The following is a 234,190-nucleotide window of genomic DNA, read 5'->3' as shown; positions in this document are numbered from 1 at the left end:
AAACCCAGAAAGAACTATTGGATATAAAAGTGATGTCAACTTACCATCATTATGACCAGGAATACGTCACAAACGGATCCTTTGTTCGGACCTCCACCCTGGACACGTGATCTTATCCTAGAGGCCGATCCAAAACAAAACGGATGCCGCAGGAAAGGCAGGCGGAGCGGCCTACTGGTCAGACTCAGAAGGGGAGCACACCATCCACCGCTTCCGAGCATGTTACTCACCAATGTCCAATCTCTAGATAACAAGGTGGACGAAATTAGGGCACGAGTTTCCTTCCAGAGAGACATCAGAGATTGTAACATTCTCTGTTTCACGGAAACATGGCTCACTTGGGATATGTTGTCAGAGTCAGTACAGCCATCCGGTTTCTTCACGCATCGCGCCAACAGAAACGAACATCTCTCTGGTAAGAAGAAGGGTATGGTGTAATCACAACAACATACAGGAACTCAAGTCCTTTTGTTCACCTGACCTAGAATTCCTTACAATCAAATGCCGACCATATTATCTTCCAAGAGAATTCTCTTTGATTATAGTCACAGCCGTGTATATCCCCCCCAAGCAGATCCCTCGTCAGCCCTGAAAGAACTTCGCTGGACTCTATGTAAACTGGAAATCATTCATCCTGAGGCTGCATTTATTGTAGCTGGGGATTTTAACAAAGCTAACCTAAGAACAATTCTTCCTAAATTCTATCAGCATATCGAATGCGCGACTCGAACTGGTAGTATTCTGGATCATTGCTACTCGAACTTCCGCGATGCATACAAAGACCTCCCCCGCCCTGTCTTCGGCAAGTCTGACCATGACTCCATTTTGTTGCTCCCAGCCTATAGACAGAAACTAAACAGGAAACGCCCATGCTCAGGTCAATACAACGCTGGTCTGACTAATCGGATTCCACGCTTCAAGATTGCGGGGACTGGGATATGTTCCGGATAGCCTCAGACAACAACATTGATGTATACGCTGACTCGGTGAGCGAGTTTATTAGCAAATGCATCGGAGATGTCATACCCTCTGTGACTATTAAAATAGTCCCTAACTACAAACAGTGGATTGATGGCAGCATTCGCACAAAACTGAAAGCGCGAACCACCGCTTTTAATCATGGCAAAGCGACCATAAAACATGATCGAATACAAACAGTATATCCCTCTGCAAGGCAATCAAACAATCGAAGCGTCAGTATAGAGACAAAGTAGAGTCGCAAATCAACGGCTCAAACACGAGACGTATGTGGCAGGGTCTACAGTCAATCACGGATTACAAAAAGAAAACCAGCCCCGTCGCGTACATCCACGTCTTGCTCCCAGACAAATTAAGCAACTTCTTTGCTCGCTTTGAGGACAATACAGTGCCACTGACACAGCCCGCTACCAAAACCTGTGGGCTCTCCTTCTCCGTGGCAAACGTGAGTAAAACATTTAAACGTGTTAATCCTCGTAAGGCTGCCGATCCAGACGGCATCCCTAGCCGTGTCCTCAGAGCATGCGCAGACCAGGTGACTGGTGTGTTTACGGACATATTCAACCAATCCCTATCCCAGTCTGTTGTACCCACATCCTTCAAGATGGCCACCATTGTTCCTGTTCCAAAGAAAGCTAAGGTAACTGAACAAAATGACTATCGCCCCATTGCACTCACTTCTGTCATCATTAAGTGCTTTGAGAGACTAGTCAAGGAAATAATTCACCATCCCCCTACCAGATATCCTAAACCCACTTCAATTTGCTTACCGCCCCAATAGGTCCACTGACGATGCAATCGCCATCACACTGCACACTGCACAATCCCATCTGGACAAGAGGAATACCTATGTAAGAATGTTGTTCATTGACTACAGCTCAGCATTTAACACCATAATACTCTCCAAACTCATCACTAAGCCCAAGACCATGGGTCTCGACCCCGCCCTGTGCAACTGGGTCCTGGACTTTCTGACGGGCCACTCCCAGGTGTTGAAGGTAGGAAACAACATCTCCACCCCGCTGATCCTCAACACTGGGTCCCCACAAGGGTGCGTTCTCAGCCCTCTCCTGTACTCCCTGTTCACCCATGACTGTGTGGCCATGCACGCTTCCAACTCAATCATCAAGTTTGCAGACGACACTACAGTTGTATGCCTGATTACCAACAATGACGAGACGGCCTACAGGGAGGAGGTGTGGTGTCAGGAAAAAACCTCTCACTCAATTTCAACAAAACAAATGAGATGATCGTGGACTTCAGGAAAAGCAGACGGAGCACCCCCCATCTACATCAACGGGACAGCAGTGGAGAAGGTGGAAAGTTTTAGGTTCCTCTCTGTACACATCACAGACAAACTGAAATGGTCCACCCACACAGACAACATGGTGAAGAAGGCACAACAGCACCTCTTCAACCTCAGGAGGCTGAAGAAATGTGGCTTGTCATCTAAAACGCTCACAAACTCTTACAGATGCACAATCGGGAGCATCCTGTCGGGCTGTATCACCGCCTGGTACGGCAATTGCACCGCCCTCAACCGAAGGCTCTCTAGAGGGTAGTGCGGTCTGCACAATGCATCACCGGGGGCAAGCTACCTGCCCTCCAGGACACCTACACCACCCGATGTCACAGGAAGGCCAAAAAGATCATCAAGGACAACAACCAACAGAGCCACTGCCTGTTCACCCCGCTATCATCCAGAAGGCGAGGTCAGTACAGGTGCATCAAAGCTGGGACCGAGAGACTGAAAAACAGCTTCTATCTCAAGGCCATTAGACTGCCACCCCTAACATAGAGAGGCTGCTGCCAACATACAGACTCAAATCTCTGGCCACTTAAAAACTTATTGTCAATAGGGGGGAGCTGTTTTCACTTTGGAAAAAATCGTGCCCAAATGAAACGGCCTCGTACTCTTTTCTAGATCATATAATATGCATATTATTATTACTATTGGATAGAAAACACTCAGAAGTTTCTAAAACTGTTTGAATTATGTCTGTGAGTAAAACAGAACTAATTTTGCAGCAAACTTCCATGCAGGAAGTGAAAAATCTGAAAACGAGGCTCTGTTTCAGGGCCTGCCTATTCAATTGCCTTATATTTATCGATATGCATGCACTTCATACGCCTTCCACTAGATGTCAACAGGCAGTGGAAGGTGGAATGGGGTGTCTAGCTTGATCTGAGGCCGAACAAGAGCTTTTGGAGTGGCAGGTCAGGAATTTTCTTTGTCTACCAAGGCGCACCGCGGAGCTCGACATTGGCTTCTGAAAAGCGTTACGTATACACGGCGAATATCTCCGGCTCTGATTTTATTTGATACATGTGATAATAACATCATAAAGTAGGTTTTTTCAACCGAGTTTTATCAGTTTATTCAACATTTATTGGGACTTTTGGAATTTTCCGTTCTTTGCGCCAAGAGTTGATGGGCATGTTCGCGCCACATGGCTAGCCAAGGTTGCTAATTCGACAGAAGAAATGGACATTCTAAAACCAAACAACGATTTATTCTGGACCAAGGACTCCTTGTACAACATTCTGATGGAAGCTCAACAAAAGTAAGAAAACATTTATGATGTTATTTTGTATTTCTGTGTAAAATGTTGAGTCCTATTCTCCGCCGTTTTGGTGAGCGCTGTCTCGCAATAACGCAAGCTGTATGTTATGGTAAAGTTATTTTTAAAAATCTAACACAGCGGTTGCATTAAGAACCAGTGTATCTTTCATTTGCCATACAACAAGTATTTGTATGTAAAGTTTATGATGAGTTCTTTGGTCAGATTAGGTGAGTGTCCAAAATATCTCTGGAGATTCTGGTGAATCGATGCTACGTATTCACAATGTATAATCAGGATTTGTAGCTCTAAATATGCACATTTTCGAACAAAACATAATTGTATTGTATAGCATGATGTTATAAGACTGTCATCTGATGAATTTGTTCAAGGTTAGTGATTAATTTTATATCTTTTGCTGGTTTTTGCGAAAGCTACCTTTTGCGGTGAATAAATGCGTTTGTGTGTTTGGCTATTGTGGTAAGCTAATATAATTCTATATTGTGTTTTCGCTGTAAAACACTTAAAAAATCGGAAATATTGGCTGGATTCACAAGATGTTTATCTTTCATTTGCTGTACACCATGTATTTTTCATAAATGTTTTATGATGAGTATTTAGGTATTTCACGTTGCTCTCTGTAATTATTCTGGCTGCTTTGGTGATATTTTTGATGGTAGCTGCAATGTAAAACTATGATTTATACCTCAAATATGCACATTTTCGAACAAAACATAAATGTATTGTATAACATGTTATAAGACTGTCATCTGATGAAGTTGTTTCTTGGTTAGTGACTAATTTTATCTCTATTTTGTTGGTTTTGATGAAAGCTTCCTATGCGGTAGAAACATGGTGAAAATATGCGGTTGTGTGTTTGGCTATTGTGGTTTGCTAATAGAAATACATATTGTGTTTTCGCTGTAAAACATTTTAAAAATCGTAAATGATGGCTGGATTCACAAGCTGTTTATCTTTCATTTGCTGTATTGGACTTGTGATTTCATGAAAATTATATTATATGATATCCCTGTCCCGTTAGGCTAGGCTATGCTAGTCAGCTTTTTTGATGAGGAGGATCCCGGATCTGGGAGAGAGAAGTGGTAGAGGTTAAATAAATTTACTTAATAAAGGTATCACTAGTCACTTTAAATAATGCCACTTTAATAATGTTTACATATAGGTATCACTAGTCACTTTAAATAACGACACTTTAATAATGTTTACATATCCTACATTACTCATCTCATATGTACATATTGTATTCTACACCATCTACTGCATCTTGCCTATGCTGCACGCCATCGCTCCATATCGAGTCATATATTTATATGTACATATTCTTATTCATCCTTTTACATTTGTGTGTATTTGTGTGTATAAGGTAGTTGTTGTGAATTTGTTAGATTGCTTGTTAGATATTACTGCAGAGTCGGAACTAGAAGTGCAAGCATTTCGCTACACTCGCATTAACATCTGCTAACCATGTGTATGTGACCAATAACATTTGATTTGATTTGATTTGGGCTTTGTAAGGGCTATTTGACCAAGAAGGAGAGTGATGAAGTGCTGCATCAGATGACCTGGCCTCCACAATCACCCGACCTCAACCCAATTGAGATGGTTTAGGATGAGTTGGACCGCAGAGTAAAGGAAAAGCACCCAACAAGTGCTGAGCATATGTGGGAACTCCTTCAAGACTGTTGGAAAAGCATTCCAGGTGAAGCTGGTTGAGAAAATGCCAAGAGTGTGCAAAGCTGTCATCAAGGCAAAGGATGGCTACTTTGAAGAATCTAAAATCTAAAATATATTTAGATTTGTTTAACACTTTTTTGGTTACTACATGATTCCCCTGTGTGTTATTTCGTAGTGTTGATGTCTTCACTATTCATTTACAATGTAGAACATAGTAAAAATAAAGAAAAACCCTTGAATGAGTAGGTGTGTACAAACTATTGACTAACCCATATTTAACCAGGTAAATTGACTGAGAAGACATTCTCATTTACAGCAACAACCTGGGGAATAGTTACAGGAGGGAGGAAGGATGAATGAGCCAATTGAAAGCTGGGGATGATTAGGTGGCCATGATGGTGTGAGGGACAGACTGAGAATTTAGCCGGGACACCAGGGTTAACACCCCTACTCTTACAATAAGTGTCATGGTATCGTTAGTGACCACAGAGTCAGGTCACCTGCATAATGTCCCATCCGAAAGACAGCACCCTGCACAGGGAAACATCCCCAATCACTGCCCTGGGGCATTGGGATATACTTTTTAAGACCAGAGGAAAGAGTGCCTCCTACTGGCCCTTTAACACCACTTCCAGCATCATCTGGTCTCCCATCCAGGAACTGACAATGACCAACCCAGCTTAGCTTCAGAGGCAAGCCAGCAATGGGATGCAGGGTGGTATGCTGCTTGCTAAACTAAGGGTCTAAGGAATGTGTTCTCTTTCTCAGCGGACTCAGTGGCATGGATAGAAGGCTCCTATGTAATACATCTCATGACTGCAACCCAACTCACATTTGTGGTAAACATAACAGAAGATTGTTGCTTTACAGGAGAAATTATGATAGACAATACACAAGAATCGCTAGAGGGACATATATCTGAATATCTTTACAGTTGACGGAGTGCATGAATCCTCTGTAGGCTCTTGAGGTCTATAGAGACTGACTGACATTTCAGTGGAAAGTTCAGTCCTTCTCAGCTCCTGATGACTCTAGACTGGTAATGAGGAAACATGTTGGGCCCAGGGTGGTTGGTCCTGGTGTGAGGGGAGGGGCTGTGGAGGGCTGGCCTTGTGGTTGAGGACCAGGCAGCACTAGTTGAGCCCAGATTCTCTGTTGTGCTGTCTCTCTTTCCTCTTTGAATTATTTTTCTCATTCACCTTCCATTTTCACAGCTAAGATTTCATTACAAACTAATCAAAATAGCTCTGCATTATTTTATCCTTTACCTATCCTCAGGTCAGAGCACATCTCACAGCTATCTTCTCACTATACTGTACACTGACAGGGTGAATTCAGTTGGAAGCTATGATCCCTTATTGATGTCACCTGTAAAATCCACTTCAATCAGTGTAGATGAAGGGGAAGAGACAGGTTTAATAAGGATTTTTAAGCTTTGCGACAATTGAGAATTGGATTGTGTATGTGTGCCATTCAGAGGGTGAATGGGCAAGACAAAAGATTTAGGTGCCTTGTACGGGGTATGGTAGTAGGTGCCAGGTGCACCAGTTTGAATGTGTCAAGAACTGCAACGCAGCTGGTGTTTTCACACTCAACAGTTTCCAATGTGTATCAGAAATGGTCCACCACCCAAAGGACATCCAGCCAACTTGACACAACTGTGGGAAGCATTGAAGTCAACATGAGCCAGCATCCCTGTGGAACGCTTTCGACACCTTGTAGAGTCCATGCTCTGATAAATTGAGGCTGTTCTGAGGGCAAAAGAGGGTGCATCTCAATGTTAGGAAGGTGTTATTAATGTTTTGTACACTCAGTGTACATCAAGTAGACAGAAACCAAACAAGTCATATTTCCCCACACATAAATATGCGAGTTTTAGCTCAGTCAGTCTCTTTCATAAAAAGACTAAGGCAGGGTGCCAGCCTGGTTTGTGGTGGTGGCAGGGTACGGACAGCATAGGCTTTATTTGCGATTACAATTCAATTAATTTTAATCTCTTAATATGGAAATGCATTCCGATGCCCACAAGCGATGCAAAGCCTCCACAAGTATTTATTGGAGCAAATTCAGTCTCACTAGTCAGTGTGTGGTTGGTTTCCCTGCTGTATAACAGGGTCTGAACCCAGATGACCTGCTCTTGGCAGCCCAGGGACTGCCAGCCAAACGATTAACATTGCACTTGTACCCCACAACGCGTCAGCAGAGAGTAACTCACCCTGCTGTCTGGACCCAGATCGAACACCAATGCCCCCAGGAGCCTCGACACACACACACACGCACACACACACGCACACACACACACACACACACACACACACACACACACACACACACACACACACACACACACACACACACACACACACACACACACACACACACACACACACACACACACACACACACACACACACACACACACACACACACACACACACACACACACACACACACACACACACACACACATCTGAGTGATGACGAGATCTCTCTGTTCTTGTTTTAAGTTTATGACTGCGTGTACACAGCAACATGGCAGGAGAGTAAAGAGCTCAACATTGGCTAATTTAGGCGGTCATTTAATTAGTTTGATTTAATTCGATTTCTTTCAATTGGCTGCTGCGGCCTTGGGCAGATAACTGCAGAAGTGAGAATTTGGAATGTCAGCCAGCCAGTTCAGTTTATTATTCCACATTACTGTGCTGCATGTCCTGCTGCCTTGGGCTGGCTGTTTGCTGGTGGACAGTGCACTGTGTTGTTGCTAGAGCAGGCCTGACAGGATGAGAGGGGTGACCACCAGGCAGACACCACTAGCAATGGCAATGCAAACAAACCTTGGTGCAAGGAAATATGGTAACAGGCTAAACACGGACTAAGAACAATTTTAGGTTGTAAGTAACTAAAGAAAGGAAGTCAGATGAAAGAAAAGAGGGCTATGGGAAAACAAGATAAGACACACCATATGTCATCGACGTCCTGTGGTTTGAAGTCTATTTCCCCCCTCTGTGTCTACAGATCAAAATGATATTAATGACCATGCATATGAATGCAAATGAATCCATGTCTGAAACATTATTTTTTACATATTTTACGCACTACTTACAAAGCCTCTAGGGCTATGATTTAACATTCAGTCTGTGCTTGGCTGAGTATCATCGAGTCCACATTTTCGTCAGTGCTGTTTAATCCATAGCTGATGTTTCTCTAATGTTCATGCTCAAACAGTGAAATAGAGGGTGTATAGAGTACGATTCATCATCAGCCACCAGGGACACTGAGACAACCATTTGGTAAAACTTTTGAGAAGATTTTTTAAGTATTGTTTTTGATTGAATATGTTTGATTTGAATACATAGTTGGACTTTTGTTGTTGTATTGTCATACCTACAGGACACTGAACCTGCACAATTATCTGAGTTATTACCTATTACTATTGGCTAAGCACCAACTAGGCATTTAATAGAAAGCTGATGTCTATACGAGATACAATATCTTTTATGAGACCACACTGTGTAATATCTCCAGAGTATTCTGACTATCCTCTAGAAAATACTAATAAAATAACATTTCCTTATGACGTGTGTACTCAGAATACCTCCCCATCCCTCAGTGGTATGGTTTGAGGAGCAACAGGAGCATCTACAGTTCAGCATCTTGATTGGTCACTCTGTAATTATTCTGAGAGGCTGCCTCAGTATCAAAAGTGTGATGGACTGCAACCCACTTTGGTGCAATCTCGGCTTGACATCAGAGGAGGCTGGTGAGGGGAGGACGGCTCATAATAATGGCCGGAATGGAGTGAATTGAATGGTATCAAACTCATGGAAAACCAGGTGTTTTCCGTTTCAGCCACTACCATGAGCCTGTCCTCCCCATTTAAAGTGCCACCAGCCACCACTGATTGACACACAAGGAACATCTAAAAAAAACATCTGAATAGAGAACACATCCCACCATCGGTCACAGCCAGGAAGAGTAGGTCTTCATGTTTTACTTAAGTGATAATGCCCGAGAAGCTTGTGTTTGAAGGATATTTTTGCACAGGTGTTGTTAGGCCCAAGACGAAGTCCAGGGCCTGCAAACCGTGCCAATATATCCCCCAAACACCAGCTTCGAGGGCGTTATCACTTTTATACAACGGGTTACCAACATATTCAAAAAATTATTGACATATTTTCATTTAAAACGTTGTTTTGATTAATTTATTCATACTATTTCATCCTTCCACAAGATATAGTCCTGACACGTTCAATCTTTTGTATCTATGGACGCGACCCAGTCGTTTGTTCTAAATGTTCCATTGCCATACTGGCTGGCAACACTCTGGTCCCTTGCTTACTAGCTAGCCAACTATGACTAACTTACAGTCACATCAAAAAATTCTGCCAGAATAACAGCAACATTTCTGCATTTTCATTTGTTTAAGCTGTTTTCTAAAGACATTTATTTGGATACATCCATAACAATGAGTTAATGGGGGCCTGCCGAGTGGCGCAGCGGTCACCACAGACTCAGGTTCGATTCCAGGCTGTGTTACAGCCGGCCGTGACCGGGAGACCCATTAGGCGGCGCACAATTGGCCCTGCGTTGTCCGTGATAGGGCAGGGTTTGGCCGGCCGGGATTTCCTTGTACCATCGGACTCTAGCGACTCCTTATGGTGGGTCGGGCGCCTGCAAGCTGACTTTGGTTGCCAGCTGGACGGTGTTTCCTCCGACACATTGGTGCAGCTGGCTTCCGGGTTAAGTGAGCAGTGTGTCAAGGAGCAGTGCGGCTTGGCAGGGTCGTGTTTCAGAGGACGCATGGCTCTCGACCTTTGCCTCTCCCAAGTCCGTAGGGGAGTTGCAGCGATGGGACGAATGAATCCAAGATGGCGTAGCAGTGAAGACGTGGTTTGTTGTCCTCTCGTTTACTTTTTGTATTTTTTGTATATATCCCAATATATCTCTTTTTCCATTTTTTTAATTAAATATACCTTCCGGTAACCCGCCTCACTCAATGTGACACGGATCCACTATTTTTTAAAACCCTATAGCTAAAACTTTCATCAGAAGGTAGCCAGCTAATTAGCTAAGTTACTAGCTATTTAGTCATTGTTAGCCACTGCTAGCAGCCTTTACCCTCTGCTCAGGCACCAGCCGTTTTTTTTGCCTGGATAATACCTGCCAGCCTCGGACTGTTTTTCTCCACTACAACGCCAGATTCCTGCCGTAAACCCTGGACCATTGATCATCCCAGCTAGCTAGCTGCCACTGAGTGACCCAGCCCCGAAGCTAGTCCTGAGCCAGGCGCATTTCCCGGCTAGCAAACGAAATTACCACAACTACAATACCTCTTTCGCCATCTGGCCCAGTCCCTTCGTCGACACGGAGCCCAGCCGTACCACCACAACTGGTCTGCAGACGTAATTCCATCAGCTGTGCCTTCAACCGGCCTTTGCCGTACGACGGAGCAGACGCTTCTACTTACCCCGGACTGCTAACTTTAAACGCCGTGTCTCCCGCGTGCTAGCATAGTAACGACTACCTAGCGGCTTCCCTGTTTCATCTATTGCTGTACACTGGACCCTATGATCACTTTGCTATATAGCTGATGCCTGCTGGACTGTTCATTTATCACGGTACTCCACTTTGTTTACCTTTGTTTATCTGTCGGCCCTAGTCCCGAACTCAGGCCCTGTGTGTAGTTAACCGATCCTCTCTGCCCATTCATCCCCATTTTACCTGTTGTTGTTGACTTAGCTGATTAGCTGTTGTGGTCTTACCCGTTGTTGACTTAGCTAGCTCTCCCAATCAACACCTGTGATTGCTTTATGTCTCGCTTTATGTCTCTCTCAAATGTCAATATGCCTTGTATACTGTTGTTTAGGATAATTATCATTGTTTTAGTTTACTGCGGAGACCCTAGTCCCACTGTACATGCCTTAGATACCTCCTTTGTCCCACCTCCCACACATGCGGTGAACTTACCCAGTATAATCAGCATGTACAGAGATGCAATCTCTCTTATCATCACTCAGTGCCTGGGCTTAACACCACTGTACCCGCACCCCACCATACCCCTGTCTGCACATCATGCCCTGAATTTATTCTACCATGCCCAGAAATCTGCTCCTTTTATTCTCTGTCCCCAACGCACTAGACGACAAGTTTTGCTAGCCTTTAGCCGTACCCTCATCCTACTCCTCCTTTGTTCCTCGGGTGATGTGGAGGCTAACCCAGGCCCTGCGTGTCCCCAGGCACTCTCATTTGTTGACTTCTGTAATCGAAAAAGCCTTGGTTTCATGCATGTTAACATCAGAAGCCTCCTCCCTAAGTTTGTTTTACTCACTGCTTTAGCACACTCCGCCAACCCTGATGTCCTTGCCGTGTCTGAATCCTGGCTTAGGAAGGCCACCAAAAATTCTGAGATTTCCATAACCAACTACAACATTTTCCGTCAAGATAGAACTGACAAAGGGGGAGGAGTTGCAATCTACTGCATAGATAGCTTGCAAAGTTCTGTCATACTTTCCAGGTCTATGCCCAAACAGTTTGAGCTTCTAATTTTAAAAATTAATCTCTCCAGAAATAAGTCTCTCAATGTTGCCGCCTGTTATAGACCCCCCTCAGCTCCCAGCTGTGCCCTGGACACCATATGTGAATTGATTGCCCCCCATCTATCTTCATAGTTCGTTCTGTTAGGTAAAAGTAATTTCCTCACCATCTTAAATAAGCATGCCCCTTTCAAAAAATGTAGAACTAAGAACAGATATAGCCCTTGGTTCACTCCAGACCTGACTTGACCAGCACAAAAACATCCTATGGCAGACTGCAATAGCATCGAATAGTCACCACGATATGCAACTTTTCAGGGAAGTCAGGAAACAATACACACAGTCAGTCAGGAAAGCAAAGGCTAGCTTTTTCAAACAGAAATTTGCATCCTGTAGCTCTAACTCCCCCAAAATTTGAGACACTGTAAAGTCCATGAAGAACAAGAGCACCTCCTCCCAGCTGCCCACTGCACTGAGGCTAGGCGACACAGTCACCACCGATAAATCCATGATAATCTAAAATTTCAATAAGCATTTCTCTATGGCTGGCCATGCTTTCCTCCTGGCTACCCCAACCCCGGCCAACTGCTCCGCACCCCTTGTAGCTACTTGCCCGAGCCTCCACAGCTTCTCCTTCACCCAAATCCAGATAGCAGATGTTCTGAAAGAGCTGCAAAACCTGGACCAATACAAATCAGCTGGGCTAGACAATCTGGACCCTCTCTTTCTAAAATTATCCGCCGCCATTGTTGCAACCCCTATTACCAGTCTGTTCAACCTCTCTTTCATTTCGTCCGAGATCCCTACAGATTGGAAAGCTGCCGCGGCCATCCCCCTCTTCAAAGGGGGTGACATTCTAGACCCAAATTGTTACAGACCTATATCCATCCTGCCCTGCCTTTCCAAAGTCTTTGAAAGCCAAGTTAATAAACAGATCACTGACCATTTCGAATCCCACCATACCTTCTCCGCTGTGCAATCCAGTTTCCGAGCTGGTCATGGGTGCACCTCAGCCACGCTCAAGGTACTAAACGATATCATAACCTCCATCGATAAAAGACAGTACTGTGCAGCCATCTTCATCGACCTGGCCAAGGCTTTCGACTCTGTCAATCACCGTATTCTTATCGGCAGACTCAATAGCCTTGGTTTCTCAAATGACTGCCTCGCCTAGTTCACCAACTACTTCGCAGACTCTCCTTACAGACTCTGTAAACTCTCCTTCCAGACTCTTATCAAACATCTCCAATCCAAAATCAAATCTAGAATCGGCTTTCTATTTCGCAACAAAGCCTCCTTCACTGACGCCGCCAAACTTACCCTAGTAAAACGGACTATTCTACCAATCCTCGACTTCGGCGATGTCATCTACAAAATAGCTTCCAATACTCTACTCAGCAAATTGGATGCAGTCTATCACAGTGCCATCCGTTTTGCTACCAAAGCACCTTATACCACCCACCACTGCGACCTGTATGCTCTAGTCGGCTGGCCCTCGCTACATATTCGTCAGCTCACTGGTCACGATAACAACACCCAACCGTAGCACGCGCTCCAGCAGGTACAGTATATCTCACTGGTCATCCCCAAAGCCAACACCTCCTTTGGCCGCATTTCCTTCTAGTTCTCTGCTGCCAGTGACTGGAAAGAATTGCAAAAATCGCTGAAGCTGGAGACTTACATTTCCCTCACTAACTTTAAACATCAGCTATCTGAGCAGCTAACCGATCGCTGCATGTATATAGTGATGTACATAGTCCATCTGCAAATAACCCACCCAATCTACCCACCTCATCCCCATATTGTTTTTATTTACTTTGCTGCTCTTTTGCACACCAGTATCACTACTTACACATCATCATCTGCTCATCAATCACTCCAGTGTTAATCTGCTAAATTGTAATTACTTTGCTACTATGGCCTATTTATTGCCATATCTCCTCATGCCATTTGCACACACTGTATATAAACGTTCTTTTTTTCCTATTGTGTAATTGACTGTACGCTTGTTTATTCCATGTGTAACTCTGTGTTGTTGTTTCTGTCGCACTGCTTTGCTTTATCTTGGCCAGGTCGCAGTTGTAAATGAGAACTTGTTCTCAACTAGCTTACCTGGTTAAATAAAGGTTAAATAAAAAAATAAAAAATAAAAAACAAGACTGTAACTACCAATTGGATATTGGCTGCTTTGAGGAGGGAGTGGAGACTGTGCCTTGTGCAGGCACAGATAATAGAACCCATGTTAGTTTGAAAATGCTCTACATGAGAGGCCATTTAGTTTGTGTATGTCATCATTGATTGCAGTCTGTTGTATTGACAGTGGAATATAACCGTTTATCAGTCGGTCCTGCATGTCCTAATACAGACTACCACTGAGACCACCACATTGTCTTTACAAATGCTCACCAGTAGATGGTTCTTGCCTATATGAACCTGACCTTAGCAATATGAGACCAACATTGCATCTGGGCTTGGCTTCAAATTGTCAGACCCGGCAAGTGTGGACTGCTTGGAGAGTCTGGGTTGCACAGTGCATCGGAAGGCATAGCTTTGGGAATGCATATAGGCTCCGGGGTTGTCTCCAAGTATAACATCTGACAGGGTAGAACTGCTTGGCTTAGTTTGATTTGTCACACAATTAACTATTGTTTAAAAGGAAGCACAGTCAGGTAAACTGAGTGCCTAAACTGTGGTGTGCTGTCACAGTCTCATGTTCAGTAGGCTATTATACTTCTGGTCAGCCTGTACGTGTGTGGAAATACCATTAGTAATTATTAAAAAACAAACGATCCCCTACCATTGTAAGTTACTGAAGTCATTAAAGCATGTTGGATGAATGATTAAATAATAAATAATGTAGGTAGTATAACAAAAATGTATTTGTAAGAATGACTTACTACAAAAATGAACCTATGGAAAATATTTTAACCCGTGGATAAAGGCCACTTAAACAGGCTGCTGAATCAACCAATCAGCAGTGCCTGTAATAGGAATCCCTCACATTCTGTACCTTACCAGAGTGGTTCCCAACTCCAGTCCTCATGTACCCCCAACAGCACACATTTTTGTTGTAGCCCTGGACAAAAAACACCTGATTCAACTCATTGGAGGGACTGGTGATTAGTTGACGAGTTGAATCAGGTGTGCTTGTCCGGGGCTAAAATAAAAATGTGAACTGTTGGGGGTACTCGAGGACTGGAGTTTGGAACCAATGCCTTACCAATGCAGAGAAGAGATTCAGGAATATTTAGAGGACAAATGGAATTAAATAAAAAAGTGTATTTATTGCAAAGAGTAGAACCACTGCCTTACCATGCCAAGCCTAACCCCCAGTAAAGCACAGTGCAGGGCTGGCTGGAGCACTTTCCCCGTGTAGGCAGGCAGCCGTGCAGGCAGGCTGTCAACAGGCAGCTGTCTCTGTCTCTTCACACTGGCCACAGGCAGAGGCGAGACTACTGGGATTAGATGCAGGTCGCCAGCCTGACACATAAAAACACACAGAGGCTCTTTCAGACCCCTTACCCTCACTGTTGTTTAAAGAATGCATTGCAGAGGGGAAGGGCGAGAGAGTAGATAGATATTATGAATCTGATATGTAGGGAATGAGACAGTGGGAGAGACAGGAGGGGTTTCTGTTATAGGTAGAGCAAGAGTGTGTTTGTGTGTGCATGAGTATCAGGGTGTTTGTATGAGTGAGATAGGAGACTCAGAGTGTGAGTAAGTGTGGAACGAGAGAGAGAGAGAGAGAGAGAGAGAGAGAGAGAGAGAGAGAGAGAGAGAGAGAGAGAGAGAGAGAGAGAGAGAGAGAGAGAGAGAGAGAGAGAGAGAGAGAGAGAGAGAGAGAGAGAGAGAGAGAGATTCAGATTCCCTGGAGCTGAATGGAAGGCCAAGTAAGCTGCGTGGGAGTAGGGGGTGTCACAGAGTGCTATTTAATTGCCCTCTCCAATTAAGACACCTCTATTAAAAGCAATAATGTGACCTGAAAAAGGAGAGCAGAGTGGTGACTCACAGCTGACTTTAGCTGTCTGTGCCAAGGCCAGAGCCAGCGTGACAGACAGACAGACAGGACGGTGAAACAGCCAATCAAGCTGAAATCCTCTCTGTGTTTACACAACCGTTTTTAGGTTTCATCAGAGTCTACTCAAATATTCCCCACATCAGAGGTTTATTCCACAGCCACCCTGACAGTATTTGTGCATTGTCTTTTGGTCAGCGAGTGAATGTGACTCAATGACAAGGCTACTCTAACCTCACACTAAGATATTCAGAGGTAATCGATTAGGGTGTTCAAGAGCGCAATGATGATATCTTGCTTGCATAAGTAGTTTTGCGTAGAGTACCCACTGGGCACAGACGTCAGCTCAAAGTTTAGTTTTGATTTACATTTGGTTGAGTTGTCAACTAAAGTGAATTCAACGTGAAATCAACAAAACGTATCACCATGTCATTGGATTTAGGTTAAAAGTTGGGTGAAAAAAGACAAAATTCCCTTATTTTGATTACTTTTTTCAAATCAGTTTTCCATGTAGATTTTTTGCAGAGTGGGTAGATGTTGTTCCTGAATGAACTCCAGTATGACCGCTAGAAAACTCAAGTGAATGATCTTGTTGCTTCATGTCATGATCTTTATTTCAAGCATCTGCCATATAGACCTCATAGAGATACATCCAAGCGACTGGAGTGAGCAGCTTGCCAATGATCTTGAATAATATTACAAACAGTTCAAAGTAAACTTCCTGTATGTTATGATATCAAATTGAGGTTAAATATCAATGCAAGCTGGTTATGAGGACTCGTGCATTGCTCATCTCAGAGCTGGTTCTGTGGAAATATAGTGCTGTATCTTGCTGTGGGAACTGGGTGTGTGCTTAGAATGCAGGCCTGGACCGCTTCTTCCCACCAAATACCACTGGAGCTACTTAATTACCAGGAACTCACACCATAAACTGTAACAATAATTCATCTCACATCGATTGCTCGTCATCTGGCTCTCCAAGTTTTAACTGCCAAATGAATTATTGGGAACTGTTTATGCAAATACAGCTAAATGTTCTCACAGAATACCAATTAGACCCATAACCATAGAATTGTATTTTAACATAACGAACATGAAAAATTGAAGAGACTCCATTTTTTGGCCCAGAGGGAGACAGGTGGGTCTGCTGGTTCGGATGCAGCTGGGTGCTCCAACTGGTTGTGATGTGGAACAATGGCTGATTGAGAGTTAGCTAGTCTTAACTTGATTAATTTATGGAACACATACCTAAACAAAAGTGAGGCGGCTTTGAATCAAAATAACTACTCAGGTGAATCGATATCGGACGAAGCTGCAAAGAAAAACATGAATCCCGGTAACAAGGATAAATTGTGGAGACCTGAAAAACACTTTCCCTATGCCATTTTACAGATAAGGACAACCAAAGGCAGCAAAATGGCTGCACTATGAAAGCTTTAGAATAAGGCTGTAACGTAACAAAATGTGGAAAAAGTGAAGGGGTCTGAATACTTTCCGAATGCACTGTATATATCGGTATTGGTCGATGTTGCAAAGAAAATATTAGATGTAGGTATTGGCCCATAATTTACACATCACGATTCCATAACTTGAAAGTGTAAAAACAGATACATATATTTTTTTAATGTGTAGAAATTATAATGGATGAGACTTTGATCAACCTTCATTCACCCACTCAAAAAAACAGCCAGAAGTTTTTTGAATACAGTACCAGTCAAAAGTTTGAACACATCTGCTCATTCAAGGGTTTTTCTTTATTTTTACTATTTTCTACATTGTAGAATAATATTGAAGACATCAAAACTATGAAATAACACCTATGGAATCATGTAGTAACCAAAAAAGTGTTAAATATATCAAAATATATTTTATATTTGAGATTCTTCAAATATCCACCCTTTGCCTTAACGACAGCTTTGCACAGTCTTGGCATTCTCTCAACCAGCTTCACCTGGAATGTTTTTCCAATAGTCTTGAAGGAGTTCCCATATATGTGGAGCACTTGTTGGCTGCTTTTCCTTCACTCTGCAGTCTGACTCATCCGAAACCATCTCAATTTGGTTGAGGTCGGGGGATTGTGGAGGCCAGGTCATCTGACGCAGCACTCCATCCCTCTCTTTCTTGGTCAAATAGCCCTTACACAGCCTGGAGGTGTGTTGGGTCATTGCCCTGTTAAAAAACAAATGATAGTCCCACTAAGCACAAACCTGATGGGATGGCTTATCTGCAGTATGCTGTGGTAGCCATGCTGGTTAAGTGTGCCTTGAAACGAAATAAATCACAGACAGTGTCACCAGCAAAGCACACTCACACCTCCTCCTCCATGCTTCATGGTGGGAACCACACATGCAGAGATAATCCGTTTACCTACCCGGCGTCTGTGGTGGCTTATTTCTGCTTTACCAAATGAGGAGAGTTACAAACTTCACACACCAGTCAGAGTTATACTTAAACTAAATTTTTAATAATAATAAGCTTTGCAACAGCATTCGACTTTCAATGATGCGCTATCTCTAATGAACCATTGAAAGTGACTACAGAAAAGTACAAAGATCTTTTATAGCCCCTCTCAACTTACATGACGAACCACAGATCTTAGGAACAGTTCACAAAGAAAGACTTTTACTTGAGAGAGAGGAGTATCCATAGCCAGATAGCATTCGCTATAAATTATCGTTCAATTTGGTCCCTAAAATGAGGTTCTAATCTCGTTCCTGGTACTTCATAGCACAGAACCATTACCTCATCCAATGGCATAACTCAATTGTCAACTCTAGATACTACCATCTCAGGTAAACCCCCTCTTGACCCCTCTCCTGGAAAAACTCACTGAGGGGAGTGACTTGCGCACAGACATTGTGGAGACAAGTAATTGGTTCCCCCTTAATCACGCCATCCCTTCACATGGTTTAACAGATACATTCACATATGAAGACAATGTTCCATCCTGTCCTCTTCCCTTTCTGATATTCTGCATAGCACCAGGGATATGTAAAAGACAAGCCTGACCTCTCCCCTCTCTGGGCACCAAGTGACTGAGCCCCAGCTGAGGGAAGAAATGCAACTGCCAGTTTAAACACACATTTTCTTCATGAGTAAAAGGCATATTCACAGTTAAAAGAGCAGTAGTTTCAATGTACAGGATACAGCACCCAACCTCACAGCCCAGGTTTTATGTCTCCAACTTTGGAACTGTATTCACACAACTGATTCAGTTTGAGTTTAAATACATTCTAATTAAAAGTATATCACATAAGAATATTATGCAGATATGACATCTTAATTACTTATGTTACCCAACTAATTATGATTCATCCACCACACATCTCACAAAGACACGCGGTTGGATCCAAAATATCTCAAATTTGAACTCATCAGACTAAACTGACAGATTTCCAACAGTCTAATGTCCATTGCTCGTGTTTCTTGGCACAAGCAAGTCTCTTCTTGTTATTGGTGTCCTTTAGTAGTGGTTTCTTTGCATAAATTCGACCATGAAGGCCTGATTCATACAGTCTCCTCTGAACAGTTGATGTTGAGATGTGTCTGTTACTTGAACTCTGTGAAGCATTTATTTGGGCTGCAATTTCTGAGGTTGGTAATTCTAATGAACTTATCCTCTGCAGCAGAGGTAACTCTGGGTCTTCCATTCCTGTGGCGGTCCTCATGGGAGCCAGTTTCATCATAGCGCTTGATGGTTTTTGCGACTGCACTTGAAGAAACTTTCAAAGTTCTTGACATTTTCCGTATTGACTGACCTTCATGTCTTAAAGTAATGATGGACTGTCGTTTCTCTTTGCTTATTTGAGCTTTTCTCAAATGCATTAAGAAGGAAAGAAATTCCACAAATTAACTTTTAAGAAGGCACATCTGTTAATTGAAATGCATTCCAGGTGACTACCTCATAAAGCTGGTTGAGAGAATGCCAAGAGTGTGTAAAGGTGTCATCGAAGCAAAGGGTGGCTATTTGAAGAATCTCAAATCAAAAATATATTTGAATTTAACACTTTTTTTCTAAATGATTCCATATGTGTTATTTCATAGTTTTGATGTCTTCACTATTATTCTACAATGTAGAAAATAGTAAACAAAAAAAGTCAAAAATAAAATTTGACCGGTAGTGTATATATATATATATTTGTATTAATACTTTTTTAATTGTGATTTTTCAGCTGAATTGCAGCACTCTTAGAACCCCTACTTCCTACAGCTATGTTGGTCAGAGCAAAGCTGTCTTCCCACATAATAAGGCTAAATGTGTTGCTATAACACATTTCCTATACAAGTTGCAGTCCCATTAACATTGGATGACATTAGCTGCTTTCATGAAAACACCTGGGTAGCTTTGATGTGTAGTCTACACTCTGCTGTGCCAACAGAAGTGGTATTGGTTTGTTTAATCTAACAATCAGCTGAGGTGACAATAACTTGATAATGCTGCCTATACGTGCGACTATAATGCATGTTTTAGCTCTGAGTGGTGATTTCAGATAGTGCCGACGGCATTCCTATTGGTTTAATGGAAACGTGATGACATATAAGATTTACTCACGTAGTATAAAACCTCCCCTCTATAACGGATCCAAGGCATCGTGGACAGGACTTCGTACCAGTGACAACTGTACATCAACTGTATATCAAATACTGGAATCATCCTAGCTGCCACACTACAACACTTAGGAATCATGAGTGAGGTAGGTGTACCTTCTTTATTTCAATTATCGCTATCATAATAGCGTAGGCTAATAAACGAATCTATGGATAGTCTGCTGCTGCTAATTTCAGTATTCAAACGGAGCGCAAACAAATCGTGTCAAAGTAGCCAATTAGGATACAGCGTGAAATAAAATAAATTGTTTGTAGTTTCTGCTATGGCAACGATAGTAAACGTTTCGTTAGAATATAAGCAAGTGTCAGTGAAGTCCAGCCGATCTAAAATGATTTATTATCCAACTCCCGGTAAACCAACCCAAAACGGTCCTCTCTGAACAACCACTGGTAATTTTTGTCCTTACGTGGAATTTTTTGTTTAGTTTATTTATACAATGATGCATGCTTTGGAAATATAGCTTTGGAAATGTAGCCTGCGTGCTTATCTTTGTAGGGTAGACACCTTAAAGTAAACACAATTCCAGACCTGGTCTCATAGACTAGACGTAACATAGGAAACGTAAATCCAGGATGCTCAAAATAGTATAATACAGTATATCACATTTGTTACGGTTACCTAAGACAGAAGGTTACTTTTACCTCTTAAGGAGCTGCCCCTTATAAAAAAAATGTTGCCTAAAATGACATACCCAAATCGAACTGCCTGTAGCTCATGACCTGAAGCAAGGATATCCATATTCTTGGTAACATTTGAAAGGAAAGACTTTGAAGTTTGTGGAAATGTGAAAGGAATGTAGGAGAATATAACACAATGAATCTGGTAAAAGATAATACAAAGAAAAAACCAACTGTTCTTTTGTATTTTTTTGTACCATCTTTGAAATGCAAGAGAAAGGCCATAATGTATTATTTTGAGACCAGGTGCAATTTACATTTTGGCCACTAGATGGCAGCAGTGTATGTGCAAAGTTTGACTGATCCAATGAACCATTGTATTTCTGTTCAAAATGTTGTATCAACTCCCCAAATGTGCCTAATTTGTTTTATTAATAACTTTTCATAAAAAAATTGTGTACTCTCCTGAAACAATAGCATGTTATTCTTTCACTGTAATAGCTACTGTAAATTGGACAGTGCAGTTAGATTAGCAAGAATTTAAGCTTTCTGCCAATATCAGATATGTTTATGTCCTGGGAAATGTTGTTGTTGCTTACAATCTCATGCTAATCGCATTAGCCTACATTAGCTCAATCGTCCTGTGGAAGGGACACCGATCCTGAATAATTTTTTAAGGCAAAAATGAAAGGAGTGTGGTTGGTCAAGGTGGACAGGTAGGCATATAACACAAACATTTTTTTATATCACGTTGAAATCACATTAGTTGACAACTCAACCAAATGTAAATCAAATTATACGTTGAACTGACGTCTGAGCCCAGTGGGATATCATACAAATTGTAATTCGCAACAAATAATACGAAATGGATGAAAGATATCCACAAATGAATACATACCATACAAAACCTAACATAGCATACTAAATGGAGGGAAACAGATTTACTTTTACTATGTTACGTCTACCCTCTAGTCCAGGTTGCAGCCCAGCAGCAGCAGCAGCTCCACATTTGTTTTCTGGTGCATTATGATTTTAATGTATTGTTAGAAGAGAAAACCATAAATCATCTGACTAACTCTATACTTAAAAGTGAGGACATACTAGGATTATAAACTGTGTCAATTAACCCAATGACAAGAGGAAACATGAATTTATGTGGTTACATAATAACTGAAGACTTTTGTTGAATGGATACAGTTTCATATGGCCTCTAATCTGGCAGAAATCACCTAAGAACAAACCAGCATTCCGCTCCAGGTGTTCCGCGCGCAAAATACAAATATTCCGGGAAATTGAAAGCGGGTTGTCTAATGGCCGCTGTTGCTGTAAGAGCCATACATAGTCAAAATGTTTTATGCAGTCTTTATTTAACGGTTGTTGTCATACTGTGAAGGCCTACTCAATCATGTAGTCTTCTCATTTACTATTTTGCATTTGAAGTAGGCAGAACTACTTAGAGAGAGAGCGGCCTACATAAGGGAATATTCTACCTGTGTGAGAATCCTTTGATAAACAAGATTGTTGAGCTATGACATGTAAATTAATGCTTAATCCAGCATGAATAGTATATGTGTTAGTTGAAGCGGGAGTGATATTGACCTAGACACAAAGTCTGCCAATCAACCGAATGCATCAGTCAGTTCAGTTAAGCCATAAAACCATGTCTATAACCATCATGTCTCAGCTGAAGGCAATTGATCTCTGTGCTTATTACACTGCTAGAGAAAAACAGAACAAGCCATCCCAGAATCCAGTATATGCAAACGCTGCACTGAGCGCTGGAAAAGAGCACATCCTACAGTCACTGAATAATTCAAGGCATACCGCTGACCCATTGCAATAACACATTCTGTTCTGTCACTGCATGCGCAGAGCAGGGGGAAATGGAAATAAGTGAGGCCCCCAATCTGGGACCTTATCACTGTCTTGTTCCCTCAGAACAATGGGCCAATCTTAGAAACAATTGAGCTGCATTTTTTGGGGTCGCTTGCCCGGTGTATAGGCTAGTACAGTTGTCCTCGCGCAACACAATTGCTTTCTGTCAATGGAATCCAGCAGCAGTTGGCCGAGAGAGACAGACAGAGAGAGAGAGACAGAGAGAGACAGACAGACAGATAGACAGACAGACTGGCTGGCCGCGGTAGTGGCAGATGAGGCTAGTCTTCTTAGCTCTACAGCAGCCCCCTCCCTCAACAGCTGCCCCCTCCTCTCTCTACAGCTGCCCCCTCTCTCTCCTGGTACACATTCTGCCTGGATAGGTGGTCCAATGGAGAGGCTCGGTCAGTGGCTGCCTCAGTGTGTGTGTGAGGGAAGCCTTCCCAGGCAACCCTACCCAGTGGGATCCCGAGTGGCGCAGCGGTCTAAGACACTGCATCTCAGTGCTCGAGGCATCACTACACTACCTTGGTTCCATCCCGGGCTGTATCACAACTAGCCTTGATTCGAGGTCCCATAGGACAGTGCACAATTGGCCCAGCGTCGTCCGGGTTAGGGGAGGGTTTGGCCGGGGTAGGCCATCATCGTAAAATAATAATTAGTTCTTAACTGACTTGCCTAGTTAAATAAAATAAAATACAAATAAAACACATTGAGTAGAAAACACATAACACACCTGGGTTTTGGATTGGCTTTCTAGTTGTGTTAGCTACCGGTCTTTAGTGCAACATTAAGTCGACATCAACCAAAATCTACTTGTGATGACAATTATGAAAGACATGAATTGTACTTTTGAATTCCGTAAAGTCAGTGTGGAAGAGGTGAAAAAAATTATTGTTGTCTATCAACAATGACAAGCCACTGGGGTCTGACAATCTGGATGGAAAATTACTGAGGATAATAGCAGACGATATTGCCACTCCTTTTTGCCTCATCTTAATTTTAAGCCTACTAGAGAGCGTGTGCTCTCAGGCCTGGATGGAAGCCAAAGTCATTCCGCTACCCAAGAATAGTAAAGCCCCCTTTACTGGCTCAGTAAATAACAGGCTGATAACAGGCTGACCGTCAGCCTGTTATCAGCCCTTAGTAAACTTCTGGAAAAAATGGTGTTTGACCAGATACAATGCTATTTCACAGTAAACTAATTGACAACAGAATTTCAGTGTGCTTATAGGGAAGGACACTCAACAAGCACAGCACTTACACAAATGACTGATGATTGGCTGAGAGAAATTGATGATAAAGTGATTGTGGGAACTGTCTTGTTAGACTTCAGTGCAACTTTTTGACATTATCGATCATAGTCTGCTGCTGGAAAAACTTATGTGTTATGGCTTTACACCCCCTGCTATAATGTGGATAAAGAGTTACTTGTCTAACAGAACACAGAGGGTGTTCTTTAATGGAAGCCTCTCAAATATAATCCAGTTAGAATCAGGAATTCCCCAGGGTAGCTGTTTAGGCCCCTTGCTTTTTTAAATTTTTACTAACGACATGTCACTGACTTTGAGTAAAGCCAGAGTGTCTTTGTATGTGGATGACTCAACACTATACACGTCAGCTACTACAGCGACTAAATTGACTGCAACACTCAACAAAGAGCTGCAGTTAGTTTCAGAGTGGGTAGCAAGGAATAAGTTAGCCCTAAATATTTCTAAAACTAAAAGCATTGTATTTGGAACAAAACACTCACTAAACTCTAAACCTCAACTAAATCTTGTAAAAAATAATGTGGAAATTGAGCAGGTTGAGATGACTAAACTGCTTGAGGTAACCCTAGATTGTAAACTGTCATGGTCAAAACATATTGATGCAGTAGTAGCTAAGATTGGGAGAAGTCTGTCTATAAGAAGGCAGAGCATCGCTTTATTAACAACACTATCAACAAGACAGGTCCTACATACAGGCCCTAGATTTGTAGCACCTTGACTACTGTTCAGTTGTGTAGTCAGGTGCCACAAAAAAGGACTTAGGAAAATTGCAGTTGGCTCAGAACAGGGCAGCACGGCTGGCCCTTGGATGTACACAGAGAACTAATATTAATAATATGCATGTCAATCTCTCCTGACTGAAAGTGGAGGATAAATTGACTTCATCATTACTTTTATTTATGAGATGTGTTGACATGTTGAATGCACCGAGCTGTCTGTCTAAACTACTGGCACACAGCTTGGACACCCATGCATACCCCACAAGACATGCCACTAGAGGTCTCTTCACAGTCCCCAAGTCCAGAACAGACTATGGGAGGCACACAGTACTACATAGAGCCACGACTACATGGAACTCTATTCCACACCAAGTAACTGACGCAAGAAGTAAAATTAGATTTGTAAAACAGATTTTAAAAATCGCTTTATGCAACAGTGAGGACTGTGAAGCAACACAAATATTGGCACAGATATATGCATACACACGCACGCATGCACGCACGCACGCACGCACGCACGCACACACACACACACACACACACACACACACACACACACACACACACACACACACACACACACACACACACACACACACACACACACACACACACACACACACACACACACACACACACACAAATCTGTGAATGTATTGTAATGTTTAAAAAAATGTATAAACTGCCTTAATTTTGTTGGAACCCAGGAAGAGTAGCTAATGGGGATCCATAATAAATACAAATACAAAATACACTGAGGTATGAGATCATACTGTACGTCGCAGAGCACCCATCTGACAATGATTCCCCCTGCTCATGGTTTATATAGGTTTCTATGGTACTGCATGAACACAGGATCTTATAAATAAGATCACTCTACCCCTACCTATATGTACATATCTACCTCAATTATCTTGTACCCCTGCACATTGACTCAGTACTGGTACGCCGTGTATATAGCCAAGTTATTGTTACTCATTGTGTATTTGTTCCGTGTGTTATTATTGAAAAAATATATCTTTACACTGTTGGGAAGGTCCCGTAAGCATTTCAATGTTTGTCTACACCTGTTGTTTACGAAGCAAGTGACAAATAAAATGTGATTTAATAAGACATTACAAAGTGGGATCTTGCAGCACACAAGACATTCACTAGCTTCCCATCTCCATGATGGATTTATATGCCCATAAAGAATCAAGGCCAAGGCTTTAGAGGGGGCTCTGTGAATACATAATTAAATGGAAATCAATGCCAATAGTCCCCACTAGCTCACCTCCCACCCCACCACCCATTTACTTTCACACAAAGTTTCTACCTATGGGGCTATAAATAGGCCTAAATATACTCACCAGTTTGTGCCCAGTATGAAGACACTGGTATGGAATGACGATGTGTTCCAAACAATATGCAGGTAACCAGTCAAGATGGGGCCCAGTATTGGGTTACTACTGGGTTATATAATCAGACTATGCATGTGTGGAGTAGAAAAGTGGTGGTGCGCACGGTGTATGTGGGAGGGTGGGAGATAATCAGAGAAAGAATCACATGCAATCATAAACCAGTCACACACCCTGCTCCCAGTCTCAGCCAGAGCCTGAAGAATTGCTTGGTCTCAGTGTCTTTTAAACACATCGCAACCGTCCACGCTGCAGCCTCCTGGCTGGGGGCTTTAGGAGCCATCTGTGATCTTGAAAAGCAGGTGGGTAATTTCTTAAGTATACGCCTGTGTATTATTTGTAACTGCATCTGTACATGCATTAAGGCCTTGTGTCAGGCCTCTGGCGATAGCATTAGAACCCGGGCCCTAAATCCACATTATCTCCACATTTAGAGACAAGCGACCGTCCTTCTGTCAACAGGCTAGATTGTAATGCTCTCCACAAATACTCAGATATTAAGCAGATTTGTTCAATATCTTTTTGTTGCATGCAGGATTATCTAAATCCGCTCGGATGGAGATTTGGTTCCGTCTGTGGTGCGGTGTATCTATCCCGTCCTGTCACATTCAGATTTAGACAGGTCAGGCTCATTCAACAGCCATGATATCTGTCGTGTTGATGAGACACTCACTTGTTTCATTTCACAGCCTCTTCGCAATGGCAACAAATCACAACACTGTTTGTTCTATTGCCTTAAAATTTATTTTGGGGTAAAAATAAGCATTTTAGTACGTTGAGCGTGATGTCATTATGAAATTATGAAACACGATGTGATAAAACGCTGCCTCCACAGTGAAGGTGCAGTGTGATTAAGAAGATGGGTAGATGATCCAGAATGTTCTATCCCTGTAGAGACTTGGGGGACCCAACCAACAGACGCTTAACGTGCTGTAAATAAACCTCACCAATGTCTCTGAGTTAGTCGTCGATTGTGATCGGGCAGGCAGATAGATAAAGTAGATGAAGAGAGATGGGAAGGGATGCAGATAGATTGGTAGATATATAGACAGAAAGAGCAGCACAGCCAGTGTCGCCTCCAGGCTTAAAAACAGGGTGCAGTCAGCCTTGTTTGATTAGCTTTGAGAGCATGGTCCAGTGGTTTGGTGTTTTCCATGTGAGTTGTCAGTGTAGGTTAAGATGACAAGTACTGAAGTATGCCATTCATATGGATGTGTGTACAGTAGATGCAGAATAATAAGGAAATGGTTCATTGATTCAAAAACCATCAATCATGCATGCTATGATCAACTAACAGTGGTATATAACTTGATTTTGACATATTTTATTACATTGCTATGATATAGAAACTTAAACAATTTCATAACATACTCTATTTGAAAATAGTATTATTTAAATCTTAACCTACTGATGCTCTGTCTAAGTAATGGCAATGCATCAGACAAAGAGTCCAATATGGAACTGCATCCAACAATTTAACATCATGGAACTGCATGGTGGCCTTGGTGCCTACTTAGCAAAGCCCTCTGTTTCATCATCAGAAGTGGACCACCAGGCCCTCTCTTCACTCTCGCAATTCTACATCAATGGAAAAGGAGAATGAGAGAAGGTTGCTACCAATTAGTGTAAAAGGGTCAGTGTAGCAGAGGCGAAGGAGGTAGGGATGAGTAGTGTCTCTTTGTGTCCTTTTTACCCTCGTTTCTACTGATGAAAGTCAGAAAGAGTGAATTAAATTCAGCTCAGAAGTGCCTGTTCGACAGATTTAGGCACCAATTCAGTCAATGGAAGTCTGAGGAAATTAGCCAAAGTAAATTTTTTGTTGTTTTTGACCTGAACAATATTTTTTTGTTAATCTGTTAGTGGAAATGTCATATTAATTGGTATAATCTCATCTGAATGACTAACTGGTATCTGACAGAGTGCATAGATATATATATTTTTTTAAATCATATGTTTCTCTCAAATTGAAATTGGTCACAGTCCTCAGATCAGTCCATTATGTTGTCCTTATGTAATACTTCACGGTGTACGAAACATGCAACATTACGCTGGTGATACATGGTCCTGGTTCAGAATTATTCAGTGCTCATTGTGAATCACGATGCCACACTCTGACCCTAATCGTCCCTCACAATGAGCAGAGATTATGCTAAAATGATCTGTAATCCAGCTAAATTGTCTGATGTAGGGTCTGATCCCTGTCTGCTGTGCACTCCCCATAACCTGGTCCACAACATAGGGCTAACATCAGAGGTGTGGGATGGGGACAGACACCAGGAGAAGGAGAGGAGGCACATTTAATTTCTAGCAATTATTAAAGGTTACTTCAAGTTTCACTTCGTTGATCTATGTGCATGCATGCAGGTGGGTGGAGTGGGATTTTTGGAGTAGAGGACACCTTTTGGTAACATTATATCGTCGCCGGTCCAACACCCATTGTCAAGGTGGCAATAGCACACAGCCATTCAATCTCCATCGACAAACATTGGCAGTAGAATGGCCTCACTGAAGAGTTCAGTGACTTTCAACATGGCACCGTCATAGGGTGCCACCTTTCCAACAAGTCAGTTCGTCAAATGTCTGCCCTGCTAGAGCTGCCCCAGTCAACTGTAAGTGCTGTTATTGTGAAGTGGAAACGTCTAGGAGCAACAACGGCTCAGCCGCGAAGTGGCTACCGAGTTCCAAATTGCCTCTGGAAGCAACGCCAGCATAAGAACTGTTCGTCGGGAGCTTCATGAAATGGGTTTCGATGGCCGAGCAGCTGCACACAAGCCTAAGATCACCATGCGAAATGCCTAGCATTGACTGGAGTTGTGTAAAGCTCGCCGCCATTGGACTCTGGAGCAGCGGAAACGACGGACGAAATTGGTTTGGCGGATGTCAGGAGAATGCTACCTGCCTGAATGCATAGTGCCAACTGTAAAGTTTGGTGGAGGAGGAATTATGGTCTGGGGCTGTTTTTCATGGTTCGGGCTAGGCCCCTTACTTCCAGTGAAGGGAAATCTTAAGGCTACAGCATACAATGACTTTCTAGACAATTCTGTGCTTCCAACTTCATGGCAACAGTTTGGGGAATGCCCTTTCCTGTTTCAGCGTGACAATTCCCCCGTGCATAAAGCGAGGTCCATACAGAAATGGTTTGTCGAGATCGGTGTGGAAGAATTTGACTGGCCTGCACAGAGCCCTGACCTCAACCCCATCGAACACCTTTGGGATGAATTGGAACACCGACTGCGAGCCAGGCCTAATCGCCCACCATCAGTGCCCGACCTCACTAATGCTCTTGTGGCTGAATGGAAGTAGCAATGTTCCAACATCTAGTGGAAAGCCTTCCCAGAAGAGTTGAGGCTTTTATAGCAGCAAAGGGGGGACCAACTCCATATTAATGCCTGTGATTTTGGATTGAGATGTTCGCTAAGCAGGTGTCCACATACTTTTAGTAATTTAGTGTATGCCCTGGTAAATATACTTATACTTGCTAGTGTAACCTAAAATATTATCCCAGTTTGATATGCTGCTTGTGTACAGTCGTGGCCAAAAGTTTTGAGAATGACACAAATATTAATTTTCACAAAGTTTGCTGCTTCAGTGTCTTTAGATAATTTTGTCAGATGTTACTATGGAATACTGAAGTATAACTACAAGCATTTCATAAGTGTCAAAGGCTTTTATTGACAATTACATGAAGTTGATGCAAAGAGTCAATATTTGCAATGTTGACCCTTCTTTTTCAAGACCTCTGCAATCCGCCCTGGCATGCTGTCAATTAACTTCTGGGCCACATCCTGACTGATGGCAGCCCATTCTTGCATAATCAATGCTTGGAGTTTTTCAGAATTTGTGGGTTTTTGTTTGTCCACCCGCCTCTTGAGGATTGACCACAAGTTCTCAATGGGATTAACTTCTTTGGGGGTAGGGGGCAGTATTTTCACGTCCGGATGAAATGCATGCCCAGAGTAAACGGCCTGCTACAAAGCCATAAAAGCTAGAATATGCATATTATTAGTAGATTTTGATAGAAAACACTCTGAAGTTTCTAAAACTGTTTGAATGACGTCTGTGAGTATAACAGAACTCATATGGCAGGCAAAAACCTGAGAAAAAATCCAACCAGGAAGTGGGAAATCTGAGGTTGGTCGATTTTCAACTCAGCTCCTATTGAAGATACAGTGGGATATTGGTAATGTTGCACTTCCTAAGGCTTCCACTAGATTTTTTCCATCAGAAAAGCAATAAAATGAATCGCTTACCTTTGATAATCTTCGGATGTTTGCACTCACGAGACTCCCAGTTACACAATAAATGTTATTTTTGTTCGATAAATATTACTTTTATAACAAAAAAACGCCATTTGGGTTGCGCGTTATGTTCAGAAAACTACAGCCTCGTTCCGGTCCTGAAAGCCAGAAGAAAGTTCCCAAACGTATCAGATTCCAAAATATTACTAAATATATTTATAATCATGCAATCACAAGTGAAATATATCAAAACACAGCTTAGCTTGTTGTTAATCCACCTATCGTGTCAGATTTTGAAAATATGCTTTGCAACGAAAGCAATCTAAACTTTTGTGAGTGTATCAATCAATGCTAGAACAGTTAGCCTAATATTAGCTTGGTTAGCTTGGTCACGAAAGTCAGAAAAGCAATAAAATTAATCGCTTACCTTTGATAACCTTCGGATGTTTGCACTCACGAGACTCCCAGTTACACAACAAATGTTATTTTTGTTCGATAAATATTACTTTTATAACAATAAAACGCCATTTGGTTTGCGCGTTATGTTCAGAAAACCAAAGCCTTGTTCCGTTCGAAAATTCCAAAAAGTATCCGTAATGGTCGTAGAAACATGTCAAATGTTTTTTATAATCAATCCTCAGGTTGTTTTTAACAAACATAATCGATAATATTTCAACCGGACCGTAACCTACTCAATAAGAGAGAAAAAGAAAATGGAGCGCTACCCTCTCGCGCGCAGGAACTAATCTGAGGACACCTGACTAGTTTAGAAAAATCTCGCTAATTTTTCAAAATAAAAGCCTGAAACTATGTCTAAAGCCTGGTCACAGCCTGAGGAAGCCATTGGAAAAGGAATCTGGTTGATACCCCTTTAAATGGAAAAAAGACGGGCCAAGAAACACAGATTAAAAAATATATATCACTTCCGGGTTAGATTTTCTCAGGTTTTCCGCCTGCAGAATCAGTTTTGTTATACTCACAGACAATATTTTGACAGTTTTGGAAACTTTGGAGTGTTTTCTATCCTAATCTGTCAATTATATGCATATTCTACGATCTGGACCTGAGAAATAGTCAGTTTACCGTGGGAACGTTATTTAAAAAATAAATAATAATCTGACCCCTAGCGTCAAGAGTTAAGGAGAAGTGCATCTAAAATTCCATGCATAACAGTTGTATCTTTTAGCAATGTTTATTATGAGTATTCCTGTAAATTGATGTGGCTCTTTGCAAAATCAAAGGATGTTTTGGAACTTCTGAATGTAAGGCGCCAATGTAAACTCAGATTTTTGGATATAAATATGAACCTTACAGAACAAAACATACATGTATTGTGTAACATGGAGTCCTATGAGTGTCAGCTGATGAAGATCATCAAAGGTTAGTGATTCATTTTATCTGTATTTCTGCTTTTTGTGAATCCTTTCTTTGGCTGGAAAAATGGCTGTGTTATTCTGTGAATAGGCACTCACCTAACATAATCATTTGGTTTGCTTTCGTCGTAAAGCCTTTTTGAAATCGGACACTGTGGCTGGATTTACAACAAGTGTATCTTTAAAATGGTGTAAAATACATGTATGTTTGAGGAATTTTAATTATGGGACTTCTGTTGTTTTGAATTTGGCGCCCTGCAGTTTCACTGGCTGTTGAAGAGGTGGGACGCTACCGTCTCACATACCCTAGAGAGGTTAAGGTCTGGGGAGTTTCCTGGCCATGGACCCAAAATATCGATATTTTGTTTCCCGAGCCACTTATTTATCACTTTTGCCTTATGGCAAGGTGCTCCATCATGCTGGAAAAGGCATTGTTCGTCACCAAACTGTTCCTGGATGGTTGGGAGAAGTTGCTCTCGGAGGATGTGTTGGTACCATTCTTTATTCATGGCTGTGTTCTTAGGCAAAATTGTGAGTGAGCCCACTCCCTTGGCTGAGAAGCAACCCCAAACATGAATGGTCTCAGGATGCTTTACTGTTGGCATGACACAGGACTGATGGTAGCGCTCACCTTGTCTTCTCCGGACAAGCTTTTTTCCGGATGCCCCAAACAATCGGAAAGGGGATTCATCAGAGAAAATGACTTTACCCCAGCACTCAGCAGTCCAATCCCTGTACCTTTTGCAGAATATCAGTCTGTCCCTGATGTTTTTCCTGGAGAGAAGTGGCTTCTTTGCTGCCCTTCTTGACACCAGGCCATCCTCCAAAAGTCTTCGCCGCACTGTGCGTGCAGATGCACTCACACCTGCCTGCTGCCATTCCTGAGCAAGCTCTGTACTGGTGGTGCCCCGATCCCGCAGCTGAATCAACTTCAGGAGACTTTCCTAGCGCTTGCTGGACTTTCTTGGGTGCCCTGAAGCCTTCTTCACAACAATTGAACCGCTCTCCTTGAAGTTCTTGATGATCCGACAAATGGTTGATTTAGGTGCAATCTTACTGGCAGCAGTATCCTTGCCTGTGAAGCCCTTTTTGTGCAAAGCAATGATGACGGCACGTGTCTCCTTGCAGGTAACAATGATGACAGAGGAAGAACAATGATTCCAAGCACCACTCTCCTTTTGAAGCTTCCAGTCTGTTATTCAAACTCAATCAGCATGACAGAGTGATCTCCAGCCTTGTCCTCGTCAACACTCACACCTGTGTTAACGAGAGAATCACTGACATGATGTTAGCTGGTCCTTTTGTGGCAGGGCTGAAATGCAGTGGAAATGTTTTTTGGGGATTCAGTTCATTTGAATGGCAAAGAGGGACTTTGTAATTGATTGCAATTCATCTGATAACTCTTCATAACATTCTGGAGTATATGCAAATTGCCGTCATACAAACTGAGGCAGCAGACTTTGTGAAAATTAATATTTGTGTCATTCTCAAATCTTTTGGCCACGACTGTATTTATTCCTATATCAGATAAAAATAGAACATCATCATGTTTTGATCCTGGAGAAAAAGCACATGGCTAACTAGCTGGCTACAGCAGGTTCTACCATTTCACAATAGCCTGTAATCACTATTTATTACCTCTAAACAAAATACCTTTTTGGGTGGATTCTTGATGTTTTGGTTTACAGTTTGAACAGTCGCTGAGATTATATTTGGTTATCAATGCAAAATACGCTACTTTGATGAATAGCCTATATAGCCTTTAGATCAGATAAATCAATCAAGCGACAACACTGCCCCCACAGCTGCGGAAGGAATGATACGGCATGTCTCAATTTTCAGGTTGTAAAAATGTGTTTTGAATGCTGGAGTATTTACAAGAAGATGCCCCTTTTGGTATTAAAAACAACATTGCAACACCCCGAATCTTGCATCTGCGTAGAGCTTGTAGTAAACTTTACACTGCAAACACATTTAAGCATTGTATTTAAGATCTTTCAAATACTTTGATTGTTAGACTTAGCCTGCCAGGTATGCCAGATGGGACTAAAGTATGCACTTTTGGAACTATTCCATTTGTTCCATTGCGCCAGACCCATATATTTGGCAAACTCAATCAAGCACAGCTAAAGTATTGAAAGAAAACCAGCTATTTGAACCCAGTTTTGCATGTCTCAGAGAGAATCATAAAGAGAGGTTAGCATCTGAGCTCCAGTTTCTCATAACAGTCAGTCTCAGGACATTTGTTTTAGTCTCATTCATCATTAATCTCAATAAAGTAACATAAATACGATGCATATATAACAACGCCTAAACATCTAATACCTCATTGTTTTTATGATGCTTTCGTAACACATTCCACGTGATGCCAAAGGATTACACTTACTGTATAATAACCAGCTACATATAGCCATGTCCTCGAGCTAGGACTGAGGGACAGGATGGACTGTATGGATCAACTTCTCATTATGATTACTCATCCTAATAGAAATACAGTGTAGACAACAGCCGTCATGTCTTCTGGGCCTGTATTCATTAAACATTTCAGAGTAGGAGTGCTGATCCAGGATCAGGTCCATTCATTAGAATCTAAAAGGCAAAACTGATACTACTGTAAATCAGCGCTCCTACTCTGAGACGCTTGTATATACAGATGTGCTGCTGAAAGATGTTGTGCACGTTGTTGGATGTGTGCTGAGAGAGAGAGCCCTGGAGTCTGTTTAATGCGTGTTAAGGTTTTATGAGGAAACCATGCTGTTGTATCATTAGTTTTGCTCCGGTTTTTCCAGCAGGGAGAAAACTGCTACTTCCTGTCTGTCTGATAATGAGTACTGTAGTTAGTACAACACATAGAGGTCAGTGAGGGAAGGAAGGTTCTGTTAACACATCATGGAGTGGGAGCTAGGGCAAATTGGATGTCAATGGAAGTACCTGACTTGGAATGAGTGGCCCACTAGAAGCACAGCACTCACATGTCACTAGGTCCCTCTTCTATAATTAGAGATTCATGTCTTGCTGGATTGTCTGTCTCTACAAGATTTTCCGTCCTGCAATGTTTACCATGGCAACGCATGGAATGATAATTACCTTTTATACAAAGACAGTAATACAGAATCTGAACTTTCCAGAAAGTATGGACGGAAAGACAAACATAAAGAACTTACATTATACTCAGACAGTATCTGGAATTATGATGTTCATACCTAAGTCTGAAGCCTTGTTATTGTCATTGCAAAATTCCACTCTCCTTTGTTATATCAGTCAGTGTGCAGACTGAATGAACAAAGGCAACATTCCCAGGTCTAAAGTGAAGTGAAGAGCGGAGGCAGAATCTACTCAATTGACTTCTATGCTGATATTAACAAACAGCTAAATGCAATGCCGGAGAGAATGAACTAAAGTTCAACAACTGTCACTTAACACTGTCACGAAGAGGAGGCCATCTCAAAATAGTCTCTCCCACGGTCACTCCTACCACCAAGGTCGTCCCCTAACTTTCCTTCTCTCAGGGGCACCGCTGACCTTGTCTGTATCTAATAATGACGATGTCAGCTTCAGATTCTGGATAGATGGATGAGTCAAGCCTGTGTGGCTCACTTGGTAGAGCATGGCACGTGCAGCGCCAGTTCGGTTCCCAAGGGTGACCAGTGTGAAAATGTATGCACTCCCTTCTGTAAGTTGTTCTAGATAAGAATGTGTGCTGAATGACTTAAATATAAAGTTGAATGCCTTAACTGTGCCCTCCAACACCAGAGCATTAACGCATGAGAGGAAGACCTTTACCATTATGCCATCCCATTCCAACATGGACATCCTCTATCCTCTAAACTTGGCTTCTGTGCGTCTGCTTAATGAGTAGGCATTCTAGCACTACCCTTCAAGGTAGATGGACACTTGACAGGATTCCAGCGATTATTTCAAATCCAATCAAATTTTATTTGTCACATACACATGGTTAGCAGATGTTAATGCGAGTGTAGCGAAATGCTTGTGCTTCTAGTTCCGACAATGCAGTAATAACCAACGAGTAATCTAACCTAACAATTCCACAACTACTACCTTATACACACAAGTGTAAAGGGATAAAGAATATGTACATAAAGATATATGAATGAGTGATGGTACAGAACGGCATAGGCAAGATGCAGTAGATGGTATTGAGTACAGTATATACATATGAGATGAGTAATGTAGGGTATGTAAACATAAAAGTGCATAGTTTAAAGTGGCTAGTGATACATGTATTACATAAAGATGGAAAGATGCAGTAGATGATATAGAGTACAGTATATACATATACATTATATTAAGTGGCATTGTTTAAAGTGGCTAGTGATACATTTTTGATCAATTTCCATCAATTTCCATTATTAAAGTGAGCTGGAGTTGAGTCAGTATGTTTGCAGCAGCCACTCGATGTTAGTGGTGGCTGTTAGTGGTGGCCTTGAGATTGAAGCTGTTTTTCAGTCTCTCGGTCCCTGCTTTGATGCACCTGTACTGACCTCGCCTTCTGGATGATAGCGGGGTGAACAGGCATTGGCTCGGGTGGTTGTTGTCCTTGATGATCTTTATGGCCTTCCTGTGACATCGGGTGGTGTAGGTGTCCTGGAGGGCAGGTAGTTTGCCCCCAGTGATGCGTTGTGCAGACCTCATTACCCTCTGGAGAGCCTTACGGTTGTGGGCGGAGCAGTTGCCGTACCAGGTGGTGATACAGCCCGACAGGATGCTCTCAATTGTGCATCTGTAGAAGTTTGTGAGTGCTTTTGGTGACAAGCCGAATTTCTTCAGCCTCCTGAGGTTGAAGAGGCGCTACTGCGCCTTCTTCACAACGCTGTCTGTGTGGGTGGACCAATTCAGTTTGTCCGTGATGTGTACGCCGAGGAACTTAAAACTTACTACCCTCTCCACTACTGTCCCATCGATGTGGATAGGGGGGTGCTCCCTCTGCTGTTTCCTGAAGTCCACAATCATCTCCTTTGTTTTGTTGACGTTGAGTGTGAGGTTATTTTCCTGACACCACACTCCGAGGGCCGTCACCTCCTCCCTGTAGGCCGTCTCGTCGTTGTTGGTAATCAAGCCTACCACTGTAGTGTCGTCCGCAAACTTGATGATTGAGTTGGAGGCGTGCATGACCACGCAGTCGTGGGTGAACAGGGAGTACAGTAGAGGGCTCAGAACGCACCCTTGTGGGGTCCCAGTGTTGAGGATCAGCGGGGTGGAGATGTTGTTCCCTACCCTCACCACCTGGGGGCGGCCCGTCAGGAAGTCCAGTACCCAGTTGCACAGGGCGGGGTCGAGACCCAGGGTCTCGAGCTTGATAATGAGTTTGGAGGGTACTATGGTGTTAAATGCTGAGCTGTAGTCGATGAACAGCATTCTCACATAGGTATTCCTCTTGTCCAGATGGGTTAGGGCAGTGTGCAGTGTGGTCGCGATTGCGTCGTCTGTGGACCTATTGGGGCGGTAAGCAAATTGGAGTGGGTCTAGGGTGTCAGGTAGGGTGGAGGTGATATGGTCCTTGACTAGTCTCTCAAAGCACTTCATGATGACGGAAGTGAGTGCTACGGGGCGGTAGTCGTTTAGCTCAGTTATCTTAGCTTTCTTGGGAACAGGAACAATGGTGGCCCTCTTGAAGCATGTGGGAATAGCAGACTGGGATAAGGATTGATTGAATATGTCCGTAAACACACCAGCCAGCTGGTCTGCGCATGCTCTGAGGACGCGGCTGGGGATGCCGTCTGGGCCTGCAGCCTTGCGAGGGTTAACACGTTTAAATGTTTTACTCACATCACAGTAGGGCCTGTACATAGATAAGCTTAGGAGAGCGCCCAATGCTTAGGTGGATACAATTTCAGCGTCCATGTATAGTACCAAATCACAATGGGTGCTTTGCAGCAGAAAATCCACTAAGCTTGAGTGCACATTTTTGGTAACAGTTCTGGTGGCTATGAACCATAGCTGTCATAGTCCAGTGTCTGAGTCTGAATCACCCTGTCTCAGTAGCCGGCTCCATCCTACCTGAATTCTGCTTCCCTTCAGCTCCCACCTCCCTCCTATCCCTCTGAGCCGTGGTAGCCAGTCTTCCACACTGTCACTCCGGCTCCCGAGTCCCATCCCCTGCACACCCCACAACGATAGGGCTGCTGAGGACTGTTGGTTGGGGCTGAGTCGTCAACATTGTCATCTGTGGCCTAGTTTGCCTAGCGTCTCATCTCCTCCTTGTTGAATAGTTAATAGACACTGACTGCAGTGTGGAGAACCTCTGGAGAGACCAAGCTGCCAGAAACACCCAAAATAGCCCAAGAAACGTCAGCGAGGAGACATTTATTTATTTTACTAATTCAACCCCCTAACTACCACACCACCCTTTAATCACATCATTGTGAGATGTGAGGGCGTGCTTTATTAAATAAATTATATCAATGGTTAAACATACATGTTTAACATCAAAGAGGAAGTGATGTTCCGATCTAGGTTTAAACTACAGCAGAAATTTGACTCTGTTTATTCATGAGAGTTGAGATGAATACATTAACTAACAGCAGGAAGGGAATGTCTCTATCTGCCTACTGATGATATTTCATTTCACAACAACACATCGTTGTTAAGGTTACGTACTAGCTATACCATAAAGGCAGCTCTATACCATATATCCAGACCATCAATGTGAGCTTGAGGCAATGCGGTTTGGCTCATATACAGTAACCCAGCTCCCATCTACCTCTAGTAAGGGGTTAAGGTGTACAGTGAGAGGAAGCATTTTGGCGTGACGTTGGGTGGCTTTGCCAGGTAGACAGATAGGTTGAAGAGTCAAGCTGAAGGGCTGTGGAGTGCTGAGTGCAGACCTCTGGGTGGCACCAGGTTTAACGCACTGCGCTGTGGTGCGTGCCAAGCTCTGCATGCGAGTATAGGACCAGGCTGGGCTGGGCATGCCCTGGGGATTCACCGATTCACCCATCAGCAATTTACCTCCTGTGGAAGGGACAGATGATGGCAGGGTCTTATGCTTGCTTACGTCTTTGGGGTGTGTGTGTGTGTGAGAGCGTAAGAAGGAATCACAGCTCTGTGTTATCTACCAACACCTCCCTAAGCTCAGAGCTGTGTGCTCACTATAACTTATGGCTCAACTATGTTAGGAAAAACCAGCCTTATGTGCTGGAAACATAATCATCATTATCACTATCATCACCATCATCACCCTCATCCCATTAGTTAAGCTTCCTCTCCGGCTTTGACATACAGGACTGGGAGCGTGACGTGACAAGCAGCTCCTCAGTGCCTCAGTCCAAGCTGTGCCCATGACGCCTGTCTCAACTGGGAACTGACTGAACTGAACTGAATGAACACCATAGACTCGTTATCTCTGCAGTTCCTGCAGTAACTGTGCCCACTCACAGTTTAACTGGCCGTATTACGGCCTGAGTCTCAGTGAAACACTATGTAATAGACTGAGTGGACCATGGCTGCTGTTGTTGTTCCTCTTTCTCCAATCTCCTACTCCTAATCAGTGGCATCTCTGGAAATGGTTGTGCTGTGCTGCTTGGTGGCCCAACATGAGAATCTGTTTTCGTTTTTGCTTGTGTTTATGTTTGTGTATTTTATGCCTTTGCCTGCGTGCAGTGTTTAATGATGAACGTCAAGTTGGCGTGTTCAGTGAGAGTCTGACATAATGTTGCGACAGATGTCTCAATGTATCACCATGATGCTCCTGAATGACTGTCAGCACGACATGGTCGGGGAGAGTGACCAGCAACCACAGGCGTTCACCACAGACAGACCCAGCCACTGAGGTCAGAGGCCAACGCAATCTCTTCATCTCTGATCCAGACCCAGATATACAGTGGGGAGAACAAGTATTTGATACACTGCCGATTTTGCAGGTTTTCCTACTTACAAAGCATGTAGAGGTCTGTAATTTTTATCATAGGTACACTTCAACTGTGAGAGACGGAATCTAAAACAAAAATCCAGAAAATCACATTGTATGATTTTTAAATAATTAATTTGCATTTTATTGCATGACATAAGTATTTGATCACCTACCAACCAGTAAGAATTCCGGCTCTCACAGACCTGTTAGTTTTTCTTTAAGAAGCCCTCCTGTTCTCCACTCATTACCTGTATTAACTGCACCTGTTTGAACTCGTTACCTGTATAAAAGACACCTGTCCACACACAATCAAACAGATTCCAACCTCTCCACAATGGCCAAGACCAGAGAGCTGTGTAAGGACATCAGGGATAAAATTGTAGACCTGCACAAGGCTGGGATGGGCTACAGGACAATAGGCAAGCAGCTTGGTGAGAAGGAAACAACTGTTGGCGCAATTATTAGAAAATGGAAGAAGTTCAAGATGACGGTCAATCACCCTCGGTCTGGGGCTCCATGCAAGATTTCACCTCGTGGGGCATCAATGATCATGAGGAAGGTGAGGGATCAGCCCAGAACTACACGGCAGGACCTGGTCAATGACCTGAAGAGAGCTGGGACCACAGTCTCAAAGAAAACCATTAGTAACACACTACGCCGTCATGGATTAAAATCCTGCAGCGCACGCAAGGTCCCCCTGCTTAAGCCAGTGCATGTCCAGGCCTGTCTGAAGTTTGCCAATGACCATCTGGATGATCCAGAGGAGGAATTGGAGAAGGTCATGTGGTCTGATGAGACAAAAATAGAGCTTTTTGGTCTAACTCCACTCGCCGTGTTTGGAGGAAGAAGAAGTATGAGTACAACCCCAAGAACACCATCCCAACCGTGAAGCATGGAGGTGGAAACATCATTCTTTGGGGATGCTTTTCTGCAAAGGGGACAGGACGACTGCACCGTATTGAGGGGAGGATGGATGGGGCCATGTATCGCGAGATCTTGGCCAACAACCTCCTTCCCTCAGTAAGAGCATTGAAGATGGGTCGTGGCTGGGTCTTCCAGCATGACAACGACACGAAGCACACAGCCATGGCAACTAAGGAGTGGCTCCGTAAGAAGCATCTCAAGGTCCTGGAGTGGCCTAGCCAGTCTCCAGACCTGAACCCAATAGAAAATCTTTGGAGGGAGCTGAAAGTCCGTATTGCCCAGCGACAGCCCCGAAACCTGAAGGATCTGGAGAAGATCTGTAGGGAGGAGTGGGCCAAAATCCCTGCTGCAGTGTGTGCAAACCTAGTCAAGAACTACAGGAAACGTATGATCTCTGTAATTGCAAACAAAGGTTTCTGTACCAAATATTAAGTTCTTCTTTTCTGATGTATCAAATACTTATGTCATGCAATAACATGCAAATTAATTACTTAAAAATCATACAATGTGATTTTCTGGATTTTTGTTTTAGATTCCGTCTCTCACAGTTGAAGTGTACCTATGATAAAAATTACAGACCTCTACATGCTTTGTAAGTAGGAAAACCTGCAAAATCGGCAGTGTATCAAATACTTGTTCTCCCCACTGTATGTGTGAAAAATTGGTAAAGATAGCGTTTTGGATATAAGCTCTAGAGTTTTACATGTTTTACTGTATCTACATGTAAAGTTTTTGTGAACTTTTAGCCTCTAAAAAGTGGTGCCTGTTGCATAAGCATGAGCTTGGTATATGTGGTTCTAAAAGTGTGTATATAAACTCAGCAAAAAAAGAAACGTCCTCTCACTGTCAACTGCGTTTATTTTCAGCAAACTTAACTGTGTAAATAGTTGTATGAACATAACAAGATTCAACAACTGAGACATAAACTGAACAAGTTCCACAGACATTTGACTAACAGAAATAGAATGAACAAAGGGGGGTCAAAATCAAAAGTAACAGTCAGTATCTGGTGTGGCCACCAGCTGCAGATTTGCCAGTTCTTTCTGTGAGATGTTACCCCACTCTTCCACCAAGGCACCTGCAAGTTCCCGGACATTTCTGGGGGGAATGGCCCTAGCCCTCACCCTCCGATCCAACAGGTCCCAAATGTGCTCAATGGGATTGAGATCCGGGCTCTTCGCTGGCCATGGCAGAACACTGACATTCCTGTCTTGCAGGAAATCACGCACACAACGAGCAGTATGGCTGGTGGCATTGTCATGCTGGAGGATCAAGTCAGGATGAGCCTGCAGGAAGGGTGCCACATGAGGGAGGAGGATGTCGTCCCTGTAACGCACAGCGTTGAGATTGCCTGCAATGACAACAAGCTCAGTCCGATGATGCTGTTACACACCGCCCCCAGACCATGACGAACCCTCAACCTCCAAATCGATCCCCCTCCAGAGGAGTACAGGCCTCGGTGTAATGCTCATTCCTTCGACGATAAATCAAATCCGACCATCACCCATATTGAGACAAAACCGCGACTCGTCAGAGAAGGGCACTTTTTGCCAGTCCTGTCTGGTCCAGCAGCGGTGGTTTTATGACCATAGGCGACGTTGTTGCCGGTGATGTCTGGTGAGGACCTGCCTTACAACATGCCTACAAGCCCTCAGTCCAACCTCTATCAGCCTATTGCAGACAGTCTGAGCAGTGATGGAGGGATTGTGCATTCCTGGTGTAACTTGTGCAGCTGTTGTCGCCATCCTGTACCTGTCCCTCAGGTGTGCTGTTCGGATGTACCGATCCTGTGCAGGTGTTGTTACCCGTGGTCTGCCACTGTGAGGACGATCAGCTGTCCGTCCTGTCTCCCTGTAGCGCTGTCTTAGGCGTCTCACAGTATGGACATTGAAATGTATTGCCCTGGCCACATCTCCAGTCCTCATGCCTCCTTGCAGCATGCCTAAGGCACATTCACACTGATGAGCAGGGACCCTGGGCATCTTTCTTTTGGTGTTTTTCAGAGTCAGTAGAAAGGCCTCTTTTGTGTCCGAAGTTTTCATAACTGTGACCTTAATTGCCTACCGTCTGTAAGCTGTTAGTGTCTTAATGACTGTTCCACGGGTGCATGTTCATTAATTGTTTATGGTTCATTGAACAAGCATGGGAAACAGTGTTTAAACCCTTTACAATGAAGATCTGTGAATTTATTTGGGTTATCTTTGAAAGACAGAGTCCTGAAAAAGGTGTTTGTGTGTGTGTGTGTGTGTGTGTGTGTGTGTGTGTGTGTGTGTGTGTGTGTGTGTGTGTGTGTGTGTGTGTGTGTGTGTGTGTGTGTGTGTGTGTGTGTGTGTGTGTTAAATATTACTGTTGTCATATTTTGAATTCGTAGCTTTTAGATGTGTATGAAAATGTTATTTTTTTTGCTAAGCGCTATAGCAGGGGGTGGCAGGTAGCCTAGCGGTTAGAGCGTTGGTCCAGTAACCGAAAGGTTGCTGGTTTGAATACCCAAGGTGGAAGAAAATCTGTTGATGTGCTTTTGAGCAAGGCACTTAACCCTAATTTCCTCCAGAGGTGCTGTACTACTATGGCTGACCCTGTAAAATAACACATTTCACTGCACCTATCCAGTGTGTGACAATAAAACATATTTTTTTCTGTGTGTGCAAAGAAAACATGATTAATTGTCTCTCTAAAATGAAACCAAGTTTTTAAATAAATACATGTCTGTCGTTGAACAACCCCAGGCCATGATTAGTGATTTCTGAAAAATTATATATAGCATTTTGGAATGAAATTTGAGTGTGCAAAAGTTAGATTGTGTAAAAGCTTTGTTAATCTGTCTCTCATTGCTGTGTTCCTATGTTTTTCACCACAGCACCATTCATTCATTACTCTGATGGAAGATCATCCGGTCATGACTCTTTGTGTGTCCTAGGCTATCTTGTGTCAGGAACATATCTATCAGTAAAGATGGAATGAGGTGGAGACAAGGTCATCCTTCATGATAGGTCTGTGGGTTAATGAAATTAAGCCCAGTAGAGGAGAGGAGGAGAGCGAAGGAGAGGAGAGCAGATAGGAGAGGGAGGGGAGGAAAGGAGTGGAGGAGAGGCTCAGATGTATTGGGACGAGGTGTGATGGAACCGAGGCATGCCAGCATGCAACAGACACACACTGGCGCACACACATACCCGCGCACACGTTCACACGCAACTAAATATAAAGATTTGTACATACCCTCACACATCTGAGTTTCAGGTTTTATTTAGGTCTGGCATGAGTTGGACTCACGAGCACACAAACTCACACACCCACACATGCGCACACACACACCCACTTTCTTGCTCACTTGCGGGCCGCACCAAACAAGTATTCCAACATTGGGAGCCATCTGTTTTGGCATCGCTCAATGGCCAACTGAATGTAGTGTTTTCCATGGCTGCTGTGTAAGCTGCGCTGTCCATGGGCCCAACCAGGCTGAACTATGCTGAGCTGAAGCAGGACACACTGTAGTGCAGACCTCCTGGACTGAAGCCTGCCAGGGGACAGTACACATTACCCCCATCTCTAGTTTGGGATATTAGTTACACAATCAGAAATTAAGTGGAGGGTACACTCATAAACACACTTAGCTCTAAATCTGTGGTTACAATCTACCTCTCATCTGCAGACTCTCTCCTATCAGTAACATACACTGCATTCTACACTGAGTATACCAAACATTAGGAACACCCCCCCTTTTTGCCCTCAGAACAGCCTCAATTCGTTGGGGCACGGACTCTATAGGTTGTCGAAAGCGTTCCACAGGGATGCTGGCCCATGTTGACTCCAATGCTTCCCACAGTTGTGTCAAGATGGCTGGATGTCCTTTGGGTGGTGGACCATTCTTGATACACACGGGAAACTGTTGAGCGTGAAAAACCCATTAGTGTTTGTAATGCCCGGGGTGTAGTGGAGGAAGAAGTCAGACGCAGGAGACAGAGAGTTCAGAGTAGCGCTACTTCTTTATTCACCACACAGGTGAAAATGACGCCACTCAAAACAAATGCCCCAAAACACAGGGGAACTAAACAGTCCCGAAAATAACTCACGTACACGAACAACCATGACTTACAGGCGTGTACACGAGTACACATAAAACAATCCCGCACACCCAGCAGGCGGGCCGGCTGGATAATAAAGCCCAACTAATTAACCTAACTAAAAACAGGTGTTTACTAATAAACAGACAAGGGGGGGAGGAAAAGATCAGTGGCAGATAGTAGGCCGGTGACGACGACCGCCGAGCGCCACCCGAACAGGAAGGGGAGCCACCTTCGGTAGGAGTCGTGACAGTGTTGCAGTTCTTTACACAAACCAGTGCACCTGGCACCTACTACCATAACCCATCCAAAGGCACTTAAAACCTTTGTCTTGCCAATTCACCCTCTGAATGGCACACATACACAATCCATTTCTCAATTGTATCAAGGCTTAAAAATCCTTCTTAAACCTGTCTCCTCACCTTTATCTACACTTTCGCGGTCAAAAGCAAGCCGGCATCTACCACTCAGATTTATTTTTAAACATGGCTTAAAATGTTTTAACCTAATTAAAACAGTTCTGTAGGAATGGGGTTTGTGCAGTATGCCTAATACATTATCACAGCATATGCCTGACCTGCCAATATTGTTCTTCTCAGACCATATTATATTTCAAAACTTGAGCTTTGATAACAAACTAGATCAGTTGGTGTAGCACTTGCGAGGCACGGCTGAGCATAAGTTGAAATACAACAGTTTTGAGCTGTGCTTACCCGGGGCAAACTACCTGCCCTCCAGGACACCTACACCACCCGATGTCACAGGAAGGCCATAAAGATCATCAAGGACAACAACCACCCAAGCCACTACCTGTTCACCCCGCTATCATCCAGAAGGCGAGGTCAGTACAGGTGCATCCAAGCAGGGACCGAGAGACTGAAAAACAGCTTCTATCTCAAGGCCATCAGACTGTTAAACAGCCACCACTAACATTTAGCGGCCGCTGCCAACAAACTGACTCAGCTCCAGCCACCTTAAAAATGGGAATTGATGGAAATTATGTAAAAATGTACCACCAGCCACTTTAAACAATGCCACCTAATATAATGTTTACATACCCTACATTACACATCTCTTATGTATATGTATATACTGTACTCTATATCATCTACTGCATCTTGCCATCTTATGTAATACATGGACCACTAGCCACTTTAAACTATGCCACTTTATGTTTACATACCCTACAGTACTCATCTCATAGGTATATACCGTACTCTATACCATCTACTGCACCTTGCCTATGCCGTCTGTACCATCAGTCATTCATATATCTTTATGTACATATTCTTTATCCCTTTACACTTGCGTGTATAAGGTAGTAGTTGCGGAATTGTTAGGTTAGATTACTTGTTGTTATTACTGCATTGTCGGAACTAGAAGCACAAGCATTTCGCTACACTCGCATTAACATCTGCTAACCATGTGTATGTGACTAATAAATTTGATTTGATTTGATTTGATTTGAACAGTTTTGAGCTGTGCTTACATAATTGCAAAAGGGTTTTCTAATGATCAATTAGCCTTTTAAATGAGGATCTTGGATTAGCTAACACAACGTGCCATTGGAACACAGGAGTGATGGTTGCTGATAATTGTCCTCTGTACGCCTATGTACTGTAGATATTCAATAAAAAATCTGACGTTTCCAGCTACAATAGTAATTTACAACATTAACAATGTATACACTATTTCTGATCAATTTGATGTTATTTTAATGGACAAAAAAATCGTTTTTCTTTCAAAAACATGGACATTTCTAAGTGACCTTAAACTTTTGAACGGTAGTGTATATAATCAGAAATAAAGCAGTCAGTTCTGAAGACAGTCCCTGCTCACACTCCACTGCAAAGATAGGAGATTTTCAGGAAGTGGAAGAGAGAGTTAGAGAGCATTTGTGTGAGTGTGTATGTGCGTGCGTGTGTAGATGCTGAGGTCTTCCAGAGACAGGTTTGCAGGTGCGTGACAAATCTGCTGGTCTCTCCTCAGTGCCAAATTGGCAGTGCACATTGTGTCCCTCATTCATTCATTCAGACATACATATTAATTCAAGCCTTCTTTCATGAGACAAAATGCTAATAACTCTGTTTGTGCAGTTTATGTCAATGTCTCCATGTATTGTGGTGGGACTCTTGCCAGTCACAAATTCTTTCGTGTGGGTTTTTTATCTTGGCTATAAAATGCAAAAACTGTTATTTTGCATTAGTTTCACCCAAAAAGACAAGTAAGGCAGTTCACATCTCCCCAAACCCTGAAGCATTGACATCATTCACCAAATATTCATGATCCACTGCTTTATCTCCTCTTGTATGGAAGATGCTTTCTGCTTACACGGCAAGTTCAGTCTGTATCCACATGCTACTCTATTGGTGGACTAATGATGCCAACCCACAGAGTTACAACAAAGAAACAACAGCAAAAGAGCCTAACGGACCACGTTGTCATGCTAATCAAGATCCTTTACCCTCAAATGTTGCTCCTCTGCATGCTTGAGAGAGAGAGATAGGCAGAGGGTGTGTGAGGATGTTATTGTTCTGCCCGCTCAATCCTCTAAAGTATTCTAGTAAAGTGGCTCAGATAGGGACTGTGCTCCATGTGTAACCCTATTAATTAACAGACTGATACAGCTTCATCACATCACACTCAGCACAGACAACGGCCCACACTTTGTTGCGCCTAATGAACTGTTCAGTGTGGAAAGCCGCCACACCACACTGAGCATGTGACCCATAATTATGTATAATATAGAATACATGATAATGTTTTGAATGGTTTGTTGATGATGTTGCTGGCAGGACTTTGGCAATAGCTGCTAAACTGGCATGAGCGAGCGCGGGAACGATAAGCATCAAGGAGCCAAGCAGAAGTGAGAGGGAACGTGAGAATCAGGCGGCCGTGACAAACGTCTCATTTGGAATTCACTCATGGTTTCTAAAGCCTCATGCAAATGTACAATTTTTTGGGGGCACATTTTATTAGGCGCTGTAAAACAAAGATAGAGCTGAAAGAGGGCGAGATAAAAGACTCATTGGAGAGAAAAAAAGAGCAAAGAGAGAGCAAAGATATGGAAAATGTGCCAGTTTGTTCAGAGTAATCTTCCTGAACGTTATGACCAGCCTGGTTATGTAAGCTCTAACCATATCCAGGCAGAGAGAAGGATCACAGAGAGAGGGAGAGGGAGGAGGAGGAAGAGAAGTGAGAGAGGGAGGAGTGTGTAGAGAGACTGCGGGTGCGTTCACAGAGCTGATGCGACCCTAAATCAGGGATTTTCCTCAAATTGATGAAGACTAGGAGAAACCATCCTTCATGTTGATGCTTTTCATCAGCTGTTCCCTTTCACATCTGTTGCCGTTGCTTGCGTGTCATTAAAGAGAAAACAACCATTAAACAATTACAGGGTCACCAATGACAACGATCAACAACACAAAGATTAGAGCAGATTAGATAGCGATGACTGTTTCTTCATTAACCTCTGTAACCACTCTATATGTGCTGAGCTTCTCTACTGTATCACAGCAGCACCAGTGGAAAAGCAATAAAGGTATCCTCTCCTTTCCAGTTGGGAAATACCAACTCATAATGTCAACTTTTGAGCTTGTCTGTGTGTGTGTGTTGTTGTTTCACTGTAGTTGCCTGTATTACAGTATCTTGCGTGGCAGTCTTTGGAGGTGTTGTCCTATAAATCAAATACATTTTTATAGGATCTCTTGTCCGTTGTGTTGTTTGTATACCTGTTCAGTCGATCCCTATGTTCCTACCTAGTGTTGCCTACGGTACTCCTTGACAGTGTTTCCCTACATAGAGGATAGACTGCAATGTGTAGTGTCTTATGTGTGGCACTGCACTGGAGTGCTGGTCTGGGCTGTAGAAGTTCATTTCATGGCTCTAATGTGGCCTGATATGGAGGAGTGTTATATTCCTTTGAACTTGGATTAGCTTCCCATCCCTCCTCTGCTTCTCTCTCTCTCTCTCGCTCTCGCTCTCGCTCTCTTTCTCTCTTTCTTTCTCTCTCTGGGTCCGGAGCCATGGCCCCTGTCTGCTCAGGCATTGTTTGTTGAGAGCTGCAGGGTGCAGGGAGAGAGGAAGAGAGAAGAAGAAGGTGTGGGAGAGGAAAATAAAGGTAGAGATGGAGTGAGGGGGAGAGAAAATGAGATGGAGAGAGTAAGGGAGGGTGTTAGTAACCTCTGGTGAACCCCAGTATCAACCTCACCCCATGTGACAGAGTATAACACAGACAGATGAGACCTAACAAGGAATGCCATCCCATCACCTCAGTGAATCCTTGGGATTTCTTCCACACTAACAGTGAGACAGATGGCAAAGCTTTGAAATTTGTTCCCCTTCCTTCCACTTCTATAGGAGAACTGAGGACACTGCCATTTTTTTGTTGTGATTTCCCTCCTCAGCCGCCTACCTGGCATCAAAGCTCATCTGCTGTGTTTAAATTCATTGAAAGCACTGTATTAATAACTCAGGTAGTGATGTGCAGGATGGGGAGTGTGGGCTTCCTCCACGGAGCAGAAGTCTCAGCAGAAGCTCACACATGTACGCATGTATGTACACAAACGGCCCGAGACCTTCTGGCTACTGGTCTACCTCTAAGTTTTGCCCCATATGTAAAGTATTGAATATTGGAATATTGATCCCTCTCTATCTCTTCCTTTGCAGAGACAAGGATCCGGAGCCATGAGTGGAAACAGCAAACCTGCTGGACAAGGTGTGTACAGGATTTATACAGGAAAAATATGACAAAATACACAACATACATCACGTAGGCCTGCTGTAACTAACTAATATCCTGCTTTTAAAAATCATCTTGGGAAATTCTGAAAACGCCATCCATGTTGGTTCATGTGACCACATTGCTCTACTCATGGAGAGCAGAATGTCCAAAAACAGCAAAAACAGAGAATCAGAGATTTCTCATAACTCAACAGATCTTTTGTCTTGACTAACTCTCTTTTGTGTTTTTTTTATGAAAGAAAATATGCCATTATAGAAATAAAGACAATCTACCTTGGGTACATTCGTGCCTGAAATTCACAGAAAGACCTACTTTCCAAGCTGGAGCATGGTATTGTTGTCATGATAATGACATTCAAATCCTCAGAGTTAGAGACGTCAAACTTAGGCTTGCAATACTTTGGAGGATCCTTTGATATCTATAAATGACATTACGTGTAGAATTCAGTCATTCAGGTAAAGTGAATGTGACTACAGGATAAATGTAATTTAAAGTCCTACTTCAAATAGATTCTGGATCAAATAATTGATGATTCCCCAAGATTTTTCCCTGACTTTGGAATTTGATAGTCATATTGTACACTAGAAGGTGAAACCTCCTACTTCCTGTAGTCTGTATGTATCGACAGAGCCAACAATTGATCCTATTAAGTTTTTAAACAATACACAATACAATCAATTGATGTAACATATACTATGTCCTTCCCCCCATCCCTGGAATCTCATCCTAAAACACAATGAAGCCGGCAGGTTAATGATAGCCAATCACTTTTAAAAGGGTTCATTTGGCCATTCTGCACATTAAATCGATCCTTCCTTCAGCATAACAGGGTGGTTGTGAGCCTCCTCTCCACACTTCTGGAGCCACTGATGACAGTATAAAGAGTGAGACCTGGTGTTCATATGGATTTTAGTCTCAACTGGTTGGACGATGAGTTGCATTGTCATTCAGTTTAATCCAAAGGTAAAAGCCACACAAATACCATACTCCTGTCAATTGAATTTGATTGAATGACGTTTATTTGACATTTGCCAATTTCCATTTGATTGTTTTCACCTTTTTACTTTTGTTAGTAAGCTAATCAACTTGTATTAGTCCAGTTTGGTCATATTTTATTGCCTAAGTTTAAGTTGATAGAATACATGTACCATAGGGACCTATAATAATGTAAAGACTGACAATGGCATCCCATGCCTGCTCTAGTAACATGAGTGAATGATCTATTACCACAATCGCACATTCAGTCCTATAGTTATTTTAAGGCTGACTATTTTCAGTATTATATTGACTATGTTTTATTCTAGACAAATTTGGTGAACTACAGTGGGGAGAACAAGTATTTGATACACTGCCGATTTTGCAGGTTTTCCTACTTACAAAGCATGTAGAGGTCTGTCATTTTTATCATAGGTACACTTCAACTGTGAGAGACGGAATCTAAAACAAAAATCCAGAAAATCACATTGTATGATTTTTAAGTAATTCATTTGCATTTTATTGCATGACATAAGTATTTGATCACCTACCAACCAGTAAGAATTCCGGCTCTCACAGACCTGTTAGTTTTTCTTTAAGAAGCCCTCCTGTTCTCCACTCATTACCTGTATTAACTGCACCTGTTTGAACTCGTTACCTGTATAAAAGACACCTGTCCACACACTCAATCAAACAGACTCCAACCTCTCCACAATGGCCAAGACCAGAGAGCTGTGTAAGGACATCAGGGATAAAATTGTAGACCTGCACAAGGCTGGGATGGGCTACAGGACAATAGGCAAGCAGCTTGGTGAGAAGGCAACAACTGTTGGCGCAATTATTAGAAAATAGAAGAAAATAGAAGAAGTTCAAGATGATGGTCAATCACCCTCGGTCTGGGGCTCCATGCAAGATCTCACCTCGTGGGGCATCAATGATCATGAGGAAGGTGAGGGATCAGCCCAGAACTACACGGCAGGACCTGGTCAATGACCTGAAGAGAGCTGGGACCACAGTCTCAAAGAAAACCATTAGTAACACACTACGCCGTCATGGATTAAAATCCTGCAGCGCACACAAGGTCCCCCTGCTCAAGCAGGCGCATGTCCAGGCCCGTCTGAAGTTTGCCAATGACCATCTGGATGATCCAGAGGAGGAATGGGAGAAGGTCATGTGGTCTGATGATTCAAAAATAGAGCTTTTTGGTCTAAACTCCACTCGCCGTGTTTGGAGGAAGAAGAAGGATGAGTACAACCCCAAGAACACCATCCCAACCGTGAAGCATGGAGGTGGAAACATCATTCTTTGGGGATGCTTTTCTGCAAAGGGGACAGGACGACTGCACCGTATTGAGGGGAGGATGGATGGGGCCATGTATTGCGAGATCTTAGCCAACAACCTCCTTCCCTCAGTAAGAGCATTGATGATGGGTCGTGGCTGGGTCTTCCAGCATGACAACGACCCGAAACACACAGTCAGGGCAACTAAGGAGTGGCTCCGTAAGAAGTATCTCAAGGTCCTGGAGTGGCCTAGCCAGTCTCCAGACCTGAACCCAATAGAAAATCTTTGGAGGGAGCTGAAAGTCCGTATTGCCCAGCGACAGCCCCGAAACCTGAAGGATCTGGAGAAGGTCTGTATGGAGGAGTGGGCCAAAATCCCTGCTGCAGTGTGTGCAAACCTTGTCAAGAACTACAGGAAACGTATGATCTCTGTAATTGCAAACAAAGGATTCTGTACCAAATATTAAGTTCTGCTTTTCTGATGTATCAAATACTTATGTCATGCAATAAAATGCTAATTAATTACTTAAAAATCATACAATGTGATTTTTGGGATTTTTGTTTTAGATTCCGTCTCTCACAGTTGAAGTGTACCTATGATAAAAATTACAGACCTCTACATGCTTTGTAAGTAGGAAAATCGGCAAAATCGGCAGTGTATCAAATACTTGTTCTCCCCACTGTATATACTTGGTAGTGGGGATTTCATGTAGTTTGGATTCCAGCTATTGTAATACCCCTCCATAGCCTACTGAGTGCTCTCACCAAGATGTTCTGAGACTATACCTTCATCAATCATTGTCCCAGTGTCCCTGAGCAGCATACATCAGACAGTCACCAGCTCCAACATGACCTTTTACCATCTCCCCCAGAAATGAAGACATCATCAATTTGGGAGAATGTAGATATTCACACATGCATCTCCTCAAGTCTCAATTCATGGTTTAGGAGGACTGTGACCTTGTTGTGAAGTGTGCAATATGTATCAGAGGAGGGGGGGGGGGGGGGCACTCAGTCTGTTTATGAAGAACATAAGATATGTACATGAGAAACATCCCTTTCCTCCAAAAACTATATTAAAAAACAACGCACCCACACTGGCAATAGCCACTGACTTCAATCAAATTAGATGGGTTAGGCCCACAGTGAAATGGGATGTCCCCACACTGTTCCATTACACAAGGAAAGATAGCTTGGAGAGTAATTGTATGGGCTCTGCAATCATGAAATGTACATTCCTCTCCATTGAAAACATTTTGTCTTCAAAGGATGCCAAGGTCGTGAAGAAAATTCATCTAAACCTAAACGTATGTTGTTCATTTTGCTGCATGTGTGCACATTTTATATGTTAGTACACTCTTAGAAGAAAGGGTTCCGAAAGGGTTCTTCGGTTGTCCCCATAGGGGAACCCTTTTTGGTTCCAGGTTGAACACTTTTGGTTTCCATGTAAAATCCTCTGTGGAAAGGGTTCCACATGGAACCCAAAAAGGTTCTACCTAGAACCAAAAGTGTTCTACCTGGAACCAAAAAGGGTACTTCAAAGGGTTATCCAATGGGGACAGCCGAAGAACCCTTTTAGGTTCTAGATAGCACCTTTTTTTCTAAGAGTGTACATTCACAACTATGTATAATTTAAAATGCATATGGCATGTGTGACATCTTGTAAAGGAATGGATCTTTCAGTATTCAATACACATAGTAGATGCATGTGAATGGAGACTGGCGTATACTATCGCATCCCAATGCTGTTGGAATGAGACCTAGGAATTGAACCTGCATCACAGAAATTGGACCCAGTATTGCTTTTTTGGTCATTCACAGTCACTTCATGCATACAATTCTGTATGTTCACTCCTCATATTTAAGCAATCAACCAATTAATATTCACAGAATGTTCCCTCTTTGGTATCTAGCATGGGCACTGATCTGAACTCATTTAGTCTTTGCTGGCATTTTGGCTGTGATTATCTATGTATTAGGAAACATTTAACCTTACATTTGTAAGTAAATAAAAAAAGAAATATATTCTGATGTATTACTGTACATGTCTTTTGTCTTCTAGATTAAAGGGGGAAATGTATGAGTAATGAAAGGGGAGTTAGAAAATGAAATCCTCCTGGATGAAGAGAGGACATGACAGCATGTAAATGTATGGGAGATTAGAAAGGCTTGCCTTGCTTCATATTTCACATTTTATCCCCTGATTTAAAGTCTTTGAAGATGCAAAGCCCCCTACCCTCTGTATACGCTCGAAAAAGGCTGCTTCTTTAAACATAATCTATTGAATTGAATTCAAATTCAACACATTTCTATGAACTTTGAATCGTTCTATAGCTATTAACAAAGGTTTTTCAGTCAATTCATGAATTGAAAACTGTCCCATTTTTAGATGACCTTTTCCATTCATGATGGAGGGATGAAATAGAGTGACCCCAACTGTGGTAGAGTCACATACAGTACGACTCCCCAGTTTTTCTATACTGTCCCACTCTCTCTTCCAGTCTCTCACCGTCTTTATTGCCTCACTACAGATGACTCTAAGAAGGCTGCTCCTGAGGAGGACTTTGCGGACATCGACATGAAGGCTCCGGAGACGGAGAAGGCTGCTGTGGCCATCCAATCACAGTTCCGGAAGTTCCAGAGCAAGAAGAAGCAGGAAGTAAAGTCCTAGAGTGGGCAGGACAGAGCCGGGCAGCTCTGTCTCCCATAGGCCGGGACTGCACCAGTTGGGGGTTTGGTCTTGCATGTCAATCAAACCACACCGTTATGGACTCAACTGAGGGGGAGTTAAAGGGAAGAGGGAAGGCTGGAGGGAAGGGTCAGGGTTCAAGGATCAAGGGGTCACTGATATCTTTGAAATTATTATGTGTAACTTATTAATTGATTGCTGTGTCCATAAATGATGGTTAAGTTCTGGATATATCTCTCCTATGATTTTGCTATTTTCATTTTTTATTGATAGTGTAATACTACTACACTCTATATTTTCCAGTTGCTGTAGCAGTACAAACCCTTAGTTGTCCTCTCATGTCTCTCTCATGTCTCTCTCATGTCGTGTATGCTGCAATATACCCATTTGAACAATAAAAGCTGCTTGATAAGTAGGTTTCCTCGTAAAGCAATTAAGAAACTGAAACCAGGGTTCTATCACCCTCAGGCGGAACATGTAGCCAAATGTATTGTGAAGATTGATCGTCAGATTCTGCATTCTTTTCAACTGTGGCATCATAAATCTAAAGATTTTTTTTCCTAGTAGGTCTGTTATTAAGGGTGTTTCCCTCTCGTTGTGGAGAGTGTTTCCAGACATTCCAGTTTGTCTTGTTTGATCCCTCCCAGTTAGCGCAGCGCCCAGTGGCTGATGCATTTAGAATTTAATCAATGGCTACAATTTGCTTTCCAATGTCTCCGGTGTCTCAACTTGCCAACTAAATCTAGGGCTTGTTCCATTATTTACATGAGAATTGTGGATTTCCTTCCTTCCCTTCTTCCCTTTAACATCAACGTCAATGGAAAGTGTTTTATTTTGTTTGTATGACTTTGTTTCGACATTAATTGTTTTTTAATGGGTGTTTCGATTGAATCCCCATTGTTTCCTTTTGTTGTTCAAACCCAAATGAGTGGAATATACTGTACAATACCATCATCCTTCAGTAGAGACACGTTCAAAGAATACTTAATAAATATCCAAGAGGTAAACATTGAGTCAGAAGTTATTTTGTTAACATTGTGTTTGTTTATGGTCCCCACTAGCCCATGTGCCTGTCATCGATGTCTATTTTCTTTCTTTATTTAATAAATCATTTTGACAGTAACCGTCGAAAAGACATTCATAAACCTTTAAATTAATTTACTTGGAAGCTAAGTGTTTGTTTCTGGTGCAATGAGTGGAGGGTTACTCCGGTGTTCAAAAGCACATATCAGACCGAGAGCCTAATGCTTCTTAGGTAGTTCTTTATGAGTTTTAGTTTAGAAAATGAGCTCTCCGCAGAAGCGAGAGTTAAAAACAGCTTGATTGCCGTAGCAACATCAGGGAAACTGGGCAGAAAGGAGTGATGCTTCAAATACAGCAGTTCTGCAACATCTTTAATTGAGCATCTCATTCTCCTTCATTTCCGGCCTCAGCACGTTATGGAAAGAGATGAACTGTATAGGAAGCTCTGGGGACAGGTCGACTGGATACTGAACAGCCAATAAATTGACAGATGCAAACAGACCATCTTTTACGGACAAAAGGGCTTGGACAAAAAAGCGGCTTGCAATTTCATTCATACTGGTGAACCAGCGTTTCAGTTGTGTTCTTTTTTTATTTATCCACACAGAAAACATGAAATACACAGGCATGAAACACCAGTGCCGAACATGGCAAGCCCAGCTGAACTCTGAAAACAACATGCCAGCATGATTCAAACTAGTCATGAAGCAGCAGCGATCCCCACCGACAAAATACACATCCAGGTCTGAGCAGATTGTGCCAGCCATGCCGTCAATGTCCGTGTTCGCCCTGCAAATGGCCCTGCCCGCTTCCACCTGAAAAAAAATCAAATTTCCTCCATGACTATTCCTTCACAATATTACTGCCACGCAACACACCCAGGAGCTGGATTCAATCCGCATCGCAGAAGCATCGGGGGAATTCCACATTACAGCTCGAAATCCAAAGACAATGTTCCATGACACAGATTGAATCCAGCCCCCACCCTGTACACAGCCCCATTAAACCATTCCACTCCACTCCACACCAAACACCAAATCAACACAAGGCCCAAAATTATTTTCTTAGGGCTAGATTCTGTCAGATCTGCTCTAGCCAACAACCGCATTAGAGCTGTCAAATCCACAAGTGGCTCCCGGCATTCTACCTAAAGCGAACATTGCCATTGGCTGCATGGAGACGCATTAAGAGAAATCCCTTGCGGCCTTGTTTACAAGCTTGAACACTTGAATGTGAGATGTAATCTATACCTCAATTAGGCTGATAGAAATTATCATTATTTTGTTGAATGATTTTCAATTTGAGGGTCATTATTTCTATATAGCCTACACTCTCTTTCTGAACTTCTATCGTGAGTGAGGTGGGTGTGGCTTCATGACAACAATCACAGAAGCAGCTGTTCACCGATTTGAAAGCTCCAACACAGTAACACCTCTGACACCGCCAACTCAGACCAGCTGGTTAACGCTTAATCCGATTGAACCTTTGCCTTACTTTGACAATACTAAATCCATTTTATTTGTAAAATGTCATAACTCATATTTATCAATTTAATCACTAGGGAGGTTGAACAGGCTCTGAAAGCTAATACTGCTGATATCTTGGAGCTACAATATAATAACCTCCGGAATGTGTCTTAAGCACTTGAAACTATCTTTACTGATTTCCCGTGTACCCCGTGAAGTTATCTTTTTTATCGATGGCAATTCTTTAAAATGCGGTGTTGAAAGATTATAATCAGCACTTGTTTAAAGACTATAGATTGTCTTAGGAGTAATGTCATGAATAAGATCATTGGTTCATCAGAGGACCTGATGCAAAGCTATGTGGGGACACTGTGCTTTGTAGCTGGCTATTTGGACATCTTTCTTTTGCTTTTTGTCATGAGTTTCCATAAACTGTATTGAGACCTGAAATAAGTGTCAACATTCAGGGAAAAGTGGATAATTGTATTCTAACTGTAGGACGTCCAAATAGGGTTTTCAAAATAAACAGGCATGATATTGTTTTTCAATTAAAAAGCTTATCCATGCTCTAATATTAGATAGCAACACAGAACAGCTAAATTAGCTGGTTAGATAAACATGTTCAAAATGCTAAAGAAATACATGTTCTTCTCTTGCCTATTGCTTTGAGTTGTGTGTTTGCAATATCAACAGTCCCAGTAACATCTTATAATTTTAATTAATTTAAATATGTACTGCCTTAAAATCCTCATCACATGTCCGCCTACGCCTTGCTTTGGCTTCATTTACAAACCGTTAGCTTGCTCAAGCAGAACGTATGACCAAAGACACTGGTAACCTTTCATCTGTGGTGGGACTGTTAGCAAGCTACTTACCAGCATGCCCACAAAAACACACTGTGTTGTGAATGGATGCCATAGCGTAAATTATACTTTGCACTGTTTACCCAAAAATGTCAATTTTTGTCAATTTCAAGGTGACGCAACGCCTGGTTATACTGCGTTTCTGTCTAAATGTATAGTGTCTAGAGCCATGGCATCATAATGATGGTAATAAGAGGTGGATTAATTCGGGTGGGACTGTGTAGGACCTCACTGAAGGTCCAGGCCCCAGGCCCACAGCACGCCACTGCTCAAGTATGACAATTGAGTACTTTTCCCACCACTGTACTTAAGTACATTTAAATCTGATACTTTTAGACTTTTAGTCAAGTAGTATTTTATTGGGTTACTTTTACTTGAGTCATTTTATATTAAGGTATCTTTACTTTTACTCAAGTACGACAATTGAGTACTTTTCCACCTCTGCCTGTTATTTCATGCTTCCTAATAGTTAGAGATGGGAGAAAGGGTACAATATATTCAATTCTGAGCATTTTAAGAGCGGAAAAATATTATGCGTGATGTTTTGGTCATTCAAAGGCAATTTTTATTTGCAAAATAGGATGACTGTGTAGGACCTTTAAAGTATGTACAGTTGAAGTCAGAAGTTTACATACACTTAGGTTGGAGTCATTAAAACTTGTTTTTCAACCACTCCACAAATTTCTTGTTAACAAACTATAGTTTTGGCAAATCGATTAGGACATCTACTTTGTGCATGACAAAATACATTTTTCCAGTAATTATTATCAGACAGATTATTTCACTTATAATTCACTGTATCAGATTTCCAGTGGATCAGAATTTTACATACACTAAGTTGACTGTGCCGTTAAACAGCTTGGAAAATTCCAGAAAATCATGTCATGGCTTTAGAAGCTTCTGATAGGCTAATTGACATAATTTGAGTCAATTGGAGGTGTACCTGTGGATGTATTTCAAGGCCTACCTTCAAACCAAGTGCCTCTTTGCTTGACATCATGGGAAAATCAAAAGAAATCAGCCAAGACCTCAGAAAAAAATGGTAGACCTCCACAAGTCTGGTTCATCCTTGGGAGCAATTTCCAAACGCCTGAAGGTACCACGTTCGTCTGTACAAACAATAGTATGCAAGTATAAACACCATGGGACCACGCGGCCGTGGTACCGCTCAGGAAGAAGACGCGTTCTGTCTCCTAGAGATGAGTACAATCAGGTACAACAGTATCTATATCCACAGTAAAACGAGTCCTATATCGACATAACCTGAAAGGCCGCTCAGCAAGGAAGAAGCCAGACTACGGTTTGCAACTGCACATGGGGACAAAGATCGTACTTTTTGGAGAAATGTCCTCTGGTCTGATGGAACAAAAATAGAACTGTTTGGCCATAACGGCCATCATTATGTTTGGAGGAAAACGGGGGAGACTTGCAAGCCGAAGAACACCATCACAACCGTGAAGCACGGGGGTGGCAGCATCATGTTGTGAGGGTGCTTTGCTGCAGGAGGGACTGCTGCACTTCACAAAATAGAAGGAATCATGAGGGAGGAAAATTATGTGGATATATTGAAGCAACATCTCAAGACATCAGTCAGGATGTTAAAGCTTGGTCGCAAATGGGTCTTCCAAATGGACAATGACCCCAAGCATACTTCCAAAGTTGTGTTAAAATGGCTTACTGACAACAAAGACAAGGTATTGGAGTGGCCATCACAAAGCCCTGACCTCAATCCTATAGAAAATTTGTGGGCAGAACTGAAAAAGCATGTGTGAGCAAGGAAGCCTACAAACCTGACTCAGTTACACCAGCTCTGTCAGGAGGAATGGGCCAAAATTCAGCCAACTTATTGTCGGAAACTTGTGGAAGGCTACCCGAAACGTTTGACCCAAGTTAAACAATTTAAAGGCAATGCTCCCAAATACTAATTAAGTATATGTAAACTTCTGACCCACTGGGAATGTGATGAAATAAATAAAAGCTGAAATAAATCATTCTCTCTGCTATTATTCTGACATTTCACATTCTTAAAATAAAGTGGTGATCCTAACTGACCTAAGACAGGGAATTTTTACTAGGATTAAATGTCAGGAATTGTGAAAACTGAGTTTAAATGTATTTGGCTAAGGTGTATGTAAACTTCCGACTTCAACTGTAGGACCTCACATTATCAATTCAAATAACTTTTAAAGGTATCTTAAAAACAAAAGTATATCATATAGGATTTGAGGTAGGCAGAACGTGTTAAGTCAGCTTGATAGGTAACGTGTTTGCTTGAACCATGAACATTTTGAAGCTAAGCATCATTACACTGTTTGACAGGCTTCTAGGCTCAACAGCTTCATCCTGAGCTTGCACTGTAATCTGAACTTGACTGCATTGATCGATCTAGGTGATTTACTATATGGCTTTAAAGCCAATAATGTTGCAGCAGTCAATTGAGACAATTGTTTAAAATCTTTTTGCACTGAAACCCTGCTGATCAAGTGCCTTTAAACATTCAATGGATACATAATGGGATTCTCAAACTTTCCCATACACCTCAATATCCCTTACATATACAGTATGTTCTATATGCCAAACTTACACCAATAACATGTTACCAATTACAGTGGATGATTAGAATAGGAATGAGCCCAGCTAGCACATGTGCTTTCCTGGATGTTGTGGGAACGTCCGTTTTTGGTTTCCAATTTGTTCTGGGAACAAAGCTGTACGTTTTATGATTGGTAAAACAGAATGTTTTTTAAACGTTCTTAGAACGGAGGTGAACATTGTCTGTTCTGGGAACTTTATTTGTAGGTTGCAAGGAGGTTTTGAGAACATGTTACTCTGCTTCCTTGAACATTTTCCTGGGAGAGTTTATTAAATAAATGTTTTATTTTATTTCACCTTTATTTAACCATGTAAGGCTAGTTGAGAACAAGTTCTCATTTACAACTGCAACCTGGCCAAGATAAAGCAAAGCAGTTCGACATATACAACAACAAAGAGTTACACATGGAATAAACAAACATAAAGTCAATAATACAGTAGAAAAAGTCTATATACAGTGTTTGTAAATGAGGTAAGATAAGGGAGGTAAGGCAATAAATAGGCCAAGGTGGCGAAGTAATTACAATATAGCAATTTAACACTGGAGTGGTAGATGTGCAGAAGATGAATGTGCAAGTAGAGATAGTGGGGTGCAAAGGAGCAATATAAATAAATAAATACAGTATGGGGATGAGGTAGTTGGATGGGCTATTTACAGATGGGATGTGTACAGGTGCAGTGATCTGTGAGCTGCTCTGACAGCTGGTGCTTAAAGCTAGTGAGGGAGATATGTGTCTCCAGCTTCAGTGATTTTTGCAGTTCGTTCCAGTCATTGGCAGCAGAGAACTGGAAGGAAAGGCAGGCAAAGGAGGAATTGGCTTTGGGGGTGACCAGTGAGATATACCTGCTGGAGCGCGTGCTACGGGTGGGTGCTGCTATGGTGACCAGTGAGCTGAGATAAGGCGGGGCTTTACCTAGCAAAGACTTGTAGATGACCTGGAGCCAGTGGGTTTGGCGACGAGTTAAAGACATCCTTCATCGATTGTCTTAACTTTAATGTTGAAATGCAATATCCCAAGTGTAAATACAGTACACGCACTAAATGGTAAAAAATATATTTTAGGGCATTCAAGGAGTTGGTCTGCTGGGAATATTTGATTTCATCGGCCTCCCCCTTGCTTAAGGAACAACATAGCCCCACGGTGGAGGTGTCATAATACCCATTCACCAATAATATTTCCCATAGGGTATTTTAGAATCACTTAAAACAAGGGCTGTGTTTTGTGTATGCTTACCCTGGCGTGAGATTTTGATAACTATGTAAATCTCTCTCGAACAAGGAAATCTGGAAATCTGTCCTTTAGTCTGATGAGTCCAAATTTTTTATTTTTGGTTCCAACCGCTTTGTCTTTGTGAGACGCAGAGTAGGTGAATGGATGTTCTCCGCATGTGTGGTTCCAACCGTGAAGCGTGGAGGAGGAGGTGTGATGGTGTGGGGGTGCTTTGCTGGTGACACGGTCAGGCAATCTTAACCAGCATGGCTACCACAGCATTCTGCAGTGATACACCATCCCATCTGGTTTGCGCTTAGTGGGACTATCATTTGTTTTTCAACAGAACAATGACTCCAGGCTGTGTAAGAACTATTTGAGGAAACTGATGGAATGCTGCATCAGATGACCTGACTTGTTTGCTAAAAATATTGCTTTGTCTTTATGGGGTATTGTGTGGACATAGTTTTAGAATAAGGCTGTAATGTAACAAAATGTGGAAAAAGGGTAGGGGTCTGAATACTTTCCGAATGCACTGTATACTTGTCTCTGCGAATGACATCCACCCCACCACCACAGCCATACGGACTGGATTTCTTTAGATAAGAAAAGGCTGGAGAGGTAGTGTCATTTAGAGACCTACAATCCTCAGGTTTAAGCCAGGTTTCAGTAAGCATGAAAATATCAATGTCATTGGAAATAATTAAATCATTGTATATCAGTTTATTGCATTCTTACATTCAATATAAAGACACTGCCCGACTCATTGGCACCTTGGTTGTAGGAGGCACTCGAGACTGAGATACGATTTTCCTGGGTTGTCGCCAGGTCGGTTAAACATGTCCTGCTTTTGCTGCAGCTGCACTAGCAACTGGAGAATCTCTTCCCGAAGCTGCTTGATGGTGATGCATGTAGGGCAGACAAACTCCTGTCCATTGATCAATTCCACTTTTTCTCCCTCCTCTTGTGTGGAAATCATCTTGCACCTATCGCATTTGTGCCCAGCCATGGATAAAAGCACCAGGTGGCTAGCACTACTAGCCTGCTCTATTAGCTTGACGGCTAGCAGCTAACCACTAAGATATTAAGCGGGATCCTGGGACACAAACTTGCGGTCCCAGCAGCTAAAAATACTATCACTGAGGTTGGGCAAGCCTTAAGTGTTGTTCTAATACTACATACAGGAATCTATAACCTGGCTATAGATGCGGTAAAGAGGACAATGAAACGCAGACCGTGGGGGACTAAAGAAGGACGCCGGATTGGTGCACATTTAACAAATATGAACTAACAGTGGATATTTGTCTAATCCGTCATGATTGATGTATTGTAACAGGCCCGCGGTGTGTTTACTAAAGTCCAATTTGGATATATTTGGCTATCGCTGCATAACATTAGAAGTTTTCAGGTTTAGAAGAAGTAACTGCTAAATGCTATCTCACGCTGATATAAACTTGTAGCAGAGCTAGCATACCGGTGGTGGTACTGTAGTCAAAGTCGTTTTTAACTGTAATGCAGTTGATTGGTGAAGATGACATTAACATGTATTGGGGTTGACATCTACATGTGTTGTATGGATAGACTATTGATTTGCCACACCATAAGGTTTACTATGGTGGAACTATACAATCCTCTTCAGTCTATGTAGAATGTTTTTAGGGCTGACCCTAACCCAGGAATGTCCTATTCATGCTTTCTACTGACAGCTGCTGAAGCACTTGTATTTTCAGGCACCAAGAGATCCAGCCTTATGACTCAGTGCTGGTGGTCAATGGTCTCTGTCAGAGGTGACAGACACTCAACGCTCTACTATAAATACATTGCCCACGATCAATGACACTGTCTCTCTGTCATCGCATTTACACTTTCTCAAAATCTTGCTGTTATGTACTGTATGTAGTTTTTACAAAGGGCATTTGTACATTTTAAGTTACTAACACAGCTAACTAACACCGCTTTTAAGTGGTTTAACCTACAGTAGCGATTTGCCAAGGGGTTAGTGCACCCCAGAATCCATGCAGATGGAACTTCATATTTGCGACGTTGGTGTCAGTGGGATGTGCTGCCTGGCTATTTGAGGTATTCTTTGGACTGAGGCATAAGGAAACATTATGTAGATATGTGAAGTGGTTTCTCTTCCTGAAAGATGCTGCAGCATTGTTTGATGTCAAAGCTGGCAGGAAGCCAGCATACAAACTAGGGTTCGGAGTAGGAGTTGAGATAAACCAGTAAACTGAGTAGGATGGTAGTACATTGGATAAATATACTGACTTCAGAGTAAATTGGAGGTCCAAAACTCTGAGCAATTACACCCATGCCATGGATTCTTGAACCCCAGAAGGATGTACGGTACAGCAACTGAACTGTAACACACACCCAGTTCAATAATGCTTAAATCACCTCCATTGAGTCATATGGTCGTAGTTTTAATGAACATCTGAAATGAGGACAGTGAAATGATTAATCTTCCTACTTCCCTGTCATCATGTACCCATATCCCAATATCTCATAAAAAAAACATTATGTTCCATATGTCACACCAGATGCCACACCAACTCCATACCCCCCTCTCCACACACAACACACACCCTTGGCCGACCATGTGATTGCATTTAACACGTTCTAATTAAAGCAAATCAAGCAGCACTCCACATCCATCTATAGATGCAATCAACATACTAGCCCGGCCCAGTGACAGACAGCTCCATATTTCTCCTTCATATCAGAGGGAATTCAGTACGGCCTGCGCCTTTTATTTATGACAGCAGTTAATAACGGCCAAGTGTGGCGGGCTGAGTAAATCTCTGTCACTACATTTAATTTGTTGTGTACTTCAGAAGAGGATAGCGAATAAAGTTGTCATGCTGAGTAATACTCCTCCTTCCCATTAGCCCCCCAGTCTGTGATATAGGACAGTGGAAGCAATGTTCAGGCCGAGGCGTCGGTTGGGGAGCTCAGGCTGAGTCTCCAGAGTGACAGTCTGGAAGGCTCCCAATCAATAGACCAATTTAGTAAGCGCCTCTTACTCAAAGTCACAGCTACTAGCCTAACACCACACCCACTCACTGGGGGATTGAAATGGAGCTGGTTTCAGAACCTAATGGGTTAAAATGCCAAGTTGTGCTAGCTAGTGGCATATTAGAGAGTTTGTGTTTGAAGGGACTTAATTGTTAGGCCCTGAAATGTGGCCTTTGCATTCCAGCAGCAACTGAGTGTGTTTTTGTTTAGGTTTGTCTATTCACAGAACACATCCGAAGCAGTGCCATGAGAGTTGAATGTAGGCTAATTCTCACTGTTTTTGTACACACACTTCTTTGCAGCAAGAACATAAGGCTTGATTGGTTTGATCCATCCTGGCTATTGATCCTGCCAGGTCACATTTTCCCCCCATAACTAAACCTTCTCCTAATAGTCTTGAAGAACACCACACATTGGATCAGTCGATAGGAATATACCGTCTCACATTCTTCACAATACATTGAAGCATGCAGGATGGCAACCATTACCAAATTTACTAAAAGTTAGTGATATAAACAGAAATGTGAGATGGTAAGTGTGAAATTTATCTGATATGTTTTGAGGCTACCTAGAGATGATACATTAGATGAAGTGTTATTCAATGAAAATAAGCAGCTTAACTTTGCAACATTGCCACCTGCAGGCAAAGATTTGTGCACAAGTTATTAATGAGCGCTGGTTAATATCTTTAGCACTGAAAAAACATGCAAGGTCATTGGTACTAACAATATTTTCATTTGGATAGTTTAGTATTGTGAGACTCATGAGTGCTGTAATGAATGTGATGATCATCAATGACTGTTGTTTAAATTCATTTAAAGAGTGGCTGAACTCACCGATTCGCACAAATTTTTCTGCAGCTCATTAAGATAAATTAGATAAACTATTGGAACCAAGACTTAAAAATAAATGATGTTGTCACAAGATGGAGGGAATGTTGGAGCATAACTAATGAAATTACACTTACTTACAATTACACCCAAAAATGTACGCTTAATCCAGTATAAACTAATGTTTACAATTTATTATACAAGAGACAAAATTCACAAATTCCACAGCACAATGGCAGAGTCATGTCTTAAGTGTAAAACGAACAATGACTCAATCATTCATGCTTTCTGGGAATGCTATAAAGTCCAAAAGTTATGGGCGGAGCAAGAAAGTTGTCTGTCAGAAGTATTAGAATGTAAACTAACTTTTAATCCATCTGTCTGCATATTTCAAGACATGTCATATGGGGGTGCAGTGAGAGGTACCCAATGGGCTGGATGATTCTCTTCCATCACTCATCTTTAAAAAACATATACTTAAAAACTTGGAAATCAATTAATCTGCCATTATCAACACCATGGAAAAATCGAATGATTAATTATTGAAATAGCATGGGGGACTAAGAAAAACAAATTGGTACAATTTAAGGACATGTGGCAAACAATAATGCAAGTACTAGGGATGGGGGGGGTGAGCATGCGGGCCTGGGCAGATGAGATAGTTGTTGTTTGTGTGCATCTGTAATTTGTTGTGTATGTTTGTATCTGGTGTGGAGAAAAAAAAAGATATATTTAAAAAAAGATGAATGAGATTTGAGTCTTGGGGGTGTGGTTAGATGTGGGTGTGTTATGTTTGATTTATCGTACCCTGGCAGTTACTGTTATTTGTCCCTCTTGAGGCACAATAGCAACAACATAGAGATAAATCAAGAAATCTGTAATTTTCACATTTTTGCCGAGGTCTTAGTCGCACAATTTTACATTTAGCTAAGGTGTTTAGTGCAGTATTTCTCAAGTTATAACATGTGCATGAAAAACGACTTTATTACCAGAGAGTGTGTCTGTCTGGCAGCGTTTCATAGCGAATCATCTTACAAAACAGGTCGCAGCGGGACACAAGATGCTCTAGAAAGGGTTTGGAATTTTGGAATATTGACAAGAGGCAGTTGGGATGAAAGTGCACATTGTCTCAATTCTCATTTTGACCAAAACAGTGGCAGACTTGAGTTATCACTATCAAACACATCAGCAAGTTGTTCACTCCATAAAGGGCTTAGGGGCCAAATGTTCTTTCAACATAACATTGGCGACAAGTTGTTTTATGTAAATAAGTCAGAGTCTGGGGAGTTGCTTAATAGGCAGGTCTGTGTCGCTGTCTGGAGGTTCGCTGCTATGATTAGATAGAGCGCAATCACCGCATTAATTTCTCAGTGCATAACAATTCTCCCTTGGCGATACAATCCCATTTAATGGGCATGATTGTAATCCAACCCCAACCCTCAAGTAAGTCGCGAAGACCTCAGTTACACAAATCTCACAAAACTCTGTTTTGGAATATACTGACTTTATGACCAAAGTTATTCTACTTAAACTTTTTTTGTCAATTTTGGCACTGGAATAAATGTTTCTGACATAGGCCGTTTTCAACCAGAGAAGTTGCTTTTTACGTTCAGTTGCCCTTTAAGATGAGTTATCCAAAATCCACCACTACCACCCCACTCACTCAACTCACTCACTCCCCCAGTGACCCACACAGGGAAACCTTCGGAGGCATCCTCCTCTATCAGTGCCTCTAAAAAGACCCATCTCCAGTCATTCATGTCCAAATTTGCAGGATCATTTTGGGAACAGCCTTTTTATTAATCAAATTTGAACGGTGTGTTAATTTCTCTTTATTTCAGTGCCACCATGGTGAACACCATGTTAAAAATAAAAAGCAACATCTTGTTAAAAGGAATATGAAGACAATTAATTAAAACTAATAATAAAAACTGGCATTAATAACCTCACAGCATTCTTATCAAACTCTCCCTCCAGAACTTAAAGAAAGAAGAAATGGGCCAGGGTAGACAACAACAAGACAGTTTTGTTATATCCACACTTTAGATAGATATTTCCCATAGACTTTAGGTTTGGTTTGAAGGGGGTATTCTGTTGGATTGTCTCATTGTTTTTTCCCTGTAGAGGAGCATCACTGCAATGCAGCAACAGTAAATCTACTGAAGAGGAGAGTGAGAGTCTTGAAGACTCTACCTAGTGCACTGAGAATAGGGGCTCTGTCTGGACACACTTTTTGGGTGTCATGAAGTGCAAACCGTTCAATCTCTAACCCTCCCTGTTCTAGCTAACTTCATCTACCACCCTGGCAAATTAGCAGTGGTAAACTACACCTGATACATAGCTGGGGTTTGTCCCGCCCTGTAAGTATACTCACAACATAGTCATTATTTTCATTATAGTACAGTATAGAGCAAATAGTATCCATATAATTTTCATAATCTTTTTTCATATTGCACCATCAGAGAATGGAATACAGAGAAAGATCAATAGTGACTCCATTTCCTAATCAAAACGAGATATGTGCAAACATGACTAAGGACTTTATTAACCAAATCAAGTCTTCCCTGTAATATCCACAAATAAAAGTGATCTCTTTTTATATATATATTTATAGTAATAAGAATAATAAATCTTCACATTGGATCATTTCATAGTGTGACAAAATGCTCAACTGGGCTGTCCAGTCGTGATCATAATCCTTATAATAGTCTTTAATTGGTCAGTCCCCATGCATCCATAGGAAATAGATTTATTTTTTCTTCAAAAAGTAACAATTTGAGAGCAGCTGACAAGTTTGGACTGCTGTCGATTGCTTTCATTCCCAGATTTCAGATTTTCCCAAGTTTCATTCAGTGTTTAAAAGGAATTTTCCATAGAAAAAAATTATGGGCTCCAAATTATCATCTCACACTCCGGAAAAAAGTTGTCCAGGTTCTTATTAAAACAGTGTAGTAATGGTAATAATTGATCATTTGTAATCAATAATTAATAATCATTAAAAGTTGACAACTAACAACAAATAATCCATGATTAATAATTATTGATTAAAAATAATAATCAATAATAAAATATGTTCCCTCATAATGTAATTATTTTGGCAAGCTCCGCGTGGAGTCATTTCAGATGAGTGAAATTTCTCACAAGTTTAAAAAACAAAGAAAGCTCCAAAATAAATAAAAGGAGATTAGTAAAAGTTATCGCTCGTTTAAGAAGAAAGGGGACGTTATATACAGGACTGTGTGGTGAAAGTCAGTTTACTGCACTTGTAAGTGTAATAAGTCCAGTGTTAGTGTGAGTTTTAGTCCAGCCCCATGCCTCTGGTGTTATACCAGCGTATAGGACTTTGCGTAGGGGTTGTTGGTCTGTTTGAGGTGTCCTCGTGAGTCCAGTAGGGACTCCTGGGAGGTGCTGAGCTTGGCGGCCTGGGTCAGCTCTGAGCCCTCTCTGTGGGGCAGGGTGGCGGCTGAGCCGGGCTGCCATTGGGGCACTGGGTCCCTGCTGCTGGCCCTGCTGGTGGCCTGGGGGGCCTCTGTGGGTGTAGGGGGCGCCATACGCGATGGCCGCTTCAGGGAGCGACTCTTCTGGGGTTCCAGACAGGCCTGACCCATGGCCCCCTCCCCCCCGGCACCACCCCTCCCTCCAGTGCCCGTGCATGATATGCCACGGTTCAGCAGGAAGTCCATGCGCAGGTAAGGAGGCAGGTGCACAAGCTCGCCCCCTACAGGACAAAGTAGAGAGAGAGAGGGGAGTTAGTTTTTGGAAAACAACACCATTGAATTAAACATAACATGGCCAAATTATGGAAAAATCTCAGTTCAAAATACTTCATTAGAGAAATTACTGCCCCTGGGGGAAGGATTGGTTGGAAATAGAAATGTCTTTACCCCCTCAGATACAAGCTCATCACATCTGCCACTCCAACCAACAAAACTAGCTTATACAGTATGTGAAAAGAATTTACATAAATCTTCTTCAGGCTAGGGTCTACTTTTCTCAATTTCCACCTGACTGACGTGCCAAAAGTAAACTGCCTGTTGCTCAGGCCCTGAAGCCAGGATATGCATATAATTGGTACCATTGGAAAGAAAACACTCTGAAGTTTGTGGAAATGTTAAAATAATGTAGAAGCCTATAACACAATAGATATGGTAGGAGAAAATCCAATGCTCTTCCAATGGAACATATAGGTAAATAATTAATTCTAGCTCCCAGTATGCAATTCCTATGGCTTCCACTGGGTGTCAGTAGGCTTTGTTCAAGGTTTCAGGCTTGTTTCTTCTATAACGAGGAAGAATAATGAGTTTTAGTACAGGGACACAGACTTGGAAATTCGTGTATGCGTGCGCGACGAAGAGGACACGCACCTGCTAATACCGTTTTCCTATTGAACATACTTCCTTCCGTATTAAATATTATAGTTTAATTACATTTTATGGTATCTGAGGATTAAATAGAAATGTATTTTGACTTGTTTTAACAAAGTTTAGCGGTAGCTTTTTGGATTCCTTTCTCTGCATGTTGAACGAGTGGATTACTCAAATCGATGGCGCCAACTAAACAGACTTTTTGGGATATAAAGAAGGATTTCATCTAACAAAATTACACTACATGTTGTAGCTGGGACCCTTTGGATGACATATCAGAGGAAGATTTTCAAAAGTAAGTGAATATTTAATCGCTATTTGTGAATTTATAAAACCTGTGCCGGTGGAAAAATATTTTGATTTGTGGCACCGTTCTCAAACAATCGCATGGCATGCTTTCGCTGTAAAGCTTACTGTAAATCGGACAGTGCAGTTAGATTAACAATAATTTAAGCTTTTAACCGATATAAGACACCTGTATGTACATACAGTGGGGAGAACAAGTATTTGATACACTGCCGATTTTGCAGGTTTTCCTACTTACAAAGCATGTAGAGGTCTGTCATTTTTATCATAGGTACACTTCAACTGTGAGAGACGGAATCTAAAACAAAAATCCAGAAAATCACATTGTATGATTTTTAAGTAATTAATTTGCATTTTATTGCATGACATAAGTATTTGATCACCTACCAACCAGTAAGAATTCCGGCTCTCACAGACCTGTTAGTTTTTCTTTAAGAAGCCCTCCTGTTCTCCACTCATTACCTGTATTAACTGCACCTGTTTGAACTCGTTACCTGTATAAAAGACACCTGTCCACACACTCAATCAAACAGACTCCAACCTCTCCACAATGGCCAAGACCAGAGAGCTGTGTAAGGACATCAGGGATAAATTGTAGACCTGTACAAGGCTGGGATGGGCTACAGGACAATAGGCAAGCAGCTTGGTGAGAAGGCAACAACTGTTGGCACAATTATTAGAAAATGGAAGAAGTTCAAGATGACGGTCAATCACCCTCGGTCTGGGGCTCCATGCAAGATCTCACCTCGTGGGGCATCAATGATCATGAGGAATGTGAGGCATCAGCCCAGAACTACACGGCAGGACCTGGTCAATGACCTGAAGAGAGCTGGGACCACAGTCTCAAAGAAAACCATTAGTAACACACTACGCCGTCATGGATTAAAATCCTGCAGCGCACGCAAGGTCCCCCTGCTCAAGCCAGCGCATGTCCAGGCCCGTCTGAAGTTTGCCAATGACCATCTGGATGATCCAGAGGAGGAATGGGAGAAGGTCATGTGGTCTGATGAGACAAAAATAGAGCTTTTTGCTCTAAACTCCACTCGCCGTGTTTGGAGGAATAGAAGGATGAGTACAACCCCAAGAACACCATCCCAACCGTGAAGCATGGAGGTGGAAACATCATTCTTTGGGGATGCTTTTCTGCAAAGGGGACAGGACGACTGCACCGTATTGAGGGGAGGATGGATGGGGCCATGTATCGCGAGATCTTGGCCAACAACCTCCTTCCCTCAGTAAGAGCATTGAAGATGGGTCGTGGCTGGGTCTTCCAGCATGACAACGACCCGAAACACACAGCCAGGGCAACTAAGGAGTGGCTCCGTAAGAAGCATCTCAAGGTCCTGGAGTGGCCTAGCCAGTCTCCAGACCTGAACCCAATAGAAAATCTTTGGAGGGAGCCGAAAGTCCGTATTGCCCAGCGACAGCCCCGAAACCTGAAGGATCTGGAGAAGGTCTGTATGGAGGAGTGGGCCAAAATCCCTGCTGCAGTGTGTGCAAACCTGGTCAAGAACTACAGGAAACGTATGATCTCTGTAATTGCAAACTAAGGTTTCTGTACCAAATATTCAGTTCTGCTTTTCTGATGTATCAAATACTTATGTCATGCAATAAAATGCAAATTAATTACTTAAAAATCATACAATGTGATTTTCTGGATTTTTGTTTTAGATTCCTTCTCTCACAGTTGAAGTGTACCTATGATAAAAATTACAGACCTCTACATGCTTTGTAAGTAGGAAAACCTGCAAAATCGTCAGTGTATCAAATACTTGTTCTCCCCACTGTACATGTTTAATATCCATAATGTTTATGATTATTTATTTGAATTGCGCGCCCTCCAGTTTCACCGGAAGTCACCGCTAGCGGGACGCCTAGCCTTAAGAAGATTTATGTATGCAAATTTTGCCTGGTTATTGAGGTTATATGCCAACGAATACTTCAGTGATGAATTATTCTCATACCGCCATGCTGCAATCTGTCCTCATGGCTTTGATCAACGTTAAATGAATGACAACATTTACAATGTCGTTTAAAGCCCCCCCCTATATCTCATTATACACATTGGGGTAATGGATGAAGAAGGAGACTGTGGCTTTTCTACAACCTAAATAAGTAATGTTATAGATTTAAGACACTAGTGCAGTTTATTACACGTTTATCTAAGTAGTCTACAAAGTCTGAGTTTAATAAAATATACTCTACAATGAGCCAAAAATAGAATGAATAGAGATGATGACTTTAATAAAAAATACTGAATTTATAAGATGAAGTGACCTAATAACAGATCACACACATGAGTGATTCAATGTTAAAGATTGGTCTTCCTGCAATGGAATTTTGTCGCACTAACGTCAATAGAATAAGCTTAATTAATTAATACATTAACCTTAAAACATATGTAATTTATGCAAAGAACTGTCTGCAAAACTCCACATTTGTTGCATCAAGTAGTAGTGGCATTACTACATCATCAAGTGGCATTACTATATCATTATCTTCAGCATATTCAACAGTTGAGTGAATACATCAGCAGTAAATATTTACAAACCCATAGCATTACAGGCCTGATGAAGGTTAGCGAAGGTTAGCAACAGGTTAGCAACAGAGCTCAGGACTCAAGTGTTAGCTATAGCAGAGTTAGCTATGTGTCTACGCGGCCTCACCCGGTCTGTGAGCCTTGGGCACGGCCATGTTCATGACTCGGCTGACGTCCTGAGGCTTGGGCGGGGAGGCGGTGAACCTGCAGATGCCTGACTCGGAGGGCGTGCTGGATGTCAGGCTGTCTGTGTAGTCGTTGGTGCCTGCCGTCATCTGCTCCGATGACGTGTCCGAGATGAAGCATTCTGTGATGGTGAACTTGGCGTGGCGCAGCTGCTCCTCCATTTTGGCGTGCTCGTAGGCCCGCGCCAGCTCCTCATAGGTGGATGACGCGCTCTCTGTAGACACCATGCTGCTCCGCGCTCGGTCTACACCAGGGGTTAGGGTTAGAGGTTGTGCTAGTAAAGCAGTTAGGGGCTAATGCTAGCATTATATTTGTTATTAAGTGTTGGCATTGTTACAAGTTTTATTGTAGGCCTATATATTGTTAATACAGAGGTGAAAGGTTTGTTATAGACATGGTTAAGGGTGATGTTGCAGACATTCTTATATGGGGACGGTTACAGCTGTTGTTACAGACTTGTCTCGTCTTCAGGTGCGTTGTTACCTGTGTCCTGAGATGGGCTGACACTGTAGCTGTCACTCTCCTTATCCACAGATCCGGCCACCCGTGGCGTGGGCAGCCTCCAGTCAGTGCTTAGGGTGTGGGCCGAGACTTGCGGGTGTGGTCGGTTCAGGGTCCACTGGCTAGCGTAGCGGTTGCGTGCGGCAGGGCCTGCTTTGGCTGTGCGGCGGGCTGTGGGGTCTGAGGAGGAAGGACACAGGATGTTACATCACAGTCACACACCAGGGTGTTATGTCACTTAGCAAGGGCTCATCTCGAGTAATGCAATGCTTTGTTTTTTAAGCTGACTGTGTTTTTAAAGGAGTTTTAAAGTTTGTAGCTGGGTATAGCAATGAGGCTGGACACTCTATCCTGACATAAACCAACAAAGAGAAAACCCCCACCATCACAATATCTCTGCACATGGAGTTCATCTCGGGTCTTCTTGTTTTCACACAAATACATAGAGCTTACAATAGCAGTGAGAAAATCATCATGGTCAAAGAGAATGTTTGATTGGGTTGACTGCAGTCCTTTGCAAATAGGCTCATTTTTTGTTTGGATACCATACACATACAGTGCCTTCAGAAAGTATTCACAACCCTTGACTTTTTACTAATTTTGTTGTGTTACAGCCTGAGATGTTTGTGTCACTGGGCCACACACAATACCCCATAATGTCAAAGTGGAATTATGTTTTTAGAAATGTTTACAAATTGATTAAAAATGAAACGCTGAAATGTCTTGAGTCAATTAAGTATTCAACCCCTTTGTTATGACAAGCCTAAATAAGCTCAGGAGTAAAAATGTGCTTAACCAGTCACATAATTTCCCCCCGAGTGGAGCAGCGGTCTAAGGCACTGCATCTCAGTGCGAGAGGCTGTGATTGGGAGTCCCATAGGGTGGCGCAAAATTGGCCCAGCGTCGTCTGGGTTTGGCCGGGGGTAGGCCGTCATTGTAAATATGAATTAACTGACTTCCCTAGTCAAATAAAGGTTAAAAACTAAAATAATTATATTAATAAGTTGCACTGACTCACTCTGTTTGCGATAATAGTGTTTAACATGTTTTTTTTTTTTCATGTCATCTCTGTACCCCACACATACAATTATCTGTAAGGTCCCTCAGCCGAGCAGTGAATTTCAAACACAGATTCAACCACAAAGACCAGGGAGGTTTTCCAATGCCTGGCAAAGAAAGGCACCTATTGGTAGATGTGTAAAAATAAAAAAAAGTAGACATTGAATATCCCATTGAGCATGGTGAAGTTATTAATTACACATTGGATGGTGTATCAATACACCCAGTCACTACAAAGATACATGCATCCTTCCTAACTCAGTTGCCGAAGAGGAAGGAAACCACTCAGGGATTTCACCATGATGCCAATAGTGATTTTAGAAACAGTTACAGAGTTTAATGGCTGTGATAGGAGAAAACTGAGGATGGATCAACACAATACTAACCAAATTGACAGAGTGAAAATAAGGAAGCCTGTATAGAATAAAAATATTCCAAAACATGCATCCTGTTTGCAACAAGGAATTAAAGTAATACTGCAAAAAAATGTGGGGGAAAAAACTTTATGTCCTACATACAAAGTGTTCTGTTTGGAGAAAATCCATTACAACACATTACTGAGTTTCACTCTCAATATTTTCAAGCATAGTGGTGGCTGCATCATGTTATGGGTATGCTTGTAATCATTGAGGACTGGGGAGTTAAGCACAGGCAAATCATGAAGCACAGGCAAAATCCTAGAGGAAAACCTGGTTCAGTCTGCTTTCCCCCAGACACTGGGAGATTAATTCTCCTACAGCAGGACAATAACCTAAAACACAAGGACAAAATCTACACTGGAGTTGCTTACCAAGAAGACAGTGAATGTTCCTGAGTGGCCGAGTTACAGTTTTGACTTAAATATACTTGAAAATCTATGGCAAGACGTGAAAATGGTTATCTTAGCAATGATCAACAACCAATTTGACAGAGCTTAAAGAATTTTGAAAAGAATAATGGGCAAATGTTGTACAATCCAGGTGTGGAAAGCTCTTAGAGACTTACCCAGAAAGACTCACAGCTGAAATCACTTATATAAATGAGATATTTCTGTATTTCATTTTCAATACATTTGCTACAGTTTCTAAAAACATGTTTTCACTTTGTCATTATGAGGTACTGTGAGTAAATGGGTGAGAAAAAATATACTGTATATTTAATCAATTTTGAAATCAGGCTGTAACACAACAAAATATGGAATAATTCAAGGGGTATGCATACTTTCTGAAGGCCCTGTACATAATCATTCATGTTCAGATTATGTAAATAATATAACAACAATAGCCATTGTGCTGAAAGGAATTGTTCATCTGTGTGAATAACATCAGTGGAGATGGTAGTGGCACTGATCATAATGCTACTGATGACTCTGAGGACTGGAGCTGAATAAAGTCCATCTGGTTGTCTAGAATACACTCTAGCTGTATCAGTGTCAGCCGTATTAATGCAATCCTGATACCACTTATTCATTTTAGTTTTACCTCTAGTAATGTAAAGAGGATGTTCGTACTGGACTTACTGGTTCCTGGCCTAGCGTCAGATACATCCACTAGAGGTCCGGTGGCCTGTGACAGGGACTGGTAGTGGACAGTGTGGGTAACCGTAGACGACTTCTGTTTCTGGGTCTCCCCAAAGTCATTGTCAGTCAGTAGCACTGTGGACCTGTCATCTGAAAGAGAAAGAGAGCTTTCACAAACATGGTCCCTACAGTACGATGACAATAGCCACAGTAGGCACTACTAACACTTGGAAGGCCACAAATATGTAATATTCACATATTGTTATCCAATGTTACACAAATGTCCCACTCGTATTTCCTAATTGGAAGCTCATTATGAGTTATGGGGTGTCTGGGAGCTTTCTGTAAGTTTAAGTCACAAGTTGCCGATAATTCAGAGAACACATGAAAGCAGCATAATGTATCAGTGTCCACTCACCGACTGTCTCCATGGTGTCTCTCTCCTCTATGAGCAGCTGGGCTCGGGGGATGTCGATGTGCATTCTCATGGTCTGCTGCTGCTTGTTGATGGTGTCTGCAGGTCGTGTGTTTTTACTGCACGGGGAACACAGGAAGCCATACACAGGTCAATGCAGATCTCATTACACACTGCATAAGATATTCAGATAATAGTGATTCTGATATGATTCCATAGAAACAGTATTTAATGTGTTCTTCTTCCAGTAATGCACTAAACAATATTAACTATCTATTAAGTTATGTATCAAACTGCTCATGCTTACCTCATCAGCATCTCGGCTAAACTTTTAGCATCTACAGAGCAAACAAGAACAAAAATCACATTACATGCAGATGATTCTCTTAGTATACTTGAAAATAGTTTGACAATAGTTACAGAAATCTTTTACTGAAATCTAACCAATCATGTTGCTGCTGTGACCTCTCACCTCGAAGCCTCTTCAGTCTCTGTTCCCGCCTCCGCCTCCTGAGCACAAGTAGCAGGACGAAGACCAGCACGATGCCCACCAGAACACACGAGATGATGGTCACCATTTTCAGACCCTCGTTACTGGACGTACTGCCCGCACTCACCGTCGGGGCCTTCACCAGGGGAGCGATGGTACCTGGGGACAGGTCATAGAAATGTAATTAGCTGACAAACTGTTATGATATTTGTTATGACAAGACCATGTACGTTTCTTGTACTTAACCACAGGATTGTCAAGTGTGTAAACCAGACCTGGTAGAGAAGACAATGACTGCAAAACACCAGCCAAATACAAATATACACACAGTGAACAAAACATTTCCAAGACTCCAGTCAGCCAAGTCATAAACTGTTCTCTCTGCTACCGCATGACAACTCAATATTAGGAAGGTGTTCCTATCATTTCGTACACTCACTGTCAATTAAGTCTATACAGGGTCTGTCGATGAATACTAAATGACCTTTGTGTTAATGTTTAAAACATGCAGCAAGCGCCTGGCAAAAGGCAAAAGGCAATCCCACTCAATCTACTCCAACAAGCTGTTGTAGCACTGTGTTGCCTGCAATCAGCACCTGACCTTCTGCCGAATTTCCAATAATGCCCAGTTAACTGAAGCACTACTTAAAAGAGGTGAACTCTTCCTTCTTCGCTGAATAGTCAGCTCTTTTATGGCTGGGGCATGTGTGTGTGTGTGTGTGTGTGTGTGTGTGTGTGTGTGTGTGTGTGTGTGTGTGTGTGTGTGTGTGTGTGTGTGTGTGTGTGTGTGTGTGTGTGTGTGTGTGTGTGTGTGTGTGTGTGTGTGTGTGTGTGTGTGTGTGTGTGTGTGTGTGTGTGTGTGTGTGTGTGTGTAAGGTTTAGGGTTGGGTAAGGTCATTGAATCGCTATGGGACTGGGGGGTGTTGGCACTGGCAGGTGATTGCTCATCTGTTGCCGCCCTCTAGCCCCTCTGCAGTCGGTAGATCACATAATTATTTAATTCATGCAGCGCAGAGCGCTCGATAGGGCAGTGATGGAGGTGTCATAAACAGCAGCAGCAGACACAACAACCACCACGGCCACTGGAGTCAGCAGAAAATCTATTGGAGGTACTTTACTGCCCCATTCATCAGTTGCATGAGACTTGCATGAGACAGCTTCTTTAATGGCAGCACCAGTAAATAGCAAAATATGAATTCATTTACTTCTGCTCTAAGGCAGGTATAGTACCTACGCCGTAAATTAACATATTTGATGGAGACTCGATCAGTTGTGACAATTTTCAAGGGATGGGAAGGTAAATGCCTTTTAAAATACAGTTCTTCAATTTTCATTCAGTTATCCTGAATAAGTCAATCTAAGCGTGTATATCTTTCAACTTATAACTTGCTGCAGTATGTATAGCATCAGTGAAGAGACAAGTGAACTCACTGCCGTCGTAGCTGAGTGTGGCGAACTTGACCCTCTTCTCTGCTGAGCCGGCGCTGTTGAACACCTTCATCTGCAGTTCGTACCAGGTGGCCTCGGCCAGGTCATACAGGATGTAGCTCTTGATCAAAGAGGTGCGCTGGGCCGTGGTCCACGTGGGAGACACCACCGAACGGTACTCCAACGTGAAGGATGTGATTGGACAGCCGCCGTTGTTCCAGCCAATCAGGTTGAGCTTGACACGCGTGGCATTGATACTGGTGAACAGCTCCTGTTCTTTAGAGTACTGGGGTTCTGTTGGGCAGAGAGGAGAGAGGAGTCAGACCACACACACACTTTAATGATCGGTCCATTCATAAGTATCAGTTTTGTATGAATTGTGTCAAAGCAATGGAGTCACTATTTCATAACATACATAAAAGGATGTCACCATCTCTCTACCTTTCCCATGAGTCTTAGCTTCGATGATCTCACTGATTCGCCCTGGCCCCACAGCATTCTGTGCCGTCAGTGTAAATTTGTACCAGGTGCCACACTTCAGGTTCTCCAGGCGATAGGAACGCTCACTAGGGCTGATGGCAAAGTTGCCCCACTGCTCACTGTTGTCCTCTGAGTATTGCAGGATGTAGCCTGATGTGAGAGAGAGAGGTTAGGCTGATACACTGTTGTCTGCTAAACAACCATCCTGGTGTTGCTCATAGGGGACACTATTTAATCAAGTCAGTAACCTGTTTTCCAAGGTAAAACAATAAAATCTCCTATAATAGTTAGTGTTGCTGCTTGCTGTGTTGGAGTCTGACCTCTGATGGAGCTGCCTCCGTTGTCTCCTGGTATCCAGGACAGAGTGATAGATGTGGTGGTCGTCTTGGTAACGGTAAGACGAGGCTGGTCTGGGGGAACTAGAAGTAAAAACATGGATTTTAATTAGGTCCTATCTCAAGGGGCATACAGTGCATTCGGAAAGTACTTACATTTTTCCACATTTTGTTACATTACAGCCAATATCCAAAAATTGATTAAATACATTTTTCCTTCCTCAATCAACACAAAATAACCCATCATGACAAAGCGCAAACATGTTTTTAGAATTTTTTGCAAATGTATTACAAATAAAAAACTGAAATACTTGATTTACATAAATATTCAGACCCTTTGCTAAGAAAACTTAAAATTGAGCTCAGGTGCATCGTGTTTCCATTGATCATCTTTGAGATGTTTCTTCAATTGATTGTACATGATTTGGAAAGGCACACTCCTGTCTATATAAGGTCCCACAGTTGACAGTACATGTCAGCATGTCATGTCAGTGCAAAAGCCAAGCCATGAGGTCAAAGGAATTGTCCATAGAGTTCCAAGACAGGATTGTGTCAAGGCACGGATCTGAGGAAGGGTACCAAAAACTTTATGCAGCATTGAAGGTCCCCAAGAACACAGTGGTCTCCATCATTCTTAAATTAAAGAAGTTTGGAAGCACAAATACTCTTCCTAGAGCTGGTCGCCTGGCCAAACTGAGCAATCGGGGGAGAAGGGCCTTGGTCAGGGAGGTGACCAAGTACCCGATGGTCACTCTGAAAGAGCTCCAGAGTTCCTGTGTGGAGATGGGAGAACCTTCCAGAAGGACAACCATCTCTGCAGCACTCCACCAATCAGGCCTTTATGGTAGAGTGGCCTGACGGAAGCCACTCCTCAGTAAGAGGCACATGACAGCACACTTGGAGTTTGCCAAAAGGCACCTAAAGGACTCTTAGACCATGAAAAACGATTCTCTGGTCTGATGAAACTGAGATTGAACTCTTTGGTCTGAATGCCAAGAGTCACATCTGGAGGAAACCAGGCATCATCCCTATGGTGAAGCATGATAGTGTGGGGATGTTTTTTAGCAGCAGGGAATGGGAGACTAGTCAGGATTGAGGGAAAGATGAACAGAGCAGAGAGATCCTTGATGAAAACCTGCTCCAGAGCGCTCAGGACCTCGGACTGGGGCAAAGGTCCACCTTCCAACAGGACAACGACACTAAGCACACAGCTAAGACAACACAGGAGTGACTTCGTGAAAAATCTCAATGTCCTTGAGTGGCCCAGCCAGAGCCCAGACTTGAACCCGATCTAACATATCTTGAGAGGCTTGAAAATAGCTGTGCAGAGACGCTCCCGATCCAACCTGATAGAGCTTGAGAGGATTTGCAGAGAAGAATGGGAGAAACTTCCAACATACAGGTGTGTATTGTAGCTTGTAATGTAGCGTTATACCCAAGAAGACTCAAGGTTGTAATCGCTACCAAAGATGCTTTAACAAAGTACTGAATAAAGGGTTTGAATACGTATGTCAACGTGCAAAAAAAAATGTAAAACTGTTTTTGATTTGTCATTATGGGGTATTGTGTGTAGATTTATGAGGGTGAAAAAAATATTTTATAATTTTTAGAATAAGGCTGTAATGTAACAAAATGTGGAAAAAGTCAAGGGGTCTGAATACTTTCCGAATGCGCTTCACTACATACCGTGAACACATTTCTGTTTTTATGACCATCAATAAAATGGAGAATTGGTTTGAATTGAGTGGTATACTGTACTGTTCCACCCCAGACTCGTTCTGGTTACCTTGAACCTGCAGGTTGAGGATGATTTTATCCGGCCCAAAACTGTTGCTAGCCACACAGGTGTAGTTCCCAGAATCCTCAGCTTTCACTGTGCGGATGACTAGGCTGCCATTGCCCTGGATGATGCGTCTACTGTCGATCACAGCAGGGGCGGGGCTTCCATTGCTGAATCACAAATGTACGAGAGACAGTTAGAAAATGAACTACGGTGAGATACGCAGCAGCGAAAATCATTTAAAAGTCTTGAATAATGTTACCCCTACTTTTTTGTGTGTAGGAACATGCTGTACATGTAAACAACTATGATTTTTTAACATTCTGCTGATGAGTTTGAAAGGATACTGTAAAAACAAAGAGCCACTGTTTTTTCACTGGTATTTAGTTCAAGTGGAAAGCATTAAAAGTTACTCAAAACACAGTCTGTACTAAGTGCTACTGTTTGTCCTACATGCAGCATGATGTGTTTTCCCAGCTGTGGGTCAGACTTTCCTGTACTCACGTCTCCTTGAGCCACTTGACCGTGGGGGCTGGGTCGCCCACCGCCTTACAGGGCAACACGATGTCCCTCATCCAGGGTGTGGTCACGGTGCCGTTGAACGTCAGAATCTGAGCAGGAGCTGCACACACACAAACACACCACAACTGTGTCAAATACTTGGGCTGACTTGATTTAGTTCGCTTGGTACAACAAAATGTATGGAATACTCCTAAAAGTGGAAATCAATCCCAAATACTGTCAAGGGAAGCTCTAAAAAAGCAGTATACAATATTAGTTCCTTATTCATCTTTATTGAATTCACCTCTACACATGCAGAGCCCATCTCTGTACTTGGACAGATGTAAAGTAATCTGTTTGGAACCAGGCTGGTCGGGCAGCAGACGGATATCTAAAACACATCAGGTCTGGAGCTCCAGAGTGGGGACTATATTTATCACCCCTGCCTCTAGCAGGATGAGAACACTACACTGGCTATCACTGCTCACCCTCAGCTTATCAGCTCTCACAAAGAAGCACAGTGCTTACAGGGTGGAATAGCAGACCTATTTGCATTCAGTTTGATGCTACATTCACATCCTGAGTTAGGGGGCGGGCATAATATAGCCTCCTCTATTCTTTCCTCACCTTATTTACCTCATAGGGAGAGTTTCTCAGGGTTGCACCCCTTTAAATGTTCTGATGCTCTGATCATAGCTTTGACAAAAAAACACAACTCAAACATCATCTTTTGTGTCTTGGTGGACACCTCCCGCCTCTCACTCACATGGCTCTCCATCACGTGATCAGGTCTTTCTCACAGGCTACAAGTGAAGACAGACACATCGGGGACGCAACTGTGCACGTCCTTATCCAATTCCGAGGTGCATATTGAAGATATTGGAAGAACTGTCCACATTTACTTTTCATCAGCCAACAAGATGAGTAGGCCTAACGAACAGTAAAAGCACTAGCCTATGTGAATCTACTATCCCCATAGTACAAAAGTCGACCTATTCTATTCTGTGCGAGAAATTAATATTATTCCAAGCATAGTCTGGGAGAGTTGTGAGATAGATCCCAAATTAATACAACCACTAGAGTCAAAAATACGTTTTTATGCAATGTTACTGACGCAACAGATCAGAACGTTTAGCTTAAAATGTTGATAAACTATTAGGCTATTTCTTCACATTATAAACGCAACAATGCGCACATGGTAGTAGGCTACAAGCGCAAATGTTCCATTAGTGGAAAACACCATTACCAAAAGTGACCGCAAATGCAATTATGCTTGAAATGCTTTTATTATAAAGGTGCATTTTTATGTTGAAAATTATCTTCCCCAAACATAAATCTCACGCACTGCTTAAATATGCTCTACATCCCTTGTAAAGCGGATTAATGTGCTTAATTTTAAGAAGTAATTTGGCCACTTTAGTTGTGATACAAACCTTATTAAAACATATAGGCCTATGGGCTAGGCTACATGAGGTGTACTACCATGATAAGAAAAGGTCACACAAAAAAAGTATTTGTTTCTTATGCTGGGTATCATTCACTGTCAGGATTTGGCCAGGATTGTTCCGGTTTTGGTCACTAGATGCCCCCATTGTGCTTTTTTGACCCTTTTGTTTTCCCTTGTTTCCAGTTATTATTTGCACCTGTGCCTCGTTTCCCTTGAATGTATTTAAACCCTTAGTTTTCCTCAGTTCTTTGCTCTGTGTTTGAATGTTAGCACCCAGCCATGCTGTGAACATTTATTACTCCTGTTGGATTCTCTTGAGGTACTCTGGTTTTGTTCTCATTTATTTTTTGATTATTCTTTTGAGGTTTTTTCCCTGCTATACTTACCACTTTGTGGATTTACCTTACTTGGAGTATATACCTTTTTCTCTTGGAATTACTTTTGACGTTGTGGATTTATATTTTTGCCTGAAGAACTTTCCTTTTTACTTTATTAAAACACCGTCTCAAGTACTACTGTGTCTGCCTCATCTTCTGGGTTCTGCCGACTATTAGTGGCTCAGTTTGCTAAGTGACTGTTTCTCACACCGGAGACCCGAGTTTGTAACCGGGTCCTGACAATTCACAAGTGATAATATATAATTCACAAGTGATAGGCTAATATTGAAACCCATCAGACTCTTCTTTAATCTTGTCTTTACATATACTAAATAATATATGTGTGACATTTGTTTTGATTTAGAATGGACATTATCATGCACCTGTATCGAAACGGGCAGCGGGGAAAAATGCACTTAAATAGCGAATGGATGACGCTTTTCCCCGTGGTTTATTTTCATGCCAGCCATGTAGGCTATACTCCTGTTGTAAATATAAGCGATGTGCTTAATATTAGGAAAGTTGAGAAATAAATATAGTAGGCCTAACCTATAGAAAGCTGATGGGAGCCTCGTCTTTTTATTAGCGGCCATCACTCTGTTTTCTCCCGCAATTGCATAGCCTATAGAAATGTTGTGCAACATGGGCTCATGGGAAGTGTTTGATTAGATTCACGAATACATTTGCATTGATGTCAGAGTGATTAGAGGGACAATATAGTGCTGAGTACCAGGCAATTAGCAAGTTTGGTAGACTAATAATGACCATCAGCAGCATCAGAGCTTGGAGAAGCCTAAATACCGTGACTACCTTCATGACTCATGACCGCCTGTGGCGGTAATACGGTCACCGCAACAGCCCTAGCTCCACCTACCCTCGGCCAGGGGCTTGACGGTGATGATGTCGCTGGCGTTTCCGCGGCCGGCTGCGGTGACGGCCACCACCCAGATGCTGTACTGACGGTTCCTGCTCAGGTTGGGGATACGGTAGAAGAAGATGTCTGGAGCTGCTTCAAACTCACTGCTCACCTGTAGGAGGGGAGAGACCGGCATGATGTTAGCAGAGAGATACAGGACCTATTCCAAATGTCTGTAACACGCTATCAATCATTGGAGCTGAACACTGATGACACAGCCTTGACAATGTGAGCTGGAGGGATGGTTTATAAGACCTCTCATGCCATATCTAGTCTAGCCCCTGAACCTGGTGCCTTCCTCTCCTCCAATTATGTTAGGCCTCAAATTTATTGTATGCCCACCACTGACTTGCCTTCATCACTATGCTCTAAGACCCTGTACTCTGTGCCCTCCTTACCGTGGGGTGTGGGTTAGAGCAGAAGACAGTGTATTTCCTGATGATGCCGTTGAGTTTGAGAGGAGGGAGCCACGACACAAACACCACTGAGTTAGACGCCGCCGCTGCCTTCACGCCAGCCGGAGGACCAGGGACTGGTGAGGGAAAACCGTGAAATAGGGAAATATACATTATTACCCGTATCCTTGTTTTGAGCAACATCTAAGGAAACCACTCTGTATTTAAATTTTGTCAGTGTCAAAATCTGTCATTCCAGTGAGCGTGCCTTAACTTCTTATGCTACATGGCGATCTGCAATATGCTGGAGCTGCAGTTTTTCACCTACTAATGTGAGTTGTCTGCACCGATTATCAACTCATATTTCTATAATTTCACACCAAATTCAAAAAGAAGTCCTGTCAAAATGATTTATACTTGGCAACATGCTCTTCCATAATGCAAGAGGGGATATGCGGATCTAAGCACGGTTTACCTGCCAGTTGGCCCCTGGCCTCTAGGTTAACCCCAATTTACTATGATACAGTTTTGCATCTTCCCCCTAATAGTTAAGGTTAGAATTTAGGGAGGGTAAGCTGATCCTAGATCAGTGCCTGAGGTGTCCTGGTCTACTAGTGTGCGTACCGTCCTCCTTGGTGCGGGTGAAGATCTGCTCGCTGCGCACCCCATCTCCTGCCCGGGTGAAGGTCAGCACCTGGATGCTGTAGTTAGTGTACTTCTCCAGACCATCCAGCTCCAGAGATGGCTTAGAGGTGGTCACGTTACGGATCTCCCCCAGCTCTGAGAGAGAGAAGAAGAGGAGGGGATAGAGAGCAATTAGAAAAATATGGGGAGGAGAAGGCAGAGAAAGAGATGTACATGGCAGGGAAAAGAGACAGGGAAGAAGGAAGGAAGGAAGAAAAACAAGGATATCAAGAGTTGTCAAATGCAGAATTAACTAACTAACTTAGATGAAAAGTTGCTTCTACCCTACAGGTAAATATATACAGTACCAGTCAAAAGTTTGGACACACCTACTCATTCCAGGGTTTTACTTTATTTTTACTATTTTCTAAAAATAGAGAAGACATCAGAACTATGAAATGAAATCATATAGGAACCAAAAAATTAAAAAAAAAATCCTAATATATTTTAGATTCTACAAAGTAACCACCCTTTGCCTTGATGACAGCTTTGCACACTCTTGGCATTCTCTCAACCCGCTTCACCTGGAATGCTTTCCCAATAGTCTTGAAGGAGTCCCCACATATGCTGAGCATTTGTTGGCTGCTTTTTCTTCACTCTGTGCTCCAACTCATCCCAAACCATCTCAATTGGGTTGAGGTCGGGTTGTTTGTGGAGGCCAGGTCATCTGATGCAGCACTCCATCGGTCTCCTTCTTGGTCAAATATCCCTTACACAGCCTGGAGGTGTGTTGGGACATTGTCCTGTTGAAAAACAAATGATAGTCCCACTAAGCGCAAACCAGATGGGATGGCATATCGCTGCGGAATGCTGTGGTAGCCATGCTGGCTAAGTGTGCCTTGAATTCTAAATAAATCACCGACAGTGTTACCAGCAAAGCATCCCCACACCATCACACCTCCTCCTCCATGCTTCACTTTTTTGGGGGGGTTCCTACATGATTCCATTTCATAGTTCTGATGTCTTCTCTATTATTCTACAATGTAGAAAATAACAGGCGGAGATCATCACAAAGAGAGCGTTTGGAACCAATCATCTCAAATTTGGACTCATCAGATCAAATGACAGATTTCCCCTGGTCTAATGTCTATTGCTCGTGTTTCTTGGCCTAAGCAAGTCTCTTCTTATTATTGGTGTCCTTTAGTAGTGGTTTCTTTGCAGTAATTCGACCATGAAGGCCTGATTCTCGCAGTCTCCTCTGAACAGTTGATGTTGGGATGTGTCTGTTACTTGAACTCTGTGAAGCATTTATTTGGGCTGCAATTTCTGAGGCTGGTAACTCTAATGAACTTGTACTCTGCAGCAGAGGTAACTCTGGGTCTTCCTTTCCTGTGGCGGTCCTCATGAGAGCCAGTTTCATCATAGCGCTTGATGGTTTTTGCGACTGCACTTGAAGAAACTTTCAAAGTTCTTAATATTTTCCGGATTGACTGGCCTTCATCGCTTAAAGTAATGATGGACTGTCATTGCTCTTTGCTTATTTGAGCTGTTCTTGCCATAATATCGACTCTGTCTTTGACCAAATAAGGCTATCTTCTGTATACCACCCCTACATTGTCACAACACAACTGATTGGCTCAAACGCATTAAGAAGGAAAGACATTACACAAATTGACTTTTAACAAGGCACACATGTTAATTGAAATGCATTCCAGGTGACTACCTCTCAAAGCTGGTTGAGAGAATTCCAAGAGTGTGTAAAGCTGTCATCAAGGCAAAGGGTGGCTACTTTGAAGAATCTCAAATACATTATATATTTTAATTTGTTTAACACTTTTTTTGGTTACTACATAATTCCATAGTTTTGATGTCTACAATGTAGAAAATAGAAAAAAATTCTGAAAAACCCTGGAATGAGTAGGTGTCCAAACTTTTGACTGGTACTGTATGTGTAACTGCCAAAACAATGGAAACACTTGAGTAAATGAGGGATACAAAGTATATTGAAAGCAGGTGCTTCCACACAGGTGTGATTCCTGAGTTAATTAAGCAATTAACATCCCATAATGCTTAGGGCCATGAACAAAAATGTTTTGCAGGCCATTATGTCCTCTAAACATAACAATGGTCATTATGGCCAAACAGTTCTATTTTTGTTTCATCAGACTAGAGGACATTTCTCCAAAAAGTGCGATCTTTATCACCATGTGCAGTTGCAAAACATAGTCTGGCTTTTTTATAGCAGTTTTGGAGCAGTGGCTTCTTCCTTGCTGAGCGGCCTTTCAGGTTATGTTGATATAGGACTCGTTTTACTGTGGATATAGATACTGTTGTACCTGATTCCACCAGCATCTTCACAAGGTCCTTTGCTGTTCTGGGATTGATTTGCACTTTTCACACCAAAGTACGTTCATCTCTAGGAAACAGAACGCGTCTCCTTCCTGAGCGGTATGACGGCTGCGTGGTCCCATGGTGTTTATACTTGCGTACTATTGTTTGTACAGATGAACGTGGTACATTCAGGCCTTTGGAAATTGCTCCCAATGATGAACCAGAGTTGTGGAGGTCTACAATTCTTTTCTGAGGTCTTGGCTGATTTCTTTTGATTTTCCCATGATTTCAAGTAAAGAGGCACTGAGTTTGAAGGTAGGCCTTGAAATACATCCACAGGTACACCTCCAATTGACTCAAATGATGTCTTATTAGCCTATTCAAAGTTTCTAAAGCCATGACATTTTCTGGAATTTTCCAAGCTGGCACAGTCAACTTAGTGTATGTAAACTACTGACCCACTGGAATTGTAATACAGTGAATTATAAGTGAAATAATCTGTCTTTAAACAATAGTTGGAAAAATGAACAAAGTAGATGTCCTAATCGATTTGCCAAAACTATAGTTTGTTAACAAGAAATTTGTGGAGTGGTTGAAAAATGAGTTTTAATGACTCCAACCTAAGTGTATGTTGACTGTATCTGTGACCAACAGATGCATATCTGTATTCCCAGTCATGTGAAATCCATAGATTAGGTTCTAATTTATTTATTTCAATTGACTGATTTCCTCATATGAACTGTAACTCAGGAAAATCAATGAAATTGTTCTTTGTTAAATTTATATTTTTGTTCAGTATATATAAAATACACAAATATACACTGAGTGTACAAAACATTAGGAACACCTTCCTAACATTGAGTTGCACCCCCCCTTTCCCTCGGAACAGCCTCAATTCATCAGGACACAAGAAACTGTTGAATGTGAAAAACCCAGCACTCAAACCAAGGCACTTAAATATTTTGTCCTGCTCATTCACCCTTTGAATGGCACACATTCATAAACAATCCATGTCTCAATTGTTTAAAAATCCTAGTTCTCCCCTTCATCTACACTGATTGAAGTGGATTTAACAGGTGACATCAATAAGGGATCAAAGCTTTCACCTGGTCAGTCTGTCATGGAAAGAGGTGTTCCTAATGTTTTGTACACTCAGTGTATATATATATTTAATTAAGTTAATTTAAAACAAGAACAATTGCTAGGTTTACATCCAATTGGCGACCGATTTTAATGCAAATATTCAAAAATCTGCATAAAGAGAATATGTGCATTTTCATACCAGTGGTGCTTCCACCAAACACACTTTCAGCAGATAAAATCAGTGGGTGATGATGTAGTGCACACAAAATGTACTTTTTTGCTTAGGTTTTCATGTACCGAATAAAAATCTAAAGTTCAATGTGTTTCCATCGTATTTTCAACTCTACCGAATGGTTTTGTCCCAAAAACTGCTGCGTTAAGTAGAAAATGTGCCTCCTGTGGTAAAATGTGCCTCCTTGGCATGTGCGCTCTAGCCAACAGCTCGCCGATACAGTGTGGGTAAGCTGTGCGGGTACGCTAGTCTACATGATGAGATTATTAGGGATAAGAGCGAGAATATTCTTATTTGTCAAACAGCAGTCAAGCATCATCAGCATCAATCACCCTCGATAATCAGTGGAGGCTGTTGAGGGGAGGATGGCTCATAATAATGTCCGTAAAGGAGCAAATGGAATGGCATTGATGTATTTGGTACCATTCCACTAATTCCGCTTCATCCTTTACCACGAGCTCTTCCTCCCCGATAAAGGTGCCACCAACCTCCTGTGCTTGATATATATTGGAAAGGAGCATCAAGACCACCTTGAACTTCACAAGGCATCATCATTTTTTTCAGCTGTAGTCTAATAAATTGCATGGTTTCCCCGAGTCGCAGTGGGAGGACCACACACCATGTCATCGCGTTACTTCGATACGATGGTTGTTATATCAATATTTGCAAAAGAAATGCGTTTCCACTGCAATTTCTCACATAGTACATTTTACAGACACAAAAAGATCCCCCCCCCCCCCCCCATGTCGATCGAACAAATGATCTGTCGGCATTTTAAAAATTGTACCGAAACTCCCTGTTTCCATCACAGCTGTCATGATTTTTTTTTTTATTATCTGGTATGACTTTATTCACATAACATGTGATTACAGTACAACAAAACATAAGGTTTAGGAGTGAGAAGTGATGCATTGCACCAGATTTAGCTAACAGCTAATATACATCTGCAATCCCTGGGCAGGTGAACAAATAAACATGAATACATTTGATACATCAGACATTATTCAAAACAGAACGCAAGACATTACACATAAAAATCATTGCACATGCTGTTGGACTTGATAATATTGGGGTTATAAAACACCTAGTAAAGACAAAATATTGAACAAAGCCCAGTTATTGTACCTGTTGAATACACATGTGTGTGTTCTAGAGTGTTTTCTGTTGCATTAAAAAGTCACTGTGGTTTATTAGATTAAAATCAGTGTGCACACTTTTGATTGGACTTAACCCATGTTTTTGTCTCGGATGAGAAGGCTTGGAGGCTGCCTAAAGCTTTCAGGGAGGAGGGGAGGCCATTCCATGTCTTTATCGCTTTGTATGTGATATACTTGTACAGTATATCACATATATAAAATAAGATGGCCAAGAATGTCTTAGCGGTGAACATACATAGCACGTGATTGAAAAGCCCATCCAAGGTCTGTTCTGGTGTGTTTCTCCTTGACTCTGACAATGTTTCTAAGTGTTGAATTATAGATGTCTCTCCATCTCTCTCCTCTCTCTCTCTTTCACTTTCCTCTTTCTCTCCCCCTCCTTTCTCTATCCTCTGTCTTCTCTCCATTTCTTCTCTCTCTCTTCCCTCCTCTCCTGCAGTCTGAATATGAGCCACAGTCTGCTAATGCTCCATCCTCCCTGTTAGTACAGGTGTTCCTCTCCCTCCCTCCTCCTCCCTCTCTTTAATGATGCCATTCAAACGTCAAACTGTCCCAATGCAGCCATAGCATATTAACAGCTCAGGTGTTCTACACTAGCTGGAATCTGTTCATCTATGTCTCTATAGCTCCATCCTTTATGGTTGTGTTGTGGGCTGTTCAGAGCACTTCTTTGGGATATAACAGTGAGTGAAAGGTTTACGAGTCAGAATACTGTGATTTGGAAATGTATAGTACAATATATGCTGTGGTTTACGATAGTTGTAATCACTATTCTGACTCATGAAATGGGTGATAAATATACACCATTGAGTGCTTGAATGCAAATAATAAAATAAAACATTATTTTGAGTTTGATTACTGCAGAGACGGGATAGAGCCAAATGTTTAGAACAGCAGTGTTGGATGAATAAAACAAAGTTGTTCCACCAACTTAGAAAAAGGGCCTATAGCCCCGTCTGCTGGTGCATGAGGTTTTAACAACCCATGATACTTTGCTCATATTTTGAATATATGAAGAGCACAACAGACACTGGCTGAAGGTTTAGACAAGTGTCTTAGACAATAAATACATAAACATGATTTTTTTATCACACATAATGAGTGACATATTTCATTTAAATGAATAAGAGCTGTATTCATACTCAATGTTACATACGATATCAATATGTATAGAATATATGCAACACATGGCTATGGCTGTAGTATTGTTGGGACTCTGGAGCGTGTCCCACTATGAAATGCACTGTTACTATGCAAACTAGATTGAGCTGTCAGGCTGTGAGCGGTGCTTTTCTATTAGTGCATCCAGGGGCCATCAGCGAGGATATGATATGACAGATGAGGGGTCAAAGGTAACGTGGCTGTCAGAAGCGGTCACTCTGATGTCTCCCCAGCACGTGACGACTGCATGCCATGCCAGGCTGCCTGAATTGGACTAGAAAGCCTGGGTCACTGCTAATATGTCTCATTCATCCACTTCAATTTTCATGCATAGTGAATCATGTTGATACTGTATACATTCTATATACAGTGTGTCTTAGAGAGTTACGGACCAGGCAAGATACAGTATAATGTCTACATCCTTCTCTGTGTGTGTGTGTACTGTGTGTTGCTGTACCTCCGTCCGGCAGGTTGGCCCAGTAGATGACTCTGAAGCCAAGCAGGATGCCGTTGAGGGCATCTTTAGGAGGGGTCAGCCAGGACAGAGAGATAACCTCTGGGGATGCCGCCGGGGCCTGGACGTTCTCTGGAGGTCGACTGGGAACTGTTACAACCAGGCAGGAGGAAAAACAACACCGTTACCTCACTCTCAAAACCAGAAGCATGAACAGAAGAGTTTACTGAAGAGACAAAAATATTGAGCTACTCTTGGAGGACAATGGAAGTCAACTTCAAAATGCTCATTTGAATTTTTGGGGGGGATCTAGCATTCATCATGCTTTCTTGAGCCATGGCAATAATGACCGCCACAAACACTACACCAGCAGTACCAACACTATCCACTAGATGGCAATAAAGCTCCATCCTGGGAGTTCACTTCCCTCAAAGACAAAACATCAGCCATTTGACCCTTGATGCACCACAATATTGTGAAATCAATAAGATTTTCACTGTCTACCATATTGTCACTGATAGCTAAGGGCAGTGTGTGTGTGTGTGTGTGTGTGTGTGCGTGCCCGTGTGCGTGCGTGCATGTGCCCGTTGTCCTCACCATCCTCCAGTGTGGTAGAGATGACCTCCTGGGAGGAAGGTCCAGTCCCAGCACTGTTGCTGGCCTGCACCACCACCCCATACTGGGTGAACTTCTTCAGGTTGTCCAGGGTGATGCTCTCACTGTGGTCGTTGTCCCCCGTCGTCTCCATGGTGATGACATTGAACTGGTAGTTTCCCCCGGAGCTGAACTCCCTGTAGCCCACCTGGTAGCCTCGGATTGCTCCGTTCTGGAGGTGCTTCTTAGGAGCCTGGGGGAGGGAAGAAGGGGGAGAGGGGAACGCACATTAGATATTGGGGGAAAATTTTATTTTTCAAAAGCTCTTTAAGGACAGAAGAATGGTTGTGGACCTCAAGGCCCTGACGTGTAGCAGACCATGTAGCTAACAGACCATAGAGCTGCAGTAAGGGTTCTTCAGTCCTAGTGGTAATAGCAGGTTAAATGTATCTTACCCTCCAGGACACTTTGATGCTCTGAGAGGAGAAAGCTTCAAGCTGCACATCTTGTGGGGGACCATCAGGGGCTAGAAGAAAAGACACATTAAGGTAATTGAGATCTGAGCTACTGTCAGTTTAGTAGATGAGGTACAGGGCAAAGAAGTCAGTCTACCAGCATTCTGCCAATGGAATGGAACTATCCAAACTGAGTGTATTTTGAAGGTTATGCCAAGGTCAAGTCAATTCTACGATTCTGAGACATGTAAGGCTAAGGTCCTACTGTATCTATGGGTAGACCAGAGTAGTTGGTCTCAGATGGCCCAGCCCACATCACAATAATAAAGATGGTGGTCATGTTTATGAGGGGTCATGGGGGACAGACAGTCAGAAGAGAAGTGAGAGAGAGAAGTGCAGAGTGGGGGTTGGGACGAACCACCAAAGAACCACCAAAGGGAACAGGGGCAATTTGCAGAGGGGCTGGCCAGTGGTCTATTGATTGCAGTGTGACATTTACAACATGGTCTGTTAATTGAAAAGTCCTGCTTTTAGTGCAGGGTCAGCGTGTCTTCAATAATGCAATAGAGCCAATGGAGCTGATGTCACTCTGCTGTTAATGAATTGACTTGACTCCCCATTCCCCTGTTACAACATTAATGTTCTAGATGCGTTTTATGGGACGTTGCAAGAACATTCATGTGTCTAGTTTCATCAACATTCCACCAGACATACACAGGACATGGTTGCCATGTTCTCAGAAATTAAAGTTCTAGACACGTTTCATGAGAATGTTGCAATAACATTCCTGGGTCCAGTTTTCTGAGGGTTATGAGAATATTCCAACATCATATTCTATGGAAACATTGCAAGAACACCTTGTTACTGTGGCCAAGCCCACCAAGGCCCTGATTGGTGAACCGCTAAACCATTCCCAGCTCTTTTTGTCTGTGGGCAAAGTTAGGGATACTCACAAAGTGCTTTTAACATAGTGTTTACACACTTTGACATACATGATTACATTATGCATTTATTATTTAACATGTCCTCACCTGGGATTTGAACTCACAACCTCTTGGTTTACAGCATTAAGATCAGTTAAGTTGACAATTCTCTTATTATTGACTTGATTTACATATTTAAACAATTTAAGGGCTTTCTGTATAGTTGCATATTAACCTGTTTTAATGATACTTCTGTATCACTATGATCAATCCCAAAAATTATTGAGTGTATTTTTAACAGAGCTGAGATTTACTTCATAGTGCATTCATCCTTTTGCTTAGACCTATCAAGTTGTTTCAGATTTACACAAGTGCCTAGGTAGGAGGGGTTAGGTTTTTTTCTGGACAGGGCATAACTATACTGGCCCAATAAGCACATGCCCTTCAGATATCCCTTATTGGGACAGTGGTTAGGGTGTTTGACATTACTGCTGGTGGCCTTGCATTGAGACCTGGTAGGGGACTCCACTTACTCTCACATTCTTAGCAATATATGTACATTTCATTATTGCACTTATCAGACATTTTGATTGTTTATATGGACATTTCATTAGAACACTTGGAAAATGATTTACCATCTGAAACAACTTGATAGGTGTAAGCAATAGGGTGAGTGCACTTTGAAGTAAATCCCAGGTCGGTAAAAAGTACACTCCTGAAAATATTTTATTGGTCATAGTGATTCAGGAGTATCATTAAAACAGGTTAATATGCCCCACCAACATTAGACAAATACAGAAAGCCCTCCAATTGCTGAAGTAAGTAAATCAAATCAATGATGATAGAATAGTCAGATTAACTGATACCTGACGTGGACCTGCTGGCGTAGCAGAAAGAATGGAGTACTGTGAACCAAGAGGTTGGGATTTTCAAATCCCAGGTGAGGACATTGAATAATAAATACTGTTACATGCACAATGCAATCATGTATGTCTAATATGTCATATGAAAAGGATTTGCCAGTAGATTGTCGATTTGATTTATGATGATGACTGCTAGCTAAGATTTTGAAAGTATGATGTTGACAGGATCAGTCCAATCAAAGCTACGGTAGATATAATGTGATTTGAGGTCATATTATCTGTGGCCAATGACCTTGAGACTTCTTGGATGGGCACTTCTAATGTAACTCTATGGCAGCACCCAAGGGGTTTGAATTTTCTAGCTCTACCCATAGATTTTGTGGTGATGTAGTGTCCCCATGAGTGGCAGAACACTGAGCCAATCACGGCGCAACTAGAGAACATTACCAACCCCTACGCTCAGTATTTTTCCGCTGGCTGCCCCACCACCACAGAAAGCACTGAGCTAGGCTGAAACACCTGCATTTCAGAGCTGGATTACTCAAGAAAGCACAAAAGACACCATGTTTGTATGCGGCTTTATTAACTCTATGATTATTTTTTTTAACATTGTTTGCAAACGGATATGTGACACATATTTATGCCAAAATAACATGCCCCAAATCCCTGAATAACGGGTCGCCACTGATTTTCAGTAAGCCATAATTATTAACTGGGTAGGCTGGGAGTGGCGTAATGAGAAAGTCCTTCTCCGTTTCCGTTATCCAATCCTCTGAAAGAGAATTATATATGAAGCTATCTACAGTGCCTTCAGAAAGTATTCATACCCCTTGACTTATTCCACATTTTGTTGTGTTACAGCCTGAATTCAAAATGGATTAAATATATTTTTTCTCGCACCTATCTACACACAATACCCTATAATGACAAAGTGAAAACATGATTTTAGAAATTGTAGCAAATGTATTGAAAAAGAAATACAGAAATATCTAATTTACAGAAGTATTCACACACCTGAGTCAATACACGTTAGGATCACCTTTGGCAGTGATTACAGCTGCGAGTCTTTCTGGGTAAGTATCTAAGAGCTTTGCACACCTGGATTGTATAATATTTGTCCAATTTTCTTTTCAAAATTCTTCAAGCTCTGTCAAATTGGTTGTTGATTATTGCTAGACAACCATTTTCTATTCTTTTCATAGATTTTCAAGCAGATTTAAGTCAAAACTGTAACTCGGCCACTCAGGAATATTCACTGTCTTCTTGGTAAGCAACTTCAGTGTAGATTTGGCCTTGTGTTTTAGGTTATTGTCCTGCTGAAAGGTGAATTCCTCTCCCAGTGTCTAGTGGAAAGCAGAATGAACCAAGTTTTCCTTTAGGATTTTGCCTGTGCTTAGCTCCATTACGTTTTTTTTTACGCTGAAAACTCCCCAGTCCTTAAGGATTACAAGCATACCCATAACATGATGCAGCCACCACTATGTTTGAAAATATGGAGAGTGATACTCAGTAATGTGTTATGTTTGGGGCAAATCCAATATAACACTTTTTATTCAGGACAAAAAGTGAATTGCTTTGCCACATTTTTTGCAGTATTACTTTATTGCCTTGTTGCAAACATGATGCATGTTTTAGAATATTTGTATTCTGTACAGGCTTCCTACTTTTCACTCTGTTAATTAGGTTAGTCTTGTTGAGTAACTCCAATGTTGTTGATCCATTGTCAGGTTTTACCTATCATAGTCATTAAACTCTGTAACTGTTTTAAAATCACCAATGGCATCATGGTGAAATCCCTGAGGGGTTTCCTTCCTATCCGGCAACTGAGTTGGAAGGATGCCTGTATCTTTGTAGTAACTGGGTGTATTGATACACCATCCAAAGTGTAATTAATAACTTCACCATGCTCAAAGGTATATTCAATGTCTGCATTTTTTATTTTTACCCATCTACCAATAGGTGCCCTTCTTCGCGATGCAGTGGAAAACCTCCATGGTCTTTGTGGTTGAATCTGTGCTTGAAATTCACTGTTCAACATTACAGATAATTGTATGTGTGGGGTACATAAATGATGTAATCATTCAAAAATCATGTTAAACACTATTATTGCACACAGAGTGAGTTCATGCAACTTATTATGTGACTTCTTAAGCACATTTTTACTCCTGAACTTATTTAGGCTTTCCATAACAAAGGGGTTGAATACTTATTGACTCAAGACATTTCAGCTTTTCATTTTTTTTTCTCTTCTAAAAATGGCCCCTTTGGCATTATGGGATATTGTGTGTAGGCCAGTGACAAAAAAATCTAATTTTAATCCATTTTAAATTTAGGCTATAACAACAAAATGTGGAAAAAGTCAAGGGCTGTGAATACTTCCTGAAGGCACTGTGTGGTTGGAACGGAGAGCGACATATAACTTAGTGTCAGAGAGTTGAGCATAAACCTCACTATCATTGTTTCCTGACAACATGACCAATATGAATGTTTTTTACCACCCGAGAACAGGTAAAGAATAGAAAATCCAAAGCTTCATTAATTGTAGCACCACAAATGTCATATAAATGCTCAAATGCATCTGCAAGGATGCTTATATTGGTCAAAGTAAAAGAGCATTGAATCTCCACGTCACAGAACATAAGGCTGCAATTCGTAATAAAAACATGGAGTATGCAATTTCGCTCACCTTCCTCCCTACGCTTTGTAGCCATAGAACATGTCCACATTTCACCAAGAAAAGGTGACTAAAACAGAGGCATTCTGGCAGTACTTACAGTAGACCAGGGTTTACCAAACTTGGTCCTCTGGAACCCAAGAGGTGCACGTTTTGTTTTTTGCCCTAGCACTACATAGCTGAGTCAAATAATCAACTAATCATCAAGCTTTGATCGTTTTAATCAGCTGTGTAGTGTTAGGGCAAAAAACAAAAGGTGCATCCCTTGGAGTCCCGAGGACAGAGTTTGGGAAATGCTGCCTTAGACACTGTGGATCCTAAGGAGCTAAACTATGATTTTCACTGTCTTTGCTTCAATAATGTTATTGCCTTGATTTTATTGGTCTCTGTGTCTCCGGATTCACAAACACCCAAATATCACCTATGTATATTTTGACATGGCCTATTGATTAAAGAGGCACACTATTTCTGTTATTATTAGCATTATTTTGTACTATAATTTGCCATTTACCTTGATGAAATCATTATTATTTTCTTACATTGTTGTGTCTCAACAGGCCACTAGGCTATAAATAGGAAATAAGTGCAATGGTCAGGTGACTCTGAGGAAGACGTAAGCTTAACGTTAAAACGTCAGTCACCTGTTCGCATCCTGTACAATGGATTACAGTGAGCTAAAATAAATACATCTCCGATTTTTTTGTTGATTGCTCCAACTCCTTCTACCTCAAATTAGTGCTATTGGAAGTTTATCTTGGTAAACCCTTTTTGTCATTGTTGTTGAGCACCCTTCCCTTCCTTTGTTTGGTGAAGTGCAAAGGCCCACCTGAACATGGCAACCATGTTCTGTGTATGTTTGGTGGGCCGTTGATGGAATATTCACCTAACCCACAGAAAACTGGACACATGAATGTTCTTGCAATGTTCTCATTCAACGTGTATAGAACATTAATATCTTATGTTCTGAGAACATGGTAACCACAATCTCGGTAAGTTCTATTTCACATTAAGGGAATGGTCTCTTGGAGACATTCCTTGCACATCACGGGAACATTCCTATGAAAACCTTAGTTAATGACCTATTGAGCCTCTTAAGGGAACGTTCTCTAAAGTTGTGGGAACGTTTGTTGTTAGCTGGGATGTCTGTGTGTGCATGTGCATGCATACATATGACCAGTGGTGGTCTGGTGAGTCTATACCTGCTTCGTCTGTGGTGATGGTGAGTTCGTTGCTGGCCTCACTCTTGCCGATGTGGTTCTTGGCGAACATGCGGATGCTGTAGGTGGAGGAGGGGTGCAGGTCTATGATGGTGGCCTGGTTGAGCTGGGGAGACACGTCTTTGGTCCTTTGGGCTGTTTCCCAGGAGCCTGTAGGGCCGGAGGTCAAGGTTTATGTGGGTTCGTGAGGACCACTGAGTGGGGCTAGAGGTCAAAGCCTGCTAAGTGCATTAATCTGCGGTATTGAATTATAGCACTGAGACAAGAAAAGATCATGAATAATGATTATTTGGAAGACAAAAAGGAGCACATCCATCTTAACACGATGATACAGAAAAGCATTACATCAGGATAGACTATAGACATACACAGGAAGTTAAAGTATTTGTATTCATACAGTGTTTCGCCTAAGATTATCTTTAGCAGCAGTGGCAAAGGCAGCGGTGATAGGGGGGGTTGCTCTTTCCTGGGGGTGTTCTGGGGCATGCACCTCCGGGAGATTTTTTTGTAGTACGACTGTGATAAGGTCACTGATGGTGATTTTTTTAAAAGCCATTGTGAGCCATTGCTAATTAGTGTCAGCAGAATGACTGGAAGTCATAGACTTCCAGTCATTGTGCTAAAGCTAGTGAGCAAGTTACTTCAAACTGCATGCAGAGACATAAACATTTTATAAAAATGGTATCCATGAGTTCAACTGACTCTGTGTAAGTATAAAAAGGGCTTACTTGCCAAAATCTCGCACTATACTTTTAAAAGCACGTCTCGGTAGAAATAAGAGTGGCGGCAACAATTTAGTAGTGGCGGCCCACCACTGCAAAATGAATATAGGTGAAACACTGCTTACAGTATTACTATACATCGCTGGCATCCAGAACATACCATCTCTTACAAAGAAAACTCTTGTTTGTCTTGTACCTGATTTGTTCTTGCACTCAATGTCGAAGCCTGTGATTGGGCTGTTTCCGTCAAAGCCCATGGTCCAGCGGAGGGCGATGGTCCTGTCCTTCACCTCTCTGATCTCCACCTCAGGAGGGTCCGGGGGCTCTGAAGGACACCACAAAGTCACACATATGCGTTAGAGCCCTGCACAGGCATGAATTTTAACCCCAAGCCCTTCCCATGCCTACGACATTAAAGCCCTACCCAACCCAGGCCAGATTGCTTCAGCCAAATTTAAGGCCCCGCCCTGCCTGAAACCCGAAATCAGAAATAACTTCCGCTGTTAGTAAATCTATTAGATGCCCCTCTGTCTGTCACTCGCTCCCTGTGCGCAGCGCGCTCTGCATGCGCTCTGCTCCATGGCGCTTTGACTCTGAGTATTCATAGCAACAGCTCCGCTTAGGCTGCTCTGCTCAATGAAGAGACATGGGAGAGCAGTTAGCTTTTAGCTACTTTTCGTGACAAAACTCAATGAACATGATTATTTTCTGTGAAATAATCTGTCCTGTCTTATATTTGAAGAGGTTGAAGCACTTCTGACACAATGTTATGATGATCAGCAGAGCACCAGCAATGGCTCAGCTTCAAAATGTTAGTGATCAATTTAGTGATACCCGAGCCCTGCCCGTACCATAGTTACTGATGAAAAAATAAGCCCTACCCGGTCCTAACCCAATGTATAATGTCGGGGCTTGGTTGGGGTAGCAGAGCTCTAATATGGGTATACAACACTACAACTGCAGTGGCTGAGCTCAAACTTCATCCAAGTCCTACTATGGAGAATCCACACAACGGCAAGGATGGCGAGACATCTTGATGACACTGCATGCCCCTGGACATGCTCCAGAGACCATCTTTGCTTGCTCTGCCCTTTTGACCACCTCCCTCCGATGATCAATCAAGCCATGAACTTTCCGACCCTCTGATAACCTTGAATAATGCTGTTGTTTTCTAAATTGCTCGTCATTTTTGTGTTGCTTTAAAGCGCTTTGAGATTCTTTATGTAATGAATAGCGCTATATAAGTTGAATAAATTATTATTAATATTGTTATTATTATTATGATGATGTTGCATCATTACCTTATTTGGGGGGGTTATATATTTTTATTTCATGATGTTTTCATGACAATTGTCAGTGTTAGACAGCTGTACCTTGCACTGTTAGCTGAATGATCCCTCGGTCTTCACCATAGGAGTTGATGGCATGGCAGGAGAAGAAGCCTGAGTCTTCCCTCACTGTAGGCCTGATCTATAGAAATGTGAAAAAGAGGGTCAGCTACATAGATAAGAAAGTGCATGGGAAATACACATTCTGGGCTATATCATTCACAGACAGGGCTCATGATGAGCCATCATAACAAACTGACAAACTCAGTATGCAGGCTTTTTCTCCAACACTTATGTCCAAGCAAAATCTCTGCATAACCAGTAGCGCTCCAACTGGCCTCAGCTGAGGTAACTGTAACTGGGAAGCGAGCAGTACCACTCCCCCTGGTGGTGTGTATGTGTACCTGCAGGGTGGAGATGACCTCGTCGGCCACTTCTTTGACGGTGACCATGTAGCGGTGGCTGCTCTCTGGGTTGATGATGCGATCTTCCTTCTCCCAACGCACCATGATGGGTTTCTCCCCGTGGGCCGTGCAGCTCATCCTCTTCTCACTGCCCTGCGTGGCCAGCGTGGTGTTGGGATACGACGTGATCATGGCTGGGACTGGGAGGGAGAGAGAAAGAGGGGAGGGAAAGAGAGAGAGCGAGAAAGACAGAGAGCGAGAAAGGAGGAGAGGGATAGAGAGAGAGAAAAGAGGAGAAGGCATATGTTACATTAGTTATGAAGCAAGACTGGCTGAACATGTTTAGCCATAATACAATTCCAGTGGGACATCATAGTGATACCTGCCACATGGAGGGTAGTTACAAGACAGAGGAACAGTGTAATGAATCAAATCTCTCTGCTCAAATTACACTTAATTGAGTCATAGTATAACTTCTAACATAATACACAATAAACCCCATGCCTACCTGTTATGTTGAGCTGTGACAACAAACATCTTATGACCACAAGCAGACAAGGCTTGGATAGGAGTAAATACTTATTGGTCGGTCTCTGACAGCACTCTAAGGACAGCACACTACACACACTAGAGATTCAAACACACACAGCTCATTACCCCCACATCTGAGTGTGTAATCACACACACACACACACACACACACACACACACACACACACACACACACACACACACACACACACACACACACACACACACACACACACACACACACACACACACACACACACACACACACACACACACACACACACACACACACACCATGGCTCCTGTGATGTAATGGAAAGTGTCAGGCGAGGGGATGCAGACATTTAAGCTTCATCTCTTATTCACTCCCCAGCCATTTTGAGCCGTGCTACAGAAAAATAAGGCTGATTTATTTAGCATGACAACTATGAATTTTTTTGTGAGATGCACTTGGAGTAGTGAGGGAAAAAATTATTCCTTGCAGCATTCTGTAAATGTTAGCATTTTGAGCAATGGTAGTCTCATTTTACAAATGTTTACATAGTCATAAACTATAACAAACAGTTATGACGTTGTCCACTAGTATTACCATAATTATGACATAGGATCATGTTAAGATTGGATGAGAGGCCTTCATTGGGACGCCACACTGTTGAAAAACATGTAGTCAATGAAACGCCTACTGTATGGAAGGGCTACATGAGGTGAGGTGGGCATCACACAGGAGGAGACAAAACCAATGTAACCAGTGTGTGAGAGAGTAAGCAGCACAGCTGTGTCTGTCTGTCTGTCCTGAGGCATTTGCCACAGTGCCAGGCTGTTTCTGTAATTGCTGTGTTGACGTATTTCTTTAATATCTAGCAGAATTATGGGCAGAGGAACACGGCTCTGGGGGCAGGGGAGCGAGGTGACGCCTCCACTGGGAGACTCACACATTAGACAACCACTCATTTTTTATTTCACCCTGTGGACTAAATAAACAGGCATACGCGCACACAAGCGCTTTATTCAGCAGCACTGATGGATATGTGTATCTCTAGCTGACAGAGTAGAGGCTAGGAGAGCCTTGTTTCAAAACCTCCAGCCCAGAGGGCAACAACCATGATGCTCTCCAGCCTGCTCAGCCTGCTTCTCTGCCTGCCTGCAGGGAATTCTGGGATATTCTGCTCCCGCGAGAGAAAAAGATTTCACCTGGCCAGGTTACCATGCCAACTAGCATCGGACAATCTCTCTCCCTCTCTCTCCATCCCCGTTCTCAGAAGAGGCCATTTATAGTACCAGGAATAGAACATGGACCAGCCGTTGATTTCCAACAGGACCATGATTATACTATTCCAGCCCTGAATGTCGCAATGCAGACCCAAAATAAAAACAGGGATATATAACACATCTCTGTATCTTGTAATAATGTTGGTCATGTGACAAACAATAACATCCTTGAGCAAATAGTCAGTAGAAATTATAGTTAAAAACACTGCCCAGATACTTTACGCCTGCATTGTTGTGGTCCATTACATGCTCAAGAAGAGTAAATAAAAGCAAAAAATAGGCCCTGTCTGTCTCAATACATTAATTGATGTATACAGTGCATTCGGGAAGAGTTTAGTCCCCTTGACTTTTTCCACATTTTGTTACGTTACAGCCCTGTTCTAAAATAGATTAAATTGTTTCCCCCCCTCATCACTCTACACATAATACCCCATAATGACAAAGCAAAATCTGTTTTTTAGACATTTTTGCACATTTATAAAAATCGCTGCACAGATATTTTCAGGTCTTTCCAGAGATCTTCGATCGGGCTCAAGTCCGGGCTATGGCTGGGCCACTCAAGGACATTCAGAGACTTGTCTCGAAGCCACTCCTGCGTTGTGTTGGCTGTGTGCTTAGGGTCATTGTCCTGTTGGAAGGTGAACCTTCGCCCCAGTCTGAGGTCCTGAGCGTTCTGGAGCAGGTTTTCATAAATAATCTTTCTGTACTTTGCTCTGTTCATCTTTCCTTCGATCCTGACTAGTCTCCCAGTTCCTGCTGCTGATAAACATCCCCACAGCATGATGCTGCCACCACCATGCTGCCACCACCATGCTTCACTGTAGGGATGGTGCCAGGTTTCCTCTAGACCAGCTTGGCATTCAGGCCAAAGAGTTCAATCTTGTTTTTTCATACCAGAGAATTTTGTTTCTCATGGTCTGAGAGTCCTTTATGTGCCTTTTGGCAAACTCCATGCGGGCTGTCATTAGCCTTTTAGTGAGGAGTGGCTTCTGTCTTGCAACTCTACCATAAGGGCCTGATTGGTGGAGTGCTGCAGAGATGATTGTCCTTCTGGAAGGTTCTCCCATCTCTGCAGCGGAACTAGGAATAGTCTTGGTTGTTGCAAACTTCTTCCATTTAAGAATGATGGAGGCCACAGTGTTCTTGGGGACCTTCAATGCTGTAGACATTTTTGGTACCCTTCCTCAGATCTGTGCCTCGGCACAATCCTGTCTCGGAGCTCTCACGACAATTCCTTCGACCTCATGTCTTGGTTTTTGCTCTGACATGCACTGTCAACTGTGGGACCTTATATAGACAGGTGTGTGCCTTTCCAAATCATGTACAATCAATTGAATTTACCACAGGTGGACTCCAATTAAGTTGTAGAAACAAGGATGATCAATGGAAACAGGAAGCACCTGAGCAAAACTTAGAGTCTCAATGCAAATGTCTAAACTTGTTTTCGCTTTGTCATTATGGGGTATTGTGTGTAGATTGTTGAATGAAAAAAAATATTGAATCCATTTTAGAATAAGGCTGTACCCTAACAAAATGTAGAAAAAGTGAAGGGGTCTGAATACTTTCTGAATGCACTGTACATTTCGGTGGCAGTAGCAGGAACTGAAAGTGACAAACACATGACAAACAGGTTGTATCACCAGCCAGACTTATATAGATCTACCATACTTATGCCTGATGTGAAATATGCAGTAGGCCTATATTTCCACCATCTTATTCACTCAGTTGAAACAGATAACAAAACATCCCATCTCCTACCAACCTGACACCCCTGATCCATCAACATGCAGTACATTGAATGGTCATCTAACAGAAACATGAACCTACACTACCGTTCAAAAGTTTGGGGACACTTAGAAATGTCCTTGTTTTTAAAAGAAAAGCTAATTTTTGTCCATTAAAATATCATCAAATTGATCAGAAATACAGTGTAGACACTGTTAATGTTGTAAATGACTATTGTAGCTGGAAATTGCAGATTTTTTATGGAATATCTACATAGGCGTCCAGAGGCCCATTATCAGCAACCATCACTCCTGTGTTCCAATGGCGCAAACTGGCTCTAACCAGAATAGAAAGAGTGGGAGGCCCCGGTGCACAACTGAGCAAGAAGACAAGTACATTAGAGTGTCTAATTTGAGAAACAGACGCCTCACAAGTCCTCAACTGGCAGCTTCATTAAATAGTACCCGCAAAACACCAGTCTCAATGTCAACAGTGAAGAGGCGACTCTGGGATGCTGGCCTTCTTGGCAGAGTTGCAAAGAAAAAGCCATATCTCAGACTGGCCAATAAAAATTTAAGATAAAGATGGGCAAAAGAACACAGACACTGGACAGAGATATGGCTTTTTTTCTGGTTAGAGACAGTTTGCTCTGTTCTGTGAAGGGAGTAGTACACAGCGTTGTACGAGATCTTCAGTTTCTTGGCAATTTCTCGCATGGAATAGCCTTCATTTCTCAGAACAAGAATAGACTGATGAGTTTCAGAAGAAAGTTATTTCTTTCTGGCTATTTTGAGCCTGTAATCAAACCAACAAATGCTGATACTCCAGATACTCAACTAGTCTAAAGAAGTCCAGCTTTCTTGCTTCTTTAATCAGCACAACAGTTTTCATGCTAACACAATTGCAAAATGTTTTTCTAATGATCAATTAGCCTTTGAAATTATCAACTTAGATTAGCTAATACAACGTGCCATTGGAACACAGGAGTGATGGTTGCTGATAATGGGCCTCTGTAAGCCTATGTAGATATTCCATAGAAAATCAGCCGTTTCCAGCTACAATAGTCATTTACAACATTAACAATGTCTACACTGTATTTCTGATCAATTTGATGTTATTTTAATGGACAAAAAATTGGCTTTTCTTTCAAAAACAAGGACATTTCTAAGTGACCCCAAACTTTTGAACGGTAGTGTATGACTGTAAATTCCAGGTCGGATGGACAGCCGCAGGCATCAGGCTCTGTTTACCCCAGCAGAGTGAGTGTCTGGCTGAGGAATGTAGGCCACAGGGTGCCCTGGCTGGATGACTGAACCATGGGAGTGAGATGAGAACGAGTCTAGATCACTCCCTACAGGAGCCCACTGCCCCTGGGGCACTGTGTGTGTGTGTGTGTGTGTGTGTGTGTGTGTGTGTGTGTGTGTGTGTGTGTGTGTGTGTGTGTGTGTGTGTGTGTGTGTGTGTGTGTGTGTGTGTGTGTGTGTGTGTGTGTGTGTGTGTGTGTGTGTGTGTGTGTGTGTGTGTGTGTGTGTGTGTGTGTGTGTGTGTGTGTGTGTGTGTGTGTGTGTGTGGAGTGGGTAGGTAGGTAGGGGGAATGGCGGTGATGGCACAGAGATGACTGGTTCACTGGGTGCTAGCTCTACTCACTGCACCAAAAGAATTCCCTTAGCTGCACAATTGGGTTGGATATTGAGCATGATGCTGAGTATATGGCTGCAGACAGGCTGCTTTGTGTGGGTTAGTTGGAGGGCTGTAACGAGAGAGAGAATTTTCTATACTCCAGTGTCTGAGGGAAGCTGTCTGATTGGGTGATTGGGAGCTTGGCGACCAGGCAACAACGCTGTTTTTCACCAATTAAGTCTCATTATGTGCGTGCTCTCATCATTGTGTCTCGGAGCGTTATGAGTGTAATGCTCTTAATTGATCCTAATTAACACTGATAAACATTAAGTGGCTGTTGACCCACTCTGATAAAACCAACCTACTCTGGATTAGTGATGCATCCAGTCAATTGCATCAGTGGAGGTACGTACAGTATACAGTAGAGACTGTAGTCATTTAGACAGGGGAATTGGTTCAAATGCTGTTGGTTCCCTCAGCTGCACAAAATCTAAATAAGGCCATGGGTCATTTTAAGGAAGGTAGAATGAAGTGTTAACGTGTCTAGGCAATATGCCAAATATTCTGAACCTATGATATATAAAGTATGAATACTGTGAATGTACACTTGCACGCACGCACGTACACATGCACGCACGCACACACATAAAGCTGTGAAAATACTGCTAGTGCAACATAAGCTATTTCTGCTGGCTGTGGGCGTCTGTGACAGTGTTCCAATGTGTTGATGCATGGTGTATTATGGTTAGGCATTAGCCTATGCACAGACACTAATAACAATGAAAACGTCTCACTATGACATCACAATAGCTGCAATTCATTTCCCCATGCGTCCGCCACAATAGCCTGGCCGAATGGAATCTGTCTAAACCACTGAATTACAGTAGCAGCCTGTGAGGACCATGATTCTTCAGTAATGGCCTGTGTGTGTGTGTGTGTGTGTGTGTGTGTGTGTGTGTGTGTGTGTGTGTGTGTGTGTGTGTGTGTGTGTGTGTGTGTGTGTGTGTGTGTGTGTGTGTGTGTGTGTGTGTGTGTGTGTGTGTGTGTGTGTGTGTGTGTGTGTGTGTGTGTGTGTGTGTGTGTGTGTGTGTGTGTGTGCGCGTGCATGTGCATGTGTATGCCTATATGTGTGTATTTTCCAGTAACACAGCCAGGTAAACTTCTATGAGTGATCACCCAGTCAAGAGCTCATCCAGTACTGAATATCACCTGACCACTTTACAGCCGTCACTTCCAGTGTTGCTCTAATTTACACCTAAGCCTCTTAAGTGGCAGCAGCTTCCCAAGCAGCAGTGGTGTCGTATGGCCTGGATAAACAACACACACCAGTACAGCACAGCCTGTACTGCTCCAGCAGTCTGCTGCATGCTTACCATCTATGTAGAGGAGAGGAGGACACAGTCTGGTGTGGGTACAGTATATAACACTACACCTGCTCAGCAGAGGACAGGCCCTGTGGGTTAACGAGGGTCTCGTCTGGCACAAGCACACTGATCCATAGGAGACAAGGGGAGCAGGGCTCCAAGGGAGGCTCACGTTCCAGAGAGCAGGAGGGGCAGACACAACCAACACCCGATCGCCCCGATCCGACCACACAATGATCTTAACAACAACCTGAACCGGGTGATCAGCTCAACCTAAGGGAGAACACACAGGCTCACACACAGACACATACATGCACGCACGCACACACACACAACGCAGAGGGACATCTGTCTGTGTGTGTGCGTGAGGACAACACTGAGCAGCCTATGTCCAGAAAATGTACACAGGGATTACACCCACTGCTGTGGGTACTCTTCTGTGTGTGTCTAGATGTAAAGCTTTAAGTGTGTAGTGCACAGGAGGTTGGTGGCACCTTAATTGGGAAGGACAGTCTTCTGGTAATGGCTGGAGTGGAGTCGGTGGAATGGTATCAATTACATCAAACTCATGGTTTCAATGTGTTTGATGCCATTCCATTTACTCAGTTCCAGCCATTATTATGAGCCCCTCTCCCCTCAGCAGCCTCCACTGGTGTACAGTAGTGTATAATTGTATTTATTCATATGAGTGTGTGTGTGTTTGTTCGTAAGTGTACGTGTCCTGGTACATGTACTGTGTGTGTGTGTTTTTGAGGAATTGTGTGAGAGTATTACATGAGCGATTGAGACACAGACAGAGACAGAGACAGACAGACAGACAGACAGACAGACAGACAGACAGACAGACAGACAGACAGACAGACAGACAGACAGACAGACAGACAGACAGACAGACAGACAGACAGACAGACAGACAGACAGACAGACAGACAGACAGACAGACAGACACTGCAGGGAGGCCTCTGCTCTGGCCAGATAACAGCTACAAGGGTATAAGCTCCCACACTGTGTGACTGGAATCACTAGAGCACCCAGCCCAGCCATAGCAGTGCAGCAGGAGATCACACACACACATGCCACGTACAGAGATACACACGCGCACAAGGACATACACATACACAAACATACACGTACAGTTGAAGTCGGAAGTTTACATACACTTAGTTTGGAATCATTACATCTCGTTTTTCAACCACTCCACAAATTTCTTGTTAACAATCTATAGTTTTGGCAAGTCGATTAGGACATCTACTTTGTGCATGACACAAGTCATTTTTCCAACAATTGTTTACAGACAGATTATTTCACTTATAATTCACTGAAGTTTACATACACTAAGTTGACTGTGCCTTGAAACAGCTTGGAAAATTCCAGAAAATTATGTCATGGCTTTAGAAGCTTCTGATAGGCTAATTGACATCATTTGAGTCAATTGTAGGTGTACCTGTGGATGTATTTCAAGGCCTACCTTCAAACTCAGTGCCTCTTTGCTTAACATCATGGGAAAATCAAAAGAAATCAGCCAAGACCTCAGAAAAAAACTGAAGACCTCCACAAGTCTGGTTCATCCTTGGCAGCAATTTCCAAATGCCTGAAGGTACCACGTTCATCTGTACAAACAATAGCACGCAAGTATAAACATCATGGGACCACGCAGCCGTCATACCTCTCAGGAAGGAGACACGTTCTGTATCCTAGAGATGAACGTACTTTGGTGCGAAAAGTGCAAATCAATCCCAGAACAACAGCAAAGGACCTTGTGAAGATGCTGTAGGAAACAGGTACAAAAGTATCTATATCCACAGTAAAACAGGTCCTACATCGACATAACCTGAAAGGCCGCTCAGCAAGGAAGAAGCCACTGCTCCAAAACCACCATAAAAAAGCCAGACTACGGTTTGCAACTGCACATGGGGACAAAGATCGTACTTTTTGGAGAAATGTCCTCTGGTCTGATGGAACAAAAATAGAACTGTTTGGCCATAATGACCATTGTTATGTTTGGAGGGAAAAGGGGGAGGCTTGCAAGCCAAAGAACACCATCCCAACCGTGAAGTACGGGGGTTGCAGCATCATGTTGTGAGGGTGCTTTGCTACAGGAGGGACTGGTGTACTTCACAAAATAGATGACATCATGAGGCAGGAAAATTATGTGGATATATTGAAGCAACATCTCAAGACATCAGTCAAGAAGTTAAAGCTTGGTCGCAAATGGGTCTTCCAAATGGACAATGACCCCAAGCATACTTCCAAAGTTGTGGCAAAATGGCTTAAGGACAACAAAGTCAAGGTATGGGAGTGGCCATCACAAAGCCCTGACCTCAATCCCAAAAAGCTTGTGCGAGCAAGGAGGCCTACAAACCTGACTCAGTTACACCAGCTCTGTCAGGAGGAATGGGCCAAAATTCACCCAACTTATTGTGGGAAGCTTGTGGAAGGCTGCCCAAATCGTTTGACCCAAGTTAAACAATTTCAAGGCAAAGCTACCAAATACTAATTGAGTGTATGTAAACTTCTGAACCGCTGGGAATGTAATGAAAGGAATAAAAGCTGAAATAAATCATTCTCTCTACTATTATTCTGACATTTCACATTCTTTAAATAAAGTGGTGCACCTAACTGACCTAAGACAGGGAATTTTTACTAGGATTAAATGTCAGGAATTGTGAAAAACTGAGTTTAAATGTATTTGGCTAAGGTGTATGTAAACTTCCGACTACAACTGTACACATAAACAACACACACCTCCCAGACACACTAAGAACCTGATTTACCCAGACACTTTGGCTCAAAATGTTTATGTTGATTTAGGACAATCAACAGTTCCTCCTTCATATTACAAATCAGTGCAGTTTACATAGAGTATTCAACATCAACATCAAATGGGAACTTCAACATGAAAGATGAAAACAATAGTCTGGCCTCACTTTTTCGACAGTTTCCTTTTTTCACCTGAAGAGGGAGGTGTTCCTATTGGAAAAATCTACAGCGACAACTTATAGTATAATCATAGACTTTAACATCTAAAGGAGACCCATGGGGAAGCACTAGGCTACATGTTGGCTCTCACTAGAGACATTCATGAAAGCCATTTTATGGAGTCTTCCCGAGCATCCATTTCTGTTTGATGTTGTCATGTTAGTGGCCTGTGCTGGAATGAGTGTCCCTGTGTGGGAATGGAGTGCTAGAGATGTCAAAGAGACACATTGTTTTAGCTCTGTATATACACAGGGGTGGTCCAGTATAGTGCTGGGTAGTGTTTGTTGCGTTAAATGGCTTAAGGTTAAGTGACTGGAGTCACTGTGCTCTGTGACAGAGAGGCCACCAGTGTGGTGCCACCACCACACCACCACTACCATGGCCCTGTATCTTTCTGCCTGAACATATCCCACAAAAGCAGCCATGCAGCGTTTCCGGTCTCCGTTGCTCTCTTTTTCTCTCGGAGAAACACAGGCGTTTATCCGCTGAGTGGCCATGGACTTAGCTCCCCTCCATTAGGCTCTGAACTCTGTATGCAGGCAGAGGCTGCCATGTGGAAAAGAGGGCCGAGGGGGAGGGGAGTGGAGGGATGGACTACCCGTCCGTCACCCTCCCTTGTCTTCCCCTTCTCTCTCTCCCCTCCCCTCCATAGGCTGCTCTTCTGTGTGTCTGTCTTTCTCCTCCTCCTCCTCCTCTTCTGCTTCCTATTTCCCTCTGTCTTCCCTTTCTGTCTTTCTCCCTCTGTCTTATTTGTATGTGTGTAACATTTAACTGTATTTAAATTCTGATACAATATAATTTCCCCTGCCCTGTCTGCCTGTCTCCATCTCTCCTACCTCTTTCCCTCCTCCCTCCATCTCCCACCATTGTGTGTCTCCCAGTCTAACCACTGGGATTTGATTGGTAGTGACATGATGTGGTGTTGTGCCCATCACCCACCTCTAGAGCCAGTTCCATCCACCCAAGTGAAATTAAATTAAATTAAATTTATTAGATTTTTTTCAGCACCTTCAGCCCCTTCCCAATATTACATAATCTCCCCCAAATATTTTGGGCATTATTTCTTATGGATAATATAATATAAATTGGATGCATTATACTATATTCTTGTCCAGCAAGTGAAATTAAAGCAGTTGTTATTGGATAACGGAACCAATCAAATGCAAGATCTCTCCAAGCTCTCCTTACTTCTTTCAACCATCTGCTCCCACATGCATACCATATTTAATTAAGAGTCTATTAACGCACCATGCGTCAATCTAAGTAACATAATAAAAAAATCCCATTTAAATCTGTCAATTTAAGCTAGAGATATCAGTTGTTTTGCATGGGTTGCGTCTCATCCGCCTATGTCTAGCTACAGCGGTGTTTGTCAGAGCATATGGCATCCCGAAAATCGGTCTTCTCACGAAAACATCTGTAGCGTCCAAACGGTTTGGCCTACAAACTATTATGACCCCACTATGGAAAGGGGAGACTCTCTCTCTCTTTTGCGCTGTTTTGACTCGTCTAAAGGTAATCCATGCAAAAAAATGGAAGTATGGAGGTAGTTTTGTGCTCTACGACAGGACTTGTCTGAAAGTAACCCATACAAATGAATGGAAGTATGGAGGTAGTTTTGTGCTCTATGACAGACTCGTCTGAAGGTAACCCATACAAATGAATGGAAGTATGGAGGTAGTTTTGTGCTCTACGACAGGACTCGTCTGAAGGTAACCCATACAAATGAATGGAAGTATGGAGGTAGTTTTGTGCTCTACGACAGGACTCGTCTGAAGGTAACCCATACAAATGAATGGAAGTATGGAGGTCGTGTTGTGCTCTACGACAGGACTCGTCTGAAGGTAACCCATACAAATGAATGGAAGTATGGGGGTAGTTTTGTGCTCTACGACAGGACTCGTCTGAAGGTAACCCATACAAATGAATGGAAGTATGGAGGTAGTTTTGTGCTCTACGACAGGACTTGTCTGAAGGTAACCCATACAAATGAATGGAAGTATGGAGGTAGTTTTGTGCTCTACGACAGGACTTGTCTGAAGGTAACCCATACAAATGAATGGAAGTATGGGGGTAGTTTTGTGCTCTACGACAGGACTTGTCTGAAGGTAACCCATACAAATGAATGGAAGTATGGAGGTAGTTTTGTGCTCTACGACAGGACTCGTCTGAAGGTAACCCATACAAATGAATGGAAGTATGGAGGTAGTTTTGTGCTCTACGACAGGACTCGTCTGAAGGTAACCTATACAAATGAATGGAAGTATGGAGGTCGTGTTGTGCTCTACGACAGGACTCGTCTGAAGGTAACCCATACAAATGAATGGAAGTATGGAGGTCGTGTTGTGCTCTACGACAGGACTCGTCTGAAGGTAACCCATACAAATGAATGGAAGTATGGAGGTAGTTTTGTGCTCTACGACAGGACTTGTCTGAAGGTAACCCATGCAAATGAATGGAAGTATGGAGGTAGTTTTGTGCTCTACGACAGGACTCGTCTGAAGGTAACCCATACAAATGAATGGAAGTATGGAGGTAGTTTTGTGCTCTACGACAGGACTCGTCTGAAGGTAACCCATACAAATGAATGGAAGTATGGGGGTAGTTTTGTGCTCTACAACAGGACTTGTCTGAAGGTAATCCATACAAATGAATGGAAGTATGGGGGTAGTTTTGTGCTCTACGACAGGACTCGTCTGAAGGTAACCCATACAAATGAATGGAAGTATGGGGGTAGTTTTGTGGCAACAAAAACAATGGGTTAAGTATGTGTCCCAAAAAAATTAAATATATCCTGAGATTTCTTATATCTCCAAGATAAAGGACACACTTCAATACCTTATTCCTTTATGTATTTTTTGACTGTCTTTTTTGCCATTTATGAATGTGTTATTCAGTTATTTTCTATGAGCTATGGTAGTAAAGGTCAAATTCAACATTTTATCAAATAATACAAAAATATAACTAACTGATACCGAAAGGGGTCCTAAAATTCAAATAAAATATCTAAATGATCCGTGATATGACAATCTTAAAACAATTCCATATGTCAAGAGGTTAATTAAGGTACATAATCCTGACTGGAAGAGGGATCTTACTTTTGCCACTGAGTTTGGATGATTCTTTTTTTAAATTACATTGGAGAACACATACATTTCAGGATAGGGGGGGGGTCTTCCATTTGACACTGAGGTCCATGTATACAGCCATGACAGATAGTGGTCTTCAGTGACTTACTTTTGACGTTGAGGTACATGGACTTGCTGACGTCAGCTCCCACGTCATTGCTGACCTTACACAGGTAGTAGCCACTGTCCTCCTCCAGTACATGTTTGATGAGCAGAGAGCCGTTGACCAGCACCTGGATACGGAAGCCCGAGTTCAAGGCTATAGGCTGGAACTGGGGAACCCCCGCACCTAGAGAGGGAGGGATATAGGGAGAGAGGGAGAGGTGGAGGGCGGTAGAGAGAGGAGGAGGGGAATATGTAAGATGTATTAAAAACACCTCTTGCATAGATTATGACCAAATTATGAAGAATTATTACATAATGGATGGATGTTTTGCAGTAACAAAAACTACAGTACATTTCCATTTTCTCCTTTACGGTAATGTGAGAAGATGTTGCCTTCCCTTCTTCCTCTTTACATTTGTTTAGAGTTACAGCGCTGAGCTTTCACCATTCAACCTTAAGGCTGTGGACACTGTGTTTGCTGTGTTGGCTCTCATAAACAGATGCTCTTTAATAAAAAAAGCTTGCCGTAGGACAATGTTGTGTTTATGCAATTCAGCAAGATAGTCAAAGGAGTAGAAATGGAAGATGCACAGTTACAGAAGGGTATTTATCCTTAATCGTGAACCAAGTGTGTAAACATATCATCACAGTGGTCAGAAGGGAGAAGAGTAGCTTTTAATTAATCCTGGGTCATGTTCAAGTAGTGCTCACTGTAGCAAAACGTTTTGCAATGGAAAAGGAACATCTGTGTTCTATTTGGACAGGTTCATGCAGTACCTCCCTGTTTCACTCCATGTCAAAACATTAACTCTCTACTTAACACAATCCTTTTATACTCTGGCCTATTTACCTTTGGAGTGCTTCCACACTATGGTAGGGACAGGGTATCCCTCTGCAGAGCAGTTGAGGATCACAGCTTTTCCATAGATGCCGTCCTGGTCCTTGGGCTGCACCACAAACTTTGGAGGGACTGGTTGGGAGAGAAACAGACAAAAGGTCATTAAAACGGGTTAATCTGTTATGGTGTTGTAGTTTGAGTTTGTAATACCTTGTGGCTAAAATAAAACAAATTAGAAATGCTATATTTTCACACCAAGTGAGAGAAAAACAAGAAGAACCAATGCTAACGAGTGGGTTAGCATATTAGCCCAGTAGTGGAATAAGTGGCATCTCACATCACAACATTAAAAGATTACAGTAAAACAGCACGTGCAACACTGCTATTGGGATTAGGGTTATATTTTGTTTTAGCATATAGGTTTTCTTTTGCTATACCCAACATAGGCCTAGTGGTAGGTTGATTTGGATCCACTCCAACTGTAGGGGAACATATGAAGAGAGTTTACTCTTGCAGAATACTGGAAAAACTAGCAAACCTTCTCGACTCATCTTTGAGTGTTGTCAATCCTTCTCCCCCCTCTCTCCCCACATCAACTCCCTCCCTCCCCCTCCCACCCCTCTCCACATCTTCCCCCCCACCCCTCTCCCTCCTCACCCCTCTCCTCTCCTCTCCTCACCCCTCTCCCTCCTCTCCCCTCCTCACCCTCTCATCTCCTCACTGCTCTCCATCCCCCTCCTCACCCCTCTCCCTCCTCAACTCTCTCCCCTCCTCACCCCTCTCCCCTCTTCACCGCTCTCCATCCCCTTCCTCACACCTCTCCCTCTCCCTCCTCACCCCTCCCCCCATCCCTCTCCCCTCCTCACCTGTCTCCATCCCTGTCCTCACCCCTCCCTCCCCCCTCCTCCCTCCTCACCTCTCCTCACCCTCTCCCTCCCCCCTCCTCACCCCTGACGATGAGCTGACTCTGGTGTTCCACGGTGGCGGCCTGGTTGCGTGCGATGCAGGTGTAGTTGCCATTGTGCAGGAGAGACAGGTTGGAGATACGTAGGGAGCTGGTGAAGTCTATGTTGTCGATAGTTACGCCGAGGCTGGCCGGGATTGGCCGACCGTCCTTCTGCCATGTGATGAAGACAGGCTGATCACCTGACATCACCACGCACGGAATGAACACACGTTGGCCAATAGAGAAACGAGGGAACTCGAAGGGATGGATGGTGGGGGGAACTGCAGGAGAAAGAGACGGGTAGAGTTAAGGCAAGGGTATTTATGTTTGTATCTTAAAGCAAGGATTCAACTTAGTTAGTTCTGATCAACCATCCTCATCCCCATCTAGTTTATAAACGTATTAATAGCATGGCTTAACACCATGGAGATGCAGATGAGAGAGAGAAATTAATTACATTTCCCCTTGCGGAGAGGCTGGCTGTCCTCTACCTCTCCCTTGTTCCCTCTTTCTCTTTCTCTCTCTCTCTCTTCCTCTGTCTCTCTCTCTCTGGGGACACTATAGCCATGGTGTGAAGCAGATGCTTTGAAGAATTCATGATTTAAAATAACATTGGAATAAACGGCACTTCAACAATTATTTAATTCACAACAAAGTAAGCATAATGGGCTCCTGGGGATTCCCGCTCTTTTCCTCTCCTCTCCGCAGCCTCAGAATGCTAAGCAGCTGAGAGGCAAATTAGGTACAGTGGGAATGTCGTTGTTCTGGGCTTTGTTTAGGGCCGCAGTCGGCGTGATTTCCCCCGCCTCGCACAAATGTTAACGTGGCTGCGCCGCCGAGACCCGTGAGAGAGGATTCCGATAGGTACGTTCTTTCTGATACTTCAAATTATGCAGCGCCATTATTGAGGAAAGACCAACTGGGCACAAACTGGTTTAATCATTGTTGTTTCAATTAAATTATGTTGAACCAACATGGAATAGACGTTTAATTGACATCTGTGCTCAGTGGGGAGAGCCATCTGAGGTTATGTACTGTAGTGTACTGGCAGACTGGCATAGCGGCTGTGAATGTTCAGATCAGCTGACGATGGGATCCTCTACAATGTTAGTCATGGCTGGTCATGGCTGACATCAACACCATCATCCCAGACACCCTGGACCCACTCCAATTCGCATACCGCTCCAACAAATCCACAGATGACGCAATCTCTATTGCACTCCACACCTGGACAAGAGGAACACCTATGTGAGAATGCTGTTCATCGACTATAGCTCAGCACCATAGTGCCCTCCAAGCTCATGGGACTGAACACCTCCCTCTGCAACTGGATCCCTTGGACTTCCTGACAGGACACCCCCAGTTGGTGAGGGTAGACAACAACCCATCCACCACGCTGACCCTTAACACAGGGGCCCCTCAGGTGTTTGTGCTTAGTCCTGTACTCCCTGTTCACCCACAACTGCGTGGTTGCGCACGACTCCAACACCATCATTAAGTTTGCTGATCACCGAAGACAATTAGACAGCCTATAGGGAGGAGGTCAGTGACCTGGTAGTGTGGTGCCAGGACAACAACCTTTCCCTCAATGTCAGTAAGACAAAGGAGCTGATCGTGGACTAAAAGAAACGGAGGGCCGAGAGCTTCAAGTTCTTCAGTGTCCACATCACTAAGGAATTAACATGGTTCACACACGCCAACACAGTCAGGATGAAGGCATGACAACACCTCTTCCCCCTCAGGAAACAGAAAAGTTTTGGCATGGGCCCTCAGATCCTCAAAAAGTTTTACAGCTGCCATACAGGACCTCTATACCAGGTGGTGTCAGAGGAAGGCCCTAAAAATTGTCAAAGACTCCAGCCACCCTAGACATAGACATTTCTCTCTGCTACCACACAGCAAGAACCCTGAACAGCGTCTCCCCCTAAGCCATAAGACTGCTAAATACTTAACCAAATACCTACCCAGACTATCTGCATTGACCCTTTTTACACAAACTCTTTTGACTCATCACATACGCTGCTGTTACTGTTTATTATCTATCCTGTTGCCTAGTCACTTTATCCCTACACAACCGTAGTAGATCATCAAGGACATCAACCACCCAAGCCACAGCCTATTAACCCCACTATCATCCAGAAGGCAAGGTCAGTACAGCTTTTATTTAGTTATTTAACCTTTATTTAACTAGGCAAGTCAGTTATTTACAAAGACAGCCTAGGAACACTGGGTTAACTGCCTTGTTCAGGGGAAGAACGACATATCTTCACCTTCTCAGCTCAGGGATTCGATCTAGCAACCTCTCGGTTACTGGCCCAACGCTCTAACAACTAGGCTTTCTGCCACCCCATCAAAGCTGCATCAAAGCTGGGACCGAGAGGCTGAAAAACAGCTACTATCTCAAGGCCATCAGACTGTTAAATAGCCATCACTAGCTGGCCTCCACCCAGTAACCTGCCCTGAACTTAGTCACTGTTACTAGCTGGCTACCACCTGGTTACTCAACCCTGCACCTTAGAGGCTGCTGCTCTATTGAAATAGACATGGAATCACTGGTCACTTTAATAAAGGATCACTGGTCACTTTAGGGCTAGGCCCCTTTTTTCTCAATTTCCGCCTGACTGACGTGGCCAAAGTAAACTGCCTGTTGCACAGGCCCTGAAGCCAGGATATGCATATCATTGGTTCCATTGGAAAGAAAACACTTTGACGTTTGTAGAAATGTTAAAATAATGTAGGAGAATATAGCACAATAGATATGGTAGGAGAAAATCCATAGAAAAACCAACCAGATTTTTTTTTTGAGAGACCATGCTCTTACAATGGAAAGTATAGGGGCATACCGAGTTCTAGCTCCCAGGATGCAATTCCTATGGCTTCCACAGGGTGTCAGCAGTCTATGTTCAAGGTTTCAGGCTTGTAACTTCCAAAACGAATAAGAAATATCAGTTTTAGTACAGGGACACAGTCTTGGAAATTCGACAAGACGCACCTGCTAAAATCAGTTTCCTATTGAACACACTTCTTTCCGTAAGAAATATTATAGTTTGATTACATTTATTAATAATGTTTACATGCTGTTTTACTAATTTTCTATGTATATACTGTATTCTACTGTATTCTAGTCAATGGCACTCCAACATTGCACGTCCTAATATTTATAAATTTCTTAATTCCATTCTTTTACTTTGAGATTCGTGTGTATTGTTGTGAATTGATTTAGATACTACTGCACTGCTGTAGCTGGGAACACAAGCATTTCGCTACACCCGCAATAATATCTGCTAAATATCTGTATGTGACCAATAAAATTTGATTGATTATGATATGCACATATCCACCTCAATTACCTCGTACCCTTGCACATCAACTCAGCACTGGTACCACATGTGTAGAAAACCCTTACAGTCCCTCTCATGAACTAACTCATAGCCCTCTCTCTCTTGAAACAAGTAGCCTACCTAACTCTGCCTGACTCCCTGACTCTGCAGAGAGCAGAGGCGGGGGATGGGATCCCATTGTTTACAGGCTACTCTGTTTGCATCTCTGGAGCTCTCCAGTTACATGCCACAACCTCTGATTAGGACATTTGACCGCCCATCACCACCTTTGATCCTGCCGAACTGCATCTCCACAGTACATCTGTCCAATAAGCAGGTGTGACCAGAACAAGTATAAAAGCACAATCCAGCCCAGTCCGGGGTAAGTCTTCAGCAAGCAGTGGCAGAGTGAGGAGCATAAACCTCTGCCCTGCACATCAATGGCTGGGCCACAACCCATTGACCATTTCTTCTGCAGCCCTGGACTCTCTCAACACACGCTAGTGTTAGCGTGTTACTGACCTACAAACCACTATCACTATCACTACAACACTTCAACTTAGTCCACTTCCTGTTTGCTGTGTGTGTGTGCCTGTCTTGAGTGGGGAAATAATGTGTGAATTGCATCCCTGTCTCCTACCGGTCATTTCCGTCCTCTTACCAGGACGCCGGGGCAGTTGCACCTATATCTAAACCGCCACCTCTATTAGAGACCACCACATGGCGGAGCTCTTTATCACTGTCTATATAGCCAAGTTACTTATTGTGTATTTATTCCTCGTGTACCTTTTTAAATATTATTTTTTAGATTTGTCTGCATTGTTGGGAAGGTCACGTACAGTTGCTTGCGAAAGTATTCACCCCCCTTGGCATTTTTACTATTTTGTTGCCTTACAACCTGGAATTAAAATTGATTTTGGGGGGGGTTGTATCATTTGATTTACACAACATGCCTACCACTTTGAAGATGCAAAATATTTTTTTATTGTAAAATAAACAAGAAATAAGACAAAAAAACTGAAAACTTGAGCGTGCATAACTATTCACCCCCCAAAGTCAATACTTTGTAGAGCCACCTTTTGCAGCAATTACAGCTGCATGTCTCTTGGGGTATGTTTCTATAAGCTTGGCACATCTAGCCACTGGGATTTTTGCCCAAGGACAAACTGCTCCAGCTCCTTCAAGTTGGATGGGTTCCGCTGGTGTACAGCAATCTTTAAGTCCTACTACAGATTCTCAATTGGATTGAGGTCTGGGTTCTGGCTAGGCCATTCCAATACATGTAAATGTTTTCCCTTAAACCACTGAAGTGTTGCTTTAGCAGTATGCTTAGGGTCATTGTCCTGCTGGAAGGTGAAACTCCATCCTTGTCTCAAATCTCTGGAAGACTGAAACAGGTTTCCCTCAAGAATTTCCCTGTATTTAGCTGTGGTATGACTTAAAGATCATTCCTTCATTTCTGACCAGTTTCCCAGTCCCTGCCGATGAAGAACATCCCCACAGCATGATGCTGCCACCACCATGCTTCACTGTTGGGATGGTGTTCTAGAGGTGATGAGAGGTGTTGGGTTTGCACCAGACAGTGTTTTCTTTGATGGCCAAAAAGCTAAATTTTTGTCTCATCTGACCAGAGTACCTTCTTCCATATGTTTGTGGAGTCTCCCACATGCCTTTTGGCGAACACCAAACGTGTTTGCAATTTTTTTTCTTTTAGCCATATTTTTTTTCTGGCCACTATTCCATAAAGCCCAGCTCTGTGGAGTATATGGCTTAAAGTGGTCCTATGGACAGATACTCCAATTTTCGCTGTGAAGTTTTGCAGCTCCTTCCTTTATATTTGGTCTCTTTTTTGCCTCTCTGATTAATGCCCTCCTTGCCTGGTCCGTGAGTTTTGGTGGGCAGCCCTCTCTTGGCAGGTTTGTTGTGGTGCTATACTCTCTCCACATTTTAATAATGGATTTAATGGTGCTCCGTGGGATGTTCAAAGTTTGGGATATTTTTTATAACCCAAAACTGATCTGTAATTCTCCACAACTTTGTCCCTGACCTGTTTGGAGAGCTCTTGGTCTTCATGGTGCCGCTTGCTTGATGGTGCCCCTTGCTTAGTGGTGTTTCAGACACTGGGGCCTTTCAGAACAGGTGTGTATATACTGAGATCATGTGACAGATCTTATTCAGGGGCTTCATAGCAAAGGGGGTGAATCCATTTTAATTACAGGTTGTAATTCAACAAAATAGAAAAAATGCCAAGGGGGATGAATACTTTTGCAAGGCACTGTAAGTAAGCATTTCACTGTCAGTCTACACCTGTTGTTTACGAAGCATGTGAAAAATACAATTTGATTTGATTGTAAGAGCCATACCTTTTACTGATTATGGCATATATCTGTAAAGTGCCTATACAAGAGGCTGTAACACACTTGATTCATCAAATCTAGGTCCTGATGAGTAGATCATGAGTAGAATCATGTGTGTTAGAGGGGCGACAGGTAGCCTATTCTAGATGCCATTGCCTGAATTTACATCCTCACAACTGGTAATTACCACCTTGCTACTTGGTTATGAACGTAGCATAAAGCCCGCAGATAGCTCTACAGGTTGTGACCCCTGGGTTGTATCTTTAACTGAGTAGGCTAAAGGTTTGAGTGCATACTGTACCTTTCACACTGACGTGCACACTTTGGCTGGTGGAGAGAGAAGGTGAGACCAGCACGCTACACGTGTACTCTCCCTCATCCACATCCTTCTGTACATCATACAGCTTTAGCGTGCCATTGTTCTCAAATGCCCGCTGCCGGTGGTTATAGGGGAGCAGGTTGGCGTCCTTGTGCCATTTGATGGAGTAGTACGGGTAGCCAATGACGCGGCAGTGAATGTACATGTCCCGCCCAGCAATGGCGGTGAGGTTTTTCATTGGTCGTATGCTGGCAGGCCCTTAATGGAGACAGAAGAGAAATACCTCTCTTAAAATGATTTTGAGGCTGAGAAATGTGAAACTTTAGAAGTTTGAGATGTTTAAGTGTGTCAGAAACCATGGAGACAGACAGGGATTCATTCTGAAAGACAAGGACAACATTTATTGGAGATTGTAACGCATATTAAAATAATATACTCCATTGGGACTTGCTCAGTGCTCAGACTACAATATCCTACTATTAGTATAATATCAACACCTCTTTTTCCTGTAATTAGGAAATAAAAGGCAATAATTTACATAAATCTCATTGAATAATAGTAATATAAAATCACCCTAGTTCCTCGTTACTGGGACCAATCCATAGCTGAGTGTTCCAGAGGGCGTGTACCTACTTTCCTATTTTAAACTCTCCGAGGTGAAGTGAATATTATCACACTGTTCTAGCACCTGCTAGACGCCAGGCATGATTGCATTTGACAAGCATTAGAGCACAATGTTCCCACTCTCCACTTATGAACATATTATCAAAAGCATTACTCATGTTCCCCCTGCTCGCTCTCTCACACTGCTGGAAAACCAACAGCATGTAACCAACACAGCTCTATAATACAGACCCTACCAGGGATACTGTCTGACTATTAGGATATTTAACATACTGTAGATAGATGACAGTTACCCAATCCATCCTGTATTGCCTTTAGGAGCCATAGGAAAACTAACACTTGACAGAAAGGTACAAATCTAGAGTTAGGTACTGTAGCTAGATAGAACAGTTGAACTAAATCTGTGGTGGTGTGTAAAGGCATCCACGTTGCTACTCTCTTTAGCATGATTAAGAAGCAATCAATGTGAGAAACAGTCATTACACTGTCTCTGCAATGACACCTGTGGATATTTATCTTCTACGCTCAGGCTGCATTCAGAAGCCATGGACACTCTGCTCAGCTCCGCTCTCTTCTAGCTAACCTACTGAACTGGAGTCTTTAGCATCCCCTCACTAAGCCCATGCTTAGCTACATCATTGTGCTTTCCAGTGGGCAAACCATCAAAATTAGTTATCCAATATGTAACACAGACCATAGGCCTATCCTTCTCTGTTTTGAGCCTTTATAACGTAATGAATTAGCATTGAGTGGAGGATGACGGGCCTGGAGTCTCTAGATATACCCCTAGTAACCATGGTGACAGTCAGTTTTACAGTAGCTGGCTATAGAGCTGCCTGGCACCTCCCTGCTGAGTGTAGATTGCTCCTCAGTCAAATGCTAGTGCTAGTGTAAATCAACTTAATGGCGTCCCAATATAAAGCCATCAGCGAATGTTAGGTAGGGAGTAGGGCATTAGAGAAGTTACCGCTGACACCAGTGAGTGATGATCGCAGCACTATACGAGCCCCTAGGATAATCTGGCATGTTTTGAATAGGAAATTAAATCAAAAGGAAAAAGATGGGTACAGACAGACTGGGGAGCTAGTTGACACAAAGATACACACATCGACACAGACAGGACGACCGTAGGGGAAAACAGACCAGATAGAACACGCTCACACACAGACACATGTACAAAAACACAGACACACATGTACACACATACACATATTTGTGACATACGTAAACAAAACAAGAAGGAAAGAAACAAAAAAATGTCTCACAACTAACACACAACATACACAGAACACACACAGAACACACAACTAACACACAACACACATTGAACACACAACTAACACACAAATAACACACAACACACACAGAACACACAACTGACACACACAGAACACACAACTAACACACACCACACACTGAACACACAACTAACACACAACACACACAGAACACACAACTAACACACACCACACACAACTAACACACAACACACACAAAACACACAACTAACACACAACACACACAGAACACACAACTAACACACAACACACACACACACACACAACACGCAACTAACACACAACATACACTGAACACACAACTAACACACAAATAACACACAACACACACAGAACACACAGAACACAAAACACACACAACACACACAACACACACAGAACACACAAATAACACACAACACACACAGAACACACAGAACACAAAACACACACAACACACACAACACACACAGAACACACAACTAACACACAACACACACAGAACACACAATTAAAACACACCGCACACTTTACACACAACTAACGCACAAATAACACACAACACACACAGAACACACAACCGACACACACAGAACACACAACTGACACACACAGAACACACAACTGACACACACAGAACACACAACTGACACACACAGAACACACAACTAACACACACCACACACTGAACACACAACTAACACACAACACACACAGAACACACAACTAACACACACCACACACACACAACACACACAGAACACACAACTAACACACAACTAACACACAACATACACTGAACACACAACTAACAGACAAATAACACACAACACACACAGAACACACAGAACACACACCACACACACACAAAACACACAACTAACATACAACACACACAGAACACACAATTAACACACAATTAAAACACACCACACACTTTACACACAACTAACGCACAAATAACACACAACACACACAGATCACACATTTAACAGACAACACACACAGAACACACAACTAACACACAACTAAGACACAACACACACAAACAACAAGGAGACCCTGAAACAAGCACGAAAGAGGTTAGTCAGGCACTCTCAAAGGAGCTTTGGAAAAAAACACATGCATCAGGAAAAACAACAAAAACAACAACAAATTAATTCATAAATTCATATATGTGTAAAATGTAATTGTTTTGGAGGAGCTGATCTGACAAGCACCTCTTACGTTTATTCGCGCCTGGTAGGAGACCGCCCCGGCCGAATTGTTGCAGATGCACCGGTAGACCCCCCCGTCTGGCCCTGTTGTCTGGCTGATGTTCAGGTGGCTGATCACATGGCCCTCCTGGTTGGTGTAGTGGCCAATGCGGTGGCGGGAGTCCCTGATGACTGGATCGTCGTCCAGCGTCCACATCACCCTGGGCTCCGGTGTGCCTTTCACCGTGCAGAACAGTGACACAAACTCGTTGGTTCCAAACACTTTCTCACTGAAGGAAGAGATGATCTTGGGCGTGCCGTCTGGAGAGAGGGGGAGAGGGAGACAAGATGGGAGGTGGGTTAGAGTTAAAGAGACTTTTTTCTAGTTGATCTAGATACCAATCTAAAGTCAGATGCATTTTATCCCCCTTAAAGGAAAATTCCACCCCAAAACTACAGTATTCTTTGGTATTTGTTTCATTGGTCCATTGTTGATATATTCCCAAAATGTTTTGCTTGTCAACATCATTCAGGTCATATTTCTGTATTTTGAAAGTTACATATCTTGAAAAGTTGATTGCTGATGATTGGGACTATATCAACAATGGACCAATGAAACAAATACCAAAAGATAGTTTTTGGGTGGAGTTTTCCTTTAAGGTCAAGGTGATGATTAGGTTTGGGTCGACTGATCCTAGATATATGTCTAGTATGTCTAATTAATAAAAGGAGAATTCATTACATTGTCTCTTTGCCAGATACAGTAAATCAGGGGTAAAAAAAAAACTGTTGACCTCAAGTCACATGCATCAAAGGATCATGATGAGCACACACAGTGTCCATTCACACGAATACTGTATATCTCAGTGGAGAGAGGATTTGGAATTGTTCCTACTCCTCCTCCCCCTCCTCTTCCTCCTCCTGCTCATTATAGATTATCAATACCCTCTTTATATTGGTCCATGGCCACGGGAGACAGTTGCCACAGCAACGGAGTTCAGGCCATGCGAGCAATGTGAGGCTCGTTCAGATAATCTAATCATAGGGGCTGTGGGCAGGGCTTTACTGCAGCCCTCATTAGCACTCACACACGCACACCTGATCAATGGTTGGTGTTCCCCAATTCTGCAGTCACACAAAAAAACACATGCAGGCAAGCACACACTTACATGCATGGACACTCACACACAGATATATGGCCACACAATGCTCACATGCACATACACACTAAAAACACACAACTACCCAAAAACAGAAACACATAGGTTTTCTGCTGCGATTGAAAGTAACATTGCTAACCCCCTGACCACACAGACATCCACTGAGAGTACTGACCTTCCAGAATGACCTGGACAAAGTCCTGGGCGGACATCTTGCCTTTCCTAGCGAAGCACTGGTAGGCTCCTCCATCACTCTTAGCCATCCCAGCCATGACCAGGTTCTCCCGGTTGTTGCCAGTCATACGAACACTGTTCCCAGGGTAGATAATTTCTCCATTCCGGTACCAGGACAGGTCGTACTCCTCCGAGCCACTCACGCTGCACGACAGAGACACCTGGCTACCCACGCTGCCTTTCACCTTCCTCGGGCTGACCACTGCCTTCAGGGGCTCTGGAAGAGGGAGAGGGGGCTTATATTCTCTTGTCAATGTGACATACTGTATATCAGCTAAAAATGTAGGAACTTTGAACAGTATCCAACTCTAAACAGTATTTCAGATATACAATTAACAGATTAACAACAAATATACTGTACATTTAGCACAACATGCTGCACACAGTCTATTACTGACCTTTGACCTGCAGCCTCCCCACCACCTCTGCGTTGCCATAGCTGTTCCACACTTCACACACGTAGCTTCCCTTGTCGCTGGGCTGCGCCCTCTCGATCAGCAGGCCCGTCACACTCTGCTTGAAGCGGCTGTCCGGCTCTAGCGGACGGTTGTCCTTCAGCCAGCGGTACTTCGGGGCCGGGTGACCAGACGCCTTGCACGGTAGCTCCATCCGGTGTGATGTCATCACCTCGCGACGCTCAAAGCCATCCAGGATGACCGGCGCCGAGTTGGAGGGGTCTGAGGGAGGAGCAATGGCAAAAGGTGAGAGAAATGCAATATTTTGGTCAAAAGTATGCATTGTTAGCAATACTCAGTTGACTAGCTTGGAGCAGGTACAGATTGAAGGAGTGAAGTGAAACAATAGTGAAACCTACTGATATTCGGAGTGTATTCCAGGCTATCATTGGCACTCAAACTTGCACAACAGACTGGTATCCAAGCTGTACTGTCCCTCTGCATACCTGACACAAAGAGGCGTGCGCTGTTGCTCTGCCTGGTCTCTCCTGTGTAGCGGTGGCGTGTCATACACCTGTAGTTATACAATCCATCCTCATTTTGCACGTCCAGGATGTACAGGGCTCCCGTGGAGGTGATGAGGAACCGAGGCGCTGCAACATAACAAGACACAGCTAATCGTTAGACATATGCAGCATTCAACCTGCTTATGTAGCTTAGTAGCAACATACTGTACAACCATACAGCTATGTGGCATATATACTTTCTTTTTCTTTTTCATTCACAACAGAGTGGTATCAGAATCATCCTGCATGTACAGATATGATTCAACAAATAAAAACACTAAAAACAGCCCTAGCAAAACTTGATATAGAATATCCATGTGGCTTGGTAAATATTTGCAGAGTTGTCTTCTGTGATGTGCCTGGCGACGAGACTACAGACACTGAGCATCTGCTCCAGCCCATTTAGCTGAACACATCTGAGAGGGAATGTGACACGGCTGTGTGTTGTGGCAGTCTAACACCGCTCGTTATCACATAGCTCATCGCTCTGCTCTCTCTCTCTGGCGGAACTCTCTCTCTTTCAGACTAAAGCAGAGAGATCCAGGGACAGAGATCACACAGCGCTTTGATGTGGCACCGCGGCGTAGCTCAGGTCGGATGTGCTAATATCATGCTAATTCGTGGGAAAACTGGAAATGGGGGGAGGTCGTCAACGTTTAGGAGGACTAATGCCTGATAGCTGCCAGAGCTGTCATAGCAGGAGCTGGGAGGATATTCCTCAGACAGAGATGATGGAGGATGCTGTTTAGGATGGGGTTGCGAATGGCATGTTCACAGTACCTCCCATTTCCTTCCCATCTATGCCAGTCAGTGTTGAAGCTATGAGAACTGGACAGTGACCGACACCTCTTATTGAATACTGTCTGTAAAACACAAAACCCATTACAGCACTGCAACAATCTACACTATTTTGACCCCATTTTCTTTTTGATATAGAAAGGGAAAAATGAGTAATGTGACATACTGTATTGTATTGGCCTTTGTGCAGAATGCTACAATAATCCATAGAAGGCAGTAACGAACCTGTGTTTATGTCCTTGATGTTTAATTAAAGAATATTGATTCAACCTTGTGATATTTTACATTTGATAGAAAGAGGAGAGTTGAAATGAAGAAGGAGAAGGTGAAATACAGAGAGAAGGTGAAATAGAGAGAAAGAAAGATATATTTACTATAACAGTGCATTTGGAAAGTATTCAGACCCCTTGACTTTTTCCACATTTTGTTATGTTACAGCCTTATTCTAAAATGGATTAAATAAAACATTTTCCTCATCAAGCTACACACAATAGCCCATAATGCCAAAGAGAAAACATGTCTTTAGACTTTTGCACATTCATTAAAAATAAAAAACTGAAAACGTATTTACATACGTTTTTAGACCCTTTGCTATGAGACTCGAAATTGAACTCTACCTGTGGTAAATTCAATTGTTTGGACATGATTTGGAAAGGCGCACACCTGTCTATATAAGGTCCCACAGTTGACAGTGCATGTTAGAGCAAAACCAAGGTCGAAGGAATTGTCCGTAGAGCTTTAGAGCAAAACCAAGGTCGAAGGAATTGTCCGTAGAGCTGTGTTGAGGCACAGCTCTGGGGAAGGGTACCAAACCATTTCTGCAGCATTGAAGGACCCTAAGAAAACAGTGGCCTACATCATTCTTAAATGGAAGAAGTTTGGAACCACCAAGACTCTTTCTAGAGCTGGCCGCCCGGCCAAACTGAGCACTCGGAGGAGAAGGGCCTTGGTCAGGGAGGTGACCAAGAACCCGATGGTCAATCTGACAGAGCTCTAGAGATCCTATGTGGAGATGGGAGAACTTTCCAGAAGGACAACCATCACTGCAGCACTCCACCAATCAAGCCTTTATGGTAGAGTGTGCCAGATGGATGCCACTCCTCAGTAAAAGGCACATGACAGCCCGCTTGGAGTTTGCCAAAAGGCACCAAAAGGACTCTCAGACCATGAGAAACAAGATTCTCTGGTCTGATGAATCCAAGATTGAACTCTTTGCCCTGAATGCCAAGCGTCATGTATGGAGGAAACCTGGAACCATCTCTACGGTGAAGCATGGTGGTGGCAGCATCATGCTGTGGGAATTTTTTCAGGGACTGGGAGACTAGTCAGGAACAAGGGAAAGATGAACGGAACAAAGTATAGAGAGATCCTTGATGAAAACCTGCTCCAGAGCTCTCAGGACCTCAGATTGGGGCGAAGGTTCACCCTCCAACAGGACGATGACCCTAAGCACATAGCCAAGACAACGCAGGAGTGGCTTCTGGACAAGTCTCTAAATGTCCTTGAGTGGCCCAGCCAGAGCCCGGACTTGAACCCGATCGAACATCTCTGGAGAGACTTGAAAATAGCTGCGCAGCAACGCTCCCCATCCAACCTGACAGAGCTTGAGAGGATCTGCAGAGAAGAATGGGAGAAACTCCCCAAATACAGATGTGCCAAGCTTGTAGCGTCATACCCAAGAAGACTCGAGGCTGTAATCGCTACCAAAGGTGCTTCAACAATGTACTGAGTAAGGAGTCTGAAAATGAAAATGTAATATTTCAGTTATAATTTTTTAATAATCTGCCAACATTTCTAAAAACCTGTTTTTGCTTTGTAATTATAGGGTATTGTGCGTAGATTGATGAGGATAAAAAACAATTTGATACATTTTAGAATAAGGCTGTAATGTAACAAAATGTGGAAAAAGTCAAGGGGTCTGAATACTTTCCGAATGCACTGTATATACAAAAGCATGTGGACACCCCTTCATATTAGTGGATTCGGCTATTTCAGCCACACCCGTTTCTGACAGGTGTATAAAATCGAGCACACAGCCATGCAATCTCCATAGACAAACATTGGCAGTAGAATGGCCTTACTAAAGAGTTCAGTGACTTTCAAAGTGGCACCGTCATAGGATGCAACAATTCCAACAAGTTAGTTCGTCAAATTTCTGCCCTGCTAGAGCTGCCCCAGTCAACTGCAAGTGCTGTTATTGTGAAGTTGAAACATAGAGGAGAAACAACGGCTCAGCCGCGAAGTGGTAGGCCAAACAAGCTCACAGAATGGGACCACCGAGTTCTGAAGCGCGTCACACGTAAAAATCGTCTGTTGCAACACTAACTATCGAGTTCCAAACTGCCTCTGGAAGCAACGTCACCACAAGCACTCTCCGTTGGGCGTGTCATGAAATGGTTTTCTATGGTCGAGTAGGCACACACAAGCCTAAGATCACCATGCACAATACAAAGCATCGGCTGGAGTAGTGTAAAGCTCACCGCCATTGGACTCTGGAGCAGTGGAAACACGTTCTTTGGCTTCACCATCTGGCAGTACGACAGACGAATATGGGTTTGGCGACGCCAGGAGAACGCTACCTGCCCAATTGCATAGTGCCAACTGTAAAGTTTGGTGGAGAAGAAATAATGGTCTGGGGCTGTTTTTCATGGTTCGGGCTAGGCCTCTTAGTTCCAGTGAAGGGAAATCTTAACGCTACAGCATACAATGACATTCTAGACAATTCTGTGCTTCCAACATTGTGGCAATAGTTTGGGAAAGCCCTTTCCTGTTTCAGCATGACAATGCCCCCGTGCACAAAGCGAGGACCATACAGAAGTGGTTTGTCGAGATCAGTGTGGGAGAACTTGACTGGCCTGCACAGAGCCCTGACCTCATCCACATTGAACACCTTTGGGATGAATTGGAACGACGACTGCGAGCCAGGCCTAATCGCCCAACATCAGTGGCCGACCTCACTAATGCTCTTGTGGCTGAATGGAAGCAAGTCCCTGCAGCAATGTTCCAACATCTAGTGGAAAGCCTTCCCAGAAGAGTGGAGGCTGTTATAGCAGCAAAGCGGGGGCCAACTCCATATTAATGCCCATGATTTTGAAATGAGATGTTCAACAAACATGTGTCCACATACTTTTGGTCATGTAGTGCAAATAGAAAAGGAGAGAGAAAGGGAGGCGAGGAGGATGCAGCAGCAGCAGTGCATTGTGAGGAGCGAGCGTTGACCTAGTTAGAGCATGGATTTGATATCCTGAAGGGCTTTTCAGCTTGTGATTTACATGCAGTTGTGTGTGACAAGCAACCACTGGTAAAATGAGGGGGAAAGGAGAGTGTGTGCGCATCCGTGTGTGTGTGTGTATGTGTGTGTGTGTGTGTGTGTGTGTGTGTGTGTGTGTGTGTGTGTGTGTGTGTGTGTGTGTGTGTGTGTGTGTGTGTGTGTGTGTGTGTGTGTGTGTGTGTGTGTGTGTGTGTGTGTGTGTGTGTGTGTGTACTTGCATGCTAGACAAACACATCATATCTGCTAAACCTTATAGCAGAGGAGAATGGAATCCCAGTGTTTTCTAAACCAATTACACTCCTCAGTAGATGTGATATCTTACAAGCTATTAAACAACTCAACTGTTCTTTATTTTCTTCAAAACAAGACAACCCTAAATGAGACAGACATGCAGGTTAAGAAAAATAATTCATTTCCAAGCGATTATAAATAACATATATCAAAGGAGGGGGAATCAGTAAGTCTCTCCTGTCCTTCCTTCTTTGATCCTCCTTTCCCCTGAACTTCGCCTGGCATGCTGTTAGGCGTCAAAAGTTGACAAGATTTTGTTCTACAGGCTTATGAATGAGAGGCGCTTTCATTAAAACAGGTTTCATCTAATCCATGACAACGGAGAGCGAGTAATGTGTGTTTGTGCGTGTGTGTTTGTGTGTGTGTGTGGAGCGAGGTGTGTGTCTGTGTGGAGCGAGGAGTGTGTGTGTGTGCTCGCGCGCCTCAAAAGTCTGTGTGGAGCAAGTAGTGTGTGTGTGTGTGTCCATGCGCGCGCGCGCACACACACACACACACACACACACACACACACACACACACACACACACACACACACACACACACACACACACACACACACACACACACACACACACACACACACACACACACACACACACACACACACACACACACACACACACAGACTTGCTCACTCACACACACAATTACACAAACACAGAGCCTCTAGATTGTTGTTTATTGAATCCCTCTCCTCCTCTCAGTGGAGGGCTGGAATCAGATTCTTGATGCATGCTTAGGATGGGGTTTCTCTCTACGACCATTCATGATTATATTTATTTTATCAAGCCCAATTAATAAATATATTTTTTTTAACTATTATTTAGGGATAATTGTGAATATGGAATATTCAACTGACCCACACTACAGCAACTACACTGTGTGTGTGTGTGTGTGTGTGTGTGTGTGTGTGTGTGTGTGTGTGTGTGTGTGTGTGTGTGTGTGTGTGTGTGTGTGTGTGTGTGTGTGTGTGTGTGTGTGTGTGTGTGTGTGTGTGTGTGTGTGTGTGTGTGTGTGTGCGTGTGGACTTGTCTCCGCAGCACAGGGCTACACAGAGGCTTGGTCAATAATAACGATCCACAGGGCTCTACTACGCCCTCCCTTGCTCCCCCCAGTCCGCCTACTGAATACTAACGCAGACGAGGGAAGAGAGAGAGCCCTCCGTGATAACGCAGAGCTGTGTGATGTGTGCGTGTGTGTGTCTGAGGGGATGGCAATGGCATCACCAAACCCCAGGTGGCACCAATCCCCGTCCATCCCCTTCCCCTCTCCTTCCTCTAGCCAGGTGCTTGGCATGGCCGTGATCAGGGACACAAGTCACCCTCTGTGAGTCTCCACTCAATGGATTATGCAGTGAGCACTAATGTAGACTGTATTCTCTACATGGGGGATTTCACAAATTCTGACTGAATCATAGCCATGAATAGTAACAGAGAATTGTAGCCATACTAATACATTATATTGTAAAATGTCCTCTCATGCTGTTTCCATTTAGGAAAATGAGTTTTTGGCAATTTTGCACTGATAAAATAACTCAATAACCTTACACACAAACATGAATAACATTAACAAATCATCTCTCCCTGGGAGACACATGGTGGCATTGTTGAACTCTTTCTCCAGGCTGGCTTATGCTTGCTGGGTGACCATCTTCCTAAAAGGTGGCTTTCTCCATGACTGTTGACAAAAGGACCGCTGCGTAGGACCCGCAGCACAGTTCTGAGGCGTCAGCTGATTCTACACTGATAGAGACACGAGGAGAGAGAGAAATAAGACTATGAGAGAAAGAGAGCGTATGGGAGAGAGCGTTTGAGACAGTATGGGAGGTTAGAAAGAGAGAGAGAAAGGGAGAGAGAGAAAGAGACAGCACCTCTGGGATACAACCACTCTCTGTCATCTGAAATGACTTACAAATTAGCATACACCAATGTGCAAGAGAGAGAGAAAAAAAGAGAAGAAGACAACTTTCATATGCTAATACAGATCATGGCCAGGCAGAGCAATTTTCATAAAAATGTCAGCCGTGTCTGTTTGACAGATCCCAACAGGCGCTTGAAGACTCCGACCTCACAGCCTCGCTCTCTGTCTCTCTCTAGATGGGAGGTAAGATATAGTCAGGTATTAAAATGCTTCTCACATCCCTTTGCTGAGTTAGGCTAATGTTATATTGTCAAAATGCAAGCTGTCTTTTAGGAGCATAAACACTTTTAACATCCCTTTTGAACTTTGAACTGTGGCAGCTGATCAGCTCGTGTAAATTAAAAAATACACCCAAGCTATCTTTCAACAACAAAAATAGAAATTTGCTTCATCATCATTTGATTATCCTCCAAGTAGGGCAGAAGCCCAGTCCCTGCAGAGCCAGCCGACTAGCAATAGCTTGTGCTCCCTGCCAGGCTGTCTCTGCCAGGATGTGCCGTGTTGGGGAGTGGAGGTTGGTTCACCCCCAGAGACGGGGGTTATTATTGTCACTGTAACCTTGGCCACACAAACTCACACTACCTGACATGAACAGCAGTACGCTGGCCCTCCTGCAGCTATCTGCATCTATAATGAATATATCCTCTACACGCTCTCTCTGTCTACTCCCTCTGTATGTGTGTGTGTACGCGCGTGTGCATGTGTGTGTGTGTGTGTGTGTGTGTGTGTGTGTGTATGTTCCCTGCTGTGCTCAGACTTGAAGCTGCTGTTGAAAAGACATGAACTGCATAATTATTGTGTTTTCTCTCCACTTCTGAAAGACTCTTTCAAAAATAATTTCTGAACAACAACACATCAAGGTCCTATGCAGTGGCGTCTGCCATGCCTGGGTTCAAATACTACTTGTTTTCTGTCAAATACTTTAGCTGCGCTTGATTGAGCTTGTCTAGCGCAATGGAATCTATGGAATAGTCCCCCGGGTTCGAAACTTGCCCATCAAGGCACTCTCAATCAAACACTCAACGTGTTCAAAAGATTTCACTAGAATTATTTTCAACACAGGCCTGTTATGTGCAGCAAGTCATGTCCTGTATATGAGGGAGTATCAGAGTAGAAGAGGCCCTGACTTGTACTGTAATAAGGCCTGGTCTTATTAATTGGCAGTTCTTAGGAGAAGAAGCTCCGTATCTCTAAGACAGTACAGTACAGTTCAGTAGAGGGGGATTCCACCATATTACTCCTCCTGTAATAACCACCATTTGTCACCATTACAGGAAGCTGTTGACAGCTACTGGGGTTGTCAGGGCAACGCTATCCCTATCCCAGCACCTTCCTGCCAAACAATTGTCTGCATAATGTGCTAAGCTCACAATGGAAACACACACACACACACACACACACACACACACACACACACACACACACACACACACACACACACACACACACACACACACACACACACACACACACACACACACACACACACACACACACACACACACACACACAGTAAGTTAGTACACACACAAGTTTCCAGATACACCGGATGAAAAAAATAATACACATAATCTTTTCCTTAGCTACACTACATGACCAAAAGTATGTGGACACATGCTCATCGAACATCTCATTCCAAAATCATGGACATTAATATGGAGTTGTTCCCCCCTTTGCCGCGAAAACAGCCTCCACTCTTCTGGGAAGGCTTTCCACAAGATGTTGGAACATTGCTGTGGGGACTTGCTTCCATTCAGCCACAATAGTGAGGTCGGGCACTGATGTTGGGCGATTAGGCCTGGTTCGCAGTCGGCGTTCCAATTCATCCCAAAGGTGTTCGATGTGGTTGAGGTCAGGGCTCTGTGCAGGCCAGTCAAGTTCTTCCACACCGATCTCGACAAGCCCTTTCTGTATGGACCTCGCTTTGTGCACGGGGGCATTGCCATGCTGAAAAAGAGAACGTGTTTCTCATCACTCGAGAGAACGTGTTTCCACTGTTCCAGAGTCCAATGGCAGCGAGCTTTACACCACTCCAGCCGACGCTTGGCATTGTGCATGGTGATCTTAGGCTTGTGTGCGGCTGCTCGGCCATGGAAACCCATTTCATGAAGCTCCCGACAAACAGTCCTTGTGCTGACGTTGCTTCCAGAGACAGTTTAGAACCTGGTAGTGAGAGTTGCAACCGAGGACAGACAATGTTTACGCGCTACACACTTCTGCACTCGGTGGTTCCGTTCTGTGAGCTTGTGTGGCCTAACACTTCGCGGCTGAGTTGTTGTTGCTCCTAGACATTTTCACTTCACAATAATAGCACTTACAGTTGACCGGGAAATCTCTAGCAGGGTAGAAATTTGATGAACTGACTTGTTGAAAAGGTTGTATCCTATGACGGTGTCACTTCAGTAAGGCCATTCTACTGCCAATGTTTGTCTATGGAGATTGCATGGCTGTGTGCTCAATTTTATACACATGTCAACAATGGGTGTGGCTGAAATAGCCAAATACTTATGTATATATTGTGTATATGTTCCTCTCTCTTACCTGGTTGAGCTTACAGTTTGGGAACACACTGACAGTAAGGCAAGTTACAGACTATCTATCTATCTATCTATCTATCTATCTATCTATCTATCTATCTATCTATCTATCTATCTATCTATCTATCTATCTATCTATCTATCTATCTATCTATCTATCTATCTATCTATCTATCTATCTATCTATCTATCTATCTATCTATCTATCTATCTATCTATCTATCTAGCTAGCTATCTATCTAGCTAGCTATCTAGCTAGCTATCTAGCATTAAATCCAGGTAGACCATGTATTGTAGATGTACGGTATGTATGCAGTTGAGTGAGCAACAGTTTCTCTACATGGTGATAATCAGGAGAAACATCCCTCTGCTCATTAACTAGTTACAGTAGCCTGGGGCTGACGACTCCCTCCTTCCGTAGGCGTGTACGCCAGAGTGGAGGATAAAGATGTCATATTCTGCCAGACTGAACACACACTACTGCTATTAACTGTGGATGGACATTTAACATTGTCCCAGTGACAAGACAATAATAGTTTAACTAACAATGCCCTGGAGCAAGAGACTGTATCAATCACTCATTACTGTCTGTCGTTGGTCATTGCACAGCATGTTTTAAATGAATACCTAACGTTCATATATTGATTCATCCTATGAGGATCAAGGTAGTCAAAATGATCAAAAACAAATAAATTATCGTCTGCAGTACAACAACCCCATGACAACGGCAGGCCGTGACTATGTTCCCTTGATACAAGAATAGCTAAAATAGGGTCACACACGTACACAGACAGTAGTGGCTTTAGGGCGTGATTAGTGTGTGATGATATTATGATGGGCAGCCCTGTGTATCAGTGCTCATTCTGTTCATTAGAACTAACTTACAGCTGTTCAGCAGTGTCCCCTCCTACACACACCTACTGTATTTAAGCAGTTCACATTGGAGCTAAGGTTTGAATGTATTGGGGCTAAGGTTCCTTGCTGAGCTAAACATTGGCCAACTCACACACGCACGCACACACACACACACACATACGTTTTTGGGATGTGAACACAGGCTCACTTCAGACTCTATTTCCTCTGAAATGAATGGGGGCCATTGGGCCATGGTGAGTGACTGTGCGTCTTAATTGGCCAGTGTTAGACTCAAGTCATTAAGCCACTGATGGCTGTGCATTTACAATGCTATCATTGGCTTCTCCCTGGCTGACGCTAAATAGCCCCAGTGTTGGGCCTCAGCTGTATACCTCATGAATATGTATAGTAGATCTCCCCTCTCAGCTGCACTGATGTGAAACCTTTGTGCATAGGGCAACCACGCGGCACTGGGAAGCATTAAGTTAGCTATCACTATCTATTCAATTAATATCTATGTTCTGAACACCCAAAATGATGCCACGTGTGAAAAAAATTGCTTTGTATGCACATGACAAAAAAGTAGGCCTTTCTCCAATCTCTCATTTTCTCTGTTCAATGGTCCATACAGAGATCAGTGTTTTCACCTGTCCTGAGTCACCTCTGGATGTCAGCAACCATCAAGGAGTGAGAGGTTCCACGTGTGGGTTCACGCCCCCCAGTGTCCGGTCTGGAACGTGAAGTCACGACCTCTGCAGGTCGGCTACTGGTCTGCCCTAGAAAGTTACGATCGGCAGAACGGCAAAACATTTATATTTGTATGGCTGTTTTGGGCACTAAAATGTGTTTATTATAATCAAGTTCGATCACCATGGTGAATTCTTTTAAAGCTCACTACAAATTGAGATATTTAATTAAACAGTGTTCCATTCTGACTACTATATTTGTCGTCACACAGGACAATGTGCTGACACAGACCAATCACAGATTGGCAGGCTACGAGGAGGCTTGCGCCCTCATGCCATAGACATCCAGGTTGACTCTCTCAGGCAGGATGAAAACGACTACATCGACCATGGCCTTTGCTAGTTACGGCCACTTTCACCATGATCCTTAGCAATTTTTTTGTGCCATTCAGCCCCATTCAGCAATATGGAGCGCTTCAAATTCAAATACTTCATGCGCCATCGGGAGTTTTTCATAGGAATATGTGGATGACGTCAGCGCTATCACTATTTACTGTTTTTAATGTCTATGGTTCTCGCACACACACAGAAACAAACACCTGTCAACTTTCCAAACAGGTTTCTTTCAAATAAATTATGTTTTGTAAAATCTAATGTCGATACCAGCTCTGAAAACCAGGCCATCCATAGCTAAACCAAACCTCTGTTATAAACCAAGTCAATTAAGTGAGAAGAAGACAAAAAAGATCAGTGGAGGTAACTTCAGGTCCTTCCTCAGATCTAACCCCTATAGTATAGACTGGTCTTAGATAGATTGAGTGTTCATTGGCATTTCATGGTAATTTGCGGAGGCAAACGGAGGGAGCAGGCAGTGTGCAGCACAGTGCAGTGCTGCAGCGCGGTAAGTAAAACAGAAGGGCAAGGGGAGGATTAGATAATCAAACAGTGTGCCACTTTAAATAATCTCTGACTCCTCTGGGAGAGGTAAGACTCAAAGCCCAGGCGCTTCTGCTTTAATTGTCTGATTCTCCATTTATTATGGTTGAGGGCCTCTGTAATTCAGCTCCATTAAATATTCAGGAGCCAGACGGAGAGAGAGGGAGAGAGAGAGTGAGAGGGAGAGGGAGAGATAGAGAAGAAAGAGAGGGAGAAAGAAGGAGAGAGGGAGAGAGAAGACACTGAGTGAAGACATCTCTCCGTGCTCTACCTCACTCGCTCTAGCTAATAACAGCAGATTATCTGGCATATTATAGTTGTGAATCTTTCATATGAACAGCTGCTGTTAGATTGATGCAGTTCAACATACATATGTTTTACTGAGATAAAGCAATCACAGTCACTTGTATCATGCTGCATATAAACTGGCTTTTCTAAAAAAACTTTTGCCCTGGAATAAAGGTACTGTACGATGCTACAGGGGAGTTGTTTAAGTTGATTACCTGACACTGTACTGTTTGTGGTGTTTCGAATAAAAAAGAGTGAAGCCAACCAATGGAGAGTAAAGTTGGGAGAGTAAAGTTGGGAGAGTAAAGTTGGGAGAGTGCTCAGTAAATTGGTGTGTGTGTGTGTGAGTGTTTGTGTGTGTAATTAATTAATTATAGCGTTCTGCCCGACTACATCTTAATAAAGCAGACGTGTGAAATTAACACACAGTAGAGCACAGGGAGAGAACCCCTGCATCTCTCTCTCTCTCTCCCCTCACAAGAGGTGAAGGCAGGGGGGAGTGGCCAGGCAGGCCACTCTCATGCAAAGGTGGCAGTGTTGCCATGGTAACAGTTAGGAAACAGGGTCACTGTGGCCTAGACACATTCATTAGTCCAGCCTCAGATTTATGGCCAAACTGCACAGGGCACACACACACTCACACGTGTGCAGTCACACTCACATGTGTGCGCAAAGTATATTGTGCCTCATTTCAACAGAGTCGATACAGGAGTGTCTGGGATTAAAAGGATCTGGGGGTTGACCAACAGATATTCTACTGATTCTCCCCTCCCCCTCTCTCTATCTCCGTGCACTTTTCTCTACCCTTACCTCTACCACCCCCCTCTCCCTCTCTACTTCACTTCCTGTCTCCGAGCCGCCACCACTCCTATTCCTCTCCCTCCCTCCACCCCTCTGGCGGTGGAGTGGAGTGTTAGCCTGCAGTGGTCAGCCCTGCTGCTCCACCTGAAGAATATCAATCAATGTTACCGTGGAGACAGAAAAGAAAAGAACAGAGCTCCTCATCTCTCCTCCCCTCTGAGGCTTCTCTTCCCACTTGTGTTTCTCTCTGTTTACAGGTTGAACATACTGTGCAGTTCAGTGCATAGTCAATTAACCACAGTAATTCACAGAGAAAATTATTTTCCAGATGTATTCAATGGGGTGCCGTTGCGGTAAGCTATTCCATGTTATCTGCTGTATTCTCAAACTACTACAACACAGTATCCCAAGTCTTTAGTCTGCTGAGGGTGGTAGTTGGCCAGTCATTTCTGTCTATGTATCACTAATTACTGTTGGTTTTCCCAAGACCTTGGTTAGGATTTCATCCCTCCTTGGTGTCAGAGAGGCAAGGCTGACTGTAGCAAACTGGCTCAAATTAAGATTCTACATCTGTATCACTCTAAACAATCCAACCAGACAGACAGACAGACAGACAGACAGACAGACAGACAGACAGACAGACAGACAGACAGACAGACAGACAGACAGACAGACAGACAGACAGACAGACAGACAGACAGACAGACAGACAGACAGACAGACAGACAGACAGACAGACAGACAGACAGACAGACAGACAGACAGACAGACAGACAGACAGACAGACAGACAGACAGACAGACAGACAGATAGATAGATCTGCCACCGCTGACACAGTCATTGACACTCAAACACTGCACCCTGAGTCCTCCTATGGAGATTACAAGGCTCTAAATTAGTCAAAAACCTGCATCCCAGGCACCATGCATGCCACAACACAGCCCCTCTGCTGTTGATATATAACCCCAGTCTCCCCATAGACGCACTAGGTCAGAGCCAGAGCCAGCCCAGGGTTAATAAGCAAATATTGGGCTAAGAGGAAGGCAAGCAGCTGCTGTCTCAGTCTCATTGCATTCATGCGCTCTCTGTCCCAGACTCAGGCTGCCTGGCTGGCTGTTATATATCACACAGAGCAATTAGTGCAGCGTGTCTGCCTGCCCTCGTTAACCAGCAGGAGGGAACCCCATTAACATCATGCTCAATGATGGCTCTGCCTCTAGTCTGGAGAAGCTCTGGATGGGCTGACTGGGCTGGAGTCTGCAGGGACGACACATACACCGTACTGTACAGATAGACAGTGAGGCTAGGTACCTCCATTACAAATCAATGCACCATCAATGTAATCAAGGTCCCACTATTTAGTAATTTGCATTCTGTGAGAGGGGAAATGTACGTGAGTATATTTGGCACGTAAAGAGCACAACATACATAGGATGATGATGATGAGGATGAGGATAATAGTATAATAACTTTATTGGTAACGGTTGAGGTGATTATATTAAATGCTTAGTCTACTACCCAGTACGCGTCATCTAAAATACCTAAATCATCTCACATCACTGAAAGGTAATTCCACAAGATTAATACATAAAAAACTGCTTAGGGAAATAGCCATCAACACTACATTACCATATCGCTCTAAATTACCACAATCACCAGGAGAGCATTTAACATGTGACAGCCCCCACCCCCCATCCATTGAAAAAACACTCTTGCAAATAATGTCAAAATGAATGTAATTGATTTATATTGCGTTTTAGTTGTGATTGCTGCAGTAGCAGTGGCTGTTGCGTCCAGGGTAATGAGGTGGTAATGTGGGTGTAATTGGCAGTGTCTGAGCGCGTGTAGTAGGGCGCAGAGCAAAGCGACGAAGGACTAGCCTTGTCTTTGGAACGAGAACGCATGCAGGGCACACTGGGGCTGAGGCTGGCAGGGCAGACAGAGACAGCTCCCTTTCCACCAGTAAACTGGGATGGGGAAAAGTGGAGGGAGGGAGGGAGACCGGGTAGGGATTGGTAGATGGTGATTTGTGATGGGGGATTTTGAAAAAATATCACTGTCCTGTGAAGCCTGCAATTGTGCAAAAGCAAGGTTGTCATATCAGACCCCCCCACACTCTCCACACACACACACACCTCCTTTTCCCACTCTCTCTTTCTCATATCTCCCTTTCTCTCCCTCTCTCCCTTCCATCTCTCTCCCGTTCTTTCTTTCTCTCTCACCCACTAGCAGCTGTATCTGTTCTGGGGGAATTCTTCATGGCGCTGGATAAAAACAGAAGAAAGACAGAAATGTGAAACAGCAATTTTCCATTACTGAAACATGTCTATCCCCCTTTTTTTGGGAAGGGTGTATGTCTAGGCTCTCACTCACTTCAAGCCTTGCTCCCTCCTTCCCCCCTCCCTCTCTCTCTCCCTCCCTCTTTCTCTCTCTCCTCGCCAGCAGACATATTCTTTCTTCTCTTTAGGTGCACTGAGACTGGAGAGAGAGGTGAACTGGTTACTGTGGCAACCAGGAGACTGACTCTCAGGAGATGACATGAGCATGGGGAGAGAGAGGGGGTGGGGAGGAGGGGAGAGAGGGATGGATGGAGGGAGAGGAGAGGGGAGGTAGGAAGAAAGCAGGCAGATCAGAGGGAGGTGTCAGTGGGTTACTCCGAGGAGTGATGCACCCTCTTTTTTTCTTGGCAGAAGAAAGGAAGGTAAAAACAAAAGAGTCTCGTGAATGTGTGCTGGATTGGACTGTCAGTGCTCTGCTGCTAACAACCTGACCTAGCTGTTCCTGCTCCTAGAGACACACAGTGCAGACTGGAACTGCAGAGGATTGGGTCTGCATTTCACTCTGTGAAAACAATATAATCTCAGTCCATACAGATAGATATAGCATATGTAGCTTTTTACTCTCTATTTATTATTAACTCTCAGTTACATACACTAAATGTATTGGATTAGAACATTTATCAGAGAAATAGAGTGAAATTGACCGATTCGTAGGTTTTGGGCTTTAATTTCCTCCAACCTAGGTCACACCAGTCCTGTTGCCATTCACTATACTCTGACTCACCCATATGCATCCTTTAGTCGTGCAATGATTGAATAAGGCAGACCAGTAAACCAGTAGCTAACCGATAGTGATGGAACTCCTATGACAGTCTTGGAGTGTTGTGAGGATGAGTGTAATAACTCTTTGACCTTTGGAATGGGGTGAGGGGAGCCCACATATAAACAGACTGTCAGGGACAAACAGAACTATGGGGTGGCTGTTGTAAATATGCTGCCCCATGTGGTGGGGATGACCTTATGAAAGCAACATAAACAACAACAACAAACTGTAGGCGTTGCAATGTCTGCTGGGAGCTGCCCTCTGTGGACGGACAACAGTTTGAAATTCCAACAGGAACCAAGCGCCATCCACTACGATTATCTTTTTTACACACTATTAATAAGTTACAATTACTTGTGAATAAGCCTTTATAAATGCTTATAATTTGCTTTTTAAACAATTCAAAATGTTATAAATATACACTGGTCTAACATTATACTTTGGACCAAACAACAACCAATCATAACCAGTAATACTCCAGTCCGGATTATCTTACAATCAATCAGGGAGGCCACACAGTCAGTCCCATTTCCGAGAAGGGGACGTGTCTATCAGACTGGATTGGATCAGGTATGATGATGTCACGGTAGTAGAGAGGTATTCAGAGAAACATCAGCACAGTGAGTGAAACTGACAATGACAAAGCTTTGGTGTCTTCTACAAACATTCCAGAGTTATCTCATGGTTATCAGAAGTATTTTGCTCCAGTGTGTCATGCCTGCTGCACTGCTTGTGACTGCAGTGTCACGTTAACAGAATCCCCTCATTATGCAAGAGGAGCTACACATGGGGTCTGTGATCTCAGCAACACACTCTGTATCAAAAGGTAATAACCAGCGCCACACACTACGCGACACCAGAGAGGAAAAGCCACATCCTTATGTTTCAAGAGACGACAGGGGACTTTCATGCCATTGTGAAGGAGACAGAGGGGGGGAGAAAGGGGGGAGGAGGGAGGAAGTCACAGCGAGGCATATGATACCTTGAATTTTTGGGCAATGACAAGTGACAGGTTAACTGAACAGCCGGCGGGGGGTACCGCGTGGGGAGAAGGGTAGAGAAGAGGAGAGAAAAGAAGGAGAGGTTGAGGGGGGTGGTGATAAGGTTGCTAAACGCTCCCATCTGTTCCTATTCCAAGGCACTCCAGCTCCAGCGTAACTACCGTCTTATGTAAATGAATCCGGATCGGAGCGGAGCTCCCCACTTACAGACCATGTATAAATACATTTGAATATTGAGAGCAGTCAAATGTGAAAAGCAGCATATGGGGATCAACTGTTGCCGAGGAGTTGGTTATTTTTCTGATTATCACAATTTCAGGATGTTGGCGGTAACCCCTGCCAATGGTGCTCTCCTCATTAAGGCCTGCTTTCTGGGCCCTAGCACCGTCCCATGAGAACGATGGGCTTAACAGGCCTCTTATGTGGACTGCAGCTCAAATCATACATTATCTACAGATCAAAGTTAAGCAAATAGCATCATGTTTATGATACTGTGATATATCTGTGGTTCACCCAGCAGATAGGCTGAGGTAACTACTCCTGTTACTCCACAGCCCTAATGATGTACAGGTCTACTGTACGTGACTGAAGACATAACCTGATTCACATATTAGTTACATAATCCAGTAATGACTTCCACTCAAACTGACCTGTTTAAGGTGTGCTATAAAGTGCCTTGGAAAAGTATTCATCCCCCTTGGCGTTTTTCTTATTTTGTTGCATTACAACCTGTAATTTAAATATATTTTTATTTGGATTTCATGTAATGGACATATACAAAATAGTCCAAATTGGTGAAGTGAAATGGGAAAAAAAACTTATTTCGAAAAATTCAAAATAATAAAAAATGAAAAAAGTGGTGCCGTGCATATGTATTCACCCCCTTCGCTATGAAGCCGCTAAATAAGATCTGGTGCAACCAATTACCTTCAAAAGTCACATAATTAGTTAAATAAAGTCCACCTATGTGCAATCTAAGTGTCGTATGATCTGTCACATGATCTCAGTATATATACACCTGTTCTGGAAGGCCCCAGAGTCTGCAACACCACTAAGCAAGGGGCACCACCAAGCAAGCGGCACCATGAAGACCAAGGAGCTCTCCAAACAGGTCAGGGACAAAGTTGTGGAGAAGTAGGGCCGCCCACCAAAACTCACGGACCAGGCAAGGAGGGCATTAATCAGAGAGGCAACAAAGAGACAAACGATAACCCTGAAGGAGCTGCAAAGCTCCACAGTGGAGATGGGAATATCTGTCCATAGGACCACTTTAAACCGTACACTCCACACAGTTGGACTTTACGGAAGAGCGTCCAGAAAAAAAGCCACTGCTTAAAGAAAAACATAAGCAAACACATGCCAAAAGGCATGTGGGAGATTCCCCAAACATATGGAAGAGGGTACTCTGGTCAGATGAGACTAAAGTTGAGCTTTTTGGCCATCAAGGAAAACACTTTGTCTGGCGCAAACCCAACACCTCTCATCACCCCGAGAACAAAATCTTCACACTGAAGCATGGTGGTGGCAGCATCATGCTGTGGGGATGTTTTTCATCGGCAGGGACTGGGAAACTGGTCAGAATTGAAGGAATGATGGATAGCGTTAACTTCTTAGGTATAGGGGGCGACATTTTCACTTTTGGATGAATTTGTGCCCAAATTAAACGGCCTCGTACTCTGTCCTAGATCATATGATATGCATATTATTATTACTATTGGATAGAAAACACTCTGAAGTCTCTAAAACTGTTTGAATTATATCTGTGAGTAAAACAGAACTCATATGGCAGGCAAACTTCCAAACAGGAAGTGAAAATTCTGAAATGGGTCGCTGTGAAAGGCATCGCCTATTCAATTGCCTTATATTTATGGATCTGTATGCACTTCATACGCCTTCCACTGGATGTCAACAGGCAGTAGAACGTGGAATGAAGCATATAGCTTCATGTGGGACCGGATGAGAGCCTTTGGAGTGACAGGTCAGGCAGATTGCCAGTTCTTGGCCACGCACACAGGGCATGTGATGTCCTTGTCTTCAATGCGTTAGATAGACATGAAGAAATGCTCCGTTTGGGACGTTATTGGATATATATGAGAAAAACATCCTGAAGATTGATTCTCAACTGAGTTTGACCAGTTTATTCGATTTGTAATATAATTTTTTGAAGTTTTCGTTCATTAGCGTAAAGTTCGATGGACACGTGAACTACACATGCTAGCCAAAGTTGCTAATTCGACAGAAGTAATGGACATTATAAAACAAAAAAACTATTTATTGTGGAACTAGGATTCCTGTTACTGCATTCTGATGAAAGATCATCAAAGGTAAGGGAATATTTATGATGTAATTTCGTATTTCTGTTGACTCCAACATAGCGGAGAATGGCTGAGCGCTGTCTCAGATTATTGCATGCTGTGCTTTTTACTAAAGTTATTTTTTAAATCTAACACAGCGGTTGCATTAAGAACCAGTGTATCTTTAATTATATGTTAAACATGTATCTTTCATCAAAGTTTATGATGAGTATTTCTGTATTTCACGTTGCTATCTGTAATTACTTTCGCTATTTTGGAGCCATTTCTGAACATGGCGCCAATGTAAAACCACGATTTCTGGCTATAAATATGCACATAATCGAACAAAACATAAATGTATTGTATAACATGATGTCATATGACTGTCATCTGATGAAGTTGTTCAAAGGTTAGTGATTAATTTTATCTCTATTTGTGGGTTTTGTGAAAGCTATCGTTTCTGTGAAAAAATGGCGGTGTGTTTTTGGATATTGTGGTGAGCTAACATAAATATATGTTGTGTTTTCGCTGTAAAACATTTTAAAAATCGGACATGTTGGCTGGATTCACAAGATGTTTATCTTTAATTATATGTTAAACATGTATTTTTCATCAAAGTTTTATGATGAGTATTTCTGTATTTCACGTTGCTCTCTGTAATTATTTGAACTATTTTGGAGCCATTTCTGAACATGGCGCCAATGTAAAACCACGATTTCTGGCTATAAATATGCACATAATCGAACAAAACATAAATGTATTGTATAACATGATGTCATATGACTGTCATCTGATGAAGTTGTTGAAAGGTTAGTGATTCATTTTATCTCTGTTTGTGGGTTTTGTGAAAGCTATCTTTGCTGTGAAAAAATGGCTGTGTTTTTTGGGATATGGTGGTGAGCTAACATAAATATATGTTGTGTTTTCGCTGTAAAACATTTTAAAAATCGGACATGTTGGCTGGATTCACAAGATGTTTATCTTTCATTTGCTGTATTGGACTTGTGATTTCATGAAATTATATTATATTATATATACAGGGAAATTCTTGATGGAAACCTCTTTCAGTCTTCAAGAGATTTGAGACTGGGACAGAGGTTCACCTTCCTGCAGGACAATGACCCTAAGCATACTGCTAAAGCAACACTCAACTGGTTTCAGCGGTAACATTTAAATGTCTTGGAATGGCCTCGTCAAAGCCCAGACCTCCATCCAATTGAGAATCTGTGGTGTGACAAAGATTGCAGTACACCAGCGGAACCCATCCAACTTGAAGGAGCTGGAGTAGTTTTGGCTTGAAGAATGGGCAAAAATCCTAGTGGCTAGATGTGCCAAGCTTTTGAGACATACCCCAAGAGACTTGCAGCTGTAATTGCTGCAAAAGGTGGCTCTACATAGTATTGACTTTGGAGGGGGGGTGAATTGTCTTACAAGAAAAAATATTTAGCATCTTCAAAGTGGTAGGCATGTTGTGTAAATGATACAACCCCCCCAAAAATCAATTTTAATTCCAGGTTGTAAGGCAACAAAATAGGAAAAATACCAAGGGGGGTGAGTACTTTCGCAAGCCACTGTAGCGATTTACATTTTAGTCATTCAGCAGACACTCGTATCCAGAGCGACTTACAGGAGCAATTGGGGTTAAGTGTCTTGCTTAAGGGCACATCGCAAGATTTTTCACCTAGTCGGCTGGGGGATTTGAACCAGTGACCTTTCGGCTACTGGCCCAACCACTAGGCTACCTCCCTGAGATTTCAAATCCTCAAAAACATCTATGGTATCTCTTCATTTAGTTAGTCCATCTGTAGATACTCTACAGAATATCTACAGATTATCAGTAACATTTCAACTAACGACTAACCCTAACCTTAACCCTTACCCTAACCTTAACCCTTACCTTAACATTAACCTTAACCCTTACCCTAACTCAGGGTTCTCCAACCCTCCTGTAGGTTTTCACTCCAACCCTAGTTATAACTAACCTGATTCAGCTTATCAACCAGCTAAATATTAGAATCAGGTGCTCTAGATAAAGGTTGGAGCGAAAACCTACAGGACAATAGCTCTCCAGGAACAGAGTTGGCGAGCCCTGGGTTAACCCTTATTCTAAATCTAAATGTAACCCTAATCCTAACGTAACCTTAGCAAGCAGTCCCCAGGCGCCGAAGACGTGGATGTCGATTATGGCAGCCCCCCGCACCTCTCTGATTCAGAGAGGTGACCACATCTACTATTTTATATATACCATGTTGTCTTCTATTCATGTATCTATCTATTAAGTTTTTCATCTGTTTTTTTTGTGTGTGTGTGCCTGCACTGTTAGTCACTCATCTATACCCCAAGTTCTACGACAAAACAGATAGATTTGCGGCTAGACAATGGCTCTGCGTCTATAGATGTGGATTTCTAAACTGAGAGGATGAATAAAAGAGATTACTGGCATCATGCCTGTCCATGTTAACAGATATAGTCATTTGCTCCCTCTGTGTGTGCTCCCACTTAATGATAGCATATGCAAATGAGGATAAGGAGCTTTTTGATGGAGTGAGGGATAGGGAGAAGTGGGCGAGGTAAAGCCTTGGCAGATTTAAATCTTGGTAAACTGTTACATAGTGGGATTACCAGTAAAAAACCCTGGCAAAAATAGAGGCCCTAGTTATTTACTAGCCTTACAGCGGCAAACCATCTGTACTTAATTGTAAGACACAAACTTTATAAAGATCAACAGGGGATTTGGCCACAAAGCCTCTTACCCTGTGGAATTGGTGTCCACTGGTCCTAAAGAAAAAGGGAGGCCGCTTTGGGCACATCACATCATGCGCTTCAAGAAAACAGACTGCTCTGTCTGTCCTACAAATGTCCCCCTTTTGTCTCCATGTTCAAATCATGGGATTTTGTCTCGTGTGTATACTATACTTTTGAACCAAAAGGCCTATATCACTGGTATTTACAGTGCAGTGCAACATGGACGTAGAAATGTGACGAGGTAGAAAAACACACAGAGCAGTCAGTCGGCATCAAAGCAGCTAATTGCCTTGAGCCTGAGTGCCCTTAAGTGTGAGGCCACCCAATAGATCCCAATTAGGCATGAAACGCCCCGCTAACGATGCTTAACTAACAATGCTAAGCTATGTAAATCAGTACTGAGGGGATAGCATTAGTAGTACCAAAGCTAACCAATGGAGATTGGCTGAACAGGTATCATAGTATGGTATTATTATTCAATATAAATAGTCACATGTTGTTGTTGGCAACCATTTGTAAACCAGGAGATGCATAAGAGTACCATTCTAAGCATTGAGCGGCAGCTAGGCAAGTAGCCAGTCTAATCCTATTTAACAGGATCTGGCTGTGCTGCAGGAGGGTCGTTGGGCTGGGCTGGGGTGGGTTGATACCAGGAGTGCAATGGGGTCAGGGATGGTGATGTGTTAGCCTACGATGTGAACTAGCCCTATGGGGACGGGTGTTAACACCTCAAAGCACCTCATTCAAACTGTCATACCCCCCACCGACCTCCTACCTGCACCCTCTACCCCAAAATAATCTGAACAGGCACCACTGTAGGAGCATGCATTGATAAAAATTCAAGGCGAGAACAAGGTGTCCTTTATTCATACAGTATGTTACTGAAATGCATCTGAGTGAGATAACACTCAAAGAACCAAGCCAAGCCGTCACTCAATGCTTTCCAAAAGTGTCCTAATCTGTCCCAAGAAACTCTGCGGCATGGCAGACGGGTCACCCAAGACCAAATATTGGGGCCCTAAGCCACTGGCCGCTTTAACTCATTTATTTTCTTCCGCTGTGTTAATTCCTGCCATCTCCATATGTTGGTGAGATTAGAGACATATTAAAGCCATGCTGTCTGGACCAGACCAGGGGAGGCTAGCTTTAATCCTGGCAGAAGAGCACCCGACTGAGCGACCGGACGGATGTAGGCAGAGTGAGACCCCCCTGGGTAGAGACCAAGCTAGAGCTGGTCTGGGCTGGCATACTGACCTGACTCTCTGACCTCAGGCCTGCCACAGCTACACAACTGTTGCTGAGAATGGGGGTTTGGAAAACAACTTGACCAGTAGATCAGGAAGACTCTGAGGAAAGGAATGATGTTGGAATCGCAGGCAGAGGTCACAGAGATATCTATCTAGACATAGAGGTATCTGTCTCTATAGCACTTAACAATGAGTTATTAAGGTCAGTGCAGTAGTTATCCACTTATAAAAGACAAGGCATCAACCTTGGGTAAGTACTCAGAGTATTCTTATAAGTGACATGAGGGTGGGAGTGGACATTATACTGTGCATGTGGATGGAAAACTACTATGAGCATTATGCAGTCACACAACTTCAGACTGCAGCTCTTTTTCCGTGTGGCAAAACTATGGTCCGTTCTTTCACTGGTACAGGCATGCATTTCCTAAAAAAAAGAAAACAATATGGAGAGGGTGTAGATATAAAAAAAGATTGCCATGACAACAACCTGCCCTCCCCCTAGATTTCCCTCCTCTCCATACCTCCATAAAGGGCTTAGCAGCCGGCTCAACAGCATGCTGTTGTGTTGTCAGGAGAGGAGAGGAGAGGAGAGGAGAGGAGAGGAGAGGAGAGGAGAGGAGAGGAGAGGAGAGGAGAGGAGAGGAGAGGAGAGGAGAGGAGAGGAGAGGAGAGGAGAGGAGAGGAGAGGGTTCCGCTTGCCACAGATAAGCTCACAGGGGTCACATGGTTGGGCAAGTTATTTAGCAATGTGACTTCCTAACTGTAACAACCTACCCACCCTGCTGCCACCGTCCTGTCCCACGCATCCCCACAACCCCCTCACCCCCCTCCTCCAGCTCCTCCTCCACTCATTAGCAGGTATAATCCCTGTAGACCCATCTGTCAGACACACGGCCACAGAGCCACAGAGCAGCAAGCAAACAAGCCTTAGAGAAACAACCATTAGAACAGCCATTATGGGCTATTTGAATTGGCTGGCTGATCACCTCACCTGACTGTTTGCTCTGCCTGTACAGACAATAGTGCCATTATAGCATCAATCTTTCACACAAGAGAAATGATCGTGGCTGATAAACAAGCACACCTGTTGCTGGGTTTTTGTTCTCTGGCATGGTATGAATTTCACGTCCCTTCCTGTCTCTGTCTCAGTTTCTATCAGTAGAATACAGCATCATATATCTGATACAGAGTCTGTGTCACCAATGCAATCATGCTGGACTTGTCTGAACTTTTATGAGAGATAAATTAAAATGCAGGCCTCCCGAGCAGCGGATGGGTCTAAGGCACTGCATCGCAGTGCTAGCTGTGCCACTAGAGATCCTGATTCGAGTCCAGGCTCTGTCACAGCCAGCCGCGACCGGGAGACACATGGGGCAGCGCACAATTGGCCCAGCGTTGTCCGGGTTAGGAGAGGATTTGGCCGGCAGGGATGTTCCTGTCCCATCGCGCACTAGTGACTCCTGTGGCGGCCCGGGCGCAATGCACGCTGACACGGTCGACAGGTGTACGGTGTTTCCTCTTACACATTGGTTTGGCTGGCTTCCGGGTTAAGCGGGCGTTGTGTCAAGATGTAGTGTGGCTTGGCTGGGTTGTGTTTCGGAGGACGCATGGCTCTCGAACTTCGCCTCTCCCGAGTCCGTACGGGGGTTGCAACGAAGGGACAGGACTGTAACTACCAACTGGGATGAAAAAGGGGTTAAAAAATAAATACAAAAAAATAAAGAGATAAATGAAAAAAACTCAAACAGAAATCAAGTACTTTCTATAAAGTCTGAATGTTTGGTAGAATATTCTCCACCTATGGATTCTAAAGGGTTACATTTAATAGGACATGGCATATATTTAATCAATTAATGATGTGTTAAATGTTCCTATAAGTGTTTATTTATATTTCTCCTTATGTTACAGAAACAAAAACGAATATAGAGAATGGACCAAATTATCACTTCACAATATTTGCAAAGCTGATCATAAGACATTGACTATATTTGCTCATTTCCGTTCTTAAAAGTATTTCATCAACAGTCCAGGGGCGATAGCAAAGGGAGACTGTACCGATTATATTTTTTCTGTATTGATCAATTAATCAATTCAATATTCAGTGAGTACCAGGCAGCACTGTCTTTGATAAAGTATCAGAGGCCTGCTCACAAAATGGCTGCCGTTTGTTCACAACATTTGTTCACTGCCGTTTGTTCCCAGCACTGCTCCTTGGAAAGAATAAACTCATTACCAGCGGCCTTCTCTGTCTGTCTATTCACCCTGATTGTCAGCAGATTAAGAACTATCTGTTGTGTAAGATAGTTGATTGCTTTTTCTTCAAGAGTATTGCCATGGATGCCAAGAAATCTTGAGTTACGTTGCGCTCACTGACCCAGGCTTTGTGGAAAAGTAATCCTGGTTTGGGGCTAAACTGGGATCAAGGCACCATAAACACACAATGTAATCAGTGACACATCACACCCAAGGAATCAGACAGTAGGATAAATCCAAACAGATGTTTATCTACAATGTCAATTATAACATATGTTATAGAGCATTAATTGTAGAGTATTAAATGTGCCATTCAAGGATTAGAGTCTGTATCGGACCACGTCGGTGCAAAACAAACAAAAGAACTGTACACTGCTATCAAATTCTAGAATTCCATTCACTAAGAATTCATAACAGATATAAATAATAGAAATAGAAAGAAACTGAATAAATAGTATAAAAATAGCCTATCCATAATATATTAAACGCCTGAAGGAAAACTCAATTTGGCATTTGTAAATACTTAAAACACGCATCTTTTCAAATAAAATATTCAGTGTATCTTATTTGTCAATATATCAGTTCATAAATTGCTGAAAACATATATTCTTTAATGGCATTTAAATGGCAGGAAATTATGTGGCGCAAAGAGGAGTACATGGTGCCTTCCACAGAAGGAGGTTCTCCCCTACCGTCCTAGGGGTGTGTGTGAGAGACCCCTTAGTGATCGCTGTGTGTGTGTGTGTGTGTGTGTGTGTGTGTGTGTGTGTGTGTGTGTGTGTGTGTGTGTGTGTGTGTGTGTGTGTGTGTGTGTGAGACGGAGAGAAAATGTCGGAGAGAAAATGGCTGCACAAGGTCACATGGTCTGGCCTCCATTTTGGAGTTTGCATAATGTTTCTGCAGGTTGCCCATCATTTGACAAACACCACACACACAAACAGTGAAACCTACGCCACAGTGTCGTGAGTGCACACAGGCGAAAGCTTGTAAAAACCAAGCACAATTAAAAAAGAAGAAACTGGCTACCATACAGTGAGCTTAATAGCTGTTGAGAGAGAGTAGCTTATCTTCCCACCACAGCTAATATGTGCTTCTCAATGAGATGAAAGCCTTGCTCCCTTTCTCAACTGTTTTGTTCAATTTCTCCAGGCAATTTATTTAGAAAGAAAAAAAGAGTGTTAGTGCAGAAAACGCTATTGGCTAAGAATTCGACGAGTCATCCACCCAATGCACCAATCAGGTGCCTCAGACAAAATCAACTGAGAACCTCAGCAACCAAATTGATATTTACTGTACTGAGGATCAGGGATGTTATGGGACTCCTGACAGCCAAATATTAATACCTCAAACATAAAGGACATCACATTAAATATAATTTAATTATTCAATATTTAATTGACAGAAATCGTATATTTGTTTCAGTTTAAAAAATATATATTTCATACATACCGTATAATCTAAATGGTACTCACTGGTAGTCTATAAAACCTGAAGAAAGCGAGAAGCAAATGATTTTGCATATTCGATTGCGTGATCCAAAAATTCAAAAATTCAAAAATCAAAGGCATGGACAAGAGCAATGACACGAACCAGATCATGTTGCATCATGCCAATTAAAATGTTTCCTGTGAATTTGAATGCTGTCACTGTTTTAGTTAACACACTTCATTCTGTGTTCTGTTATAGATTAGCCTGGATTATGCAAAGGACCCTACACACATACGCTTATCAGTTAAATTTCTTTGTGCCCAGAATTATTTTTACAACCAACTCTCCTACTATTGTATCTGTCTCTGCAGCTGCCAAGTGTAACTAAAGGATTATGCAAGCAGCTTCCAAAAGCAAATAGATTTCTACACCTCAGAGAGAGAAAATGCTGGAAATGCAGTGCACTGTAACACTGTCCACCATACATAGGCAATGTGTACTTGAGTTATGTGAGTATAAGCTTTCCATGTGCATAGCAGGAGGACAGGGTCCAGGGAGTAACTGGCCTTGATATGCCAACATGGGAACGCAGTGGATATCTTTATCAAAGAAGAGCTCATCTGTGATGGGCCATTGTTCTTTTAAAAAGTATGTCACTCTTATATATATGAAATAGTATTACTTTCTATATAAATACATGTAAATACATTATTCTAAATATATTGTGTAATACATAACATAATTTGTTGACTGAATTGAAACACTAAAACAAATACATTTTATAAATATCTTTAACATACCAATAAAATAAAAAATATATGCATGAAAATAATTATTCAAGAATTGAATTATATTATGTAGATAAAATCTAATAAAAAATGTTGCTAATAAAAATGCAATATCAAAATATAAATGTGTCATATTTTACAATTAAACTATTCTATAAAAATATATCTAGTTTAATGTTATTACATCAAATGTGTAGAATATAATCATTAAAAACACCACCAACATGTGCATGTATTACACAACAACAGTGAAATTCAATATCAATGAAAATAATACAATTTCCAAATTGATCATTGGTAAACATTGTGATCATGAAGCCTATTATTAAATCATCAATCTACTAATTGCCACTTACTTTTTTACTTGCTATTCCAAAACAGAAGAATCACTATTCATAATGTGACAATTTCCTAATACAAACACTTACAAAGAAACAACCTCTAAGGTAAGGACCTTTCAGTGTAGACACACTACTTAGCATAGATCTTCCAGTCATCCCTTCCCCATCTGTTCTTCAATACCACATCAAACTCAAGGTCCCTTATCACAGCATTCAATAAATAACTTCTAAGAGTAGGACATGACATGACAGTGCATCTGGGTAAGGGAGACTGGGACTAGGTGGGGCGAGATGGGTGGGGGGTAGAATTCCCAGAACCCACTCTGGTATTCAGTACACATGGATATCACTATCCCAGCTGCCCAATATGTCGACCTATCTATCAAGGTGATTTCCCCTGGTGGGGAAGTACTGTAGCCTTGGAAACACCTATAGGCAGGTCACCTTTATCCTGGCGGAGCATCTCCCTCCCTCCCTCCCTCCCTGGTGAATGAATTAACTTCATTATTCCCTGTTCTGATTAGCATCATGACCTTGGAGGGATTCATCATCACTATACACTATCCTCTTCTGGCAGACCTGGGATGGAGAGAGAAGGGAGGGGACTCCCCCTGGCCTGGATGACTGAGCTCTTCCTTTCATTGAGTTGATCAAGATTCCTAGATTTGTATATTTAATCATTAAAAGAATGTTGTCAATATGTCATATTTTTCTGTCTAAAGACAGAATCAGAGCGAACCTGACATGGATTAAGAGGAGTTGTTTCCAGAAGGCTGTGCATTACACATTACACAGGTGTGGTTGATTTCTGTATCAACATGGTACAAACTATAACCCTGCAGAAGTAGTGAAAAAAATTGGCTGTTGTGATATATTATATCCAATTCTATATCTGAATAAATGTACGTAATATATACAGTGGGGAGAACAAGTATTTGATACACTGCCGATTTTGCAGGTTTTCCTACTTACAAAGCATGTAGAGGTCTGTAATTTTTATCATAGGTACACTTCAACTGTGAGAGACGGAATCTAAAACAAAAATCCAGAAAATCACATTGTATGATTTTTAAATAATGAATTTGCATTTTATTGCATGACATAAGTATTTGATCACCTACCAACCAGTAAGAATTCCGGCTCTCACAGACCTGTTAGTTTTTCTTTAAGAAGCCCTCCTGTTCTCCACTCATTACCGTTCCACTGGATGTCATAAGGTGAATGCACCAATTTGTAAGTCGCTCTGGATAAGAGCGTCTGCTAAATGACTTAAATGTAAATGTAATTACCTGTATTAACTGCACCTGTTTGAACTCGTTACCTGTATAAAAGACACCTGTCCACACACTCAATCAAACAGATTCCAACCTCTCCACAATGGCCAAGACCAGAGAGCTGTGTAAGGACATCAGGGATAAAATTGTAGACCTGCACAAGGCTGGGATGGGCTACAGGACAATAGGCAAGCAGCTTGGTGAGAAGGAAACAACTGTTGGCGCAATTATTAGAAAATGGAAGAAGTTCAAGATGACGGTCAATCACCCTCGGTCTGGGGCTCCATGCAAGATTTCACCTCGTGGGGCATCAATGATCATGAGGAAGGTGAGGGATCAGCCCAGAACTACACGGCAGGACTTGGTCAATGACCTGAAGAGAGCTGGGACCACAGTCTCAAAGAAAACCATTAGTAACACACTACGCCGTCATGGATTAAAATCCTGCAGCGCACGCAAGGTCCCCCTGCTTAAGCCAGTGCATGTCCAGGCCTGTCTGAAGTTTGCCAATGACCATCTGGATGATCCAGAGGAGGAATGGGAGAAGGTCATGTGGTCTGATGAGACAAAAATAGAGCTTTTTGGTCTAACTCCACTCGCCGTGTTTGGAGGAAGAAGAAGTATGAGTACAACCCCAAGAACACCATCCCAACCGTGAAGCATGGAGGTGGAAACATCATTCTTTGGGGATGCTTTTCTGCAAAGGGGACAGGACGACTGCACCGTATTGAGGGGAGGATGGATGGGGCCATGTATCGCGAGATCTTGGCCAACAACCTCCTTCCCTCAGTAAGAGCATTGAAGATGGGTCGTGGCTGGGTCTTCCAGCATGACAACGACACGAAGCACACAGCCATGGCAACTAAGGAGTGGCTCCGTAAGAAGCATCTCAAGGTCCTGGAGTGGCCTAGCCAGTCTCCAGACCTGAACCCAATAGAAAATCTTTGGAGGGAGCTGAAAGTCCGTATTGCCCAGCGACAGCCCCGAAACCTGAAGGATCTGGAGAAGATCTGTAGGGAGGAGTGGGCCAAAATCCCTGCTGCAGTGTGTGCAAACCTAGTCAAGAACTACAGGAAACGTATGATCTCTGTAATTGCAAACAAAGGTTTCTGTACCAAATATTAAGTTCTGCTTTTCTGATGTATCAAATACTTATGTCATGCAATAACATGCAAATTAATTACTTAAAAATCATACAATGTGATTTTCTGGATTTTTGTTTTAGATTCCGTCTCTCATAGTTGAAGTGTACCTATGATAAAAATTACAGACCTCTACATGCTTTGTAAGTAGGAAAACCTGCAAAATCGGCAGTGTATCAAATACTTGTTCTCCCCACTGTATATGTATTTAAATATGTAAAGGTCTACCCTAGTATGATAGTTGTGATATATTCTGGGTTTAAAAAACAGTGTTTAAAAAGTGTTAAAAAACAGATCTACACACACACACACACACAGACACGAACACACACATCAAAAGAGAAATGCTCTGATGTCAAATGACGTGTCACTTTTCGCCTGTCCCTTGTTAGAAAGAAATGTGAAAATGTGACAACATGGAACCATTTGTCGTGAGTCTGCATCAAAGCTCAAGTCATGTTTTTCTTATTTCTTTCTCACTCTTGACAGAAAATGCAGTGCAGACAGAGAGAGAGACAGAGTGAGGAAGAGAGAGAGAGGAAGAGAGAGAGTGTGTGTTTTTGCTGTGAATAGGGAGAGTGAGTGGCATTCATGGACAGCCCCTCTGTCTCTCAAAGACACTGCAGTAGCTGAACACACGCGATAAGAGCAGCATACGCCACAGCCCCGCCACCCCCGCACGCGCACGCGCACGCGCACGCGTGCACACACACACACACACACACACACACACACACACACACACACACACACACACACACACACACACACACACACACACACACACACACACACACACACACACACACACACACACACACATCTCTCTACCATCAGCCTGCTGCAGTTTCCATGCAGATGTCACCAGTCAAAGGTTGGTCTTATGGATCACCTAATTGTGACGTCGTCATTACCAACAGCAAGGTTAAACATGGGAGAGAAATGGAGTGATGGAGGGGGGAATAGCCTTCCCCTCTTTTCTCGCTGACAGAGTAATCACGCGGTGCTAAGAAGACAGGAGCACAGCCGTTTGTTTGTCTCTGGCTGAGACTGACACTAAGGCTCCTTGTGTTTGTCACCATCGTCTCTAGCTCCAGAACACTGCTCTTTTTCCTCCCTTCCTTGTCCTTCCTTAGTCTTTCTGCTCTTACATTATGGTTCAAGATCGCTTAACCAACCCAACAGAAACCAGGACAATGAAAGTATTCTTTATAGAAAGGCCTAAATATATCTATGTTTCAAACTAATTTGTCTTGGGATTTGTTCTATGGCGCCCTGATGCTGGTTCACAACACCTGTTCAGAGGGAGAGAGACAGAGAGTCATTAGTCTCCATCTCTTTCCTGAGCTAATGAGCTCTATCATGACAGATACGCTGAGTCACCGTCAGACTGACGGGGATGTAGGCCACTGAGAGTGCAGTGTTGATCTCTCCACTCACAACCTAACCTGTACGCTTGAGGTTGGGCTTAGTCCCGCTCAGGTGAGAACCTTCGCTTTCCTATCGTGTCAAAAAGGTAGAACGTTCTCCTTGGGCTCCTCCTTCAGATGTTCTCCTATATCACCTTGTGTATCATATCTATATCACAGACACCTTGTGTGTCCATCTGTCTGTCCAGATGTAGGTGTAGCATTCATCTGATATCGCTGTCCCTCCTCCATGGCAGAACCAGCTATTGTATAAAGCCATCTCAGCAGAGTGATGGGTTACCCTTTCTCAGCTGACCTCATCAAAACCTTCCCTCCTCTACTCTCTCGTAAACTCTGTGAAGACGTTCTCTTCTTTAACACTCTGACACCAGCGTGTCAGGGCCGGTTGCTGTCTGAAAACATGGCATACCATAACATGTCTACATACAATTGAATGGAATCTCAAACTGGACAAACAAACGGCCTTATGAGATCATAGGTACCTCGTCTTGTCACGTGTGTGTCTCGCCAAACAAAACAAGAGGGACCCAGAGAGACACTAGTGTAGTTCAAGCAATTGGAAAACAACAACATCCTAATGTCACAAAAACACACACTCTCTACTCTCCACTCACCACTGACACCTTCCCTTTGACCCACTGATAAATACAATTTGAGGTAGATAAGTACATTAAGGCAGAGTAAAGTGATTAGGTATAAGGATAGATAATAAGAAGAGTAAAATAAAGATCAGGGCCTCCAAAACATCCAGTCCACAGAAATCTCTAAATGCTAATTAATGTGTGGCTCCTTCCATGATTAGCCCATGTTGCGCTGATAGCTAATCTGTATCTTGGACGGGGGCCACGTGTGACCTGGCAGGGCTCCAGATCTTTCTGGTGCTGCTGGGGTCTGGAGGCTGTAAGAAGAGTCCACCACCACTACCAACATCTTTCTCCTCCCTGGAAGATACAGTACATGTGCCAAACTGCAGCAGCACCTATGGAGCCCTCACTCACTGTTTATCAAAGACTAAGCTGCGCTTAGTCCCCCTCTCTCCCTCACACCGGCTCAGAGCTCTAATCGTTCCCAGCCCCGGCCTAGAGTTTAATAAGGAACAAATTGTGGTTATTCATGAGCAAACAGCCACAGTGCAGAGATGGGAGTTTGATCAGTGCAGGGAAGGTGGTGGTGGTGGGGGAGATAAGAGAATGAATATATCTGTCTAGGTCTGGGAGCGGAGCAAGGGAAGGCTGACAAAGGCTGTTGGAATCTAGCTAACCACATATGGATCTGCATTACATTATTTATCAACACTCACAAATGCTCACACAGTGTCAGGATCTTCATAGGATCTTTCAAACTTAAATAAGTGCATGGATAATACAATACGGGGGACATTTTGGCTCTCCATGTGGCTTGGCTGGCTAAGGGGAGCATGCTTCCCCTCCTCTCTCCTCCCTCACCCCCATGCTTATCACCTTGTGTTCACACTGCCCTGCGCACAACTGCCTCTCTCCCGTCATGATCCCATCATGCTTAGTGGTATCCGCAACCAGATTCATGTGCATAGGTATCAATTTTCCTCCCTATTTTTTTGTGTATCACTTTATTTATCCCTTTATTTCTCCTGCTAAGGCCCCTGCCACTAGGCGTGGCGGGAGTACCAGCCGGGAGCCTGTGAGAGGAGGAGGAGAATGCTGGTTACACCAGAGACACTCACTCCCTCGCTCACTATACAGCACACCATTTATTTCTATTTATCTATTTTATTTTTGCAGGGAGTGAGTGCTCTGCTCCAGAGTACATTCAACCTTAGTTTGAGCCGTGTGTGTGTGTGTGTGTGTCTGCGGACTGTACGTCTGTACAAACACTCAATCCTCCACAGGCCGCCTGACCCATTTTCGGTGTGAATAACAATACTCCAGCCAATCATTGAGAGGAGGAATGACGAGTGCTCGAAAAAGACTCTCCATCCGGCCTGTCACGCATCAGAGTCCAAACCCTGCCTGTCGACAGAGAGAGATTGAGAGAGAGAGAGACAGCGAGAGCGAGAGCGAGAGCGAGAGAGACCCTCACCTCACCCCGCCCTCCTCCTCCAACATGGCTATGGCTTCCAGAAACACGACCATGTTAGTTCCTTCTTCCCCCTTTCCTCCCCTCCATCCCTCCCTCCCTCCCTTCTCTCTCTCCAGCACACAGAGACCAGTAAAACCATTATCCCTCCTCTGCCTCAGCCCCAGCCTCAGCCCCCTTCTCAAGGCTGTGCTGCATTCACCAATGCTTACGCTGCTTCTATACTGTTTTACCATAGAGCAAACCAACAGTGAGTGTGCTATACTGTATGCTACTCTTTACACTCAACACACCATAACACCTGATACCTGTAGTCTATAGTTAAAGTAATATGAGAAATGATTCCTTCCAATTTAATTTTCTCTTCAGTCCTCAAAAAGGCAACATCAATACAGCTGAATTACTATTGACTTTTTCCCTCTACAAATGTTTATCTAATACTTAAAGGGATAGTTCACACAAATTAAAAAAACGCATTGGATTCCTTAACCTGTAAGCAGTCTATTTACAAGGTATGACAGAAATCCATGCTTTGGTTTTATTTCCCTGGCACTGTTTCCAAATTTTTTATTTATCCTTAATTTTATTTATCCTTTATTTTACCAGGTAAGTTGACTGAGAACACATTCTCATTTGCAGCAACGACCTGGAGAATAGTTACAGGGGAGAGGAGGGGGATGAATGAGCCAATTGTAAACTGGGGATTATTAGGTGACCGTGATGGTTTGAGGGCCAGATTGGGAATTTAGCCAGGATAGCGGGGTTAACACCCCTACTCTTACGATAAGTGCCATGGGATCTTTAATGACCTCAGAGAGTCAGGACACCCGTTTAACGTCCCATCCGAAAGACGTCACCCTACACAGGGCAGTGTCCCCAATCACTGCCCTGGGGCATTGGGATATTTTTTTAGACCAGAGGAAAGAGTTAACGTTTTAGCATTTGTGGCACAAATCCCATTCAATTCATGGGACCGATATTATAATTTTTTGCTCATTATGTCCAAATAATCCGAAAGTATCTAAAATTGATTGTGACGCTTAACAAAGTCACTTACAGACGATTTGAACATGATGCACGAAAAATGCAAATATCGGTCCCATGACTTGATTGGGATTTGTACCACAAATACTAAATGCTAAACTGGATTTGTGCCACAAATGCGTTTGGAAACAGTGCCAGGGAAACTAAACCAAAGCTTGGATTTCTGTCATCCAGTGGTTCTTCCTATAAAAGTTTTGAGCTTATGTTGCGACCGTTTGTGGTAGATGGTGGCAGATTGTGGTAAATTGCGTCATTCTGGCAACAATGGCTGACAGTTATATAACATACCATAGAATTCTGTGGCACCACGCAAGCTGTGCTGCAGTATGCCGCAAGTTTTTTTAATGAAAAAAACTATAATTTTTAAAGGAAGAACCACTGTACCTTGTCCATAGACTGCTTACAGTGTAAGGAAAGCGATGCGTCATTTTGTAATTTGGATGTACTTTCGAATAGCTAGAAAAATTCTGAGTTTTACACCCATTTACATGCATGTATGACATCAAACTTTCAATGGTGATATCCACATTTGCTCCAACGCAATACAAAATGTTAAAATCAAAGGTGTACAGAGAGTAATATTGATAGTAAATATTCTGTGATAAAATCATCGGCCCCATTTCAGAGAGGACTGTTTACAAACACCGACCATATACTCCCAGTCGATATTCACGTCACAGGGAATTCCCCTAGACCACGCTCACCTTGGTGGAAAACAATCCTTCTTTCCCATTGAACCCCAATCGAAAAAGAGCCAACATTTTAGTTTATTTTGTATTATACAGAAATCAAAAACCATGTTGAAAAACTGCTGTGTTGTACAATGTACGTCAAACCATGTCAAAAATCCCAATCTAAAGTTTGCAATGATCCCACGTAAGGAAATAGAGGCTGTGAGGAGAGACCTGTGGCTTCAGGCTATTCAGCGTGGGAGAGTGGTAAATTGTGGGACCAGGTGTCCAAGTACACGTAACGTAAGCTATGTGTGTAAAAATTTCATCACAGGTTAGATATTTAACTTGTTTAGTACAGCCACTCAAAAAGTATAGACTACCGATCGCTGTCCATGGTGCTGAAATTGCGGCATGTCTATGCGGCTGCCTGTCGAATTGATGATAGGCTTTCTGTGGTGCCACTGCCAGGGCATGTAGCCTATAGGTTTGCTTTAGACAATGGATACATTTTTATTGGTAAGCCTATTTGGTCATCATTTTCTCATGTTAATTAAGGATAACATTTCAAGAAGCTATATACGATGTAGCAATGCTGACATTTAGACTGCTGGCTGGTGGCAATAATGTAAATACCTGTTCCGTAATTAAAGTTGGAAAATCAAACAATGCTAATTGTAAAATTGCATACTAAAACCAACTATTAACACCAAATAATACAGTCAGTCCACCCTGAAAATACTAGCTTATTAGGGATTGTTTCATTATGCAGTGTAGCCTACTATCTATAGCTAAATACAGTTTTAAGCTGCTACTATAAACTTATTTTTTATTTTATTTATTTTAATTTTTAATTTTACCCCCTTTTCTCCCCAATTTTCGTGGTATCCAATCGCTAGTAATTACTATCTTGTCTCATCGCTACAACTCCCGTACGGGCTCGGGAGAGACGAAGGTCGAAAGCCATGCGTCCTCCGAAGCACAACCCAACCAAGCCGCACTGCTTCTTAACACAGCGCGCCTCCAACCCGGAAGCCAGCCGCACCAATGTGTCGGAGGAAACACCATGCACCTGGCCCCTTGGTTAGCGCGCACTGCGCCCGGCCCTCCACAGGAGTCGCTGGAGCGCGATGAGACAAGGATATCCCTACCGGCCAAACCCTCCCTAACCCGGACGATGCTAGGCCAATTGTGCGTCGCCCCACGGACCTCCCGGTCGCGGCCGGCTGCGACAGAGCCTGGGCGCAAACCCAGAGACTCTGGTGGCGCAGCTAGCGCTGCGATACAGTGCCCTAGACCACTGCGCCACCCGGGAGGCCCACTACTATAAACTTTTTAATAACAATTACACATCAAATAACCTAACAATTATCCTCAAGTATTTTCTCTCTGTGTCTCGTTTTCTCTTTGTTTCTCTAAGAAAAATGTTTATCTGTGTCTGCAAATGTTTCTCTCTTTTTTTCTACGTAGAGAGCTATAGAAGCCCGTAGGCCTAGGTTGTGGGCCCAACAGTTTTCTATACTAAGTATTGACAAGCCAGACAATCTTTCCTGAGACATGCGTTATACTGTATGTACATTGCGCTGCACACGATTTAAACTTAGTCTTGAATGATGCTTGCCAAGATATACCAGAGATAAGGGACTGTTGATATTGCAACCACACAACGCCAGTTCACCAGTATGAACGAAATTGCAAACCGATTCTTTTGAACTGTTGTCCACTAAAGATGATAATCCTTTATTGGCTGTCCAATATCCAGACGACCTGTCCCCAGAGCTTCCTATACAACTAATCTCTTTCCAGCAATTAAGGAGAATGAGAGGACCAATTAAAGATGTTGCAGAACTGATGTATTTGAAGCACTTGTCCATTCTGCCCAGTTTCCCTGATGTTGCTACGGCAATCAAGCTGTTCTTACCATCCCTGTAACCATCCCTGAGATCGTTTAAAAAAATAAACTCATAAAGAACTACCGAAGAAGCATTGGGCTGTTGGTCTTATATGTGCTTTTAAACACCTGAGTAAGCTCCACTCATTGTACTGGCGGCGTCGTAGCCTTGACCACGGCACTTGTTCACGATACCTCCTTACTTTCAATTATTTATTTTTCAAGGCCTGAGTCAGTCACTTTCTTGAAGCCCAAGAAACAAACAATTAGCTTCCTAGTGCATATGGAAATTAAAAATATTTATGAATTACTTTTTGGAGGGTTACTGTAAAATGATTTTAAAAACAAAAAAATAGACATCGATGACAGGCACATGGGCCCAAGAGCTCGTGGGCACCCCTGCCTTGCGGGGTCTGCAGGGGTGTCCGGTATTCCAGTGATTAGTGCAATTATAAAAGCAGCACAATGAGGGAAGAACAATAATATTACGTTTTTCTAAGTACCAAGAATGTTCTGGAGCAGGCAATGTTGAAATCATCTTTAGACATAGTGAGAGAGAGAGAGAGAGAGAGAGAGAGAGAGAGAGAGAGAGAGAGAGAGAGAGAGAGAGAGAGAGAGAGAGAGAGAGAGAGAGAGAGAGAGAGAAAACACACCAGCCCATGAACACATGATGATGGTGGCCTGGCTTTTGATAAAACAATTGATATTTATTTCACAGCGACCACCAGCCCGGAGACACACATGACTGACTGGCTGGCCACTAAACAACTTGAAAATGGCTGGAAAATGGCAGTGAAACATGAGCGATAAACTGTGAAATACACCAGATAGATAGGCAACAGTGTTGAACTTCCAACCAGAAGAACAAATCAGGGAAGCTTGGATGAATATCAATAAGACAGGAATAAGAACAATATGAATATTATGTTGTTGCTGAACACCATTATATCACATAGTGTGTATTCTGAAAGAGAACAGCTCTTTTGGGTAGCTGATTCAACAATCAATGTTACACGTTCAGGCATAACACATACAGTCAATAACCCGTATATACTGATGGTATGAGGATGGTACAAAGTCAATGGTGGTACAAATGACTTCCCATGTCATAACGTACCTTATCACTTTGCTCCTAAATACAACGACAGGGAGTGACCATGGCGTGTTTGTGTGTCTGTGTGTGTGTGGGTGTGTGTGTGTGTGTGTGTGTGTGTGTGTGTGAATGGGGGGGTGGGTAGGTGGAGCAGAAAAGTGCAATGTGATGTGATGGCCGATAGCCCTGGTTTGTGGCTCGTGTGTGGAATGAGAAGGAGTGTGTAGAGCGTGTGCGTGTGTGCCTCTCTGCAGTGCTGGGGGCCAGCCCCACTCGTGCTGAATGCAGAGCAGGCCAGATCAGGCCATGGCAAATCACTACAAGGCCCTCCTCAATGACTGCAGCACAGCACAGCACAGCCAAGCCCTCAGTCTGCACCTGGGGAATGGAGAACACTGCTTGGGCTGTCTCTCTGCGAGTCAACAGAAACAGAATCAGCAACCCAACCCCAACATGACACAAACAAACCTAATATGAACACTCTTTTTGCTATTGATGGAGAATAAGTATTTGGGTTTGTTTCATCAATAGAATCTCAATTAATAGAATATCAATTAAATGTTTATTACTGCATGCAACAAAAATTGTTTTTTTGATTTTGTCAGAGGCTGTCAATGCAACAAGCATACTTTCTTTCAACATGAGAAACTATTTTGAGGTTTTGGTTAAATACAACCATTAGTGTCATCAGCATAGTAGCTATAGGATGCGCTTGCTACTATTGGGCATATTTCATAATATCCCTTGTCTTAAGTCTTATTCACAAACAGTGAAGGGAAGTCGACTGAATCCATGAGGTGGATTCATAAAATGGTTCCCGGAAGAACACAATCCATAAGACAGTTGCAGATGCAAGGTACTTAAAACCCTTCACCATTGGAATGAAAACATTTCAGAGCTTTGAACGCAGAACAATACATCACTGGATTCATCCTGATTTATGCTGTAGCAGCCTGCCACGTGGCAGAGCAGCGAAAAAAATACATGTGTGGGTGTCATTGCTTCATCCCCAGCCATATCTTCACCCATATCTTAGTGACAATCAGCTGCTTATCAGAGGAGGAGAGCATGTAGCTATAGACACAAATTAATGGGATATTTTTTCCTTCAAAATTGTTTTTCTCCTTCAAATCATTGCTGTAATTCCTGCCACTCGATCATCACTTTACCAGTGTTTCTTTCCATCTAAAATGATGTTACCATATTGTTTTGAACCATGTAATGCCAAATGTTCAGTGTAATGATACATCAATTACATTCACCAGCAGTCACCAACGCTGAGCCTGGAGAGCTATATGGTGTGCAGGTTGTTGTTCCAGCCCTGCGTTAACCATCTGGTTTAACAAGTCAAGGTCCTGAAGAGCAGTACTGTTGTGTACTGTAAGACAGTGCTGGGCTGCAACAAAAGCCTGCACGCCTAGTAGCTAACCATTTCCAGGGTTTACCTATGACCACTGACATAGACAATGCACTTACTGCAATGCAACTTCTAGTGACTGTCTTCTTGATTGCGTGTATTTTTCACGGTCATATTAGACCGTCATTCCACGCATGCAGACACTGGAGCTCTTTGAGTGGTGCGTTGTTAGGTTCTGCACAGCAACCCATCCTAAAGTAGGCTTAACCCCAGTGAGACTTACAGAGGGATGGTTAGATGGGGCCTGCTGCCTGCTTCATGGTACACCTCTCCAACAGAAATACTACCATCCATAATTCATACTACCAGAGACAGAACAACTTTATTTTGTGAAGTTTTTCGAGTCTAAGTGTTGATATTTTCTTCTATTTTTTTACTCATTAAACATTTAAAAGGTGGGCTTTGGCGGCACCTAGAAAACAAGAGTAGGGCTTTATTCATTTCTCAACACATGCAGCCACAGTCCATTCTCCCCATTCTTCATGGCTCACGCATATCAAGTGCAACTTAAATAGTCTGTGTGTGTGTGAAAGAATGTGTGTGTGTGTCCATGTGTGCGTGCGTGTGTGTGTCTGCGTGCGTGTGTGTGTCTGCGTGCGTGTGTGTGTCTGCGTGCGTGGTATCCATGTTGACTGGTGGTTCTAGGCAGATGACCAAGCCTATTTGCTGCTGGATTCATAGACTTCCGTCATCTATTATTTAGCATGGAGAAGAGCACTGGATTGGTGGCGGCTACATCTTTCTGACAGCGTGTACATTTTTATTTTAACAGCACAAAGTAAACATTTTGTTTTGAAAGTGAAGTTCACATAGGACAGCAAGGAAAAATACCCATTTAGACTTGCATAAGAAAATGATTGCATTGCGTCCTTACAGTACATAAATCGAATGGATCATATGACAAGTCTTAGAATACAGTCAAGTATTAAGTCTAGGAAGAAAAAAAATACTTGACATTATGAAACGTATGTATTCCATAAACCATAACCGAATATCCCTTCAGCTCCAAAACGTCCTCGCGGCAAATCCAGTTATGGACGATTAAGAGATTGATATAGCTTTCAACATGGTTGCTTTCGCCTCAGCGGACAAATTGTGAAAGATCAACAAAAAAGAAACCGCTGCATTTGCCCTCCGTCCAAAAGTCAAAACGACATTAGCTTTGTCTATTGAGTTTGTTAAATGCCCCACATAAAGTGCATTTGCCCCCGGGGTCTAGGAAACAATCGAGTAGACGAGCGTCCCATTTAAGCAATTTGAATGATCAAACCGTGCAAAGCGTACCATGCAATGGCCCCCATCACCAGAGAACTAGGTCAATATCACTGAGGCTAAGTGACACCACAGGGCTGCCATGCCCTCCTCCTTGCTCTCGTGGAAGACTCTCGTCCAGCCAGGTCAGCAGGGAAATAGGGCCAGTCTGTCATGAGGTCAGACAGACGTGGACACAAGACAACGCAACAGGCTGGTTGCATGGCTGGAACAGGGACAAGGGGCATGGGCACTAGTCTACTAGTCTAGCCTGACCTCACAAGGCCTTGCAGACAGACAGGGCATAGCACATGCACATATCCCTGGGATCAAAACGCTATCTCAAACCTATGGCCTTCCTTTCTTGCAGTGTGATACTCATTTACCAGACTGTTTTTTGTTGTTGTTTTTTTTTACATACATTTCTCTGTATACATTAATGTAGCGATTAGAGAGCAGAGACTTACTCTGGATGTTGATTGACACTGTGTCTTTTTCCCAGGACACAACAGTGATGTAGGCCTCCACCGAGGCTGGGATAATGCACTTGAACACCGCCACATTGCCTCTCATGGCTTTCTGGTCCTCCACTCGGACCGTGTAGGGCTCTCGTAGAACTGAAAGAGATGGGGGGGATACAGACAAATGTTCTTGTTGAAAAACATAAGAAATTACACAAGAAATGACACTGATGAATGAATTGACTTTTATTTTCCTGTTTTGGCAAAATATTTGGTATGTCTATATATTTTGTTCCTTTGCTTAAAACCTGTTTGGGATAGGGGGCAGCATTTTCACTTTTGCATGAAATGCGTGCCCAGAGTAAACTGCCTGCTACTCTGTATCGGGTGCTAATATATGCATATTATTAGTAGTATTGGACACAAAACACTCTGAAGTTTCTAAAACGGTTTGAATGATGTCTGTGAGTATAACAAAACTCATATTGCAGGTGAAAACCTGAGAAAAATCCAACCAGGAAGTGGGAAATCTGAGGTTTGTAGTTTTTCAAAGCTTGGCCTACCGAATACACAGTGTCTATGGGGTTAAGGCTTCCACTAGATGTCAACCGTCTTTAGAAACTTGTTTCAGGCTTCTGCTATAAAGGAGGGGGGAATGGGAGCTGAATGAGTCATGGGTCTGGCAGAGCGTCTCATGCTCGTGACTCGCGCTCCCGACAGAGTTAGCTCTCGTTCCAATGCTTTGCTGCAGACAATGGAATTCTCCAGTTGGAACATTATTGATGATTTATGTTAAAAACATCCTAAAGATTGATTCCATACATCGTTTGATATGTTTCTACGACCTGTAACGGAACTTTTCGAGATTTTGTCTGGACGCAGTGCTCATGAAGAGCACTGCGTGCTCTAGTGGCTATTTGGACATAAATGATGGACTTTATGGAACAAATCAGTAATTTATTGTTGAACTGGAATTCCTGGGAATGCATTTTGATGAAGATCATCAAAGGTAAGTGAATATTTATCATGTTATTTCTAACTTCTGTTGACTCCAACATGGTGACTATTTCTTTGGCTGGATTGGGCTCTGAGCGCCCTACTCAGATTATGCTTTTTCCGTAAAGTTTTTTTGAAATCTGACACAGCGGTTGCATTAAAAAAGATAGAAGTCTATCTTTAATTCTGTGAATAACACTTGTATCTTTTATCAATGTTTATTATGAGGATTTCTGGGATTTCTGTGGCTATCTGCAAAAACACCGGATGTTTTGGAATCTAAACATTACTGCACGTAACGCACCAATGTAAACTGAGATTTTTGGATATAAATATGCACATTATCGAACAAAACATAAATGTATTGTGTAACATGATGTCCTATGAGTGTCATCTGATGCAGATCATCAAAAAGGTTAGTGATTAATTTTATCTATATTTCTGCTTTTTGTGACTCCTATCTTTGGCTGGAAAAATGGCTGTGTGTTTTTTTGACTTGGCTCTGAACTAACATAATCATATGTTGTGCTTTCGCTGTAAAGCCTTTTTGAAATCAGACATGATGGGTAGATTAAGAAGATGTTTATCTTTCATTTGCTGTATTGGACTTGTTAATGTGTGAAAGTTACATATTTCCTCAAAATATTTTTGAATTTCCCGCGCTGCCTTTTCAGCGGAATGTTATGGAGGGGTTCCACTAGCGGAACGCCTGCACTAGAAAGGTTTTTTACTCACACTCTCAACCCAATGTGATGTCTGTGGTTCACGTTGTACATTTCCAGCTGAAAGGTTTCGCTTGTGGTCACTAGTCACCCAAGCAATATATCCCCACTTAGTGACCAACAAGCTTCTGGTCAACTTCTTCACAGCCATACTGTCTGCAGCCCTAACTTCCACCTCTGTAATCAACAGTTCATTTCCAGAACCACACTGACCACTAACCACTACATGGTCCAGGGCACAAGACTAAATCAAACAGTATTATATTGTATCTTTATGGTCTATGGTCAATTCAGTTTCTTCAGGTCATCTCTTAAACTGACTGAACTGAAATGGAATAAGCCCCAGCCTTGGCATTGCCCCTATACTGTAAATAAACAACCCTACTGTAAAGTATAGGCATAAACCAACTAGATAGACAACTCACCAGCCTTAATATGGACATCTTGGCTCCTGATTTTCCCTGAGGGGTTCTCCGCTGTGCAATAGTAGGTGTTGTCATGGATGAGGTTGCTGAAGCTGGAGGGGTTGAAGTGGAAGATCTGGAGGGTGCCATTTGGGTGCACGTGGCGGATCCCGGGGACATCGTAGATCTCCTCTCCGGTGGCCAGGTACCAGCGCAGCGAGGCGGGGGGCACGCTCGCGGCGGGACAGGGCACCGAGGTCCCTGTGGTGCTGGCAAACACTACCTCTTGCACAGATGCATTGACAAAATATAAGCTGGAACGTAAATCTTCACTGAAAACTGCAAGGCAAACAGAGGAGAGGAGAGGGGGGAATGTTAGTCACTGATAGTGTTTAGGTTATCTTCTCAACCAATGTTCAGCCTTCAGCCACCTTTGAGTTTTACCACTATATCCCTGATCCTAATCAATTTGTAGAAAAAATACTGAGCCCATTTATGTTTTTAGGGATGATTTTTCCATCCCTATTTGAAGGGTATTTTTTATGAGGGTTGTTTTACAGTGTAACATTCTGAGTTTTAGAAAAAAAACTGAAACCAAAAAAGAACAATCAATGAATAGCTTGAAGGATCCAGAAGAACCAGTCTCCATCTTAACAATGGTGGCCATTGTGCTATTTTTCTAAACTAAAACCTCTGAATGCCTAGTCAGCAGAGCTTTTAAATCAAGTTTGTGTATTGGAATAGACAGAGCTCCACTATGCATTTATCTTTTAGGTTTCTTATGTTGTACTACACTTTGGGTCTGTGGTGCTATAATAGTTTTGTGCTCTGACCAATCTTTTAGGAGCTTCACACTTAGAAAAAAGGGTTTTCCTATGGGCTGTCCCCATAGGAGAACCCTTTCAATAACCCTTTTACGGGGACAGCCGAAGAACCATTTTGGAACCCTTTTTCTAAGAGTGTAGTGTGGTGTGCTGCATAGACAGGCACTGAGGCTTCTGGGAAATCAGAGATACTAGGCAAGCACCATGTAACCGAGCGTGTCTGCCTTTTTGTCAACATAGGCTGTGGGATGAATACATGAACAATCTGCTTCTTATATGGCCGTTGTTTTGTTAAATGGATTATTATTGTACAGTTGAAGTGGGAAGTTTACATACACTTAGGTTGAAGTCATTAAAACTCATTTTTCAACCACTCCACAAATTTCTTGTTAACAAACTATAGTTTTGGCGAGTCGGTTAGGACATCTACTTTGTGCATGACACAAGTCACTTTTACAACAATTGTTAACAGACAGATTATTTCACTTATAATTCACTGTATCACAATTCCAGTGGGTCAGAGGTTCACATACACTAAGTTGACTGTGCCTTTAAACAGCTTGGAAAATTCCAGAAAATTATGTCATGGCTTTAGACGCTTCTGATAGGCTAATTTACAGCATTTGAGTCAATTGGAGGTGTACCTGTGGATATATTTCAAGGCCTATCTTCACACTCAGTGACTCTTTGCTTGACATCATGGGAAAATCAAAAGATATCAGCCAAGACCTCAGAAAAAAAATTGTAGACCTCCACAAGTCTGGTTCATCCTTGGGAGCAATTTCCAAACGCCTGAAGGTACCACGTTCATCTGTACAAACAATAGTACACAAGTATATACACCATGGGACCACGCAGCCGTCATACTGCTCAGGAAGGAGAAGCATTCTGTCTCCTAAAGATTAACGTACTTTGGTGCGAAAAGTGCAAATCAATCCCAGAAGAACAGAAGATGCTGGAGGAAACAGGTAAAAAAAGTATCAATATCCACAGTAAAATGAGTCCTATCTCGACATAACCTGAAAGGCCGCTCAGCAAGGAAGAAGCCACTGCTCCAAAACCACCATAAAAAAAGCCAGACTACGTTTTGCAACTGCACATGGGGACAAAGATCGTACTTTTTGGAGAAATGTCCTCTGGTCTGATGAAACAAAAATAGAACTGTTTGGCCATAATGACCATCGTTATGTTTGGAGGAAAAAGGGGGAGGCTTGCAAGCCGAAGAACACCATCCCAACCGTGAAGCACAGGGGTGGCAGCATCATGTTGTGGGGATGCTTTGCTGCAGGAGGGACTGGTGCACTTCACAAAATAGATGGCATCATGAGGGAGGGAATTTTATGGATATATTGAAGCAACATCTCAAGACATCAGTCAGGAAGTTAAAGCTTGGTCGCAAATGAGTCTTCCGAATGGACAATGATCCCAACGATACTTCCAAAGTTGTAGCAAAATGGCTTAAGGACAACAAAGTTAAGGTATTGGAGTGGCCATCACAAAGCCCTGACCTCAATCCCATATAAAATGTGTGGGCAGAACTGAAAAAGCATGTGTGAGCAAGGAGGCCTACAAACCTGACTCAGTTACACCAGCTCTGTTAGGAGGAATGGGCCAAAATTCACCCAACTTATTGTGGGAAGCTCGTGGAAGGCTACCCGAAACGTTTGACCCAAGTTAAACAATTTAAAGGCAATGCTACCAAATACTAATTGAGTGTATGTAAACTTCTCACCCACTGGGAATGTGATGAAAGACATAAAAGCAAAATAAATCATTCTCTCTACTATTATTCTGACATTTCACATTCTTAAAATAAAGTGGTGATCCTAACTGACCTAAGACAGGGAATATTTACTCGGATTACATGTCAGGAATTGTGAAAAACTGAGTTTAAATGTATTTGGCTAAGGTGTATGTAAACTTTCGACTTAAACTGTATATGAAACAAACTGTTGAGAACAATACCAAACTCGTATTTTTTTCTTAAAAGCGAATAGATTGGATTTGTTGTTGTACATTTGTCATCTCATCACAGTTTGTAGTGACTTAATTAGATATACAGTAATTTTCCAGACTTCCCACAACCTGCCTGTGACTTGTGGCCTAAAGCTGCTACTGTTGTCACTGTGATCCTACACTCCCTGGCATGTCACTACCCAGACTGAGTCACTCCCTGCCCTGTCTCCACCCAGCCTGCCTGCCTGTGATGGCTGCCAAACCCCCTCCCCTGGGAACAAACATTTTATCACTTCCATAAATTCCTAACAAGAGCTCGAAACTCCACCAACCGCTTCCACCTAATGAGGTATAACATATAGCCTACAAACACTTGCACATGCATGTTGGTTGTGCAGATATCTCTGAGTCCCACAATCACACTGGCGTGATTTAAAAAATATATATATTTTACATTTTTTTATTTCACCTTTATTTAACCATGTAGGCCAGTTGAGAACAAGTTCTCATTTACAACTGCAACCTGGCCAAGATAAAGCAAAGCAGTGCGACAAAAACAACAACACAGAGTTACACATAAACAAATGTACAGTCAATAACGCAATAGAAAAATCTATGTACAGTGTGTGAAAATGTGGAAGAGTAGGGATATTGGCAATATAAAGGCCATAGAGGTGAAAATAATTACAATATAGCATTAATACTGGAGTGAAAGATGTGCAGATGATGCTCTGCAAGTAGGGATACTGGGGTGCAAAAGTGCAAGAGGGTAAGTAATAATATGGGGATGAGGTAGTTCGGTGTGCTATTTACAGATTGGCTGTGTACAGGTGATCGGTAAGCTGCTCTGACAGCTGATGCTTCAAGTTAGAGAAGGAGATATAAGACTCCAGCTTCATAGATTTTTGCAATTCGTTCCAGTCATTGGCAGCAGAGAACTGGAAGGAAAGGCGGACAAAGGAAGTGTTGGCTTTGGGGATGACCAGTGAGATATACTGTACCTGTTGGAGAGCATTCTACGGGTGGGTGTTGCTATGGTGACCAGTGAGCTGAGATAAGGCCGGGCTTTACCTAGCAAAGACTTGTAGATGACCTGGAGCCAGTGGGTTTGGCAACGGATATGTAGTGAGGGCCAGCCAACGAGAGCATACAGGTCGCAGTGATGGGTAATATTTGGGGTGTTGGTGATAAAACAGATGGCACTGTGATAGACTACAACCGGTTTGCTGAGTAGAGTACTGGGGGATATTTCGAAAATGACATTGCCGAAGTCAAGGATTGGTAGGATAGTCAGTTTTACGAGGGTATGTTTGGCGGCATGAGTGAAGGAGGCTTTGTTAGTAAATGTTGTCTTATTTCACTGTAGAGCCTCCAGCCCTGCTCAATAGGCCTTAGCTAGCCCTTTTGTTCCACCCCCCACACATTCGGTGTCCGCACCTGGCTTAAATGGTGCCTCTAGAGACAAAACCTCTCTCATCATCACTCAATGCCTAGGCTTACCTCCATTGTACTCACATCCTATCATACCCTTGTCTGTACATTATGCCTTGAATCTATTCTTCCGTGCCCAGAAACCTGCTCATTTTACTCTCTGTTCTGAACGCACTAGACGACAGTTCTTTTAGCCTTTAGCCGTACTCTTATCTTATGATGTAGAGGTTAACCCAGGCCCTGCAGCCCCCAGCATCACTCCCATTCCCCATGCGCTCTCATCTGTTGACTTCTGTAAGCGTAAAAACATTGGTTTCATGCATGTTAACATTAGAAGCCTCCTCCATAAGTTTGTTTTATTCACTGCTTAGGAAGGCCACCAAAAATCCTGAAATTTCCACCCTTAACTATAACATATTCCGACAAGATAGAACTGCCAAAGGGGGCGGAGTTGCAATCTACTACAGATATAGCCTGCAGAGTTCTGTCATACTATCCAGGTCTGTGCCCAAATAATTTGAGCTTCTACTTCTAAAAATCCACCTTTCCGGAAAAAAGTTTTTCACTGTTGCCGCTTGTTATAGACCCCCTTCAGCCCCCAGCTGTGCCCTGGACACCATATGTGAATTGATCGCCCAGCATCTATCTTCAGAGTTCGTACTGTTAGGTGACCTAAACTGGAACATGCTTAACACCCCGGCCCTCCTACAATGTAAGCTTGATGCCCTCAATCTCACACAAAATATCAAGGAACCTACCAGGTACAACCCTAAATCCGTAACCATGGGCACCCTCATAGATATCATCCTGACCAACTTGCCCTCTAAATACACCTCTGCTGTCTTCAACCAGGATCTCAGAGATCATTGGCTCAGTGCCTGCGTGCGTTATGGGTCCGCGGTCAAACGATCACCCCTCATCACTGTCAAAGGCTCCCTAAAACACTTCAGCGAGCAGGCCTTTCTAATTGACCTAGCCCGGGTATCCTGGAAGGATATCGACCTCATCCCGTCACTAGAGGATGCCTGGTTGCTCTTCAAAAGTGCTTTCCTCTCCATCTTAAATAAGCATGCCCCATTCAAAAAATTTAGAACTAAGAACAGATATAGCCCTTGGTTCACCCCAGACTTGACTGCCCTTGACCAGCACAAAACATCCTGTGGCGTTCTGCATTAGCATCGAATAACCCCTCGATATGCAACTTTTCAGGGAAGGAACCAATATACTCAGTCAGTTAGGAAAGCTAAGGCTAGCTTTTTCAAACAGAAATTTGCTTCCTGTAGCACTAATTCCAAAACGTTTTGGGACACTGTAAAGTCCATGGAGAATAAGAGCACCTCCTCCCGGCTGCCCACTGCACTGAGGATAGGAAACACTGTCACCACCAATAAATCTACGATAATCAATAATTTCAATAAGCATTTTTCCATGGCTGGCCATGCTTTCCACCTGGCTACCCCTACCCCTGCCAACATCTCAACACCCCCTGCAGCAACTTGCCCAAACAGCTGATGTTCTGAAAGAGCTGCAAAATCTGGATCCCTACAAATCAGCTGGGCTAGACAATCTGGACCCTCTCTTTCTAAAATTATCCATCAAAATTGTTGCAACCCCTATTACTAACTTATCCAACCTCTCTTTCGTATCGTCTGAGACCGACAAAGATTGGAAAGCTGCCGCGGTCATCTACCTCTTCAAAGGGGTAGACACTCTAGACCCAAACTGTTATAGACATATATCCATCCTGCCCTGCCTTTCTAAAATCTTCGAAAGCCAAGTTAATAAACAGATCACCGACCATTTCGAATCCCACCGTACCTTCTCCACTATGCAATCTGGTTTCCGATCTGGTCATGGGTGCACCTCAGCCACACTCAAGGTCCTAAACGATATCATAACCGCCATCGATAAAAGACAGTACTGTGCAGCCGTCTTCATCAACCTAACCAAAGGTTTTCGACTGTCAATCACCACATTCTTTTCGGCAGACTCAATAGCCTTGGCTTCTCAAATGACTGCCTCGCCTGGTTCACCAACTACGTCTCAGATAGAGTTCAGTGTGTCAAATCGGAGGGCCTGTTGTCCGGACCTCTGGCAATCTCTATGGGGGTGCCATAGGGTTCAATTCTTGGGCTGACTATTTTCTCTGTATATATCAATGATGTCGCTCTTTCTGCTGGTGATTCTCTAATCCACCTCTACACAGACGACACCATTCTGTATACATCTGGCGCTTCTTTGGACACAGTGCTAACAAACATCCAAACGAGCTTCAATGCCATAAAACACTCCTTCCATGGCCTCCAATTGCTTTTAAATGCTAGTAAAACTAAGTGCATGCTCTTCAACCGATTGCTGCCTGCACCCTCCTGCCTGACTAGCATCACTACTCTGGACGGTTCTGACCTAGAATATGTGGACAACTACAAATACCTAGGTGTCTGGTTAGACTGTAAACTCTCCTTCCAGACTCACATTAAGCATCTCCAATCCAAAATTAAATCTAGAATCGGCTTCCTATTTCACAACCAAAACAGCAATAAAAGCCCAGGAATTTTGGGATGGATCTCTTCGGTTAGCCAGGAGATGGGCCTAGCTCCAGGCTAGTTCCAGGCTAACTGGTGCTTGCTTTGGGACAGAAACCCCCTCGGACGGTTACGTCGGTAGACCAGCCGTGATGGATTGGCGGGGCTTCGTGTCGGCAGCAAAGGGTCCAGGTCAATTGGCAAAATAGGTAATTGAAGCCCAAGAATTGCTTGATGGATCTCTTCGGCTAGTCGGGAGATGGGCCTAGCTCCAGGCTAACTGGTGCTTGCTTCGGGACAGAGACGTTAGCCAGGAGTAGCCACTCGGATAGTAGCTAGCTAGCTGTGATGATCCGGAGTAAAGGTTCAGAGCTTGCGGTAGGAATCCAGAGATCTGGTAGAGAAAAGCAGTCTGATATGCTCTGGGTTGATATCGCGTTGTGCAGGCTGGCAGATGTCCGAGTTAACGGTGATGACTGCTAGCAGTGGCTAACTGACTACTAGCTAGTAGCTATTTAGCTGGCTAACTTCTGACGGGGGTTCCGGTTCAAAAGTATAAAAAATAGCAGATCCATACCACATTGGTGAGGCGGGTTGCAGGAGAGTATGTTCAGTCCGTAGATGGAAATGGAGATAAAAAATATTAAAAATATTAACGAAATATATACGAAGAAAAACTATATATACAAGGGACAGGACAAGACAAATCAAAACAGACATCCCACTGCTACGCCATCTTGGAAACATGTGCTTCCAACCCATTTTAAACATTGTGTTTTTAAGCTACGGACTTCTTTGTTGTTGCATTGGATTGCTGTCACAAACTCAACACTCCACACAGTTGTCATTGACTAGTTGGATATTAATTTCCCACTGATCAAATTATTTCTGTAGTTACAGCACTCTTATAAATGCATTTTTTAATCTGTTTTTTTCTTCATGGACCTTCATTTTTGTATTGACATTTGTCAATAAAACTCATGAATGCAAGTGTTTATGTCAAATAGTTTTTGTGCTCTACTTTGTGTTCTCCTTGTAGCCCTGGTTGTCCTGGAAAGAAAATGGTAAAACATTTAAATATGAGGCTAAATATGAGGGCAGAACAAGCAGATTAATGAAAGTAGTGAATTTCAGCTTTTTTACTGTGGGAATCCCTGGGACCAGATCTCACTTCACATTCACACATACCCAAATGCACAGGATTACTATTTGTACCTCAAAGTTACAGACATGAGGGAGCTCAAAATTTAATTGCAGGTGTTGTCATCAGTCAGGGTCCTTTCTGTTTCTTATTGAAATCATATGATCATGAACTGTATTGAGACTTCCATAAGCAGGGAATGGGGAAGGGACGTGCAATAGTGCTCCATCCTTATGGACGTCTAGCACTGCACCATATTGATCGGCTAACAGGAAATCTTGAGACCCCAACATTAACAGACAGACACACAGCCAAGTATCACATGGCTGATTGATCAGTGGCCTGAATAGCATAGTGTAGTAACTGCATGTTCTACAACACAGCCATGGACCAGAGGGGCTGGCGCCACACCCATTCTCTGCCTCTGCATCAGTCCTGAAGTGTGTGTGTGTGTCCTCATTGTATTTACCCCTATAGTTAACACACAGATCAATAGCTCTCAGCCCAGCTAAGCAGCTGCAGGTGGCTCATCATAGCAGGAATACATGCTAAGAGTTAGCCTGAAGCTAAGCGCTCATAAATATAAATACAACCAGCTCCATCATCAGCCATTACAGTGGATGGACCCCTCTTAGCAGGACCACAGTCAGGGCCGTCAATACATACAGGTCCCAAAAGGTTTGTAGCTATTGTTTGGAGAATAAAGCCAGCCTCCTCTGTGCTTTGCAGGTTTTTAATGTGAACAAAGAGCCATCAAAGCTGAGTTCTGAGTGTGTTTGAAAGGTGAAAAAGGGAGAGGCTGCCTCATGAGTGCTTTTGTCTCAATACGCCTTTTAACACACTCATGAAAAATGTAGCCCCCATTTCTGGGCAGCTGATTCCTTAAGACAGTGAAGCCATGACGGACACATGCAGGTGCTTCCAGAGCCCAGATCCCAATGGAGGAGAGCAGAGAGATACTGTAGAGAGAAAAAAATGTGTCAAGGAAAACAGTGAGGAAGAGTGGAGAGCACTCAGACAATAACATACAGGCAGTTATTAGCAGAGAGAGAGAGAAAGAGAGGGAGAGAGGCCACTAGGGAGTTCAGGGGCATTCTCCCACTCTCTCTGTTTGTCTCTCTTCCAGCAAATTCACACTCCTCCTTTTTTCCTCTTCTCTCTGTCTCTGTCATCTCCACTCCATCCTGCTCTCTCTCCTCTCATCTTCTCTTCTCTCGTTATCATCTCTCTCTCTCTCTGCCTCTTCCTTCCTTCTCTCTCTCCTCCTCTCCTTCCAGTTCCTCTGTAACCTTCAGCCCTCCTTCATGGTCAAGTGACCCTGTCTCACATCCAGGCTTGCTCAACCTGTACAGAGCAGGGGGACACAGGTGCAGGAACGCAAACAACAAATAACAAAACAGTGCATCTCTCTCACACAGAGAGTAGAGTACACATTATGCCCCGGCCTGGCTGAAATGCCATTTGTTATCTTCTCTTGGACCTCCATGTATACCACACTGACTCGCAACCCAAATTACTGGAGAGGACAGTGGATAAGATGTCGATCTACCTACATCCTAAATACAGTCTGAGAACTTGTATGTACTGCAATTGTAGTTGTTTTGTTAACATTTTACTGCAGTGGGCTAAATCAGGGTCATGCAGGGTGTTTCTTGGCAGTCTTAAACAATACTACTTTCAAACAAAAGTATACACCTCACACACATGGTTATGGGGTTAAAAAAAGAAGACACCTATACCATGTCAAATATAGAGTTGAAATGTAATCCATTTAGAGTTTGCAGTCCATTATTTCACGTTATATACATCACAGAAGACTGAAATATAACAAAACCGTTATATTGATAATGATTTTCTGCGTAAAAAACAACAACATGTTTATTAATTATGAAATTATGAAAAATATTAATAACATTCCACCCATTTTGTCATTAGACTGCAGGAAAGGCCTATGACCCAGCCATATTCAGCTGTAATAGCTGAATGACCAGGTCAAATGTATGTAAATTAACAAGCTAAAACTTATCTTATTATTACCACATTATCATCACTTTATTCCGTGCTGTAATGTAAAGTCCTACCACAACCACACACATCATAAAGCACTTCGCTGTCTCTTATGACCAAGACTTCAGCTGTATTCACTGAATGACCAAGTCAATTTGAGCTAAATCAACAGTGTTTACCAAAACAGCCCCTGTGTGTTTGGGTGGGGCTGGCAGTGAAGTTCTAGAGGGTGCTTGTGTGTGTGTTTTATGCGACACCTCTGAATAATAATCTCATTAACAGCAGTAATAAAGCAGTCAGATCACTGAAGTATAAACAGTTGTTTTACAGAGTAGCAGCGCCACTTCTGAGAATCTATTGATAATAACGAGAGGAGAGCAGCCAGGGAAAGATCAAAACCAGGCCGTAGAAACTTAAAAAGACAGATCAAAGATGAATGTGTATCCTATCAATACACAGTCATCAGCATGGGCAAGACAACAGACCTGCCTGCCTGCCTGCCTGTCTGTCTGTCTGTCTGTCTGTCTGTCTGTCTGTCTGTCTGTCTGTCTGTCTGTCTGTCTGTCTGTCTGTCTGTCTGTCTGTCTGTCTGTCTGTCTGTCTGTCTGTCTGTCTGTCTGTCTGCCTGTCTGCCTGTCTGCCTGTCTGCCTGTCTGTCTGTCTGTCTGTCTGTCTGTCTGCATTTGCAAAACGTTGGTCCACTTTTGGTCTGAAAGACTGCTATAGCCTACTATAGGTTTTGAATCTCATTTATGCTCCACAATTAGGCTATTCATTAATTTCCCTTTAGAAATGTATATAATAAGGAATGATGTGCCCGTGCCCCACACAAATGGACTGATTGTTTGGTACAAACATTGCTTGCTAACCCTGTGCTATCGCTAATCCCATCAAACATCATGCATGCCCTGTATTAGGCTTATATAAAAGCAGAAATGCCAGAGTCTGTTTACCATTGTTTGTCTTTGTTTGGTATTGACGATCCGTTCAACTTACCACCGCTGAACTCAACTGGCTTGCTAGGTGAGTGTGCGCCAGTCATGTGGCTTTACCCACAGGTATCTCATTAATTGTTTTCTCTCGTTTCAGGTGTGTTTTGAAAGTTGATTGTAAGCGCTAATGTTTGTGTCTTTGTTTTCATTAACGTGTTATGTAAGCTATTGGCCATTGTTATGTTGAGTTTGCATCAAATCAACTTTTATTTGTCACATGCGCCGAATTCTTACTTACAAGCACTTAACCAACAATGCAGTTCAAGAAATAGAGTAAAGAAAATATTTACTAAATAAACTAAAGTAAAAAATTCAATAAAAAGTAACACAATAAAATAACAATGACGAGGCTATACGCAGGGGGTACCGGTACCGAGTCAATGTGCGAGGGTACAGGTTAGTCGAGGTAATTTGTACATGTAAGTAGGTCATAAAGTGACTATGTATAGATAATAAACAGCGAGTAGCAGCAGTGTAAAATCAAAGGGGGGGGGGGGGGTCTTAAGGCTTGGGTTTAGAAGCTGTTAAGGAGGCTTTTGGACCTAGACTTGGGCTCTGGTACCGCTTGCCATGCGGTAGCAGAGAGATCGGTCTATGACTTGGGTGATTGGAGTCTTTGACAATTTTTTGGGCCTTCCTCTGACACCGCCTAGTATATAGGTCCTGGATGGCAGGAAGCTTGGCAGCAGTGATGTACTGGGCCGTAAGCACTTCCCTCTGTAGCGCCTTACGGTCAGACTCCGAGCAGTTGCCATACCAGTAGATGATAAAACCGATCAGGATGCTCTCGATGGTGTAGTTGTACACATTTTTGAGAATCTGGGCACCCATGCCAAATCTTTTCAGTCTCCTGAGAGGGAAAAGGTGTTGTTGTGCCCTTTTCACAACTGTCTTGGTGTGTTTGGACCATGATAGTGTGTTGGTGATGTAGACACCAAGGAACTTGAAACTCTCGACTCACTCCACTAAAGCCCCGTTGATGTTAATGAGGGCCTGTTCGGCCCTCCTTTTTCTGTAGTCCATGATTAGCTCCTTTGTCTTGCTCACATTGAGGGAGAGGTTGTTGTCCTGGCACCACACTGCCAGGTCTCTGATCTCCTCCCTATAGGCTGTCTCATCGTTGTCGGTGATCAGGCCTACCACTGTTGTGTCGTCAGCAAACTTAATGATGGTGTTGGAGTCGTGCTTGGCCACGCAGTCGTAGGTGAACAGGGAGTACAGGAGCGGACTAAGCACGTACCCCTGAGGGGCCCCAGTGTTGACGATCAGAGTGGCAGATGAGTTGTTGCCTATCCTTACAAACTGTTGCCTACCCTTACCACCTGGGGGTGGCCCGTCAGGAAGTCCAGGATCCAGATGCAGATGGATGTGTTTAGTCCCAGGGTCCTAAGCTTAGTGATGAGCTTTGTGGGCACTATGGTGTTGAACGCTAAGCTGTAGTCATTAAACAGCATTCTCACATAGGTGTTCCTTTTGTCCAGGTGGGAAAGGGCAGTGTGGAGGGAGATTGAGATTGCATAATCTGTGGATCTGTTGGGGCACTATGCGAATTGGACTGGGTCTAGGATTTCTGGGATGATGGTGTTGATGTGAGTCATGACCAGCCTTTCAAAGCACTTCATTTCTACAGATGTGAGTACTACGGGTCGGTAGTCATTTAGGCAGGTTACTTTCGCTTTCTTGGGCACAGGGACTATGGTGATCTGCTTGAAACATGTAGGTATTACAGACTCAGTCAGGGAGAGGTTGAAAATGTCCGTGCATGCTCTGAGTACACGTCCTGGTAATCCGTCTGGCCCAGCGGCCTTGTGAATGTTGACCTGTTTAAAGGTCTTGCTCACATCGGCTACCGAGAGCGTGATCACACAGTCGTCCAGAACAGATGGTGCTCTCATGCATGCTTCAGTGTTGCTTGCCTTGAAGCGAGCATAAAAGGCATTTAGCTCGTCTGGAAGGCCTGCGTCACTGGGCAGCTCACAGCTGAGTTTCCCTTTGTGGTGCCAGGACAACAATCTCTCCCTTAATGTGGGAAGACAAAGGAGCTGATCGTGGACTACAGGAAACGGAGGGCTGAACACGCCCCCAGTCACATCGACAGGGCTGAAGTAGAGCGGGTCGAGAGCTTCAAGTTCCTCTGTGTCCACATCACTAAGGACCTATCGTGGTACAAACACACCAACACAGTCGTGAAGAGGGAACGACAATGCCTCTTCCCCATCAGGTGTCTGAAAAGATTTTGCAGAGGCACTTCAGATCCTCAAAAGGTTCTACAGCTGCAGCATTGAGAGCATCTTGACTGGCTGCATCACCGCCTGGTATGACAACTGCTCGTCATGCGACTGCAAGGCACTACAGAGGGTAGTGGTTATGGCCCAGTACAACCCTGGGGCCAAACTCCCTGCTATCCAGGACCTCTACAGCAAATGGTGTCAGAGGAATGCCCTAAAAAAAACTCCAGCCACCCAGGCCATAAACTGTTTTCTCTGCTACCACACGGCAAGTGGTACCGGAGCGCCAAGTCTGGGACCAAAAGGCACCTGAACAGGTTCTACCCTCAAGCCATAAGACTGCTGAACAGTTAATCAAATGTTTACTCTAAATATTTACATTGACCCCCTTTATTATTTATTGCATTGACTCCTTTGCACTGCTCTATGCACACACACTAGACTCTACCCACACCCTCACACGTACTACACTGACACTCCAACACACACATACACACACACACTACATATGCTCACATACACAAAACACACACACATTCATATTGACCCCCCACACAAACACACACTCACAGATAGACACACTTTCACATTCTTCACATGCTGCTGCTACTCTGTTTATTATATATCCTGATTGCCTAGTCACTTTTACCCCTACCTACATGTACATACTGTATTACCTCAATTACCTCAACTACCTCATTCCCCTGCACATTGACTTGGTACTCTCTCTACCGCACCTGCTGTCTCTAACTCTGAATGATCAGCTATGAAAAGCCAACTGACATTTACTCCTGAGGTGCTGACCTGTTGCACCCTCTACAACCACAGTAATTATTATTTGACCCTGCTGGTCATCTATGAACGTTTGAACATCTTGGCTATGTACTGTTATAATCTCCACCCGCCACAGCCAGAAGAGGACTGGCCACCCCTCAGAGCCTGGTTCCTCTCTAGGTTTCTTCCTAGGTTCCTGCCTTTCTAGGGAGATTTTCCTAGCCACCGTGCTTTTACAGTACATCTGCATTGCATGCTGTTTGGTGTTTTAAGCTGGGTTTCTGTATAGCACTTTGTGACATCGGCTGATGTAAAAAGGGCTTTATAAATAAATTGGATTGATTGATTGATTGACGATTTGTATATAGTCTCATTATTGTTTTTATTGTGTTCTATTTCCTTTTCATTAACCAAATATTTGCCTTACCTTTTAACTGCATTGTTGCGAATGGGATCGTAAGTAAGCATTTCACTGTAAAGTATACACCTGTTGCATTCGGCCCATGTGACCAATACATTTGATTAGATTTTGATTGATTTTATTGATTTTATCTGTACAGTACATATATTTTCATTGGTTTTGGTTTTAGATGTGAAGGAGTCAATGCAACATAACCAGGGAAGAGCCAGGTTTGACTTGAGGAGGAAAAACACTTTAATTGTAAAAAGCTTCTAGGACCAACCCAACCACCCATGACTGAACACACACACAACCTTACTGTGTCTCTCCCTGGGGATGCATCAGGACACACGCACCCACTCACGTACATGTACTCTATGTATGTACTGTTCACATGTACGCACAACCTACGGTTCTATTTTATGTCTGGCCTGACACATTCAGAACAACTCAAATCTCTCCTAACTTTCTCTTCATCCAACAAGTTCGCACAGTCTCATGTCAGAATTTAAGGTTAAGTTAAGGCATTTACTCCGAAATCTTAAGGTTAGATGTTAACTCAGAAGGGTCAAGGGGGATGGTTAATGTTTGGGATAAACGTTTTATTGCTGGATTCGAGCATGCAACCTTTTGCGGCAGAGGCAGATGCTTAAGGCCTCTCCCCCTCTCACACACACACACACACACACACACACACACACACACACACACACACACACACACACACACACACACACACACACACACACACACACACACACACACACACACACACACACACACACACACACACACACACACACACACACACCTTTCACTGACCTGTCAGTCATCCCCACAACCTCTCTAAAATCCACCACACGCTCAGCGACCTGCACCTTTAATCGACATCATTTTTCCATGAGCCAAACCACAAAGAAGAAAAAAATGATACTGTTCAATAATGCATCCAACACATCTATAATGAATGGGTATTTTTTATTTCCCTCTATCAGCAAAGCTGAGGGGACTGAGGGTTTGGCTGGTTTGGCTGTTGGAGTTGGAAGAGGGCCTTCTCTTGGTGTAAAATAATAGATGGCTCTGTAGTTGTGTCACTCCCTGTTGGAGAAGGCCCATAGTGAATGAAGGCACTGATCCTGGATTGCTGATGACTCTAATGCACTCTCCCTGTCCTGTCCGCTCAGGTCTGGCTCTGGGTGCTTCCTGTCTGTTACATTGCTACGGGCCTGCCTGACAGCTCAAGGGCACAAACCATCACCTACTTCTCTGCTCCACTGCTGCTTTCAAAACCACCCAGGTGATTTATTTAAGTAAATGTAGGATCAATACTGATCGAGCTAACAGCAACATAAATAGGCCCATGCATTAGCAGCTAGCCCATTGATGCTTCAGTGGCTCCGTTCTGCACATGGGTTTACCTCCACCAAACAACACCCACCCAACAACAGATGATAGTCAAGCTACTCAATTTTCCTAATTTCAGCTACTGATTACTTACATCCTTCTTTTAATATTTTAGCGGCAAGTAGCCTGGCGGGTAGGAGCATTGAGCCAGTAACTGAAAGGTTGCTGAATGGAATCCCCGAGCCGACAAGGTAAAAATCTGTTCTTAACCCCCAACAACTGCTCCCTGGGCGTGGATGTTGATAAAGGCAGCCCCCCATACCTCTCTGATTCAGAGGGGTTGGGATAAATGCAGAAGATACATTTCAGTTGAATGCATTCATTTGTACAACTGACTAGGTGTCCTCCATATTCACAAGTGTGTGCAACAGTATCTCGCCATCCCTTGACCTCCATACAGTGAGCTAGCAATTGGCCATATTATGTCCTCCAGTCAATTCCTAAGGCTAGGCTGTCTGAGTGCTAGTGGCTGTATTATTGCTGGTTGGCTGTTAGTCATGACCATGCTTGGTGAGGACAGAGCAGAGCAAGGCTCTGTCTGTCTGTGTGTGTGGTGTGTGGTCTGGTCCGTTGCTGGGCATCCCCAGTGGCAAACAGTGACTGTGGCACACTGACAGGCCATGTCTGGAGCTGCAGGTAATTAAGGCAGAGCGCTTCAGGAGAGAGAAGGGGGTGGATGTAGGGGGTTCGGAATGGACAGGACAGGGTCCTGTGGCAGTGAGTAAGCACACCCCCACACCCCCTTCCCTCTCCTGCCCCCAGGGCTTACACAGCAAGAGGCGCGTTGCTACAGCCCAGGAACGAAAGGGCCCTTCCCTGCCTACCACTGCTGCTGACTAACTCCCCGGCTCCCAATTTGCTCTCATGAATAATACTGAGCAGCATGCTTAGTGGCACTCTGCTCCAGCGCTATGTAAAACCAATGATATCCTCCTCTGATGTGGATTCTCCTGAGGACGCATGATGAGATGAGGGTCATTCTTGCACTTTTTCTATTTTTTTTATTCAAGTGGGTTAGTTGATGCATCTGAATGCTCATCTCCATGAGCGGGGAACAGGAATGAGGAGAGAGGAGATCCTGAGGGGATGCCAGTTAGATCTTAATCAGTTACAGCACTGAGACATTGATGTCTGAATCACAGAGAGGAGAGAGAGAAAGAGAGAGAGAGAGGGACAGAGATAGAGAAGAGGATAGAGTGTGTGTGTGAGAGAGAGAGAGAGAGAGAGAGAGAGAGAGAGAGAGAGAGAGAGAGAGAGAGAGAGAGAGAGAGAGAGAGAGAGAGAGAGAGAGAGAGAGAGAGAGACAGAGAGAGAGAGATAGAGAGAGAGAGAGAGGGAGAGGGAGAAGAGAGAGGACAGGGGAGAGAGAAGAGAGAGAGTGGCAGAGAGCTGGCATGATGAGGAAACAGAAGAACTCTGTTTACTAATGGCTAAACGAGCTTCCTCTACTGACGATATAAATCTGAACGTGCACATAAACAAAATAAATACATTTTTATTTGTCACATGTGCCGAACACAACAGGTTTAGACCTTACTGCGAAATGCTTTTTTGGACCTTCCTCTGATACAGCCAGTATAGAGGTCCTGGATGGCAGGAAGCTTGGCCCCAGCGATGTACTGGACCATATTCACTACCCTCTGTAGCGCCTTACGGTCGGACTGCTGAGCAGTTGCCATGCTCTCGATGGTGCAGCTGTATAACTTTTTGAGAATCTGGGGACCCATTCCAAATCCTTTCAGTCCCCTGAATAGGCGTCGTCGTGCCCTCTTCACAACTGTCTTGGTGTGTTTGGACCATGATAGTTTGTCGGTGATGTGGACACGAAGGAACTTGAAGCTCATGACCCACTCCACTACAGCCCCGTCGATGCGTGTTCGGCCCTCCTTTTCCTGTAGTCCAGGATCAGCTCCTTTGTCTTGCTCACATTGAGGTAGATCTCTGACCTCCACCCTATAGGCTGTCTCACCGTTATCGGTGATCAAGCCTACCACTGTTGCGTCGTCAGCAAACTTAATGATGGTGTTGGAGTCATGCTTGGCCACGCAGTTGTGGGTGAACAGGGAGTACAGGAGGGGGTTGAGCACGCACCCCTGAGGGGCCCCAGTGTTGAGGATCAGAGTGGCAGATGAGTTGTTGCCTACCCTTACCAACAGTGGCTTGCCCGTCAAGAAGTCCAAGATTCAGTTTTCAGAGGGAGGTGTTTAGTTCCAGGGTCCTTAGCTTAGTGATGAGCTTTGTGGGCACTATGGTGTTGAACGCTGAGCTGTTACTTATTTTGTACATAATGTTTCTGCTACCGTCTCTTATGACCGAAAATATCTTCTGGATATCAGAATGCAAAGGATATACTGTTGTTCCCGGACCAGTCCCAAAGCCTCATCATCCACATGAAGAAAAGACTGAGATACAGGGTGCGTAGATCTGGGTGCCTTGTGAGAATTCGTCGGCGAGTGGGTAACCCGCCTCTACCATCCGTTCTATTGGTCAACGTGCAATCACTGGAGAATAAACTGGATGAGCTCCGTTCGAGACTATCCTACTAACGGGACATTAAAAACTGTAATATCTTATGTTTCACCGAGTCAAGACTGAACGACGACACGGATAATATACAGTTGGCTGGGTTTTCCATGCATCCACAAGACAGAACACTGACCTCCGGTAAGACGAGGGTTAGTGGTGTGTGTCTGTTTGTCAATAACAGCTGGTGCGCGATGTCTAATCTTAGTGAAGTCTCGAGGTATTGCTCACCTGAGGTAGAATACCTCATGATAAGATGTAGACCACACTACCTACCAAGTGAGTTTTCATCTATATTTTTCGTAGCTGTCTATTTACCACCAAAAACTGATACTAGCACTAAGACCGCACTCAGTGAGCTGTATAAGACCATTAGCAAACAAGAAAATGCTCATCAAGAAGCGGCGCTCCTAGTGGCCGGGGACTTTAATGCAGGCAAAATTAAATTTGTTTTACCTAATATCTACAAGCATGTCACATGTGCAACGAGAGGACAAAAAACTCTAGACCACCTTTACTCCACACACAAAGACACATACAAAGCTCTCCCTCACTCTACATTTGGCAAAGTTGACCATAATCCTATCCTCCTGATTCCTGCTTACATGCAAAAACTAAATCACAAAGTACCAGTGACTCGTTAAATACTAAAGTGGTCAGATGACAAGGATGCTAAGCTACATGACTGTTTTGCTAGCACAGACTGGAATATGTTCCGGGATTCGTCAAATTGCATTGAGGAGTATACCACCTCAGTCACCAGCTTCATCAATAAGTGCATCGACGACGTCGTCCCCACAGTGACCGTAAGTACATATCCCAACCAGAAGCCATGGATTACAGGCAACATCCAAACCAAGCTAAAGGAGCGGGACACTAATTTGGATGCTTATAAGAAATCCCGCTATGTCCTCAGACATACCACCAAACAGGCAAAGCATCAATACAGGACCAAGATTGAATCATAATAATATGGCTGTGATGCCTGTTGGATGTGGCAGGGCTTGCAAACTATTATGGACTACAAAGGGAAACCCAACCGCGAGCTTCCCAGTGACGTGAGCCTACCAGATGGGCTAAATACCTTTTATGCTCCCTTCTAGGCAATCAACATTGAAGCATGCATGAGAGCACCAGCAGTTCTGGATGACTGTGTGATCGCGCTCTCCATAGCCGATGTGAGCGAGACCTTTAAACAGGTCAACATTCACAAGGCCGCGGGGCAAAACGGATTACCAGGACGTGTACTCAGAGCATGCACGGGCCAGCTGGCAAGTGTCGTCACTGACATTTTCAACCTCTCCCTGACCGAGTCTGTAATACCTACATGTTTCAAGCAGACCACCTGCCTAAATGACTACCGCCCCGTAGGACTCACGTAGGTAGCCATGAAGTGCTTTGAAAGTCTGGCCATGGCTCACATCAACACCATCATCCCGGAACCCTAGACTCACTCCAATTCGCATACTGCCCCAACAGATCCACAGATGATGCAATCTCAATTGAACTCCACACTGCCCTTTTCCACCTGGACAAAAGGAAAACCTATGTGAGAATGCTGTTCATTGTCTACAGCTCAGCGTTCAACACCATAGTGCCCACAAAGCTCATCACTAAGCTAAGGACCCTGGAACTAAACACCTCCCTCTGAAAACTGAATCTTGGACTTCTTGACGGGCAAGCCACAGTTGGTAAGGGTAGGCAACAACTCATCTGCCACTCTGATCCTCAACACTGGGGCCCCTCAGGGGTGCGTGCTCAACCCCCTCCTGTACTCCCTGTTCACCCACAACTGCGTGGCCAAGCATGACTCCAACACCATCATTAAGTTTGCTGACGACGCAACAGTGGTAGGCCTGATCACCAACAACGGTGAGACAGCCTATAGGGAGGAGGTCAGAGATCTACCTCAACGTGAGCAAGACAAAGGAGCTGATCCTGGACTACAGGAAAAGGACACGCCTCCATTCACATCGACGGGGCTGTAGTGGAGTGGATCATGAGCTTCAAGTTCCTTCGTGTCCACATCACCGACAAACTATCATGGTTCAAACACACCAAGACAGTCGCGAGGGCACGAAAAAACACACAAAATAGCACAATTGGTCAGGAGCCTGTAAAACGGCAGCCATCCCCTCCAGCGAAATTCTAAAATCTCACATATTGGTCATGACGACCTTATAGGAAACATACATCTGACAACATTTGGAATGACATTCTTTGGAGTAAGTTTCTAAAGTACACTACAGAGGATGTTTAATGACAACTATGAGTGTGCATCTCTTCCAGTTCAAAGTATGAATCAGAGCTTGTTTTGTTGACATGAGTCTCCCTCAAGGTAAAAGACTAGAAGAGTCAAATCAAAATAAGTCATCACAAACCCCAAACCATAACAAACAAAAGTTATGAGTATCTGGGTACAAAAAGACAGTGTACAGTGACAAAAAATTCTCTCATAGGACAAGACTCAAAGGACAGTCTGACAAACATGCCTATGATAGGCTAGTCAATTTGAGCCTGTGAGTCTTATTGGTGCAGGGAGATCAGGTGAGATTAATGCTATAGGTCCTATTGGATATTGGATCCAGCAGGTAGGGATGAACAGGGAGATTTTGTGGAATAGAAGAGGCTGGATGATATAACAGACATCCTTAAGAGCATCCATGTGGTGTGCAGCACCAAGGCTTCAGCTGGGGGAGTAGATGCAAGCAGTTGACAGAGAATCACCGTGAGCATTAATTGAATATAAATGGTTAAATGTATCGGGGAGACGCGTGTTTCTTGCTCCTTTTTGAAGAAACAAGCCTGAAACAATGAACAAAGACTGTTGACATCTAGTGGAAGCCATGGGAATTGTAATATGGTAGCTGGATTTACATAGAACTCATAGCTTTCCATTATTAGAGCCTGGGAGATCAAATAAAAATCCTGGTTGTTTTTTCTTTGGAATTTTGCCTGCTATATCACTTGTGTTATAGTCCCAGACATTATTTGAAAATTTCTAGAAACTTCAAAGTTTTTTCTATCCAATGTTATCAATTATATGCGTATCCTGGCTTCTGGGCCTGAGTAACAGGCAGTTTACTTTGGGCACGTCAGTCAGGTGGAAATTCAGGAAATTAGACCCTAGCTCTAGGAAGTTAAGAGCATCCATGTGGTGTGCAGCACCAAGGCTTCAGCTGGGGGAGTAGATGCAAGTAGTTGACAGAGAATCACCATGAGCATTAATTATAAATGGTTAAAATGGTTAAATGTATCGGGGAGACACATGTCCTTTTCAATGCAAGTTAGGGGTTATGGAAAACTGTATTGCTGGTTAACCTTACAGATACTGTATAGTAGCTGCCTCTTTTTATATTGTTGTCAATTAAATATGGCGTGCTCAAAACAGGCAGCCACAGAAACAACAAAAAGGTGTACAGGAATAATTTATTAAACATTGCAAATATAGAAGCTGCATCTTTTTGTTGTTAAAGAAATGTGCAGCCACAGAAACAAAAAGCTATTAACAGTTAGCCATAGTAGCTAGAGGCTGTCACGAGAATAGGGAAAATCAAAGTCCTGGGGTTAAAAGGGATTGTGCGTCAGATAACTAGACATCATTGCCTTCCCTCCCGTTCACAGCTATTCTCTGATGCTTCAGGAAACATGCCCTTCTCTCTCTGCCCTCCCTCTCCTTTCTACCGCTCCCTCTCCCCCACCCTCTCCACTTGCTTCACAGGCAGGGCTACTCCATCTTGAGTAAGCATACTGCAGCAAGGTCCTCTCTAATACCACAGTGGGAGACAGAGCCAGGTAGCCTGCTTTTGTGTGTGTGTGTGTGTGTGTGTGTGTGTGTGTGTGTGTGTGTGTGTGTGTGTGTGTGTGTGTGTGTGTGTGTGTGTGTGTGTGTGTGTGTGTGTGTGTGTGTGTGTGTGTGTGTGCACGCGTGTGCTTGCGCGTGCGCGTGCGTGTGCGTGTGCGTGTGTGTGTGTGTGTGTGTGTGACCAAGCATTGGAACCTGCCCTTCAAAAATGCAGGTGTCCCGGTCAGAGAACACCTGAAATTGTCCCCAACAGGAGGCGTGGATTCTAGGGGACACACAGGACACTGTCCTCATCAGTCAGTGATATTACCAACAGTACCCAACCTCACAACAATATAATAATTGTAATGGACACTGAGGGTACACAAGACTGGCGGAAATTCACTACGACAATGATGACAGCAAGCTGCATTCAGGCTATTCTTTACTCTACTCACTGCAAAAATAGGCTACACTAATATTTATTTACAATTTCAGGTCTTCTCTGACTGGGACACCTGCATTTTTTATTGGCTTAATGTGATATACATTAAGACAATTTACATTTTTGGTTAACTTATCTAAATAAATGCAATCTAAATAAAAAAACAATGTTTATTTCTATCTGGATGGTGTGCCTCAGTCATTCTCTGGTCATCCCTCCCTTACTCTGTCATGTCTGCTTACATAGTGACAGGAGACGTTAGCTCTGCAAAGCTATGCTACCAAGTGGACATAAACATATTCAGACCGTTTAGTGCTCAGGATTAATCAAATTATAATTTAATCATCTGATCAAACAGCAATTAGCATAATCACTTCTGGGGAAGGCCTGATAGAATGGAGACTGAAACAGATTTGACCCAGAGCTAGCAACACTTTAATGAGACATTTGTGGAGAATCTTTGAAAATGTTACACATTTCTGGCTACAGAAATTCTGCCGATTTTTTTGCATACTAATCAGGGCTTGTCGGATATGCCTCAACGCATCTAATAGTCAGCCGAGCAGCTAACAATCACTGGCTGAATAAGACAAACAGGCATCACTTCACACACTGAAACAATAAAACACACTAACCTTGTGTGTTGCTTCGTTTCAATTGGATATATTTAAATGTGCTAATTTAATGCATTATACTCATAAGAGAAAAAAAAGTGTCATGTGACTGTCCCTCCTTTACAAACGTACCCCCACACATTGACTTGGTACCGGTACCCCCTGTATATAGCCTCGTTATTGTTATGTCATTTCTTGTTTTACTTTTTAATTTTATAATTTTTTAAAACTTTAGTTTATTTAGTAAATATTTTCTTAACTCTATTTCTTGAACTGCATTGTTGGTCAAGGGCTTGTAAGTAAGCATTTCAAGGTAAGGTTGTATTCGGAGCGCTTGACAAATACAATTTGATTTGATTTAGCTCTTTCATCAGAAGCATTTCTATGGACTGAAGACAATTGAAACGTCTGACAAAAATCATTCAAATTGGCTACACAGCTTTTTTGCTTTTTCCATAATATTGGTGCAATACGATAACAATGTATACCATTGTCTTTAATGGGCTGCATTGTATTGCAATATATTGTATTCAAGGTTATCAACTCTAATGTTATTCACCTACAGAAAAAGAAGAGAGTGATCTGTGTAGATGTATAAGCCACCTCACCTGCCTCCCACGTCAACTCAGGAGATCAATCACTTTTGCATAGCGGGATACCTGTCCCATGTGTTATAAATGAGCCTGACCTGGTGTGAGCGTGCGTGTGTGTAGAAAACCCCAAAGCCTGAGTCTTTCTGTAGAGGTCATTTGGCACTCCTTCCATTACCCCTGTGACAGACTTTAAAAATGGTCTCCCAAAAATAGCTCTGCAGTGTGTGTGTATGTGCACCACATTACATACAGAAACTCACCGGGAAGAAACCTCTTCGCCTGGCAACCCCTGTCTCCAGATCTGGCTACCCGGACACAGCCCTTATCTCAGGAAGGACTGTTGGCACTGTTGTTCTAATGCTTGTTCAAAATAGCAGATACGTCTATAGTACAGTGCCATGGTGATGTCCCAGAGGGCAAGAGTGAGCATGTGAGAACAAATCAAGACTTTAGCCGGAAACTTTATATGTCAACTGATGCTCACGCTGCTCAGGTTGGGTTATGGATATATGGATTAAATGTCCATGGCCAAGTCTACAGTATACTGTAGGCTATGTGTGTGTGTTGGCTTCAGCACCAGTCCCTTTTTGACCTGACATGGTATATAACATACCCTCAAAGTCAAAACCACTCATCCTGTCTACTCAACTCATCCTAATATATGTACCTTTCAGGCCTCAATCTATAATGATATTGTAGCTGAAGGGGTATGCTGTATCTCAAAGGAAAAAGAGGGCCTATGGACAAGGAAAGCATTCCCTTTCGCTAGATAAAATCTCATACAACATTGACAAACTGGTAGTTTTGAGAAATACATGCTGCACAGTACAACAATCAAATGTAAGAAAAAAGCAGAACACTTGTCTTGTGAATATACAGTAGGGCCCACAGTATCCCCACTTGTGGGCTAGCTGGGCCACATTTAGATCAGCTCCTGCCTTCCTGAAGGGCTGGGGCATTAGCCTACTACCCCACTTTAACATGGAAACACTAGCATGCCAGCTAAGTGGAAAACAAATGTCGTAGGCTATCTACTAACTACTGTTGTTTTATTAATTCACAGATATAAAACACCACCTACCAGGAAGAACCTGTGTGTGTGCATGTGGGAACCTTGTGTAATAGTTTACTTCCTTACAGTGTGTCAAACACCAGTGTGTAACACATGCTGACTCATTCTCTCTCTCTTTATCTCTCTCTCTGCTTAGTTGCACTCCATCATCTCCTTAAGCATTCTGGCCTGGGTTAAAAGAAACAGTTAACATTTCAATGTGCACACATTACCATATGGTTCAGTCTGTTCTGGATATAACAGCCAACTCCAAGCTCAGGGATATGTTAGGAGATGTCATGACATCCATCTTGCACAATGTTTTAGATGTTGCAAATACTTGCCATATGCTGATTTTTATGGGAAGGATGTATTTTGTAAGGCTTTATTTTATAGTGCTGTTGGTATTTATCTATTAGGTCATTTTTAGATCAAACGTTTTGCTGTTGGAGGAGTATTATCAAATATCACTTTATTCTTGTGCGTGTGTGTTTGTTGCTGTGGCTCTGTCATACAGGCTTGGTTCTACGTGAACTGACAGATATATACCAAAGGACACCACCAGCCAGTTTCCCACTGGCCTGAACATGACCTCCAAACAATGTTGTCTTCTGTTTTCACTAGTTAAATAATAATGATAATGCAATAATAACTGTTTATTTACAAACTGTTCAATGTCTTTCATAAGGTGACATTTAGAAAAGAGAAAAGACCCCAAATCAAATCTATGAGTTGCACAGATGGCGTTTGGAGTGCAGGTTTGTTGATCTTTGATATTTGAAACAATGACTGGAAAGTAATACACGATCTAGAAAAAAATGATATCTGTATCTAGTACAGTAGGATTCAACACAATGGGGATCTGTGTGGGGATATGTGTGTAGATATTCCTGCATTTTGTGATAAACGACATCCATCATTGGCACGTACACTGAGAAGTAAAGGGCAATTATATTTTGAGTGTAAATGTACCTGTAATTATACAAAACATTAAGAACACCGTCCTAATATTGAGTTGCCCCCCCCCCCAACCCCTTTTTGCCCTCAGAACAGCCTCAATTCGTCGGAGCATGGACTCTACAAGGTGTCGAAAGCGTTCCACAGGGATGCTGGCCCACGTTGACAATGCTTCCCACAGTTGTGTCATGTTGGCTGGATGTCCTTTGGGTGGTGGACCATTCTTGATACACACGGGAAACTGTTGAGCTTGAAAAACTCATCAACGTTGCAGTTCTTGACACAAGCCGGTGTGCCTGGCACCTACTACCATACCCCATTTAAAGGCACTTAAATCTTTTGTCTTGCCAATTCACCCTCTGAATGGCACAAATACTCAATCCATGTCTCAATTGTCTCAAGGCAACTGAGACAATCCTTCTTTGACCTGTCTTCTCCCCTTCATCTACACTGATTGAAGTGCATTTAACAAGTGACATCAAAAAGGCATTATACCTTTCACCTGGATTCACCTGGTCAGTCTAAGTCTATGTCATGGAAAGAGCAGGTGTTCTTAATGTTTTGTATAATTACAGGTACATTTACACTCAAAATATAATTGCACTTTACTTCCACACACCTGCCCCCATATACAATGACAAAAACACAGCACCCAATTACTAAGTCAACATGTCTGCTATGATAACACCAAACCTGGGTCTCTCTCTGTGGAGATCTCCCAGATGGGTTGATTAAAATCTCTGTGGTCATGACAGCTTTATCAAGGTTAATCCTGTAGCCTGGTTCCCTGGGCTATTCCTGTTCGAAACGAGCAGTCTAACTGATAGTGACAGCTATTCAGATGCCAGGCCTAGGATAGCTTTAATCTTCTAAATAGGAATCCTCTTGTAGGCCAGCATAGATTAAGGCATTTTCCACATTGGAAGTCTTACTACTGAATGTGTGTTTGAATAAGATGAAAGACACAATTTGGTTATGTTCTGATGGCAAAACACTACTGTCTGTCTGAAAGGTGGTAGGGTGAATCCACACTGAGATGGTTCATGTTTGAATTAGCCGAGGTAGGGGGCAAATCCCCCCCCCCCACACACACAGTGATACTGAGTGCCAATTGAGGAGCATTGTTGTATATTTGCACTGCTTATTAGTGTCCAATTGAGCATGTGTCATATTTGCCCCCTGGCATTGCTGAGCAAAAACAACATTATGCCATTTCCCCAGTCTGTCTCTCCATGGATAGATGTGTTGTTCCCAGTACATTTAATACTGATGCAACAGCACTGGAAAAGTGTCATTGACATCAACACTACAATGCTTTTTACTCGTTGCAACTCTGAATTGTTTATGATTGCAAATTGTATCCAAAGACAAGATGAGTTTGCACCTCAGTCTTGAAAACGGAAAGAAGCAAATATATGCAACAGAAAGAGCCCTATAGATTCTGCAGATTTACATTGTCAAATGTCAGGCTGTAGTTAAAAAAAGACAACATGATCTAACAACTTCTTAATAAATTGCTCCATACCTTTGCATAACTCAAATACTATAAATACACAATCTAATACAAGATCTAAACCAAACAAATAGACATGAACCAAACTATTACTGATTACGGTAGTCAGTCCTGGAAAAAGAACAGAAACCTGGGAATAACATATCAGAATGACAGACAACTTACCACCAGAATAACATCTTTAAAACATGCAAAAATAACCTTCACATCTCCTTTCTCTATCTACAACAATATCATAGAGCTGCAGGAGTGACAGGTCTAATCTGTGGGGAAGCACTTCCGGGGTCACCTGCACAGAGTGCGGCCTTGCTCAGACCCAGCCCACACTGCGCCAACACTCATTATCCACGTTTCCATAGAGACCACCTCAGGAGCATGTGCTGCTAGACCAGAACCCTAAAAGCCGTTATGTCTGGAATCCAATCTCGATCACTCTCCGTCTCTCTCTCTCTGCCCAGAAGAGCTAGGCTACACATTATACTATTCTAATATAGGATAGTGCTGGTGATGTGGACGCTGGTTGGACATTCAAAAAAATACAAATCAGGAAGAAATAGAGCAATATGCAAAGTAGCCTGATATCATAAGAAACACTGCAGTATAACACCTTTTCAATCTATGACCTATCAGCCATATCTATGATTTATTGATTTAAAAAACACATCATTTTGAAAGAAAGAAGCATATAAAATGAAATAATATTGTATTGTATATTATTGTATGCCATTCCTGCCCACAAAACAATCATTTCAACAACCTCAAAGATTGACAACGTGCTTCTTGCGTAAACTTAATCTGTCAACAAAACACAGATCTTCAACATCAGCCATAGACTCCGCATGTATCATATCTACAGTGGTGTTTTCATTCAAAGTTTCCATGCTGAACGCTTCAGGAGCAGCCATTTTACAACGCCAAAGCCTGCATGGTCAAAACACACCATGTGAAGCCGTTCAAAAGCTAAGAGAGAGATAGTGCTCTCAGCTCACACAAGGGTTTATTGTAGCACATAATGGATTGATATTTGAAATGGACATCATACTATGGAACAGGGGCTCTCTCTAGAGCCAGTCAGTCCCGCCTCAGTTGTGTTAAAATGCATTTGTACACGTCCCTCACTGCATCACTGTATTTTCTGTGGCAAACCACTACCTCATTCAGCCCTTCAGCTTTGCCACAAAATGGTTTTTCTGTCATCTTTGGTTGACGCATCTCTCTCCCCTCAGTTTACATGCATCTGTCCACTTTAATTTTAACCCCCACTCCATCCATCCATCTTTAAAAAGATCCTCTAAATGTCCAATTTGTCTCTGGATTATTTATTCCCCCCACAAACACCCCCAACCCCTTGCTCTCCTCAACCTCCTTCTCCCCCCCCCCACCCCCCACCCCCCTCTCTCTCACACACACCCTTCTTGTATTCGCTAAGCGTTCAGGCAGCCCCAACCCAAAAGCACATTTGCCTCTTATCAAATCCATATTTTTAAGGAATTACAGGCCAATCACCTTTGCATTGTGTAACACAAAGGGATTGTGTTCAACTGTTTCAGGGGGAACACAGGGAAATGAGCGACAAGGGGCTTGCCTCAACTGTTTTTTTTAAATCCTGATGCCTCCATGTTTGTACTTCTAATATGGTGGGTGTAGCTCCATAAAAAAAGACAGCACAAACTGAGTTGTTTCCTTTTTCAGTATTATCTCACATGATACCTCCTGATTTTATAGAAATAAAGAGATGATCTTATGCACATATTAATTCAGTTAATCAATGGAATATTTTAGTAAGTTGTATTCTCATATAAAACATTAATTGGCCTATTAAAGTTCCCATAGCAAATAAGCATGTTTTTTCCCTAATGAAAACCCTTTTAAAATATCAATATACCCTATGTGCCTAGGGGAAATCATTGCATTTTATTGTCACAATTAAGTGGCACACTATTTAAGTGTAATTCACATGTGATTATGCTGCTATGAATGAATATATAGAATTCCTAATTGTATTGATGTTAATATGCAAATGAGCTACGATAATTACTAATTGGAAATAATTAAAATAAAACTAAATCTGATATTACTTAAAACATGAAGTTACCCTTCCCCAAAAAATATTTTATCAAAATATACACTCACACTCAATTTCATTAGATACAAATATGGGGATAATGTACAATTAGACAAAATTGAAATAAGGTTACTAAGTGTAACCTGCGAAATGTATCAAAACGATACCTGCATTTAGTTCATATTTTCATATCAAGCCATCGCCATATACTGTAGCCTATGCACTATTACACTACTCGAGAAATGTCTTACTATAAAGTATTATGTTAATCGCCCCAAAGAACAAAGTAGAGTCTAGTTTTTATTCAGTGTTTTTAAATCAGTGTTTTCACATAGTTGTATCCAACTATAGGTATTAGGTAGCCAAATTGACCGGGATGTGACTGGCAGGCTCAGCTCAGCCAGCACTGCTTCTGCTGCCCAATCCAACCGCTCCTCAATTGGGCTCTCAGGACATACCAACAACTATTTACTATATCATTTTACCACTAAATAAATAATATTATTCCGCAAATAATTCAGATGGGCTATATCTGGTAAGTTTTGCTCAGAGGAAAATTAACATTAAATTAACATTTCCAGAGCATGTCTTTAATGAAGTTCATTTTAAATAGCACAACTTACCATTCAAGATGCACTGGAAAAAGATGACAGCCAATATCCACATGCCCCGCACCGTTCAATATCCAAGCTATGCTTTTTCTTTTTTTCACTCCACACACTTTCTTCGTTAAGTTTTCTTTATATTTCTTCAATATGCCAATTGCAATGGACGATGGTCTGTACAAATCAGTATCTCTCTCTCTCTTTCTCTCTCTTCGCGTTGGGAAGAAGAGGTATGAGCTTCTGGTGATTGTCTTATGATAAGAGCTTAGATCCAACTGTACGTCTCTCTTGAAGTGGCCACGCCGTGCCTTAGTGCAGCCTTCCCCGCTTCTGGGCGCGATGCTCTGCGGGGTACATGTGGGTCTAGCCTCCTTGAGCTCTGGTCCAGGTGAGTGCGGCTGAGTCAGAGCGGAGACTGGAGGCTGAAGACGCATACGACACGAGGAGGGACAAGCGCAATATGCACAGGTGGAATTCCCAAATGAAATTCAAAGAAAATAAAGAATTAAGTTAAAACAATTCGAATTAGTCAACAAAATAAAGAAAACACTATGAATAAATAATGAGACAAAAAAGTTTCCAGTGAAAAAAATGCATACATTTGAATTGGATAAAAAATGACGTATGAATTTGTAAGCAGGAAGCAATAGTTGTTAGCTGTACTGAAAACTCATTCCCTTTTCGCCGCCTCTCTCCATCCAGCAAGCAACAAGCACACGCATCTTCCCGCAGCCGTACAAATCACACTGGTCCCTGCGCTAACCTTCCCTGGCTCAGAGCATTATGGAATAACTCTCGCCTCCTCCTCCGCGGCCGCGGCCGCTTTTCTTCTTCATTGCCTTAAAGGTGCAGCAGTTCGCCACTCCATCCCTTGTGCTGAGCGCTAGATTGCATACAGGGCTTGCCTCCGCTCTTTATGAGAGAGAGGATACCAAGGTGTCCATCATGGGTATATAAGGACATTATTATTGCCTACATTAAAAGAATCAAGTTATAATTGGCCCAATGATTGTTGTAGATGCTATCGGCTAGGATATGGGTTGATGAGAAAGGCGTGATACACACCTGGATAGACTGACATTCATTTTAGAAGAAATAATTAACGAAATTATCTTAATTGGAGGACAGCAAATCATGTCCTTTAATGTGTTAATGTGCTTTTTAATGTGCCCCGCGGGAGTGTTGGGATTCAGCCAGCCTTTGACTGCATTCATCAATTGACCTTGACGAATATGAGCAGAGGCCTCCCTTGCAGTAGGGGCATCGACAGCGGCCATGTCAGGAACCACGTGCATCTAACCGACTAGGGAGACCAAACATAAGATTGGAAATGCATCCATTTGCCGATAGCTATGATACTACACACTCAAAATGGTCACTGAATAGATGGATAAGAATAGCCTCTACTGCAGCTTGTTAATGTGGAAGTAGGCTACCATAGCCTACTCCTCTCAGCCTCTCTCTTACCAGCAAAAAAAACATGTTTTCTTCTGTCATGTGCTGCACACCTTCTCATGGTTTCCCTCGTGTCACGTGAAAATGAGGGTCGGGAAAATGTCCTTTCAAGGCTGTGAGGTAACCTATTGAACAAAATGCAGTGGTGTTGAAAGAAAAATAGCCACGTGAATGTAATTTCCTATAACTGGGCATCTTTTGATTTGTCAAGATAATCAAACAGAAATTAAAATAGATTTAGCCTAATATACAGTTGCTTCGGAAAGTATTCAGACCCATTGACTTTTCCCACATTTTGTTACCTTACAGCCTTATTCTAAAATGTATAAAACATTGTTTTATCTTCAGCAATCTACAGACAATACCCCATAATGACAAAGCCAAAAACAGGTTTGTGAAAAATAGAAATACTTTATTTACATACTGTATAGTACCAGTCAAAATAATTACACACCTACTCACCTAAGGGTTTTTCTTTATTTTTACTATTTTCTACATTGTACAATAATAGTGAAGACATCAACACTATGAAATAACACATATGGAATCATGTAGTAACAAAAAAAGTGTTAAACAAATTAAAATATATTTTAGATTCTTCAATTTAGCCACCCTTTGCCTTGATGACAGCTTTGCACACTCTTGGCATTCTCTCAACCAGCTTCACCTAGTGCCTTTCCAACAGTCTCGAAGGAGTTCCCACATATGCTGAACATTTGTTGGGTGCTTTTCCTTCACTCTGCAGTCTAACTCTTCCCAAACCATCTCAATTGGGTTGAAGTCGGGTGATTGTGGAAGCCAGGTTATCTGAGGCAGCACTCCATCACTCTCCTTCTTGGTCAAATAGCTCTTACACAGCCTGGAGGTGTGTTAGGTCATTTTCCTGTTGAAAAACAAATTATAGTCCCACTAAGCGCAAACCAGATGGGATGGCGTATCGCTGCAGAATGCTGTGGTAGCCATGCTGGTTAAGTGTGCCTTGAATTCTAAATAGATCACTGACAGTGTCACCAGCAAAGCACCCCCACACCATCACACCTCCTCCTCCATGCTTCACTGTGGGAACCACACATGTGGAGATCATCCGTTCGCCTACTCTGCTTCTCACAAAGACACGGTGGTTGGAACCAAAAATCTCAAATTTGGACTCATCAGACAAAAGGACAGATTTCCACCGGTCTAATGTCCATTGCTCGTGTTTCTTGGCCCAAGCAAGTCTCCTTATTATTGGTGTCTTTTAGTAGTGATTTCTATAGCATTTCGACCATGAAGGCCTGATACACACAGTCTTTTCTGAACAGTTGATGTTGAGTTGTGTCTGTTACTTGAACTCTATGAAGCATTTATTTGAGCTGCAATTTCTGAGGCTGAACTTATCCTCTACAGCAGAGGTAACTCTGGGTCTTCCTTTCCTGTGGCAGTCCTCATGAGAGCTAGTTTCATCATAGCACTTGATGGTTTTTGCAACTGCACTTGAAGAGACGTTCAAAGTTCTTGAAATGTTCCACATTGACTGACTTTCATGTCTTAAAGTAATGATGGACTGTCGTTTCTCTTTGCTTATTTGAGCTGATCTTGCCATAATATGGACTTGGTCTTTTACCAAATAGGGCTATCTTCTGTATAGCCCCCCTACCTTGTCACAACACAACTGATTGGCTCAAACGCATTAGAAGGAAAGAAATTCCACAAATTAACTTTTAAGAAGGCACACCTGTTAATTGAAATGCATTCCAGGTGACTACCTCATGAAGCTGGTTGAGAGAATGCCAAGAGTGTGTAAAGGTGTCATCAAGGCAAAGACTGGCTATTTGAAGAAGCTCAAATATAAATTATATTTGATTTAACACTTTTTTGGTTACTACATGATTCCATATGTGATATTTCATTGTTTTGATATCTTCACTATTATTGTACAATGTAGAACATTGTAAAATAAACAAAAACCCTTGAATGAGTACGTGTCCAAACTTTTGACTGGTACTGTAAGTATTCAGACCCTTTTCTGTGAGACTCGAAATTGAGCTCAGGTGCATCCTGTTTGCATTGATCATCCTTGAGTTGTTTCTACAACTTGATTGGAGCCCCTGTGGTAAATTCAATTAATTGGACATGATTTGGAAAGGCACACACCTGTATATATAAGATTTCGTCCCTATGTTATATCGGCATCGAACATGTCACCCTCCCTAGGAGAGAGGGTGACCTCGACAATTTATTGTTAAAATGAGAGGCTGCCTGGATCTTTCATTTAAAGACAATTGCTCCCTTCGGACTCAACGTAGACTTTGATCTGAAGCCATTCTTGTGATTATTGTGATTTTGCTATTCATTGTAAATGTTTGTAGGCCTATGTAGCCAAATTGTATCTATTATCGTATGCTATCCATTCATGTTTTTGTATGTTCTTTGACACCCTATGAACTAGTAACCCGCAGTGTTTGTCATTATACCCTGATGAAGGCAGCTTGTCTGTTGAAACATTGGTTATTAGGTTATTCAATTATTGCATCTGAGCTCCTAGAGTGTGCGGCTCTCCTTTTCTTTTTCAAGAGCAAAAACCAAACTATGAGGTCGAAGGAATTGTCCGTGGAGCTCCGAGACCAGAATTGTGTCGAGGCATAGATCTGAGGAAGGGCACCAAAACATTTCGGCAGCATTGAAGGTCCCCAAGAACACAGTGGCCTCCATCATTCTTAAATGGAAGACGTTTGGAACCTCAAAAACTCTTCCTAGAGCTGGCCACCCGGCATCTCCTCTGTGGAGATGGAAGAACCTTCCAGAAGGACAACCATCTCTGCTGCACTCCAACTATCAGGCCTTTATGGTAGACTGGCCAGATGGAAGCCACTCCTCAGTAAAAGGCACATGACAGCCCGCTTGGAGTTTGCCAAAAGGCATCTAAAGACTCTCAGACAATGAGAAACAAGATTCTCTGGTCTGATGAAACCAATATTGAACTCTTTGGCCTGAATGCCAAGCGGCACGTCTGGAGGAAACCTGGCACTATCCCTACGGTGAACCATAGTGGTGGCAGCATCATGCTGGGGGATGTTTTCCAGCAGCAGGAACTGGGAGATTAGTCAGGATCGAGGCAAAGATGAACGGAGTAAAGTACATAGAGATCCTTTATAAGAACCTGCTCCAGAGGACTCAGGACCTCAGACTGGTGTGAAGGTTCACCTTCCAACAGGACAACGAACCTAAACACACAGCCAAGACAATGCAGGAGAGGCTTCGGCCAAGTCTTTGAATGTCCTTGAGTGGCCCAGCCAGAGCCCGGACTTGAACCCGATCGAACATCTCTGGAGAGACCTGAAAATAGCTGTTCAGCGACGCTCCAGATCCAACCTGACAGGGCTTGAGAGGATCTGTAGAGAAGAATGGGAGAAACTCCCCAAATACAGTTGTGCCAAGCTTGTAGCATCGTACCCAAGAAGACTCAAGGCTGTAATCTCTGCCAAAGGTGCTTCAACAAAGTACTGAGTAAAGGGTCTGACTACTTATGTAAATGTGATATTTCAGTTTTTATTTATTTGTAAATTATCAAAAAATGCCAAAAAATGTTTTTGTCATAATGGGGTATTGTGTGTAGACTGAACACCTGCTCTTTCCATGACATAGACTGACCAGGTGAATCCAGGTGAAACCTATGATCCCATATTGATGTCACCTGTTAAATGCACTTCAATCAGTGTAGATGAAGGGGAGGTAGGAGACAGGTTAAATAAGGATTTTAAAGCCTTGAGACAATTGAGACATGGATTGTGTATGTGTGCCATTCAGAGGGTGAGTCGGAAAGACAAAAAAAGTAAGTGCCTTTGAATGGGGTATTGTAGCAGGTGCCAGGTGCGCCGGTTTATGTCAATAACTGCAATGCTGCTGGGGTTTTCACGCTCAACAGTTTCCCGTGTGTATCAAGAATAGTCAACCACCCAAAGGACATCCGGCCAACTTGACACAACTGTGGAAAGCATTGGAGTCAACATGGGCCAGCATCTCTGTGGGACGCTTTCAAAACCTTGTAGAGTCCATGCCCTGACAAATTGAGGCTGTTCTGAGGCCAAGGTTAGGAAGGTGTTCCTAATGTTTGGTATACTTAGTGTACATGCATTAGTCTATAATAAGCACCAGCATGGATAGATAGGCCTATACAGTGCCTGGCAAAAGTATTCATCCCCCTTGGTGTTTTTCCGATAATTTAAATAGATTTTTATTTGGATTTCACGTAATGGACATACACAAAATAGTCCAAATTGGTGAAGTGAAATGAAAACAATAACTCGTTTCAAAAGAATCTAAACATTTAAAAATGGAAAAGTGGTGCTTAAATATGTTTTATTTTACAGTTAAGAACAAATTCTTATTTTCAATGATGGCCTTAGGAACAGTGGGTTAACTGCCTTGTTCAGGGGCAGAGCGACAGATTTATACCTTGTCAGCTCGGGGATTCAATCTTTCAACCTTTCGGTTACTAGTCCAACTCTCTAACCATTAGGGTACCTGCCACCCCCTTTGTATTCACCCTCTTTGCTATGAAGCCCCTAAATAAGATCTGGTGCAACCAATTACCTTTAGAAGTCACATAATTAGTTAAATAAAGTCCACCTATGTGCAATCTAAGATCTGTCACATGATCTCAGTATATATACACCTGTTCTGAAAGGCCCCAGAGTCTGCAACACCACTAAGGGGGCACCACCAAGCAAGTTACACTATGCAGATCAAGGTGCTCTCCAAACAGGTCAGGGACAAAGTTGTGGAGAAGTACATATCAGGGTTGGGTTATATAATTATCCAAAATTTTAAACATCCCACGTAGCACCATTAAATCCATTATTTAAAAAATTGAAAGAATATGGCACAACAACAACCCTACCAAGAGAGGGCCACCAACCAAAACTCACAGACCAGGCAAGGAGGGCATTAATCAGAGAGGCAATAAAGAGACCAAAGATAACCCTGAAGGAGCTGCAAAGCTCCACAGCAGAGATGGGAGTATCTGTTCATAGGACCACTTTGAACCGTACACTCCACACAGCTGGGCTTTACGGAAGAGTGGCCTGAAAAAAGCCATTGCTTAAAGAAAAAAATAAGCAAACACGTTTGGTGTTCGCCAAAAGGCATGTGAGAGACTCCCCAAACATATGGAAGAAGGTACTCTGATCAGATGAGACTAAAATTGAGCTTTTTGACCATCAAGGAAAACGCTATGTCTGGCGCAAACCCAACACCTCTCATCACCCCGAGTACACCATCCCCACAGTGAAGCATGGTGGTGGCAGCATCATGCTGTGGGGATGTTTTTCATCGGCAGGGACTGGGAAACTGATCAGAATTGAAGGAATGATGGATGGTGCTAAATACAGGGAAATTCTTGAGGGAAACCTGTTTCACTCTTCCAGAGATTTGAGACGAGGACAGAGGTTCACCTTCCAGCAGGACAATGACCCTAAGCATAATGCTAAAGCAACACTCGTCTGGTTTAAGCGGAAACATGTAAATGTCTTGGAATGGCCTAGTCAAGCCCAGACCTCAATCCAATTGAGAATCTGTGGTATGACTTAAAGATTGCTTTACACCAGCGGAACCCATCCAACTTGAAGGAGCTGGAGCAGTTTTGCCTTGAAGAATGGGCAAAAGTCCCAGTGGCTAGATGTGCCAAGCTTTTGAGACATTCCCCAAGAGATGTGCAGCTGTAATTGCTGCAAAAGGTGGCCCTACAAAGTATTGACTTTGGGAGGGTGAATAGTTCAAGCTCAAGATTTCATTTTTTTCGTCTTATTTCTTGCTTGCTTCACAAGAAAAAATATTTTGCATCTTCAAAGGGGTAGTCATGTTGTGTACATCAAATGATACAAACCCCCCAAAAATCTATTTTAATTCCAGGTTGTAAGGCAACAAAATAAGAAAAATGCCAAGGTGGGTGAATGCTTTTGCAAGCCACTGTATAGCGATCATAGAACTGTGATCTGGAAAAAGAGGCCTGCATTGTTTTTAATGTTAAAAAAAACTTGAAATGCATGGATTGTCTGTGTATTTGTGAGGCACAAACAACCACTCAATCTTCACAACAGATCAGCACCCTGAGCAATACTTTATAATTGAACCTCAGGGATTGCTTAAAAAAATGAGGATACGAAAGGCCAGTACAGAGAGAGTAGACATTCTCACAATCAGGATTACACTCCTTTCCATTACATGAATATTCCTTTGATGTGAAGACTTATTTTACGCTACACATATCAAAATAAAACAATGTAGTCAGGTGGAATTGTTCATCACATGGATATTTGTTATACTCTATTACTCTTTTCTATAATCAAGTGCGATATAGTAAGATAAGGGTGACAAGGAGGATGATGATGGTGATGTTGATAACATTAACAGAAGTTTCAAGTTTTAGTGTCACATGCACTAGTACAGTGACATTCCTTCTGGCAAACTCAAAACCCAGCAATGCAGTAATCAATAACAATGTAATACTAGAAAAAAAACTGCTATATAATAAATACACTGTTCTATTTAATTATATGTAAACAGTATCAATAGTCAACCCTAGAGCAGGGAAACTGTTATTTATTGTCTGTTCAGTTTCATCCTGGCCTGCCAGTGTCTTTGTTCATTTTAGTGGGCCAGTTAAACTGCAGCACACTTCACCTAATGCAGCCTCCGTCTCATAGGCTTAGCATCCACATCAGACCGGTACATGCACTGCACCAGGAATTCAAGGCCTGCCTGTCACTGGCCTTGCAGTGTGTGCTGTGCCTGTGGCCACCCAGACCAAAATAAAACATATCATTAACATTAAGCCTGACTTCAATCATCCCAACCAAAATGGCATACAAGGTCTTCAAATGGTCACTCATGCCTACTAGATTGTAATTTTTCTCCTATTTGTGAGCAGGTTTGGCCTCTCTCTCTCTCTCTCTCTCTCTCTCTCTCTCTCTCTCTCTCTCTCTCTCTCTCTCTCTCTCTCTCTCTCTCTCTCTCTCTCTCTCTCTCTCTCTCTCTCTCTCTCTCTCTCTCTCTCTCTCCCTCTCTCTCTCTCTCTCTCTCTCTCTCTCTCTCTCTCTGCAGTGAGGGGTGGGTGTGTTGTTCATCCAGTCATGGCATTGTTCTTGGTAATCTGCACAGCTCCAGTCCTTTCTGCCTTTTCCTGGCTGCCTCTCTACAGACACTGGTCTCTCTGCAGCCTGCCGCCTGCCTGCCGTCCATTTTCAACGCCCCACTAGCCTTTCAGCTGGATTATTATTAGAAACAGTTTATTGAATACTGTAGCTCTCAACAGCTCAGCTCACCAAATATGGCAGCTTTCTTCTCAGGCTGATGGCAATATTAAGCAATTTCTCAGACAATTTGAATAAAGAACTTGACCGCTTATTATTTGCATTTATCTTTGTTTATCAGTCTTATTGTTACATTACATACTTATTAATTAATAGGCCTTTTATCGTTAAGGTATGTATTTTTTCTCAAATAGTTTTGAATGGTATTAGAATGTATTTCTTGTTCTGTTGTAATGATAATGTGAATGAGCAAAATATTTGACGTGATTACCCACCTGTCTCATAAATATGATGCATATGTTTCATGATGACTAATCATGTACTCATCAAAAGCCATTTGTAACAGTTATGGTTGTTTTACTCATTGGCTTTAATCCCAGTGGTCTGTTTGGGTATAAGGAGATCAGCTTTATAAATCTCATGGTCAATAATCCTTTGTTTTGCCCCATGATTTTCTATGAAGAGGTTATGATGAAATCAAAGGTATTATGGCTCTAGAGCTTATATGGCAATGATCTTGTCAATACAAAATCCCTACTGACAATCAGCATCTGGCTAATTTTAGCACAGAAGCTGAAAATAGAAAAGCTTGAAAATATGTTAACAGATGAAGGTATCTTTTTACAAATTGTTTGAAACAAGGACACCGTTTTCACTACATACCATTTCATATCATGTAATTCAATCGCACATGGCTTTTGACAGATTTTATTTTAATTCCTGTGATATCAAATCTCCAAACTTCTCCCAAACTATAACTGTTACCGTATGTGCATTTGTATTGTGTTCCTAATATTCCATGATGTTCTCACAGAACATTTAAAAAAAAGTTGTCTTGTTGTTGGCATTGCTGTATGTCAGGTGACCATATCCCATACTGCCCTGCAGGGGCGGCTTGTTCTCCTTGAGCCTCCACAGCACCCTGTTTCGAAAGAGAATAGCAGAATCTCTGTTTCACCATCCCTTTGTTGTCCTAAACAATGGCTCTGAGAGATACAGATAGATAAAAGGGGATGGTGAAAGAGAGAGAGAGATTGGGAGGGATGAGGGAGGGAGAAAGCTGATTTGAGGCCGGTTCCAATAACCAGTATTATGGCAAATGAAATGTGAGTGCAACAGCAAGCCTGTTCACATCACTCAATATGTAGACGCATAAAGGGACTATAAATATCCCTAAGAGCCTACATTGTGACATGCACTCGTCAAGACGCGAGTACCCAGGCTTGACCAAAACACTGGGTAGATGTCTGATCATTTCTGGGCGATGAGGAGAGCCCAAAAGCATGTGAGAAGCGTGAAGGCGATGGAACACTACTCAGTGTAGGCCTCAGTGAACTCACCATCAAAACATACTCTACTGTACCAATTGATCATTTGAGAAAACAACAATTTGGTATTCGTATCCCTCGCTCATAGTAATAGAGAGCTTGCCCCTGGAGTGAAAACTCAAAGGTCACAGAGTATTTTGATAATATTAAAACATCCATTAAACACTAACCTATCTTGCAGGCAGTGATGGAGAATTCATTTAAATGGGCTCAATTTGAAGAGTGCTTGGTTGGGTCCCTAGGTCTGGATGTTGAATAATTCAAGCTATATTATGTAGGAGATAGGTAGAAACAGTAGGCTAATGTACATCCAGAGATCCTGATTTTATTGGAACCTCTTAGAATCTCTCTCTGCCCATTATGATTTCTGTGAGAAACGTGAGACAAAGTCCTAGTTAATCTTTAATGAATGGACATGTCTCCAGAATAAAGAAATGGAGAAACCGTGTTCTCGTTGACAGTAATTCTCCACCATTAAGACGAAATGAGAAAAAAAAACATAATGTCTCGGATTGGAAATAGCTATAGCCTACAGTACAATGACTTCTCCCACTGTGGTTCATACAAGGAGCATTGGCTTGGCGAAAGCAGAACAACAGAGAGAATGGGACAAATTATGCATATTTTCCTATGAACTATCCCTGTTGCCCATATACTGTAGACTAAGACTTGTATCCTTTCGTTTGCTGCAAGGTCAGACAACTCAAAAAATATATTTAAAAGCCAAATTTAAGAAAATCAATCAATCAATCAAATGTATTTATAAAGCCCTTTTTACATCAGCAGAAGTGCTATACAGAAACCTAGCCTAAAACCCCAAACAGCAAGCAATGCAGATGTAGAAGCACGGTGGCAGAGCACGCTGACACGGTCGCAAGGTGTACGGTGTTTCCTCCAACACATTGGTGTGGCTGGCTTCCGGGTTAAGTGGGCATTGTGTCAAGAAGCAGTGCGGCTTGGTTGGGTTGAGTTTCGGAGGACGCATGGCTCCGACCTTCGCCTCTCCCGAGTCCGTACGGGAGTTGCAGCGACGAGACAAGACTGTAACTACCAATTGGATACCACAAAATATGTGGAGAAAACAGGGTAAAAAAATAAATAATAATCACCCTTTTCTCAAAAGGTAGTGGGCAATTGACTGGAGATAGCCAGAGGTTCTTGATGGCCCTACCTTAGTGGATCCATACATTGATTATATTAATTGACTGCTCTCCATCTTACGGCTCAATGCATTTCTGTCTAGTCCTGATTAAGTAGTGGAGTTCTCTATAGTCAACCTGTTTCTCCTTTGTACTAAACCTGTTCGTTAGTTGACAGTCTGCTAAGGTACTGTCTATCTATTCACCGATTCTGTATTACTTTTAGCATTCCCTGATTCCTTCATAAGTAAATATGATGGGAGGTGTCGTTCAAACTTTCTAAAAGTCACACACTAAATGCCATAAACTTCCTATCTTTACTAGCATCACAACACAGGTTATATGTTGTGTAAGCACGACTAATGGATTGAGATATTTACTGGCTCTGTGGCTCATGGTCAACCTGATGATCAATGCCGTGGAACGAGCTGTTGGCATGGTGATCTCTATTGACAAAGCATACATCTGAGTGTGTTAGCATGACCGATAAAGACCTCCATGTTATTGCATGTTATATCAGACACATGCACAGAGGCTGTCTGATAGCCTGTCATACTCCCAGCTGAAATAAACACATTTGAGTTTGACTTCTCCGATTCGCAACTGTCCAACACGGGGTGGCAGCAGCGTTGCTTAGTAACCACGGCACATGGCTGACCTTATCAGCGTGGTCATAAAAATGTATGAAGTCCTTTTTATTAATTATCCCTTTTTCCTTTTCTGCCTTCAAATCCCTCTTTCTCTCTCCATTCTCTCCATTCTCTTTCTCTCTCAAGAAAACTGGCCAGAGCGGAGGTTACGTTCATTCATTTGAGGCAGTGAGTGTGCGGGTGTGTGTGAGAGGCAGAGGTGGTAATGAAGGGCTACCTGACAAAAGTCACAGACTGTAACAAGTGGCCAGTAGGGTGGGGAACAACATTCAGGGACGGACACATCAGCCATGACAGGCCACACACACACAAGATGCACAGGGAGTATCGGAGCTAGGACCATTTTCACTCTGTATACACTGGAGAGTTTTCAGCCGGTTTGGACATCAAGCTTTGGATGGAACCGATTTGTGAAAATAATTATGCTATAGCGTTTCAGAAAACCACTTGCTGTGGGATTGAGAGAGAAGATGACATTTAGATTGGTCACTTATTCCCTGACGTGGAGTGTGATGTTATGTGCTTGTCATGTTAATGACATATGTGGCCCTAAATGTCATCATATTTGTTGTTGGTACAGTCTGGCACCCTTAATAAAGATTATCAAAAAACACTGTATAAAATAAATAATTCAAATACTGAGCTATATTGTGTTTTGAATGATTCACACCCCTAATTAGATGCCAGCTCCATGCCAATAGGCTCTTTGGAAGAGTTGCCAGAAAAAAAATATTTATTGAGAGCAACCTACAAATGTAAACATCTTTAGTTAACTAACCTACATTGGCACTTCGATTGGAACCCGTGCTAAACTCAGATGACACAAAATTAGAGCTCTTTGGCTACGCACACCAGTGGTGGGTTTGGCGTCGAAAGAGGGATGCATATGCAGAAAAGAAGCTACTCTGAAATGTGGCGATGGATCTTTGATGTCAACAGCATCATGAGCTCTACCGAGTACCAGAACATTTTAGCCAACAATCTGGTTGCCTCTGCCAGGAAGCTGAACTTGGCCGCAAGTGGATCTTCCAGCAAGACAATAAACCTAAGCACACACAATAACCCACAAAGAAATGGTTGATTGACCACAAAATCAAGACTTGAACCTCATTGAAAACCTATGGTTTGAATTGAAGATGTCAGGCCATAAGTGCAGACCGAAGTATATTACAGATCTGGAAAGAATCTGTATGGAGGAACGGTCTAAGATCCCCCCCCAATGTGTTCTCCAATCTCATAAAACATTTTAGAAAAAGGCTCAGTGCCGTTATCCTGGCAAGTGGAGGGTGCCGGAGTATTGAAAACAGGGTGCCAATAAAAAAGGTGTTACTTGTTACACAAAATCTCTTTCTATGAGCAATTGTATTAGTATAAAATATACTTTCAAAAAATTTTTTAGCATACAATATAGCTCAGTATTTTTATTATTGATTTTATACAGTCTTTTTTGCTCATCTTTATTAAAGGTGCCAATCATTTTGGACCTGACTGTATATCTTAACTGTGGATCTGACCATTATGTCTCAGAGAATCAGACCTAGGTTCAAATACTATTTTCTCTCTTTCAAATACTTAGAGCATTCAATTGAGCTTACCTAGAGTGCCAAATAGACAGGGTTTACGCTTGGGACTATTCCAGTTGGTCCATTATTGTGCCAGGTAAGCTCAATTAAGAAACAACTAAAGTATTTGAAGAAAATAAAATACTATTTGAACCCAGGTCTGCAGAGCAGAGAGCAGCACCCTGAACAATTTGTTGTGCTAAGTACTATTCCACCCTGTCTGTCAGTGTCTCAGATAGCGCATTCTTACTGGGGCTCAGGGTATCACACCACCAGGCTGGCTTTTCTGCAAAGTGCTGCTCCGTCGTTCCCACGGGGAACACAGATGTTGGAATGGCTGTCTCTCCCTCACTCCCCCTCAGTCCCTCAATCTGCCTGCTCTGCTGCCCTGTCGCCGGGACAACATCTGCACAGCTGGGTCTGCCGTCACCGCTGCCATATGCAACCGGGCGCTCCCTCTTCTCAGGCTGACAGTCAGTGCCTGGGATGGGCAGGCTAGTGGGCACAGATGGTGCAGGCAAGTGTGACGGGCACCAGGGGACAGGGAAGAAAGTGAAGGCAGACAGGCAGGTACAGTAGGGGCTAGCTGGTGATCCCATCTGGCCCTGGCACTGGCACACTGCCCGTGGGCATCTCTTGTCTTTACCCAGCAGAGAACCTGTCAGAGAGAAAGTCACCTCCTCATACTGTAAAACGCTGTATCCTCTGGGTTATTTCAGCAGAGAAGCGCCAGAGGAGAGCAAAGCGGGAAGATCATAGGAGAGTACAGTTAGAGGGATGAGGTTGATTGTAATGTATAGCTGAATAGGCAAGATTGCAGTAGAACAGTGTGAACTTGACCCATACGTGAGCATGAAAAGGATAGTGAATGTTCGACGCTTATTTAGTTCACTAGTTCAAAAACTAAGCATCTACTCATAATACTGGCAGAAACAAGGTGTCAATCTCCATCAGAATGACTCCCAGAGAGGCTTTCCAGTGGTTTGTTTTTCCCCAAAAGCACCAATAGAAATGTGATATAGAAATAGAAATGTGTCAAACATATCAATGACTGGAATCGAATTATTCAGATGAAGATAAGTCTGAGTTTATTATCGGAACATTAACTGTAATGTTACCAAAAACAGACTAGATGAACTTTTCCCATATTTGCTGCGAAACAAAATTTTATATCAACAATAACCAGATTCCTTATAAGGTCCATGAACAACTGACGTCGTGGAAATTCATACTGTCATTTCTTCAAACAATCATCTTTATTTAATATCGATTCATTATTGCAATAATGAAACTAGTCAACCCAACACCCTTGACTGTTGGGCCGAGCAGCCTGACATTCAACAAATACAAAATATATTTTATAGCAACGATGCACCCTCTTAGTCTCCATGAAAAAACAGCAGATGTGTGGAATGGGTCACAAGGTGAGACTTGATATATGGGAAAGGAGTATACCCCAGCTAGATAGCATTTGCTATGAAGACTGTGCTTATTGTAGAGACCAGAGTTTAGCTGTAATGGCTGTCAAAGTCGTTCTCCTCCTCAGACGAGGAGGAGCATGGATCGGACCAAGATGCGGATTGGTAATTGTACATGTTTAATGTAAATAACAAGAAAACACTACAAACTACAAAACAACAAACGTGACATACCTCAAAACAGTCCTGTGTGGTCCAAACACTGACACAGGAAACAAACACCCACAAAAGCCTACTGCCTATGGCTACCTTAAATATGGCTCCCAATTAGAGACAAATGAATGACAGCTGTCTCTGATTGAGACCCAATCTAGGCAGCCATAGACATAACTAGACAACCTAACAAACACTATCCCATACACATACAACACCCATAGACTAACCAAACACACACAACATACAATGCCCACCCCAACTCACGCCCTGACCAACTAAACATAATCAAAATAACATAAAAATAGGTCAGGAACGTGACATTAGCCCCTAAGACAAGGTTCCTCTTATAATTATCCATACCCGAGCCATCTCTCCCTGGTACCTTACATTACACAAACACCAACTCATTCTATGAAATGCATGCTGTATGTTTTATTACCAACCCATTAAAGCTCCAGATACCGCTATCTCGAGTAAAACCCATGTCCTTGACCACACACCTAGACAGCTTCAGAGTATGCACCCTGACAAAACACAGCACTAGTAGAACAGAAATGTCTTACTATTTGTTAAGTATATATAATTGTTAACTATTAATATTAAACAAAGCAGGTAAACATGTTCATTTTCCTCTCACATCCCTCCATTTTGAGATTTTTCTCAACTTAAAAGAAAATTACAATGTTTAAAAATACATTAATACACATAAAACATCAAACCACTTCTAACTAAAACATATAGGTGGAAAAAACTTCCTTGCACGAGTATACTACCATTGTAAATGACCATCCGTTGGCTCATTGAGCCTTTAACCTGAACATAAAATTATCCTTCATTGGAAATTATATAAACATTAAAATATTGTTATGAAATTATCAGCAATCTAAATCGGAAAACATTTTTCATTAGTACAAAACACCATCATGTTGATACGGATCTCACTCCCACTGGTCAGCATACTGGAAATAACTCAACTCAGCAAAAAAAGAAACGTCCTCTCACTGTCAACTGCGTTTATTTTCAGCAAACTTAACATGTGTAAATATTTGTATGAACATAACAAGATTCAACAACTGAGACATAAACTGAACAAGTTCCACAGACATGTGACTAACAGAAATTGAATAATGTGTACCTGAACAAAGTGGGGGTCAAAATCAAAAGTAACAGTCAGTATCTGGTGTGGCCACCAGCTGCATTAAGTACTGCAGCGCATCTCCTCCTCATGGACTGCACCAGATTTGCCAGTTCTTCCTGTGAGATGTTACCCCACTCTTCCACCAAGGTACCTGCAAGTTCCCGGACATTTCTGGGGGGAATGGACCTAGCCCTCACCCTCCGATCCAACAGGTCCCAGACGTGCTCAATGGGATTGAGATCTGGGCTCTTCGCTGGCCATGGCAGAATACTGACATGGCCAGCGGAAAAATGCAGGAAATCACGCACAGAACAAGCAGTATGGCTGGTGGCATTGTCATGCTGGAGGGTCATGTCAGGATGAGCCTGCAGGAAGGGTACACATGAGGGAGGAGGATGTCTTCCCTGTAACGCACAGCGTTGAGATTGCCTGCAATGACAACAAGCTCAGTCCGTTGATGCTGTGACACACCGCCACAGACCATGACAGACCCTCCACCTCCAAATCGATCCCGCTCCAGAGTACAGGCCTCTGTGTAACGCTCATTCCTTCGACGAGAAATGTGAATCCGACCATCACCCCTGGTGAGACAAAACTGTGACTCGTCAGTGAAGAGCACTTCTTGCCAGTCCTGTCTGGTCCAGCGACGGTGGATTTGTGCACATAGGCGACGTTGTTATGGTGATGTCTGGTAGGCCTGCCTTACAACAGGCCTACAAGACCTCAGTCCAGCCTCTCTCAGCCTATTGCGGACAGTGTGAGCACTGATGGAGGGATTGTGCATTCCTGGTGTAACTCGGGCAGTTGTTGTTGCCGTCCTGTTCCTGTCCCGCAGGTGTGATGTTCGGATGTACCAATCCTGTGCAGGTGTTGTTACACGTGGTCTGCCACTGCGAGGAGGATTGTCTGTCAGTTGTCTGTCCTGTCTCCCTGTAGCGCTGTCTTAGGCATCTCACAGTACGGACATTGCAATTTATTGCCCTGGCCACATCTGCAGTCCTCATGCCTCCTTGCAGCATGCCTAAAGCACGTTCACGCAGATGAACAGGGACCTTGGACATCGTTCTTTTGGTGTTTTTCAGAGTCAGTAGAAAGGCCTCTTTAGTGTCCTAAGTTTTCAGAACTGTGACCTTAATTGCCTACTGTCTGTAAGATGTTAGTGTCTTAACAACCGTTCCACAGGTGCATGTACATTAATTGTTTATGGTTCATTGAACAAGCATGGGAAACAGTGTTTAAACCCTTTACAAGGAAGATCTGTGAAGTTATTTGGATTTTTACGAATTATCTTTGAAAGACAGGGTCCTGAAAAAGGGACGTTTCTTTTTTTGCTGAGTTTATAATTGTTAACTATTAATATTAAACAAAGCAGGTAAACATGTTAATTTTCCTCTCACACTGATTTGGAACAATATTACAGTGTAAACAGAAAAATGTGTCCCTCTCTTTTCTATTCTGTGGCCATCTTTACTCCTCTCTTTCCAAATTTGACACAGAACCTGGACCAGACACAGATATACAACATTTTGATTTGTCATGTCAAAGGGCAATAAAAAAGCTGAATGTGATCCAAACGTAATTTCTGCCAAACAAAGGAATAGCATAACCATAAAGTGAAATGTGTGTGTCCCATTTAACTAAGATACCCTTTTCTCTCTCAGCAGGAGGTGGAGGCCACCCAAGACGAGGCCGTAAATATATAGATATGTGAGGTCATTTAGGACAGTCAGAGCAGGGGGGAGACACAGAGGGAGAGAGAAAACAAAGAGGCGAGACTGTGGTGATGATGACTGCAGGTAGATTGCACCAAAGAGGTTGGAGGATCACCATCAAGGGGGTCTGACCTGGAATGGCCATCCAGAGTCCAGCAAAGCAAAGGGCCAGAGGCAATAAATAAGATTTACGGCAGGAGGAGCATGTGGTCAGGTCATCCTTCTCCTCCCCCTCTCCTCTCCTCCTTAATCCCATCCGGTCCCTCTTCTCCTCCTCTTCCCATAGCTTGTAATTACTCTGTATCTAATACCACGTGGAAATGCCAACAGATGTTCACTGTCTAAGACAGGCATTATGTGCTTAGTGGATGTCCTGGTAATGCTGGTTTCTTCCAGGCCGCTGATTATGACCACATTGTATGGGGGTGTGACGGTTAAAACAAAGCATAACAAGGCGGTGGCTACAGCCTGACATTATTTTATTTTTATTTTACCTTTATTTAGCCAAGTAGGCTAGTTGAGAACAAGTTCTCATTTGCAACTGCGAACTGGCCAAGAAAAAAGCATAGCAATTCGACACATACAACAACACAGAGTTACACATGGAAAAAACAAAACATACAGTCAATAATACAGTAGAAAAAAAAGTCTATATACAGTGAGTGCAAATGAGGTAAGATAAGGGAGTTAAGGCAATAAATAGGCCATGGTGGAGAGGTAATTACAATATAGCAATTAAACACTGGAATGGTAGATGTGCAGAAGATGAATGTGCAAGTAGAGATACTGGGGTGCAAAGGAGCAAGATAAATAAATAAATAAATACAGTATGGGGATGAGGTAAATAGATGGGCTGTTTACAGATGGGCTATGTACAAGTGCAGTGATCTGTGAGCTGCTCTGACAGCTGGTGCCTAAAGCTAGTGAGGGAGATATGTGTCTCCAACCTCAGTGATTTTTGCAGTTTGTTCCAGTCATTGGCAGCAGAGAACTGGAAGGAAAGGCGACCAAAGGAGGAATTGGCTTTGGAGGTGACCAGTGAGATATACTGTACCTGCTGGAGCGCGTGCTACGAGTGGGTGCTGCTATGGTGACCAGTGACCTGAGATAATGCGGGGCTTTACCTAGCAGAGACTTGTAGATAACCTGTAGCCAGTGGGTTTGGCGATGAGTATGATGGAGGGCCAACCAACGAGAGCGTACAGGTCGCAGTGGTGGGTAGTGTATGGGGCTTTGGTGAGAAAGCAGATGGCACTGTGATAGACTGCATCCAATTTGTTGAGTAGAGTGTTGGAGGCTATTTTATAAATGACATCGCCGAAGTCGAGGATCTGTAGGATGGTCACTTTTACGAGGGTATGTTTAGCAGCATGAGTGAAGGATGCTTTGTTGCGATATAGGAAGCCGATTCTAGATTTAATTTTGGATTGGAGATGCTTAATGTGAGTCTGGAAGGAGAGTTTAGTCTAACCAGACACCTAGGTATTTGTAGTTGTCCACGTATTCTTAGTCAGAACCGTCCAGAGAAGTGATGCTGGACGGGCAGGCAGGTGCGGGCAGTGATCGATTGAATAGCATGCATTTAGTTTTACTTGCATTTAAGAGCAGTTGGAGGCCACGGAAGGAGAGTTGTATGGCATTGAAGCTCGTCTGGAGGTTAGTTAGCACAGTGTCCAAAGAGGGGCCAGAAGTATACAGAATGGTGTCGTCTGCGTAGAGGTGGATCAGAGAATCACCAGCAGCAAGATCGACATCATTGATGTATACAGAGAAGAGAGTCGGCCCGAGATTTGAACCCTGTGGCAGCCCATAGAGACTGCCAGAGGTCCGGACAACAGGCCCTCCGATTTGACACACTGAACTCTATCAGAGAAGTAGTTGGTAACCAGGCGAGGCAATCATTTGAGAAACCAAGGCTGTCGAGTCTGCCAATAAGAATGTGGTGATTGACATGAATACGGCTGCACAGTAATGTCTCTTATCGATGGCGGTATGATGTCGTTAAGGACCTTGAGCGTGGCTGAGGTGCACCCATGACCAGCTCTGAAACCAGATTGCATAGCAGAGAAGGTACGGTGGGATTCGAAATGGTCGGTAATCTGTTTGTTAACTTGGCTTTCGAAGACCTTAGAAAGATGGGGTAGGATAGATATAGGTCTGTAGCATTTTGGGTCTAGAGTGTCTCCCTCTTTGAAGAGGGGGATGACCGTGGCAGCTTTCAAATCTTTGGGAATCTCAGACGATATGAACGAGAGGTTGAACAGGCTAGTAATAGGAGTTGCAACAAATTCGACAGATAATTTTAGAAAGAGAGGGTCCAGATTGTCTAGCCCGGCTGATTTGTAGAGGTCCAGATTTTGCAGCTCTTTCAGAACATCAGCTCTCTATATTTGGGTGAAGGAGAAATGGTGGGGGCTTTGGCGGGTTGCTGTGGAGGGTGCCGGGCAGTTGACCGGGGTAGGGGTAGCCAGGTGGAAAGCATGGCCAGCCGTAGAGAAATGCTTATTGAAATTCTCAATTATAGTGGATTTATCGGTGGTAACAGTGTTTCCTAGCCTCAGAGCAGTGGGCAGATGGGAGGAGGTGCTCTTATTCTCCATGAACTTTACAGTGTCCCAGAACTTTTTTGAGTTTGTATTACAGGATTCAAATTTCTGTTTGAAAAAGCTAGCCTTAACTTTCCTAACTGCCTGTATATATTGGTTCCTGACTTTCCTGAAAAGTTGCATATCACAGGGGCTATTCGATGCTAATGCAGAACGCCACAGGATGTTTTTGTGCTGGTCAAGGGCAGACAGGTCTGGAGTGAACCAAGGACTATATCTATTCCTAGTTCTACATTTTTTGAATGGGGCATGCTTATTTAAGATGGTGAGGAAGGCACTTTTAAAGAATAACCAGGCATCCTCTACTGACGGGATGAGGTCAATGTCATTCCAGGATACCCCGGCCAGGTCGATTAGAAAGGCCTGCTCGCAGAAGTGTTTTAGGGAGCGTTTGACATTGATGAGGGGTGGTCGTTTGGTCGCGGATCTATTACGGATGCAGGCAATGAGGCAGTGATCACTGAGATCTTGATTGAAAACAGCAGAGGTGTATTTGGAGGGGGAGTTAGTTAGGATGATATGAATGAGGGTGCCCGTGTTTACGGATTTGGGGTTGTACCTGGTAGGTTCCTTGATAATTTGTGTGAGATTGAGGGCATCAAGCTTAGATTGTAGGATGGTCCGGTTGTTAAGCATGTCCCAGTTTAGGTCACCTAGTAGCACGAGCTCAGAAGATAGATGGGGGGCAATCAATTCACATATGGTGTCGAGGGCACAGCTGGGGGCAGATGGTGGTCTATAGCAAGCGGCAGCAGTGAGAGACTTGTTTCTGGAAAGGTGAATTTTTAGAAGTAGAAGCTCGAATTGTTTGGTACAGACCTGGATAGTAAGACAGAACTCTGCAGGCTATCTTTGCAGTAGATTGCAACACTGCCCCCTTTGGCAGTTCTATCTTGGCGGAAAATGTAATAGTTAGCGATGGAGATTTCAGAGTTTTTGGTGGTTTTCCTAAGCCAGGATTCAGACACGGCTAAGACATCCGGGTTGGCAGAGTGTGCTAAAGCAGTGAGTAAAACAAACTTAGGGAGTAGGCTTCTAATGTTAACATGCATGAAACCAAGGCTTTTACGGTTACAGAAGTCAACAAATGAGAGCGCCTGGGGAGTAGGAGTGGAGCTAGGCACTGCAGGAACTGGATTAACCTCTACATCACCAGAGGAACAGAGGAGAAGTAGGATAAGGGCCGTCTAGCATGTTCGGAAGAGATGGTAAAAGGAGCAGGTTTCTGGGAATGATAGCATAGATTCAAGGCATAGTGTACAGACAAAGGTAAGGTAGGATGTGAGTACATTGGAGGTAAACCTAGGCATTGAGTAATGATGAGAGAGATATAGTGTCTAGAGACATTTAAACCAGGTGATGTCATCGCATATGTAGGAGGTGGAACAACATGGTTGGTTAAGGCATATTGAGCAGGACTAGAGGCTCTACAGTGAAAAAAGACAGTAATCACTAACCAGGACAGTAATGGACGAGGCATATTGATATTAGAGAAAGGCATGCGTAGCCAAGTGAACATATGGGTCCAATGAATGGTTGGGCTGGCTGGGGAACACGGCGATTCAGACAGTTAGCAGGCCGGTGCTAACAAGCTAGCAGTTAGTAGGCTGGGGCTAACAAGCTAGCAGTTAGCAAACCGGGGCTAGCAACCTAGAAGTTAGCATACCGAGTTAGCAAGCAAGCAGTTAGCAGACCGGGGCTAGCAAGCTAGCAGTTAGCAGACCGGGGCTAGCAAGTTAGCAGTTAGTTGACCGGGGCTAGCAATTTAGCAGAAGGGCCTTTGGGGGACGTCGCGATGGAGGTAAGTCTGTTTTTGCCTCTTCGTGCGGTGATGTCGATAGACCAGTCGTGGATTAGTAGGGTTCCAAGTAGCTCTAGGTAGCTAGCAGGCCGCTGTTAGCAGAATGTGCCTTCAGGGGGGCCTGTTGGAATCCTCGGGCAGATTATGTTGGTATTCCAGTCGTAGAGGATCGGCGGGGTTCCGTGCCCCGTACCGGCAGTAGAAGGGGTCCGGATATTGTAGCCCAGGAGTGGGCTTCGGTGGTAGCCCAGGAGCCCTAGCTAGGCTAGCTTCAGGCTAATTGGTGCTTGCTCCTGGATGGAAACGCTAGCCAGGAGTAGTCACCCGGGATTGCGGTTAGCTAGTTGCGAAGATCCAGATGAAAATGTTCAGAGTTTGCGGTAGGAATCCGGGGATATGGAGAGAAAAAAATAGGTCCGTTATGCTCTGGTTTGAGTCACGTTGTACGAACTGGCGAAAGCTTTCCGAGCTAAAGGTTAGCTGATGACCACTAGCAGTGGTTTCCTGACTGATAGCTGGTAGGTAGTTAGCTGGCTAGCTTCAGTTGAGGGATTCCTGAAGTAAATATAAATACTTTAGAAAAAAAAACAGATCCATGTCACATTGGGTGAGGTGGGTTGCAGGAGAGTATTTAGAAGTAGAGGTTTAGGAAAATATTTTAAAAAGATATGTGGAGAAAAAGATATAAAAATATATATACAAGGGATACGACAGGACAAAGACAAAGACGTCTGACTGCTACGCCATCTTGGATTTCAATCTGTGTATCTTGAACATCTGTGTATTTGTGGGGCCAGAGGAACTGACTGATTAAGGCATGTGTAAGAAATATTCAAAAGTAATTTGAGGAAAACATATTTCTGTTCACAGCCAAGTTCCTCGTATCCATTCTGTGGTTGAAGGCTGCTGAAATTCTCCTATTGATGGGATATTGAGGGATTTAAAAAAATCATACTGAGTAGCAACAATGGTCTCCTGTGTTGTATTTTGTGACATGTTACTCATCAAGAATTCAAAACCTGAGAAGCACAGGACTTCATTTGCCATCAGAGAATATGTCAGTCACTGTGACTCTGGGAGAAAGTGGTTTGTCAGGGCCTGAGGGGGCCACACTGACCTAAATACAAAACTGTCGACAGCAACACATTGACCATCTAAAAAAAGGGCACATGGGAAATAAATAGTCAAGAACTAATCAAGTCTCCAAATCAAAATCACCTTTTCAGATACAGTTAATTTATTTAAATCCAATTTGTATAATTCACTATTCTTTTATCTCAATAAAATATCTGAAATTGTGTGATAAAGGGGAAAGATCTTGATGTGTTGATTTGCTTGGGAAGAGGATAGCCATTAATTGGCTGTTTTACTTGGTGATTAATTCCTCTGTTGTTGGATATCTTCTTATTGTTTCTTTGGAGATTATGACAGTTGTCTTTGTTGATATTGCTCTTAGGAGTAAACGAGTCATCTAATGCAGTATTGAGCTCATTAAGATTGACTCACTGGCCAAGTAAAGAGAATCTGGAACCACAGAAAATTCTGTCAGCAAAGTCCAAATCAGGACAGTGTGTGTGTGTGTGCTTTCTAATGTAGGCCAGGTTTTCCCAAATTCAAATAATCAAAGCTTGATGATGAGTTGGTTATTTGAATCAGCTGTGTAGAGCTAGGGCAAAAAACAAAATGTGGACCCAGAGGGGCCACCAGGACCACATTTGGGAAACCCTGATGTAGATGTCAATACAGAAAAGTGCCCTCCCCTGGTCAGGAGTGGGAGCGCAAAAGAAAATGACATTGTCACTGATTGGAATCCAACGAGGGAATCCTTGCTTTATAATTGTTTCTCAAAATGTCCTACGTTTTGACTGTAAAAAAAAATATGTTTCTCGAACAGCCACTTTAGATACATAAAGTCACTGAAAGCAAACATTTGAGAACATAAAAATAATGCAAAATACGACATTTATAAAATAAAAAAATTATAAAATGGGAATCTGTTTAAATCGATACCCAGTGGATTCTTGCATGACTACCTTGACCAATACGCATGAATAGTGTGACCTTTGATCTATGTACATTGTCTAAAGCCACTGCATACAAGGCTGTGTGGCAGAAGCTGAGCTTCACCCGTAGCTCAATACTGGTTGACCTACAAAACCAGTGAGATTGCTGATGCTCATCACAACCGCAGGACTCTGGTGTGTCGTAAAGACTCATGCTGCTTCAAGACTCTATGAGGCTTGAGGCTTGACATCGACCTCACAAAAGAACAGAATAAAAAAATAAACCCATAACTGCCCAGTAACAAGCGCTGTCTCTCCATTGGCTGCGAAGGAATGTATGTTGGTTTGATCATACCCATTGGACTTAATGACACACTCAGTTTAATACACACACACACACACACACACACACACACACACACACACACACACACACACACACACACACACACACACACACACACACACACACACACACACACACACACACACACACACACACACACACACACACACACACACACACACACAGGGCCGGTTCCAGGCATAAGCGACATAAGCGGTCACTTAGGGCCCCGTCCCAAAATCAATAAACATTATATTTTGTATTTTTAAAAACGAATGGACCAAAGTCGGATCAATTATTTGAATTCCATTTTCTTTGTTTTTTTTTCTGCGAGCTCAATGCCCACATTGCACAGTTTTTCTAGAATTAAATCAGATGAAGCCCGAACTGTGTGATGTAGTAGTTTCCAACAGGCCAATATTCTACATAGTTCAGCGCAGAATATTTGGTAATTAACTACAATGACCATAATCCATTGCAAGCCTATTTGTCCGGGCCTGTGGTTCTTTTACGCCTGCCACCTAAAAGAGAAAGAAAAATGTGCACTCGAGAGTAGTAGCTTCGCGCGGTATGTCTACCTGAAAATACATGATCTAAGTGATTGATAGTTGGTATTCAGCAGTCATAAAAGTATGCCTTATTTACTTTGAAGAACTACTAAAAAAGTGATTTGTCCGACAGCATAGGCAGCATGCAGCTTGCATCTTGGAATTTAATAATTAAGTCATCAAATAAAAAAAATGTAATATACACAACAACAGAAATATTTTATAGAGTAAAATAATGTGAATAAATTATGGTTAATAAGTGATAATCAATGATGGGTAGTCACTACCATCATGGGACTTGTATTAATTGTTATATTCTGTGTTGTTACAATATTCAAAACACATAATGCATAATAAAACCGAAACGACCTCAAAAAGTACCAATCGCTCAGCACTATATGTCAGTCACTGACCGTCACTCAATTAGGCATATCAGCTAACCATTTTTTGATTGGTAGTTAGTGTAGCCAGTCATCTAAACTTCTAGTAATCATGTCTGAATACCGACCGGACACACAGGGCACGTGCCCAGGCCATGACCTCCAGGGCCTCCCCCATTGATTTTGTTAGTCATTCGTACTCAGATATCATATTAACATGGCATAAGTCTTCTTTTTTTGTTGCAGGGAATTGGGTTTGAAACGGCAAACATTTCTCTCCACCCCATGGCAAAATGGGTAGAATTGCAGGAAATGATCTGTAAAACTGCAAATGTTTTCTCTCTACCCCATGCCAAAATGTATAGAATTGCAGAAGACTTGCTTTAAAACAGCAACAATTTCTCACAGCCCCATGCCAAAATGTGTAGAATTGTAGAAGATTTGCTTTAAAACTGCAACATTTTCTCTACCCCCATTGAAAAATGTGAAAATTGCAGGAAATGAACTTTAAAACAGTCATGAGGGGGCCACTCAAATATTTAGTTGTGAGATGTGAGATCTAGCTTAGGGCCCCCAAAAGGCAATAGCCGGCCCTGCACACACACACTCTCACACATGCACACTGGTGAAAACTGGGGCAGAATCACACCGGTGAACATCTTTTTACTTAAATCTCCTCTGAGAATTTAGTGTTTTTCCTCACCCAAGATTAGCACATAGCCCCTGGATAGAAGTGTTGTCATTTTGTTTTTACAGATCTCACCCAGGGTTCTTCATACTTAATGTTAACATTAGACTCTTCTTATTGGAGGACTTTCAAAACAGGCTACCATTAATAACCTCTTAAACTCTATTTATATAACTTTTTGTTATATAGTATAGAAAATGAAAATGGGCAACTTTGTTGATTTTCTATCGTCACAAAATGTAATCCATTTTAGATGATTGTTTGAGAATTGTAATTTAGTGGATAATTAAACATGGTTCATGTAATGAATAATAATATTTAAGTGATATGTTTTAATGATAAGAGACATTTAACTGAAAGTTTTATTGGCTTAATTTTCATTGAATTTTTGGTTTATTCTTAAAATTCATGCACTATCATTGAAATGTACCTTTACTTTTTCTATGGACACTGTTTGCACTTCCAGCAGGTTAATGAAGATGTTATGTAGTGCGTATTGACTGTTATCGTCTTCCCACAGATATAGAAGAACATGCATTTCTGTTTTATCCATTCTGAATGGTTGTCTCCCAGCTACAGTGTCAAAATAATGACTTCAGCCCTCCACATGCTACATGCCTGTTCTGAATCATGCCGAGCTGTCATCCATGATCCCTGCGGCCACCCTACACTCTTAGAAAAAGGGTGCTAAGTAGACCCATGTTCTTCGGTTTGTCATGTAGGGGAACCCTTTTTGGTGTTAGGTAGAACCCTTTGTAGAAGGTTCTACCTAAAACCCTCAAGGTAGTGTGTTACAGGCTTTGGCTTTTCTCTCCATTTTAGCATTTGTAACCTAGCACGTTAGCATGTTGTGGTGCGCACAGATTGGAGTTACCTCCTTAGTCAGGATGGGTTTCACCTGTGCTGGCCCAGTGAGTCATCTCATTAGTCATGATGCATTTCACCTGTGCAGGTCCAGCTGGTAATTCAGTTGGAGAGATGTTGGCAGAACTCATAGAACAAGGGTACTCAACTCTTACCCTATGCGGTACAGGCCCTGTGTGTAGCTAACTGACCCTCTCTGCCCATTCATCGCCATTTACCCGTTGTTGTTGTCTTAACTGTTTACCCGTTGTTGTCTTACCTGTTGTTGTCTTAGCTATCCCAATCAACACCTGTGATTGCTTTATGTCTCTCTCTAATGTCAATATGCCTTGTATACTGTTGTTTAGGGTAGCTCTCATTGTTTAATTTTACTGCGGAGCCCCTAGTCCCGCTCAACATGCCTTAGATAGCTCCTTTGTCCCACTCCCCACACATGCAGAGACCTCACCTAGCTTAACTGGCGCCTCCAGAGATGCAACCTCTTTCATCGTCACTCAATGCCTAGGTTTACCTCCACTGTACTCGCACACTACCATACTCTTGTCTGTACATTATGCCCTGAATCTATCCTATCATGCCCAGAAATCTGCTCCTTTTATTCTCTGTTCCCAACGCACTAGACGACCAGTTCTTATAGCCTTTAACCGTACCCTCATCCTACTCCTCCTCTGTTCCTCTGGTGATGTAGAGGTTAACCCAGGCCCTGTGTGTCCCCAGGTGCTCTCATCTGTTGACTTCTGTAACCGTAAAAGCCTTGGGTTCATGCATGTTAACATCAGAAACTAGTCTGTTCAACCTCTCTTTCGTATCGTCAGATTCCTAAAGATTGGAAAGCGGCTGCGGTCATCCCCCTCTTCAAAGGGGAGACACTCTAGACCCAAACTGTTACAGACCTATATTCAACCTGCCCTGCCTTTCTAAAGTCTTCGAAAGCCAAGTTAATAAACAGATCACCGACCATTTCAAATCCCACCGTACCTTCTCCGCTATGCAATCCGGTTTCCGCGCTGGTCACGGGTGCACCTCAGCCACGCTCAAGGTCCTAAACGATATCATTACCTCCATTGATAAAAGACAGTACTGTGCAGCCGTCTTCATCGACTTGGCCAAGACTTTCGACTCTGTCAATCACCGCATTCTTATCGGCAGACTCGACAGCCTTAATTTCTCTAATCACTGCCTCGTCTGGTTCACTAACTACTTCTCAGATAGAGTTCAGTGTGTCAAATCGGAGGGCCTGTTGTCCAAACCTCTGGCAGTCTCTATGGGGGTGCCACAGGGTTCAATTCTCGGACCGACTCTTTTCTCTGTATATATCAATGATGTCGATCTTGCTGCGTGTGATTCTTTGATCCACCTCTACGCAGACGACACCATTCTGTATACATATGGCCCTTCTTTGGACACTGTGTTATTAACAAACCTCCAAACAAGCTTCAATGCCATACAACACTCCTTCCATGGCCTCTAACTGCTCTTAAATGCTAGTAAAACGAAATGCATGCTCTTCAACCGATTGCTGCCCACACCTGCCCGCCCGACTAGCATCACTACTCTGGACGGTTCTGACTTAGAATATGTGGACAACTATAAATACCTAGGTGTCTGGCTAGACTGTAAACTCTCCTTCCAGACTCATATTAAGCATCTCCAATCCAAAATTAAATCTAGAATCGGCCTCCTATTTCTTCACTCACCTCCTATTCCTTCACTCATGCTGCCAAACATACCCTCGTAAAACTGACTATCCTACCGATCCTTGACTTCGGCGATGTCACTCGGTCCTCGGGACCCCAAGGGGTGCACGTTTTGGTTTTTGCCCTAGCACTACACAGTTGATTCAAATAATCAACTAATCATCAAGCTTTGACAATTTGAATCAGCTGTGTAGTGTTATGGCAAAACCAATATGTGCACCCCTTGGGGTCACGAGGACCATGTTTGGGAAATGCTGCCCTATCCTAGGTTGGTGTGGGTTTTTCTTTTAGTTCCGGGGTGTCAAACTCATTCCATGGAGGGCCTAGTGTCTGCAGGTTTTTGATTTTTCCTTTTAATCAACCTTTTAAGGATCTGCCTGTTTAAAAAAAAAAAATTCACCTAAAATGACATACTCAAATCTAACTGCCTGTGGCTCAGGACCAGAAGAAAGGATATGCACATTCTTGATACCATTTGAAAGGAAACACTTTGAAGTTTGTGGAAATGTGAAATGAATGTAGGAGAATATAACACATTAGATCTGGTAAAAGATAAATCAAAGAAAAAAACATTGTACATCTTTAAAATGCAAGAGAAAGGCCATAATGTATTATTCCAGCCTGGGCGCAATTTAGATTTTGGCCACTAGATGGCAGCAGTGTATGTAGAACGTTTTAGACTGATCCAATGAACCATTGCATTTCTGTTCAACATTTTGTATCAAGACTTCCCAAATGTGCCTAATTGGTTTATGAATTACTTTTCAAGTTCAAAACTATGCACTCTCCTCAAACAATAGCATGGTATTCTTTAAATGTAATAGCTACTGTAAATTGGACAGTGCAGTTAGATAAACAAGAATTTAAACTTTCTGCCAAAATCAGATATGTCTATGTCCTGGGAAATGTTCTTGTTACTTACAACCTCATGCTAATCACATTAGCCTATATTAGCTTAACCATCCCGCGGGGCACCCAAGGATCCTGTAGAGTTTGCCCTAAACAACCAGGTGTGGAGAGTTAATTTCTAATTAGTGATTAGTAATTTATCAATCAAGTAGAAGGAAGGAGCGTGAAACTGTGTTTTAGTTTGTCTGTTCTTAGGCAAATCCGGTGGGTGTCTTTTAAGACCCTACTCGAGTTTCTTGGCCAGCACCCAGTAGGCACTCCCATGGATGCCTTTCAGAACACATTCTAAAACTCCAGCCATTTCAATTTGGTTGTCAGTGAGTCATGTAAGTTCCCTGCGTCTGTGAGCGACGACATTTTGAGTTTGTCTTTTGAGAACGTAACAAGGGTTCTTCATAGAACCCTGTGTAAATGGTTCTACCTATAACCCTCTAAGAAGGGCTCAACCAAGAACTCTTTAACCTCTAAAGGTTCTTTATAGAACCCTGCAAAATTGTTCTACCAAGAACCCTTTTATCTTTGAAGGGTTCTTCCTCGAACCCTCTGTGAATGGTTCCACCAGTCTTATTAGCCTTTAAACTTAAACTCTTTGTTTATGACAATACATTACATATACATAACAAAAATATAAATGCAACAATTTCAAAGGTTTGACTGAGTTACAGTTAATATAAGGAAATCAGTCAATTGAAATACATGTATTAGGCCCTAATCTATGGATTTCACATAACTGGGAAAAGGCGCACTGGAGACCTAGGCCCAGCCAATCAGAAATAATTTTTCCCCACAAAAAGGGGGACGTACTGTCAAATTCTCTAAAACAATTTTGGAGGTGGCTTATGGTAGAGAAATTAACATACCATTATCTGGCAACAACTCTGGTTAACATTCAGCAGTCAGCATGCTAATTGCACACTCCCTCAAAACTTGAGACATATGTGTCATTATGTTGTGTGACAAAACTGCACGTTTTAGAGTGGCCTTTTATTGTCCCCAGCACAAGGAGCACCTGTGTAATTATCATTCTGTTTAATCAGCTTCTTGATATGCCACACCTGTCAGGTGGATGGATTATCTTGGCAAAGGAGAAATTCTCACTTGAAGGGATGTAAACAAATTTGTGTTCAACATTTGAGAGAAAGAAGCTTTTTTTGCTTTTTTTTGAAGATTTTTGGGGTCTTTTATTTCAGCTCATGAAATGTGGGAACAATACTTTACATGTTGCTTTGATATTTTTGTTCAGTGTATATCATAAGGCCATTTTTTTGGAGGGCCTAGTTATTCCCTAACAAAGTGGTGTTAGGAAACTCCTGGTTTACAGGCCACATCACTAGTGATGTGTAGTTCATGAATGATTTGTTCTTTTCAAAAAAATAATTGGGGGGTCATATACACGTGTTTAGCAGATGTTATTGCGGGTGTAGCGAAATGCTTGTGCTTCTAGCTACGACATTGCATTTATATCTAACAAGTAGTATCTAACAGTTTCATAACATATACCCAAAATACACATAAATCTAAGAAAGGAATGGATTAAGAATATACACTGCTCAAAAAAATAAAGGGAACACTTAAACAACACAATGTAACTCCAAGTCAATCACACTTCTGTGAAATCAAACTGTCCACTTAGGAAGCAACACTGATTGACAATACATTTCACATGCTGTTGTGCAAATGGAATAGACAAAAGGTGGACATTATAGGCAATTAGCAAGACACCCCCAATAAAGGAGTGATTCTGCAGGTGGTGACCACAGACCACTTCTCAGTTCCTATGCTTCCTGGCTGATGTTTTGGTCACTTAGTGCTGGAGGTCATTTTGCAGGGCTCTGGCAGTGCTCCTCCTTGCACAAAGGCGGAGGTAGCGGTCCTGCTGCTGGGTTGTTGCCCTCCTACGGCCTCCTCCACGTCTCCTGATGTACTGGCCTGTCTCCTGGTAGCGCCTCCATGCTCTGGACACTACGCTGACAGACACAGCAAACCTTCTTGCCACAGCTCGCATTGATGTGCCATCCTGGATGAGCTGCACTACCTGAGCCACTTGTGTGGGTTGTAGACTCCGTCTCATGCTACCACTAGAGTGAGAGCACCGCAAGCATTCAAAAGTGACCAAAACATCAGCCAGGAAGCATAGGAACTGAGAAGTGGTCTGTGGTCACCACCTGCAGAATCACTCCTTTATTGGGGGTGTCTTGCTAATTGCCTATAATTTCCACCTTTTGTCTATTCCATTTGCACAACAGCATGTGAAATTTATTGTCAATCAGTGTTGCTTCCTAAGTGGACAGTTTGATTTCACAGAAGTGTGATTGACTTGGAGTTACATTGTGTTGTTTAAGTGTTCCCCTTATTTTTTTGAGCAGTGTATATACATATACACTACCGTTCAAAAGTTTGGGGTCACTTAGAAATGTCCTTATTTTTGAAAGAAAAGCAATTTTTTTGTCCATTAAAATAACAACAAATTGAACAGAAATACAGTGTAGACATTGTAAATGTTGTAAATGACTATTGTAGCTGGAAAGGCCAGCAGCCCGGAGTCGCCTCTTCGCTGTTGACGTTGAGACTTGTGTTTTGCGGGTACTATTTACAGTTTTTTCCAATTGCTAACACACTAAAATGACATGCACAGCACAATTATTTAAACTGACACACAGAGAGCAAAACCTCCTCTCAAGTCTCCAAAAGTCTAAACACAGTTTCTGCTTTACACACATTTTGCAATTCAAAATGGCACTTTTTAAATGCACTGCACACGGTTCTCTGCATAAGACACAACAATCTGACATAAAGTCACATGTTTGCCATTTCAAAACACTGCCATTCAAAATGACACTACATGAGCTAATTGGCCAATACATGTGCCACCTGGCCAAACACCTCAATGGTTAATTGTTACCACTTCAATCAGGAAGTAAGCACTATGAAAAGACCACAGGTGAGCACCTTTTATTTTACAACAACAATGGAAGCCGTTGCAGAGAGAGGAAGAGGAAGAGGGAGGGTGAGAATGAGAATGAGAGGGGGAGGAAGAGTGAGAGGTAGGGGTAGAGCTGGTAGAGGAGTTCAAGGCCAAAGAAGACAACAACTTTCAAATGAAATCAGAGCAACCTTAGTTGATCATGTCATCAACCATGGGCTGACTATGCGAGAGGCTGGACAGAGAGTGCAGCCCAACTTGAGCTGTTTTACTGTCCCCTGTGTCATCCGGACATTTAGACTGGAGTACAGGTATGTAACCAAAATTTATTTCACACTATGTAGTACACCCCATGTCATAGTGTATCAATTGGGTGACACCTGTTTACTTCATGAATGGCTGATGTCATACACTAACTGCACAAATTTCCTGTAGAATTTACTCTACTGTGGGGGAAATATCTTTAGGCTGCATTGTCCAAGCCCTATATTTGAGTTTTTTTGTTTTTCTAAAGGACTGAGAGATGCAACCATGGTGGAGGAAGGGGCCAAATGTTCACCGGGGTACAGGAAGCTGCCATTGTAAACTTGGTTTTGGAAAATAATGAAATCAGATTACGAGAAATTCAAAGCCACATCATCCAAGACAACACCATATTCAACAACATTCAACGAGTCAGTCTGTCCACATTGGCTCGCATTCTCAAGCGAAACCAAATCAGAATGAAACAACTTTATAAGGTGCCGTTTGAGAGAAACTCTCAAAGAAACAAAGAGGTCAGACGAGCATATTTGGATGTAAGTACAATATTGACTGCAGTACACTACACGCAACATTGTTTCCCAGTGTACTGGATAACACCATATTGACTGCTTTTGTTCTTTGTTTTCAGGGAGGAAATGGAAATGGATGCTCATGCAATCCCACATGAGTTCATCTTTATAGATGAGGCTGGGTTCAACCTAGCAAAGACCAGAAGAAGGGGGAGAAACGTCATTGGCCACAGAGCCATTATAGATGTTCCTGGCCAACGTGGTGGGAACATCACAATGTGCGCTGCCATCTCCAATACGCATGGTGTCCTCCACTGTCATGCCAACCTTGGACCATACAACACAGCCCATATTCTCACATTTATGGACAGACTCCACAACATTCTCATACCACCAGAGCGTATGAATGATGCAGACCATCAAAGAACCCGGTACGTTGTAGTATGGGACAACGTGAGCTTTCATCGTGCAGCCCCAGTCCAAAACTGGTTTGCTGACCACCCACCATTTCTCGTGCAATACCTCCCACCATACTCACCCTTTCTGAACCCCATAGAAGAGTTATTTTCGGCATGGCGGTGGAAGGTATACGACCGGCAGCCCTTGGTGCGCATGCCTCTTGTGCAGGCTATGGAAGAGGCATGTGATGAGATTGATGTGGGTGCGATTCAGGGATGGATAAGGCACTCAAGGCACTTCTTCCCTCGATGTCTGGCAAGGGAAGATATTGCCTGTGATGTGGAAGAGGCGTTGTGGCCAGACCCAGCTGTGATGTGGACGAGGCGTTGTGGCCAGACCCAGCTGTGATGTGGACGAGGCGTTGTGGCCAGACCCAGCTGTGATGTGGACGAGGCGTTGTGG

The 234,190-nt window shown here is 42.9% G+C and overlaps 2 protein-coding genes across 7 annotated transcripts; one reads left to right on the top strand and one right to left on the bottom strand.

The window, feature by feature from the left end:
- The first annotated feature begins 20,350 nt into the window (after positions 1–20,350).
- On the top strand, positions 20,351–55,431 carry LOC139533011 (calmodulin regulator protein PCP4-like). Of its 2 annotated transcripts, XM_071331163.1 has the most exons (4): positions 20,356–20,476; positions 49,405–49,453; positions 53,004–53,042; positions 54,267–55,431. In XM_071331163.1, exons 1-4 carry the CDS (start codon positions 20,468–20,470, stop codon positions 54,404–54,406), a joined length of 237 nt encoding a protein of 78 aa, XP_071187264.1. In that variant the 5' UTR covers positions 20,356–20,467; the 3' UTR covers positions 54,407–55,431. The 2 variants fall into 2 exon arrangements, with proteins under 2 accessions (XP_071187272.1, XP_071187264.1); XM_071331171.1 differs by lacking the exon at positions 53,004–53,042 and having other exon boundaries at positions 20,351–20,476.
- Positions 55,432–65,601: 10,170 nt separating this feature from the next.
- LOC139532974 (cell adhesion molecule DSCAM-like) lies at positions 65,602–200,751 on the bottom strand. 5 transcript variants are annotated; one of them, XM_071331121.1, is made up of 34 exons: positions 199,903–200,751; positions 170,074–170,391; positions 167,937–168,086; positions 126,560–126,706; positions 126,057–126,335; positions 125,600–125,875; positions 124,289–124,585; positions 121,150–121,425; positions 115,174–115,452; positions 114,663–114,704; positions 114,238–114,357; positions 113,392–113,571; positions 100,667–100,866; positions 100,308–100,404; positions 99,131–99,259; positions 98,195–98,362; positions 92,536–92,606; positions 92,084–92,333; positions 91,490–91,636; positions 85,069–85,224; positions 84,448–84,581; positions 84,008–84,161; positions 81,313–81,430; positions 80,815–80,978; positions 79,014–79,112; positions 78,655–78,843; positions 78,217–78,507; positions 76,768–76,944; positions 76,603–76,633; positions 76,299–76,414; positions 75,872–76,030; positions 73,306–73,503; positions 72,764–73,066; positions 65,602–69,145 (listed from the first exon to the last, which is right to left on the bottom strand). In XM_071331121.1, exons 1-34 carry the CDS (start codon positions 199,943–199,945, stop codon positions 68,751–68,753), a joined length of 6,153 nt encoding a protein of 2,050 aa, XP_071187222.1. In that variant the 5' UTR covers positions 199,946–200,751; the 3' UTR covers positions 65,602–68,750. The 5 variants fall into 5 exon arrangements, with proteins under 5 accessions (XP_071187222.1, XP_071187228.1, XP_071187252.1 ...); XM_071331127.1 differs by having other exon boundaries at positions 75,881–76,030; positions 199,903–200,750; XM_071331151.1 differs by lacking the exon at positions 72,764–73,066.
- Between the last annotated feature and the right edge of the window lie 33,439 nt (positions 200,752–234,190).

The sequence above is a fragment of the Salvelinus alpinus genome, chromosome 1, assembly GCF_045679555.1.
Source record: "Salvelinus alpinus chromosome 1, SLU_Salpinus.1, whole genome shotgun sequence".
Taxonomy (NCBI): Eukaryota; Metazoa; Chordata; class Actinopteri; order Salmoniformes; family Salmonidae; genus Salvelinus; species Salvelinus alpinus.
The sequence above is the reverse complement of the archived record's forward strand: the minus strand, read 5'-3'. Positions and strand labels throughout refer to the sequence as shown.

What these genes read in the sequence shown, in the direction of transcription:
- LOC139533011 (XM_071331163.1), top strand. An exon ending in CAGCAAACCTGCTGGACAAG is followed by an intron (nt 49,454 to 53,003) that starts GTGTGTACAGGA and finishes TTGTCTTCAAAG; the next exon opens with GATGCCAAGGTCGTGAAGAA. An exon ending in AAATTCATCTAAACCTAAAC is followed by an intron (nt 53,043 to 54,266) that starts GTATGTTGTTCA and finishes GCCTCACTACAG; the next exon opens with ATGACTCTAAGAAGGCTGCT.
- LOC139532974 (XM_071331121.1), bottom strand. Translation starts at nt 199,945, where the DNA reads ATGTGGATATTGGCTGTCATCTTTTTCCAGTGCATCTTGAATG. An exon ending in CATTCAGCTAACAGTGCAAG is followed by an intron (nt 99,260 to 100,307) that starts GTACAGCTGTCT and finishes GGTGTCCTTCAG; the next exon opens with AGCCCCCGGACCCTCCTGAG. An exon ending in CACCCGCACCAAGGAGGACG is followed by an intron (nt 84,582 to 85,068) that starts GTACGCACACTA and finishes TTCCCTCACCAG; the next exon opens with TCCCTGGTCCTCCGGCTGGC.